General features: G+C 40.0%; 2 protein-coding genes across 4 annotated transcripts; both read left to right on the top strand.

Annotated features, from left to right (window-relative positions):
• The first annotated feature begins 889 nt into the window (after positions 1 to 889).
• Positions 890 to 215583, top strand: PLCB4 (phospholipase C beta 4). Of its 3 annotated transcripts, none has more exons than XM_072857453.1 (40): positions 890 to 1003; positions 22012 to 22071; positions 80283 to 80350; positions 121554 to 121654; positions 125260 to 125340; positions 125646 to 125705; positions 127118 to 127261; positions 137166 to 137245; positions 137805 to 137858; positions 143296 to 143377; positions 144511 to 144611; positions 145296 to 145353; positions 150229 to 150337; positions 154134 to 154197; positions 154831 to 154924; positions 155564 to 155643; positions 156105 to 156189; positions 158766 to 158856; positions 159796 to 159891; positions 161429 to 161529; positions 163251 to 163286; positions 165980 to 166121; positions 166761 to 166845; positions 167063 to 167187; positions 169202 to 169253; positions 171562 to 171664; positions 173418 to 173582; positions 176424 to 176628; positions 181148 to 181236; positions 181682 to 181832; positions 184569 to 184618; positions 184740 to 184805; positions 192526 to 192641; positions 197166 to 197241; positions 203174 to 203349; positions 208032 to 208133; positions 209885 to 209942; positions 210366 to 210452; positions 212581 to 212617; positions 215430 to 215583. In XM_072857453.1, the coding sequence occupies exons 4-40, from the start codon at positions 121571 to 121573 to the stop codon at positions 215516 to 215518; spliced, it is 3474 nt and encodes a 1157-aa protein (XP_072713554.1). In that variant the 5' UTR covers positions 890 to 1003; positions 22012 to 22071; positions 80283 to 80350; positions 121554 to 121570; the 3' UTR covers positions 215519 to 215583. The 3 variants fall into 3 exon arrangements, with proteins under 3 accessions (XP_072713554.1, XP_072713552.1, XP_072713553.1); XM_072857451.1 differs by having other exon boundaries at positions 153987 to 154197; XM_072857452.1 differs by lacking the exon at positions 80283 to 80350 and having other exon boundaries at positions 153987 to 154197.
• Positions 215584 to 221723: 6140 nt separating this feature from the next.
• Positions 221724 to 232255, top strand: LAMP5 (lysosomal associated membrane protein family member 5). Its single transcript, XM_072858572.1, has 6 exons — positions 221724 to 221912; positions 222197 to 222369; positions 222597 to 222728; positions 222811 to 222916; positions 224380 to 224568; positions 231066 to 232255. Exons 1-6 carry the CDS (start codon positions 221873 to 221875, stop codon positions 231242 to 231244), a joined length of 819 nt encoding a protein of 272 aa, XP_072714673.1. The 5' UTR covers positions 221724 to 221872; the 3' UTR covers positions 231245 to 232255.
• Positions 232256 to 238886: the final 6631 nt, after the last annotated feature.

Raw genomic sequence — 238886 nt, 5'->3', positions numbered from 1 at the left:
CAGGGTGCTACCTGGGCAACCCACGGCAGTGGTTTGCAGCCAGGCACGAGCTGTGACAGGGCTGGCCGGAGGATATTCGGAGAGGGAAGCCTACACTCCTGACCGCCCGTGCGCTTAGCACAGCTTGCTTGCCCCGTGTTGAGCCTCCTCTGCCGCTCGCTTCAAATAAACCTCAAGGAGTCCAACTGTAATTTGGAGACAAAAAAACTGTGAGAGTTTGGGAACCCTCCAGCAGCCTCTGAAACAACCCTGTTTCTCCTCGGCTGTGTGTTTCTGCGTTGAAGACAGCAGGCCTGGCGGGAGCCGCGAGCACACGGGGGATTTCCTTCTTGCCCATTCAGCCGCCCTTTAAATGCATGTAGTAAACACAGGCACGCCGGCGCGGGCATCCTCACGGAAACACCGCCCGCGCAGCCCCCTGTGTGGTACGTGTGCGTATACGTGCCGTGCGCTGTAGAGGAGTAAGGTATAGCCGTGTGCTGTAGGGGAGTAAGGTATAGCTGTGCGCGGGGGCCGCGCACCCGGCCGCGCAGGCGGAGCTCCGCGCCCGCGGCCCCGCCGCCCACTTGCCATGCGCTGCCCGCGGCCCTGCGCGGCGGGGGGAGGCGGGTGCCCGCGTCCGGAGGAGGAGGAGGAGGCGGCGGCGGAGGGGGGGGAGCGCGGCGCCGCCCGCGCAGCCCAGGCGGCGGCTGTGGCGGTGGGGTTTCCCCCTTCCCTGCCGCGTTTCTCCGCGCTGCGGGGGTTGAGGCGGGCGCGGCGGCGGGGCTGCCGGGGCGGGGGAGGAGGAGGGAAGGGAGGGGGGAAGGAAGGAGGAGCTGCCGCTGCTGTGAGGCGGGCGGGTTGCACGCACACACACACACACACACACACAGAGGCAGTGTGCGGAGGAGGAGGAGGAGGAGGAAGGAGGAGGTCGTCGCCTCGGCGCAGCCCCGGCACCCTGCGCAGCGCGGCGGGGCCGGCGGCGGCGCGCGCCCTGACTCCCGCCTCGGCGGCGGCTGAGGTAAGGCGGCAGTGAGGGGCTGCGCGCGCGGGGCGGCGACCGTTGGGGGCGACCGTTGGGGGCCGCCGGCTCTGGCGGCGGCATCGCGTCCTTCACGGGTAGCGGCTCTGCCCGTCCCTCCGCTCCGGGCCGTAACCTTGGGCTCCCCGATCCGCCCGGGGCAGCCGCCCGGCGGCTCTGCCGGCTCCGGCCCCCGGCCTCGTCGCACCGGCCCGCTGCCTCAGAGGAGGTGGACGTACACACACCCGTACGTCAGTGTGTCCGGGTGTGAGATTTTTATATATGTCTCTATATGTGTGTGTGTGACTGGTGATTGAATTATTCTTCTCATCCTCACTGCCAGCTGTGCAGCTCGCTGTAGTTTCTGAGTGTATCCGGATTTTGTCAGTGCTGGGCGGTGTGACAAATGTTTCTGTGTAGTTAAGTATAACTTTCTTGTGGTGGTGTTTTTTTTCTTTTTTTTTTCCTTGGCGAAAGGAAGGCTCACCTTCGAAGATCTTTTTGTTTGTTTTCTTTCAGATGTATTGAAAGGTCTCTCGGGATACAAGTGCTTGTGTTGCGTCTCTGTGTGTAATTTACACAGATGCTTTTAAGTCACTTAAATTTCAAAGCAAGGTGCAAAACCAATGTTTCCATTTTGCCAGCAAGGCTATGCACCGTATTTGAGGCATGACTTTGAATTATGTGCAGTCAGACACCTGTTACTTAATCCTGTTTATCCTTTCCAGTTACAGTTATCCAGCCCCAGTCTTCTTTTTTAATATCTGAAAATAAATTACAAGTATTTTTTTACAGTGGCTTCTAGTAGAAACCTAGGAATCTCTTGCCTTTGTGAGGTATATAATGTGTGTTTGTTAGGTAATACTTTCTCAAAGGGAGATGATTTTGGAAAGTTATAGAATAATCTTTATCTTTGGGGGAGTTTATATAATGTTGAAGTGTCCATGGGGATGCATCTGTAGGAAAGGCAGGCAGTAGGGGCTACAGAAAATGAAAGTCTTGCACAGCATAAATCTTCAGTAAAGCATGCATCATGTTCTCTTAACATGTAAATAATGTTCGTGTTTTCCGAACTTCACTTGATGTTGCATCATGGAATTTTCAGTTTAATAATTGGAGTTAATGAGGATCCTAGAGAAAATGTCGCATTTCTGATTCCGCAAGAGGATGGAGCAGATTCTTTCGTAACACGTTTGTGTTGATGGTTGTATTCTGTAGTTTACTTGAGCGGTTTTAGCAAGCTGATGATGTTACTTGCTTAAGGTTGTTTTCTCTAACTTCTGGAAGTGTAATGTTGACAGGATTTGCAGGCTTTCTCCAGATCAAGGGTACCTAATATTGCTATGTACCACAAAATAATTACTGTTATATAGAGCTGAGCAATTTTGTGTTATACAGAGATAGTTTCTAAATACGAGTTGGGAACAGATTTATTCCTCTCTGCAACTGCTAACTTTGTAAAGTAATTAAAAATAAATTACACATTACAGGGATGAGAATTCTCTTCCACAACTGTTAATACCACTCTGCCTTCAAATGTTAGCTTTGATTCATCTCTTGATGATATCACTAGAAACCAGGTATTAATATGAAAGTCAAACCTCTGGTGAAAATACAACTGCACGTAGCTGTCAAAATAAAATTTTAAGATCTGATTTGATTGCTGGATGTGGATACGTACTTGGTAGAGTAACAATGCCTTTTATTGTATAGACATGCGCCCACACACAGGAGCTTTGTTCTAAAACAGTATTTTCTGTCATGAATTTATGCATAACCTACACTCTCTGCTTTTTCTTAGCATTCAGGGAAGAAAGAACCTTGAGGGGGAAGCGAGAAAGACCAAAAGGGGGAGGAGAGAGAATTCATATGAATTTCCCTTACTGACAGAGGAAATACCTCTTTGTTATATATCACCCAAAATCACTGGTGGTGTTCTGCTTTCACCTTTTCTAAAATAGCGGCAAGTTGTTCTGGCTTGATATACGCTGCTGACTTCTGTTGCAGGCTTTGGCCATTTGTTGCAGTAATATCTGGCTGTGATGATGAACTTGGGGCTATGCTGGGAGTCTGTCAAGTGTTTGTTACAGCTTTGTAGGAACTGATGGCTTTATTTTCACCAGGTTTACACATACTGTGTTGAAAACTTGTAGGGGTATAACTTACATGCTTATTAAGATTACTTATTTTGTATTTCTTGTCCATTTTTTAACTTGTCATTTTTTGTGGTCTGCTTGCGTTGTTTAGTGGTTTACTCTCCTTGGTGGTTTTAACAGCTTAATTGCTATTCCTTCCTGTTTGTAATTTGCTGAAGACTGAAGTCTGAAATTGCTGTTCTAATATTTTCCTTAAAATGGAATTAATCCCTTTTCTAGGGGAAAGGGAGAAAGTCAGAGAGGAATACTTATCAGAATTTTAAAGAAGAGAACAAAAACTTAATGCAGGCATCTTACCTAAGAGTGGCTAGTTATAAAAATTGGTACCGCATTGATTTTGGAGAAGGCTGGTTTCCTCTGTAGTTTCAATCATGTGTCCCATTAGATTTGGGGAATTGTTCTAAATTATTTTTGAAGTGAAATTTTCCAAATCATAAAATCTCTGGTTGGTTGTTAGTGGAAATCATTATTAAAGGTTGCATAAGCATTATTTGCAGGATAGCTAATGAGTAGCCTGGGCTTAGTTCCATTCTCTAATAAATGGATGCATTGTGCTACTTCAAAAATTGCAAAATTGATGGCTTGAGTTCATTTACTAATTTTGCAAGCTATGTAATATATCCAGTTTTGGGAAGACTCTTTGATGTCTGCAGAAGTTGCACATAGAGGACATGTTTATGAGCCAGACTGTTAACTCTTCAAAAGTTTTTTGATTAAACTGTGTAGGACATCTTATTCTTATGAAAGATGCATGCGTAACACTTACCACATCAAAATGACCTAAGTGCATGCATCAAAGGCTCAGATAAATTTTATTCAGTGGGACTTTCTGAGAGCAGGCTTTGTGGTCCTCTTGCTGCTGCAGGAAAAGTGTGTGTTGACTTGACTTTGTCTTGTGATTTTTGGAGTTTGTGTTCCCAAAGATCTGACCTGTAGAGGGTTTGAGTACATGGGGTGGCAATGGTATAAATACCAAAAATACTGTGCTTTGACATTAACCAGCCTGCTTTGATTATGTTCTTACCCTTTGAGCACTAAGCTGCGAAAATCTCTTGTTGGTCCTCACCCATCTTGTTATGGTAGTGTTTTCTGGAAATTTTGTAAATATGGATGAAGAGGCTTGTGAAACTGCAGAAGACGACAGGTTCCCAGCCATTCTGGAATTAATTATGCCTAGTAGTAACTTCCATATTCCAGGAAGATATGCTGATGTATCTGGAATAGGGCCACAACTTGGGGAAGAGTATCAGAACAGCCCTTTTGCAGCTGTCCTCATGGCGCTAGTGCCGGGACTCTGTAGTTTTCAGGGCAAGATGCTCCCGAGCGGCTTATGTGAGGCACAGAAATAAATGGTGCAGCACAATTGTGGCTTTTGAGTTTCCTCTCCAGCAGACTTCTGGATGATGAGTTGTTGATCTTTACCCTGCAAGGTTGTCACTGCTGGGATCTTGGAGGAAAATCAATACTTACATCCCCTCCTTTTGAAGGCCTACATCAGCTTATGTAAGGTGGTGAAGTGCTGTGGTTTCTTTTGTCAGTTTGGCTATAGAAGTCCTTCTAGGTATCATCCGCTGAATGAAGAACTCATTAAAGCTGTACCTGCGCAACAGCAAAAGAATCTCAATCTTTGGAGATGAATGAACCAAAACTTTCTCTTTCTTTCTGACAAAGAGCCCAGCCCTTAAGCAGACTGTTACGAAGTCATACTGTTCTGTTTGCCTTGTTACTAGGCTTGGATGAATGGTATTTGTGAATGGTTGTGATGTTTCGTTTCACCTTTGGAGTTCTAAGAAGCACCAGTCAGTCTTTCTGTGAGAGGGAACCTGTTCCTGGGGAGCAGTGCAGGTGTCACTGAAAGGCTGGATTGCCTGAATGTAGTGTAGCTGCTCATGAAAAGGGAGAAATACAAGGTCTCCAGCTTTTAAGGCCACTTGCCTTTTTCATAGTTTAGGTTTCTGTGGCAGATGGGGCTATTACTTTGATTGCTCTGTGGCTTCCCATTCTTTTCCATTGCCAGTTACTGGTGTTGAGCTCAGTCTTGATCCTGTCCCACCAATGCCTAATAGCTGGTTGTGGGACAGGCAGCATAGATCACAAAGACCATACATATGGCATGGAGCAATCTCACTTGTCCTCCCCTGTTTAATGATCAACTCGTTTATAATGAGTAGGTGAATCCATAATCTGACTTTCTGCAATTGCTGCATGCTGTCTGATAGAAAATCTGTTCCGTAACCAGTAAGTGCTCCCAGTTCCTGATGTTCTGTCTCATCTTTCTTTTTATAACAGCAAGTGATCAAAACTTCAGTTAAGTAGGTGATTGGCAGCTGCCAATCACCTAAAGTTAGGGCCTTGCTTTCCATTTTATGTGGAAGATGTTATTGTACCACCATGAGGCCCTACACTTGGACAGTTAAGGGTCACTTGCTTGGTCTTTTCTCAAAATAAGAGCTTATGTCTTTAACCAGAAGCAATAACTGGGAGCTTTAGGCAAATGAGGTGAGACAGTCTGTTTGGAATGTGGTCTATTGTAAGGTCTGTTTGTGGAGTTCTTGAAATTCATATCGCTGAAGTAACCATACACCTCTGCCCTCTGGTTTCTGAAGAAGCTGGCTCTGTTCAGTTGACTTTGGGGCTCTCAAATTGTAACTTTTTTTGTGAGCTAATCTTGGAATTGGCAATTTTAGAAGACCATGAGGAGATGTGTGAAGTTACAGGTGCTAGGTTCAAGAGTGGCTGTTCAGATTGAATACGCTACATTGTTCCTTTTCAGACGTTGTACTGATAGATCATTGACTTGAAAAGTTTTAATCTAGGCTTGGTGTTTGTATTCTGTTGTTTTTATGTGTAATACCATCTGAAAATATGAAGAGATAAATTTACAGATAACTACCTATCAAATAGTTATATAAAAGCATTTTATATCTGCAGTTGCTCTAGCAATATGCCATTTGAGAGAGAATACATAGTCAACTTCAGAAATGTTTGCACACTTTGGTAAGGAGGAAATGGGTATGAAAAAGGTATTAAAGAGCAGGCTATTTATTCTTGAAGTTACAGATAGATTTCCTTTTCTAACAACTTCTATATTGAACTTGAGCACACACGCTCCTGCAGACTGGAAGCAATCAGTCAGGAGGTTAGTGACTAATAAAGGGGGCAAAAAGAGTAAGGACTTGAAAGGTTAATAAGAAGCATCTCTTGGATTGCAGGGATCTAGAGTTTCTGTGATCCTGTGAACAGTGTGATGTTGTGGAAAATAACAAGTAATAAGGAAGGTCTTGTGAGATGTAAGCTGTGGTTTTGAACAAGATAGGTTGGATGAAAGAGCTTCTCGTAACAAAGTGGTAATTTTTCCTCCTTTATTTTTTTTAGGCCATTCCAAAACTCTAAGTTTTTCTGTTCCCATTTTTCTCCTTCTTGAATATATTTATTTCCCATGCCTGAAATTGTCATGTGTGTCTCATTTGCTTTTTGGTTTTCCTTCCTAAGCTTGTGGAGGTGTTCATTATTGATGTCACTGTATGTGCTATACTTGTTGCATGTACGGATCTTCTCTGCTCTCTTCTTAGGTGAGGCGGTGTTCTGGATTCAGGATGCTTGCCCCTGTCTCTACCTTTAGAAATCTGTACTGCTGCTGCAGCTGCTAAAAGAAAACACGGGGAGGAAGGGAGTTGATAGCTGTAGTAAGAGCCTATTTGTTTTGAAATACACAAATTGGGATAAAAGGTTTTTTTTTTAAAAAAAAAACCCAACAATTTTGAGTATTGATACCTTTATGCAAGTTGCTTTTTTTTCTTACGTAGACATAAGGACATATTACTGTAATTCTTACTCTTTTCTGAGGGGAATTCTGTGAGTGGGAATGGAGGATGAATGTGTTATTGGGAAGTAGGAAATAGAGCCATGGAGTGGTTACTCTGGCTGGGCTAACGTGATCTATTGAACCTAACAGAATTGGTATAATCTTTTCTACAAAGGACCCTGGTGAGGGAAGGAAAAGCACTTTTGAAGAAGGAGGGGGAGAGATGGAGGGGGAGGGTGATAAATTTGCAGTAGGTTTGTTTGCAGAGATGATACTGAAGCATAACTCTGTTAAAGGAGAAGTTGGGTGGCATGGTGTGGTGATGAAATGGACTGTGTATTGCTCCTAAACCTTGACTGCAAGGCAGACAGGGGCTGTTGGATGATTTGATTTTTTTTTTCTTCAGATATAGTTCTTGAGGATTGGTGCAGATTAATTGGGTGCTCTGCTGGATTCGGAGAGCTGTACTGCATGTCTGACATCAGCAAAGAATAGACTGAGTAATTATTGCTTTCTGGTCTTTCAGTCTGTGTTATTTGTGTACTGCTTCCCTAGCAAAATATGCTTAGGAATAATTGTCATACATTAAATGACAAGGGAAGATGGAATGTGATTGCAGGTATATCAGAGCAGCTTGCAAATTAGGTGCTGCAGTCTGGCATAAGAGCTGTTAGTTGCGGGTAATGCGAATACTTTGGCATCACTGCTCAGCTTGTAATTTTCACACTGGAAATCTCCTGTATCTGTGTATGCTGCAGGTGCAGGGGAGCTCTTGGAAATTCCCCTCAGCATGTCTGCCATCCCTCACATGATGTGCTTATCTGCTTTGATTGGTGAATTCCCATGCTGAAGCAGAAGGTGGGGGTTTCTGGGGGTGGGGAGTAGGGGAGAGATGTGACCTGGGAGAATAATTGAGCGCTCAAATAGGGCAGTCTGAGTGGGGAGGAGATTCAGCTGCTGCTCATTGTCCTGGGGGGTGGTGGTACCATATTCTCCCAGGCACAACAGCTGGGGCTGTGAGACCCTGGCAGGCTCTTCTGCTTGCTCTAAGCTGGGAGAAGTAGCCCCTACTGTACATCTACATTTACCCTGGGGAAGGACTGTTGGTCCTGTAATCTCTCTGCTGCAACTGAACTGATACAGTGAATTTTTTTTTTCCCCAAATCCTTCAAATGTGGCGATATGTAGCAGAGTCTGGCTGTTCTTTTTGCTGATGCTCCCGTTTTCAGCTATGAAATACATAGTGGCTTTTCACTGACCCATGACTATGGCAGGTGGCAGGGAAGAGAAATAACATCTGAGAAGACCTTGGCCCAGGTCAGAACAAAATGGACACAGATTTTTTTTTTTAGTTGCACAGGTTGCTGCTCCCCTGCATTCAGATATCATTGGTATGATTTTGCTAACCTCAAGCAGATCCTTGTCTGCTCGGATGCATCCTAAAGCATTATGTATGTTTGGCCCTGTGTGCTTTTGTTTTTTTTGTTGTTGGTTTTTTTTCTCCCCACACTGAGAAGGTACTGGAATCTGCACAATGCCTAGCCTGGCCAACAGGTGCTGATAAATGATCTCCTTTGAGATATCCTAATGAGAGCATAAGGTTAACTTTGAAAAGTCATGCAAAAATAGTTTGTAACCATGTGCCATTTTGTGTGTGTCTTATAGACAAGAAAATGTCTTACAGTTAAATTAGTCTTTGCATCAGGTAATGGAAGTATTTGCACTGCTTTTATGGGAGTGATTGCCATCTCTTCCCATGTTGAATTAATGAAGACTGACACCTTGGAAGAAGCATATGGTACTTAACTGGACTTGCCCCAGAGAGAGTTAAAAAGTTGGTGTAGTGCTGGTGAAGTTGGTAACCTGTGTTGGTACTTTTGTGAATGGGTGTATGGATTGAGAGTACCCCAAATGTCTCCTTTTTGAACTTAAATGTTAATTACCTTTACATTGAAAAAGAAAGACAGCTGATGATCACCTAGTTTTCTGGATTGAGCTGGTAGTAAAGATGTATGGGTGCTTAGATGGGTAGGAAAAAGAAACAGCAGTATCAGTCTTCTGCATTTTGCTTTTATTTCTTCTTCATAGTGATGATCACACAGCTCTCTAAAGTGTTGAGTGCTGTTGTTCCTATTGCATGTTTTTGTTCGGTTGGTGTGGAAAGTATAAATCTTCATTTCTGCTACTCTGGTCGAGTTAATTTAGAAGGATTCTTATTAATGAAGTCTGTACTGCAAAATTGTGGTCCCTGTGTGGATAGGGGAATCACAGCTCACTTAGACCTTTATCTGGTAGTCCAGGTCGCATATAAAAACTTAATCACCATTTCTCTGCTGCATCTTCATTTTCAGTGCTGATCCTTTCACTGAATTGCAGCCTCAGAAAAAAGAAACTGTGTTGGCCTTTGGCTATGGTGACAGTCTACCAGTTGATTTATTCAGGGGCTTGTTTTGGTTTTTTGTTTAGTTTGTTTGTTTGTTTTTAAGGGTAGATAAATGGTGCTCTCCAAGTTTTGTGTAGATTCCTGTGTGTTAGTTTCTAACAGCTTTCCCATGGTGAACTAAAGCCTTGTGTAATGTAAATGCATTTCCAGATGTGGGGAAATCAAAAGTATATGTTTGCAGTGATTCTTTGCTATACAAACATATATTTATTTTGTAAATGCTTCTTGTATTTTAAAACACATGAAGTGAAAGCAATACTTACATGAATAGCTGTGAATTGGTGTGAAGTAGACTACTTCTAAAAAAAAAGTGAGCTTTATTGCTGGGGATATTTTTTAATAATGATCTTTGTGACACTTCAGTTTTCAAAACTAAATCAACTGACTCAATTTGTCAAGAAATACATGCTCTGATTTATATATCTTTTGATTTAGTTATGCTCAGTTAAATAAACAGTGCCCTGTAATCTTCACTGATCTCATCCTGCTTTAATTTCTAATTTATCCTTGAAAAGACACTGCTTGCTTTAATTTAGTATAAACCCCTCCCCTCCCTACAGCAGAACAACTGAAGATTAATATTGTGAAAAAAAAGATATAATCGCAGATATAATCAGATGTTTGGTATGTTAAAAACATCTATTGAATTGATCTGAAATTATGCGGAAAGATATACAGGTAGTTCTTCAGGTAATTTTGAATCACCGGATGATTGATACGGTGACAAGTTTTCCATGATTCAGGTGCTGAGCAATGTGGCGATTACTTTAAGGCTTTTGAAAACTGGAAAACAGATTTTGAAATTCACAGGTAGAAATGGCAGAGGGAATTACATTGCTGTGTTAACCTTTACATTATACGGTTTTAAGAAGTTGGCTCCATCTGACTGTAATTTAGTGTCAGAACGTTCTCTGCATTTTCATGTCATTTTCATTCTCTCCTTTTTTTTTTTAATGGAATTGTTTTCTTTACAGAACACCATCTTAGTACAACAAAATATGAGAGATTTTTCCAGTTGTGTAAAATTACATTAGCCTTTTTGTGGGCTTAGTTTTTGAATTATTTAATTTTTTCTATTCCCTTAATAAAGGCTGATGATATCTAAAAGAATAACCCCTGCCTTTAGCAGCATTTAAATACTGGTGAAAACCTTTATGAGTAATTTGAAATTTTAACCAAATCTTGGATTGCGAAGGTGGTGCTTCGCCTGGCTCATCTGAAAGATCTGCGGAAGTATTTCTTCAAAGTGTTAGAGGTAGTAATTATCAGAGTAAGGTGTCAGTTTTGTTAAGAGCTATAAAACTATATACCTAAAAGTTGTAAAATTGTAGACCTGTGGTATTTGTTAGGTGAGGTATATCTCTTCCTTAAAAAGTAATTGGTAATCTAAATGATAATTGCTTTTCTGGTAATATTGCTTAATTTCATAAACCATTACATGGAATCCCTCAGTTACTAACAAGCCAACTCATCATTTCGGTTAAAAAGTAGGTGCTTCTGTATACATCTTTTTGCAGAAGTTGAAGAAAAGATAATACTTCTCAGTTAATTTTAAATCATGCGAAGGAATTCTTATTTAAAGATGACTGAAAGTGGATGAATCTCTCTTCCTTCCACCTCTTCATGCTATCATCACATCTTGGGCTTTAGAAACAAAAATAATATTGTCTTAAAGGTTTTGGGAGGGCATGTTTTGCTTAGCTGAGTCGTCTTCAGGTCAGCTGGTAATTAGCACATCTCTTAATGACTGAAACATAACTTTAACAAAAGTTGGCTCTTCATGTTCAGCAATGTCTATTGACAAAGTGTGGGTGTTACAAGTGTGTCACCTAAGTCAATCTGAGCCTTGTATTCAAGTCAAAATCACTTTACGCCTCATCTAAGGCACCTTTTGGAAGGTTGTTGCGATTTCTGCTCTCTCTCTCTCTCTGTGTGATACTGTTGTGACTGGGTTTATGCATCTGCAGCTTTATCGAGCAAGATTCATAGGCCAAAATTGTGTGTGTCCACTTACTGGTCTATTCCTTTCATTGTTAAAAGGGAAAATAATAACAGAAAACATGACTGTGTGAGGAGTACATCACTGGAGATGTGGTTTGATCTGCTCTCAGTGCAGCTCATCCTGAGCAAAGCCCATAAGGTTAAGGGTTGGTGAGACAGTGTTCTTTGAAGAGCTGTTGAGAAGCAGGGTATATAAACTTTACTGTTTATTTCAGTCTTATATATTTCTTTCTTGTTTGGGCTTGATATGGTAAGTAGCTCTGTAGATCATGTCTAACTCTGTGCTGCTAGTATTGCTTTCACATTTGGGCCATGTTTTGGCCTTGCAAAAGTTAGAGCAAGTCACTTTATTTTTGCCTTCCTTGTGGCTTCCCATCTTTAGAAAGAGATTTTATCGTCACCTTCCAAGGTATTAGTAAAGCCTGGGTGATGCTTGTCTGCAGCGTGTTTTGACATCCTTTCTGAGTGGTGCTATAGTTGTTGTTGATTATTACTATTTTGTACCAGTCTACTTGCTGCCTCTAAAGAGTTGGCAGTTGCTTAATTACACTCAGAAGCAAAGCAGATGGGGGAGGGGGGGGGAAGGCTATTCTATCTGATAGATAATTGAATAGCTTCTGTTTTGTTGGGTTTTTTTGTTAATCTTGAAATTTGACCTGACGAAAGAAAGGTAATGAGAATCTAAATAGTGTCAGGAGTTACTTGGCAGGAGGTACGCCATCTACGAGAGATAAAACTGACCTGAGTACAGCATGCTGCAACTGCACAAACCCAGCCTGTCAGAGCTTGAGATATGATTAAATCATAGGTAGGTTTTGCAAGTGAAATACTTCATTTGGCTTCAGAACAGTGTTTGACAGTATCCTATTGGCTATACATCCAAGGTGGCTCCAGTTATTCCTTCCAAAGTGAAGTGTATATCCACAAAGTTGTTTCAAGATGCACGCGTTTCTGACTGTAGCACTAGGCTGACATGTGCTTGCTAAAAACGCTCTTTTTCAGAAAAAAAATCCCCCTAGGTTGTGAGCTCAGCTGTCAAAGACTGCACTTTTTCAGGATGGAGAGAAATTGCTGGAATTGTAGGTGACTGTACTGAGGCTGATATAATTTCTTCAAAGTTAATTTTTAGCTCTGTTTCAGCAGAACAAGGAGTGGCTGTTAGGGCGCATTTGATCCTGTAGTAAGTGTGGTAGTGTTACCGGGTTAGAATACGTAACCTTTTGTGACACAGGAGGGATAGGGGCTCAGCCTGAAGGCTCTTTCTTTGCTGTTTGATATTGGTTTGGTAATTCCACCATCTAGCCCGTGCCCTCCCTCCCTGTATTTTTTGGCATAGGCATATCTGGTTGTAGTGGACTTTTAAAATCAGATTTCTTTGTTCTAAACCAGGACGTGGGTTACATACAGTAAGACACACACCCCTCACCACCCCCAGTGTTCTGATTATGGTATTTTTTCAATACCTATCTTAAATGTCATGATAATGCCTGGCATGAAAGCTCATTGTTTTGTGAACAACGAGATACACAACAGCCTTCAGCAGTGCACGTCAGAACAATGTGCATACTTCCAGCTTAGTATGAACTGAAGTACAGCACAATGTAAATGTAAATTCAGGAATCTTAGGTAGGTTTGGTATGATCCCTTAAGGATTCTTTCTTCATGTCCTAAATTGCAAGGTTTCTGGGGCAGGAACTATCCTTGCATTATTTATTGTATGGCATTTATTACAATGCAGTCTTTTTTTTTTTTTTTAACCTGGTTGGTGCCCATTTGCTGATACCTCAGATGAGATCATATACTGCAATATAGTGTTTTTAATTAGAATATATATACACTATTTTATGCAAGCTAAAAAGAAATGGCATCCATGTTGTTCAGTTCAACATGCTGAAGTGTCTAAAGGTATAAAGCAGCTTTCAGAATGATTATGACAATTTTATATCTTTTTATGTTCCAATTGTTGAGACTTTTTTTAGCGTGGTAAGAGGGCTTTACAGAAGCCTGCAGCGTATGTGTTAGCAACAGGGATTCTGGTAAATTACTTCTTGACCTTGACGTGCAAATCAAAATGTAGCAAATCAGGGGCATGGACATACTATACCAGGACAAACTCCCAGGAGTGCAGCTTAACATATGGAGCAAGGCATTGCTCATGCTGCTTAGATTGACATGTCATGCAGTATTAGAGGCCATTGTTTTTAATAGCTTTGTTAAGGAACAGATCCAGTTTTTGATTTATAGCCCAGCAGTAGCAAAGTTCCATTCTTTTAAGTTTTAGAAGTATAGTCTGATAGAGCATATTTATGAACAGTCTTTTTTTCATATAATCTTTGACACCAGTCTCCCAGCAAAAATGTAAGTGTGCTGCTTAGTGTTGTTTTGAGGTATAAAGATTCCCTGTGTAAACCTTTAAGTCAGAGCATAACTCAGGAGTGCTTTTTTTTTGACAACTGTGTGGAGATAGTCTGCATCAGCAAAGGTTGCTTAAAGGGACACTCTCAAGTCAAAACCATATATATGTATAAAAAAATTATTTTTTCAATGAACTGAAGTAGCTGCAGACATCAGGCCTACCACTGAACATCCCTGTCAGTTTTAAAACTAATTTATATGGGTTATGTTGTTTGTTTCCTCCCTCTTTCATTTAGTTCTGTGAAAAGCAACAAAGAATAAACCCTGAACAAACACAACTGCATAGTTGGATGCAAAAAGAAATTGAAGAGACTGGGCAGAAACTGCAATCTAATATACAGAGCATAGATCTAGAAAGATGTTTCAGCTATGCTAAAAATTATTTGACACTTTGCAGCCTTGCAACACTCAGTGATCTAATAGTGGTTCTGCAATCTTTTTTTAGGCGTTGTACATACTTGTTAAAAATGCTCCATCCTTCAAAGAATTTGTAACACCAGCATAAGAGGAGCCTAGAGCTGAACACAGTTTTTAGTATATAGGCAACAGAATGTAAGTGTGAAACAATTCTAATTACATGTGGTAAAGATCAGCCTAAAAATTCAAGCTACATGTTTTAATAGTTTTCAGTCAAGTGGAACTTCGAAGTTACTGACTTCCCTTTTAAGTGTAAGTTTTTACATTGGGCAACCTAGCACAGACTAGTACTCGCTACCATTGTAAGAGATTTGTTTCAATAAAGCCTGTAGCATTGGGCCCAGGATGTTTGCACAACAAGGCTCTGTAAACCTCTGTTGCAGATGTGTAATGCTTTGATCTGTTTACTGGACAAATAAAAAATTAAACCGATGTCTCCCTTTTTTTTTTCTTTGGGAGAAACTAGTGGACAGGAAATCTGGCTAGCCATATCAGATTTTGCCCCAAGAAATTGCATCAGTTTTAAAAAAGAGGCATTGTACTTGCAGCTTAATGTTTAAACTCAGTGTCAAAACGTTATGGCAGAATAATGCAAACTGATAATACAAATGGTTTTCTTGGGTGGGTTTCAACTCCTGCGCTAGTATCTAGTAGAATATATTTACTTTCTTGCATTGAAATACCATGCTATTTCCATCACAGTAATGCAACTTTTAGCTCGCTGGTTGCAGCCACATTCAGAGGTAGTAATGAAAATTGTTTTGAAATGTATCTCTGTTTATTACAGTGTAAATTTTTCTTTTATACTTCATATTATTCAGTGACTAAACATGTTTACTTTGAGCGGGGTATATGATCTAGGTGGGTAAAAGCAAAATAAATTACAACTGCCTTAAACACTTTTAATTTCAGCTCTGTACATTTTGTTGAGACGAGAAAAGCTGCTAGCATTTTGGCCTTGCAATGCTTTATGAAGGGACTACCAGATTCTCCTACGGAATTAAAACAAATTGGAAAGCAGAGTGAGGAAGAGGTCTTTTATCAAGTAAATGTCTATGGCCTGTGGCTTGCCATCCTCTGTTGCTTTTGTTGATAATGTCTGGTTATGTAAACTTCTTCCCACCGCTTTCTTCTTGAACTTGCAGCAAAGCAGTTTTATTGTGGTGTAACACCTGCTAGCATAAAAATGGTTGTAAATATACTGCTGCATCTTCACTGTGCAGCCCAGTAGGACGGAAAGAAGGGATGGAAGGGAGTGTTCTCTAGAAGCACAGATGGCTTTAGTAATTAATAATGTTTTGTAAAATAGTTTAAAAAAAAAAAAGTATAACTTAACACGACTGCCAAAAAAGGGACTGTATGAAAAAGCTGAGTGCATCTGTTTGATAGCAAACTCTTCTAAATGTACCATTAAACTTTCCTGGAGGAACATACTGTTGCAGAGGAGTGTGCACAAAGTCAAATTAGGCAGGTGATAAATTAAAAAATAAACTTTATTTGAACCAAAATTGTTTAGCAGAAAACTAATTAGAAACGAGGCTTATCAAAATCATTCAACACTCCGACAACATCAGTAAACCACAGGTTTAGGCTGGTGTACGAGGAATTAATACTGCACAGCCGGCCTTAGAAATGAGGATCCAAAATGGGTGCACTCACTCACCTATGAGACGAAGGCTTTCGGCCTTGAGGAGTTTCCTTGTGTGGCGTCCTGACCCAAGGGGAGAGTCCCTGACTGCAGACCTGCTGCTCTGAGGAGGACCAACCCAACTTGCCCTCTGGCAGGGCTCTGTTTATACCCTGGTCGAATGTGACCCGTGTTCAGTTCTGATGGCTGAGGCCCTCAATTTCTACTCCTCGCCCAAGGTGTGTATGTCGGCATGCGTCCTGTAAGGGAGGGAAAAGTAAGGACACAGTGGTTCTAATGCCCCCAGTCTTTTATCAGGGTGGGTGCACCTGCCACACATACCTAATGCGATCAGCTATGTACTTTCCCATGTGTTATGGGCCAAAGAGGTTTGGATAAAATGGCATGCCCATTCTGTGTCATTTTGCACTGTGCAGTGTATCTTGTATTATAACCAATATGTAATTATCTCAGTAAATATTCAAGGAGAAAAATAATGCTGCTTAATCCCTTTCTCTTGCTGTTATGAAGTATCAGGATAATAAAAGCGTACATTAGCACATGCTATGTTGGAATTGCTGGCCTACATTTCAAAATATGAATGACAAGAAACAAGCCCCCAGTTCTGGAACACAGGACACATCCCAAAAAGAATTACTGAACTGCAGTAGAATTTCTGTGATGATGCTGAGCTTCCCCTGGAGACCTTAGATGATTGCATTTTATCTTAGTGATTTAAAGTGCTGGCAGCTGGTGGCTTGCTGGCCTGAAAGGGGTTTCCATCCTCTTCCCATCTTCTCACCTGCTGCATGTTCCCCAGTGCCTGCACTGGCTGCCCAGGCTGCACATTGGAATCTGGGATTGTCCCTTGATTTCTGTTTTCTTTGGATATGGTGAGACACCCCTAAAGTTCACTCTTAGTTGGAGTGCAATTTTTTCTGAAAATAATTAATTTCATTGGCCCAAGCAGAGTAAAAGCATTTACCTGTAATTGAGCTGGATTCTTTGTCATGCCATAAGTGAAGTCTTGGATTGTTATTGCTTTCATCATCAGTGAGTAATTTTGTAGATTGAACTGCAGCACAACAATTTTGGTTCCAGAGAATTACTATAGGTGACTAAAAATAGAGTACTCCCCGCCCCCCCCCCCAAAAAAAAAAAAAAACAAAACAAAACAAAAAACCAAAACCAACAACCAAACCCAAAAAAACCCAAAAAAAACCCCCAAAACCCCACAACATATGACTGTCCTAAAACAGAGGTAAAACTACCTGCAGGAACTTTAGGATAGTATATAGTTGTTACATCCAAGATACCCTGAAACTTTGTGACTCCAATTGCAGATTGTGTTTCTTAAGCCCATCACATTTGCATGCTGATGAGAGTTTGTGGTACTGTTTCATATCACACAAATGCTGCTGTTTATGGCTTGGCTTAAATTATGTGGTTTTATCATATAAATATAATTCACTGTAGGAAGAAGTCTGAAAGATTTTATTATTTACAAATAATTTTGGAGAGTAGACTTTATTGTTGATTGATATGCTTTTCATAAAGTATCATTTCTGGGCTCCAAATTATTTGGAGTCTCTGTGGAAGTAGTCTGCCTGTTTCAGGAATTCAGTGTGCTGAATCTTGCTCAGCAAACACCAGGAAGTACTTTTACTTTTCAATTTAGTTATATGCACCCTGATCCTGAGTCGAGAACTTTCTTGACTCGTGACTGCAGGACTCATGACTGTATGGCTGCAGTTAGATGTAGGACTAGTACTTAGTGTGTATTGTATGTGGTGCTAGCACCAGGTTGTATACTTCCTTTGTTTAATAAGTTTCTGACTTCATTCAGTGAAGCTAAATGCAACAGTCCTTAATAAAACCACTTGGTTTATTAATGTGATTTCCATCACAGTATTCCTTTGGCAGAAATAGACAAAATGTTGTTTGGGGTTTTTTTTTACTGTTTCTGAAATTATTGACCAATAATTGTGTTTAACTGTGTATTTAGCTGCTGCTTTTGTCTGTGAATCATACTGTCCAGTTTTTATTTACTTGGCAACAGACAGCCATATGCCCCGTAGTCAGTGCCATCCAGGTCAGTATTAGTGAAGAAAAGGTGCAGTTATCTGGTAACTGGTGAGGCTGCTGATCTTGTGGATTAGTGTGTGAAATGTTCCAGAAAGATATGCCAGAGGCTCAAATTATGTAATGCTTTGAGCAGGAAGCCACTGAATTGTGTGTAGAGTGTGTCACCAGCAACAGACTGATGTCCCTGGCAAGGCTCCACTCCAGGAAGGAGCTGAGGTTTCTCAAAGGCTTCACATGAGAATGAACAATTTGACGGCGTGGCCCTTGCTAGAACAGCTTGCCCCATTGAAGGCAGGACCTGGCAGCACACAGCCCTGCTGCCTGCTGTTAGGAGGCAGGGGACTGACATAACATTATTTTGGTAAGTGTGGTTTCCTGCCCACAAGTGTGTATCAGCTGGCATCATCTTATCAAAGACCTAGTGTTAGAGTGAGAGTGATTTCCCCCCCCCCCCAGGTTTCTTGGTTTTGTGTGTTGGTGGGGGTTTTTTGCATGGTTTTTCTTTGTTTTTTTCTTTCTGCAGATCCTGACAAAAATTTATAAAAATTTACAATTTAAAAAGGACCTTTTTAGAAACTAAATGTCCAGATTGCTGTATAGGGAATTTAGGTCTGCAAAATGTTAAAAATTGTGTGTCTAAAAATAATAAGCAGATAAACTATGGTTGATGTTCCTTTTTAGCACAAAATGAGTGAAAGTTTGGTAGGTAATGACTGTTTCAGAAGAGGATGCATTGATGGACTAAAATTGTCATATTTAAATTAAGATTCTAATGGTATTTTCTAAATTTGGGTACTCGTACTTCACTTTTAATTAGAATCAGGCAAAAGCTCCTTATTGGAATTCTAAAGGTTCAGTCTCCTAGTGGGTAACTCAAGGAAGTGCTCTTTGTCCCTAGCCAAGTGTCCATAGTTGGGAAACAGTTATAGACTTCTAGAAATTCATTCCTGTCAAGTCATTGTCCCTGATCATTTCAGAGAATGACAGGTGAAAAAAACTTGTATATTAGATCCCTGTTGATGAAAACTTGTTTTCTGCTTTAAAAAAAAAGTCTGTTGACAAGCCCAGAGTCTCGATGAAGGCTGTCCATCCTTTTGAAGGATCATCATGATATAGCTGGGGGGGTTTGAAAATGTATGTCCTTTCCTAGTAGGTGACTAGGGGGTTAAGTCACATGAAGAGATGGAGGGAGGGAGACAACCCATATGGTATATTTAAGGTGATGGGAAAGTTCAGGTGACTAGTCAAGAAACCAGTCTTGCCTTACTGAACCAGTAGTTAAGAAATCTGTCTTGTGGCCAGTGATGAACATTAGACACTTCTGAATTTGATGCCTCAACACCTGGTGAGGTGTTCAGTTGCAATCGAGATCCTGTGGTGTCTATCTGGTCAGGTGTTCAGGAAGTGAGGAACATAAAATTAATGATCCTCTGCAAAAAGTAGGTATAAAGGTACTTGAGACCATCTTATTTACCTCTTTTTAAAAATTATTTATTTGTTTATTTTTTTTATTTGGAACAGGAGAGAAATGCAAATGGTAGGGTTTTTCTATTTTAGCCTTTACAACTAGCTGTGGAATGAAAGATAAACCTGAGGCTGCAGCTGCCATCCGCTTCCCCATCAGTAGTTAGGTTACTGTGAATTACAGATTGCTCAGTGTTTCTGCCGCTGTAACTGAGACTTGACTCTGGCTCTAAGTGTTTCCCTCAAAGAATTTACAGTCTTACTAAAAGGGCCATTGGAGATTTTGAACACAAACAAGCTTCTGAAGAAATACTTAACTGCTGAAAAGAAAAAGATTTTTGGTATTTGCATAACTAAAAAGTGATTTTTTTCATTAAATTTATGAGATTGTACTCATCTGTTTACACGGAACATGAGACATTTCAGAGCCCAATGGCAATTTTACCCAGAAAGCTGTAAGTGATTAAAACCAGTTGAGAAACAGATTCTGCTTCTGTTATGTGCATTAGGTATGGTACGATGCTACTGATTTCAGTGGAGCTGTGCTGGATTTTACGCTGATGTAACCATGTTGAAATTTGACCACAATCTGCAAGAGAACAAAAATATCTGAGGTGTATCTCTCATTGCGGACTAATAGAGTAGCTTGTATGCTTGAAAATTTTTTTGTAATGTCTTTGTTTTTCCAACAGAAACATGTTTTGAATACTGAGTTTATTTTAGCGTTAAGTTGGCTTTAGTTGACCGCAGAAGTAAGTGTAACAACACTTTTGTGTCCAGCTGTGAGGTGGAGGAGACCGAGTGATATCTTGTCATTTAACTATGAGCTACTGAGGCCAGCCTGAAAGTGCACTAGCAAAATGAGAGTTTGAGGTATTAAAGGGGGGGGGGGGATATGATCAAACAAAGGCAGTGTGTAGTCTTTTAGTAGAAGAGCGTGCTGTCAATATTAAATGAGAACAAAGTACCTAGCTATCATCCTCTTAGAGTTGCTATTTAAGTTTTGGAAAAACTTCTGTCTTAATGGAAGTTTTTGGTGACTTCGGGAGAATTCAACAGAACAGGAAACTATTTTTTTTTAACTGTTCTCATTGCTGTAACTGTGATTGCCATGGTTCTTAGTCCCTCTAGTATACAGCCTGGGGCGTTTTATGCACCGTGAGTTTTCAAGGCAAATGCTAGACCTACAACATGCTCTGGCCTCTCTTGGCTGAGACACTTGTTTTCTAGAACCTCTCTGTTACTAATCTTGCTGAGGCTTTTTCTTTCTCTTTTTTCTTTTCCTCTGCTTCTGTACCTCATAAAACTTAAAAGGTATCAGGTCAGAGTTAATCCTGAGTATGCACCTAGTGGATGCTCTCAATTTTATGCTTCAATTTATTTTATTTTAAAGGAAAAAAGATGAAGCTTAATGAAAGAGAGAAAAATACAGCATCTGTCCTAATGTGTAGGAGCTCTTGCAGAGATTCATTTGAAAGAGCTACAGTTAATTTCATATTATTTTCCATGCTGAACACAGTTGTTACTTTTTTTCTTTTAAAACATCTTCTCTTATAATACATCAATTTCTAATCTAAATTTGGAGTTAACTTCATTTTTCAACACTCTTTTGTCCTTTTCATTCCTGTTTCTGTAAATCTGCTGCTTTGCTCATTGAGTGGCTGTTGTGCTCATGTCCATTTTAAGCTCTCATACAAGTGACTTAGATATAGAAATCAATTGGGTTTGTGCTTTTTTAAAAAGAGGGGGGGAAAAGTAACAACAGCAAAGCAGTTGGTATTACTGATACAGGCGTGACAGCCACAGGATCTGTATGTACAAGTGCTTCCTCAGAGGAGGCTTGGGAATAGGTTAGATTTTCCTTGAAGCACTCCACTTTATGATGCACAGAGTATATTGCAGAAGCTAAAAATACTAGAATGTCACTAGGACTCTGCTGTGACCCTGTCGCTGCCCTGGTGTCTGGTGCTGAGGGAACGGTGTGAATCCCTTTACCCACTTGTGCTGCCCAGAAGTATGAAGTGTCAAATGCCCCTGTGCTGCCAGCCCCCTCCCCACACAAACAGAAGGTGGAAAGACAGAAGAACTGGACATCAGTGAATTAGTCGATGCTTTCATGCTTCTAAAGTGTTGGCAAAAGCAATGGGGGAAATATGCTTTAGCAGTAGTAACAATGGCATAATTTACTCTTTACCCAAAGCTGGGATGAGAAAGAGACCTGATTATATACCTCAGAACAAAGTACATTTTTTTGCTCTGTTCCTGACACACTGCTCCGTTCTTGGTCTCCGTTGTGTAGGGTTATTTTCTAGTTTTAAATGCTTGGAAGAATGGATACCATGTGTTAGTTTCACCTGCAGCTATGATGCTTTTGCTTAGATAAGAAAGACAGGAGGGAATTTCAAAATAAAATGAACTTCAAACAAAAACTGACTGAGTGTGCAATATTTATGCTCGCTGTAGTGTACATATTCTGATCCATAAGGAGAAATTATTTCTGGGTGAAAAAGAAGGTCTTGAAGTAGTTCACTGTGGTTTTTATGAGGTAATTAAATATTAGTATGCACAGTTAAGGCTTTTCTTTTTTTTTTTTAGGGAAAGGAAGACATTCTCTACAATGGAAATCTCTACAGAGTAATTTCTGATTTTCAAAAGGTATGTGGTTTTTCTGTTAACATTTTAATTTGTGGGTTTTACTAGATTATTTACTTTAGGTTTAACATATGGTTTAATGTTTCAATGCTGCGCTGTCCATATTAGTAGAATGAGAAATGTATTCTGAAAAAATAATGGTTGGGGTTCATGAGAGGAGAGAAGTTATTAGAAATTTAGGTCATAACTCTGCAAATTCAGAGTATGCTGCGCTCTCCTGAAAACCAGATACCTGACACTAAGAAAGAAGTGTGTGTGTGAGGATGATCAGTGACACAGACAGATGAGGGTATTCTAGGTCCTCAGTGGCCTCATCTTTTTGTAGTAGCCTAACATTCTGGGAAGTACCGGTGAGTAGTAAACTGATCTTTTCTTTCCCCCCCCTCTCAGGCCTGACTAAACTACAGCGATAATGTGGAGCCGTTCTTAAAACAGCTGCAAAGGCAATTTAAGTGTTCTAGTCTCTGTGTGATTCCAGCAGATTCTTCTCACCTCAAAGTTGTGGAAAACAATTTTTTTTTTTTTTAATACTCAGGGTTCAGTCACTTGCACACCAACTTACATTCACTTCATACATACTCCTAGTCTGAGTGTAGTTTTAGATATCCCACTGGCATCAAGGATTCTTACACTGTTGGCTTCTGCTGTCTGAAAGCTACTTTTCCTCCAGGAGCACCAGATCGGCACAAAATTCCACTTGCTTCAGTATCCAGGCCTTAAGCAGGCCCAAAAGGGTTGTTGAGGCAAATGCGAGTTTCTCAGTAATCCTGAGTGAGACCTCAACCTTGCCCTGTTGGGCAAGGCATTCAGTTTAGCTTAAATGAGTTCTTTGATGCCTCTCCTTGCTGCACAGGAGCAGAGCACTGCACATGCAAGTAGAGCGAAGTTCATTCACTGTTCTTTCTACTGAAATTTTTGTAAATGACCATGACAAGATGGTGTATTTACTTTTTGTTGTTGTTCATAGAAAAATGTATCTAAATTCACATCAAGATTCTCTGGTATTATCTGAGATCATTTCTCAGATGAGGATTCCAATTGCGGACAGATGTAGAGGGATCTTTCACAGGAAAATTTCAGTGCAGAAAACGCCATCAACACCAAAGGGTATGGTTGCATTGGTCTTCTAGAATTTTAGAATTAGAAGTAATGGTACAATGGTTGTAGGCAGTGCTTTATGTACGTATAACCTTGGTATTAGTCATTAAAATGCACTTCTGTTTTCCTTGTTTTTCACTTCTTGATCGTTGGTTTATCCCTATGCTGTACACCACAAGGATTTGGGAATTTGTTGCACTGTGACCTGGTGTGCTATCGCAATTGGTTTGTTTATTTGTAACTGATAAAAATAATTCTTCTGTGGGCACAAGTACAGTTTGCTAAAATATTTAAAAAAGAAAAAATTAAACCTACGTTGGCCAGAAATAGCTTTCTTGGAAAGTAGAAACTACTGTAAATATTTTCTTAGAGCAAAAGTCTGAAAATACAGATAGTGCTAACTTCTTATGCAGGTGTAAGCAGTAGAACTGTTACTAGAGATTTAGAGTGAAATCACACCTGTGACAGAACTGCTGGGGTAACTGGCTCATTTGTTAAAATTGATAAAAAAGTAGAAGATGAATCAGTTTACCTTGAGTAGCTATTGCATTTGAGCATCCTGCATGCTTTCAAAATAAAACTCTACGTAATAGAGGGAAAAGGGAAAAGCCACTATGTATGGAGTTGGGTGAAGGAAGTTAGGGATGTTGCTTTTCATTTTCTGCTTGGACCCATTTTTAACCATTTAAACATAGCATGCGTAAGGATATGCCATAGGTTTTACACAACATCTTGAAAGTCAAAGACTTCAAAAACTTTTGGAACAAAGGAAAAGCAAATTCCATAACTTCTGAATTTACATCAAGAAAATATGAAGAGAATTTGGCTCAATAACAAAACAAAACCAAAACAAAAATAGCCCCAGGCAGTCACAATTTGTACAGTCAGTTTTAGGGTCTGTGGGCAGCGTACTGTAGTTAATACTAGTTAAACTGAGGATGCCTGGGAGAGTTTTTTGGGTAGCAAGCATGCAAAAACATCATATTATTAAAGGTTAAGTGAGACCATCATCCATTATTGTCTGTTTCATTACAGTGTGATTCTAGACAGTATTTCTCCAGGAGATGAGGTTAGCCAGTGTGTCCTTACAGGTTTATTCTGTTTACATAGTGGCGGGAGGACAGGGGTGTGCAAATGGGAGATGTTGCCTTCATTGTAATGCATCATTACCTATAATCATGCTCCCTTTAATGTCATCAGGAGCTACAGGAACTTTGACCCCTTTCCTACGCTGAAAGAGATTGAGCTGAAGAGAGAACTAGCCAAAGGAAATTATTTTAATAAAATATAGTTTCCAACACTGTAGGAAGGAAGGAATGCTGAATCCCTGTCAGAGTTTATAATGCGAAGCTGGGCATAATGTTCACTGGGTGTTCCTGACTGGAATAATAATTAAAACAATGTACTGATCATCACGGTTACCTCATTGATTTTAGTTTGTCAACCACTTTTTAGGTGATTTTTATGGAGGTGAAATAAGATCCTTGTGGGTTTTTTTACAGGTTAGAATTGCAGAATTGTTTGTAGGTGAAAGGATGGAGTCAGATCATTTGGCCTGTGTATTTTTGATGAAATTACCTGTGCTTTTGTGTGGGTACTTGTGTGCCACTGTATCTCTCAGATGGGGAGCTGAGCAGCATTCACCCCAGCCTCATTATCAACCCCAAGGGGATTCTTAGTTATCACTGTATCTTGTGCTCAATAAGAGCCAATTATGTGCTGCCTGTGCTAATCCTATTTATGTGATTGCGTACTTTTTCATTTAAAAAAAAAGTGTATTTACATGGGAAATATGAGGAAAGGCCTCAGTCTCTGATTTGGGTACAGCCCAGCCTTGTGGAAAAGAGTCTGCTAATAATTCTGTTTAGGATTTAGCAGCACACTGGAGCAGTCATTGGTTGACTCTGTTTATCCTGTAGGCAGGCAATAGTTAAATCTGACTGTGGTGAAGGAACATGAATATTTTTCTCAAACTGCTGTCTGACTCCTCCCTGCTTTGAAAAAGTTGAAATACCTCTCTGACTGAATGAAGGTGAAGGAAGGGAGAGATACAAATTAGAGCCATCACCAAAGATAAGTTGAACTGTAAAAGAAAGTAAGGATTCCCACTACTAAAATGGTGTCCATTGATGTGGTTTAAAGGTTTTATTCAATAAGTGGATCCTCAGCCTGGAGTTTATGAGCACCTAATGGACTACTGGCTAGAATCACAAAAGGAGGGCAGGAATATTGGGAGCTAATGTGTTAGGTATATTTATCTGTGTGTATGACTTTCTTTTGTTTCTCTTTACCCGTTTCTATATGTTCTGCAGCTGTGCAGTCTGTAGTCTTCATAAAAAAACCCCCAAAAATGTATCTTACCCTTCTAGTTATATTAAGGATAATATCAGAGGTACTAGCAGATTCCTTCAGCGTAGCAGTTCTTATGGCATAGGTAATGAAACAGACTTGAAGAGAGATACTCTAAACTGCGTCGTCCTTCCAGGGCATGTAAATAGTGTTTGTCCACCCTGTTGTATATTCCAGACTGAAACCTGTTAATCACAGGGTCTGTGTGCTCTGATGGACCCTGGCAGGGTGGAGGCAAAGGGCAGACCAGCTGAACCTCAAGGTTGATAGAGGATGGGGGTGACATGATGCAACTTCGTCCTGTATTCAAGATCATTAACAGATCACTTAATCATACCATTGCTGAATTTTTCCCTTCCCTTTGTGATGACACATTAGGAGACTGGCTACTGGCTTCTTCTAAAACCTAGGTTCTTAAGAGTATTGAAGCTTAACGTAATGTCTGCTGTGATCTTTGTAGCTGAAGCAACTACTGTTTTTGCTTTAACAGTTGAGGGAGTACTTGGTAGATTTGCATCACTAACTTGTTCACATTTCCAGGGCCTCCAAAAGAGTGCCAAATAGCCACAGATGACATCTTGTAGCTGTAAAAGTACTGCAGGTGCAAACACAAACACTGTTAATGTGGTGCTGCTCACACTAATATACTTGTAAGAATTATCTACTGTAATTTCTAATGTTACACTGCTTACTTGCTTTACTTGAAAAGACCAAACCTTGATGAATTTCTCTCTATGTAATCTATCTGCTACAATCACAGAAATATTTTGTGCTTGTTTTCCTTATGCCAGTGTGGATTTGCACTAACTCCATTGTCACACCTGCTAAGCATATTCATGTAAGCACTGACATAACTGAGGATGGGTTTCAGTCCTAAAGTATTTGCTTCCTGGTCATTATGGGGCATGGTAACTGCTCCCAAAATAGAAGTGACGCTTTATAGAGGAGAATAAAGAAAAGTTGCCTTCTTGTTAGAGACCAGTACAATTTGCTCAGATTGCTATTCTCAAAATAAAGAGCTTTTTAATCCTAGCTTTAGACTGTGTCTCCAATGGATATCTTCTTACTGTCCCTGATAAGCACAGCAATTAAGATATTTTGTGTGGGTATTTTCTGCCTGAGCTGAATTTTGCTCTGTAGCATCTATTTTGGCCATGAATCCTACTACTGTTCTCTTAATCAGGTCCGTTGAATCCTACAGCCTATCTGATTCTTTATACATGTTATCACTGGCTCCTGGAAATTGAGTTCTTTTAGGTCTGAAAAGTTATCTGCTGTTCGTAAGCAACATGCATAGCTTGCTTAGGTGGAGCATATACTGAGTTTCCCTTCAGATGGACAATATTTTCTTTATAAAAGTTCTCTTATTCTTAGCACATTTCTAGGTCAGGAATGCTTAAAATATCTTCTGTCATTAAAACTTGGAGTCAACAGTATAAAACAAAAACAGAGAAGCAAAAGAAAAATAAATGAAGCTTACCGCATCCAGATGAAGCATTGTTTTCCAAACATTCCCTGCTGTTTGTGATCATGTAGTCTTCGTACTTTCCTTTGAAAGACTGTTCTGTTTAATTACAGCAAAATCCAGTGATGGGTAGACCTTTTTGGTGAGAAAGGTGAGCACAGAAGGAGCAGAAAGTATATACTGGCAAAGCTCTTTGGCTGAGAAAGGCTGGTGGTTCAGAGAGGACGCAGAGCTCTGGGAGCTAAAAAGCAAGTGATAACAAAAGCATACAGAGAATTTATGGCAGTAGTCACTGTCTCAGTTGTCAGGTTCCCTGTAGTTTCATGTACATTTAAACTGACACTTCTGATAAAGAAAGTAGTCCCCAGTCTCACTCCAGCCTCTAATTTCTTGTCCCTGGATGCTTGTTTACACCAAAAGCCTGTGTAAGTAACTAGTGAATCAGGTAACTGATCTGGCTGAAAAGTAGACCTGCTAAATAAAATTCTAAAAGGTTCTTTTTCAGCTGAATCTGTTTTCATTTGTGCTGGCAGAGCAGAAGTTAGTGGGGAAAGAATGAGTGACTGGTGGACTTCTGGAGAGGACTCCTGAAGTTTAACAGACTACTGCCTCAAATTGTTCATGCCTCTCTGAGATGAGAGCTGAATATACTCCATTGTTTCCATGGTAGGTCTTAAACCATGTCTGAATCTTTAGACATTCTAATGCAGAAAAAGGGAGAAAACAAGTCTTGGCTCCTGTGTATTTTGGTTGTTTATGATACAAGTTGTCTTGGGCTGAGCAAAGTTGTTCTCTTTTGTCTGGGTATTTCTTTAAGTGACTGCCTTGTAAAACTTGCCCCTTACGATTTATCTGCCATTCCCTAGGAAGGAAAGACTATTTGTTGTTTTTTGAAAAGGTATGGGAATGTTACATAAGCAACTAAGCTATGGTGTTATTTTATTCAAAATTTATATCTCATTAGTGCTCAAAGTTAGAACCTTATTCTTTTAAAACGTGCACAGACCTGGTCTTGTATGCAAAGGTGGACAATGTGGGAAGAACTGGTCGAAAGTGTGAGGCACAAAATGACAGCTCATATTGTTAGGCTTCAATAAAACCTGAAGAAAGTGGAGTTTTTGCAAAAACCATTTTGTTCCATGCAGGCTCAGCTCACTAAGACATACTGGGTTTTGTGGTTTCCCCTCTCCCCCTGTTGTGGTTTAACCCCAGCCGGCAACTAAGCCCCACCTAACTGTCTGCTCACTCCCCCACAGTGGGAAGGGGGAGAGAATCAGAAGAGTAAAAGTGAGAAACCTCGTGGGTTGAGATAAAGACAGTTTAATAGGGAAAGCAAAAGCTGCACACGCAAGCAAAGCGAAACAAGGGCAGGCAGGTGTTCATGGGCATTTCTAATACCCATGGGCAGGCAGGTGTTCAGCCATCTCCAGGAAAGCAGGGCTCCATCATGCGTAACGGTTACTTGGGAAGACAAACGCCATCAGTCCAAATGTCCCTCCCCTTCCTTCTCCTTCCCCAGCTTTATATACTGAGCATGACACCATATGGTGTGGAATATCCCTTTGGTCAGTTGGGGTCAGCTGTCCTGGCTGTGTCCCCTCCCAGCTTCTTGTGCCACCCCCATCCCCCCCACCCCCAGCCTCCTCACTGGTGGGGTGGGGTGAGAGGCAGAAAATGCCTTGACTCTGTGTAAGCACTGCTCAGCAGTAACTAAAACATCCCTGTGTTATCAACACTGTGTCCAGCACAAATCCAAAACACAGCCCCATACTAGCTACTGTGAAGAAAATTAACTCTATCCCAGCCAAAACCAGCACATTCCCCACCCTTTATTCCATACCATTTAAGTCATGCTCAGGTCTTGCACTATCCTATACGTTCTCATTACCCACCACCACCCTTCCAATCCTTTGATATAATACACCGATATAATTCCCTGAGTCTATGGACCATCCCTGTGAAAGGTCTGTAAAATGTCCACTGAGTTCATTTAGTCCATGACTTTGGGCTCCATCTGTTATGGTGGTCACTCAGGACAGGAGAGGTGGTGTGTTGTGTGGAGTTACTGGGCTCTAAAGTGAGCTCAGGTCACTGCTGCACTTCCACTGCTTCTTGTAAGGCTGCTCCTCCAGTGGTTCAAGTGGTTCCTGCTATAGTAATTCCTATAACATGCAACTCAAATCATGGGTTACAATTTAAAGGCATATCTGTTACAATCTCCACCTCAGTCCCTTTGGACCAGACCATCAGGTTTAACATTGCAATGAACTCCTCCCCTTGTCCCTGCTCCAGCTTGGACTTATCTACAGGCTGTAGTCCCTTAGGGGCGTACCTGCTCCAAGTGGAGCCTTATCCATGAGCCACAGTCTCTCCAGGGGTATACCTGCTGCGGCATAGACTTAGCAGAGCTACAATTGCTTTGAGGTGCACCTGTTCTAGTATGGCCTTCTCCATGGGCCTCAATGCCTTCAGAGATAGACCTGCTCCAACATGGCCTTACCTGTGGCTGCAGTCCCTCCAGGGGTGTACCTGCTCTGTTGTGGGCTTATCCATGGCCACATGCTTTGAGGTGCTCCAGCATGGACTTATCCACAGCCACAAATGCTTCAAGGTGTACCTTCTCCAGTGTGGACTTATTCTTGGGCCACAATCCCTTCAGAGGTATATCTGCTAGACCACAGACATTACAATGGCCACAGACGCTTTGAGATGTACCTGCTCTATGGGCTTATCCACAGCCAGAGATGCTTCGGAGTGTGCTGCTCCCACATGGACTTATCCACAGGTCACAGTCCCTTTGACTCTAGTTCATACTGGAGTTCCAGCCTGTCCAGTACAGCAGCACAGAAACAGCAGTGATGCCCTGGCCATCTGCCAGCCCAGGCGCATGGCCATCGCTGTTATCACAATGTTCCCAGGCACAGCAGAGTAAGATGATCAGCAGTACAGCAAGCAGCGAAAGCAAAAAGCAGCCACTAATGAGCACTAGACTCTAATATACATTAAGGCAAGCAAGCCCCATGGCAAGCACAGAAGCCTGCCAATTAAAAGCTAAACAGCAGTAACAGCTATAAATTCGATCTTAATTCGCTCCAATCGAGTCTGCTGTTATCTCGAACCCTTTGAGCCCCACGCTGGGTGCCAAAAAGGACTGTTGTGGTTTAACCCCAGCTGGCAACTAAGCCCCACCCAGCAGCTCGGTCACTCCCTCCCTGGTGGGATGGGGGAGAAAATTGGAAGAGTAAAAGTGAGAAAACTCGTGGGTAGAGATAAGGACAGTTTAATAGGGGAAAGCAAAAGCTGCACACGCAAGCAAAGCAAACCAAGGAATTCATTCACTCCTTCCCATGGGCAGGCAGGTGTTCAGCCATCTCCAGGAAAGCAGGGCTCCATCACACCTAACGGTTACTTGGGCAGACAAATGCCATCGCTCTGAACATCCCCCCCCTTCCTTCTTCTTCCCCAGCTTTATATACTGAGCATGACGCCATATGGTGTGGAATATCCCTTTGGTCAGTTGGGGTCAGCTGTCCCGGCTGTGTCCCCTCCCAGCTTCTTGTGTGCCCCCAAGCCTCCTCGCTGGTGGGGTGGGGTGAGAGGCAGAAAATGCCTTGACTCTGTGTCAGCACTGCTCAGCAGGAACAAAAACATCCCTGTGTTATCAACACTGTTTCCAGCACAAATCCAAAACACAGCCCCATACTAGCTACTGTGAAGAAAATTAACTCTATTCCACCCAAAACCAGCACACACCCTCCTCCTTTTTTTTTCTGGGTCGCTTCTTCCTTTGTAGTAAAATATATTGGCTCCAGGAGGAAACTAGAGCACAAGAGTCTACTGTAACTAACCAGCAGGAGGACATGTCTGGAAATCGAGAGGGTAGAGTAGAAAGGAGTGGAGGAAACTATTCTGAGTTTCTCAACCAAAACTCAGATGGCATGACTCAGTGAGAAAGCTGAAGGGCAGTGGTGGCAGAGGCAGAGATGGCGAGTGACGTTCCCAAGGGATTCCTTTGCGGACAGGTCAGTGGCATTTTTGCCACTGACTTAACTGACGCCAAGCGTATGAAAAAGAGAGAAATGGAGAGTGAAAGAATAAGCAGAACAATCTGGAAGCTATGGGGAGAGCTGCAAAATAAATGAAGCAAGACAGAAAAAGTGGGAAATATAATAATAAAACTGTCAGATATAGGAAATACGTATGTGGTGGGGAAGAAAGCAAGAAGAGGTCGTGTGCACGCTGAGTTTGGAGAAAATGTTTTATTCATTTCTGACTCTCTTCTCCTGTTGAAACTATCTGCCAAGCCCTACTATTGATACACCAAGATTATTTGCCCAGTAGATATTTTCTTTTAAACTGATGCGTCTTCTTACGCCATATGAATAGTGCATTCATCTTTAGTGCTTATTGTTTTCTGGTGAAGCCAAAAAGAAAATTACTAAATTACTGCCAGAAAATGCATTGTATTTGGAAAGCATTTTTTTTTCTTTCCTTCCAGTATTTTCAACTTCTCTAAACCCCCAAACTATGGAAAATTTCAGAGGGATGTTTTCTCTAATTACATTAGTGGTCTGGTTTAGAGGAGCAAGCTTGGTTGAGTGTTTAAGTAAACAGATTCTAATCAAAGGCAAAACTCCGCATCATCCTGTGGCTTTCCCAGGACTTGCTTTTGTTCCAGTGTTCATATCTTATCTGTTGTAATTTTCATGCTCTTAAAACGAGTATTGCATTAGAGAACAGGGAGTGTGCGTGTGTGAGCTAGTTATGGAGTCTGCCCTATTGGCAGCTGTTTACCTAAACAAATCCTTTTTGATCGCAGTACCTGTGAAAACTGGAATCTGAGAAGATGGCATGTGCTGTTCCGCATCAGAATGATTTCTTGCAGGCAATGGAAATTATCTGCGGCAAATCAAATTTGCATTCGAAACTTCATGTATAATTATTGTGGTTATTATGATTTCCTCTTTCTCTGTGTACATCCTCTTAATCTACTAAGTGTAAATTTTCCAAACTCGACAGGTTGCATAAGCCAGAAAAGTAGGAAATAACTCCCAAAAGAACTGCTGCCAGATCTTTGAAGCACGTATTGAGTTATTGGATCTGAAACACAATGTGTAACAGTTGCTTTGCCAAGTTTTGAAAGTTACAGTATGTGGAGTGACGAGACTGCTGTCTAGTTATTTTCTGTAAACCAAAGGGAAAAGACAGAGAAATAGGGAATGTTGTTTATTGCTTAATGACACACATTTCACTTTTCAGTTGTTTATATTTTTAACTGTTGTTTCTTCTTTTCAAAATTAATAAGACTTGTTAAACATTACAGTGAAAAATAGTGAGTAAATCTACTTAGATTTCATAACTGCCCTTTTTGCTGTTTGATCTGTACCAGACTGAAAATCTGGATTGTAAACAAGATCATTATGAGATCTTTTGCAGTCTAGGTTGGGAGCACGTCTTTGGAGCTGCTGTAGATGTTACAAGTAATTCTTGTGCTGACATACAGACGGCTTTTTCAAGATCTGCAGAGTCCTTTTTTCAGGCATTTGTACGTTTGGAAGACTTTGGCCAGTTATAATTGTTTTGCAGTGAGTGTTTTAATAAATCGCCTGATGATCAGAGTCTTCTCATACAAAGGAAGCAGTGCTTCACTTACCTCATTAAATCAGGTCTAGGTGGTCAGATGTGTATGTCCAGCTCCTGTTTGTGAGCAAGCGGGTTGTGGGTTGCTCAGTCTGACAAAAATTCATTCAGTCATTTTCTTCCTGCTGAGCTGTATTTTAGCCTTGAGAAAGCAATCCTGTCTTCCCTTCTTTAGAGACCTTATGGGAGGAGAAAAGCCAATTAACCTAGCTATTGAAATATTTGTGGCTTGTATTTGAAATATTTGTGGCTTGAATTCACCTAGGCTGAGCAGCTGGATTTATGAACTCAGTAGGTCCTTTCCAGCAAGATGGTCAAGCATGTTTGCCTCACATTAATACTTGGTTACTCTGTTCAAGTTATTTCTGAAACTTTCTCTTTGAAAACTAAGTAAATGAGTTTTTAAATTTTGCCTAGTAAGGTGTGTCTTTGCACATGTTGAACCTTACATGTAGCCTACTAAGCCATTTCATTCCCTCTCTGAAAGGCAGATCAAATATGCTTTAATACCTGAGTTATAATAAGGAAAGTTTTTGGTTCAGATGAATCGGAACTTGAGTTTGCTGAATTGGAAGCTGGTGCCCATCTTTCCTTTTAAAAAGCAGCTCTGCCTGCATTAACTCTGAAGGATTCATATAAAACATTGGCATGGTATTTGGCTGTGGCTGCATTGGAACTAAGCAAGGTGAAATCTTTAATTAGACATGGTGTCTTTTATCAGACCGGATAACATAGCTGTATCTTGGGGGGGGGCGGGGGCGGGGAACAGAAAAACTTTTAGGCATACAAGCCTGTCTGTAAGTCACTTGGGTCTATCTGCCTGAAAACTAGTTGGCTTTTTTCTACTTTTGCTATTTTCTGTAGTGTTTTCTATTGTCACGCAAAATTTGGAATTTTCTGTGTTAATCTACAAATGCTGTAAAAGTGTAGTAAAATATTTTTACATGCGCTTTAATGTCCGTTTCATCTTGTGAAGGTTTGCAAATTGGCAAGAGCATAAATGGGAATCAGACCCTAAGAACTTATTTCAAAAATTATTATGACCAAAGCAAAGACATTACAGCAAATGTCTTTTAAATATGAGGTAACATAGCTAAAGCGACACTGTACAGAATGGCTAATCAGTAAGAGCTGGAGCCTGTTCTGTGATGTGGGAGGACATGGTTGTGTCCTGAGTATTCCTTAATGGAGTTTACTTTACTCTTCTACTCTGTAGTATGATTCTGCAGCCTACCAACTCTGTCTGTTCATCCAATGGGATCCAGGGAGAGCTTTAAAAAGCCAGGGCTACCTGTGAAGAGATTGAATTTGCCATCTCTCCTAAGACTGCATTTTCTGGAAGGCTTCCCTGTTTCTGTGTGGTATGATTTCACTGCTGTAAAAGATGCTTTGCAAACTAGATGCCTGAGGCTGGTGTTGCTAAAACGCACTCCTACTCTGTCATGTCAAATGCACACGTGTAGAGCTGGGCACACTGGGTTGTTGAGGGTGTGTTGGTGGGAAGGTGGTTGTCTTGTCCTCTGTCAAGTTAGCGTCTTCAGGAATTTCGTCTGGCTGTGCACTCTCTGTCCCTTCTTTTCTTGGTGGTGCACATTAGCTACTGAACCTTGGCAGCAGGTTATACAAGACAGCAGGTGACAGAAGAGCAGGAAATGATGCTATTGAAGCTGCTACGTGTTGTACTTGTGACCTCCGCAGAATGTACTTGAGTCAGTATTATAAAACCAAAACACACTCTGTTTGACAGTTTATTGCTTATCCTTATATGTGATCTTTGCTGTGCCCTTTTTTTTTTTTTTTTTTTTAAAGACTTGTGTCCAGAACACAAGGGGTTTGTTTCTGTATCTGAGTATTTTTGCTGGCACTTGATGTGACTTGATATAAACAATGTGAACTTGAGTCAAGTGGTTAAATGTCAAAACAGCTTCCCATGTGTTGGTTTACTGCCAGGGAAAGGTGAATGTTCAGCATAAATGCTGTATTTAAACACTAATCAAATTTATTATTGTTGAAAGAATGACCTGACAAGGATGCAGTTGAACTAAAATGTACAGGTTATATTTCATGGAAGTGAAAAGCTTTATTAATATTTGAAGAATGGCTTTAATTAGTCTGTTGGTAGGTGTGTTCATTTTCTCAATGTACATCCGGTATAGCGTTTTTCACCAACTTATAATTGGCAGTTTCCCATAGGAAATAATCATTATTGGTATTATAAAAGCACTTTGGATCTATCACATTTGGGAAATGAAAGTTTTGCAAAGGTCAGAATAAAGTGTGCCCCCAATTATGCTAATAACTCATACCACAAATGATCCACTGGAAGGTTTAATAGCTTGGTAGTCCTCTTTAGATTTTCTTAGAACGGGAAGAATTAATATTACATTTTGACACTTTACAGAAAGGTGAAAAAAGAAATCTTCCTTCTCTCCAGCTTTTGAAGTTTGTACCTGAATTCTCTTAGTGACTTGAGGATCTTGAAATGTTGGGTGGTTTTTTTTGTTTTGTTTTGGTAGGTTGGTTTTTGTTTGTTTGTTTGTTTTGGTGGGTTGGTGGTGTTTGGGGTTTTTTTATTCTTTTTAGAAGTGTTTTGTTCCACTTACTTCACTGTGAAGTCAGTATCTTTTTTTAAAAAGCCCAGGGTTGCAAAAAACACCATGTTTTGACATTTGGAAATGTCTATAAGTTTTATTTGGAATTTGACAGTACAGTCTAATAGACTTTGATCCTTTTGCTAAACGGAATGTGCTGAAGTAATTTAAAATAATAACCTGTTCAAAAGATATTAAAAGTTATTTAAAAAACCTCAAACTAGAACTTTAAAGCAAACTAAATTTTAATTTTGCTTTTTACCTATCAAATTAAATTTCCCTTGTTTTCTTTGAGGGATATTGCACATCTGCACTGCACTCCAAAGATTCGAGTAACTAAACTATCCAGAAGTTTTCCAAACATCAGAACAAATCTTCAGGGTATAATTACTTAGATTATTTGATACTGGATTTTTCTCACTTATGTAACATGTCCACCAGACATATTTCCTTTGGACTAGAAGGTCTGTGTTGCTTGAAATGGCTCTTTCTTTTTGTAATTTTGAGGTTAAAACATTAGTAAAAGGCTAGATGGTATAATTTACTCCTGAGGCTGATTATCTTAGTATACCCACAGTTACTGCGTATCTACTGAGTTGTTAAAGAACCCATTAAGAGGGCAGTCTGAAAGGTAATATTTGCAAATGTCTCCAAATTGAATTATAAATGTCTCTGGTAAACAAAATGTTTACGGCACTGTGTCAGTTCCACTTAAAGGTCTGGCTGTATCAGGTAAGCGTGTTTTGTAACATACTTTGAAAAGATAGAAAAGGCAATGAAATAAACAGCTCAGATTTACTCATCTCATTTTTTTTGAGTGTAGAAACATTTTTAATTATACATGTTTTAGTTTAAAATATTCTTTTTTTCAGTGAGGTGCTTTCTGTAAGCTTTACTTCAACAGAGATGCAGATGGGTTATTAGTCTTTTTAGATGAGCTGTAAATGAGGAATATTGACATGGATGGAAATTGAAATAGAGGGTTGTTAGAAATTCACATACACTGATTTTATGAGCTGCATTAGGAAAGCTGCTGGCTTCTGCTTTACTGAAGGTATTGTTTTGCTTCATGCAGCCATTAGGGTTATAGCAAGACTACCTTCGTAACATGTCTGTTATAAGAACATTCCCTTCTAACAAATTTTCAAAAGGCAGTACTAGCAAGGCCTTTCTCATGCAAACATTTCTCTACTAGCTGCATTCTGGTGCAATTGACCACAGTGTAAATAAAGAGCAGGATGGGAGCAAGCTGTTGATAGGCTTAAACTTGAATCTTGATTATGTCCTCCTCTAAATATTTTTCTGGTTTGGTGTTTCTTTATTTTTTCAGTCAGTTGTGATACATGCTTAATACTAAGTGCAGAGACCCTTAGTCTCTGCTTGCTGTTTATACTTAAGTTCTCTCCATAGGCAAATTACTCTTCTTCAGTATAAACACCTCAGTTCTCTGAGGGAACATTATTAGCTCCAGTCAAGCCAGTCCTGTTTTTACCTAGAAGATTATTTCTATGCAAATACACATAATCCTGTGCAGAAGGGATAAAGGCAAATTTGTCAAACTTATCTGGTAAAATGCATACACACGTGATTCAAGAAAGGATTCTGTTTTCTGTAGCCTACCTACCAACTGTGTTGTACAGTCCAAAACAAATTTTCCAAAACAAATGCTAAGTTTTAAATATCAGGCACACAACAGAAGATAAAGTTAGGGTCAAAAGTAGGTTTATTTTGCGTATGTAGTGAAATACATGGCAGTATTTACAATTGGCTAGATGCGGCACTCCTTATTTGAGTATCATTTCACTGAACTTTCCAAACGGTGTGGATTTTATTTCATAGCTATGTGAACAATTAAATATTCTGAAATTTTTCTGACTGTCCTAATTATTTTTTTCATGTGAAGCTTGCTAATGCAGGTCTCATTGCTGCTCACTCTGCCAATGAGTCAGGTATGTCTCTTGATGGTACTTGTGCTTTTAGACCAATGGGGACAAAGTGATCCAGTTTTTCCTTCCTTCCAGGTGCAATTATGGGTCTCAATATAATAAAAATAAAATGATTTAATATCTGTAGAGGTTCATATGGCATATTTTCCATTTATTTTAAGTTTGGAAGCTAAAATATCTTAATTGATAATCCCATAGGGTTTATTTTTTCATGAGCTCTTTTTTCTCTCTGAGGTTCTGTATTTTCAGGGTATTGCTAGTTCTGTAAATTTAGCTATCAGACTATTGTAATTTAAGGCCAAATCCTTCTCACGGTTGAAAGAAAAAAATCTAGTGGTTTTATTGGAGTAGAATCAGATTTAAGGGGCAGAGCCTGAACAGTCTTTAATTGTGCTAATCCCTGGACAGCTTTCCAGCCAGGATGCTTCACAGGCACTATAACTAGCATTTTGTATCGGTTGAATCTCCCCTGATGTGAAATATAAAGAAGATTTGTTATTTGTGAGTTTGTTATATAGCCTGCTGTAATCAGTGGGATCAGTTTTTCTAATTGCATTAATGCTTTAAGAGAGAAACCATATAGATTTTTGTTGTGGTGGTTTTGTTGTTGGTTTTGTGGTTTTTGTTTTTGTTTGACCCTTCTCTCTCACGTTTCACTTCAATTTATTTAATTTGCTTGTCAAAACTGTTGATATGATGGGGTCTTTTCACAAAGTCTTGCAGCTCCTTTGGCAGATCGTGTAGCCTGCACAGCTTTTGATAGCATCAGTGTTTTGGTTGTTGTTTTACAAGTAATACTTTATTTTGGTGCTTAAGTATCTCATATATACGTGTCCCTATAAGCATGTTTGTCTCTTGTACTGATGCGCTTTTGCTCTCCTATTGTAGTCCCCTGTAAATCTATCAACTGACAGCTCCAGTGGAGACAGCATTGATCTGCGATGCAGGAATAGGTCAGTTTTGTTCAGTGGCTGATTTTGGATTGCTCATATCACTTTCTTATGCCATTTTTCCACTGCTTAAGAACCCTTCAAAGAAATGTGCCCCTCTATCTGTCAGCAGAGCAGTTAGCACAGTGAAGTTAGGATCTCTGCTGGTACCACGATGTACTTTTGCATTCCTGGTATTTCTTGGTGCAGGAACCATCTGGTTTGAAGTATTCTTGCTCTCAGCTTTCCTGTTTGCATCCCAGTGGCATTAAGATTAAAAGAAAGCCAAGAAAACAGAGCATCGTAAGAGTATTCTGGTGCAATGATGTGTCAATCACAGTGATGATTCTTATTGGCTGAACAAGTAATTAATTTTTTAGGCAGGCAAGAGCTGGTGTTCTTACTGTAATTGTTGTACTGAACGATTTTAAAAAGTTTTATTTTTCGATCAGCAAGCTAATATGAAAAGAAAAAATATGATAGAACACAGTCATTGGCAGAAGAGTAACGGGTCAAGGGTTTGTGTGAATTTTAACATGCCAAATTAATATTTCCATTTCTTAGAAGATATGACGAGATCTATCTCAGGATCTTATTCTGAATTTAGTATGGTTGCAGCTAGTCTTGCTGTTATTTTCTCCGTGTGGTTTGTATGATAAGGAATATTTATAGTCAGCTTTTGTTCAACAGAACTCTGGATCTGCCCTGTAACAGAAAGCACTGAAAATTGAGGAAGCTGTATCAGGCCCTTTTGTTAGGTGGAGGCTTGTGGAGAATGAGATTTTGTTGCTTTCCATGCATGTGCAGAAGGACAAAGAAATTCCTTCCCTGTGGCTTCTCTAATGAGTCCTAATAAAAAAGCTAAGCAAGCTAGAAGTTTCTACACACTGTTGAACTAAGCAAACAATATGGCCACTTCTTTTTTCCCTATTCTGCTGTTACTGAGGCCATATTCAGAGTGAAGAAGCAAATACACTATTTATTTGCTACTGTGGCAACAGATGAAAATCCTGATAATCTTAAAATGAATGGGAACATTACTCTTCTAGTTTGGGATGCCAGGATTTCACCAGCTGTGCCTATCCTAGGCATACTAGCTGCAGAAATTAAAACTAATGAAAAGCTAATTCTAGGTTACCATTAGGCTAGTGATACTGGATACTGGCCTTGTAATGGATAATGTGCTTTTCATCACGAATGGATTCTTCTCTCTTGTTTTTACTGACCACATGCAATCCACTGCTGCTACATAAATGGTTGTTCCGCCCTTTCTCAGTATAGTGCTTTCCCATAGTGTATTTCAAGTGTATGAATTTGCATTCTGTCTGCAGAATTATGTGAAATGTTAAAAACAGCTCCCAGGGGGTTGGTGAATTAAACCATTGTTGCAGAAGTGCTGAATAACAGGGTAGAGCAGCATGTAGGTAAAAATTTGTTGGAGTTGATGGGGTAGATATGTTGGACCACAGTAGTCACTGTTCAGAGCTAAATTAAAGGACAGCAAAACACAGAATTCCTTCAAAAGTCCAAAGCATCACATGTGTTTGATTCTGGTTTTGTTTGTGAAGACATAAAAAAAATATGTACCACACCCAGAAAAGTAGCAATGACACAGGGTTTGTTTGCCAGTGCCAGCTAAATGGTGCAAAAGGGAAATCCATGTTTCTTACAATTCTTGATTTTTATTTTTGTGCTGATATTAAACATACAAATGGTTTTAATGTACAGTCTAAACAGTGGCATGTACCATTTTGTACAAACAGTGGAGGGAAATATCACTGTTTTAATTTTTTTTTTCTGCTAATGATTGATCTCTCTTAAAAAGAACTCAAAACAGAATACATCAAACCTAAAATTGAGAGCTTTTTAATCTCCGAGTGAGTAGTCTCAAGTCCAGTTTCTGTCTCACAGGTAAAACCATATATATTTTATTATGACAGGTAAGGGCTGAAAATGAAACTCAAGCATCCTCATTGATAGGAAGAATAAATGCTGGTCTGAAAAGACACTCTTTATGTATATCATATGAAGACAGCTGTTATATGAGGAAAACACAATATATATACAGTATATATTAGTTCTCTTTTGTCTGTGCACAACTTGTGCAGGCTTTTGGAGGCAATAATTAAGGAGAATTTGGGGAACCAGAAGGCATAGTACTGAATACTTGAAAGCAAAAGTATCTGGAAATTTGGGAAGAATAACAGTGATGCCCTGTTGGATAAGAGGACCTTTTTTAGAGAGGTAGTGTTCAAGAGTATTATATGGGGAAAAGTAAGACCAGTGGCATGGGTAAGTGGCTGAGTGAAAAGGTCAGGGCGATTCTGAGACAGAGGTGCTGAGGGTAGAGGGCAGTGTGTGATACTTGAATCTTCCACTTCACTGGAAGTGAAGACCAGGTGATTTAGCAGGAGGCAGGAATTGTCTTAAAAATGTGAGTGTCTGTTCTTTGGTCGCCAGGTGTGCCCTGTGATAAAACTCTGTGCTTGTGACCGATGATCTCTTTTTCTCAAGTCCACAGCATCACAGATGTGCACATGTGCTTTTGTGTGTGGATAAGGGCCCTTGTGATGCTCTTGCCATCTCCTTTGCCCTTCCTTTCTCTTTACTGACAGATGCTAACACCAGGGGGAGAATGTGTCAGCTGTTCCTTCTTTCCTCAGTTTCCTCTCTTTCTTCTATAGCAGCAGCAAAGAATAGGATGGGCTCTTTTCACAGAGGCTCCTCAGATACTGGGGGGCTGAAGGGTGTGTAGTAATCAAAGAGAAAAAGCTGAAAAGCTATTCCAAATAATCTTTGGCTAATATGCAAGAAAAACATACTGGGAGCTTAGCTAACAGAAGAAACCATAGTCAGTCAATTGTTAGCATAAAGGGAATTTGAATAAGTGACTGATTGTTTCCATAGTATTTCAGTAGTTTCAAGGTATGTATTCTAAAAAGCTTAATTTGGCATCACTTAAAAGTACCCCTCATAATGCAGGAGAAGACAAAAGCCTCTTGGAGGCTGGCCATAAGGTTTGTTGTACAAATTTAGTTTAGAAAGAAAAGTGAATTTGCCTGACATTATAAAAATCAACTTTGTGTCCTGTAAGCTATTTCCTATTTGGTGTGTATGGAAAATTCTCGATCAGTGGAAGGTAAGGTCAACATAAACACAGCCCACTCCCTAAATAATTTAACATTGATATGGTGTTTAATTCGGTACCAAACAATAAACAGGGACAGTCCTTTTTTGTTTACATAGAGATTTAGAAATAATTATATTGCCCTTCAGTCTTCTAGGTTTTATTAGAAAAGACACTGAAGACAAATGGAACAGTGACAAAGCTAATAATAGGTCTTTTATGGAATGCGACTTTTTATTTTGCCAAACTAGAGCATTTTTACATCCTTGTGCTTTTAGGTTGACTCTTTTGTAAAAGTGGCAAAAGGGAGATACAAAGATTTGGTTTAGATTTTATTTCAGCTGTGTTGATTCAGAGCTGCTTGTTGTTTTCTGTGAGCTCCATGGATAGTTTTTATTCTACTTCTGTATTTATTTTTTTTAGAATTGAAGTAAACTGCTGCCTCCGCTTTCTTTTGGTCATGAAACGTCTCTAGAGATGTTCTGTCCAACTTGCATGTTTACTTTCTTGGTGGTTCTGCGTGAATGTGTGTATGTGCTTACCTGCAATTGCAGTTCTAATGTCAGTTGTGAAAATGGACTTGGGGTTCTTGTAAATCACAAGGCAAAATGGTGGAGCTTCAGGAGCTAGGAATGGGGCACACTAGTGCATGTTACTTTAACCTACAGAGTTTGGCTGATTTCATATCATGCATAATGCTTACATTGCCGTGTATGTTTCTAGATATTTCATAAAAGAGTATTTGCCTAAGTAATTTTTAAGACAGTACTTCTAAGTGCAGGATGGCAACTCTTATCTTCAAAGCCCTACAGTGCTTCTGGCACAAAAGGAACATGTAGCCGTGTATGAATAATTGAATGTCAGCAATTAGAACTGTTATTAAAATAGGAAGCTACCGTGACTGTATTTTCTGCTCCTTGTCTCTGTTCTATCTGTTCCTCCTATAAGCGGTATGCTTTGCTGACAACTTAAAGCTAAATATTTCTTGCTTCCCTTTGGTGTTATATTTTGTCTCGCACAGTAGTGGCATTCCACAGATTATAATTGCCATAGGTAGAAATACAGTCTGCAGCGAGGCTGTGTTGCTCTCGCCACCAACCCTCTGGCCTTGCAGAAGTGGGAATGGCAAAACATTTATATTCCTTGAGTGCAATGGGGAAATGCTCCACAGGGTGACTGCTCTTCCCCAGCACACACACCCTGTCTTTTCACTCTCAGCTTTTGTAGTAGGTGCTGCTGGTGTGCAACATTGGGAGTGGGCTGAGGTTTCTGCACAGGCTCTGGGTGGGAAATTCAGTCTCAGAGCCAAGACTGGCAAGGAACTGGGTTTGGTGCAGTGCCTCTGTGCTGTGGGAAGGCATGGAGGGACCATTCTCACAGGGTGGTTTTTGAGCAGTTCTGAGCAGTGACAAGGATTAAGGCAATATTGCCTCTGGGGATTTCTGCTGCTGTCCCTGCGTGGGAGAGGGAGAACACAGTGGAAGAGCATGAGCCGGGCTGTTTGAGACTTGATCCTTCTCTACTTCCCCAACAACTGCCTGACAGCTTTCCTAAATTTGGATGGATTTCACCCGTAGTGAAAAGGCATAAGCACCAATACATCCACCCCCAACCCCTGTAGCTGTTTGGAAATCCTTGCAATCGGCAGCTCAATCTCCACTGTGGTATGGTTCTGGATTTCCTTCCTCTCCTCCTCTAATGAAGGAGGGATTCACCTTTTCAAATATAGAGCAGTAACCTTCTTCTCCCTCCTCCCACTTCTCTCAATTATCAGGTGTGCACTATATCTAGGAATCTAATTTTAAATTAACTTGTCACCCTACATCCCATCTGTAGGGGTTTACAATTTTAAACGAATTGCCTTTGAGGTGACTTTATATACTGTTCCATTAACATATACATATCAATTCTAGGGCACCTACAGACTACAGAATAAAATCCCCTCTTGAGCAAGGCATCTGCAGGGAAAAGAAGTAGTTTGCATTTGATTTGCTGTAGAATGAGAGCCGTGATATGTCAAAACCTAACATTGAGTGGGGCTGTTGAATGACTTATAATAATTGTATTAATACAAGACATTTTAGGTCAGTTTTAGTCTAGATATCAGGGGGACTTTTTTTTGTCTTGGTCGTGTTCCATCATCCGTGGATATTTTAGTACAATGTAGGAGAGAGTGAAACTGTTCTTGTCTGAATTTGTGAATATTTGCATGGCCACCCAAGGCATTGACTTCCCCTTGAAAGCATTTTTACATTAGTTTTATTAAAGAATTACGTAAATAAAATGATGGGAGTTAGATTGTATTTGAGACTGTTAAATCCCTAGATTTTGCTGTTGTATATCACTGTTATTAGTGACATGATGCAGAGTGAGACTCCTGTGTGATGCTACTGTGCTTACACTGTCTCAACTACAGGAAGGGCAATAGCCACACTTAGGCCAGCAGTCAGCTTACGGGCCAGAGGCTGCACTCACTTGGAGCAAGAAACAGCTTTCTACAGTTGGAAAGAACAATATTTAGTTTTACAATACAATGCATAGTTTGTGCTTCATTCTTTATCCTAGAGGTAAACAGCATTAGTATAATTACCCAGAAAAGTAATTTTCCTTTGGAAAAGAGATTTTTCTTTCTCTTTCATGCCCCTACAGTTGTATTCCTGCCAGCAAAGATGAAGTGATATGTATTTCCATAGTCTGTGACATAACTGATAGTTTCTTTTAAAGCAAAAGGGAGCCTCCCTTGCACTTCTGTGACGGAAGAACTGACACATGGATAAACTGAATACCAAAAATCGGTAGATCTCTGTCCCTTTCCCATTAGCCTGCAGGCACCTAACTCTGTCAGGCTCCCTTTTGAAGGAAAGGCAAGTTAGTGCTGAAGGGTCACTTGGAAATGGCAACCTGGGAGTCAGGAGCAGCAACAAGGGCAAAGAGAAGGTGCTTGTTAGGGTAGGCAGGGAGGAGATGAAAGAGTTTGGCAGAGCTGTAGTGTAGAGGCAAGGGAGGATGGCAGCTGTGTCAAATACCTGGATTAGTGAGGGACGAAATTTTTAAAAAGTTCACAAGTGCAAGGGCAAGATTTTATCGCTCCAGTAAGAAAACAAAACAAAAACTGGAACTGGCTATTCTAAAAGCACTTCAGCAGATGCTAAATCTTGCGTTGACCATTTAAAAATTCAGTAGGCTGTTTGTCTCTGCTTAGTTTGTCTATACTAGTTTGCATGTTGTATATATAGTACAACTTGTGATGCGTAAGTAGAAAAATACAATTATCTTTTGGAACTTCAGATGGTCAGTTGAGAGTGATAGCAAATGAACTAATTAATTGGTAGAAGCAAAATGCAAGCTGTATATTTGGGTAGCAAGAAGACTGGGGATCATTTATCCCAAAATAGCAAGAAGGAGCTGTGTGCTTAGGACTGCAGATAGGCCACTAATTCAAACATAATTTTCAGGAATTTATTATGTAGGCTTTATTTTCAAAGACAGATATGCACAAATGCCCTTTCTTGGGTTCAAAGGGAGTCAAAGTACAGTGAAATGGTAGATTATTGTCTCTAAAGAAAGTGAACTATTCTCTCTAAAGAGGGAGTGCGCCTCTAACAGAGAACTCACAGGCGGACAGATGTCCAACCATGCAATGTACCCAGAGGCAAACTTGCGGAATGAAGCCAGAGAGACTGTTTAGCTCAGTGACAGTGGAATATTTTCCACGGCTGTGCCTTAATAGCTCCTGTATAGACCTGGTTTTATTTTGTGGAGGGGTAAAAAGACAATCAGGTAGTAGTGAAAAAGAACATAATACTGCCTGTGGAAATAAAGGTGAACCTTTTTAGGACTCTCAATTTTTTTTTCTCTCTTTTTTCCCTTTTTTTCTTTTTTAAAATTTCAGGAGATAAATCCAAATATTTTTTCAGTTAATTGCTAACTCGTCTTACAACATGTATCATCACACAGCTCCGTGTAGTCGCCTGTACAAGGGCAGATGGGTGGAGATCTGGTAAAACTTTGGACCACAGTTCAGTTTTCCTCCTTGCTGCTTCCTACATGACTAGAGTGTTCTGCAGGCACTAAGGCTTTGCCTAAAAATCCTTTCTTACGCTATTTCTTTGCTTATGGCTTAAGGAAAGTAAAATCTCTAGCCATACAAATGTGCTTCAGATTAATACTGTGTGCATAGTAAAGGCTAGTCAGTGAGACAGAAGTCTTACATACTTGATATTTACTTATTTTTAAGTAAACGCATCTATTGGACTGACATTCACCTCTGTGCTGTGTGTATACAATCAAAAATGCCAACTCTTCCATGACATAAGTGTCCATAATAATTAAAAAAAAAAAGAAGACTCCAGAGTATACGCTGATGCAATTTTTTTTATCCTTAATGTCACTCTATTTCAAAAACATTCTTTAACAATGAAGCACATGCTGTACATAGGAAAAAAAGGGTCTAAAAAATACATTAAAAAAAAAAAAATCATCTTGGTTTGACCCCCCCCCCCAGCTAGACAAATAGTATGTTGTCCTGATGGACTACAAATGCTTAATTCCAAGAGCGAGAAGAAAAAATACAGCTAATTTTCTATCTATCTCTATCTGTCTATATCTTACCTGTAAATATGTGTCTATCCATATGAATGTATACAATATGTATAACTATACATAACACTTATATCCAAATTGTTTATAAAATAAATATTAAAAACCTCTATACTACATGTAAAGAGATATACTCTCTCTATATATAATAGATGGGGGGGTTATATATAGTTATAGGCATGCTTATGTAGAGGTACCCTTCTAGAATACATGAAAACCCAATCTTCAGGGCGAGGGGAACAAAAAACCCCCAAACCCAAAAAACAAAAAGAAAACCAGCACAACAAAACAGAAAATAAGTAGTTGTTCAGTTTTAGAACAAAAATAGTCTGAGGAGAATGTCAGGAAAATAATTCCAATGTTTATTTTTGGTAGTTTCAAGATCAAGTTCTCCATGGATGCTCAGGGGCTGAAGTGAGCTCTCGGCTGTGGCTTCTTCTGAATTCAGCCCCCCTGGGAGCTGGAATATCTGCCTGTCCTAGCCTGAATGGGGCTGCTGGAAGCACTTTGTGGGTGCTAGAGGACACTCGGCACGTCTGCTTCCGTGGAAAGTTGTTAGGCACGTGAAAACCGTGCTTGTGGAGAACCTACTGACATTGATTTTTTTTTTTCCATAAAACTCTCTGATTTTTCAGGAATTGTCACATGCCATTGGAAAAGTGGCCTGGTCAGAACGTTCTGCGTGGTTTCCATTTGTAGTCTCGTTGGCTGGTTTGGCTAAGTGAGGTGTGACCTGGTGAGGGTTTTCCTCAGCTTCTGGAAAACTGCAAAACCTAGAAAGCCAATAATGTTTCAGACCAAACTGTTGAAACATTTTGATTTCTCCTCAGTAATATTTGTCCAGTTGTAAGCCACCTTCCAACTGGTAGATTTCAACTTTCGCCTTTATGTTTATCAGAAGGTGACCACAAAATAAGTAGTGGAGTTTTTTCATTCTTTCCCCAGTTTACTTTGTGCATTAGGCAGTGCTCTGTAAATTACAGTTCCACTTCTTCTCTTGAATAGTCAGTCAGGCGTGTTCCCGATTCACTTGTGCTGGAGATCCATTTAAAGGTTACTCAGTCCCAGGAGAGCATAGTGTGTCTTAAAAAAAAAGGAAAACGAAATAGTGAAATGAAAGAAATTGTTGGGGGGAACTAGGGAGAGCACAGTAAAATGAAGTTTCTTGGCTTTGTTTTGTTAACGTACTTGTTTTCAGATTGGTAATATTCTTGTTTCTTAGGTTTTGCTCATGTCACTCACAGCTGCATTAAAAAGTAGTAATGAAAACAACATTTATTTTATGCTGTGTCTAAATGTAAGAAAATTACTCCTTTACTTACTGAAATAGCAGTTTGGTTGGAAGTGGAAGACTTCAGTTATTGGGGGGTGAAGTTAATTAAATTGGCTTTAGAAACATTATGTCCTGCTGTCTTAGTGTGGTGCATTTTTTGTGTCCTATTTTAAGAGCTTGCTGCTTTCATTTCTAGCTGTTCTTTCCCTTCCTATTCTATTAGGGTATGAAAACAGGAAAGCAATTGAACTGAACCAAGTTTGTCTGTGGATACCTTTTTGGTAGCAAGTTGAAAGCAAAAGGCCAGGATGGAAGCGTGTTGCCAAGGGGAAATGCAAGAAATTTTATTTATGAAGGTGGGTTTCCCTAGATGCCGGAAGATTGCTTGGGCAGGTGTCTGAAATGGCCCAGTGCAAGGAGCCAGTAATGCTGCGTATTCTGCATGGCTCAAACACGTTACACCTCTTGGTCCCAACCTGAAATTTCAAACTTGTACCTGTGCTGCTGTTAGGTGATAGGATCTGTCTTAGCTTAAGACAGAGTCAGATATGCTTGTATGCCCTAAGCACTTTTTTCTGTTTTGTAAGCCTAGTTTAAAGCTATGTAAAGAAGAGAAAGTAGATATGGAAGGGAGGGGCATATTCCAGCACAGAAAGATGTTTTGAGGTGTTAGCAGCTACGAGATGGCATACTCCTGGTGCTACCATCCAGCTATCTGGAAGGAATAGCTTGTTGTGATTTTTCACTTGAACAGTGAAATATGGTTCAGGCTTTAAAGGATTTTTTTTTTTTTTTTGGTGACCTGCAACATTTTTTTGCTATAAAAATAAAGACTAATCTTATTTTATTATGTTTTTTCTTTCCATATTAGTAGTTTAAGTTTTGGAAAGTGGGAGGGCACGGAAGTTTGCCAGTGCTAATGAGGTACTGTTTTCTATTTTAGCTTGGGAACTTAGCAAAGGCAATTCATGGAAAAATTGTGTTTTATAAGTATGACTAGTGGCTGTTTGGCATTATTTAGATACTGTTTCATACTGTGCAGCTCAAGTAAGTGCTCAAATAATAGAAATATCAGTAGATTTATGGAGGAAAAATGCTACTTGTAAACCTATAAAGTTGTATGAAAAATGAAAATACAAGTCTCTGAGACATGCTTAATATGTATTGGACAACCAGATCAAGTTTAATATGTTTATTTGTTTGCTTTAATTATAATTTGAGATTTGTTTAAGATTTCTCTGTACTAAGTTGTTTCTCTTAGATGTGTCAGCTCTTTTCATCCTTCTTGAGTAAAAAAAATTACCTTTCAGATAGCATGCTGGTAAGTTATTATGTTTTGATTCGTTAAATGTAGTAATGTACACATTAAACACCTCTGCTGTCAGTTTAAGTTTTAAAACCGAGCAGATTTCAAGGTTTATGACAGGTATATGCAGCTGTATAGTTTCACTTCTTCTAAACTCTGTATTGCAGCACAAATGTTTTATGAATATTTATTAGGGCATTGTTCAAGCTTGCCCAGCCATATTCCCACACTTTGTTTATTTGTAGGCTATAGGAAAAGAGTACAAAAAGATCTTTCTCAGTCCATCTCTGTGTTATTAGTGGAGTTACTTTAACTCAAGTTGATGAACATTTAGTTTGCAGCTCTTCCGAGAGCAGGGTTGTTCTTCCTAGGTAAGTGTTTACAGTAGTTTATTCTTTTTTTTAAATGGAATAAATAATAAAAAAAGAAAATATGAATTAATCTTACTAACAGCAAAACCTAAAGTATTTTATTCTACTCAGAGGTTTTAGAATAGGCCTTTAAATGTGTTTTATTCAATTGATGATTTTACAGGGAGAGAATTTGATTTGTTGAATGCCATGCAGTATTATTTGTGGGACTATTTTCATTAATGGCAGTGTGAATAACTGCTTTCCTGAATTTATTTCTGTGTGTTTGCTTTTGCTGAATCAGAATCTTAATAAGCTCAATGTGTGGAAAACTGTTGTAAGTCTCATTTTTGTGGCTTCCACGGGCTTTGTGAAGGAGCCTGTGCTTATGAAAATAGAGGTAAGTCTTCTGTTAGTCAACGAAGAGCATTTGGGAGAAGGAGGAATATGTAGCAATTCTCGTCTGTTCTTTTAACTGTGAGCTAAAAGAAGTAGAATAGCTTTTAAAAGATACACGTTAAGAGCTTTATCAAAGGACTACTGCAGAGTATGTTTTGTAGATTCCTTTTGTTTTCTCTTGCAGGTGTGATTCAGTTCCTATCCCACTTTGTCCTTTATTGTAGGCTTGGCTTCCCTGCCCTTTTCCATAGGACAGGCTATTCATTTGTCATCTTTGGAACACCCCTGGTGATAGGAACATACCTCAGGGATAGGGCTTGTTCATCTGAGCTCCCTGGGACATGAGCATCTGAAGTCTGTCCATCTTCCCCTGCCTTTACTCCACTGGGTGCATGTGTTTTGCTTTCGTTTTTTAATGTAAAATGCGGTATGTGGTGGATTGTGTGTTTTACCTCTCCCTCTTTACTTCCTGAAAAGGAGGGATGGTTTTGTTTTTTGTTTTTTTGGTGGGTTTATTGTTTGCTTTTTTTTTAAAGTAGGTGATTTTTACAATTTAAATTCCATGTTACATTTTAAAAATACGCCTAGTTTAAGATGGAAATTTAATGATAATCTGATAACATAATTTATATCAGTAAGAAATATAAAAGAAATGTATGTTTGTTGCTGAAGTTGTAAATGCAGTCAGCTTTCTCCATAATGTCAATAACCACTGAAGAACTGGCACAATCTTTGGTGAGAAGCTCCTGCAGCTTCTGACGATAGGCTTTTCCAGAGGCAGAGAGTGTGTTTTCTGTGGTTCGGCTCATTCAGCTATTCCACTTCAGTGATTAGCTCAGTTTGGTCACTGTTGAGGAAGTTGACTGAGAGCTGAAAAAAGTATCTTGTTTCGCCTTTGTGTTTCTATGTACAAAAGTGAGGTATTAGGAGAGAGTGCGACACGTGAAATTTTGGAGAACATCGTAAACAAAGCAATCTTATTCTGTTCTTTCACTTAAAATAGTACCTTTTTTCAGTGAAATCAGCTAAATCTAAAGTATAGACTAGAATCTCTGCTGCAAATTCAGAAGATCTGCTTCAATCAGTACTTTCAGCTACCTTCCCCAAAGTAGAGAGATAAAACCAGATATTGTTATTTGTCATTCTATTCTGAACCTAGGCTTTGGGTTTTTTTAAAAGAAAAGGTGCTCTTTTTGTGTAGCTGACTACTAACACACTTACGAAGGTCAGCCTTTCCCAGGTTCTGCTTATGCACTTTTATATATGGGATGTATTTATGTGTCTGCCTATGAGGAGGAAGCTCTGTGCAAGGTCCAGGGCAAATTTGCTTTTGGTTAATCAAACTGTCCTTGCTGTCAGGACAGCAGCTGTGCAACAGCACCAGCAGAAGGCATTTTTGAAATACTTTCCTTGAGAATCTCAGTACTGTGGAAAGGAAGGTTACTTCAGCTGTTTTGTGCATGTTTTATGGCAGGAATACTTGAGGAAATACTGTGTGACCAGCCAGGTAGTAGCATGAGAACACTGTACTGTTCTCTTATTTATTCCTAATATAGTTGCAAGTCCACGGGTGCTCACACCAGGCTGCTGTCATACTAAAGTAGGTCACTTCTTACACCTAAACTGCTTAACAGCACTTTTAGGGTCAAATCACATAGCTTGATGTAACGCAAAATTACAGCCTTCTTGGTTTAGAATAATTTTTAAAAAAAAGTATTTGCATAATAAGGAATATGTTCTTTAATATCTGTACTTTTTTTTCCCCTCTCAAAACCAAAAATGTTAGCCCACATCTTCAGATGCCAGTAACTTCAATAAAATTTCTAGCTTTCGTCAGACATGCATCTGTTCCTTCCCTTTTTCATACTTATCAGGGAAGATATTTATTCTAACTGTGCTCTCATATAATTACTTTTTCCTGGTATTCACTGGATAAGACAGCTGCCAATGTTCTGATCACTTACAAAATGTTCCACATGAGTTAATTTCTGTAGTTAACTTACACGATTTTGAAGTGGTTGTAAGGCCTTACATTGTTTGCTGGTTTTGTTTTCATTTGACGTCAGAAATTGTCTTTTCATCTCTAGTACTTTTGGTTGAATTGAAGAATAGCACATCAAGCCAGTGGTGAACAGAGTCATAAATGCTTAAAAAAGTCTTGTTCCTGCACTCTCCTGAGCCTTCTGCATTTCTCTGCCCACATTTTCATACTGAGTATTTAGAAGAGAGCTGTGACTGATACTAAACTTTTTGTAATGAGTAACATTCTCAAGTACTCATTGCTACACTGATTACATTTTTTAGTGTATTGACCTTCCGGTAAAATGCAGTATTTCTAATGATTTCATAATTTATTACATTGGGGGAATTAGGTGAATTTTTGATAGAATAAGTTAATTAACATGCATAAAGAGAAACGTCACTTTTTTTTGATGCAGAGGAAGTTCAGAAGTTATTTCATTGCATAAAGTAAACTTACAAGGCAGTGGATGTTTCCAGATGTTTTAAAAATTCCTTTCAGTTAAAGTAGTGTAGTCTAAACTCAGATTTCCACAATTTCAAAACCCAAAGCAACCCTAAAGCAACAGGAGCCGTGAGAGAGAAATGGGAGAGAAAATGTTTGCAGGAGAAGGTATAAAATTAGAGGTTAGATGGGGGATGAGTTAAGCAGAAAGAAAGTATTAAGTTGCCATACAGAAGAAAGGCCACATAAATGACAATTTGTACATGCACAGAGAAGTGTAGATATAGTATTAGGAGATACATTGTCTGGCTCTACAGGTAGGATTTATCTTGCCTAGCTTTGGCTGCCTAAAGCTAGGCATCTATTTAAGCTATTGTTTTGGCTCCTTCTAAAGTCGCAGGAGGAGATAAGGCACCTTTGGGGGAATGATTCATCTGTCTTGTTTTAGACAAATACCCTAGGATGGTATGACTTGTCCTCTGGAGGTGTCTAACATTTTGCGTTGATTAGAGAGAGCTAGACAGATAACTTAGCTTGGGCACATAGCTCTTAGGCTCCTGAGGCAGGGGAGAGAGATCTCAGCTGTGTTAAAGTCATGTTCTAGCCTCTCATTTTCTCTGTAAACCTAACTCTGCAGTTCAGGTGATTTGTAGTCCTTCATTTTTACAGTTACCACATGTACAGTTGTCCAAGGTTTACACAGAATCATTTTTTTTCTTGTGTTATTGTTTTAGTTCAAGTAGTTCCTTTTGCAATTGTCAAGTGTGCTAAAAAAATTACTCATTTTGAAGTGACGCAGTGTATAATCTGTCACTGAATTTTGTTCAACATTATATTATCACATGAATTAACACTTTGTGGTTTGTATAATTAACAAAGGGAAATAGTAGGCATTTGTTTTAATTTTAGAATAGCTGGAAAAGGCTGTATTTGTTTTTCTCCAAACAAGCACATAAAACCTTAACTGAAAACTAAACTGAAGGTACATAACACAGCTTTGTTCCCTAATGACAGCATCTGCAAAAAAGTCCACTTGGTCTTTATCTTCACACATCAAAATATCATCTGAAGCTATTCATTTGCCTATGGCCTGCATCAATATTGTAACAATAGAGGGGGGAGAGATCTCTCAGTCATGTTCTTCATAATGGATTAAGAATTTGATCTCACCTTTTTGATGAGAAAGGTCGTGATTACTCACTGTTGAACAGAAAGTCATTCTAAAGGTTACAGAACAACAATCAACTTTCACCAGTGACACAATAGTCTCTTTGGCCTTTATAGAGTTTGTAATTGTGCATTGCTTATTGACCTTTGCAGATTAAATTTTTTTTAAGCCTCAAAAATTAATACCTTCTTTTTATTATAAAAAACTTTCATAAATGGAAGACACTACAAATGTTATGTCTCTCACACAGTTCTCTGCCACTGAAGGAAGCTTGCTTTTCACTGCATCCTGCCAGTCAGCTGTCAGTTTATTGTGGTGGGTCTGCCGAAGCCTTTCTCTCAGCCTCAGGCAGCTGTAGGAACTGGGGCCGGCCTCAGTTCTGCTCCACTCTCTGAGTGCTAGACTGTGTTGAGACTACACAGCCCCATCATTTCCATCCCATCTTCTTCACCCTCCTGTGGCCTGCCCTGCCTTATCCCTCCTATTTAGGGTGCCACAGTAGAACTGGCACCAGAAAAGGGAAGGCCGTCTTCTTTCAATTCGTGCTTATTGTCTCTCCTCCTCCCACTTTGCACCACTGTGAAGAGCCTCGTCCATCTCCTTGATAACACCATCATAGGTACTAGTGGACTAGGTACAGCTGCTGGGTGTCCCCTAAAGCCATCCTTTCTTCAGGGCAAACAAGCCCTGGTCCTACAGTCTCACCCCACAGAGCAAGCGCTCTAGGCCCTGACGGTCTCATGGCCTCTGCTGGACGTGCTGCAGTTTGTCAAAGTCTTTCTTGTATTAGGGATCCCAAAACTGGATGCTATTCCAGATGTGGTCTCACAAGTGCTGAGTAGAACGGGATAATCACTTCCCTTAACCTCTTAACTGTGCCCACAATGCTGTTGGTGCTCTCTCCTGCCAGGGCATATTGCTGGCTCGTGCTCTGCTTGCTCTTTGCTGACAGGAGCCCAGATCTTTTCTGCGGAGCTGCTGAGCCCAACCACCTAGTTGTTTACCCACCTAGTTGTCCACCTCTCCTCATTCCCAACTGGGATGCAAGCAGTAGGCCAACCTCTTCATTGGCTAATAAATTTTCCTTTGTTTTCTCATACTAGCATTAAATTTGTGCAAGACTTCTTGTCTAATAGTGCAACCTCATTCTTGGTTATTCATCACTAAATTATAAATGACTGAAGTAAAGCCAAGTTACAGGTGATTTGCTGATATTCATACAGCCTCCTGATTTCTATGAGAATATGGTAAATGCGTGTATGTCCTTTCCATGCCTATATCCCACAGCCTGCTGCAGATCTTCTCTTGCTCCTCTGCAAAGACAGTTCAACAGCCTTGCTTTTCAGCAAGGAGCTTAGTCTCAATGTATTCTGATCATCATATTCCTGTGCAAGAGCAGAGTGAAATCAATAAGAATCCTTACCAATTTTGATGATTCTCCCTGGTTTCTTAAAAGCAATTTTAAAATTGAACTAGTCTTTCATTCTTTTGTATCTGAGATTTGAAGTGGAAAAGCAGTTTGCATATTGATAGGGTGTGGCATTTAACTATAAATGCACATGGAAAGGAATGAATTGCTGATGATCACAGCTAGCATTTTTACTTGTATTTTTGTGTTGAAGGCAGACTATGCTCATAACAAAAAAGCTGAACTGAAAGTAGTTCACTTTCTCCTGAAATATAATACTGAATAAGATCAGCTTTTTTTTTTTTTTTTAGTCTAACATTCTCATTTGGTTTTCTGAAACTTGAGAGACACTATCAGAACTGGGAGTATTTATTAAATAGAGCATTCTGTGCTGAGGTTTATAGCTACAGTGCGTTTGGAGTGAATATTAATTTTCTAATCCATGTCATATCATGCTCACCCATGTAAATAAGGAGAGCAGTACCTGAATCGTGTGAGGGATCCACTCTGTAACGGCTTTGGGCAGGATTCCTTCTGCTGGCTGCACATTTTGAGCTGTGGAGAAACAATACTTCAGATGTTCAAGTTGCATAAAGAGTTGAATGAGGAAGTGAAACAGTGTGCACTGCAGAGGTGTAGTGGAGCCCTGGATGCCTGGGTTGAATGAAGATCATGTTCTGCTGCAGTCCTACCTCAAAGGGGAGCAAGATCTCTTCTGGTAGGGATTGCCGTGAACATCCATACTGGCATAATCTAGAAGGGAATATCTAGATGAGGTTGTCAGATGACATAATTACAGTAGCTCAGAATAAAGCCATTGTTTTGTGAAGTCAGAGTAAGTAAGGGCTGTATCATTTTCATGTGGAAATACAGTCCCAAAGGTTGACTAGAGGTACTGTGGGAGCAGCCCCACCTTTTTCCCATGTATTACCAGAAGCCTTTTTTTGGAGGGGAAAGATGGCGGCCACAAAAGAAAAGAGCTTGTTATACAACGACCTGTGCCTTCTGCATGGAAGTGACTTTCCTGTTATGTTAGAGCTGTTAGCCCCTTTCTCCTAGAGGCTAAAATGTTCTGAGTCCTCTACTTGTGTTTACAGATCTTTACCAACTCTATTTTTTAGGCAAGGGCTTTGTCAGGAGTATTGAAAGCTCTGAAGATTTTGTCCAGTGCTTAATACAAGAATATTCATGTTAGATTTATTGCAGCATTTAGATAAGGAAACTTTACCTGTGTGGGAAAGTCAAATTAGGTTCCTTTGTCACAGAGCCTGAGGTTTAATTTAAATAATTCGCACAGTCTTTTTTATGTTTGCATGCAATGGCACCAGAGGTTTTACATACATAAAATAGTCCGGCTGTATTTGCTAGGATTGACTGTCTAAGGGCCACAAGTTACAAGTATCTACATTATGGATGATACTAATACTTAAAATAGTGCCTTACAGCTGAGGAAGTTGAAGTCCTTTGCGAGCAATAATTAATTAAACCTCCAAACAGTCCCATGAGATGGCATTATCCCCTGTTTTACAGACGGTAGAACACAAAGGCTAAGTGTATTGTTCAAGGATAGGTAGCCAGGCATTGTCAGATCGGAGATTAAAACCCAGACCTCCTTTTTATAGGGTCATGTTCTAATCGACTTTGTGTTTCTAGTGCTTTGAAATTTGCTGATACTTATTCTGTAAGGCAACTTTTTCATCTCATTTGATCTTTGCTGGATGAGATGATCCTTGGGAAAAACAGGCATTCCACCAATCTTCTTGAATTGTAAGTCTCCAAAAGGGAGTAGGTAATAAATTCTGTCCCTTTAGTACTGTCCAGGCTAACTTAGGATGTAAGCACATACTTTTCTTTCAGAACACAATACTTTATGCTATTATTTTGCCTGTAGATACTAAGAACAAGATTATAGTACCATGTTTTTTTCTTAGCGTAGCTAGTATGGAGCGGGGGGGAAGAAGGGAAGAGAAGGAGTTTGGGGCAGTTCGAGCTGTTCATGTAAGTGTCATTTAAGAAATTTTGCTACCTAAAACTACTACTCATGGTTATATAAAGAGTTTCTCCTGTCTGAGGTTGAATGGTGTCAAAGACACTATCTCTGTTTTGGCATGTGGTATCACACAGCAGCTGAGGCTCTTTGGCTTGTGAGATTTTTCCAACTGAAGAGGGAGCACATGTTCCAGTAGGAATTTCAACACTGGTGTGTGTTTCCTCTGGGGGTGATGGGGATGTCATGTTGTGTCCGGAAGGCAATCTGGAATGCTGCCCTCACTGAGTTTCTTTGCAAGTCACAGTGAATGAAATCATCTGCTTTCTGTCAAAGGATCTTACGGGAAGGAAGAAGATTTTTGAGTAACAAAGTACTGTGTCATAAACTCATTGACAAAATCCTTGGTTTAGGAGCCTTTCTAAAAACCTTGTCTCTGAAGTAGTCTGTGATAGGTTAAAGAATACTTCCAGTGTAAAACTCTTCCAACATAACTGAGTTTGCTGACAGCTTTTAGTTTAGTGCATCTTCAAAACCTAAATAATATCACTCGTGAGAATTCCACTGGGTGTGATAAGCAAATAGGGTCATCTGTGTTTTGATTTAATTTGGAAATAAAAGAAATAAAAGAATTTGACAAGTTTCCTTAAGCATTTGACTTCGATTGTTAGGAAATAACCTGAGGACTGGTGAAGCTGGTATTTTCTGGTTTAGTGTAATTTATTACATTTTATGTTACTTTTACGCACGTTAGTTTTTGCAGAGTGTCTCAATGAGGTGGACTGGAAAACAGCTGTGGTGACAGACTTGACAAAAGCTTTTGTATGGCTGTATGCAGTGTTTGAGATGCCAAGCACGCAAACCCAAGATGCAGAGTCCTCACCCAGAAATGTGTGGAACTACAGCTGATCACAACTTGTTTTCTCTTCAGAAAAAAAGATTTGGTGATAGTGTCAGTACCATGATGACAGCCCAAAAACTGAATTACTGAAGAGAATGGGGATCAGGCAAAATTGGATGTAATGAAATGCGTGTTTTCCATAAAATCTCAGTTTTGAGTGGAAAACTTTAAACTAGCCCTATTAATAATCTCGGTCAAAGACAGACAAGATTAAGTGAGGAAGAAATTATTTGAAGAGGAAGTTGATTTAGTTCAGACTTAGTGCTGGCTGCTGGCTTTCATCAATTTATTACCATTTCAAGGTAGTATTGTCAATATTGCTGTTTTGAGGAGTGAAGAAGTGAAAAGGTGAGCGGCAGAGAAAGAAAGTGCATCAGAGAGTGTATGATAGTAAAATGCTAGTGGGACGACATGGATGGATAACGAGAGAACAAGGACTTTTCTGAAAGGTGTGTCAGCTTGCTGGTAGGAAAAGGGATGTAACCTGGATTGCTTGCTCTCCCAGGCAAAATTAAGGCAGAGGGAGTTTGGCAGGGCATTTCCCACGTGCTGGAAGTGTAAGGTAAATGGCCCATGTTGACCCTTTCTTTAGTAGTGTTGGTCCCTGCCCTCTCCTTTCTCCTTATTGTAATACTTCTTCTCTCATCAGGTAAATCTTTCCTTATGCTGAGACAGGGTGAAAAGCTGGGAATAGTTTTTCCGTCTGGGCTTCTTGCTCTGGAATTGCTCTGTTTGCTCAATTGCACACTCTCATGCTCCGGTGAATTATCTTCCTCTGTTTTTAGGTCACAGCTTGCTTTCTAGAGAAGGTAAAAGGAGGCATTTCCTAGTACAGAACAGAAGTTAATGGAAGTGGGGAATGAGAACTTCTACTGCTGGTTGCTGGGGGATCCTAATGGCCCTAACTGCTTGTCACCTATCCTTGCTCATTTTAGAAGCTAGATATTGTATCCTTCCCCTTGTCTCAAAGCTGTGTTCTCCCTCTTTTATGTACCGTGAACTGATTTATGTTTAGAGAGTCTTGGCTGCACAGAGTACCTCCGCTGGAAACAGTAGAGCTCAGGGAGAAGCTAGCAAAAGCTGTATTTGTTGTGATGCTTATGTGTAGCCTTACATTAGGAGTTCCCTGCTGTAACTGGCTCAGGAAGTATTGTTCATGCCAGCAGCAGCTTCAACTTTGCAGGTTACGTGTACGTCATCTGACTTTAGTCATCTGAAATTAGTCACATCTCCCCTACTTCCTCTAATTTTAATTCTCCCACCGTGCTTCCAAAACCTCGTGTTGTCTTCCCCATTCTACTATGAGACCCTTCTGCTCCAACCTGAGGTATACCCTTCTCTCTGTGCTCTCTACCTCCTTCACCTTCATACTACACACGTTCCCACATGTAGTCCAGGAGCTTATACCCTTAATCTCAATTTTTCCTACTCCACAGTTGCACATACCCACAGCCCTGACCTGAGAGCATGGTTCCTGCCTCAGGCTGGCACAGTGCCTGAAGCAAAGGTAAACCAACTGGCTTCACAGGATTGCAGCTGCCAACTTCCATTTTTGCATGAGGGTGTAGCAAGAGCAGTAGCAGCTCTAGACTTTTGCTTATGTGCAGGATCTAGCACGAGGCAAGACGTACTTTTTCTGTGATTCCCTAAAAAAATTTTATATGGAAGAGTCAGGAACAGCCTCCATTGTCTGTTATCAACATATCACTTTGGGGTGGTTTAGCTACCAGACTTTACCAAAGCATAGTTTGATAATCTTAAAAAATAACATTTTTCCTAGACCTGTCTTAAAATGAGCAGCAGAACTATCAGATTTCAAACTGATTTTAATTCTCTTTCTCTTTTCCTTTTTTTTTTTTTTCTTATGTGGGTGGGTTTGGTTTTCATGAAGGTGGAAAATTATTGAAATGTGTTTCAAATCATTGATGCAAGTACTATCATATTGGCCTGACACAGGGGATAGGCAATACTTCACCTTCCAAAGCTGCTAATGAATACCCAAAGACACACTAGGAGTCCATGTAGTTACACATGCAATTCATGCTCTGTAAAAGTTAACTGCTTGCAGTGATTCCCCACACAAGAAAACTTACCTGAGACTCTCTGGCTTTTGCTTGACTGCCTGTTAAATATCTTTGTTACTTTTAAAAATTAATTATTTTTTTTTCTTTTGTGATACTAAACGATAATTAAAACCAAGCATTATCCTTCTTGCATTCCTGCTAAGATGACTTAGCATCAGAATCAGAAGCTAATTCTTGTATGACTTGGGCTTTAGAAGTCGAGACATTAGATTTGTCAAAAGCTCTTAAAACTTAACTCTTCCCTCATAAATAATTGATGAGATTTTGATAAGGTATCAGTTCCTGGTTAAACGAGTCCTGTATTTTCAGAACCATTCAGTATCTAACAGCTCTCAGTACAGACAAATTATTGGATGGTGTTGCAGTCATTTTAACAATTGAGTCATGCAGTTGCTGGAATTCCACAACAGGTATTTAGTTCTCAAGCTATTAACAGGCAATGCCTGGAAATGAAACCAGCCTTCCCTTTTGTGTAGAATACTTTTTGAAAACAGTATATGCAAAACTTTCTGCTTTTTAGCTTAAACGTTAACTGTATATGTTATGAAAGGTAAATAGAATTATCTGTTGCTGTTTTACCTTCTAAAGCCAATGGTTTCTTCATATTTTTGCACTTTGTTGCTAAAATACATTTTTTTATTGAACAAAATGAGCAGATTGAGTAAGAAACCTTTTTTATATACCTGAAGAAAAATGATTTTTCCCTAACAAAGATGTGTGTGCATTAGACAATATGCAGAATGAACAATGCATTATTTTATTATATGTTCAAAACATGCATAGTTTCTAAAATTTCACAGGTTTTTTTAGTATCATTACACTACAGCTTAAAGGCATGATTTTTTTGCAGTATCATCAGTATATTAGAAACTGTGATAACTTGCATGTGGCAGAAGGAGTAACCTGAGTACAGACAATCCACTGGATTGTCTACCGAACATGACCAGGGTAGGCATAACCCTTTGTCTGTTGAGATACATCTGCAAATCGCAATGTACAGCTTGAATTAGTTATGAAGACCTGAGGAAAAACCCTGTTATTGCAATAATTATGACTGAAGAGAAACCATGAAGCTTCCATGAAGCTTGAAATCCCCTGTAAAAACAACAACAAAAAACCCAAACCCCAAAACTCTTCACTTATCTTGGGTCCTGTTTAACCAGTCAGTTCTTTCAGTTTTCCCCTGGACTCTTCCATGGTTAGGAAGCAGGAGGAGAGGTTCCTCTCAAGGTGATGCTGCTGCAGCTGCTACCGACACCCTGTTCTGCAAAAACATGCATTTGTGCTTCATGCAGGCACAGTGGGAAGTTCTGCTGCTTTCCCTGGCACTCTCCAGAATTACTTGTGATTTCAGCCGCTGCTAAAATCTGTGGCAAAATGCCAATCTAGTTTAAGTAAAACCAGGAATTCAGAAGCCATTGTTTCGCAGCCTCATACTCCTCCTTTTCATTTGGTTTAATGAAGTGTTTCTTTAGCCATGGAGAGCTGGACTGAAATGTCAGTGATATCCATTACTAGTGCTTGTACGTTATTCAGAGGGACTGATCCGTAGCAGCTTGAGCTGTATTAATGATTTCTATGGATGTGTGTGTAAAGTTTGTGAAAGATTAGATGGGTTGTTAGTTAACGTGAGGTTTTCTGTTTTTTTCCATTAGTGAAGGGTAATATATTTAGATCTCTTTATATGGAAGTGAATCCATGTTCTATTTACAGACATCCAATAAAGATTCATATTATGAAGAGAAAATTGGGTTCTGAGTAGCCAGAAAGATTTAATTAAAAAACACGATATAAAATTAACGCAGCCTATCTTCAGCTTCCTTGCAATCTGAATAGCTAGAAACAAGGGGCTCTGGCTGTTTGTGCAAGTGGATTCAGGGAATTAGTGTGTTCTGTGCGTTTTCCAAGTATCGACTGATTTGTTTTGGATTATGTGTCCATCTACTCTCACGAGAGCTGTTCCCATGCCTGAGGGCTATTAAGACTGGTTTATTTTTTTTTTTTCTCCCAACTTGCAATGCCCTTTGGGGACAAACATGCACTCACATATTAGTAGCATTGAGATTTTTTTCAAATTGGGCTTACCTCTAAGCACAGCAGTAAATTGAAACATTTGTAACCATTTCCAAGGGAAGTATATTCTCTTGGAATGCATATCATCTGGGGGGAGCTGGCAGCGGCCCTTCTCCTCCATACCAGGGGGGTGGTGGTGTCACAACTCCAGTTTTCTTGCTATTGGTATGTGAAAATACTGGGGTGACCGCATTTTTATTTGTTTTAGTTTAGGACCAGGTCTTCACTTTCCCTGTCAGAGTTTTCATCAATGCGACCTGTGTGAGAAATGCTTTCATCTCAGTTTTACTGTGTACTGAGGGGGCTACTTCCAACCTTTTTTTAGTAGAAGCACTGCACATCACACTTCTTGCAGGCCTGCATTCAAGGGGTTTTTTTCTTTCTTTTTTTTTCTGGTAGTGCTGGCTATGCCCACAGTTGCAACTTCCAAATACTATTTGCAAGGCTGTTTTTTTCTAGAAGCTTTTATTGCTTTGTTCACATTTAAAAACTGCGTGTCATTCTGTTTGACAACTCTTTAGTCTCTGCATGTCACCAAGTACTGTTTGAATGGTAAATGATGCTTCCAAGTGTAAGAGTTTCAAATTAATGAATAGTGTGAAGCAGCAGAATGATTTCTAATATGAATGAAAGTGTATCTTGTATTGTCAGGGAGTTATTACATAAGTAGCCTCAGTTGTGACCAGATGAGAAAGGAAGGGGAATAATTTGTTAGTGGTCTGTTCCCTGTTCAAAAATGAAACTTACCTCAGCCTAATGAATGAGTAATATCTTGGATACACCAGCTTCACTAGCTTTACCTCACTGATAAGCATGGATTACTCATGATTTGCTTTGTTTTAGGTAACGTTTAAAGCTGGTTGAATATATATTGACAGTGTGAAATTGATTTTCACTTCCACCCTCACCCCCCAAAGCAGAGCTGTCAGGTTGCGTGGTAATGTCAACTTTTCAGGAGAGCAGTACACTTTCATCTCAGGTTTGCTATCACCAGAGCCTGCTCTTCTGAAAATCTGTTGGTGAGCACGAAGGTTATGTGCTGTGCATGCTGATCACCCCTGAAAAATGGGGATTTTTGAGGTTTCTGAGTAGATCTGGTTCTAGTTATGAGTACACAGTGTGTATATCCTGTTAGGCACATTGATACAAGTCTGTGTAGGAGGTTGAATATATTTCAGGTAGCAATTAAAAGAATCTGACATCTTTGGCCTTATCATTTCTGTTTTTTTCTGGGATAGAGCTTTTCTTTTAGAACTTTGTCACCTCATTGCCTCACCTCACTTTTGTATTACAGCTATCATAAATCCTTTCAAATTGAATTACTGTCTTGATTTTAAACAAATGAAAGCATGTTTTAATGTTTATGAGTATGATTTGTTGAAGCAGACGACTGGCAGCAAGAAATGGAAGTTTTGGACTTAAGTTAGAGGAAGTTGGCAGACAATATGCTCCATTGCAGAACCGAAAGCTGCAGTAGAGGTAAATATCCATAGAAAAATGTAAATTGATTGTTTGCTACTCTTCCATTACATCAGTAAAGATTTAATCAGCTTCAGATGAGATTTTATGCATTGTAGTTTTATAGTAGTGGTTTAAGTAATCAGGCAGGGCTGAAAATGAGATTTTAAACCTTTGATGCTGTAAGATATTCCAGCCTTCCAGGCACAACATTTATTTATACCATCCAGACTTTGCTTTAGCTTTAATGAACAGTCGTGTTTGTGTATACCAGTTCAGCTTAAAGAAGAGAAACTCACAGAATTGTCCCGAACTGGAGGTGTACCTTCAATGGAAAAAACACTTCAGTCTCCATGGACTTCAGCTCAATCTTTGACTGAAAATCAAAGAAGGAATAAGATATTTATGTGAGGAACAGAAGTGTGTGGTATGGTGGTTATGAGATGTGACTAGGGATGAGGGTGTGGGAGAGAACAGCTCTGCTGCTCTCTGCCGAGTGCCATTTAGGACTGGAGCCTTTTGGTGACCTTTGGCAAATCACGTAAGCTGTCTGCACATTGTCTTCTGTGCAAAGAGAATATGCCTTCTTCACAGTAGTGTTTTGAGACCTAATTAAGATTTTCCAAGCAATTCCAGAACCTCAGATGAAAGGCATGCACAGAAAGCATTATAATTAACAGGAGCTTATCAGCTGAGCTTTACAGAATTAATAGATTCTTATATATATAAAACTGAATGCTTCTTTAGAAGCTTTTCACTACATCCCATCCCTAAAAAACATCATTTGTAGATACAATATATTAAGGTTAGTAAAGAGAAATGTTTATTTTCTTGTACTGGGATATTCTTCTGTGTGTGTATCAACTCACATGCCTTATTGTGTTAGGGATCTGGAGGTTTGGGAGTGTGTGCATTGCTCTAGGCTATATCCACATAAGGGAAAAAATTGATTAGACCATGTCTGCAGATACTTTCCCATTTCTCCTATAAACATATGAGTGTGTTAAAATTCTTTTCTGTTTTCCAAAGACAAAAAAATGCAGTTAAAAATTAATTGACTTGACTGCCTTTTCCTGTGCATTTTCCTTCTCTACGTTTGGCATATTCAAGTATTGCTACTACTGGAAGGAAAGATTGGATTGCTGATGACTTTTGAGGCCATTTTGCTTACTCCATTTATATGGCAAACATAGGAGTGACTGGACCTAAATTAGAGTCAGGAGGGCTGCATGACCTGTGTTGGAAGGAAGCTGTGGCTGGCTTGCATTGTACCAAGAGGCTATTGCCAGTACATGGTAGTTACAGTTACAAAAAAAAAAAAAAAAAAAAAAAAAAAGGCAAGTAACACAAGTAGTGGGTGCAGTACCGCTACCCCATAGTGCACACGAATGAGTACTGAATGTTCATGTAGGAAACGGTGAGCTCTTAGTTATATATGCACTTACTTTAATAACAGCACAAGGTCCCACTCCTGCTCTAGACAAGTATAGACTTTTACAGATTGGGGCCAATACTTGACTCTGATTAAGATTATTTATTACTTTTCTGGAATTTAAACCATAAAAATATTGCTTATGAAATGGATCTGATCTGCAAGTATATTCAGGGAATGTATAATGGCATTGTATTTAATGATCTGGGTGGTCTGCTGGGTGGGGCTGTTTTGTATTTGACTGTAAAATCTGTCACCAGGCGTTCTTTCACAGTAGTTTGCTGTCTGGTAGGAAATGTATGTCAAGCAGAATCAATATTATCATTCCTTTTGACTTGCCTCTGCTTTAAATCATAACTGGAAAATAGTATATATGGTGGGGCACTGAAACCATTTGTCACAATGCTTTTATTGTCTTGTTCAGCTCCAGTATAGCATTCATTTAGCTCTCTCATAGTGTGTTATTTCTGTTTGCAATAGAGCACAAGGGAATTCTTATTTAATTTCCTAGAAGAAGATTTTGGCAAAATTAGAAAGCAAGTAACTCATCTTTGCCATATTTTGGCTGGGGTTTTTTTTGTTTGTTTGGGGGTTTTTTGGATCAGCAAAATGGCAAATAACTGCAGAGACAGCACCAGATAATTTGGTTTCTAGATTAGGTGGTGTTATGAAGCAACAGGCAGTGATGGTCTAGTGTCGTCTGATGATTATGATGATGATGTTGTGATGATGCAGACGCAGGTATTTAATTGTATTACACTGTATTTATTGCGGAGCACTTGAAAGCCGTTATCTCTGTCCTGAATTTAGCACTTTGCTTGCAGACTTCAGGCACTCCTTAGCCTCTCTTTAATGCAGAAACTGTGCCTTGTTAAAGCACTATTGGCTTGCTTAAAAATCAGTAGAGAGATGTGGAAGGAAGAGGGCTAGTGTGACAGAATGGCATGCGCTAGCAGATCATTTCACAGGTTTGCAGTAAGGGCTAGTTGCGTGCCAGGATGGCAAATATGACTGATAATGAATGCCCTCTGTTTCTGAGGGTCAGCCTCAGCCAAAGTAGTGACAGACACTGGATCAACTGGTAGAGTTTTTTGGTAAGAGAGAATAAGGTACTACAGCATCTGGGATGCCGTTGTGCGCGTGGGTGGAAGTACCTGACTTTGGGGAGTCAGAGAGTAATTTATTTCCCCTCTTTTGCTTCTTTCCTTTCCTCTGTGCTCTGTACAAGTCATTCTGGCGTAATGATTTTGTTGTGCCCTGCAGCACAAGGTGAGACAGTTCAGTCCTTAGGAGAAGGAATTGGTTTCTCACAGAGAGACGGACTGAGAGACTAGCACTGTCAGAGTTAAGTTCTTGCTGTGGTTATGCTATGTCTGTCCTGCAGCTAGCTGTGTGAGCGCAGCATCAGGAGTAACGTTTGAAGTGGCTCCCGTCTGCCTTGCTTGGGTGGGTGCCAGTAGTGATGCAGCAGGGCTAAGAGAGATGTCAGCATCACTGGAGAAGCGGCTACGTCTGGGTACCCACGCTAAGAGGCAGCCCCCTCCAGCATCGCGCTGTTGGCAGGCTGAGCGTGTCTGCGCATGCGGCAATCCCACCTCCAGCAGCAATGTTAGCTGTACCCAGTGTTAAAGGTTGACAGATTTAACACTGACATGTTTTCAGGCTTGTTCTTGTGCCATTTGTTTTTCACAGAGAAGTTGATGTATAAAGGGATGGTTAGATTGAGAATAGCATTGGGGTACACAAACAAGCAAACCTTTACTTATTTAAGAATAAATGTGTGTTAATGGTTCTATACAGTTGCTTTGTGCAATTCAACTTGTTTGGATAAGAAGAAGTTTTTTTAAATTTAGTTTCTGGTAGGTTTTGATTGATATAATTAAACTCTCACCTGAATTTAAATTGTATTGATTAAGATTTTGCCAGCTGATATTTGTAACAGTTTTATTTATTTGTTTTACTGGCTAATGTAATTGAACGAGTACAAGCCCAAGGGTGAAAGCAGTCATCTCAGTAAAAATTGATTTATCTACCCTACAAGAGGATATGTATTTGTATTTTAATGGTGCAAAATTGATAGAGCTAAGATAAATCAATGTTCCAGTGTAGGTTAGGCCTCACTCAGTGGTAAGTACTATAACGTTTGAGAAATAGAAACAGCAAAGGAATATTTAACTTCTTCGAATAAATATTTTAACTTTTATGAAGCCTTTTTTTCTAATACTTTTCTTCTTGTCAGACACTTTTTGCATCCTTCGGAATATCTGAGATATCTTAAAGGTTACAAGTCTGTTTCAAGCACTTCTGGACTAGTATTAGTATGCTGTAATTGAAAGATAGCAGAAAATAAAATGCCCAGTAAAATACAGGAGATTTTTACCTTGACAGTGGTTAATGTTATTTTTAATGTTTCCTTTGTGCATTCAGTCAATCAGGACCTGTAAGCACATCCTTTGTAAGCAGTTCCACTGTGTGAAGTTGTGCACTTGGTCACTTTCCTTGTTGCTTGTATTTTTGTTTTTTATTTGTCTGATTTATTTTTAACTGGAGAACATTTATGGGAGTGGTAGAGAGTGGAATTATCTTTCACTCACACAATAGCATGCAAGAAAAGCATAAGACATTGAAAAATACTAGTATAAAATCATAAAAATGGGCCAGCAGTCTGATAGATTAAAGCTGTAATGAGGGGACTGTTATTGTTTTACTTGAAATGCATCAGATTTTAAGTCAATGATATCTTCCTAACTTAACAGCCCTTCTAATTAAGGGAGAAGTGTTGAATTGTAATCGCTTAGTGTCATGAAGTCAAAGAGCTTTTTATGGATGGGTAGAAGACTGTTGATTGTATGGGGAAATGGGCAATACGAATGGATGGCACGGAGCTGCTGGTAGGGAACAGCCGTAGATTGCAAATTGATGAAAAGCAAAGATTCATCGACTTAGAGGCTGCCTGGATACATTACTGTTAAATTACGGTGAGCGTAGTTGGGGCACGCATAAGACATTTTCCTTTTTAAAAATAAATGAAATAAAATATGTAGCAGTTGAGTTGGATTAATCAGTTGTGAACCATTTGTTTATTCAGTTTTGTTTTATAGAACTGCAAATAAGATGGGTACACATAGACAAATAAAGGTAAAACTAGCCTACTACACAGTGATTCATATAAAGCACCATTTTAATTCTAACTTGCAATTGGAAGATATCTTACACGTCAGATAACAGCTCATACTTTCTTTTTAATTGGTTGTGCACATAACTGATTCCGACTTTTGGCAGAGGAGTTGTTGGCTTTCTTTACCACAGACATGTGCCTATTACAGTACAGAAAAGTTCACAATTTGAAATACCAAAGGATTTAAGAGGCTTTTTTCTGTAAATTCTTATTCTTCCCTATTGAAAAAAAAGTGATAGAACTTCGCAGAGACTGTTGGAAATCCTGAAAATATGTAATGATATATCATTCATCTATTTTAACTTAACCTACAGAATTACATGAGTAAGGTAGTTCTCTTAAAATAAGCAGTATGGTTCAAATACCTATGGAAAAGTTATGAAACATTGCAAGAACCTTTACATAAACGTTAAGAACAGAAACTTTACATGCAAAATATGAAGCAGTATTTGCAACAGAATCCAGTAAAGCAACCCCCCTTCAAAACTCACTGTTCATCTGGCTGGACACAAAATTCGGAGAGAATTTTGTGTAAATGGGAACAGATATCCTAATTATACGTAGTAGGGAGTTATCTACGTGAGCAACTTCCATTGTAAATCACCATTTTTGACTGTGCTGTAGTGAATACTACCCCATGTAATCTGAAAGTTCAGATAGGCTACATCTGTGCAGCTGGTAATAGCTCTAGGCTTAAATCTGCAGCTGAACCTAAACACGTTGGTGATCTAAGCTACCTACGTGAGGTCTGGTCCTGTATTTGGAGCCTGCAGTGAGCCAGCTGACTTTCCAGGCAAGGAAACCCTGGGTGTCTGGTAGGGGATGCTCAGGTATTGCTGAGGTTTGCACCTTGCTCTGCGTACAGCATGGGCATAGTGTCTCTGCAGGCCAATTGCAATTACTCTGGCATTTTTGTAGTATGGCATTTGATCAGGGATGCTGCCAGCTGAAAAGTGTAGTCGCCTTTTTTTGATGTACAGTGCTTGTCATGCCCTGTTTCCTTCCAACAAATTTCTTGTATTGATAAAAACCCTAATCTAGTTCTGCAGGTAATTCCCTTTCCTTCTATTTTAAGACACTTTAAATGCATGTTTCATCTCATCACCCATGTAGCTAGAAGAGTCATGCTGACTGCCTCTTTGCATGTGGGTCAATTTATTCATGATCAGATGCTTTGAGCCAAGAAGTTTTGTCTTTAAAGTGTCAAGAATGCCATTCTTTGTATAATTTCCTGTCACTCCTATTTCCAGCCTTCATCAGGTCAATCATTTTGATAACTTGAAACTGCTCAGCTACAGTACTGGTGAAAATTTATGCTTAGGAATGTTCCTGTTTCTGCATGGCAAAACAACTTGTTAGCCTTCTATGCCTTTTAATTTCATTATTTTTTTTTTACATAAAGAAGTTCTTTTGTAGAGACTGGAAAAAAAGGAGCTTGAGTTTATAGCAGAGAAATTTTGGAAATATGATGAACCAGGAAGTTGCTAGACAGTTTTCTGGTTCTTTTAACAGTCAGACTATATTTCACATCACAGTTTACATTACAGATGATGTTAAATGGTAACATATGTATGGTAACATTCTTTGGATGAAATCCTAGCTCTTCTTAAGTCAGTGACAGAATTCACATTGATTTCAAAATCATTCTCATTGTCTGATTCATAACGTAAATTCTTTCCAAAATGGTATCCTTGGAAGAAATTGTAGCCTGCAAAAGCCAGGAATGCAATTTGTTACTGTTCTAGAGTCTTGTGGAGTCTAGGGGAAAGCAGTGAGTGAACAAGTGTTGTAAACTATCTTATACTGGGCAGTTCTGGCATGGATAGTTAAAGTTCACAAGACAGTTCTGAAAAGCTGGTTGTAGTTCTACAGCTCAGCTGTGGTTTTACAGCTCTTGTGATACAACATTTTTAAACAGTAACAACTATGAATTCATTGGTTTCTTTCTGTATTCTTAATGTATGGCAAATACAAGAGGTCAGAGAGAAATTTGGTTGACTTTAAAAAAGAAATCTGATGCAGCTTCATTTTTGATCCTCTTAAACCATGAAGTAATTGTATTGTAAATTATTTCATGCATTTTCTCTAAGCTCGTTCCGTGCAGCTTTGTAATTAGGTCTGTAAGGGCCAAATGCAGTCCAGATGAAATCACTTGCATTCCACCTGCCTGCTCTGAAGCAGACTTTGGACTATATATAATATGTGGGAGTAAGTGATAAGATCACAATGAATGGTTCCTCTGTTCAGTAATGATCACGGGGAATTCTAAGAATTCTAAAGAAAAGCATCTTCATTTTGGAAAGAATCTGTTTGTAGCTTTAGGAGATTTAGGTTGCAAGGAGATTATATACTGACTATGCAGACTACTGCCTGTATTTTTATAAGTAAAGTAAAAACCAAAAATGTTACTGTCAAGCTATTTCAAGTTCAAGTGGACAATTTCTCTCATCAAAATGATAGCAAATTTACTTTGAAAAGTATATAAGTACATAGACCTAGAAATATTAAAATATCATATAAGGGAAAAATATAATGTTTTGCAGTTGTCCTTTAGGTCATTTGCACTTTTTGTCTTTTATCACTTTTAGTTTTGCTTATTGTTTGCTTTTCTGGAGCTCTGCAAAAAGTCTTGAATCGTATTCCATGCAAGAGCTCCCCTGAATGCTCCTTCATTTCTAAATCTTGCTTTTATTCAGTTTTCCCATAGAATGGATTGACTGATGATTTTGTTCTTATTTTTGCAAATAATTATTTTTTAGCCTTACTATTTTTCCATGGGAAGCCTCATTGAAGTGCGTACAATCATAGGCTTAAATATATGCAAGATTAAAAGATCAAGGCCTTTCAGTATCGGAGTGCAACTTTATACAACTTCCAAGTAGTCTTTCTAGAAGTCCTAAGTGAAATTATTGTATAAGGCTTTGTTAAGTTATCTGTTCAGTGTGTTCTCATAGTTTCAGTACAGGATACTTTGGACCGATCTTTTTTTTTATAAGGTGACAGTTAGAAGTACTTGACAGTCTACTCTCTTTTTTTAATTTCTTTTTTAATTTTTTAAAATAATTTAATAACCTTACATGCCAACTGCAGTAGTGTTTTCATGATGTTTTCTTCTATATAAAACTTCATGGAAAACAGTAAGCAGCAATGATCCATGAAGTTTTTTGTGGCATTTTACTGGTAACCATTACAAAATGAAACAGGGTTAGCATAAAGTTTGAGTAAGATTGAATTCATACATTGAAACTGATTAGAACATTTAGGTGATGAATGACAATTCATCATTTTAATAGTGAAATTAAAATCTTTGCCAAAACTATCTTATTAAATGAAATGCAAATTTCAACTCTTTACATCATATAGTCCAGCCACTTGGATGAAGGTATATGTTTGGCTCTCTGCAAGTTTGCATATTTCCTTTATAAATTATACTTCTTTGTTTCTTTAGTATTATAATCTATTCATATCTCTCAATACTTCAGACTGAAAATGTCATCATAGTTTAGTTTTTATTGTTGTTACTGGAAATGTTTAACTTAATGTTCTTAAGAATGGAGCTTTTTTACTCCAGTCGTATATTAAATGTCTGTATATGTTTTTATTCAGTTCTAAACAGGATCATTTGACCATAGTGACATCATGTATATTTGTGTGTGTTCATGAACTCTTACTTGAATAAGAAGCTCCCAGTGCTGAAACCATTACCATTCAAATGACGTGAAAATATTCAAAGCTCATTAGTAAGTTCCAAAAGGAATGCTTTTTAAAATGGGAAACATAGCAGAAAGTTTAGTGAGATCCATGAGTACTGTGTTGTTACAGATGCATCTTGTACTAGCTGGCTTTAAATGAAAATATAAATAGGACAGCATTATGTGCTCATATGTGCACAAGTGTGAATACTTCTGGGACTGATGATGCATCAGCGGTTGGGCCAGCAGCAAACTTGAGTTGACTTCAGTAGAAGAAATACTGTTGTGAATAAATCACCACCACAGTGGTTTCCAGTCTCTCCGAGCCTCTTTCACATGAATACATCTAGAAATGTATATACCCAGACTCTCCAGGAGTCCAGAATAGACAGCTTTGTTGGAATCTTCTGGAATTTCCTTAAGAAATCAATGTTTTGTTGTATTAGGAGGGTCTTGTCTTCTTCTAGTGGTGGTTATCAGTTGGATTGCTCTTTTCAAAAACTCTGCTGATTGAGACTTAGCAACATTGACAGGCCTGCAGAGGGGTTTTCCCTGTCCCCAACCAAGGCATAGGAATTGAAAACAAACTTTGTCACAGTTGTTCATATTTGGTGTGAGATTTTTCCAGGAGCCCTCACGTAATTCCTTGTGCTGTTTTGCCAGGGGGACCTGTAACACATGTTTGTTCATCCATGGGGACGGCAGTGGTGAAAACTACTGTTAACAGAGATGGCATGGTCTTCTGGGGGAGCAAGGTCCTGCCGCAGAGCACAGGGGCTGACATTTGAGGTCCATTTTTAAGTGACCCCCATGGACCAACTGTCCAGGCAGCGTCAGTGCCCCAGCCTTGTCTCAAAAGGAATAATGATTGCATGTAAACAAACTATGATTCTCATATACTTAATCTTGCTGCTCCTGATCAAAATAATAGCTCCCCTGTTATTTCTGGTTGAAATGGTAATGAATATGTAATTACTACAGATTCCATTTCAAGACTGAATATACATTACACAGTTGAAATCAGTGGCCCTACTTGTGTATGTAAGCGAAGTGTATGTCCAGGTGTTATACTGGATTAACCCATAGTGCACATGACACGCAGAATTTAATTTGTTCAGGTTAAGAGAGAAGAATTAGAGAAAGGAAAAAATAAGGTGGTGATAGGCTTCATTATTCGATGGTAAAATAAAAACTTAGAGAAGAATATCATTGCCTTAAAGGATGTAGCAGACAGTTGAAAATCTAAAATCTTGGTTTAGAGAATGTTTCTGTACCTTTGTGAGCAATTACTGAATAAACTTAAATTACTTGACACTTTCTGTATTACAGCTTACTTGCAGGTAACTCCACAGCATGTTATACTAGATAGCTGATCACAGATGGCATTGCTGTGGCATACATGTCATTTGCCCTGGGAAACTAGGTCTTATATGGACTACTAATTACGGAAGGTACCTTGTTCACTTGTCAATGTGCTAGCCACAAGGAAGTCAGCATATGGCCTTACTGTGAAACATTAGTTAGGTGCTACTGGGGAATAAAAATCAGGATATGACCGCATTGAAGTGAGGCTTTGACAATTAGTTCATGTTTCAGATCATTTGAGTTCAGAACAATGGAGTCCCTGTTGAACAAGTGGTTGCAGAGTTGCTGTCCTGTACTGAAGAAATTGGCATAATTTGTAAAATGCATATGCTAACAAGAGCAAAGGCAGTGTTCTGGTAAGAGTTTCTGTTCAGGCATTATAAATATTAACCTAATTTGTGGGTTTTGTTGGCTTTTCATTGGGTTTTTTTTGGTTCTGTTCTTTTTTTAAAAAAACAACTTTTGTCATTGCACTGTACAGCCAGTGTCTAGAAATGAATAAATAGCATTATGTAAATATAAAAGTGGACCTAAAACTGAAGGTTTAAAGACACACCATTGTTGAAATTTTTCTGGTCAAAAATAACTCAAATCTGGCCTGTGTAAATGATATGTGGGAAATTAACATAGTCGTTTAATTTAATCACTTGGAGACAAACCACAAGCAAAGAGTGAATAGAAAAATTAAAGATAGTATTCCATTGGAAAAATAAAAATAGTTACTCTGTCACTTCTTTATTTTTCACATAAGAAAGAATAGCATTTCTTTCAATGTTTCTTCTATAAGAAAGTCTTCCTTTATTTCCTTAGCAAAATAAGAAATAACACTAAGTAGTGTATATATAGTAGTCATGATAGATTCTCTGTTTCCATCAGCATGAGCCGAGAATGGACACTTACAGCTCTCCAAAATACTTTATTATGCTCCAAGCAAGTTATAATGAGAGTCACTGTATTATTTTTTCATTCAAATCAGCAGTGAAAGAAGGATATGTAGGAGAAAAACTGTTTTATTCTGAGTTTTGAAGAAAAAGGAAGTAAAATAGACAAATAATAAATGTAAAATATGCTGCTTATTTTATTGAGATTATATTATTTTGCTGTGACTTTATTATGTTGTCACAACCTTTTTATACTGTCAAACTGTCACCATCTAAAAAACTTCATAAATCATTTTGCAGCCACACTGAGGCCACCTTTTACTATTTTCAGGTTTAATCCTTAAGAATACAAAGTGAAAGTTTTGGGGATCATCATTTGGTATTTCTCCTTAATTTTTTTCTTTACAGTCCTTCACAGAATTGTGCTACTCAGAGCATCCAGATCATCAGCAAGTTTTTACAATAAATTTTACAATGAATTTTTACAATAAATTTTTACAAGTCTTTATTTTCACTGGTTCCAGACTGGCTAGGGTTTAGCACTTAATTTCTATTCCATGTGTGTATTTTCTGCCTTTGAGCACAAAATTTGGGTCCTTTTGCAAGAAATCCCCACCTGTTTTGCTACTTCACCACTTCTCTTTGCCTGGCACTCTGGGAGGGATGTCCCTTGAACGCTGCTGTACTGGGGAAGCATGGAAAAGGTCTGAGGACCTCACTACTGGCACCTTCTGAGTGTGGAGAAGGGAGTGCACAGTCCAGTTTTAATCCTCCAATGTTGGCTGACCATTTTGGCACAATGGTTTCAGTGTGGCTGCTAGGCAGGGGCAGTTTTGTATCACTCCTGAGTCAGTGGTGAAGGAATCAGTGATGCCTCTAGTAACAAACAATGGGTTTCATCAAGCTGAATGAAGCAGTCGCTGCTGTGATCAAAGTATTTTCTTAGCTTTTTCTCTCTGTTCCTGCCACAGCCTGTCTTACAGAAGGTTCTTGTTTACTCTCTGTGGCAACTGTGGGCTTCTGTTTGACCTGTCTGCTAATCTTTGTAATTGGGGTGTGGGTATGTGTTGATATTTTTCTTAAAATAGCCTTGTGGTTTTGGAGGTCTTTCTTATTTTACATTTTAAATCTTCTAAAGTGAACAGAGAAAATAATATAAAAGATTGAGTACAGTGCTGCAGGAAAGAGGAGTGATGTGTAACTATCATTTCAAGACAGAATGAGTTCCCATGAGCTCCTAAGACTTAAGGCTACAGAACAAACTTTTTGCTGGATATTTTGAGTAGGCATATAGATTTAAAACTTGAGTCTTTGTGAAGAGGGATGTGAGGGATTTTAGTGCCAAAAACATATACAAGAACATCCCCAGAATCCAAGGAACTTCCATGGAAGAGAGGGATGCGGCCTTGGGCCCACAGGATTAGTGTTGTGCCAGTCTCTGCAGCAAGTAGCTGTAGGAGGAAACATAAGCGTCTCTATCTGCTGTGGGCTTATGCAATTTAAATTCCTTCAGTGAAGCAGTGATCTTCAAACCGGGTTTGCTCAGATAACACTGGTAGCAGACGGTTGGGCAAATTACTTTGCTGGAACTCCCAGTAACAACTGTCTGCATACAGGTGCTTACCGTGTTCAGGTGAGAAGGCTGCATATGGGCAGATACCTTGAGGCTGCAGCGAAAATCAGTGTGACAGGAGACCAAGCTAAAAGCAGAGCTTTTCCTCTATTCAGGAAGAGGCATCTGTCTGTACCCTTCAAAAGTAATTTCCTTTACCCCAGTTGTAGAACCTCTCCTGTAGTTTATTGGCATCAGTGCAAGTATCCCCATTGACAAATGTGAATCCAGGATTTCTCGCTAGGGATATAATGGTGGACAGGTCATTGGTTGCAATACATATGTACACCAGAACTAACAGAAAGATGCCTGAGTCAAAAGAGAAGCAGCAAGTGCATAGTCCAGCAAATAGTTAAGAATTTTTAGTTCTCCATTTTCCATTTATTGCTCTAGATGTGGCACATTACTGTATGCTGATTCTTAAAATCTCATCATTTTTGAATAATCTCTTTCTTCCCCACATCCATTTAGACATGATTTTTACTGCTCCTGTTATGACCCTCTGTAGAAGTCAATGTTCCTTACAATTGTAAAGCAGCTTGAAATCACAGCCTTTAAATCCTTTAAAACATTAATCCCTAGTTCCAGCATTTTGTAAAATGCCAACTGCTGTTAGCATGCTGCAGTTAAAGCACACATAAGGCAGTGCTGAAGAAAAAGATGAATGTGTCTGACCTGCATGAAACAGAAGTGTGAAGGTGCAGGTCCATGTTGTATTGCCCTGGGTATAAAGCTTTTTTAGCAGTTCCCTGTCCCAACTTAATTTGCTCTTTCTCCTTATTAAACTGTAATTTACTATGCCCTCAGCTGTGCTCATGTATCTGTTTGTCAATCCAAACCTTAACCCTCATCAGTGAACTGAGTATAGAAAATAAGAAAAAAGAAAGAAGGAAAGAGGTAGGATTTGGTTGGGTTTTTTCCCTCCTAAAATAATTTTAGTCTCACAGCTGCACAGACGCAACCACGTGAGTAGGACAGCAGCAAACTGCCAGTTTACTTAGTTATGCACAAAAGGTGGTGGGAACTTCGTAAAATGTCTTTGCTACTGGGAAATTGTAGTGGTCAGCTTAGATTGCACCTGGTGAAGCAGTCTCCCTAAAATAAGTACCAGTGTTCCTTGTGTAATTCCTGTGTTCCTTGTATAATTCATGTATATGTTTTGGAGAGCCTTCAGAGGAAGCTCACAGCTGCCTAATGCAGGTGTTTGAACTTGGATGGACAAACCCCCCACTTTCCCTACTTGCTTGCTATGGGGTTTTTAGGAACTTCTCTAAGAACGTGGCTTCTACTAGGGTGTCAAAATTAGGCAGATTTGATCAACTTGATCTGGCCAGGAATACTTTGCTGTCATAAAAGCTCTCAAGGCCACTTTTCTTCAAGAAAAGAAAACAGCACTGCCGTTCCCCCCTCCCTCCTTCCTGTATCCCCATCCAGCATTGTTGTTGTGAATGCTGGCCTTCTTATTAATCTTCCAAATGGCCTAGTGGTCCTTGTATTATGGCAGAAGTTACTGCTCTGCCTGGAATTCTACTGCAGTGCTTCCAGTCACAAATTTTTTGCTTCAGCAACAATAAAATATTTCAACTTTTAGCATACTGTACAGCTGACTAGCTACACTGAGGACCAGAAAGATTTTGTATTGTTGGCTTTGGCAGTTGTTAGATCTAAACATTGCTCCGTTATTGTTTATTGTGTTCTCGTATAGCAATTGAATGTTTGAGTTTTTAGAAACAAATAGAAAGTGTTTGCTATTCCCTCCCTTCTGGGTTACTTTTCCTGGTCATATACTAGCAGTGCCATTCACGTTTGAATAGGTTGTTAGCTGTGTGTCTAACCCCTTTGTTGTTGTCTCTTTATTGATCAAGCCTTCAGGAGCAAGGTTCACTGAGTATAGCGAGAGATGCAGAGGCTCTGCAGTGGGAAGCAGGACATCTCAGCAGCAGCTGTGCATTTGCTCACCATAGATTTTCTTCGTGGCTTCAGCTTTAGGTTAGAGGTACACAAGTAGAAGTGAAGCAAGGGTCTGTGTCTATCTGTTGTCACTGTTACAGCAATGGTGAAAAGGGATTGTCAGTGCTTGTCAGTGTGGTTGGTAGCTGGGGCGGCAATCTGTGCTCAGGTTGAAGTGAGGATGGATTCTGTCCTGTCTGATTCCTTCTGTTATTCAGCCTCTATGCTGGTAGCAGTGAGGAACGGTGTCTGGCAGCGGCAGTTTTCTTTCGTGTGTTGAACTAGATTGTTAGTGGCATTTGTGCCTTTGCTGTGATGCTAATTTGAAAAAAGATAACGTGTAAAAGTGTTTTAAATAATACCATGTTGTAATTTACTCTAGCTATACATTACTGTTAAGTAGCAGACAATTAGCATGTATGTCAGCAGTCTGAAGGGCCCAAGAATAGTTCGGTGGTTTCCACTGGGTCTGGAAATTACTTAGTTGAGTACTGGCATGCATAGTATAATCAGCAGGTTTCAGTATGGTGATTTATAAATTACACAACAAGATGTAAGGCTCAGCTTCACAAAAAATAAGAGAAATGGATCGCTTGATGTACAGCAGGCCAGCTGTGTGATTGTGGACCCATTTATGTAATTACAAACTGAAACTCACCCTGTACTTCAAGGCTGTTATTGTTGATAAAATTAATCGTATACTTTAATTTATTATCCTGTAGCTATGCACATAATTCCCATTTGACAGCCCATTTGATAGCTTGTTTAAATAGGCCCCAGACTGCAATTAGCACCCTGTGATATAGTTAGGCCTCAGTGCCACCTCTTATGAATTGTTAGTAAATATTGCCAATCAGGTGCTTATATATAAAATATTTGTTTCTTTTTTACCTTGAGAGAAGCAAGATTTGTAGGAGCAGATGATATCTTTTATTAGGCTAACTGATGAGACCAGCAAACAAGCTTTTGGACACAGGCTCTTTTCCCGATCTCCGAAAAATAGCTGTGATAATGCCGATTGATCATTTGTGTGTTCTATCCTCCAAAAAGATTTGTGGCAATGGTGGTTGCAGCTCTTCTTTACTTGAAAAAGGCTGACTGGACATTACTTGTAAAGTTGGAGGAGTGCTGGGGTTTCCTCATGGAAATAGAGATTAAAGATTATATAAAATTTTCCTTTTGTTGCTTCTTCTCACGGGAGTGTTACTGGGATCTTTCTTCAGTGAACAAGGATAGAAGCAATTCTGTTTCTATGCCTTAGTTTCTTATAAGCGTGAACTTGCTTCTTTCGGAGAACGTTTGAAGAAGAATCAGATGTCAAAATCTGTCCTAGGGATGGTTGTTAGATCCCTGACAAATAAAGCTGTTCTTACACTTGACAAGCTCCACTGTATGTTGCCTAATACAGGAATCCATTTTATGCAGGACCAGGGTTTATGTAAACTCAGAAAATAGCACAAAATTCTCATCTGTGCTTCGGTGAAAAATTTCAGATGGTATTAGCATGTAGTGTAGACTGAAGAGCATGAAGGTGAACGACCCCTCAATATGGTTGTTAAATCGGGTCAAGTTTGTGTTTGCTTAGTGCTTGGCTGATCTTGGCACTTGGTTGACAGCAAGCTGGCTGGGATTTAACCTGCATTAGGCATGGGCAATGTTTGCTTATCTAAGGGCAGGAAAAAGAAGTGATGGGTCGTTTCAGCTCCTTCTGCTACCATGGTATGGCTGTCATACTCATATCAAACTCTGCTCTTGTGGATTGTGTTTCATGACTTAACATGAAGGTAGGCTTTTATGCCTTCATTTTCAGAATTGCTACTTTAACTAGTCACCTTAAAGGTTAGTTTTTTCTCTTATCTCACAGCTCCATCTACTGTTGGTGCACTTGGTTATAGTCAGTCTCCATCTTCAGTTTTCTCTTAAACTCACACACAGAGCTAAAAGCCGTTTTCACCTTTCATGTACTCTTCCTGTTCGGTACCTCCTTTGTCCTCCTTGGTCTCCCCCAAATTCCTCTGCTACGTCCCTCTTGCCCTTGATTTATTTCAAGTGCTGTGAGCACCACCATGACACTTCTCTGACTATTTTAGGTGTTACTCAGATCTCTCTAGGTCACAGACTGAAGACTGTTGCGTGAGGGGATTGCATGTCAGATGCTTAACATCTGTTGGAAAAAGCTGCTTATCTGTGCACACATGTAATTGTTTCCCCAAATTCTTACTATGTCACATTCCTGTTACTGTAGCAAACTTGCCTTGATAAATGCAGTCTTACTTCACTCATACCAATTTGAAATGATTCCACAGTTTTTAGCCTGCTCCTTTGATGGTGTCATTGCCCCGTTTGCTTCTCCCTCTCCTGGCTTCTTGTACATCAAACATCAACTGCCCTTTTGTACTTTCAAGGCTCTTCACCATGATTCCCAGTGGCTGTCACCTCTGCTCTGTTTCTCTCAGTAATAAGAAATGTACTCTCACCCCTGATCAGTCCAGGACTCAAGCCTTCGTTGTTCATTTTTCCCATTCTCAACTCAAGACCTTTATACTCTAATTCTTGCGGCTTCTTGCAGCAAAAGATGCCACCATAACATCTGACAAGCTGCCTCGTTATCCTTCTTCAGTTCCTCATATAAAGTCTCTTCTATAAACAAACCACTGTTTTGAGACTCTTGTGTAGAAAGTATTATCTCGTTATTTCCAAGGCCCCTCACACCCCTCCAGTTTAGCTATGTGTATCTCTGGCAACTTTTCCCATGAGCTGTTTGGGACACAAAATAACTTTGGTTCTGTTTTGGTACAATGCCAGACAAAATAGCGTGTGGCCTATGACTGCAACTCTGAGGTGGTGTGGAAATAGGGATGATACTAACATGCCCTTGCTGAACATTTTAGTTGCAATAACTTGTGGGTGAAACCCTGCCATGTGGCAGGCAGGATGCTTAGAAACCTTAGGAATGGATGTGCAGGAGGATCATTGTCCTCATATTTTGTAATGCTCATGCTCTACTCCTGTGTTACTAGTCCTGTGTTACTGGAGCTTGTCCGTTACTCATTCTGAAGTGAAATCTTCCCAACTTTATGTTGCTCATCTAAGGAAGACATGAAATACAAACAATTAAAATCATCTAGCATTTATTCTGGGAAGATATAAATGTGGCAGCACTGTTCAGCTGCTCCTTTGTGATGATTATTAATCATTCAGGATGCTTTATGAATGTTAAAAACTGTCCTGGCGTGGTGCAGTGGGGAACGGCATGCTTCATCCAGAGCTTCCAGTGCTACCAGCCACAACTTATCTTTTTCTATGCAAGGTTATATAGCAAAACGTTTCCCATGAAAGATTTAACAGTGACATAACCAAATCCTGTTCTGAAGTGTTCATCTTGACACTGTACTTTTGTGGACTATGGGAGGGGTGTTTTTGCCAATGGTGAGATCTAACAGATAACACCAGGTTTTATACTGATCATCTTGTTTTATTGCTTCACAGAAGGAAGAGTTTCCCAGCACATCAGTCTAATTAGACCACTGTTTATCCATCCAGTCCAGAACTGCTTTGTAAGTTCCTTGCTCATCAACTAGAAATTACAGTTGAGTAGAATTTGCAAATGTGGTGCTAATGGATTCTCTCCCTCTCTCAATATATCAGTTTAAACTTTCAGTCCACTATTGTATGACTCTGAATCAATTGTGTGTGGGGGGTACATATATCTATATATAGGTATATGACTTGGCTTCACATATATTATCCTGTAATTAGTAAAATGAAACTGATTAAGAGTATCAGAGAACAAAGAGGCTGTTACTTTGGCTAGGTCTTATGTGTTTTACAGTGGTATTGGCTTATAATATTTTAAAATCTCAGCCTCCCACCATCTTTCTCTGGTATCTGTGGAGAGGTCAGACTGTGAACCTCATTAGGAGCCAGTTTTGTTCTTAAAGAACAAAGGAAGACACACACATACACACACGCTCTTTTTTAGTTTTGTGGTGTAATCGCTGCTGGAGTAGCATGTGTATTAGAGAGACACGAACAACTCCCTGATGTTGGAAGGAAGGGTCAGGGAGCTGGTAGTGTCACTGAAATCTCTGTAACCTGATCCAATAGCTTAAGATAGCCAAGACCCAAAAGAGACAGCTTTATTAATTGAGGAGGCAGCTTGGGGAACAGTGGGGAGCAACTGTAGCGTGTGGGGCATGGGTTGTTGCCACTGGAAAACTGGTGACTGGTAAATTCAGAGATCGCTATTAGTAGCATTATTTCCACAACAAGAGCCTGCTCATTTTGTGAGGGAATAGTCAGGGGTCATGACGTGTAGATGACCGGCTTGTGAAGAGGAGCTTCATGAAGTAGCAGGTAGAAATACACTTCTGTACAGCAGGGCTGCCTAGGCAGCTATTAGGATTCCAGAAGCACTCCCAAATTGCAGCTTAACAAAACCATAACACAGCTTTTGCACTTGCCTAGCTCTTGTTTGGTTCGTACTAACCTCAGTAATTGTCATGACAAAACCAAGCCAACAAAAAGATCAGCCAAATGTTCCATCTAGTTCTTGCTCTTGCTAAATGGCAGACATCTTAATGATTGAATTTTGAACTCTGTTGCCATGGATGGGTGTCACGCAACACTGGCAACAGATGAAACTGCTAAGGTGCGAAGCCTGCAGACTAATAAGAAATATTGGATCAGTGGCCTACATTTAGAAGTACTTTTTTTCATTCAGAAAATCCAAGATTTCAAGCCCAAAGGAAAGTAACTATTCCTCCAGACCTTGTGGTGCACCTGAATGTCTTGCTCCTTAATGCATATCTGTGTGTTATGGGAGCCCATTGCTATGGTCTCTAATTAATCTATTAAATCCTCCTGGAGAAATTAGGATGAGGTTCAGTGACAAACTGCGTAACAATCACTACAGAGTGGCCAGTCTGCTTGAATGCTCTCATCTGCTGGACCCTGTGTCACCAGGGGCTCTGGATCACCCAAGTGAATCTCATAGTGGGCTATGGAGAATGTTTCAGTCTTTTTCTCTGCAGTCAGTACTGTGCAGAAAAGTCTACACGTACCCAGCAGTAAGGGAAGAGGGAGTACTACCTGGTACAGGCATTACCTGGAATTGCCTTTTTCACCCATAAAATAGGTTCAGTTCCAAGCCAAACAAATCAACATTCTTTCATTTCATATTCCCAGCTCCATGTTCTCCATAGATATACTGGGGTATTGCTCTATTTTGGTTTTCCCCTTTGCCATTGCACATGATTCATGTGTCACTGATAATGCTTAAACTGAATCTGTTTCTACTATTAAAGCTTAAATCGGTGACTAGAACAGTTGAAAAATGTTACCATTTTCCTGGAAATACAGCTAGTGCTAGGCAGCGCTTACTAATACAAACTTGAGAAATTGTAGGTGGATGTTGTATTCTCAAGGGGTGAAATAGTTGACAATAGCATGGCAACTGACAAACAACGACAGAAGTCTTTTTTGGCATTCCTATGGGGCCAAAGAGAATACACGCTGTTCAGAAATCAAGTGGATAATGAAGTATTTGGCTATGGTAGAACAAGAATATCCGGGCTGTCCTGGAGTTCAGAAAGCATTGTTACTGAGCTGCAGTGGTTGTTTGGTGCATATGGATGCATATGTGTGTGTGTATATCCTAAATGAAAATGTGTCTCCAATTATTTAAACTCCAAAATACCAAAAGTGATTAGGTTATCTTTGGACCTACTTTTAAATTAAAGTGCTCTTTAAGAAGTATAAATACGTATTTATTTAAGACCAAAACAAACTCCAGCATCAGGAGTCCAGTGCTAAACATGTAACGAGATTCTGTGACCCATGAAGGCTCATCTTAATCAACTGCATTTGCATTCTGTAATTAAGCCTTATGATGGCCTTGCTGGCTTCGAATATTTTATGTGTAGCTTGGAAGCCTGTTTGAACCTTTCTCGGAGTCAAATACATTTTTCGCAGCAATCCTGAAAGTAAAACCCTGTACATGAAGTCCTTGAAATAACAGCTATTAAAGAACTTTCTTTTATTTTAGTTAAGTACACAAGATTGCACAGTGGATAAGATCTGTTTAGCACAGCAGCTTGCTGAAAATACTGGGAATGAGAGTTCATGTTCAATAAGCATTTTTAAAAAAATACAGCATTTGTTTAAAACATTTCAGCTGTTGTTGAGTCTGGTACTTCTTGTGTAATAAAATGACACAGTGACTTTACAGCAACTAACAAACACCCTTGGTGCTTCAGTGTGAGTTGCCTAGCAATGTCAGGCTGCTGATAGAGCCAGAGTTTTTGCCTCGCAAGGATACGTATGTCACCTTTGGGTCAGATGTTACCTCTTTTGGCCCTTGGTCTCCTTCATAAATGCTTGGAAGTTCAGTTGTCTTTTGTGGATTTTTTTTTTCTTTTCTTTTTCTCCCTGCTGCTTCTGTTTGTTACAGTTGATTTTTATAAGACCAGAATGAGACATTTTATTGTGGTGAGGATGAGTAACAGAAGCAACCAGGACATGTTGCTTGTTACAAAAACTTGAGTACCCCCTTTGTGAAATTTAACATCAGTTGCTACAAGAAAAATTACATGCCCTTTCTTTCTGTTTTTCAAGTATGTCATACCTTGATGTTCTCTGCTACAGGCAGTGTTTTGTATTCTGTTTGCTGAGCTGGTGAAGTCTAAATGCTTCATAAAAGCCTCTTTGGGAGAAGGAACCAAGCAATTTCTCCTTCATGCTAGCAGCAGGGTTATTAAGGCTTCATAACTTCTTACTCTCAGAGGTAGGAGCCAGAGAAAAGGAAGGTGGGCCAGACTTGCAGAATTAGGGGAAAAAAAACACAAGCAGCAATTTATTGCTCTAGTTCTAACCTAATTTACTGAGTCATTCTTCTGGTTGAAAGGTTTTGTATTCTCATGTTGCACTGCGGTTCCATAGTTTTGAGGCCATCATAAAAATGAAGGGAGGCCTGGAGGAAAAGATACAGAGATAGGCGTAGGCAGCAGTCCCACTGCTGGTTCTCCTTGGATGTCCGTGCCTGGGTTCCAAGGGCAGAATTTTAGTCAGAGTTAGCAGATTAGATTATATATCTGTTAGCTTGGTTTCGCGTTATTTAGAGCTTGTTCTTATTAATTTAATAAGTTGATTATACAAACTCATGAAAGGAACACTCATCAAGAAAACCGCTTAACACAAAAATACTGCTTATGGCTCAAAGTTTCTGAGCACCAAACTGCAGAAGAATATTCTGAGAAAAGTGTAGTTACATGCTTGGTCTGATCAGGTAGGCTCCCCTAGGCATCACCTCATGGCCACCATTGGTGGCAGAATCTTTGATCGGGCCTTGTATGATCATTGTGTTATTGGATGGATACTTCTTTAAGAGTTAAAATCCAGTGTTTTGTTGCTTCTCTTCTTTTCCAGCAAAAATCAAAACTGCCCAGGTGACATGATTACATCGTTAGCAAGTGTAAGGCACAGCATACACCAAACTACAAGGAGCTCCCAGAGGGAGCAAAAGACATTGCTGTCTAGCATTTGCTTTCCTCTCTTCTCATGTTAGACAAGCTCTGTTTGTTGCCATTTTGTTGACTCTGTCCCTGTAATTAGTAGTGAGCACAAAGACAGGGGAGTGTATTTGGTTCCTCCACAGTGAGAAAACGGTGAGAGCCTGCTGTGCCCCCTAAAAATGCATGCTTGTAAAACTGGCATCATTCAGTCTTTAGGTTTTGATGAATTCACTCCTCTTTGCCCAGCACTTCAGTAATAAGGATGCCACCATGCAGCTGCCTTGTTATTTCTGCTTGTTAGTTGGAGAAGGGACAAAATTAGAGAGTGTATGGCTTTGAACATCTCAGTTACTGGCTGAAGGTCCCAGTCCAGCATCTTATTTATCAGCTGTATACCTGCCATCCTCTTTTCCCTTTCTCTCATAAAAGAGTAGGTATGCAAAGGGCCTGACACTTATGAAACATACAGAGGGCTTGTTGATGATTAAGTGAGGCTTGTCCGGAGACCAGTGCTAGCAAAGACTATATCCTACCATTCAAAAACTTGGAGTCGAGGCCTGTGATCTCTCAGATTGGTTTCCTATAAAATACAGCAAAGCTCCCATTCAGGGGCATGTTTGTATCCCCTTATGAATTGAAGTGGACTTCTCCACACAGACACTGTGGGTCTCTAGTGTTTCACTTAGCAGCTTACTCATTAACAAATGAACTCGTAAATTCAGCATAGATGTTAAAGGTATCAATAAGTCATCGACCAAGTTCAGCCAGTTCTGCATAGTGCACGTCTACATGCTGCTGAGATAAAACAAGCAATCAAGCAAAAAACCCCAGACTTGACAGTGTACCTTGGGTGTTATTAGCAATCAGCAGTGTTACTCAAGTTACTGAGCTCTTAACAACCCGGTATTAAGATATTTCTGTTTTACCATATTACCATAATATCTAAAAAAACCCCAGCCATACAGAGAGCCCCAGGACTTGATCGGGTTTGAAAGTGGACAAATACACTACAAAAGAAGTTTTCTGCCCAGAATAGAAAGAAACTGTGATCAGGGAATGACTTGTAAGAGTTAAAGTTGGGAAGGTCAGACCTAAGGAAGTAAGGAAGGTTTTTTTTCTGGAAATGTCTAAGTACTTGCAGCTGTAAGTAGAGGTAACTCCTTTTAGGACTGCTGAAAATGAATTAAATAAGTACAAATACTATTTTAAATTTTTTCCCTTGTTTTCTTTTGCCCGTCTTTGCTTTTTTTTTCTTGCATGTGTCTCAGAAAAATTTATATGGCAATTTATGTTAATTATCCCTGGAAATTCATAACAATGACTGAATTACATTCAAGAAAGCAAGTTTTAGTGCAGCGTGACACTTGCAACTATGCAAGTCTCAAATCTCCTTTTTGCAGATTATTTTCTCAAGTTTGGTCTATAACAAGTCATTATTTATATATATGTATAACATATTATGCATTTGTATACACTCAGGCAGTATATTTTCCTTGTAGAAACAATTTGTGTAAATGACTTCTGGCAAGAAAACAGCTTTCCTGACATTTAGTATATCTCTACGTCTCAGACTGTCAGTTTAGCTCAGCACAAAACTCATTTGCAGAGGATCTGTTTGCTAGGTAAAACATCTCTGAGTAACTGCCTTGACCCTGTGCTGGGGACGTTAGTCACGGAGAGTGGCTGCGTTGGTATGGAGAAGGAGAAAGAAAAACCCAACACAACCCATCTGGTTGCATTCCACTTAAAATGGGCATTTCCCTGATGACGCCCAAAAGTAAATTTTAATAAAACCCTTTAGGTAGGTCTCTTTGCTTTGCCCTGCTCCCTTCTCGTAAGGGGATAATGCTGTGCAAGAGATATAGCGGATTTTTAGGAGCCTGGTCTCCTAGCTTTAATCATCTTCTGACATTCAATACAGACACATCTTTTGGGGTTTTTTTGAGTCTACATCTTACTCTAGAAGTAGGTAATCTTTGAATCTCTGTATCTTAGCCTCAACTGGAAAAATAGTTCACCTTGTGTATGTTCTGATTGTTAGGAATGAAAGCTCTATTTCATAGCGGCCGCAGGAATTGTAACGCTTCAGCTGTGCTCACTGGTAAAAAGGTACAGCCAAAAAGTATGAGATATAAGATCTTTTGCTGGACTACTTTTGAGTTGATCTGGGATGACAGAACCTATTTCAGGCCAACAGTCATTCTAAGGTTTCCATGGAGATTAATGATGTCAGAGGAGCAACATCTGAGTGCAGTTTGCTAGAAAACAAGGCTATAATGTTATAGTGGAGAAGTGAAGCTTTGCATTTTTGTAAACTCATAGAATAGCGAAGCACATTTTCTCAGTGGATTGCAATTTGCTTTTGATTTGTGCTGAACATGAGCTGAAGTAATGTTTTTGCAGTGTGGTGGTTTTCCTGCAGTTTACCTCAGTGCTGTAAGTGATTATTTTAGTACTGTCTCATATACCATCTGTTTTAGCTTTGATTGCTGTTCTCTCTACTTGCATATTTTGTGTATTCTCCTACTACCTTATTAAACTCTCTGGCATTTTCTGTCTGCACTGACTTGCCTTGTCTTAAGGGTGATGCCCAGGTTTACCTGTGAGTATATTTGCAATGCATGAGCATCAAAATTAGAGTAAGTTACAGCTCTGCTGAGTTCTCTGAAACTTAGGAGCTGCCATGAAGGATGGTAGGCGTAAGAGAGGGGAGAAGTGGCAAAGTGAGAAAATATAAAAGTTTAACAGAGGCATAATTTAAAGCTAAAATTTGACCCTTAAGAATTTGAGAACTGTTACCATTGCTTGCAGTTTCATAAAGATTAAAATGCAGCTCCAGTGTGGAGAGATTACTGACCAAGGAACTGAATATTAGAATCAGTAGTGAAGGCGTAGCATTTTTGCATGGGATTTTTGCAAAGGGAGGGATTAGGAGATCTGAAGGTGCCTCGATCCCACTGAAATTTTGTAGCTTTTTAGCGATTCCTGAATGGGAAGCAGGCTCTGCAAGCAGTGCTGGTTCCCTATTATTACCTAGGGTTTTTTTCAGTTCCACAACTGCGGTTTTGCTATGCATTATTTGAGGGGTGCTTGTAAAGTTAAGTTTACCGAAATGGAAGTCAAGAAGCAGTACTTAAATTTGGCCAATTTTTCAGGTTTGAGCAGAAAAGGGGGGGAAAAAAAACTTGTTCAAAGTACAAAAAATGGGGGAAAAAAGTCTTAAGATTTTATGCTTAAGTTGAATTCAGTTTTATTACTAAGCCACTTGTTGCTTCTATAACAGTGCCTATAGAAAGGTGCTTGTGCATACACGCACACATACTGAAGAACAGTCAGAATAACAGTTATGATGGTAAACAATGTAAAGTCTCTGCTTTGCCTGTTTTTCTCAGAATATTATTAAACGGAGAACAGTCTTTTCTCAGCATCTGCTGTGCTTCGGTCACCATACTTGGCTTTTGTTTCTTAACTGTAATTGTAACAGGAACATCTTTTGTGTAGAGGGAAGCACCAGACTATGTAAACTTGCTTTTATGACTTGCACATATTATCAAAATGTACTCATATTTTAGAGAATGTATTTTTTTGAAAGCAAAGTGGCAAAGCACCTCTGAGCTCAGATCCTTTTATGTCTGAGTTCAGCAGAAAAGGAATTCTTTTTCCCCCCAAGCCAGTTTCTAAATTCCTGAAATGCAAAGCTTACACAGTGAGAGAATGGCCTACTCTTGTACAAACCAACTGACAGTTCCTCCTGAAAATCAGGACAAGTTAATACATTCCACATGTTCTCTGCCCCAGTTTTTCAAATTGATTATTTTGAAAAGCTAAGTAAGCCTATCTTTATTTTGCAGGAAATGTTTGGTGCCGTTAGGCAGCAATGCTGTTGAAAAGAACAAAGCTGGAACAGCTTTTGATAATGTCCTCTGAGAAATGGCCAATTGCTATACAAGTGATACGAACAGGACTGTTTGTTCTCACTGGGTGCTGAGCACTTGACAATTCACGCACTTCACTCATGAGCCTAAAAAGGAGTGGAATTCTTTTGAAGCCTTAAATATTGAGCCATTTTGAAAATCTGTTCCTGTATCTGTAATACAAACGTATGCTATATGACTGTTTCACAGTAGTGCAGTTATAGGGGTCTGACCGTTACCTGGAGGGCTGAAGCTTTTGTGTATTACTTAAAAAAGGGGGAAAATCTGTTATGGGATTATGTCCTATGAAGCAATACAGTCTTTTTGCAGGTCTGGGCTTAGCGGGTTAGCGAGTTTCATACTTGGATAGCAGGAGTTATCTCAGTGTGGGAAGCGAAGCCTGGGTGAAATGGCTACAGGCTGCAGTTTTGTTCTTGTTATTTCCTGTGAGAGATGAAGGTTTAATGAAATGCTCTGTAATCCATAACGGTGTTGAAGCACCTTTGTGTTTGTTAAATGGACGGAGGAAGTGCAGAGTAGGGGAAAGTTATGGAGAAAGAATATTGTTCCATATGTTTTTAAGCACATTCCTTCAGGGGAATTAATTTTTCACGTCTACTGACTCATGCAGATGGTTGCATAATTTATTGAAGTTTTATATGCAAGTATCCTCCCATCCATCTAAATTTCTCCCTTCAAACAATGCCTTTTGACTCGGTTCTGTTACTAGCATACCATGTTTGGCAACGTTTTGGTATGCTGAGTTTACTTGACCAAATAAAAAGTTTACTTAACCAAATATAAAGTAATGGCCTGAAAAATACAGAGATAGGAATCATTAAGCTTGCATCAGAGCATAGCATCTTTTTTCATATTGCTGTTTTTTTGATATTTTGCTGTGAAAAAGAACAGTCAGATGTCTGTTTCCACCTCCTTATTTTCTCCTGACCTGTCACCTTTTCTCTTCTCTTTGCCCATCGTGCCAGCAGCTTCGGCAGTGACAGAGCCTTTTGTAGGTACTGACCTCCACATCTCTACTGGTGGACTGTTCACTAGTGGGAGGCACCACACCTGCTGGGAACAACTGATCTTGGACAGAAAAAGAAGAAAAGAGGGGGAACCCTCCACCTAGGCCACATTTAGCAAATCCTTCAATGCTTCTTGTTGTTGATTTAAAAAACTGATTTTCCTTTCCCCCAAGAAGCAAGAGGGAGTTTATTTTGTACAGTAATCTCACAAAACTGGTACTGGAAAGGCAGATGCATAAAGCACAAACTAAAAAGGAACATCAGACTGTCTGCCTTAAACTGCCTTAAACTTGGTTGGTAGGAATAAGGAGGGGCTCTAGTTGTGTAGGAATAAGAGCTAGGACATCTAGTGTTGGATGTCTCGCATGGACAGTCTGCAGTATGAGGCTCATAATTTCATTTTTTTGCTTTAGAGGCACGAATGTTGTGCCCTTCAAGTCCAGCATTTATACATGGAAGTGGACATTTGTAAGTGCACGCTCTGCAAATAGCTGCGTGGCTGACTACTTGTTTACCCTCAGCATGAATGTCTGCATGCAGAGTTTTGCAGGTGCAGCCAACACGCAAACGTTTTTCCCACGCTCTTCAGCCATCCCATCATTTTAGAACAGGGCCCTGTAAGTTGATATCTGATACTCTGAGTTTTTTGAATCAACTTTGCTATGCCACCATAATACTGTTTGTTTGCTGCTTGCAAGGAGTTTTCACTTTTAGGATCAAGTAATTCACTTAGTCCAAGATTTTCATATGGCCTACATCACAAAGAGTACCAAAACCTAAAAAGTTACCAGTTCTTTACATACTCTTAAGAAAGAAGCATTTTTAATTATTGTTTGATTTGTGTTTTCATGTAGTAGCATAAAAACCCTGATGTGTCTGTATGTTTTTCAGTTTATAGAAATGAGTGGTTTTCTTCTGCATGGGGAAAAAAACCCTGAAGTTAGTAAAAAAAAAGTTACCTTTTATAATTTGTTCCACATTAAGAGCCTTGAAGGTGCTCTAAAGTATGCAGAATGAAGGGTATCTGGCTCTTACAGTTTGTACTCAATAAAGTGGTCAAAGTGGTATTGAGTCAGTGATGTCCATTTTGCATAGAAAATCATCCCAAGTTTGACAAAGTTTTAGACTTTAAAAGTTCCTTGTATACTCAGAGTTTTACACGTAAATTTACCCCTGATTTTGAATCAGTGTGCAGTGAGCATGCTATGGCCTCTCCCTCTCTTTCTTTATACTCATAGTGCTAATATTGATGTAGGAAAATGTTAACTCTCTATTTCTGCTGTAGAACGTTAACTCTCTATTTCTGCTGTAGAACTGCAGCATAAGCAACATTGCCTGTGGTGGCACAGGACCTGCAATCAAATTGGAAATTGAACCAGGGTTTGAACTGAATCTTGGTATGCATTGCCTGTGAAAGGACCCTCCCTGCCCGATAAACAAGTTTTGAATGGCTCCTGAACAGTCAAAAATGAAAGGGGGGGGGGGGGCAGCAGAAATTGGAATAAATGGTGGAGTCAGAATTTGAAGGACATGAACAACTTATATTTGGAGAAAGGAGACAAGGGATGAAGAAAGTATGATGATAAAGAAGAAGAAGTAGTGAGATGGGTATGAGAGTTTGGAAAGGAGGCAAAGTGGCTTGAATAACAGCAGAGGAACTCACCAATTCAGCAAAACAGGGAGTCTGTGAGGAGCTGGGGGACGTCTGAATGGAGGAGAGAACAAGTAGAAGAGGGAGATGTTTTGGGGAGTGTGTGGAAGGTGCAGAGAGGGCACCAGGGGTTTATATGTACAGACCTTGGGAACAGGAGAGGAGAGCTGCCTGACCTAGTGAAGTTTGATAATAATGAGTGAAAATTAGTTTCCATCAAGTTGGAATTGTGTTTTATCGTAGAAGAGTCCCAGAAGTTAAGCCAGTACATTCTTCTGTGCCTCTGTTATTGTTGCTCTAGAGAATTGCCTTCATCCTAGGGACCGTGCGGTGTGGCTGCAAATGTTGTCAGAAAGATCAGCAGAAGATCAAGGGCAAAAAAAGCTCAAATATAACCCGCATTTAGCTTCAACTTTGCTATTTCTGTTTCAGTCCTAAAAATATGGCTTCCGTGTCCAAAGCTTGTCTGTTTTCTTTTCAGCTATTCTCAGTTAAAGTTACTGGGTAATATCTGTAAACTTCATCTCACCTAAAGTGCTGTACTAGCTTTATCAGTGTACCTCATGGAGATAATTTGAAACCTTAAAAACTGGTAGAAATATATAGCATTTTTTTTTCCTTCTACAAGGTAAGTTTTTTATTTCTTTAAAATCCATGTGTAGGCTTCTCTTTTTTGAAGTCTGTGGGAAAACAGTGAAGAAAACAGCAGGGCCACATGAGGGAATTCCATATTTATTTTTGGCATTTAATTTCCATGAAGGGGAGGATCCTGTTGACGCAGAACATTTCTTTCTTTTTTTCCAACTTGCAAATGTTATGGAAGCATTAAAAGTTAGTTCCTTGTTGTCAAGATTCCAAAATAGACGTTTGCATAGTAGATTAGATGTAATATTTGTGTAACTCCAAAACCAGCTTTTGGGCTGGTGTTTCATAAGCAGGATATGAAGCTGTATCATCAGAAGGAGTATTACTTCTCAAATGCATGTTGCATATACAGAATTGATCAGCTTATAGACAGATAGTATACCACAGTGATTGAAGAGCCATGTGCAGATCCTTAGTAGTATAAAAACAGAGGTACATGCAGTTATAACTGTTCTCCTTTTCTATGTAAAATATCGTTTGTTGTAGCTAAGGTCTCATGCTTGATTTATCATGATTTTACAACCTCTGTAAACCTCAGAAGGAGATGGCCTAAAACTGGAGAATGAGAGCTTGGGAAGATAAAACATCATATACAGGAAAGGTAATTGTTGTATTTCAAAATAAAACCCTCACTTGCACTATCTGAAAATCTGTAGAGATATAATTTACCACCTCTAGGAAATGGCTCCAAAATACTCATTCTCAAAGAAAATTGACTGAAGAGATGCTTTGCCTTCAACCTCCCATTTCTTTTAAAAGAAAATATCAAAGCAACAAATAAGCTGTAAGAGGCCCCTTGGATTGCAGGGTCACTTCCTTCTTTTCCAGTTGGTGGTTACGTTAGCAAAGTCGAGCAAGGTGCTGGTGGTAGTGGGGAGAGGGGAGGAGGGGTGTTAAAATGCACTATCCTTTTGAATGTAAAACTTTGGGGGGGCAGATCTGTTCTGAGGTGGGTCAGCACAGTGCGTACCAAACCCCAACAGTACCCAGGACTTTGTAGTTAAAACACTGTCTGGGAGACTTGCACTGTGTTGAGGAGTGCTGGAGAAGTGAGGATCAGATTTTACCAGGCCTCTCATTTGGTGCAGGCCTGGTCGCCAGCACTGCAAGCTAGAAGCTCTGCTGCTGAGGCCCAGGCACGGGTTTGCATGCACACTGGTGATCGCTTTCTTCCAGCTCTGTCTGCAGGAGATGCTGTTTGCTGTTGGAATGTAAATCGTTCCTGACAATGAGGTTGTCATGAACAAGCAATACTTGGTACCTGATAATTCTGAATCATTGGGCTAGGTGTTAGTGTTCCTTAATAGATAAATAGAGAAGTCTGTGGTATTTCCAAGGGCTATCACAGCATCCATAGAGCCCATCTGCTGCTCCATAGCATCTAAAGCAGTTCTCCTCCTGAGTTCACCTTGACTGCCCTGGTACTTTTCCTGGTCACAATCACAAAGATAGTTGGATAAACCCAAGAACAATGCCTATTTTCCTACAGGGAAATTGGAATGAGGGTTGGATTCATTGCTTGTCTTGATCCAGCTTTTGCAGTCCACTTAAAAGGGAGTCTGATTAGACTCTTTGTGAGGAAATTACATATTTAACTGTAAAACTGCAGATGTAGATATTTTCAGAAATCTACCCGCCCATCCTTGTACAGCTAAAAATGGCTTGTCTTGCCTCAGACAGAGGGATGACAAGATATGCAAGCTAGCTAGCCAGTCGGACCAGGCTGTCTTGCCCCTTAAAGATTATACTGCTGGAATTCTTTTAAATACTGTTCTGCACAGAGTCCATGCAAATTAGCTAATTACCAGCCTCTGCTCAGACTTCCATGAGTGCTGAATAGTGGAACAGAATGATTTAATTTCTCTAACATATTCTCTTGGCTCTTTTGCATGCAGAATATGTTGCTCTAAAGTATCCCTTGATACTAGATCCTTGGCACTGTTCCAAAAGGAGTTCAAGTTAAAAACCATTCAGCGTAATTCAAGGGTTGGTAAACCTAGACTTGTCACCTTCCCTGCATCATGTAATTTTACCGTCTGTAATGCAGGCTTTCCTCTTCTCTCACAGAAGTAAAGAGATGATCTTACATAAGTGTTTAAACTGTGAATCAGGGAGTATAGCTGGCACTGGTTATGCACGTGATATTCTCTTGGGAGAGTAATTAAAGTGAGGTGAAGTGATCATATGAATCTTAATTTTTGCAAATTCATTACGCTTTTAAAAAAAAAAAGACTGTATAGAGTCCTCAGAATGTGCTGAACTCAGGAGGAGAACTGCTTTAGGTGCAATGGAGCAGCAGATGGGCTCTATGGATGCTGTGATAGCTCTTGGAAATACCACAGACTTCTCTATTTATCTATTAAGGAACACTAACCCCTAGCCCAATAATTCAGAATTATCAGGTACCAAGTATTGCTTGTTCATGACAACCTCATTTTCAGGGACGATTTACATTCCAACAGCAAACAGCATCTGAGTAAATGAGTGTGATGTCTTCCATTGTGATTTTCAGTTTTGCATTGTGCTTACTCTAAAATGCATATCGCTGTCAGACACAGGAGTAGTGTACTTTAATTTCCTGTTGAAATTCTTGTGAAAGAGTTTGTATGTAGGGTACAGGAGCATTTTGACTGTCTGAGTGTAAATTATCTAAATCACAAAAAGTTTTGGGATGTGGCCAGATTTAAGCTAACAGGAAAATGAATTTGGTCAAGAGGTTCTGTTTCTCCTCAGTAGTTGGGTCCGAATCCTAGAAACACTTTCAATATGGTGTTAACTCATTAATTTTACTGCAACTATCAAATAAATCTAAATATAGGCATAAGCACTGGCAAGTATTAGCCAGCTAGTTCTATTAATTGAAGCATGCTGATGTCATTGAAGATGCCTTTAATGGTAGCTGCATTCTTTATCTGTCTAGATACCATTTAAAAAAAAAAAAAAAAGGCACGCCTTAAGCCTCTGGTAGGAAGGAGTAGTCTCTACACGTTGTTTATAATAAGCCTTGGCAATCAAGAGGAAGTTGTAGATCAAGTAATGATATGTTGTTGGTTGCCTGTCTGTCATTTTACTACAGTGTTTCAATGACCAGAGATATCACAATTTCAGATTGAGAAAATTGATTTAATTTTCATTATGTTTAATAGTTAAACAATAGTGTTCTCTCCCTATACAATGGTAAACAAAAGTAGAACAGAAGTATGTATTGGAAGTTCAGAAGATCAGTGTATTGTACGTGTTTCTTTGCTTAGTAGAGGTTCCCTTTGTTGCGTCTTTCAAAAATCACGGATTAAGGCCCCATTTCAATTTATTTTAACACCACCAATCTCATCAATACCAGCATAAGCAGAATACCCCCCAGCAAGACACAGAGTAGTTGCTAAGTGAAACTAGCTGTAATATGTGTTGTTAACCCTTTGTAAGTATTTGTAGATCCTAGTATTGACGTCATAGTTGGACCTTGCTAATCACATCTTTGTTTAGATGGGACTACATGTAGATCTGTCTCGAAGAGCTCATGTGTTCTCATTCTTCCTTAATTCCTTGCATCTTTTTAATCCAGGCTGAAGCTGGATTGAAAGTTTTAGGTAGTAAATCTCATGCAAGTACTATAATTTATTTCAGTGACCTAAACATGTAAGGATTGTGTGGAAAAGTGCTTTGGCCTCTAGTTGGTTTTCTATTTTAAACAGCTAAAAGCAGCAGTCTGGCACTAAGCTAAAATTAAGCGTATTTTGCAGCCCCTAAAGAATTGTGTTCCTATTTGTTGGGCATCCTTAGTTTTTAAATTTAGTCTAACTGATTTGAAATTAATTATTATAAAAGGAAAAGTGTTTCAGAATTGTGTAAACTGGAAACTATGTAGCAAAAACATTTACCAGTTTTCTTTCAAACTTGTAATGGTTTATTCTTTGAGCAAAACATTCCCAGCCAAGTTGCATAATGCTGGCCTTTCAAGATCACTTCTGTCCACTGGCCCAGCATGTGCTGCTATCTTAGCTGTCACAGCATGCGTGTTTTGTCATTTCTGACAGAGCCTGCACATCTGAATTCCTGATTATAGGTCATACTGGAAATCAGTATTTTTAATTACCGCTTGTATTTCAGGGAAGAAAAAAAAATCATTTAAAGTACTGTGAACTTGCCAGAATTCTTAAATTAATATCTACTGCTGAGTTTTCAAAGCGCCTGAAGGGAATGTAGCTTCTCTAGGTGTCTCCAAGAAATTGAGACAGGGCTTAATGCAAGTCCAGTACTAAAGCTGACAGTCATGCCTGTTTTGGTTTGGTTTTTTTGGTTTTGTTTTGGAATGGTTTTGGGTTTTTTTTATTATAGTCCTCCCCATGACTTCTGAATGAATGGTAATTACTGGAGTTTGTGTGCTTCCTAATTGATTATGGTAACAAAATTCTAGGAAGGATTTGTTGGAGTACCCAGCGCTGGGTACAGTACCTCAGAGGAAGTGTGGTCGCTGGACAGAGAGTTGAAAGGAGAGAGATGGTATGATTAGAGTATGAGAAAAGAGGAAAGATTGAATGAACTGGGATTGTTTAGCCTAGAAACAATAAAGTCTTCATATTCAGATTGCCAGTTGGATTTTTGACTGCATCCAGTCATCAATTAGAAAAACTGATAGCAGCTTATCTGCGTCCAGTGCTACTTTTTGTCTTTTAACAATACTTGTGTGTGCTCTGAGATTGCTAAGGGACAGTACTTATTGACTAGCAGTAAACATTTGCTAAGCAGCCATGTTCCTTGCCTCTTTTCAGTCTCTTACACATCTACAGCGTGACTCATGTGAAGGGCAGCACCAACCTGCAGTGTGTCTATTCAGAAACAGCTTTTAGATGGAAACTGAAAAACTTCATTGCCTCGAGAGTTTGTTTCAAATTCGTCATTGAAAAATGTGTGTAATTTAAAACAAAAAATACCAGCCATTCTAAAAGTGAGGTAGTCACTAGCCATTAGATATTATCTTGTAAGTACTGTACCACCTTGTTTTGCCCCCCCCCCCCTTTTTTAAGGTTTCCCTTCCTTAAGCCTTGCCTCATAACTGTTCATTTCCTCAATGGCCATTAGATGCAAAACTGTACTGATCCATTGGATATCAGCTTTACGCTTATTTTACTGATGTCCGTTGCTGTCACTTGTTGCAAATGTAGCGCATGGGAGAGCAAGTGATGATTTATGTTCTCAGTATTTATGTTCATAAATTTATGTTCTCAGTATTATCCTACCTGAGACCTCTCTGAGACATCCTGTTTGTTATATTGTGCAGCAGACATTTGACATCTCTTTGCAAGCTCATACAGACCGTGTTCAGTTTTGGTACCTCCCTCTGTACTGTCAGGTAGGTTGCAGGTTGCCAGACTTGTCCAGATATCTGTTGTACTTTGGGACAGTGCCAGTGGGGTCTGCAGGTCTCTCCTGTAGATGCATGAACAAATTCCCATGGGAATGATTTTCTCTTCCATCAGCCATCTGGAGCTTTTGTAGGCAGACTTGATGAATTGCATCAGACAGGTTAAAATACCTGTGCTTCCATGAGCAGTATGGAAGGGTATTTCCAGCATGCCACTTTCTGCTTGCCTGCCTGCTTGTCTCCCAGCAAAGGTCTGGGCTATGTCTGGGGCTCCAAAGGATCATTCATTTTTGGATGCTAAGCTCTGATAAGATGCCAGCACGTTACAACAAAAGCAGATAGGAAAATCCACTCCAGTATCTTACCCTGAGTACTTAAAAGCATTATGAGGCATTGTCTGCTGTGTTTCTCTGCTTTCTGCAAGATGCTTCCAAGTTTCCAACTGACTTTTTAAAAATTATTATTCTTGCCTTTGTAAGCTGTGACATTAATTTTTCCGTAAAGTGACAACCAGGCTGAGGCAGATGAAGCTGCCTGTCCTAAACACTATGTGGAGTGAACATGTTGTCAGCTGTCTCTCTCATTAGTCATCCTTAACATGAGATCATTTTATCAGTTAAATAACTTTTAGACAGATTACAGTATCTGAAAATGATCATTGGAAAATTGATCATTGGTTAACCATGGATTTTAAATACTCGAGATGTTTCTGCAAAGAGAAGAGGAAAAATCTATGTACCATGGTGTCTAGGGTAAGAAATATGGAAATCTTTGAAGTGAGGATTATCTAAACTAGGAAAAACTTTTCCAGGGTGAAGGATAGTGAAGCACCTGAATAGGCTGCCTGCAGAGCTTGTTGCCTTCGGAGCACTGAAGGTGGTTATGCGAAAGTTAGTCACATCTATCGGAATGGAATGGGTTTGGCCCTTCCAGGGGCTGGATGCTAGAGTAGATGGCTTTTCTGAGTCTCCTCCAGTAGAAGGACTTAATGTTTTGGGGGACTTTGTTGTTGTTTTGGGTTTGGTTGGTTTGTTTTTTTTTTTTTGGAAGGAAGAGGTATTCTGATGAAAACTTTCTTTTAAAGACACATTCAAAAGATGTGCATTTCCACCAATTTAGTACTGCAGAATTTGGTGGCTTTCTATCTGAAAAGATGCACACACCTTTTAAAAACATCTTTCATGAAGCTAATGTCATTATTTAATTTAACAAAAAATGTTGAAGTTCCACATTAACATTCAGAGATCTGCAAAACTGCCTGACAACAGATATTTACTGACTTACTGTGATTTAGTGTCAATCATTTATTAAAACTAACAGCTGTGTCCCTTTGCCCAAAGACTTGCAATCTTCTAAATCCTTTATAAACAATTAAATTTTGCACAAAAATTTTAATATGGTTAACTAACAAACTAATGAGGTATCTCAAAACAGTCTCTCTGCATTGAATAATGCAAGTTTTTTATATATAATCTTTATATATATATGTATGCATATATATATATATAAAAATCTTAAAACCTGCTGTTAAGACACAGGCCATTCCAAACACGGTTGGCAGCACATCAGAAGATAAATCTTCTGATTACGTTGGACCTTTTAGTCACTAAATGTTGAATTTAGAAAAGCTTACTCATTTTATAGAGAGAAATAATTTGAAGTAAAGCTACTGAAAAGCTAAGATCTTATCTAGTAGCAGAAGCTGTGCTTGTTAATTTTTCCAAGCATGTAGAGGAGAGCAAGAGTTTATGCTGAAAAAAATCAGGTTAAAATGAAGCTAGTGTTTATTCTTCATAATTGTGGTTCACCATTAGTCACATCTTTTGCAGCTGACGCTCACTTTGATATGCTACTATACTTGATGATATCTTCACATCGATTTTAATCTGTCCTTTTAAGGCTGCCCAGTCTATTTGTATTGTTCCCCCTGTGTTAAGGGATCACTGCAAATAGGAGTAGGAGACTTGCTACCTTTAATATGACTGAAGCCATATTTTCAAGCAATGACCATTCTGGTAAAGCACTCACAGTAAGAGTATCTCATAAAGGTAATTTAATATAGAGGGAATTACAAAGCTAAGCAAAAGTTTAAGTCTTACTATAAATTACAGATTCCTTTGCAGCATTTAGATTGTGAATATTTGGAATTTATCTCGGGAAAATGGTTTTGGATCCAAGCATATTCAAAGCATGGAATAAGAATGAATGAGAAACCTGAATTAACATGAAAATATTGCAGATCCAAAATGATGACATTATCAGTTTTACTTTGGCTCAACTATTAGAAAGGACAATTTTGCTAGCTATGATTGAAGAGTACCAAAATGAAGTAGAAGCAGGGTGCTTATTTCATCTTTAACTTGTATGATAATGGAAATCCGTTAGATATTTCTGTGGGGATAGTTCTCAAAATAGATTGGGATAACTCCCATGATGACAAGAACCAAAAATGTATGCGTTATATTTGGAAAGAGCTTCCAGGCTGTCCTAGAAGAATGTGGTAGGTACTGCGGCAGTGTGTGACATTCAGAAAGTTGACCTTATGAACAAGTCAAAAATCATAGGAAAATTATTAGTAAGCATTTGTGATGTTCAGAGGAGTGGACTGGGAGATCCAGGTAGAATTTTGACCCCAGGAAGAAAATGGCGATGTCCTCAGTACCTTCAGGGGAACCAGACTTTCAGGGACCTAGCTGTGCTTTGATGTCATTTTGACTTCACATGTTACTTGGACCAGATTTGCAAGCATATTTAAACATGTAGTTGTGCAAGTAATGATTCACTGGAGTTTATAGAAGGGTGTGAGCTAGCCAAGTCTCCAAGGTGATTCTCGCCATTTCACTAAAATTACTATTATTATTATTAATTATTATTATAATATCCCTGTGCTCCTGTGGAAGTGTAGTCCATGGTTTCCAAACCTGTAGATCAAGTAGCTGTATACATCTAAATGAGCAAACTTCTCCCAGCTGGCTATTTGGGTATGTATAGGTGCTTAACTGAAAGCACAAATGTAGTAGTTGTGCGATGTCAGATTAGATGTTCTGGTGAAAATAGACCCTCTGGTATATAAAATTAATATCATTACACATCTGGTGGATGGTAAATAAAATTATTCTCTTAGATCATCTCTGTTTTCTGCCATTCATAGCCTTTTTCTTGTCTGTGAGAGGGGTCTGTTTTTCTGGGGAGCTTTCCAAACTGTCTAATGAACAATGCTGTATGTAGTCAAGTTTATTACTCTCCTAGAATTTGATTTTTAAATCCTGGAGAGATTTAAAGAGGAATTTTTCCCTTCTGCCTCTTCATCTTCCTTTGTTTTTTTAAAGGAAGAGTTGAATGTTTATACAATATACTGAAAATTAAGGTAAAAATATCAAATGGTGCTTTTTTAATTTCAGATCATTGATTCCTCCTACTTGTCGTGGTTTAGCTTCAGTCAGCAACTAAGCACCACACAGCTGCTCGCTCACCCTCCCCCCCAGTGGGATGGGGGAGTGAATCTGAAGAGTAAAAGAAAACTCGTGGGCTGAGATAAGAACAGTTTAATAATAATAATAATAATAATAATAATAAATATAATGAAAAGGAAAACAATGAGAGAGAGAGAGGAAGAAAACCCAGGGAAAAACAAAAAAACCCCAAGTGATGCAACTGCTCACCACCCATTGACCATCCCCGAGCAGCGATCACTGCTCCCCAGCCAGCTCCCCCAGCTTTATATGCTGAGCACGCCGCCATATGGTGTGGAATAGCCCTTTGGCCAGCTGGGGTCAGCTGTCCCGGCTGTGTCCCCTCCCAGCTTCTTGTGCGCCTGGCAGAGCATGGGAAGCTGAAAAGTCTTTGACTAGTATAAGCACTACTTAGCAACAACTAAAACATCAGTGTGTTACCACATTATTATACTAAATCCAAAACACAGCACTATACCAGCTACTAGGAAGAAACTTAACTCTATCCCAGCTGAAACCAGGACACTGCTGTATACATCAGTTTTAACTTCACGAAGCTGATAGGTATATGTCAGCATACGTTAAAAAAAAATAAGATTAGCAGTCTGTGAAAAAGGTAAAATTGTACTATTTATTGTAAGATTTGGGTGGAGAAAATGTCTTCAAATTCACTAGCATTGCCTAATATTTTATCTTAAATTTTTTTTTTTGTTTTCAGCTTTAGCATTTATTGCCATTTTCTGCCCATCGGGAATTTTCAATAAATAACATAAGACTTAAGCACAGATTTTGTCACTATGTGTTGCTGTGAAGCAGAAGGTTATGTTACACAAGAGGAGGAAATGAAACAAGTTAGCTTTAATTTTTCTCCCTTCTTTCTGAGAGGTAGTATTAAATATGGCACTATATATATGAAGAGTACACATCAGGTGTGTACAACAAGAATTTATCACCAGGAAGAAAAAACAAGGTGAAATGAAGATGTTGCATAAGATCACCTTGCTATCTTAAAAACAAAAAAATGTATTATTTCTCAGTGCCGGTTAACTAAACTACGTTCTCTAATCCTGAAATGTTTTTCTTTTGTAAGATACAAAGAAACAAGATTCTATGATGTTAAAATGGGGTTAATGTGTAATGTATCCAAGGCTGTACTCATGTTATTAATTATCTTTAATCAAGTTTGTCCTGGTGTTATCCACAATGCACAGAAACCTTCCTTAAGTACTATCACTTTCAGTTCATTCCACCAATATTCCTCACTATTCTTCTGGTTTTCTGCTTATTATATCTGGTTAATATTGATATTAACAATATCTATTCCTGTTGCTTATTCTTTATTATTGGTTATGTACAAGAAAATAGTCCCCATGATTGGGTTTAGCAGAAATTGAATCTCTTGATTCTGTATGTTTTGAGGTACCATTCTATGGTATTCATCCTACACGAAACAGGCAATGCAATTTAGTAAGACTTGCTAGTAAGGTGTAAATTCCATTTGATTAAGCAGGTGGGACTGCTCTGGGAGGAAAATCAGAAGTTAGACCAGATCATCTGATTCTTCATCAAGGTGTACGTGCACTGGGTTTTCAGTCTCTGTGACCTTCTACAACTATGTTTTCTTGTTATACTTTGGTTCAACATCAGAACACTGTTTTAAAAAATATTTATTGACTGTATTTACATTGAAACTGTGCAAAGACCTTTATAGATGGTATATAATTAACAGCTGAGCAAAATTTTCACAGCCAAACCAAATTATATTGGCTAATCTTTACCTGGAGATTTCCCAGGTTGGGGATTCTGGATCCAGCATCCGTCTGTCTTTCTGACTAGGTCTATATTCTTTTTTCTTTTTTTAATTTTTTTTTAACCTATAAGCTGTCTTCTGCGAGATTCATTCTGCACCCATCTCAAAAGTTTGGCAAGCAACTTTTTCTCCTCCTCCTCCATCAGAAGATGAATAAAATGTAATTCTGCTGATGCTTCAGATATCTTGATCACTTGAGATGTGCAAGGTGCCTCAGAGTACGTTATACTAATGAGAAACATCTGTTACTGCTAGAGCTTCAAACTCTTCATGCAGCCAGAGCTATATGAAACCATGCAAACTAACTGCTCAAGAAGTATCCAAAAGGAGTAACTAAAATTTGTGTGCATGTGTTTGCATTCATTTATTTGTCTCTGATCTTAACAATATTTCAGAGACAATCAAGCCAGATTTCCAAGTTTTATTTGCAACCATGTGGAAGATGGATGCAGAGATCCTTGTTTAATCACGTGCTGTCAAGGGCTTTGGGAGAAGCGGAAAATGTGGCAATTGTGATGAAACTGAGTGTCTCACACAGGGTGATACTGGCTGATCCTCTGCCAGCAGAATGATCAGGACTTGCAGCCTTTGCACCTCCCAGGTGTCCCACCATCCCACTTCTCTGTCCCATTGTTTATAACAGAGGCACTCTCTTCTTCCCTGAAGTTGACTGAGCAGTTTTATTTAATCTGTGTATGTTGACTGTTACAATTTATAATTGTTGGCTTATGTCTTTTACAGAATAAGAAAAAAATAGGCTTGACATGCCATTCGAGATGTTCTTGAGATGGGTCACTTGAATCTATTGCTAGATATAGGGTTGCTTACATTGAAACATTGCTTGCAAATGCCTTACGGGGTTCTCTTGGGCCCTTCCTAAGAAGTGGTATGTAAGCTGAACACAGGTCGGAGTCAGTGGGGAAAAATGCATACTCTTTCACAGTTGAATTTGCTTCAGTTTCCTGAGTTTCAGTTTCAACTTAATCCTTAAACAATGGTTTCATTGAACTAAACTTTCAATTTTAAAGGCTAGAGTACAAACCTGGGGTTTGGATTTCACACACACTTTGCTGAAGTAATCTTACCTTGTAGTGTACCTGCCTGGAGAGTCTCATAGTTGGAAGACAGAAATCTATTAGACACACCTGCGTTTTCACCATCTTGATATGTTACATAGGAGCAGGTACTGTTTATATGTTGTGAAAATGAGTATTACAGCAATACTGCTAGTACAGAGTAATTTATGGAGGATTCAGTAACTGCAGGCTGTTATTCTGAACAAAGACAAGTGTTACTGAAGTCTTTGACAATATTACTGCAGTCTAAAATAATCTCTGATTGCTTCAAAGATTGCTTTGTGATATTTTAAGGCTTTCAGCCAGCCTATTTTGAGTGACTGTAAATGTACTGCGAAAAAGCATTCACACTAGAGCGTTGCAGCAGAAGGTATGTTTGCCCTACATACCATAATGGGTAGAAATCCCCAAGATGCCTGGGCAAGCGCTAAACGAGCTGGAAGCAGCCTAGCTGTAGTAACATGGAGCTCTGCGTGGCTGAGAAGCAGACTAAATTAACCTGCACCAGTGAGGTTGCTTCTAGCACCCCAGAAAGCACGGCAAAACACTGCCAGCTCAGAGCTGACTCGCACATCTACATGTTACACTGCACAGCACAAATGTGCCCACTGAAGACTTGAATAAAACATTCATGTGCTACTCTGCTCTGAGCTGCTTTTTCTATGTTCCCAGCTTGTGTATCAGGTATACCTGAACTTTGACCAGTGTTACCACTGAGGGACCACCTGGTTCCAGTTGGAAACATCACTTAATTTGTGCCAGAAGATGTGTGTGTGAACAAAATGGTGGATTGAGGCATCACGTTCTCCAAGAATCCTCTGTACTCTTAATGCAGGAAAAAAGGGATGTCTCTTAATACCCATGTGCAGAAAAAAGGAAAAAAAAGCGGCTTCTTTTTTTTTTGTTTTCTTTTTTAACATTGAAATTTTAAAGATGTAGCTCACGTTTTTCAAGACTATTTTTATAAACAACGTTGCGTAAACTGGTCTCGTGGCATGTCATCTCTAAAGCCGGTCTGTGGGGACGTGTTAATTTCAGCCACAGGTATGATTACAGAGTGGGTGGCTGTGCTCTGCAGCGTAGTATTGCTGATTAGACTTGGTGTTCCTCGAGTTCAGTTTGTGGCATATGCTAGAGACTGCAGTCATAGGGGTGCAGGTAGCATGGCTGGAGCTCTTATTTATAGTTGTGCCTTTTTCTGAGCTTTGGATCTTGTGACAGTTTTTATCCTGGTATATCAACCTGGTTTATATCCTGGTTTCATACTTCTGCTGCAAAACAAAGCCACACCTTCTAAGAAAGGCAGGTTTGGACAGAAATGACATTACCGTGTGCCTATCAGTACCCAATCTGAAAGCAAAAGGAATTCTGATTTCTTTAATTGTAACAGAGTACTGACTATTATAGAAGTTTGAAAAGAGTGCCCTTTGTTTCCTAGATCTGATAGTTCTGCCACAGTGATGAGTTTGCCTGAGTAACTTATTCCTTCTTATCTTGTGTGTGAATTTGGATTTCTGACAGAAAGTGCAGTTTCTCTGCTTATTACATCCAGCACCTGCATGGTCTTATATTCGACCTGATTTTCATGTATTGCTATCTTGAACTTTAAAATCAGGTTCTTCCTTAACCATAGCTTCAAAAACAAACTAAGAATAAATTTTGTCCATCTTTGTTCTGTTTAATAGTTCTGCTACCTGTTTCTTTATGTTCACACAGGATTTATTAAAAAAAACAAAAAAAGTAGCTCTTGAAAATGTTCCAACTTACCAGCTATGGTAGCTGTAGCTGTGAGCTGTGGGTTTGCTTTTTTACATTACAGTAAGAAAGTTCTTAAATGCCTTTAAACAGGTAAGTTTCTACTTAAAGCAGAGTTTGCAGTCTGTTGTAAAATTTACAGAAATAGCAAACTTGTTTGAGAATTGGTAGATCAGACCAACAGTCCTGACAAAATGGACTGCAGAGAATCAATGCTGAGAGAAAGCAGACTCAAAGTCAACGAGTTTTCAAAATCACAATGGTCTTTCCCAGTAGTGCCTGTGAGACCAGCTTGGCTGGCCCAGTATCGCAGTTTGCTGCCACGAAAAAAGTTGCTGCTCTTGCTTCTCTCAGCCACACACTGCCAGTCTTTCCTTTATGCTGGTTCTGGTCATGACTCGATACCTGTGTGACCGGGATACAGTGCACGAAGCTATCAGAAAATAACAAGTGAATAGCTTTCCTCCACCATACAGAGATGAACTGGGTAAGCTGGGATCACTCAGGCTAGCAGGAATTTGATCATCCAAAAGGAAGCAGAAGCAAGGGGTAGGACCGTTCTTTTCAGTGAGAGGGAGTGGCATCAGCTCCTTTTATCATCCCTGATCTCTCCAAAAGGGCTCCTTTTTTGCTGGCACTCCGAACAAGCAGCTGTGTGTTGCGTTTTCCCGGTTTTTCTGCAGTTAGGTTACTCTGGTTACCTCTGATAAGTGGTTGCCTCCAGCACACACTGGTAACAATTAACTTGGGGACAGTGGTGTCCACTGCTCTGCCTGTTTACAAAGCTAGTAGGTATCTGTGCCCTTCATGTAGTTAATCAAGGATACTCTGAGGTGGGCAGTTAGTTCACACTTTCTTACACACAGATCTTTATGCATGTTAGTTTGCACATTGCAGTGGACGATATTATTGATTAACCCTTAACTAGCCCAAGCTATCGAGATTTTGGAGAAAACAGTAGAAATGCAACTTTGGAAGGGAAAGCTGTAACTATAAAATCTGTTCTTTCTGCTTCTGTGCCAGCCACTTCTGTTTCAGGAGGAGCACTAGCCTCTCTATTCCCTGTGCTGCTTTTGTCTCCCATCCAAAAAAACCTCGCCAACAACCTGGTATCTCAGTAAGCACAGCCTGGGTGCCTGCTTTCAGGAGGCTTCTGCCAGCTGCTCAGCATAAAAAACTTGTAGACCACTCTCAGTGTCACTCGTGATGGCATGGGGCTTTCCAGAGAAACACCAGCTGGGCCTATTCCCTTTTCCCTGCATGTGCCATTTCACTCAGATGCCCAAAGGAATTGTGCATATATGGAGCAAAGAAGGGATTTAATTCAGCAGTGCCATGATTATGCAAAACACCCTCTCACATGGACGGGAACTGTAGAGAAACAAAGATTGCAGGAGAATGTGCTGACAAAAGGAAAGATTTATTGATCTAAAACCTATGTTAATATTTATTTTAAGAAAACAAGCAAACAAAAAAACCCCAACGTGCAACCTTCCTGATTGAAGCTTTCAACTTGTATGCATAGTTATTTCACAGAAGGCTCATTTTAGACATTGGCACCTTGCTTGGTCTGTTCTCCGTTGCGTAGTGTAGTTGTATAGTATCCGAGTGCTTCAAAACCAATAAAATCACCTTCCCTGGTGATGCTGAAAAACCCCATTCTTGCTTTTAACAGAGGGGAACATGTGACTTGCTCAGGAAAAATAGTATCTTAAGGAGAATGGAAACCAGAAGTGCTCAGTGCTGGGCCAGTACCTTTACTGTACAGATCTTTCTGCCCACAGTTTTTTAATGTGGAAAAGCTGCTGTTTTCTTCCCTTGAAACACCTTCCCGTAGATATTCCCAAGCCCTTAGTTTTTTCCTGTGGAGTGGTCAGTTGTCTCTTCTTCAACTCCTCTGACTGGCAGTGCACTTGATGGTCTGATCACAGAGAACAAGAGTTAGTTAGGGTCTTGGATGAGGATGAAGAGCGTTTTAAACCAAAAAATTATCCTCAGGATGTTAAGACTGCTCTGGGAACAAATGGGGTACAGGAAGATGGGAAGTGGGACTTTGATACACAATTTGACAATCCAGTTGTGACTGTGCCAAAGTGATGTTTCTGTCACATCACATTGTCCATTAATTCTTTTGGCAAGTTGTATTTCCTATGGGAGTCAGCTACAATGAGTGGCGTCCAGGGATAGTGTTTCTTCTCAAGCTTTTTCCACGGTATGCAGCTTAGTTTCCAACATGCAAGTCGCACATGCTGACAAGAATCAGACGCACCTGTTCCTTGACCACGACCCGCTCCACAGATGCAGATTTATAGAGCCTGAAAAGAAAGGGCTGAAGGGGGTGTACCAGTTGAGCTGGGTAATTTCACTGCCAGAGATACTTTTAGTGTAAATTGTGTACTTGCATCTAAGTTTAGAGTGATCGTAATTATGTCAGAAGTTTTGTTATACAAAATTAAGCAGCTGCTAAAGACTGAGGGCAACTAGGGACCGCAAAGCATTGAATGCACTGATTCACATGTGGTAGCACTTTTTCTAATGTGCCCATTGGGATTTCTTGCCTAAACTCTACCTTTACTGCCTGCTTCGGCAAAGCATCTTGCTCTCTATCAATCTTAACAGAGCTTCTTCAGTTATTTTTCTGCTTTTCTTCACTGGACTGTGAGAGATGCTCTGTAATTTTTTTTTTCCTCAACAACATCTGTACTTGGATTATAAACTCCAGATTTTTCCTTGCAAAGCAACACTGTACAGTGTTGTATGTATATACTGTGTGTATATTCTTCACATTTCCCTGGGCTCATCTTTAAAATCTCAGAAGATTTATAAAGATACCAGAAACACATGTATTGTATATACGCAGAAAGTATGTTCTGCAGAAGTACAGCATGTACATTATTGTGCTTAACAAGAAAGGAGCAAAGGGGTTTGCTCGCCAAGGGCAAAGAACTCTCTTCTTTAAGCTTTCAGTCAAAAAACAGTCTAGACATTTTTATCACATTAAACAGTCTAGAGCATTTAATAGGTATGTGACAGGAAGAAAAGCAGTCTGAACTAGCTGACCAGTTTCCTTATGGGAAAAGCCTGCTGGGCCCAAGTTTTTATTCTTTGCAATGGTAATTATTATGCTGGAAATGCTTAATGGCGATATATGAAGCAAAGCTGGTTTTAGACATGTAAAAATGTTACCCTCACTTTCTATGGGGTCTGCTGTGCTTTGCGTGTGACACTGCTCTTGATTTTGATGGGCAGTATACTTGAGGAGAGTGTGTGCCACTTGTTACTAAGTTGAAGGAGGCCAGAGTGGATAGTGGCAGCATTAGTTAAGCACCACAGAACACTTCAGTGCATGCAGCCAGTGCAAAAGGCAAACCATTTTCTTTCTGTCTCTGCTAGGGTCCCTTTATCAATTTTTGTGGTGTAACAAGTTGGATCTGTTGATTTCTGTTGCATCTGATGGCTTCCAAACAGACTCCTCTGCCTTTGATCTCCACCCTCTCACCTAGAATCAGTTCTTTCACCTTCCCAGGCACTTTGCCCATGCGTCCCCTGGTTTTTCTGCAGCATGGGGGAATGCTGAACTCCTCATCTCCGGGAGCCCTGCCATCCCCACTCCCGAGCTGTCACAATAAATAACCCCACTCTGCTATTGCCTGGAATGTTGGCACCGTTCTTGCCACTTCTTCTTTACCCCCCACACTTAGACACCAGCGTTTTGTTTTGTTGGTCTTTCTTAGTGTATATTCCACCCTGTTCCTTCCTTTCCAGCCTTATTGCAGAAACCCAGCTTCATACTTGGAATAATCTCTAAAAATAGCCTTGCTTGTGCTATCCCAAACCATTTCCATATCAGCTATTCCAAACTACCCGCTGTTCTTTTCTAGCATTGTGAAAATGCTGCCACCTTCCCTTTTAATTTTAGCTGTGTTGGCCTGCTTGGGCACTTTATCGTTCTGTTGAAGCCCACATCAGTGTCAGACATCCCATCCTGGCTTTCTGCATGTTTTTCTGTTTTTAGTTCCCTCCTCCTCTTTTCAATTCTTGTGCTGTTCCCCACATATCTGTTTCATTTCTTTCTCCCCTAATGGTTGTCCAGAATCGAGAATGTCTTCATATTCCAGCATGACGCGCATACTCTCACCTTTCCAGGGAGAGAAGAGAAAGCGCTGCTTATCTTCCTGCCTACGTGAGCATGTTCCGTTATGTACCTGTCTCAGTATGAGGGCAAAGCTATCCTCCGCTCCTACTACGAGTGTCCCTTTCCACCTCAGTAGAAGTGGAGGTCCCAGCAGCAGGTGACAATAAAGAACAGTGATGAGGAGGCTGGGAGAGGTCACAGCTCCCCCTTTTGTTTCCTGCTGGTCAACACTGAATTGCATTTTAATGTTAGGAATTTAGAGAAAGTCCCCTGAATCTGGTGTCTCCAGTTGGTCCAGAAAAATCTGAATAAATTGAACCTCTCAGCGTGCTGTAAAAGCCTGCTGTTTATTATGAGATGTCAAATGTGTGTTCAAAATGGGCTGTGTATGCCAGCATGCCATACCAGCACTTCTGACTGGCAGACTGGCTCTCCTTTTCATCTCCGTACTGGACAAATAGGTTACATACCAACACTTTTATTTTTATCCCTTTTGGAATACTATGTCAAATCATCCATTTGGAGCAATACAAAAATTGAGATGCCTTTCCTCCAGAAATTTTCATATATATTATGCATAGCTGAACAAGCCAAAATGCATCCAGCAGGAAGATTTGGAGAGGCTGATGGCTTGGAACACTCTCCCGCCCCTCTCTTTAATAGTTGGCATGCCTGGTTTTGGTCCATTTTTTAAACAAGCGTTATATTAATATTCAGAAAGACATTTTAGGGGCATTGTTCTCAAGTAATGTAAACAACTGAATCCCTCAATAATTAGTGTACTAGCACTCTGAACTGTTTTATCAGATAAACTTATCTCAGATGTCTCACGCAGTCTCGTTTTACCCCGAAGAGACAACAACTGTCAATCGGATAATGACTGATGTGACAGGAAACATAGCACAATGTCAAGAGAGTTGTTCCAGTATTTGATTAGTAGAAATGTATATGCAGATTGCACTGTTACTCTGAGGCAGGGATTAGTGAAAGAGACTGATGCCATGTTTTATGCATCCTCGTCTTCCATTTATAGTTAACTATGAACTTATCAGCTAAAGGATTGGTAACATTTATTTTTTATCCTTGGTCCCATTACCTGCACAGTCTTTCTTATTCTGTCTCCGTTGCTTTTAGAGCTTCTAGGCAGTGGCACAACAGCTATTTAAAAAGAAATCTGCCTGAAACAAATTTACAGGAAATGCTTACTCTGCCACCTACCTACGATAATGAAGTAATAATAATGATAATAATTTAAAGTTCAGAACAAGCTTTTCCTCTTGAATCTCTAGGAAATTAAACCTATAAATAGCTGATAACCTGCTATATCTCATACATGGCTGTCCGTATTTGGGCAGCTGTCCTGCTGGAAAGAGGGCTTGGGCTTCTGGATTTCCAAATTAGAGGCAGTATTTTATTTTTAGCCTTGCCTAGTTGTGATACATTGTATTTAGAACTGTGGCGAGCTCATCTTCAGAAAAATGACCAGTTATTTATTAATGAGTTTATACTGGATGTTATTTTGGTGATTAAAGGTGTATAACATCAATAACTTTTACCTCTGGGACACCTTGCTGTCAGTGCTTTCAAACTCTCTCTCTATATCAATAATTAGCATCACTAAGTATGTAATTAAGGTAAGTCTTGCTAGCCTCACCAGTCTGGCTAAATACCAACAGTAACCCAGATCCCCTGACTCCCAGCTAGTGCAAAGGGGCTGTGTTTTTCCTGAACAATTGGTAATGAATGTTGTTTCTGCATACAACAGGTAGAGTGTTTGGGAGTGAGGAAAATAGACAAGTTGAGCCTATACAAGTGTTTAGGCCAGACACTTCATGATTATTTTTTTGCTATCTGTTAAATGTCATCCCGATTCATGGATCTGCTTTTTGCTTGGTAATGTTGAAGTGTACACCACGAGCACCACGTGTGTTTCTTTTCCTGATACTGACTGGGAGGAATCAGAGAAAGAGACTTTATTAAAGACAATTAGTATGTTCTGTTTGTTTCTGTTTTTTTTCTGTGACTTGAATCTGAAATCTTGGCAGAAAAAATAAAACGAAACCAACCAACCATTAACATTAAAGCTCTGAGGGAGCTGCAGGCTGCTCCAGCCACGCATTAGCTAGGGCAGGTTACAGCTGCTCTGCTGCTGCTCTTACTTGAGCTCAAGCTGTGTCACCGAACTGAGGAAGGAAGAAAGGCTGTGCCTACAAATCTCTGCTACCCAGGATGTGGATTTACTGCAGCCACTGGGGCTGGGTGGTCAGAAGGGTGATGGATAATTTCCATTCCAACCAGCCGATAATGCCGTGCCTGCATTCCCCCACCTCTTAGCTGAGAATTGATTCAGGGCATAAGCCAACACGCGAGTGAGCAGGCTAACAGGGGAAGTAAAGGGTGATGAAAACAAGAAAAAGGATATCAGGTGCAAGGAAGGAAGGAGCGTACTGATCAAATGCAGATACTAGGTCTATGTTTCTTGCTTTTCATTCCATATTATCTTCTCTTGTTTAAAGAAGGGGATGCAAAACCTGCTATCTCTAGGGTGTAAGGTGAGTGCTGAGATGAAATCTGAGCAGCATTATGACTTCTAAGATAGATACAAAAATTTTCTGACCAGTGCCATGGGTTAAATTGCACAATGACAATCTCACCTAAAAAGTATAAAACCCCCTGTATTTTCATGGTGACTGTAGTTTGTAGGCTTTATCCAGGGTACCAAGAAGTTTGTAATTAATTTAAACTTTCAACAGATACCTGCTTTGAAGACACTCCGAACTGTCAAATAATGAATGCAGCTTTTTGATATTAATGCATTTTAGACCACTGGAGCAATTGCCAAAGAAGATCACCATAGCTTTGTCTGAAATTTTAAGCCAGCGATGTGGCTCACTCCTGTTTTCTCAGAAATCATCTAGAAAACCAGTCAGAATTGAACCCTGCAAATTATAATATCACTTTCGTAATTTTAGGTTTTAAAGTAACGTCTGTGTTCCTCACAGCTTATTAGTTTTTAAAATATCTGTATGTTTTGAACGAACTCATATTAAGTCATGTCAAAACTTTAATAAAGTTTGGCTTGAACTAAAGTACCTGACCATAGAAGGGATTATTTCAGACACAGAGAGATTTAGAAGTTATGACAAAAATGTGATCTTGACCTTTCATTACATTTTATTAATACAAGGTCTGAGTCTGTGTCATTGTTTGGAAACAGACGACTGTGTCCTCAGCATGTGGTCATGGAACAGCTGATATTTGTAGTTTATTTTATTTTTGTTTGAGGTACTAGCTTGTGTTATTTCCAAAACTTTTCCTTGCCCTTAAAAATGAAAGGCTGCCGATACTAATCTGGTTTGGAAGTTTGTGTTGCCTTTTCTATGATATTTGTAGTTAATTCAGTCTTAGAATTTTGCAGCTGTTTTATATCCTAGGATCCCCGACCTCTTGCATTCATAACAGGAATGGTGCTCGCTTAAGGTTATTTGGTGTTTATCTGTACTCTCACCTGAATTCTTCTTAGGATTTTAATTTCAAACATTTATTTATGTCTTCCTATCACATTAAAGTACAGGAGTCACTTCTGCTTGAGATCTTTTAGAGCACTAAGCCCCAGAAGGAGGCTAAAATGTCAAAGTTCTAAATGAAGTTCTAAATGTCAAAATTGCTCATAATTTTAATTAAAATAATTGACACAAATACTTCATACAGGTGTACCTAAAAGGCAGAAACACTACTCACTAACTTAAAAGATGTGTTATCTGTCAGCTGCAGATTAAACAACAGTAGAAATTAAGTATGCTATTAATTGCCCAACAAGCATATTGAAGACTTTTTTAAAGAAATCTGACAAGTCCTTTTGCTTTAGGGCTCATTGCTGTAATTATACAAGGTGTCAGATTTTACAAGACTGTAAAGAGAGAATTTGGGCTTAAGTAATTCAGAAAATACCTGAGATGTTTTGCAAGTGCTACCTATTTGTGATTTTTTTTAAATTATTCCATGAAGTAGCCTTTGTTTTAACACTGTCTTCAATTGAAAGCCACAGAGTGAAGTAATTAAACTTAATAAAAGTCACTGCTGGTTAAATGAAGAGATATTGTATACATACTTCATATGCTATAGCAATTCAGAAAAGATCTTGACAACTATTACACAAACCATTGCTTTCATCAAAGTCCAATTTGTTCTCTGTTACTACCTGGGGAGGAGATGGCTTCCAGGAAATGGGATGCTTGACATTATACTAAAAATAAATCTTGAACAACTCTAACTCTTCTGCTTAAGTAAAGGTAAAACTGTAGCATCTTCCACATTTTTAGACAATTTTATATATGGTTAGTGTTTATTACTGGAATGAAACAAAACAGGGAAGGTTCTAGGGAAAGGTTCTTCATCATATGCTCACGTTATGAAATGAAGTTCACTTGACAGGTCAAAACCAAAATTTTACTGTTAGATGGATACTGAATAATACGTGTAAATTAAAATAAATTGTCATTTATTGTATCTTTTGATGAGTCAGATTGCTAAATTCTCTGTACAACTGACAGCATTATGAGTGCATCCCCTCCTGAAATCATCCCTTGGGAAGATCTGTGCCTTTCCCCTTGCCTTTCCCCTTTCCCCTTGACTTTACTGTTACTTGACTTGCCTTTGACTTGACTTGACTTGCCTTTCCCCTTGACTTTACTGTTAGAAAATTGAGAATGTGAACACCAAATTTTCTATCACCAGAAGGAAAGAACAACAATAAAAATAACTTTACTTATTCACTAAACTATATGGGTTTGTATGTATGGTTCATTACTTTTTCACACTTAAGTTTTTACTAACTTCCAGTTATGATAGCTCTGCATTTTGGCTTACTATTCAAATCATACTTTTCCTAGGAACATGTGTAGATGAGCTCCTGTTACTGCTGTAGGAGTTCCCTTGTGGACTATGAGTAAAAACTTACCTTTTTATTTTAACACTTTGCTGTTGAAATTGCCAAGTTGCTGTTGTTTTTCCAGGCATTTCAGGTGGCACCTATCTAAAGGCTCATTTTGGTCAGCACGTGAAGCTAATAGCATTAGTTTACAATGGTGGCACACAAGGACCAATCCCAATCCTACCAGAAGCTATGTGATGAGTCCAGGTGACTTGGGTGATCAATTTGGATCAATTCACAAGGGAACATCTGCTCCAGTGACTCTGTCTTGCTGCTGAGTGTAGAAATAATTTGCCTTCTTGGGACTACAAGTATTTGTTCTGAGGATGAGATGGTTTAATTGTCTTTCTGTTTTTCAGTGGAGTCATATTTGTGCCGTCAAATTTAGGCTCCTTAATAGAGTGGAAAGAAAGGTCCTTAATTTAGGTTCAGATGATTCAGCTCCATTGCTGAAAGAGGCAACCACGATCAGTAGGATTAGCATTTGAGCAGGTGACAAAATTAGACGGTTTTGTTGTTACTGGTATTGGTTTGTTTTCTGTTTTGGGGGAATTTGGTAGTTGCTCCATTACATATAAGCATTTCTCATGTTGGATTTTTCTGCTGATTTTGTGTTAGTATTAGTCTGATTAAGCTGTCTTTTAACATTATGACCATAATCAATGCTTTTTATTTTTTCTGTACAACATAAAAATTTATATAAGTTATAAGAAATAAACAGACTTTTTCTTGCATCGAATTTATTGAATATGTAATTACTGTTGTATCACATTTATTTTTTAGAATTAATGAACTTTGAGTTTATAGCAACTTCTATGGAAGTCTGTTCTCTCAGAGAATTTGGAAATTTTCTTTTTTCTGAAATATTCCTGATGCTGCTGTAAACACTTATTTAAGATTATTTTGTATGAGGTTGGTGTGTGTGTGCAGGGTTAAGTTGTTGGTCTGTGCTGTGTAAGCCAAGCTGATAATGCACGCCAAATTTTTTGCCTCAGTCCATTAGGCAGGTCCCACTAAATCCATTCATTTAGAAGTTTGTGCAGAATTAGGCCTGAGTGAATCATCTGACTGAGAAGCTTTCCTTAATGGCTTGATTTAAATATATTTCTAATTGTCAGAACATAGTCTTGTTATACTCTTGCGAATGTACCTTATCCAGAATAAGTTTATTTACATAACCAGTATGTCTCTTTACATACCATTCACTTCTCAGAAAGTGGAATGCCCCCCAAAAGGATGGGTGGTAAGTCCTTATGGCAGATAATGAGGGTTTTAGAATGAATGGGAAGGCTGGGAAAAACTGTAGATACTAACAAACTAGGAAGGCCTTGGGACAAAAAGAAAAATATCTAGGGAAGCTGGGAGGTCATGTTTGGGTCCTGTGGTCTTTCCTAGGAATTCTACTTGTTAGAGATAATGGCTGTCATCAGAAGTGATGACTGAACCTCAGTTTGGACCTTAAGTTAAGGCAGGACTGTCTCACTTTCAGCACTATGGTGTAAGCAATTGTTGTTTTCTGCTCTCAGCAACAGATACACCCATTCGTAGCCTGAAGCAGAGCTCTGCAGTGGGCAGCCTCACTGAACTTCTGTGAAATGCTAAAGAAGAGGTTAGTTAAGAATAGGCCACTTCTAGTTTTGGGCTAACCTGTTAGCTGCCCCTGCGTGCCAGTGCATTCCAGCAATTAAAAAGAAATGGAAAATGAGACAAAGCAGAAAATGAGACCGTTACTAGACAATACGTGTTCAAGTGCCTGAGCTCTGTTGTATGTCTTTTGTTGCTTCTGGACCTTGTTTTTGGGAGAACTGTTTTAAGTTGCTTGCATTAGCTGTGGGAATAATGTGTTTAAGAATAACCTGCTGAAAAAGCACTCTTTAAAAAAGAAAAAGAAAAAACCCAACAAAATTGGACCACGGAAGAGCCTGGAGAGCTGTGAAATCTTGGAATTGCTTTACAATATAGTGTGGATACTGCAGAAATTCAGCAGTGTGGCTCTTACCATTACTTTTTACATAGGACTCACACTGTAGTGGCTTTTATTTTCTAAATTTTCTTAAACCTTACTCTGAATTTTAAGTTCTAGTGTAGAAACCAAAGTTTCATGTTTAAAAAACACTCTGTCTCTGCATTTTGCATACGGTGATTCTGGTACATTTAGGACCAAATAAATTTGACGCAGGGGAGTAAATGTATGAAGATCTGGGTTTTCTTCCTGTAAATCTCTAGAAACAATTGTAGAATTTGAATATGAAAGTACTTCAGAGCCTCGTTAAAAAATGAAGAGGGCATTTTTCTAAGAATTTCATTGTTGCACTGCCTGTTTAGCCTTGGCAGCTAGTTTCTCACTCTAGTCCACAACACTGCAGGTAGACTGTCTGGACTGGGATGAACTCCATAAAAAACCCAAAAAGTTATAGAGGTCTGCTAATGTAGATCTGGTTGTCTTTGTTATGAAGAACCTTGTTTACCAAAGAGGAGTGGTGGTGAAGGATATATGTACTTCAAGGGGGGAAAGAGTGTGAAAGACATTAGTTTTACTTTTTAAAAAATTGCTTCCTTGTATCTGTAAGAAAAATACACACGCCTGGGCAAGATTACTAAGCCTAGCATAGTGTTCTGTGGGTGCGTATACTTCGCCCTTGAAACCCACACAGACAGGAACTGGTGCAGGTTTAGGTGGTGTGATTCAAAGAGGTAAGTGGTGAAATGGCAAACACAGAGTGTGGAGCCTCCTCGCTTTTCACTCAGCAAATAGTGATTCATTCCCGAGGCAAAAATAATAATTACTAAAAAAATTTACAGGTATTGTTATAATATTTGGGGCTAAGCAAACTGCGGAAATTGTGAGTTACTGTGTTTTAGATTGGGGGGGGAATCAGGTCTAAGGAATACTGCTGTCCTTTCCAACAGTGTCTCAACATTGACAGGATGTTTATGGGATCCAAGGAGTATCCTATCCATCACGCTGGCCAGCCCTGTGGGTTAGTTTAGAATATCACCTCTTTCCCCAAACATTTGCCTGCTTTGTATTAACAGAATCCTTTCCTCCTCCTGTTCAGCCACACCTTGTCCTTCTTTTGGTCAAAGAATGAAAAAAACAAGGATTTATAGTCCCTCCACCCCCCACCCCAGATTTCGCTTAGTACAGCCAAGCTTACAAAAGAGGAAGACTTCTGCATTAAATAATGCTGTTCTGGATATGGTTAATTTTGAGTCCTCACTCTTTGGGTACTCCAGGTGAATCAAGAGGTGCTTTTTTCCCATGTGATCCAAATCATGTCTTCAGGCATAAATCAGTGTTGAAAGAAAGGGAGATAGCTCAAAAGGCATTTAACTCTTGCACTTGAGAGACTTCACGTACTTCTCCCTTGTGGTCATTGGTTAAGTCCTGAGGTGTATTTTATATGAATGTTCTTTCTGTTTTTGTGAACAGTATGTATTCAGAGGCATTTTTATACTTTAAGAACCCTAAATCAGTGAGAAGATTTTGATTTTAATTTTTAAAGGCTGTTTAAAAGTTCTAAAATTGAAATTTTACTGTCTTTAAATTTAGTTCCTAAATCTTGTATCTCTCCCAGTTGAAACTTCACACATTTCATTGTTATTAAATTTCTTTTAAAGAGAGTTATTCTTGATTCTCATCATAGTGAGGGTATATGCATGCATATATTTGCAACCATATGAATGTTAGAATATCACGTTTGGTGCGTGAGTGGGGTTGTTTTTGTTTTTTACTGTCTTTGAACTGCTTAGAAATTTCTGAAGATTAACAGAGCTCCAGAGAGCAGCAGGGGAATATTTTGTATTTTATTCTGGTGATCTTAAAAGCTAACAGGGTTACGGAAGAATGGATTTTTGAGAGAAGTGTAAGAAATGTGAGAGACTGAAAAGAGCTTTTCTAAAGGCAGAGAGAATTTTCTTCACCTCCTGCACAGCTGCCAAAGCATATGGCTTAAAAATCTTGTTTGTTACAATTCATCTGACTCCTTGCTACATGTACGCAAGCCATCCTTCCCTCACACTTCATCTGTCTCAGTTCATCTGTAAACTGTATTGACCTGTGAGAGAGCAGAGCTAGAGAAGAGATTGGTAAGATGGTAAATAAGAATGAGCTTGAGTCCCTGACACAGAACTTGATTGCTTGATAAATTATGAGCAATCAAGCATGTTTTCTTGCAGCTAAATGCAAGGTTATGCAAATAGGAGGAAAGACTGTAATTCTGGTTTGTATGACAGAGGGCTGGGCTGGGCTGGGCTGCTGTGTCCTGGTCCAGACCCCTGACTTCAGAAAGGCTGCTGGAAGAGTGGAGAGGGCTCAGGCTGACTCTAAGATTTGAAAAATGTGCATTGCGGCAGAAACTGAAGAGCTCGATCTATTTGATTTATCAGGGATGAAGTAATGAGACAACTTCATCATACTGTGTGAGTACCCAGACAAGGAGAAGGTATCTGTAAACGAGGGATTTTTACAGAGCTATATTTCTGTGGCTGGATGATGAACTCGGCAAAGTTCAAATTGGTAATAAAGTGCATGTTTGTAGTGATAAGGTAATTAGTCTTTCTGAAAGATAAGTGTCTGTTCAAGGACTCCTTACATGCAGGATTCAGAGTGCCAGATGCTGGATGGAACGTTATGAAGTGTCTTATACAGGAGTTCAGAGCAGTTGCAGAGCTTGTAGGTTTTAAAATCTGTGTCTGTATGGGGTTCAATGTCAGTAAGAAAGGGTAAAGGCCATGTATATAGGCTAGGAACTGTGGAAGAGTGTTCTTCACAGCCTTAAAAGTGTCATCACATTTCTTATGATTTAGCACAGAATGCATCTGCTTTTCCCAGAAGGACTTCACATGCTGGCAGCATATACTGCTGCATGAACTACCTATCGTATTTGAAGTAACTTTTCTTCTTGGGAACATTCGGATAGTAAAAGTCATTTAAACAGCTAAGGGAACGGTCAAAATGGAGTGTTTATCACTTCAGGTGTGTATGTTTTAAGTTTCCTTTAAATCTAAGGGATATTTTTCCAAGACCTTTGAGGATCCGTGGTATAGTATGGGGTTTTGTTGGTTCTGATTTCAACTTTTCCATTAACAAAGCCTGTGAAGTCAGAAAACATCTTTCTGAAGCTGCGTTTCTCTAAATGTAGCTTTGCTGTAAGAACAAGCTCTAGGTTTTCAAGTTGCTGTGATTATACTGAGCTACTGTGTGAAGCCTGTGAGCTGTATAGAACAAGATGCCATCATGCTACTGCAAAGGGACAGCTGTCCTGTTATGCAGCTTCCTCCATGGAATGAGGAAAAAGCAGCTCTATGCTGATCTAAACTGGAAGAGATCCTAAAATTATACGTGTATTTTAAAAAAATAATAAAAATTCAATAATTAGACACATTCCCTGAAAGGATCTCAAAACATCTCATGGTCCTCATGAGGAAGATATTATTACTCTCTTACAGAGTGGTAAGACCCAAATGCTCAGGGCTTGCAAAAAGAAAGGGGGCTTTTGATAAGATACTAAATGTAACTGGTCGCTTCTTGGCCCTAGTTCCTTGTCCTCTATTTTGCTCAAAGCATCTCTTCATTTGGGAAAAAAAAAGTGCAGATGAGTAGTCTGAAATATTGTTTAGCCTCTTTTTTTTTAATTGGAGAGTACAGATATGTTATTTTCAGTTTTCATCCCATTTTCAACAAAAGTGAACACTTAATGGTGATAACTGTCAAATTGTATTTTTGATAGTTATGGAGAATGAGCTCATTTATCTTATTCCTAAGGCTTTGGAAATGAAATATGTATTTTTGATATTCCTGTATGAATTACCAAAAAGGGGGAGGAGATAGAGAGATGGGGAGCATCAAAATGTATTTTGCACTTTTTTAGTAGTAAGGATATTTTTTCAGTAGAAAACTATCAAAAGTAACTGTTCTTAAAGCTGGTGTTGGACAGAGTCTTTTAACAGTATCCTCTGAATTCTTTTGGTTTTGTTCTTTTTCTGTTAGAACATATTTGATACGCATGAAAACAAGACAGAGAAGGAGGATACTACAAAATTCTTAATTGTTTTTTAAACACTTGCATCTACTCTGGATTTAAAGTTCAGTCAAAGTAGCCATTTCTGTCTAAGAACATTGTGGAAGCATTGTTACCTAATTGGTAATATTTTAGTCTGCTATCCAGAGTTTTGGCATACAAAAACAGTACAAGATGGTTTGTGTAGCATAGATTACACAGACTGTCATGCTCTCCCTTGAATTTTATGTATGCTTTTTATTCTTTGCACTTAGACAAACTTTGCTTGGGCTGGGTGCCTCCATTGGAACGGAGTAAGGACTGTACTGGTTACGCTTAGCCCTGTATCGTGCTGCTAGAGACGGTCAATAGTAGGTGAACATTGTCAGTTGTCAGAGGAGGGCTAGGGCAAGCAGACAAGTCCAGGGTAAGGCCGTGTTTGCCTGAGAGACAGGCAGTAGCATGTGGGGTCAGATTATTGTGACCGTGTGCTGTATTCATCCTGAATATACTGTTTCACAGAATGATTTGCTGACATCTGTGAGTCAGGCTTATCTTGCTGCTGCCAAGTGTATTCCCTCTCATGCAAGACTTTCTGGTCCAGCGTATAAAGGAATAAGCAAGATACTCTGTGTCCTAGATGGCATTATTAAGCAGGAACAATGCGGATGTACTTTACTTCAGATAAAATTAACATTTCAGAGTATGTGGTTGGGACATTCTCTGGTGTAAAGCAGCATAACCTAGAAGGCACCAAGGTGTTGGAAAGGATACTGAGTAATTAAATAGTCGTTATTGTAAGGTCCGTATGTTATGACTTCTGTGTTATATTCTAAATTAACAGTTTTGTTCACATTCCTAAACTTGCAGAAATGCACAGCGCTACTAGCTAATTTTATTTAATGCCCTATAGCCCTAACTGTTTCTTTTCCCTATGAATTTTGACCTATATATTATCCCTATCTTGAGTTATGTATAAAATACCACTAAAAATACCCCGGACTTTATTTACTATAAATGGATTTTGAAATACAAAACAAAGAGGAAAAATGTGTTTTGCCTATGTTGTATACAATTTAGAATGTTAAAAAAAAAAATCTGTCTATGTAGGATCTGATGTTTTCCTGTAAAAAAGAAGCACTCGTATATTACAGATTGTGATATTCTCTGTCACCTAGGGCTGCGTTAATCCCAGCCTTGTTATACTCTAGAAGTGAGGTAGCAGATATTTAAACTAAAGGAATGTTGCACTGCAAGTGTTTTTTCAAATAATTAAGTTCAGACACATATTTTACAAGTATTTTTCATTTTAAAGCTATGAGACAAAAATACTCTTATGAGGAGAACTCTTGATTTGGAAATGCACTGTGACTTTTTAATACTTTTGTGTGAAAGGAAAAGCTAAAAGTCACTTTTTTCCTGCTTAGATTTTGAAATACTCCTTCAAAGGACAGTTATTGAACTCTGCTTTTTCATTGCATTTCAGGTTTTTCTTCTGTAATCATGGCAAAACCTTATGAATTTAACTGGCAGAAGCCAGTTCCCTCTTTTATGCAAGATGGAGCTGTGTTTGATAGATATGAAGAGGTAAGAGGCCAGTTGCATTTCATTTGCTATTCTCTTCTAAATATGTAGAAGTTACAGAATATTTCATGTTTTGCTTTCATTGTACACAAATAAACTTTCAAATAACTCCAGAAATGTGTGTGGGAGGAAACACCAACAGACTTTATTGCTATACAGTTTTTTGCTTTTAAAAGAAATAACTTGAAAATATATTTAATCCCTCTGATTTGAAATATGCCCTGAGCAAGAGAAAGGGAGATTTGGATCAAAATATCTGTAATGCGCATAAAGCTCTCATCTTTGCAGAACCATAAAGCACATTACTGAACAAAGTGCATCCTTCCATTTTTTGTATATCTGTCAAATGGGGGTGGGTGGGTGGGATATTTTGTCTTTTAATATATAAACTGAGAACCTGCATCTCACCAAAAAAAAACCAAGAGAACACAAAACATTTATATTCTGATTCAAATGCATCATTTGAGATCTGGAGTGGTTTTATCTCCTTTAGAAAATCAACCTGTACTCTATCTGAAATATGATTACTATGATCCCGCTTTCAGCTGTGCTTTAATCCAAATCTATTAAAGGAATGGAAAACAGGACATTTTACACCAACAGTTGAAATACAGTGCTGAGACATTTACCTTATATTCAGCATTGATATGCCTGTGAGAATAATTTTATCAGGGTCTATTTTTAATCTTGTTTGGACAGGAAATCTCTAAAAGTTGCAGGTATCTCAGTAACTGCCTTCAGGGATGTTAGTATTTTCCTCTTATCTTTTGAAATGTAAGTAAAAGGTACTTTTTATCATGAGGACTTCCAGGATAGGGACAGTTGTTTTACCCTGTATTTTCACTTTTGGGGACAGAAAAACTAAGAAGATACTAGTGGACATTGAATTCTGTAGAAAGGGAGTTCACAAAAGCTTTATTTTTCTTCAGCAAATACTGCTCCAGAAACATTAAAAAGCTTTCACTTAGTTAACTAACTGTGTATTTTATCTGCAATTTTAGAGGAATCATCAAGGGCTGTAAAAAACCCAGAGACTCAGAAGTTAAAATCTGTAGCCTGTAAACAGTGAGCACTTGATGGTGTGGCTGTTTGATATTATCAGATTTATGATACACATAGGCTATTATTTAATTGTGTTGTGGCAGTAACGAGATAGCCTACCTGAGAGAGACACCATTGTTTTAGGAATGCTATGCAAACGCAGCAAGATCCAATCCCTATACTATAGGGCTTGCAATTTTCAAGAAAAATGTTTCAGATCTCGCCTTCTAATTTTCATGGAAATTCTGTGCTTAACTCCCCACCCTAACAGAAAGGTTGTGTTGGGGAAAAGAGAAATGGTAAGTGAACTAAGGTCATACAGCAGGTCAGTGCAGAACTGAGGCTCAGGAATCCTGGTACAGGGTCTGGGTGACTGAACAGCTCTAGTACAGCATGAGAGGTCTTTTACGTGCCCAAGTTTCACTGAGTGGCTAGAAAAATCTGGGTCATTGTCATGTGGAGCAGTGTCTTGATCCATCTTTTGCTGATAGATGAGTCCCTTAACCAGAAGGATTACAAAATTATGGAAATATATTTTGAGCCAAGCATTGTCATGTTTGGCTGTTGAAAAGTCTGAGTCTAGAACAAGGTTATCTCAGTAGAATATGGGAAATAAAAATCAGACATGATTAGGAATCTTACTGGTCATGTTGCATCTACACGGTCTGATGGTAGGCGCTTTTTTTTACCATACCAGAAGACAAATTGCAGAAAAAGTAATTTGATGAATAGAGTCAAGGCTAGGGTGGAACATCAACATGAGTGCAGTTTACATAGACACCTTTGTGAAAACATTTTTGGTATATCGAGCTTTTTGGTAGATGGGGACACAGTAAATGACAAAAAACTGCCTGTCTTTTATTGTGTGAATAACCTTTCTGGGAAATGCAAGAGACACTTACTTTGATTGGTAGCTCACTGCATTTTTATATGAAACAGGACTCCAAGGGCTGTAAAAGTAATAAATCTGAGGTGTCTGGCAGCAAGTAGGTTTCATGAGGGCTGAGTGCTAGGGTGAAGGCAGGAAAACAGAAGTTACAGTGGAGAAAGAAGGGCAGAGCCGTACATGCTGGAAACTCATGCTTAGTGGTGTTGGCTCAGACTGAGCTGCAGCAACTTAATGCTTTCGATCTCAGCTCCCCTGCCTGTAAAATTAACGTAGTTGTTTGCTACTTGGGTGGAAAACTGCAGTGTCTTAGTCGTTAAAACCTGTAAATCTCGTTTGAGGACCTAAAATGTTGTCCAGAAGTGGTAGACACCATTCAATAATTAATGTGTCCAGGGAAAAGGAGCAATTACCCCAAACACAATGTATCCCCTTTGGCAGGGCCCATCTAGGAGGATTCAAGGTCATTACCCAACTGTGGATCCAGGAACTTGCTTGACTTCATGCCCAGTGTGAAGTCAGGATAAGACCTGACTGGAATGTGACCATTCCTTAGCCCACCCGATGCCCTTGTTCCATGATAGAGGCCAAACAGGCACCTGTGGCTGCCCCACGATGTCCTGCATCCCGGGTCAGGCTGGGGGCCTGCCTCAGCATAACCAGTGAGAGCAAACTGTCCTGGATAGACTTACTGACTTAACAGCATGCTCCATGGATTGAGGGCATTGGAGTTTTTACCTGGTTTTGTTACCTAAATTGGAAGTGTCTTGTATGCAAGACCTTTTGCTCTGCAAACAGCTGTGTAAATTCATGTGCTTGCTGCCCTTCCTATGTGCACAGGACGTGGCATTTCAGAAAGGTACCTCAGCCTTTAACACGGAACAAAGCACTGATCTCTGAAACACTAAGCAGTGCTGTAGCCTGCACACATGCTTGTTGGTTTTCAATTAAGGAAGTCAGGAAGTCCTGCATCCTTTTTTTCTTTAAAAACTGATTGATTCTGCACAGTGTTATCCTGCATTTTAGCTTAATTTATGATGCGTTAATTGAGGCTAGAGGTGTGTGGAGGAAATTTCTTTTTTAATTCAGCTAATTTGATTTTTTGCCTTGTCTAGTCTCTTTGGTATGTCATTCTGTCTTGATTTCTCTACAAATCAATATCCTTCAAACTCTGCTTGCCAGATACTCTGGCTCCAAAATGCTTGCAGCATGCATACCATCATAGTCTCACAGAAACGTGCTTTCCAAATTCTGAATGTTAAAATGAAATGTGGTCATTTGCTCCTGAAGGTAGTATTGGCAAATTACATGGTTTTAACCTTTACGTAGTTTGAAGCATTTAATTTTCAATAATTTTTTGAAGTTCCATTTCATTAAGGTTTTTTATTAGGTAAGAATGACTACTTTTATTAAACAGAACAAATCTTCATAGTTGCAAAGAAGTAGGAAAATAATAATTAACAGCATCCCAATGTCTCAAATGGCAGCAAAAATACAAATCATTAAAAATGATCATTTTTTAAAAGCCTGCCTCCCTCATTTCTGATTGCTTTGGGAATAGCAAATTCTCTGGGAAGGTATCTGGGGAGAAATGTAACAATCTTTTCTTTTTGAACAGTAAATAAATTTATGGCGTTTGTTAAACTGACTAAAATAATGCTCTGTATTTTCTTTTCTATAGGAATCTTTCGTCTTTGAAAGCAACTGTCTCTTCCAAGTAGATGAATTTGGCTTTTTTCTGAGCTGGAAAAGTGAAGGAAAGGTATATTACAATTGTGTCAGGAATACATATTAGATATTATTGCACTTGGTTTATATTCTGGCTAGTTTTAAAAAATCGAAAATACTGTGTTAGTTTATTTACAAAACTAGCCTTAGACCTCTTCTTTTAGAATTGACAGAAGTGAAATATTTAAGAGGGAATTAACTGATATAAAAGGGAAATATGCTGTTTAGTGTTAATTAACAGTGTTTGCAAATAAGAGTCATTGTTTATTTTTGCTGCAATTCCTAATGGAATAATGTGTCAACAGACCTTTGAACTTGTACCTTTTTTTGCCATTTCAGGAAGGACAGGTATTAGAATGTTCCCTGATCAACAGTGTTCGTTTTGGAGCTGTACCAAAGGTACTCTATAGTTAGTTTATACTCTTCATGTAAACAAAGAATATCTTACTGAAGGTGAAGTGCAGGATGAAGTTCATTTTTTTAAAAAATACCAGCAACACAGCTTTTACTTTGCAATCACGGTCTAAAATTTTAAGTTTTAAAGTCAAGTAATTTGGTGTGATTGCAGTGGGAAGGTTCTGTCATCTGGTCTTCCTGATGTAGTACGGTGCTCAGCTTTCAGGATGCGGTGAAAGCTGAACAACAGACATTAAGAGCACGTATCAGGAGTTTTTAATTATTTTGTAACAGCATATTGTGATATTTGTTTTACGGATCTGGAAAAAATGTTTTATATTCCAAGTTTTCTTCCTGTCTGTTTAAAATTTGTTGTATCTTCTTGCTCCATTGACATAAAACATAGAAAGTTTTGTTTGCATCCCTCTTCATACAGTTAGATGGTCAGAGAGGGCAGCTGGTCACTGTCTGCCATTTTGAAGAATATCAACAGAAGTACTAGCTAGGAGTTCTGGAGAAACCCAAAACTTTGGAAATATTTTCAGTGGTATTCTTCAGAAGGAATATGTAGAATTTTCTGAAGTGAATTGTGGTCCTCCCTCCTCCAGGCCTTTAGTTTCAAAGATTTGTTGTGAAGCAAGATATCTGTTAACACCTCTGCATTTCCACTTTCATGTGTTAAGTGTTTCTGTGTTAACTGTAGATAACTATCTCTTAGTAGTTCTCTTGGGAATCCATAGACTAAAATCTTTCCCCCATAGAGAAGGGGCATGAGAAGTGGTGGTGCAGACAACCCCATGCTTCATGTGCTGACAACCATACCAATATGCTTCAGACTTCACCTCTGTCTTTACATAGGTAATTTGCTCTTTATGCCCATAAACCTTTGTGCCCATAAATCTTGATGCCCATACAATTTATGCCCATTAAAAGGGCAAAAATGCCCTTGACCCTCAGAAGAGATACCAGCTTGTACGACGTGTCGTTAAGAAACAGCCAAAAAGTCACACAGATCGTAACTCTCAGTAACTATGGACTTAACTAGATTGGAATAATTTACTTAGAGATTAATACTGTTCCTCTATTTCCAGTCCTCAGAGTGATTAATTTTTCTTTTTCATGATGAAAATATACGTAATTTCTAATTTAACTCTCTAAAATATATTTAAAATACTTCATTTACTTCTGAGTTCTCACAATCGTGTTCCTAATTGTTAGAATATATTGGTTTTCAGGTTTACACGCAATAATTCAAAGTGAAGGCACTCATTTAAGATGATTGGCAAAGGTTTAAAGGTGTTAATGTATATGACACCATTGGAGATTTCCACTGGAGATGGAAATGCATCTTTACCATGCTGCATTGCATAACAAAAGTATTGCAAATGTAATAAGTTATTTATTCTGTTTAACAGGATCCCAAAATACTAACTGCACTTGAGGCTGTTGGAAAATCAGAAAATGAGTTGGAAGGACGGATAGTGTGTGTTTGCAGTGGCACAGATCTGGTGAACATCAGCTTCACTTTCATGGTAGCGGAAAACACAGAAGTAGCCAAGGTATTTCACAATTAAACAGTGTGTGGGAGTTAAAAAAAAAAAGGAGAGCTCCTCAGCAGTACTCGATTGTGTTTCCTGAGTAAGGGAGCCTGCTTGGCTGACTGAAATACCTGTTTTAATGTCTGCTACCGCACTCTGCGAAAGGACAGCAAACATCCATTTGGAGCATTCTGTAACATGTCTGTGTGCCATGGTGAAAGGAAATAGTGACTTTATCAGCCTCTGCGTGCATGGTGATTTATCAAAAGTAGGCACTGAGACCATTAAATATAGGACACAGCATTCCCTCAGCTGTTTAGTGTCTCTGTGTGGGGCTTGTACAGCAGACTGTGTGACAATTATGCAGTGGATCTGCAACACACAGGGATGCTGAAGGGAAGTGAGTGCAATTGCTTTCATTTTCCTGGTGGGGGGAGCTCAGCCCTCCAAAATTTTGTTCAGCGATAACCTAATTGTATTGTGTGGTTCATATTATTTGAAAAGACAAAAGCAGGAAAGAAAATTCTCTACCGTTAAGGGGATTCCAGTGTACCCAGGTTCTTTTCTGTTTCCCGTTGACATGGAACAGTCTTTAGAAAACAATGGTGCTTTTTTACACGTCATCTTTCCTGAGAGCTTAAGATTGCAGTTCACAATGCCAGTTCTGTGGCTCCACCGAGGCCTGGTACTCGATCTATCTGCTGTAAACTGCTCTGAGAAACTTGATCCAGAGTACTGATAGTATGCTACTAGCTTAGATACAGAGATTCAAGGGATTTTAAATTACACATTTTTGCTTTTCTTTTCTGATTGTATGGACTTACGGTGTATTATAATCTGTTTTGCCTGTGAGATAAACATTGAATAGTGATCAGTAGCACACACCTGCTAAATCCCCTCCTTTAAAACTGAGTATCTGTTTGCTGAATGCAGCATCGCTAAATCCCTTGGCAGACCTGGTTGATTTTTCATTGCTTTGGATCCATACATCTTTATACACTAGCAGCACTGAGTAAGCTCCATGATAGGAGAAATACTTGTATAACTTACATGGGTACACTAAATTGATTTTACTGTGCGTATTTTCAGCAGGCTTTCAGGGAAATAACGTGCCACAGTTATGTTTTGAAAACATTTAAGAAGCAAAGAAAAGGAGATGCTGGCAGCATTCACTTTTATACTTAACCCAACAGTGTCTCTGATTTATTCTGAAAACAGAAAGGTGGAGTTAAGTTTCTTAGCCACCTTAGATCTCAATAAACTGTATTAGACTAACTGGTTTGTGAGGAGTGTGTTGGTCAGTTACACAGACTGTCACAACAGGTGCGCTAATTACACTGTCTAAAAGATCTACTGCTTCATTAACCGCCAAGATGCTTACCAAAATTGGTGTGTCATGCTGCAGTCAGCTTGTGGGTAGGCTCTGAGAGGCCCATAAATGTGAGTCCTGCATTTGGGAGTCTTTCCACCAAAATATATAGCCAGAACTTGTCAACAGTGGTGATCCACCTGATCTGATATGTTTGAGGCACAAGGGAGAGGGTAAAGTAGATCAAGCCAAAACCAATGGAGAGCTTTCTAAGTTGCCTTCACTGGGTTTATGGGCATATGGGAAATAATTTGGCCTGTACTGTACTGGCCTTTTGTATATGGTAAGTACATCAACTTGCTACTATACTTTTGTGCTAAAATAAAATTTTCTAGGAGTCACCTGCACATAGAGCTCTTCCTGCTTAATTCTTCCTGTTTTGTTCATGAGACGACATCTTCCGGGACATAGTAAATCTCCTCTAGAAGAAGCAAGTCTGTGTGGCATGAAGTAGCTATGCACCTACTAACTGCAGTTTAAAATAGGCTTTGATTTAATCCATGTTCAAAAGTAAGCCCCCCTTGTGAAATGACAGAGGCAAGAGTTTGGAGAAAAAGAGGCAATGACTGTAGCTTAAGCAGCCCAGATATGTGTAAGGGATGCATCTGTTGTGGTTTGTGCTGTTTCCCCCCTGTTGCCATGAGGAAGGTAAGCATTACTTGCTGTAGATCTTTTGTCCCTTCCTCAGATAAACCAAGGTCAGGATTGGTTGGCACCTGATTGGGATACTTTAAAACAAGGGAATTTGGTGACAGATCCAAATACAAAAGCCCAGAACCTTTCTGCCCAGAAAGAGGGCAAAAAGGTATCCTGCTTCTGTAGATAATAATTTCCAATTGGAAAAGAAGTAATTGTTACTCACTGATGGCTGGGTTGTAATGGAACTGAGTAACCATGACAAAGAAGAAAATTAATGCAAGTTCCTGGCTTCTTCAGGCTACCCACGTAAGGAGTGGTATTGGTATCAGTGGGAAGCAGATTCTGCCGGTTCCCATAGGACAGGATGGCAGAGTGTGGGGGCAGTTCCTTAGGGGTGCCCCAACTGTGGCAGGTGGGCATGCACAGAGCTGCCACCTGCTGTGGGCACTGCTGAACCCTCCGCCCGCTCCAGGCAGGGCTCGTCACAGGCTGTCCGTTGTGATCTGTCATCATCTCTGCACTGGGGCAGCCCCACGGTCCTTTGCCTCTTGTGGTGATGTGCTCAGCAGGTCTGGCCAAATCATCACTGAGCTCCAAGTATAGCTATTCCAACGACAAGAGTGTGTTATTATCTCTCCACTTGTCTCCAAGCTCCAACTCTGGTATTTACATTTTATCTACTTAAATTTTATTGGTGTTTTCAGCTGAGAAATTGGTTTTCATTTCCACTCTTAAAACAAAACAACCACAAAATAGGGTGTACTCTGTCTCTGATTGCAAGCAGCTGTCATGGTCCACTCCTAAAGCAACTCCACTGTGGTAGTAGAGAGTGACTGTAAAAGGTGGAATTTAAAATCTAATGTTTGGGATCCTGATTAAATCGGGTTATATAAATTACTGTGAGCTAAAATTAAAATACACACACACACACACATATTAGAAGTGTGAGCGTACGTGTGTATTTTTCTTTTTTACTTCCCAGATGGACTTTCTGTTACCTAGTAATCCAATAATCTGCTTTCCTCAATCTAGGACATTTGAAAAGGCCAGTGAGTATTTGGGGGCAAATTTCCTTAGTGCAGAAATGATGTCGTGCTGATGTGAGGCCTTAGGGCATGGCATGCAGGCTGCCTACCCAAAGTTGGTGTAAGTCCAATAAAGCTGTTGTAGTTCAGCAACCCAAAATCTGGACTTCTTGTCTTCTTTGCTCATCCACTTTGGCAATGCATTAAGGAGTTTAATTTAAAAGATTAACCTAAGTCAAGTCAGCTCGTTTTGCATTCATTAATATTACTGCATACCAGGAGTAAATTTGTCCTGACAGCTGTTCTTTCCCAGATCCAGCTGCGTTGTTGGGAAGGACCATCTTTTCAGCTGTTAGTTTTTCTGCCCTTCTGCCAGAAAGTACTGTTCCCGCTGCCCTGCTGGCAGAGGACTTTATGTGAACTTCATTAGGGGTGAACACTCCTAATTCGCTTCAAGGAAGAGCCATAGGGTTAAGCTCACATCACCTATTTAGGAGCAAAGCTCACACTGATGGTAGGTAGGGATGGGAGCAGCCACCGGGGAGACAGGTTGAGAAGGAGAGTGGAGTAACCTTTTATACTGGCATAGCTGGATTTGATAGAAAATAGATATTTTCTACAGGTGTGTTACTCACTGAGACAGTGAATCACACATTAATGGCTAACCTGTGAGGCACCAGAATGAACAGCACGTGCTGAAATGCTTTATTACTCATACGCTGACAAACAACGTAAAGGTAAAACGCAAGATTTATCATACAGCTAATAATATGGTGTTGAAGATGACTGCAGTTGAAGGCATTTCATTTTGACATTCTTAAACTTTTCAGCTTTTCAGTTGGAGTAGTATTTCTTATTTTTAAATTTATTTCATTTTGTTTAAAATGGTTGAATGGACCACCATGTTTTTGGTAGGATGAAGCACTTCAAGCTCATCGGTTTTGTTGCTGTTTCTACTATATGGCTCTTTTTGACTCTCAAAAAAGTTCTGTTTCAGTTAACCCTGATTTTTTTTCCATGAAACGAGCTATTAATTATTTGCCCAAATCATATTGCTATGAGGGCAACTAGAAGGTAGCAGACAATTCCCACAGGAATATCCCACAGTCACATTACAGAAGAGTTCTGTTTTCCCATAGCTTTGGTTTGTTTTGACGTTTCAAAGCAAAACTTTCCAAGAAACCTGCAGAACATACTTGAACTAAAAGTCTACTGCTGTTCTCAGTGTCCCATTATGTTAGTATGTGGCTTATGTCTCATAACCTACATGATAAACATTTCTAAACTATAACTGTCTTAAATATGTGAGCGCTGCTTACACGTTCAGGTAGTCCTGTGCCAAGTATGTAATACCATGTTCCTTAGAGAAGTCTTCATATCCTAGCCAGTCTGCAGTTAAGTGTCTGTGATTTCCATGTGCTTGCTTTTCTGCTTTTTCATGTTCTTTCTTGGCTATGCCACTTGAGTTATCAGTAAATTGAAAACTTCAGCCCTGGTTCTCTGTAGCCAGGAGGTCGATTTCACTGCGTAAAGCTCCACTGTGTTTGTGTTAGTCTATATACAAAAGCAGCCAAAGTGAGTTTTCCAGCCGCTTTCAGAGTAGACCCCTCCAATGCTGGAAAAGTCATTCTGGGGTGGAAAGCGCTGTTGAAGGGTGGAAGCAGTCTGGACACATCAGGCAACTCCCAATATAGAGTGTTCGTGTGAGCTTTCCAGATTAAATACTTGAAAGTCGGAAGAGTCCCTTTTATCTTTGTAACAGAATTTTCACAGCAATGTCCTGCAAGTCTGTGCTGGTCACGTAGGGGATAGGTTTTACTAGTCTAGTCTAGGCTCCTTGCTTTTGCTGTCTCATACGTTAGAGATATGGTAATTTTCATAGAACAGAAATTACTTCTGAGACAACTGCGTTGAGAGAAGAGGGACATCTACTGGTCACAGCATCGCTGAATGAGGACAGAGTACCAGGGAGTCCTGCCAGGCCATGTCTGTCTTGGTAAGAGTTGGGAAACATGGTTCTATTCTCCATGGGTTTCCTGAACCTTCAAGCTATCAAGCCCTTGACTCTGACAGCCAGTCACAGGCACTGAATCCCAAAATCAGAGGGCAGTGCCTTCTTGCCTCCCCAGCATTCCCAATGCTTGAATTAAGTAGAGTGCAACTGTGGAGAGACACCACTGAAAAAGTGAAGGTAAAAGCATCTCAAGAGGTCTGGATAATACTGACCTCATCTATAAATAAGCCATGGATGACCTTGTCTAGAATTTCATGAGCTGTAGGTTACAGTTATTTTTAGCCTTTCATAATTTTTGCCCTTTTTAACCCTCCTAAATGAGAGGTCAATGGCTAAAAGAGAGCTGAGAGGTCAAACTTATCTGTGCGCCCTGCCACTGTGGCCTGTGTTTCATCAATGAACCCCAGCTAACGCAAGGTCACTAAGTGCCTCAGAAGCATTTGAGTACTACAGCAAAATCTGAGAGAGTGCTTCTTCGATCAATTTTTCTTGCACCTTTTTCTTACAGAGATATTTGATGATGTTGGATCTTGTTAGAGAAAAACTACACAGTCTGCTTATTCCAGCCTGCAGTGTACTTAGATTTGGACCTCTTGTGTCAGCCTAAGGATCTGTGTTTAAGGTGTACTTGTCTCTGGTTTTGTTTCTTTTCATGGTTGTTGTTTCTCTAGGATTAGATAGCAGGGCCCAGATTCCTCTTTTATATGAATCTGGAATAATTCTTGGTAGATAGAGAGCCATATGGGAGTTACATTGACAGATTAAAGGTACTGAGCCATATTTTCAAAATCAGAAAATACTTAGAACTAGCATCAGTAAGAATCAAATGTATCCTGTATTTCTATCAAAAACATTTCGTAACTCTACTTTCTGTAAGACCCAAGTGAAGTGTTTCCTATCTACCTCATTTCAGAATTTCATCTTGTTATAGGATTTTCCTTCTTTGGAGAGGTAATGATTTGGAAATGCTGAGCACAGAAGAAGAGAATTGAGGATCTTTATCCCTGTGTTGTGGTTTAACCCCAGCTGGCAACTAAGCCCCACCCAGCCGTTCGCTCACTCCCCCCTGGTGCGATGGGGGAGAGAATCAGAAGACTAAAAGTGAGAAAACTCATGGGTTGAGATAAAGACAGTTTAATAGGTAAAGCAAAAGCTGCACACGCAAGCAAAGCAAACCAAGGAATTCATTCACTCCTTCCCATGGGCAGGCAGGTGTTCAGCCATCTCCAGGAAAGCAGGGCTCCATCACGCGTAACAGTTACTTGGGCAGACAAACGCCATCACTCCGAACGTCCCCCCTTCCTTCTTCTTCCCCAGCTTTGCATGCTGAGCATGACACCATATGGTGTGGAATAGCCCTTTGGTCAGCTGGGGTCAGCTGTCCCGGCTGTGTCCCCTCCCAGCTTCTTGTGCCCCCCCAGCCTCCTCGCAGGTGGGGTGAGGTGAGGAGCAGAAAAAGCCTTGACCCTGTGTCAGCACTGCTCAGCAGGAATGAAAACATCCCTGTGTTATCAACACTGTTTTCAGCACAAAGCCAAAACATAGCCCCATACTAGCTACTGTGAAGAAAATTAACTCTATTCCACCCAAAACCAGCACGCTCTGTTTACTTACACAGGTTTACATGTCTTTCAGCTTCATTTGTAAAATAAGGAGTGCTGTCATAACATATAAGCAAGGCTGCTGCTATATTCTTCATAGCGTGTTAGCTGAGAAAAATCTGAGCTCTTCTTTCATCCCTCCCACAAGGTCATCAAACAAGTGTACGTTAAATCTGGGAATGGTTTGTTGTCAGGAAAGCAAAATATTGCCAGCTTGACATTTGTCACAGTATTCAGGCTTTGAGTATTTTGTGAATATCTGTGCACTGGATCACAGTGCCTTAAAAGTGATTATGAAGATAGTTGTTATTTGGAGACTATTCTGTCTCAAAAGGACAAAGAGTCTGAACGTGTTGCACTGAGCCTGTATATTAATTTATGGATGAGGAATTTTTTTCATCTTACGTCATTTTGCTTCTATATAGCATGTTCACAATCCAGAAGCATTTTTTTTTCCCTCAGCTCTCTTATTCCCAGTTAATTTGGGGCCAGCTGATAACCGTGGGGAATATTTGATGAAATGCTCCAGAAACTGCTTTAGCCCCAAACTGAAGTAGAAGCAGCCAGATGCTACATTGTAGTGCAGCTGTGTGGTGTGGAACAGATAGGCAAATGTGTCTCTTGAAATGCCACGTCTTGCCCAGGGGGCATCGTGCCAATGTAAAGATGATTCATAGATGGACAGAGACTCTTAGGTTACTCCCTTGCTTGGTGCCAGCAGAGAGGTGATGCTTTTGTGGTTTATCACAGTGTTTGGCTGTAGTTCTGTGCTCTTTTGGTGTAAGAGAATGCAGTTCCCGATTTGGCATCTCTACCAGGAAAGGGCATTATCATTGAAAAAAGATTAGGGAGTCCTCTAAAGTGGGAATCATCAGGACAATTCTGCAAAGGAATTACTTGGGAAGTGGTTAGTGTATTGATTTCTCTCTATACTTGTTTTTTTCCTAGCAGTGTTCCTTTTTGGCAGCTGTTCTTGATGTACAGAAGTAACTTCAGAACTGAGTGCTGGGTAACCTTACTTTTAAATATTAGATTTTGTTGTATCTGGTGTAGTTGCAATCCGTTGCCTTCAAATCAGAATGGATCTGTGTGTGCTTAATTCCTGTGGACATGGTGACATTGCCAGTACTGCACCAATGGCATTTTTTAGCAGAAAAAATGGGAATTTTGAAAGACTGAAGCTTATGCACAACGTGCATTTTGCATAATTTAATTTTGCAAGAGTTTTTTGTTTGTAGTACATATGCGATTTTACTTTATGGGTCAGTGTTGAAAGGTTGAGGAGCTTTTAAGGGATTACAGACTAATCCAGATAATATGAGGATAAATTTTTGTATAGCTGTGACAGTATTAATGCAGCAGTAATGTTACATTTTACGGTTTAAAAAAAACAAAACAAAAACCAAAAAAACAAACCACAAGGAAACAAACTTAGATAGTTGGTGATAGTTGAATGATGATAGTTGAATTTTGACAATTGTAGGAGATTGAAATATACATAAGACTTGTTCAGGCATTTATCCTGAAATTATCACAAACACTATTCCTATGTCATCTTAGGTGAGGGAACATTTGTAGGGAAAGATAAGCGTTCCCTAAGTCTGTCAGTGGCTTCCAGTTATATCAGTTCTAATAAATAACATTATCTCTCCCCATGAACCTTGCTTTCTTTATATCCCTAGACAGTACATCCATACTATGACTACTAAGTAATCTTATTCTTGCAGTTGGGAAAAGAGAAATGGGAGGGCAGACTGTTATTGGTGGTTGTTTTCAAGCACGAAACCACACCTGAGAAAATCCCAAATGCAAGCTCTTCTCATAAGTCAGACTTCTATTTTCAAATGATTCTCAGATACACACTTATTCTATTTGTATGCATATTTTATGCAATACGTCTTAAAAAGGATAATTCAAAAAGGAATATTTAAATACTAATAAATGTCTTAATAAATGGCTACTTTTCCTAAAGCAAAATAGATTTATAAGGTCCATTTTTAAGGGAGTCTGATTAACAATTTATTGTTTAAAAAGAAGTTTGTGATGTGCTTGTAATGTGTCATGAGTACAGGGGTCTGCTTAAGTGTAGTTTATTGGATGAATTGACACGTTAGACCTTGTTTTAGCCCATAGGGAGTTACTGCCTGCAGTTTACAATATGCCATTTTCCAAAGATGTTAGTATTCCTCCTATATAAATGATGATTTTTTCATCTGTTTTGCAGATGTACAGCAATCATTCATGAAAAGAAAAATATACTCATCTGTATCTCTTTAGAAGTGTCAAATTCTGGATCCTGCCCAAGTCAGTTCAAGTTGCATGCACAGAATTTGGCCAGAAGCAAGAAGCTTCTTTATTCATAAGGTTAATGTTAAGCAGTGGACCAAATCCCATCTCAGTTCCACCAGTGTAAATTATCTGTTGAGTAATCCTAGCATTACAATAGTATAATTGAGATCGAACTTGGCTTGTAGTGCTGTCATTTCTTTTCTCTTCCTGTAGCTTTATCCTGCCAGGATTCTTGCTGAAATTGATGAGTGTTCATGTTAGGACCTAATCCTTAAGCTTCTTCTATATACTGCAAAGTCTAGGTACAAGCTATAGTAGAAAAATATATCCATAAAAAGGAATTACACAAGTAAGTGCTGTAATGCTGCTGTTGGCTGAAAGTCATCCCACTGGTTACTGGAATGTTTTGCTTCTTAAGGACAAAAGCAAGAAAGCAAGCAGGATTTGAATATGGAAGGGGGTGTTAGATGAGGTCAGTGTCACAGAACAATTGTTGTGCCTCCCTGTGGTTTGCTCTAGCTTATTAACATTTTGTTTCATTCCTTTTCTAAAACTGGACCAGTTAAATATGTCATCACATATTGTATAATGTTGCTTAGTAATAGCTAATATTGCCAGCCGCAACTGAAAGGGAGGCATCTGTTTATACAGGCTATAAATAGAAGGCTGCTTAAATCAATCAATGGACCGCTTGCCTTTGCTGGCAATAAACTGTTTTAATAGCACCACTGATGCTACATATAGTACTTGGAAGAATGGAAAGCACTATCACTTTGTTTAGTGAAGGATGAAATAGTAATGGGTAAAATGTGGCTGGACTTTTCCATGGTGTTATAGGCTGTGAAGTGGGCAGTTTTTTTCCTCAACTCAGGTTATTAATATTATCCATTGCTGCAAGGAAGAAGAGTCTTCTCCCAACACAAACTTTCTTACTCTTTCCCTCCCTAGTTTTCCTAATTTGGTGTTTCTGTATTTTCGTGTTTTTCAGCAATGGGTAGAAGGGCTTGGATCCATCATACATAACTTTAGAGCTAACAATGTCAGTCCAATGACATGTCTCAAGAAACAGTAAGTTACTTTCTTTCCTCTCCTTTCTCCTTTATTTTTCTGTCCTTGTATTTTCCTTCTTGGAATTAAAAAAAAAATAATTGTTTTTCATAGTTCAACATTTGCAATCACGAAACAGTGTAATAAAGAAAATGGTGATAAATTAGTTTAGGGTTTATCTTTCATTGTGACCAGAAGAGGTCTCAAGTCTATATCTGGTACCTGCCCAGGAGAATTTATAAGAGATTTTATAACTGCTCATTTGATTTATTGATATTGTATGTTTTAATTATTGTCTGGTTTGTTCTTTCATTGATGCATATGCAAACAAAACCCCATGAGTCTTTCTTGTCTTCATGCTCGTATTAATTGATGTACTGATTCTTTTGGGGTGCTTTTTGCCTTTACGGTTACAGAACTGCTCTGCCTCAGGCATTAAAAGGTTACAGAAAAATGTTTTTATTACAGAACAATTGTTTGTTTGTATTCGTTTCACAGACATGGCAATAATCTAAATATAAGTGTCTAGATGCCAATTTTAATAAATAGTATTTTTAAAATATTTCATTCCTAATTTCAGCTGGATGAAGCTGGCGTTTCTAACAAACACAAATGGGAAAATTCCAGTTCGGAGGTAAGCACAATTGGGAATTCAAGTTTTTATCAGGTACTGGTTGTATAATGTTAATAAAATTCTGTGGCTCAGTAATTAAATATAATACCAGTTTTATTACTAATACATATGTAAAAATAAGTACAGAACTCGACATACTTAGCTGAGTTCCATATCTCCTTGGTAAGCTAGGCAGGACTTCTTATCAGCCTAGTAATTTTTTTCTTAGTCTATTGTAATGAAGATATGAGTGCTTGTAATTGTTTTCAAAGTCACTAAGAGCATCAGTTTTCTCAGCTTAAAACTCCTCAAACTCTGAGATGGGTTTTTCTGTTGTAAAACTTCATAAAATACTTATCAAAAGAACCATAAAAACTTGCAGGCCAGTTAAGTAGAGGACAAAAAGGTACGTTTTAAAATGTAGTTCCTTTTAAAAGAGACAGATATAGCTCTGCCAAAAATACTTCTGCTTTTATAGGAACCCCCAGGATAATATTTGGTTTTCTCCACATGGTAAATGAATCGTTGGGTTAGTTGTTGTCAGTAACAGAAAAGCTAGAACAGTGTATTTCTTTCTGTACAGCTATTAACTATTACAAGTTACTGATTTTCAGTCCTCTCTGGCTAGGCAGTAATTCTCCCCCCTCCTGCTCTAGAAATTAATTCTTGCTGATACATTGAGCTTCTTTCCTCTTCATGCAGTATGTGAAAACCACACTTTTGGGGCATGCTGTTTTTTCATAAATAGAAACTCACAGAAGGGAGCAAGAAGGAGGACTTCGTAAGATAAGCCTCACAGAACATTTTTTTTCAAGGGAGAAAGAGAGGATTTTGCATCTGTAGAGTCTGCAAAAAGACAAAGGGCCTGTCATGCTGCCTTCCAGGTTTCTTTAGTTTCATGACTCAAGTGACACCTTGACAGTGTTAAGGCTGCTTCACTGTATTAATCTTTCAACTTTCATATTGCCAAGCCCCTGCTTATTTCTCAAACTTGAACTAAACTGCCATGAGGCACCTTCTGTGCAGAAGTCCCATGAGGAATATCAGCTGAAGGGTAAAGATGAGGGAACAGTACCACAGGGGGCAAATTCATTTTCAAAACTTTAGAGCTTTATGCCTGTGTTTGAACATAAGAGCTTTATTTCTCAATATGAATTTATAGTGCACTGGCTTGTCTGAAACTGTTTCTGCCTTGAAATATTTTACCTTGCATTTAGCAAGGCATAAATTCTCTCCATTGTGCTACAGCACACTGATTTGCACATGCAGACGAGCCTGCATATTGCTGAAGAGAGTCCAGTCCACTGGCTCCAGTGTATTAAATCTTCCTGCCAGACCTGCAGTTTCAATTTGAGAGGACTGAAATGGTCTCTTAAAGTTGAATCTTTTTTCTTAAAAATGTTTCCGGTTCCAAGAGCTTGTTTTTTCAAATTTGCACTATTTCCAGGTTGACATAAATCAGTCTCTAGCAGCTTAATTCATTGCAAAAGCAGTTTGCAGCATAAATTTGTAAGGGACCTACTATTCCGTGCTGTGCAGGGGGAAGCTGAATATTCTTTACACCTGGATGCTCCAAGGAATGTGCGGGTGAAATGTGGCACCTTTTTGGGGCTCGTCCGGGAAGCATGGTATCACCCGCTGAAAGGGCTAGGAGAGATGTCAGTGAGAGGCTGGAGGAAAGGTGTGGAGGAGGAATGTGAATGGGGTGGGAAATATCAGTCTGCTCTGTAGACCTACATTGGAAAAGACGGTGAATCAGAGCCCTGATGGAGGATGGCAAGATCATGAGAGTAGCCTGATCCAGCAACAGCTTCTTATCCTGAAGTGGGACACAGGCACCCAGGTGTCTCAGCACTGGGCAGCCTGGGATGTGGGGGACTTAATTGCTTCCCTCCTCCTCCCACAAACACTTAGTGCAGAGAAGGAGCGTGGAGAGATAAAAGAGGGAACAGAAGGAGGTAGATGCATAAGGAGAAGGGTATGTGTATGAGGAAGGCAAGCCAGGAGGCACTGGGAAATGTGGGCAGAATGGCTCTGCTATGCAAGATGCAACAAGTTTCACTTTGTTTACCCAAGCCTACCCCCAGGAACTCTTTACACTGCTTTAAACCACTGATGCATCCCCTTCAACTGACCTCCAGATCGCTATGGTCAGCCCCTCCCATATACCTGTTTTTAAATGTTATCTAGTCAGCCCTGCTTCATCAAACCTCTGCCTCCTTCTGCTGCTCAGGGACTCCTGTAGCAATTGCTGTAGCTCTGAGGATATGGATAGGAAGGTTATGCTCTCAGAAACAGAATACTCAGCAGATCTGTTAAGCTGTAGGAAGGTGTATCACAAGATCACCTTTATTTCATTTTTACACAGAAGTGCAGTAAAACACAGAAAAAAAAATCTCACCTGGGAAATCAGTGCTCCTTGCATTTCTTTTCAGGTTTAAGACAGATTTTTGCAGCTAGCACATGGCCATAGGGAATGATGAACCTTGAGAAGGTGAAACTCCTTAGGCTGTCAGTGGTAAATGGCATAAATATTCCTGACTCCTCATTAGTACAGTTGGGGGTTGCAGAGTCATGAAGATTCTTCTCACCTACTTGTAGATTTTAATGTCTGACTCTGGGGCATATATCTATTACTATCAACCTGCGGTGTTCAGCAGAGAAGAAGTTCTGGCAGTTAGTACTGCAAAAACCTTAGGAGAGCACCAGATCTGTCTTTTGGGCTTTAGTAAATTTTAGCAGTCTGAGTCTAGAACTACATCCACAGATCTTACAAGGACAGGGCATTTGGTAACATATTTTGTATTTTCAGATTTTAACGCTACTGTAAATGATGACGAAAAAGGTCAGCATTTGTTAGAAAAAAAATTTCTGCTTGTGTTCTGCAGCTTTCTGTTGGCAGAAAATGGATTTTCTACATGTGCAAGTTGCACCTGTTCAGCTAGAGCCTGTTTAGAAATTAGCTTTGCTCAATCTATGCTTATCCCTTGTATAACTACATTTAAAAGGATTTAAGCTAATTTAACCTCTAACTATGAAAATATTAAAAAAAAGCTAAACTATGACAAATGAGGCTTTAATCTGTTTTACAGTAGTTTGATTAAGTTAATTTGAAATTATGCTTTTTTAGTAAATATGTTTTGTATCGATTACTCCAGAGTGCTTGGAAGAAGTCTGTTTCAATACTTAGATGATGGTTGGAAATCATAGTTTTAGATAATTTCTTGTACAGTGTAGGCAGTGGTACTTCTAGTTGTAGCCAAACTGATAAATGCAGTGGAGCCATGATAAAAGATTGATTTGAACAGTTTCTGTGTTGGCTTGATTTTTGAAGTAATGGTTGGAAAGTGGTGAAGGCCTGAAGTAACCAAGTCATTTAATCCATCAACAAGCACGATAGATTCATACCCCTCAGTCCCAGATTTGGGAAGTATTTTAAATATTTACGAGGAAGTACGTTGACATGTTACCATAAAAAGCCCCAAACCACTGAAGAACATGAGGAATAAACACCTGTATATATCTGTCAAACCAGTAACTTGCCTGCATCTGAAGTAGCCCAGTTTTCTTCCAAGGCGTACTCAAGGTGAATGTAAATCTGCTAGGATGAAGTCTCTTCTGATAGAGGGAAAAGTAGTTTTATTTACAATATCCTTAGCAAAATGAAAGTGTTGTGCTGTATTTTTACAACCTTTTCTGATTCATGCAAGCTTTTCTAGACTGCTGCTCTCATTACAAATTACTGTTATGTTTGCTGTCATCTCTGGTGAAATAAAAAATAGTTTGGCATCAAAAATAAGTTCCCTGCAGCCATGTTGGCTCACAGTTTGTGATTAATTACGTACGCCAATATTACATGTTTTACATGACATTTATTATTGTGGCCCGATTCATTAGAAAAGACATAGAATTTTTTACAGGGCTGGAGACAGGTTGTAAATTGTAGAGCTAACATTACTCTGTGTTTTAGAATTAGTAGAAAAATAGACGCCTGAGATTTTTTAAGAAACAAGTGCCTAAATTTAAACTCAGTCTGTATTTTAGTGAAAACATCTCGGTACTTATCAGCTTTGGAAAATCAAATAACTTATTTAGGTGCCTAAACAGGGACATAGAAATCTAACTGTTATAAGAACCCAGTAAAAAAAATTGGCCAAGATTTGTTAAAATACTATTTTATCATTTAGATCTTTCACTTCCTGATCTTAATTTTATTAGTATGAAAATATTTACATAGGCAGTTTAGAGTGTTTTAGAGAGTGAAACAACTGTGAATTGCTATGGCAACAAATAAGAGCAACAGTTTGTTTCACATCTTTCACCATGTGAAATTATTTAGTATGCATGAGATTAACAAAAAGTCTCAGCAAATGTTTGTCTCGCTTGATGATAAAGAGCAACATATTCTCATCAGGTAACTATAAAGTCCTTCCAAATGTATAGCTTTTGTTAGCATTAGAAATAGATATTGGATACAGACTTCAGTTTTAGTCTACAGATTGAGACACAAAAATCAAGGCGTTGTGGGACACATCATTTTAGCTTAGACCCTAAACAGAAGGAAGGAGAGCTGTCAAGTTTGGATCTACTTTTCCAGAGTTAGAGGTTATTCAAACTCATCTCAAATGGAAACAGAAATAGACCAGACGCTTTCACATTAATCATACCAAATAGCTAAGCTTTAGTTGGATTTATTTAATTTCAGGTGAAACCAGTTTGTCCGTCTCATGCATGGTGAAATCACCCCTGTTTTGCAGAAGGAAGTGGATGTTACTCAGTTTGGTGGAAATATTTGAATGCCAGCTGAGACCTACTTAAATAAGTTGTGCATAGTATGTCTAGAACAGGGATATCCATAAGGTGAGGGAGCATTCAGAGGGAGGAGTGAGCACTGCAGCTGGTGAGCCAGCAGGGAATGAGATTCGACATGCACGTGGGAGTCTCTTGCTAGCAGCGACTGTTTGAAAAGGAAAGAGGAAGAAGCTGCCATTGGAAATGGTTCATGCCTACCTTATGGGTGACCTGGGAGGCATAGATTAATGCTTGGAAAGGAAGGGAAGTCACCACAACCAGGAATGGCTGGAGGCATAAGTCTCCTCACTTGTAGAATCGGCTACTTTTTAAACACAGTCATTTATCTATGCATAGAGTTGAAAAGAGCAAATGGAATAATGCTTTGCACAGCTCTGTTTCCCAGTATATTGGAAAAAACCCCTCTCTTGCTCTTTTTGCAGTCCATTATTTTGATATATTTTCTAATGGATAACTTGCAGGCAGAGCACTGCTGCTCTGTGAAGCTTAGAGCACTTTTTCAACTCCACTATTACTTGGAAGATGCTTACATTCATTAGTTTAAGCCAGAGGAAAATGTTGGCAGTAAAAGCAAGAGAGAGAGAACTGATTGTTTAAAAAGTGACTAACATTTCTCCTTTTGTTTCCCCACTCTTTTTTGTTTTAGCATTACCAGAACCTTTGCATCAGGTAAAACAGAAAAAGTGATCTTTCAGGCCCTTAAGGAATTAGGTCTTCCCAGTGGAAAGGTATTTAGTGGTTTTGAATAACTTTTTGTATACTAATAAATTGATGAATCATTCGCATTCGTAGCTGTGATCTAAGTCATTTGCATCACATAAAAACATGCCTGTTGTTCATGAGTAACTTATTAATCACTGTAGGTTGTTTACTAAAACCAAATGTAATTAAATCTGTATGACATAGTGGTCCTTAAACCTCTTAGATGAGGCTTCCCGTCTTTTCTGTAACAGACTACCTTTCATTCATTTATATGAAGTACATGAGCACAGAATATGCACGTAATACTTTTTTTGTTGCACGCTGTCCTCTCAGTTGTATTTCTTGGACTCCTCCTGCTCTTTGCTCCCTTCCGTTGGAGACCTGCTGTCCAGCTCTGTCCCACTTGCAGCAGGAGCCCCTGCCAGCAGCCCCAGAGAGGTGACAGCTGGTTACAGTTGCAGCTAGTTTTTTCAGCTTTACTCCCTGCCCAGTCTCCCTTCTTTCATTTTGGAGACTCCAGCCCTTGGTTCTTGGCCTGACTGCAGCCTGTGAGGCTGGTGAGGGGCAGCCCTGCAGGCTCAGCAGCTTGCTGTCTCCAGCTGGGGAGAGGGGGTGTAGAAAGACATGAATCCCCGGCCGTAGCAGTGCCTGGCACCTGAAGTGAAATTTTTCCTCGCTGCCACAGTTCTCATCTTGTTCAGAGGAGGACATGATGCTGAATGTGTTAGCCATGTGTTCCCTCCCTCATGGAAGTTTTACATACCCCTGTATGAGAGCTGCTTTGCTTTTTAAAACCATTGCACCAAACCTGGAACTTTTTCTCAATGTTCCTTAGCTTCAGTATCCTGAAGTTTGTACGCTATTTTAGACTTTTGGGTTTTTTTTATCTTCACAAGAAAAATAAAGACTGTTTTCCAGTTCTGTGTTTATGTAGAATTAATGTTACCGTGAGGTCAGAATATAAGCACAGCAAACAGATCTGTGATAAAGATGAATTAAGAACTGTTTTCAGAAAATACAAAAGAAACTAGATAAGCATATACTAGGTAAAGAGCTAAAACAGTTCTCGGTTGCTTTTTCTGATATAAGATATGCTCTTGGGAAAAGAGCATATAAGCACTCTTTTGCTGGATAAATGAACCTTTGCATTTTGTTGCAGAATGATGAAATTGAGCCTGCAGCATTTACTTACGAGAAATTTTATGAGCTCACCCAAAAGATATGTCCCCGAACTGACATAGAGGACCTCTTTAAGAAGATGTAAGTTCAAAGTTAATATAATCTTGCTTTAAACTCATTTTGCTGTATTTTTAGTCCATATCTAATAGTGACAGAACACTGTAAAGATTATCTAACCTTGGATCCTAGTAGCATCAGCAGTATTTTAAGACAAACTCAAGTCTGTGTTTTTCCCCTTCCTTCCCTCTCAGATTGTTAACGTAAAAGTTCACTCTGTATTTTAGAGCAACTTTTACATGAGTCCTTCCCTCTCAGATTGTTAACGTAAAAGTTCACTCTGTATTTTAGAGCAACTTTTACATGAGTTAGAGGAAGCACCTGGAACTTTTTTTTTTTTGCATTGGCTTTACTAACTACTGTAATTTTAACTTGCTCCTTTAGGTGATTAACACAGTATGTGAACTAATTAAATGAAATAAGAAATTTGAAGTTTAAAAAGTTTCTTCACTCAATTTATTCTCAGCTGGAGGACTTACATGTTGTTTTATGAAGTAATGTTTGTTAAGTTATAGGAAGTATGGGACATATACTGTGCCAAGCATAGACAGTTAGTATGTTTTCTGTGACTGTTCATTTTGAGATTATAGAGCTACTTCAGGTAGAAAAGTAGGTGGTTTTAAAAGTATCAACAATGTCAACATGTAAATCATACCTACTGTAGCATCGTATATGAAAACTTACGTTCTCTAATAAATTTCTTTTCAGCAATGGAGACAAAACTGATTATTTAACGGTAGACCAATTAGTGAGCTTTCTAAATGAAGTAAGCTTTTTCATACATTAACTACCATACAAGTCTGTCTGCAGTGGCTTGCTTCTTCCAGTCTTCCCATTGCATGAATCATGCCATTATTTGCTATGCTTTTGATCCGCTGATCTTTCCATTATGGTAACATCCAGGTGCAAAAATCAGCTCCAACCTTGTATGTTGTGCTTTCTACGTGTTGGCTTTGGAGATTGCATCTGTTGATTACTTGCTGTTGTATTATGTTGTGTGTTACGTATGTTTTATACATTTTATACTGTTACATTCAATGCAGTTTCAACTAAAACACACCCAGTATTTTATTATAAGCAATTACTTTACCTGTAGGCCACAGCTAAATATATCTGCTAATCCTGCTGAATAATAGAAAAAATGAAGTAGGCTTTTATAAACAGTGGTTTCATTCTTCTCGACAGTATTATTTCAGTCTACTACAAATCTAAGAGCTAAGAGGATATTTTAAGAGTTTGTATATGATTTTTGAAATACTATGTGTGCAGAGTAAGAGGAAATATTTTTATTGCCGTATTTCCAGAATACAGTTGTTGGCAAGAGTATTTAGTATTTCTTAAAAACATCATGAGTGTGCGAAGTAGTTCAGTAAACAGCGTGGGGTTGGTTTTTTTTCTATTCCTAAAGCACAGTAAGTTGCAGAAGACTGACTCATTCGGAATTGCAACAATAAATGCACTATGTAGATTTGACAAGAACATACACAGGGAAAATAGGCATATTCTACTTGGTTTTGTACCAGCAGATTCTTGTCATCTGGAACATGGATAGCTGCTTCACCTCTCTGCATGACCTTTTAGGGACTGGGTGCATTACCAAAAATCTCTCCATCTAAAATTATTTTACTAGTTATAAATCTATTTTATATATTTATATAGCTATATGTAGTTATTTATGTATCTGATACTGCTATATGAAGATTCAAGTAGTAAGTTCCCCATATATCAAATTTAGAATATCATTTTCTTTTTCAGCAGGGAATGCATGCCTTACTCTTCGCCAAACCTGAATTACATGTAGAAATAGTATTCAAAAAGAAAAGCAAGTGAGAAGATTAACAGCTTCAGGACTAATGGTTACATACTTGGGGCCTTAGTTCCTATCCACATAGTTCTCTCTCTTAGCAAATTGGAGCACATGCTTAATCTTACTACTGTGAGATGTTCTTTTGTCACAGCTATTTACAAAGTTCAGTGTCTAAATGTTTGCAGGACTGGGATCATAGCTAAGGCATGTCATTTTTGCTTCTGCATGGAAGAGAGAAAGGATAACATTGTGATTTAAATTATAAATTATCCCCTTAAAGTACCCTAGCCCCCCCAATTCACTTGCAGCGATACATACACTTCACTGCTTGAAGCACACAGCCCTGTCTCCACCTTGAACCATGTTAGCTTCTAATTCTTTTTTTTGTGTTAATCCTCATTTTTCAGTAAATTACTACTTTATCATTATTTTAAAATTGATCTCTGTAATTGTTTTAGTTTAAAGTGTGCTTCCTTGAAGCCCAAACTTCTGAAGAAGAGCTGCCAGCAATTGTAAGAACTTCCTGGCTATCTCCAGTAACTGATTAAAAAATTAAAATTGAATTGTTGTGCTCTCAGTTTTCTATTGTTTTAGCAGCTCTTTTTACATATTAGAAGCCTTTTTTATGGGCAGTATTGGAGAAAGATGCATCTTGTTGGCTACATTCTTACCGACACAACACATTTTGCAATTGGCAGTCTTGTAGTTGGCCCTTTAGTTGGTGACCAGAGCTGGGAAAAATTAGTCAAGTGGTTTTATAGAGTAGGACATTCATTCTGATGACTGAAAGTAATGCCTTTGGCTCTGTGCTGGAGGTCTTTTGGTCTCCAAATAGAGTTTAAAGTTTTGGTAATGATTTGAAAAGCAGTAAATGACCCAGAATCTCCCTCCTGAAGTGATCGTTTCTGTCCCCTTGACAGGTGGCCAACACTGCAATTAGCAGTGGTGTTTAATGCTGGAAAATAGAAAAAGATTCTTATCATTATATAGGAGAGGGGAGTTACTTGGCAGAGCAATTCTTCATGAGAGTCTTTAACCTAAATTATTTTGAATTCAGTAACCTCCAAGGCATGCTGCAGAAGCTCTAAGCGTTATGGGTTTTTAAGGGAGCATGAGGATACATTACTGGGTATGAGTGGAGAGTGAGCTGCTTTCCTGGAGTTTTTCCAAACTGATGTCTCTATTTGACCTTTAAATGCTGCTGGCTGACAGCTGATTTAATTGTGTATCAGTATTAAAGCTTCTGGGAAGTTTTTAGAAATTTAATTATTGTCAGGCACGGAGTATTTTGTCTAGGTCTTCTTTTTTTAAAGTCAAATTTTGAAAAAAGAAAATGTAGTAGAAAAAGCACTGAAATCACTACTATTGAGATTTGCTCCTGCCATTCATTTGCAGCAATAAATTAATAAGTCAAGTAATGGTCAAAATGGAAATTCAGTAGTCTGACCAGGACTCATCCTTTCTCCTGGGAAGGAGGTATGAGGAGATCCTTTTCTATACCCCTCTCTCCCACTGCCCCCCTCTTTCCCACTTCCTCACTCTTCCTCCCTCCCTCCCTTTGACTCGCTCCTCCTCCCTCCTTCCCACTTGCTCACTTGCTCTATCTCCATCTGTTTTTCATCTCCACAAAAGGACACTCTTTTTACCACTGCACAGGACAAATTCAAGAGGCAAAATTGGTTCCAGCACATTATTAACTGCTGCGCATCTCAGTTTGTGTCCACTCAAAGAGGAGACTGGAGGCCAGGTTGGGAAGGCTAAATGATCTTTCTCTCTTTGCAGAATCATACAGGCATGCTTTCTCCCCATGCTTTTAGATGGTTCACTCTCATATGGTTAAGAACGTCTAGTGTAAGGGTGTCCTGGCTAATATGGTAACTAGAACAATCAAATGCAACTTTGTTGGACATACACAATTAGTCCTGGGGCATGTTGTCTTTCTAGATGAAACTTCATGCTTTTAGTTTTGGTCAGCTTTTGTGTTACAACTTTCCTGTGCCAACAAGCTCAGTAGTGCAGAACGTTTCCCCAGGAGATGCTAGTAAGCATTCTTCCTTTTTTTTAAACAAAACTTCATCATTTGTCAATTTTGCTTTATTTTTTAAACTAAGTAAACATAAAGACATGGTTTTGTTCAAATGGAAAATTGATAATGAGTGATGATCGTTGCTGCAAGAAGAATATTTTGCTCTTAGCTCCATCCGATAACTCTGGGACTCTTTCTCAAGAGGAGACTTTTTGCTTTATCCCATTTATTTTCTTCTGTTCGCTTATGACTAACTGTAGAAGAAAGAGAGTGGGGAAGAGCACTTTTCGTGAGTTAAGAACCTTCCCTACTATTTCTTACAATTTTTTTGAAGTGATGTATTGTCACTAATGGTATAAAGCTTGTCATTTGTCACAGTGGACTGTACTGTTGCATGCCAGTGTTGTGTTGCTGTTGTGTGCTGCTTAGCAAGTTATGTCCTGCATCCATCTGCTCTCATACCATATTTCATCTGAGTTTTACTTAGATATCCAGACAGCCGATCTGTAGTGAATGAAACTGCTGTATTTTAGATGCTGCAAACTGTCAGTAGCATTACTTGAAAGATCCCTCCTTAATTGCATGATTAAATTGGCATTGGTTGTAATTTCTTGGAATTAAGCACATGCACCAATGTATTGGTTGTAAGAAAAGAGATCAAGTGCTTATTTTTGATTGGATATTGCTTTTTTTCATGAAAAAAATGTCAAAAAGCTTACACATAAGGAATTACAGCAAATGCTGATAGTGCTGTGCCAAGCCATATCAACACCATCCTGTCCACTCCAAATTATTGATCACCAATATGGGGGTGGCCTGTTACATTTCTGAATTCTGCTTAAACTAAAGCTTGAAAACTGTGCACCTACTGGGGTAAAAGAGTGTTTTCACAGTCATATTTATTTCTTTGTTTTATTGCATCTGCTTACATGCCACTACTCCGTTCAATTCTGTTTTTAATTTTCTTTTAATGGAGAATCAGGCACACAGTGTGCAGCTCTAATTCAGCATGGAGAAAAACAAAAGTTACCTAGCACACTACTAAGTGAAAACTTAAAAACTCTGAGTTTTAGTAGTGTATTAGAAATCACTGCTAAATTGTATCTAAATATTACATATATTATAAAATCCTAATATTGTAAATAACTGTGGATTGAGGAGATGATACTGCAAAGCTCTTTTAAGTTGTACATATTTCTTCTAAGAACCTATGCTGTTTTTTGAATAGTTAATAACACAATGTTTCCACGATTCACAAATAATCATCAGTTGTTGCATATTTCTAAACTCGGGTTTCAAATTCTGTATTTATAGTATAGCTTTATTTTACTTTTAATTTTTACTTTAGCTGTAGATGTTGCTGAAGACATGCATTTTTGCAGAGGTGATTACAGTGCCATCAGTCAAGTCTGTCAGTTTACATGACCTGCAAAAAAGAGTAGGAAGAGAGAGAATTTACAAAGAAGAGAGATTTAGCTATTTATTTTGAACACTTCATTTGCACGTATTACCACGTGCAGTAATTACTTTCATGAACAAGCGAGAGTAAGACCAGTTATACGATTGCACTGGATTGTTTTTTTGAAATATTTTTATCATCAAACTGCCTAGGTTTCTTATGAAAGATAAGGTTCGTTTTCTGTCTAAAGCTAAAGTTACTGTTGAATAGTCTGTAAGTTTTAGGGCTCTTTTTTTTTTTTTTTTTTAAATGTCCACTTCTTTCTTTCTCATCTGCAGTAATGAAATGCTCTTGGATGATAGCCATGCACTATATTGTTTTGCTGAATTCCGTTGTTTTCTAACCTTAGCATCAACGAGATCCTCGGCTCAATGAAATTTTATTTCCCTTTTATGACACAAAAAGAGCAATGCAGATAATTGAGACATATGAGCCAGATGAAGACTTGAAGAGTAAAGGTAAATGTGGGAGGGAATTCAATATTCACTGGTTTTAGGCATTTGGGGAATTTGTTCTGAAGCATCCAAACTTTTAAAAGGGAGCTTACAATCCTTGTGGTCAGGGCGCAAGCACTTGTGTGGCCACCCACAGCAGGAAACTGATCTGCTGAAAAATATCTCCCCCTCAAAACCAGTGATTTTTTAGAAGGATTATTTCCCTGATCTAGTTTACAGTGTGGCTACAGAGACAGCCATCCTAATACAAAATGGGAGAGGCTGGGATTGAGTAAATGGGGAACAACATAGAGACTCCTTCTAGCAACATGGCAACATGCATGTGGCTATGGCCAAGGTCTCAGAGAGACTACAAAGCTGTACGGATATTGTGTAAAAATAAAAAATAAATTACCATGTGTGCCATTGGATATGCATCCACCTACTTATAATATAATCTGTATAGTGCTTGAGGGCAGCAGCCTAGCTTAGAACAGGGTGTTTTACGTGGGTGCATCGAAAAATGTTCTCTCTTGAGCAAGAAGATTGCAGGAAGTGTCACCAAGCCATTCTCGAACTGCTCGTGTCCTGAGCTGCCATGGGTGTTGGAGGTGTCAGTGGTTGAACTTGGCTCCCAGTTCTTCTCCATTCTGCTGAAATAGCTGTGTTGGGATCAGCCGCAGAAATTAAAAATGTTGCTAGCCCTATCTGTCCTCTGTGCCCTTTTGCTGGAAGTTACTGTCATTGTAACATGCAGAGGAGGAGACTGCAGCCTTGCAAAGCCCATAGACCTTCAGGCATCCTAACAGGAAGCCACTTTCACTAGACATTTAGGCTCATGTATCAGGCTAGCACTGGAGAAGCTGAATAGCTTTTACACATCCACTAGGGCTGCCCCTGCTGATGAAGGATGTGCAAAGCAGACAACAGAAGGAGACAAGATCTTAAACTGCTTCAGGAAGCCCAAGGCAGCTCTCACTCAGTGCTGCAGCTTTGTTGGGTTCCCTGTGTGCCTTTATGTTGCTTTATGATCACCGGCGTTGACACCAGCAATGCCTTCCACAGCAACATCTGCCCCTTTCACTTTCTTTGGGCCAGTGGTTGAGAAGAGTTTACAGTTGTCTTCCTCAGTCTATAAACTTAAGGAATCCTTCCGTAGCTGCATGTGTAGCTTTCACCATTCCTTATAGTACTTTAGTCCTTTTGACCAAACTGCTAGAGGAAGAGCTTGTACTGTATATGCTACTCCAAACACTGCGTTGTACATTGGGTTAATAGATTGCTCTTTTAGTTCTGTGAAAACATGGACTTTCTAGGAATCACGTCGGAGAGAGGGAGATATTTCTCTTGTCTAGGAGTAATTTATAAATGTTATGAGGATTTTCTACTGACAAGCAGTGTAGCTTATTTCTCTTCCTCTCTACATGAAGTAGAATTCTCCCAGTATGAATTACTTGATTTTAGTCAACTCTATCCTTTTTTATTTTTTTTTTAAAGGCACTCTGTGATTCCTCTTGATGGAATTGTATTTTACGTATTTTCCAAAATGAGGAAGGTGTACTAATGTAGCTGCCACCTGTTTAGGATGGAAGATTTAAAAACATGTTTTATGAAGGTGGAAATTAATCTAGAACTGGAAAACAATGTTCAGTAATTTGCAAAGAAGAGGATTTTGCAAGCACCAAGCTGTAGCAAGGGAATGATACTGGCTTGTTCCTTTAGCCAATAATTGATTCTTAGCTAATTATTTAGCTTCTTTCTTTGATTTATATTTCTAACAGGTTTTAAATAAATGTGGTAAACCTCCTGCAGGGATAGGGTTATGGAGAGTAAGAACAGAACAACAGCAGTGTCCTCTTACAGTGTTCCTCTATTGATCATATTCACTGATGTGGATTTTATCCCAATGCAATCAGGAGGACAGAGGGATGATTTCATATAATAACATGTTGAGTCTTAGCACATAAAGAAGACAAGAATTTATCTCAGCAGTGGTTGTTCTCTGCAGTCTCTTTCCCCTTCTTCTTAGATATAACTTTGCTTATCTTATGTTATCTTATGCTTTGCTTATGTTAAGCAAAATAATTAAGCTCAACAGCTTTTTTTGCTAAGTCATGTAGTTTAAGAAACAAGGCTGATGTACAACAAGGCAGTAGCAATAAGCAACTGACTCTTCCTCAGTTACATTTCAGTAACAGAAAGAGTAGGTAAAGCTGAACAAGTTAATGCTGTGCAGTTTAGTAACCAGAGTCTGCTCAGGAACACTACAAAAGCAAATTCTTCCACCTGATCAGTGCATGTCAAAAATATAAAGGCCAGTCTGTTGAGCACATAGAGCTCTGTTAAGTTACTGAAGTCTCAGCCATTGTTTGTCTAGAACGCCTGCTCAGCTTTGACATTTTTCCACTAGATGATACACTAGAATTGCATATCATCTGAGATATTTTATGCTGCTGCTTTTAAGTTCTCAATGATCAACAAAATAAAAACATTCTTAAAGTTGAAGATTCCATTTCGCCCCCTCTTTTCCCCCCTTCTTCCAAAAGTCAGAATCAGCTGAGAGGATTTGAATAAGATGTTCCAGAACAGTTCACCTCTGGCTGACACCAAGCACAGAAAATTTAAGCTCCAGTAGAGGATTTTTTCAGAAAGCGAGGAACAGAATGAAAAGCAGGCTTACTGGAGTTCTCTGTATAAGAGAAAAGTTGTCTTAAACAAAATAAAAATAGGACCGCTGCAATCTGTGCCTTAACAACAGCTGAGTGTTCATACATGACTTTAGGGAAAGCAATCTCCAAATCAGTGCCAGATAACTATTCTCTGCCATGACTCCTTGTGAGTAATTCCTCCTTCCCTACCCCAGATCATTTTACAGTGTCTTGGCCACTTTAAAACTGATGTTGCAGTACTGATTATTCTTACCTTGTTTTCATTAAAATGTATCCCTTGGTTTATATTTTTTATACTTTATGAAGCTTATAACAGCAGAGAAATAAAAGTGTTATGAATTCTGTCCTCTGGACTACTGTACGTCCCATGTTAATTGTAGAAAATGGCTTGCTTTTCATTATAAAGGAATAAACCTGTATTTCAGACAGTAGACTTGAAAGTATCTTAGATTTTACTAATGCTTTGCAAATGAACACATGCAAACGTTTTCAGGTACACCTCCACGTGTTTTTGTCAGCGGAGAACAGTCTCTGCACATGCTGCAAGCTGATTAACAGCAATGTAGCACAGTCAGGGCAGGACTAAATATGAAAGAGGGGAGAAAAGTACCATAGAAGACTGGTACATGCAAGCTCGCAACTTCTGGCTGACAAAGTCCCAGAGCTCAAAATTGTTGGGAGTATTCTGAGGAGATACTTACTTACCTTCTTCACATCGTCTTGATGCCTTAGGTCTACTGTGGTGAGTGCTGGACATAGGATATTGAGCTAGGTAGGCACCCAATTTTTTTTCTTTTGTTATCTGGGAACACAGTAGCAGATTTTGCACCAGGGACACAGTTGCTGGTCAGCTTGGACCATTGGAAGGGGAGAGCTTCTGTTTCCTTGCAGAAGCCTGTGTAAACATAGGTTTTGTGCTAAGGTTCCTGCTCTGTGAGACGGTTTGATTCCTGCCCACTATAAATTTCTAGTAGTAATTTGCCATGCTTTCTTCTTCCTTCTAGGTGTCATATCAAGTGATGGGTTTTGCAGATACTTGATGTCAGATGAAAATGCCCCAGTTTTCCTAGACCGTTTGGAATTATATCAAGAAATGGACCATCCTTTGGCTCATTATTTCATCAGTTCCTCTCATAATACTTATTTAACAGGCAGGCAGTTTGGTGGCAAGTCTTCGGTGGAGATGTACAGACAAGTGCTTTTGGCTGGATGCAGGTTGGAAGCAGGGGATTAACAGGCTTTAATATTTGTGGATCTAATACTTTAAACCTACATAATATACCTTGGTGGTGATATATTGCATAATTGAATGTATAAATATATTTGCGTGGTAAATGAAAATATACATATTTAAGATACTGTTTTTCTCACAAAAAACATTGAAAGGCAGTGGAATGTAGAAACTGATGTCAGGAGACAGGTTGTGAGAAAGATAACAGAAGTTTGATCTCAGAATGACAACTGAAGAATTTCAGAGGACTTTCTGCTTTGTAATTAAGAAGTTTATATGTAAATGACAATTAGTTTATGATTTCCTGCTTAATTTCTTAGCATACTGGAATGTGTCACAGATAACTGAGTAAGAGAATAAATTAGAGTGTTACAGTGCTAAAAACATTATTGTTGAGGTGTAAATATATTGACCCATGCATAGTATATTTGAGGTAATCAACCCAAAGTTATAGAAGCAGTCTGAAATTACACATGCGCAGCTTAAAAGGAATTGTGTAATGCCCAAAACTGCTTTGTACCTTACTGCTCTGAACATTACTGCTCAGAACTCGTCCTGAGTAGCTTGTCTGTACTGAAACACTAAGGAAGCTGACATCATTTTTCTTGGGTCTTTAGGTGTGTTGAGCTGGACTGTTGGGATGGCAAAGGTGAAGATCAAGAGCCAATAATAACGCATGGAAAAGCAATGTGTACAGATATTCTTTTCAAGGTAAATGCCTGACCCCTACACCTGGCAGTAAGCCCCAGTAGAACCCCTGGACAAGAACCCATGCAGGACACCCCTCCTCCTCAGCACCCAGACACTCCTCCCTTGTGACAGACTAACAAATTGCATAGGCACAGTTTCTCGTCCCCAGATCTCACTCGCATCGTACGCCCCTGTGTTATGTCTGCCTTTCCACAGAAACTGCAGGAAGCAGGCTTGCTTCTTTTGCCCCATATTTTCACATCCTGTGGCTCTTTGCACCACAGAATAAATATCTTCTCCATTGTCTGAGAAGTTCCTTAGCTGTGGAAACAGCCTGAAGATGCAGGAGTTGTTATGCGAGTAGACATTCTCGCTGGCAAGAGAAGATGGCAGCAGATCCAGGGGTAGCATTGATGGGTTCTGGGTGAAGCTGCTGTCACTGCTGCAGGTGCAGCGAGGCACCTGTTGGGCGCTGAGTCCGGGTTGTTGCAGGGAAACAGAGAAGAATGAGCATACAGTTTGTTCTAGTTCTGGCTTCACTTGGCACAGTTGAGACTCAGCTCTGTGTTTCTCAGGGTGGGGTGGAGAACAAAAAAATCTCTTTCATTATGATTGTAATTTGATCTGTTCTAATTTGAATCCTATTGTTGCATTTTAAAGGATGTAATTCAAGCCATTAAGGAAACAGCATTTGTTACATCAGAGTATCCTGTCATTCTTTCATTTGAAAATCACTGCAGGTATATAGTGCCCATTTTTATATTTTTTATAGTGCAACGTATGAGAGAGATGATACAGCTCAAACATACTGTAATTTGAGTGTACTTGAAAACTCTGTAGGGATATGCAGGTATACTGAACATCACTTGGAAGAGACTGTACTTTAATATACTGGTAAATCTTTATCTAGCTTAATAATGGCAATATTTTTATCTGTGGTAAAGCTGTGAAATATATTTCGATGTTCCATTAGTTGTGTGGGATTCAGTTAATCTACTTTTTTGGTCTTACTAAATTCATCTATGTCGCATAATAGACTTTTATTGACAGTTTAATTACAGCAAAGTAATACATCTCAGTTGAGAGGAAGTGGGCAGTATATAATCTGGGATATCTGTGTTACTTAGTATTATTCTGCTTTGCTGAGTAATAGTGATTTCTTTTTTTATATTTAAAAATTAACCAACATCATCTTTTCCAGCAAATATCAACAGTACAAGATGTCAAAATACTGTGAAGATCTTTTTGGAGATCTCCTGTTGAAGCAGCCTCTAGAAACACATCCAGTATGTTATATTCTGCCAGACTTTTTATTTTTTTTACATTAGGTGTATTTAAAAGAGATGATCAACTGGGATCATATCACCTGTAGCGCTGTTCACTGCCAGTCCTGTGCTTTCAAAAATGACTAGTGATTTTGGCTGTCTACGCTTTCTGGTACAAACTTGTCCTTATCTGATTTGTTTAATCTCTTCTGTACAGGGCTCTGGCGAGCAGCCTGGGGAAATCCATCCCCTTGATGTGTGACGTAATATCAGCACCTACATAAAATACACCACATACATTGTATTTGCAGGTCACACATAACTCTGAAATTGCCAGTCACTGTTGAAAACCAATTAATTATAAATTGCATGGTCTCAGCTGAGGAAACCTCTTCTTTCAGCTGCACTCTGCATGTTTCATGCTCCAGATCAGGTCCTGCAGTCTAGGTGGCCCCCACTACTGCATTAAGAATTAAATTAAGCACGAAGAGTTCCCTGCAGTCTCATTTGGACTATCAAGTGCACTGTAATCTGCATGCACTTCACTCTCCTGCATGGCAGGAGACAGTAACAGCCACTCCTTCACAAACACAATATTTGAGACTTTAATGGCTTGTTACCCAGTGCTTGCAGCTACTCCTCCAGGCCTTCCTTATTCTCCTGAGCAACATGCTCACTGTCTGCCAGCAGCCACCCAAAACCTGCAGATGCTCTTTAGTGCTGTGGGGGACCATGGCAAAGAGGACTCTGCCTTATCTTTCAGCTCCTGTCCATGGGACCCCTGCAACAGGGCCTCCTGGCATTATCAACTCTAGAGCTGTGCTCTTCTTGGCTTTCCTTGCATGTTGCAGGGACAGCAACGCACAAGGCTCGGTGAATATCAAGTTGTTGCCCTGAAAAGTGCATCCCAGAGAACTAAATCTGTAGTGGTGTTCCCCTGTAATGTGTGTAGCACCTTGCCACGTTCCTCACAAATGGCAGCTTCCAGCAGCTTTCAGGGAAGCCTAAAATAGAACTGGCCAAAGGCTGCCATCCCGCTACCTCAGGGCCCAGTATTAAGCCTCAGCTGCCTGTGCTCTGTAGCACTACTGAGCCTTCTGCATTTTGTGTCCATTCCTCCTCATGGGTAAATTCAGTCCCCAGCTGCTCACAAAGCAAATGTTGCAAAGATGGCAGGAGGAGCTTGAACCGTGTATTGTATGAGTGCTTGGTTTCTGATACCTCGACTGACTGAGGGGGGCAGACTTAAGAGAGACATGGCACTGGCTGAAGCAGATTTATTTTTAAGTAAAAGCAAACATTTGTCCAAATGGGCATCCAGCTATGCCCTGTGCTTGCGGATGCAGACTGGCATCCTGGAAGCCTGGGGATAAATGAGCTCTGCGGCACTGACATCTAGTGGAATTGCAACCCAAGCGCTCTCAGGAACAATTGTGTTTTCTCTTCATCCAACATGCTGAAAATCCCATGACTGAGCTAGCCTGGTGCTTGTGGATAATCATTACCCTCGTGCAAGGAGGTTTGCACCCATTCTTGTGAGGTTGGGTTGGGTTGATTTGGGGTTTTTTGCTGGGTTGTTATTTGTCACCTCTGCTGCTTTTATTTGGTTTCAAGTCGTGGTGCTTTGTTCTTTTGTTTCTTCATCTAGAATGCTGCTTTTGCGTAGCTCAGAGTTGGAACTTAAGGATAAGAATATCTGAATATTTCTTCTAAGAATTTTTACTAGTCCTGGAAATGTCTTCTACTCCTGTATCACTTATGGTTCACTGGAAACCACAGTCCATTATACCAGCAACTCCCTGCATAATATTCTTAGCAAGCCTGAGGTGGAGAGGGTGCTAATTACCGTACCCCAGTCTCTGTTTCTTAGCATCAATGAGGTGATGGGGCTTAAATCAGAGGATTTTGTACTTTTTCTCTTTTCTCAATAATATTTTTTCTCCTTCCCCAAACTGGAACAAACCCTTTAGTAGTACTTCCTTGTGTATATGAAACTTGCCATTTGCCTTTCACAAATACTGAAGCTGTGACCCTGTAGCCCTACTGGCAAAAATAGTCCTCATTACCTAGCTAAGGACTGGGTAGTTTTCCGTTCACCAGTGCCAGCCCATTTCTACTGTAAGTATGTGTGGGCTGCCTCGCTTGTGTTATTACAGCTTGAAGGGACCATAAAAGGTGACTTATTTAGAGATCAAATGATAACGGGCTAAACTGTGACTTGGACTGTGTGTGAACCACAGGGAGAGAGGGAAAGTAGGAGGTCCTCTGATGAAGAGTTGCAGGTCACATCCATGCCCTCTGCTAGGCAGGAGAGAGGGGGAGACATTTTGACCAGTGCAGCAGAGAAAGGCATAGGCTGGAGACCAATGTGCTGGCTTCAGCCAGCAACATTTACCTGAGCACAGCTTTCCCATGGGATAGGGAAGAAGCAGAGGAGACAATATAACTGCAGTCACACTGCCTCTCAGGGTTGTGCCTGAGGTGGCACTGCTTGTTCACTGCCCCTTACCATTGCTGTCCTAAAGTCAAAATCCCAAATAGGGATACAGAGAGGCCGAGTAGCTGCTGTTAAGCCTTTTCTTTAAATTATTTTACAGCTTGATCCAGGTAAAGCCTTACCTTCTCCTAATGACCTCAAAAGAAAGATTCTCATAAAGAATAAAAGGCTGAAACCTGAAGTAGAAAAAAGTAAGTAAAGCTTGTCAAGTATTGAATTAAACGAAAGTCCAGATAGGGACAAATAGACTTTGTAACTAAAGTTTCCAAATTGGTTGTACTTTAGTGTTGGAAGAACATGAATTATATGTAAATGACACTTTGTTTGCCCTTGTGTTTCATATGAGCGCCAGAGTCTAGGCCTTGATATCAGCATGTAGCATAGGCATAGATAGATGTAGAAATGTAATCCTGGGACTTTTATCAGATTGCTGGTTGAGCTAAAATATAACGCAGATAGAATCGCTTGTAAATTCTGCCTGCACTGGTATGTTTGCATTGCTGTGTTTTTCCAGGATAAGCATAAAATGAAATGGAATTTCAAATTGCTCTTCTTGCGATTGTTGCCAGTTCTGATACTTATCTTCTTTCAGTAATAATAATGTTGCTATATTACTTTCCAGTATGGCTGTAGTGATAAACCCTGGTCCTTCTCCAATCAAAGATAAGCATGCAGACCTTCCACTGACTTCAGTCATACATGATTGTGTTCATACTGTGTAACTGAAATGCACATGGGAACACAATTGAAAGTCCAAGCACTTTGCCTCCATTTGCATAGATCAAGCACCAAAGAGATAGCTGTCTATTTATTCTTTGAAGAAGTAATATGCTTGCTCCAAAGACCTTTGAAGTCTATGGAAATATTTTTCTTAACTTCAGTGAGCTTTGGATACAGCCCTTACTGACCACTTTTCAGATCTAACAACAGTGTATGTCTAATCATGCTCTTACTCTGTAAAATTTTATTGCTAACTGAAAACTTAGAGAACCCTTAGAGAAAACTTAGAGAACTAAGAATAAAAGCAGCTCTCAGGATCAGAGAATCATTCATGATTGTTCTCATGTATTTCTTTGTGCTACAAACTGTTCATGTCATGACTAATTTATTTTTATTTTTCTTATTAACAGAACAGCTTGATGCTCTGAAAAAGATGATGGAGGCTGGGGAAACTGCTGCTCCTGTAAATATCCTAGAGGATGATAATGAAGAAGAAATAGAAAGTGGTGAGGATTTCACAGAGAAGGGCTCTCAAACATTGCCTGTGGTAAATCAGTAGGCCGGCATGAGCAGCTACTGTGCACATTACCCACATGCCCACGGTCTGTGGTAGCAGCAGTAAGGCTGAGCTCAGTGCAGGACCATTTATACAGACCTCCAGCCTTACCATCTCATCTCAGATACATACCACAGCTGCTCCCGGTTCTGTGGCAGGCTGTGATAGGAACGTGAGCTCAGTTGATGGTACTAGTGGTAATTTTAACTTGCACTTACTGTTCAGAATTCATATTGGAGCAGCAACCAAGTCAGATTTTCACTGTGTGTATATGTGTGTGTGTGTGAGAGACTGGGAAGCTGTGATCTCTGCTTTGAAAACAGATTTTGTCACTATTTTTAATACTTGTGTCAACATCAGATTGGATTATTGCATTATACTTTATAAGGATAAAATGAGGGATAGGATTTTTCTTGCCAAACTTCAGATATCTTCAGTGTAAACATCTAGATCTGAGCCAGTGATGTGGAATGTGTTTATGGCCAACAGGGAAAAATAGACATATCTAGGGTGTGATTCACCTTGTCTGTTTTAAATGTCCACCTTCAGAAGATGTAAATCATGCATTGCCTGCAAGTGTCTGAACCAAGTGTACTGGCCTGTGACCCATGTCATACTGAACATCTCAGCTTTAGCCTACCCCTTGGTCCTCTCCTTGAGTTTTTTTTTTTTACTAGCACAAAGCAACTGCTGTTGCAGTCAGTAGGGGTCCTAGTGAAAGATATTCTTTGTGATCTAAATCTTGGTATCTGTCCTTGCAATACTAAAAAAGACTGAAGTACAACAATTTTTTTGGAGAGGCCTCTCGGTATCTTTCTTCAGGTGATCAAGGAGCACAGAGGAGATTCTGTTGTTTTGCAGGCTGATTTCCATGGGAATGCTTATTTCTAATAGTGTTCTTATTGTGCTGTTGTTAGTAATTATGTGCTAGACTACCAAGAGGCTCAAATAAGTATTTTCTAAAATTATTGTTGAAATCCAGATGAATAATGTGATTAATGGTTTTGTGTTTGTAAGAGGTCTTTTTAGCTTCTTTGAGCACACTAGATTCTAATGGAAAATCACCTTAAAAGCAAATGAAAATGATTCCCTATAGTAGGGACACATAAGGAGACTCTAACAACACACATGAGAAGCCTGGACATCAGCAACTTTTTACATCTTTACTTAAAGAACTCTGTCTTCATTCCTTTTTATTTCCCCAAGCCTATTGGGTTTTTTTACACTTTTGCTAAGCAAATTACTGGTTCCTTCGAAAATACAGTAAATAAAATTTCTCTCACTAACCATGTCAAAGCTGTAAGAACCTCAGGCCTTAGCTGTAACTTACTACTAATGCTTAGAAATCTAATACCCTGGGTTTTATTTCTGTTTTTAAAAAATGGCAAAACCAAACCTGTGTATTCAACTGTCATTTGTTTCATGTCTCACACAAAACCAGCAGTTGCTGTGGTTTTTTGCACTGATCCTTTTTCTTTTCTGTGCAGCTGATCAGGAAGAAGAAGCTCATCCAGAGTACAAATTTGGAAGTGACCTTACTGTAGATGATTACAGTCAAAAAGAAGCCGTTGCCATCAGTGTCAAAAAGGTGGGATTGCTTCTTATATACATTTCTTTGGAAGCTTTCCGTGGAGGTGGGTGTGAAAGACATTCTGTTTTGTGGAAGCATCACAGCACATGTTGTCAGAAGAGTCAAACCCAAGATCTTCACCGGATTCCTAACCTTTAGGTTCATGAGAAGCCAAGATCTTGTAGCCGAAAATACTCTCTGCTTGTTCAGGTAGAATACTCATTGAGGAAACAGACTCAGTATGTAGGGAAACAGTACACAAGTGGAGGATTTGATCAAAAATGCTAATTAAAGGCAGCAAGCGGTTTCCTGCTCTTGCCTCTGATATTCTACTTTGCATCTCAGTTGCAGAGCTCTCATATGAGGTGGAATATCAGCTTCCTTGCTCAACAGTGTTTTTTTGCAAGGCTGCATCCTGTGTCTTCATTACAGGGATTCCCTGGGTCATTTTTGATTGTTAACTCTTAGGGTAGATTCTCCCTTCCCCCTACAGCAATGAAGGCAAAACAGGACGATCATTCCCCAGCGGGTGGCATGGCAGTGGGGCTATGCCAGAGAGGCAGCTGGCAGACAGAATAGGAGTCCCCTTTGTTCCACTTATACCTGGTTTAGTACAGTTCATCAGTCTGTGCTCAGTAGCTTGAATATTACTTGACAGTGATTAGGTACAGGATATTGGAATTCAAAGCTAAGCCTGCTCTGGCACTGAAGGCGTTATTGCTGCTTGCTACAGAAAAAAACCCCACATCTGAGTACTAAGGTACCTTATCAGATCATGCTCCTCTCTCACTCAAGTATTTTGGCCACTTGTTCTCTCCTGCCTGGCTGCCTTTGGATCTTACTCCAGATAGAAGTATAGGTATGGAAAATCTTTCATAGCACAGATTGTCCTTGGCAGTATGTCTCTAGCAGTATCACCAAGACATCAGACCTGCCTACTTGGTATCTCTTCAACTCAACATCTTTGCTTCTTCGGGACTTTTATGAATCCTCCCACTGAAGTATTGTTTAATTTCTTTGCTCTAGGGCTGGTTTCACTTCTAAGTCAGCTGGTCCTTAACTACCTGAGTGTTTGGGGGTTTGGTTGGTTTTTGGTTGTTTTCTTTTTTAGATTAGTCAGTCATCCTCAGCACATGCCCTTGGGTAACTTCTCTGCTTCTTTGCTGATCAGTGACTCGATCCTTATTCTTTAGGAATGTACATTCAGTGCCAAGTCAACATTTATCTGTCCAAGATTCTCAGTAGTAGCAGCTTGTAATTGAAGACAGACAGCAGACTGTCCCATTGCAAATAACGTCTTGAGATAGGCCTTTTCCAAATGTGGACATTCAAAGCACAGTTTACAGCAGCCTTAACCCTTAAGTTTTCAGAGCCTGGGCAGTTTGCATATCCAGATCAGATGATCTTTTGTATTGTCTGGGTGTGTCATTCTTTCATTCTTCTCTGAAACTTCCTGTCCCCAGCATCTAGCGATAGCACTGGTTTGGGCTTAACTGTCTGGCATCCTCCCTCCTATTCCCATTGCTAGCCAGCTGTTGAATTTCATATCTTGTGTACCCAGATTTGAAAGAAACTGCAAATTTTTGCAAATGTATGGGACAGATGAGCCACACAGGAAGGTGGAAAAGGGTATACTTTTTGCTAAATGCATTAACTTTTTGAGGATTATTTTTTTTCTTACTGTGAGTGTTTCCTATTGCTTTTTCTTTGGGTAATGTATGTATATTTTTTTCCCTTAGGCTGTTGAAGATTCTGAGCAAGAAAACAATAAAAAGGTGACACATAGGATGTTATGTAGTTTGTTTTATTGCTTTATATACAACATACATATTATTTACCCTGTATTCTTAGTGGTTTAAGAATTTTATGCACAGTTTCACTGCACCTACAGGGTATTTTTGAAAGTGACTCTGCCTCCTTTTCTCCTCTAGGCTTTCTTCTGCTGTCCTTTTATACTGGGGTTAGGGCTGTCCGAAAATTTGGGGACAGACAGGAGTGTATGACTTTTGCCTCCTTAGAAGTGTCTGATCTCAGTCTCAAATGTGATGCACTGGGAAACAGCAGTTCTTTGGATGGTGTTGAGATGTATCATCCCTGCTTCTTTTTTTTCCTCTTCCCTTACCCTGACTGCACTTTTTCCTTCTCTCTTTTTCCTCCTTTTGCTTTCCCTTGGGACTTCTGCATTTATCTTCTCCCAGGAATCCCTTCTGTAAGACTCTTCCCACCTCCTTCCACTCTTCTCCTTCCTTCTCTTCTCCCATTAAAGCTGCTCCTGTTCCTAACCACACTTCGTTTCAGTCTATGCTGTTTTCTAAGTGGGTTCTGCTGCTTTTCTTGAGGGGGTGCGGAGGTGTAAATAACCTAGAGAGATCAACTTTCTCCCATTGTTTTCTCTAGCCCCTAAAAGGGTCATGTGCTGTTGTAACCATTCCTTTGTTTCCCTGGGCTTTAAGAAACAATCCATCCTTACCCCTTTCTAATTCATAGTTTTAAAGTTGTGAACACTGCAAAGAGTATAGCCCATTTACTCTAAAAATTATGGGTCTGCAGGTAAATAAGATAAAATCAGTGATGAGTAGATTGTCTTAGAACATTGTCTTGGAGCTAGTGTGTCAGTAATGCAGTCATACAGCTATAGTCTGCAGGGTACTATTGCCTTGGCACTAAGGCATGCATAAACCCCTTTGACTTTCTTTTCACTGTGGTTCATTGCTTAGACATTTATGGATCAAGATAGTAAAATATGATTAGCAATTCTGAGCAGTCAGCAGGAGGCACATTGAAGGACCCTGGTTTTTAGAAGGTGGGTGTTCAGTTCTTCTTGAATTATTGGCCTTCCAAAAATGAAGACACCGAAAGTACTAGTTCCTTTGAAGAAATTTGGCCTTAATTTGATCTAAACTCTATTAACAAATATTGACCCAGTAACAAAAAAATGCCTGTATTCTACTGATAAAGGGATGTACCATTTGGCATATTTAGGGAATATGTCTGTGAACCCTCAATATGTGGATTCCTGAAAAGCAGTTGGGTTGAGCCCTGGTGATCAGCATTAAAATTTCATGGGCCACGGGAAGTTTAATTCAGTCTAAAATGCACATAAAACCATGTGCACCTGGACTCATTCTGATAACTTAGCTATTCTATGCAGTCAGAAAATGATGTTCCTTGTGACTGTAATTGTCTTATCCTATCAAGGCATAAATTGTTTCACGTGGAATTCATTTTTTGAAATGTGGCCACACTATATGGCGGGTAGAGGTACATGCCCATCACACTGGCAAGTAGTTTCACATTTCCTTTCCTCTCCCATCTCCTCAGTAAATGAGTTGCAGTAGTGTAGGTACTGTGGACTACATTCTTCTTCCATGCTTTAGTGCTGTTAGTCATGCTGAGACTTATTGCCTGAGAAAGGACTTTGCAGCGCTTCCTGTTACTCGCTATTTCCTGATACAATAATGGAGGAGAACTTGCTGACAAACATGGGTTGCATTCTGAACATAAGAAGCTGTACTGTAGGAATTTTTTAATATACTTAGTACTTCCTTGCAGAAGTTCACTGTCAGCCCTACAGTAGGTTAGGTTTTTTTGGTAACTGGTTCACTGGTAGGAGAACAAGCAAAAATGTGTGTGGGAAAAATGCCATGCACAGCAAGCCTTGTGGAGTTTGCTTAGATTGACAGAGATCTTTCTTTTTCTTTCCTTTCTTTCAGTGGAAAGAATGTGTTTCAAACTGGTTTAGGGAAAGGAAAAAGTTGGACAGGTAGATCCACATGAGAAGCGCTTCCTACTGTGGGTTTCTAGCAGATGAGATACTTGTAGAAAACTTTTGAAGTTCTGTTATAAATATGGTGCCTCTTTATGTGAATGATGGATTCAGATTTTTGTAATTGTAAATGACCAGGAGTATGAGCTTGGTACTGTGTCTCTTGTTGGTCTTGTGACATCTGTTTGCCCAATGAAGGCTGTAATCCCTATATTTTGGTCTGCTTTTATTAGTAAAGATTAGCAATTGAACCTATTTGTGTTTTGATGTTGAGAAAGTTCTACTCACTACCAAGTATGCATTACCCCACTGCAGTTGCTATGAGAAAATGTATATTAAATCACAATTCTTAGGATTTTATTTGACAAAGATAGATCATTATCTCCCACCATTGTTGTCTGTTGTAATATTTATCTTTTATCCCAAAGTTACCCTACTAACGTGTAATATTTACCCACTTCTTAGGAGCTTTTCTATCATCAGTCCTCTTGCATGCATCCTGTAACATTGAGAGTGTTTGGTGCCTATATCAGTAAGAAAATAAATCTTAATTCGTGACATTAAATTTCCACTTTTCTTGTATTAATTTGCACTTTCTTTAACTTTCTGCAGATCTGGGTATAATTTTGTATCACATTTGAAAATTCCAACAATAGTGTTTGCACACACAAATAGTGATTATTCTTTTTAATGTGTTTTCAGGGTTTAGTAACTGTTGAAGATGAACAAGCATGGATGGCATCTTACAAATATGTAGGTGCCACAACCAATATACATCCATATTTATCAACAATGGTCAACTATGCTCAACCTGTAAAATTTCAAGGTTTCGATGTAGCAGAAGGTAACATAAAAGGTTGAATGAAATAAAAGTATTTGTCTGCTTATTCTAGGTAGTTTTTTAATCTCTACGTTTCCCGAGTTGAGAAATGGCGTAAGACTTTTGTAGTTTAATGACCATCATCAGTATATTTTTAGATCTCTGTTTCCTTGAATTTAAAGTTAGCATGTTATTCCGTTGGTCATCCACACGGAGTCACTAAATTACTGGGAGAATATGAAGCTGTTGAGGTTGATTATATTCTATAGGCCTTTCCAACTAAACTGCTTTTTTTAGTTCATCTTTCTGTAAAGTAAGGTGAACGTGATTGTCACAGTGGTCAGCAGTTAGCTGATGCTGTCATATTGCACACTAGACCATTTATCATGTTGTTTTGTCTTATCTAGCCACACAGCACAGGCTCTGAATAACAGCTTTGTCCTAAACAAAAAATGAAAGTTTTGTTGATTTCCCAGGAAGTGAAAGAAAAAGGCAAGTCAGAAATATGAAATTTCTCTTCAGTATAATTTGATTCTATGAGTGACAGGTAATGGGGAAACAGACCAAAATTTGCTGTATCCTGCTATTATGTATAGTGCATGATTTTGAATTTTGATTAGTCATTACAGAAGTGTTTTAAAATGTCTTGTCTTTTCTTTCTAGAACGTAATATTCATCATAATATGTCCTCTTTCAATGAATCAGTTGGACTAGGATATTTGAAGACCCATGCCATTGAGTTTGTGAAGTATCCTTTCACCTCCTCATACCACTTCTCTACTAATGCTACAAAGAACCAAGTGTACCTTTCTAGATTTACAGTGTTCCATGTCTATGAAGGAAAAGGGAAAGTAGCTCAAGGGATGAGAACTACTAAGATTAACGTAAGAAATATTGAAGATACCAGGATATGACCATACATTTCTATGACGTTTTTATTTAATTTTCCTTGATGAATTATACAGTTATAATAAACGACAAATGAGTCGGATATACCCAAAGGGAGGCCGAGTGGATTCCAGTAATTACATGCCTCAAATTTTCTGGAACGCTGGCTGCCAGATGGTCTCACTGAACTATCAGACCCCAGGTAGGCAGCAACGACCAGTGAACCTCAATCCTAAAGAATGGCTTGGGCAGTAACTCTCAAACAGATGCCATAGATTTGCTTCTGGCATTTTTTGAGGAAACAGACATATGGCTAAATAATATGGTGGGGTGGAATTACGGAAGCGTAAGACAAGGAGCAATAAAAAAGCCATACATAGAAGGAAAATTCAGTCCCCTTTCATGGAAAAATAATAGAGTACTGTAACTTCTCACATAAATGATAATGTTTTATTAATAAAAAGTATTAATTACAGGGAGATCACTGTTTTCACAAAACACAGCTTTGGCACAGTTGGGTGCATGTCTCCAAAGTAAAGATGAATGAGTATATAAATAAAGATGGTAAAAAGTAATGACTATGTGCCAAATGCATTTCTAGACCAGTTGTTGTGAAGTGTTAGAGTTGTGTTCAGCATCAGAGAACGGGGTCTGAGATCCCAGCTTAGAGAATGATGCTAGGGAATGTAAATGCCTCTCCACAGCATAAACTGAGAGGAATGTATTGTTCCTGTTCAGTGAAGGTGTGAGTATATCTAACACGGTAGGGTTTTTTGTTGTTTTGGGTTTTTTTAAATTAATCTAGAAATGTCTTCAGTCATATATGTAACAGACCAGTTTTTCCATTTTCTTTTTCTAGCTGTGACAGTGCTTTTGTGCTCCCCTCCCTTCCCCCTCCCCACCCTCCCCCCCGCCAAACGGTGTCTTTGGTACTCCAGACACTCCTGACGATCATGCCCTGGGTTCTGTCCTGCAAAGCTTTGCATTGATTTCACTAGCTGTGGAGGCAAGAGAAGGCTGTACTGGGATACACTGCTTGTAAAGCACTCCACTGGATGTGATTTGGAGGTTGGAGCCGATACGCAAGCTTCACGCTTCTCCCAACACTGCCTCTGCCCACTGCATGTCATTCTCAACCCCTTTATATTGCAAGATAAGAGTGTTAATTGTATAATTGGAACTGAGCAGCTTTCCTGTATTAGTCTTCTATGATCCAGCTGTGCTGACAGTCTGAAGAATAATTGAGGAAATACAAGTTAAGGCTTCGCAGTAAAGCGAATAATAACTGATGTGAGCACATAAGAATCTTGTATTTTGTGTAATGGAGTACATAGAGAAAAGAATTTGTCCCTTTTGAAGGCAGAGTCTGTTGAGCAAGAGAATACCTGTGTTATTGCTGAACAAGGATATTGTATCCTAGTCTAATTGGAAACCTGCAGGAAAACATTACATTTTTTGTAAAGTTTGGGAGAGGGTTGGAGGGGAAGGGGGTTATTATGTGTTTGCTATCTGTCTTTATAGACAAGTGCCGTAATAATGCCTTGAATAGAATTCAGATGCTTTAAATGTTGAAACTAAGCAATGCTGCTGTGATCCCTGCGGTTTCTTTTTACGGTATTTTATTCAATTAAGTCCATAGAAAATCAGTGCGATATTCATTTCACCTTCTTTAAGACATTAGGATACAGACAGCTTCATCAGAGGTAGTTGTCTATGGTCTTTGTAGAGAAATACACACTTCTAGGATGTATTATCTAGTATATTTTATATGGCTGCCTTAGAATGAGATTATTGCACTGTTAAAAGTGCCTGTGTCTCTCCATTAATCAAAGTGATGCTAGATCACTAGCAGGAATGGAGACATCTGTAGTGTAGGTACCAAAAGTTAGATGATGGAAATCCCATCCCAGGCACTTAACATGACCACAGTCTGATGCTTCTCTGCTTACTGGGTGTGTTTGAATTCAGGGAGAGACTGTTTTCTAAGCACAGCATAGACTTCGGCTTGGTTGATAAAGCTGTTACTACTATGAAGAAATCGGAACTTTTCCTGTTGCTTCGTTTTATTTCTTAGATGTGTGTGTTTTATAAGCATTAAATTTAATTTTCATTTAAACTGATTATACTGAGAAAGAGTCTTATTTTCTTTTCTAAAAAGGATTGTTCATGATCTGCATTATTCAGGAGGAAAGAGTAATTTTTTTCTCTCTTGACAGATTTAGCAATGCAGTTGAATCAAGGAAAATTTGAATATAATGGATCGTGCGGGTGAGTGATATGATTTAAACTGTTGTCACTGTGTATCAGAATCCTTTATTATGGTTTTAATAAAATTTTGTCACTATTAATTATGTGTTACAAAACAAAAATGGGATGCTAGAAGAGTAGAAATTAGCAGAATTCAGGGAAAGTTATCTCCTGCAAGGAGGTATTCTGATGAATATGCTTTTTAATTATGCCCAGTTTTTAAAGATGAGATAGAAGAGGCTTTGTGTGCAAATTATGAAGAAGATCATGAATACCTTACAGTTATTTAAATACATCTTCAGCTTCTGCTCTCAATCTTTCTTTGAAGATAGGCCGCAGAATGGAGATTCATTGCACAGTTCACAGAGCTGCCAAATTTACTTGGACAGGTTGAGTCTTAATACATAGGGAACATTTTTTTAACCTGTGTACTTTAGTTGGAGAACAGATTTCACAGAGAATACTGAAGTGTTTCATCTTTCTAAGTTCTTGCTCATGACTTTTGCATGAAAAAGAATGCTCAAGTGATGTTGATAGATTTTTCTCAAATGTTGAGTTTATACCTTAATAGGATAGGCTGACCATTAACATCGAGAGAAAAGGAGAAGTTTAATGAATTATAGGAAATGACAGTCCAGAAGCACATTAAAATCTGCAAACTCATCCTGGGAAGAAACAACTCTTTTACTAATGCAAATTTTATTCAGAAAGAAAATCTGAGTAGATGAAGCCTGGTAAAATTCCTCATCTGCCGAATGGGCAACATAGTACTTTGCCACTCCATGCCTTTATTTCAGTTGTGAACTCTTCAGATAGAGGCTGTTGGCTTTGACAAAGGTGCAGTCTCTAGTCATTTCAGTCAGAATAACAAAAATAGAAGAAAAACCAAGCTTTTTTTATGGCTTTTTTTTATGGTATGATTCCTTTCTTGTTTGACCCACAAGTCTAGTAAAAGAGCACATATTCCCTCTTGCCAAATGCTCTAAAGGACAGGCATCGTTATCAACTAAATTACTTGATTCTTATGTCAGTCTTTTGGTATTACAGTAATATAGTGGTAATACATGGTAATATAGTGGTGATATTTTGATATGCATTATAAATGTGGTGCTGTTTCAGTCACAGAAAACACACAGGGCAATGAAAATAAAAAATTACATCTTCTTCTGTCTATACTTCTTTTTTCTCTGATTTACAGTTTTCATGCTGGTGAAACAAGATCGAGTCACTCTAGTTTCAGCATTTTTTATTTCAGCAGGCCGGAAGCAGAAGCTAAGGGTGTTTCTGATAGTTCCCTTCTGCCCATAACTTACTTAAAATTAGTAAAATATTAGGAAATCACGCACATTTATAATGTAAGAAAAATAAGGAATATTCCTTTCCTAAGCAGAAGCCATGTTATAAAAAAATGGGAGAAAACATTGACATTCGTTCCATTGGAATTTTTCCAGCATTTTTTAATAACTTCTGAATTCTATCTAGGCCTTTATAGCATTGTGTACCAGTGATTCACTAGAGGGACTAAGGGTGGATAAAAAATAATCTTCTAGCAGCTGTTGTCTGTCAGGGCTGCAGAATTAGCAAGGTGACTCCAGTTACACATTTTCTTCCACCAGTGGAAGACGACCCCTGTCATGTGTAGCACAGCATTTCTGTGATCAACTGCTGTTCATTTTGATGGCAGAATCTTTGGGTTTTGATTCACCACTGCATGTATCGGCTTCATTGATATGTTGATCCAGTGTATAGTCCTCAGGGATGTATTGTAAGTGTTGTTATGGTAGTACCTTTCATGCTACTATAATTAACAATCTGTCAGCACTGACATTATCAGCTGTTTCCCCAAGGTTTATAACCAAGATGAAAAAATTAGCTTCAAGCTGAGATTTATTGTATGAGTCTTGACTCTATGGAACTGTTTCATTTAAAAAAATAAAATGGAATAAGTCCTCTGTATCTTTCCAGAGTGTTAAAGAAATAAGACAAATGAGAGCATCTACTTTTTATTATATGATAATTTGCTGTATTTTTAAAATGTATTGTTAAATTATTTTGAAATGTCCTTGATTATATTATATTTATTTTCATCTTGAAACCCAGGGTTGATTTCATCTCTCAGAAGCTGGTAATTCAAAATTAAGATTAACATTTATCTGTATACTAGACAACCATAATATTTCCTTTTACTTCCTCACACTTGCAGCTAGAATGATATTTCACAGAGCTGTAGGAGAGTTCATTGTTTAAAGCTAGAACATCCATCTTATTTGTATTTAATACAATTTCAATTTCCACACAAGAATAATTTTCTTCTTTTTCTTGAAATAAGGTATCTACTTAAACCAGATTTCATGCGACGACCAGATCGAACATTTGACCCTTTCTCTGAAACTCCTGTAGATGGTGTAATTGCTGCAACATGTTCTGTGCAGGTAAAACAGCAATAGACATACTTCTGTCATCTTATCGCATCCAAAATCACATTTAAATGTCAACAGAAATAGGATATCTACAGAAAATGTGTTTGGATTGTGTGGATTTCATCAAATTGTTTCCATTGTCTTTTTTTATTGCTGGCTAAGACATCTATGTTTACTTGATCCGAGTGGAACATGATAGAATTAGAAATGGTTTGTGATTACACATTATCACTGAATTTTAAACCCCCTCGTTTAAACCCCCTTGCAGCCCACACAAATGAATAAATGAGTGAATTTCATTTCTGTGGACAGTATGAAATTCTACAAATACCACTTGTCACTATAGAGCAAGGAGGAATACAGGCACACATGGACAAGGTATTTTCAAAATAAGTAGAGAAAAATCGTTCATGTGATGGAGGTCCTTAATTTGGAGTTATCTACGAGTAACAAGGTCCATAAAGCTTCTGTTGTAGTTCTAAAGCATGGTTAGGCATCACGTTTTGGAAGGAGGCTGACAATTGTAAAACCTGTTTTGTGACTTGACACTCTACTCTCTTTGCTCAAATACCCTATGTGCAGCATAACAAAAGACTTAAGCTTTCAGTTATCACTTTCTATGTGCACCGTGGAAATTTCAAACTCTCTCCGACCAAGGGTTCATTGTGCATTCTAGACATTTAACTAAGTTTCATTTGCACCTCCAGAAGAGCAAAAACTTTTTATTCATTTTTTTTTTCTTTAATGTTAATGACAGTACAATCCCTCCAAGAGGGAAGTGGGATCTGGTGGTCAGAACATAAGTTCTCAGTATCACTAGAGATAGTTCTTAGATCACGTATTTTGCCTCTTGCTCTTCTTGTGTGACTAAAACTAGTATAAAATTCTGTATAAATTCTTTTATAAAGGAGTTGAGTGGGCCGAAGCCGGTGATGGTACCCTTCAGCCACATAACTTTTCAGATTTCTTATCCAGAGTGTTCCCTGTTAGATCATGAAAAGAAAAGGACTCAAAGTGGGCTTAGGTCTGTGAAATCGTGTTTCAGGTTTTTTTCTTCCCTCCTTGATCATAGTAATGAAAACATTAGCTGTATCTTTAAGTAGTAGATCATCTTGATGGAATAAAAATTTTCCCTGGATTAATCACCTGCTGTGGATAGATTAATCTTGACTTGGAGTAAAATGGCAACAAATCTTCATATACGTAACAGTATAGAGGAGTCATGTGGTTTTTTGTTTGTTTGCTTTTTAAGCATCCTACACTTCCCAGACACATAATGTGAAGTTAGACTGACATGTGATTAGTTTAAAACCTCTACCGAAGTGAAAGCAGAGCAATAGCTTCCTTTCACCTCTTTGTAGTCAAGACATACAATAGATGACAGTGCTTCTGAACAGAAAGTTTAAAGTTGCGGAATAGCAGTGCCCAATCTGGTTGTTTCATTCAGTGTTTTTCAGTAATATAGTGAACGCATCTGTGAGACAGCGGCTAATTGGGCTGACTGACTTAAAACTGTTAATACCATAGCACAGTGTGCGCAATCATTTCAAATTAAGGATATATTTAAGGTCTTATCACAAAAGCTTTTCTAAAGTGCCATTTTAGCACTAAATATACCATTTTCATATGATGAAGTAAATATATCTGTTCTGTATAAAGCATTTTTCAGACTGCTGTCAATAAAAAAATACCAGTATTTCCAGTATTCATAAAATGCTGTGTACTTTGTGTTTCTTTTCCTTACTGCTCTCTTATTATGTTGCAGGTAATATCTGGTCAGTTCTTATCAGACAAAAAAATCGGTACGTATGTAGAAGTGGATATGTATGGTTTACCCACGGACACGATACGTAAAGAATTTCGAACACGCATGGTGATGAACAATGGTCTGAACCCTGTTTACAATGAAGAATCATTTGTATTTCGAAAGGTAGGATATTTGGAAAGCACAGTTTATGGTTGCCAGCCCTTTTGCACATGAGCATCCTTGCTCACTTGAGCCACCCCTCCCTGCTTCAGTCTGACTGCTCACATGAATAAGTACTGCTCCCATGAAAAAGGGTTTGTAGGGTTCCTGTTTACTACAGTAAACAATCTAAAGCTGAAATAAGCTTTCAAGAGGTTGTTTGGTTTTTTTCTTTTAATTTTGCTTTGTTTTATTTTTCTAATGGATAACCTCTGTAGCTGTCACATGATTTTTTTTTTGTTTGTTTCTGTTTGGCTTTTCCCTCCCCTTTGCTTCCTCCTCCCACTTGGAGGTAGCCACCTCCTCCGTGGCCATGCCTGTGTTCAAGGTATGCAGTCTGCTCAGAATGAGCCCCCGCTGATGGACACCATCATTCCTTGGAGATTTCTTCTTCCCTGCCCTGGCAGTGGCTGCTATCTTGCACTGTTCCTTCAGCCCAGAGGGCAGGTGAGATGCTGCATCCAAAGCTAAGGTCAATGTTATTACATGGAAGAGTTGGAAGGGTGCTGTGTTCCTCAGGCATGTTGCCCGCTCCTTCCTTCAGACGTCCATGTGCATCATGTACCTTTTTCTTTATTTTTTTTCAATAACAAAAGAAAAACAAACCTTTTTTTCTTGGTATGGGGGATTTAAAGAGAGAGATCAGTCGTCCGTGTTCAGTTTTTATCTCTCAGTCTTTATATATATGATACACATATATATATTTTTATTTTTATTTTTTTTCTGTCGGCTGGAGTTTCATCCAGACTACATGTGTTAGCAGTGCCGTCTTTGATAACGTCTGTTTTGCTTACACCTGTTTTGTTGTCATGCAAAATTGTTGCTCTTTTATTCCAAAGTGACAGACTTTGCCGAGTGGTGATAACACTTCACACTTGGGTATATTACACACAATATCTGCTTTCTTAACAGTATAACCAGTTTTTAATAGAAATATAGTTAATGCAAGAGGATTTTCTGGACTCAAATATATTCTAGAGTGAATGTGGCTTCATGTGCTTTTCTCTATATATGAGGAGGCACAGGGAAGATGCTTAGGTACAATGACAGGCAATCATGCTGCCCATGGCTTGCTGGCCATATGGCCAGCATCTGCTGCTTTCTGATTTCTTAAGTCAAAAGGCCCATAAACTACAGGGTGCACACAGCTCCAGTCTAAAAGGGGGGTACCAGTGTATTGTGGCATGGGTACAGTGGCTGATGCCAATATTCCTCAGACCTTCTGCTCTACTCTGCAATGAACAATTACATGGTTGCACATTCTCTTGAATAACTTATACTGTAAGTCAGCCAAGAGATTATTTTTCTTCATCTTAGGCCCTTATCATATCAGGCTTAGCATTGTAATCAAGACATACATTTATGACCAAGCAGATGAGTGGCTTAAACACAGCAGGAACAATTCCTCTAGTTGGAGAAATGAAGGCATGGGGTGCACAGTGCTAAAATGTCATGAGGGTGGAAGTGCCTACCAGGATATCATAGAACAAATCAGTGGAGAGGGAATGATAAACTTCTGAGTCCCCATTCCTGCTCCCTCGCAAATCTATATCTGAGCCCATCCCGTAATGAAAGATGTGCTCATCTGTGGCCTGTAGAGGAGAGATCTTACCTGCCCTATTTGGGTTACAGTGTTCTCCTCAAGCTGATGTTTAATCCTTCACAGTTGCTCTCAGGTAATGTGTTTGATTGTTCTTCTGTCATGTTTTCTTGTTTTTATTTTAATTAAAATAAAGCTTCAGTCATTCTAACCCAAGTTCTGTGTTGTCACTCTGTTGTGTGAGGGGGAGGACGGGGTGAGTGCTGGTGGTAACCTGTGCTCGGAGTGCTAAGTTATAATCAAGTAGAGCAGCATATCCGTGAATAGGTCAGGTGGGTTCAGAGACCAAAAGCACACTTTATTTTGTGATCTCTAAGACTGAAAAAGAAAGTGGCAGGGGGAAAGTCTATGAGAGATAGTAGATGCAGTTTTACTTAGGTCTTTCCTTTTGTCCTATAAGCATCGGTGAATAGAGCGAGGTAGAGAAGTAGTGGGAAGACCTTTCTGAGCTGGTAGGGAGGCTGCACCTCTCGGTTAGGCTGTCTGTTCCTCACTGCTCCATGCACAGAGGCAGCACCTTTGTTCCAGGGAAGGCAGGGGATTTTTTTTGTTACTGTTTTGGTTGGTCCGGATGGGGGCTGACAGATGCAGATAGTTGGCAGCATCCCTGCCCACCATGCCTACCTTGTACCCTTCATGTTGTGAGTACAGCACACCCGCTTCTGCTGGCAGCACGCCATTTCAGCGGGTCTGTCACCCTCTCCTGCCCTCCTCTGTCTGCTTCTCCCCTCTGCAGAACCTGTAGTTCAGCATACATCCCCATCAGCTTGTGCTTGCACTCATTCCATTCTTCATTGCCCTTTTGGATACATCCCAAATCGCATCTTTCTGTCATGATTCCTCCTGATTCAGCCCTATCTTACCCTTCAATTGCCACTGTATCTGTCATTTCCCAGATAGTATTTACCTGCCTTCTTACCGATGGCACCAGTCTTCAGCAATGAAAAATAAATATACAAAGTATTTAGCTAGTGTAACTATAAGCTGCAGGATTTGCATATTCTGAAACCTACCCATTATTTAGGGTGAAAAAAAGCTTTTCTAGGAAAGATTCATCTTAAAGTGTGCAGTTTGCAGGGAATGACATTATCTTACAGTGATGATAGTCTGTTTCTGACATACAAAGCGAATTGTTCAAACATGGGAGGTGGGGAGGGTGCTACTGTATTAGAGTTATTGAATTTCTTCATTTTATGGCTTTCCAGGTTATTCTGCCTGATCTTGCTGTCCTGAGAATAGCAGTGTATGATGACAATAATAAGTTGATTGGGCAGAGGATCCTGCCTCTGGATGGTCTGCAAGCAGGTTACAGACACATTTCCCTTCGGAATGAGGGCAACAAACCACTCTCTCTTCCAACGGTTTTCTGCAACATTGTGCTTAAAACATATGTGCCTGATGGTTTTGGAGGTGAGATAAACCTGTACCTCAGTGTTCTGTAGCTCTTGAGTGTTGGTGTGGAAGTACTGAAGTACTGCGGTGTCAGTATGCCAGCCGGAAGCAGACACGCAATGCTGGAGGATTGGAAAGATTTAGTATTTTAACTCCTTGGAAACCCTGTGTATTCAGTTAAGAAATCAGCTTTCAGACTAAGTGCCTGCCTCAGTGTTAATGATAATGACGTGTATCTGTTAAATGACAAAATAATATGGAAAATAAGCTAATACTACAGTTAGCTCAATTTTATTTTCTCTGTTGACATTTTAGGAAGATTCTTCTTTTGATTTTTTTTTTAAATTACATTTTTTTCTGACAAATATTTGTAAGGTTATCATCTATTTTAGCTATATTGTTTGGCCTATAGGTATAAACAATTGATGCAGAATCTAGACATGTGTCTTTTCAAACAAAACCACTTTTGTATTCGTGAGAATATTGGCATATTGTTAAAAATGGGGAAGAATTTAGCATCAAAAACCTTTCTGCATTTTTCTTTCCCAATTTTACATGGTTTTGGTGTGTTTTAATTATTTTGGGGTTTTCGGGGAAGTTGTTTTTAATGTGAGCCATTTCCATGATCAGGTTGGCAGGGCCATGGTCATTTATACTGAGTGGTGGCAGATTGCCACATGTGGATAGGAACAAGCATCTGAGAATAATCATTACACCACTTAAATCAGTGTAATGTGTAAGTTCACCCTGAGGGTGTACCTCTGGGAAATGTCGTCTTCACTGCAGATGAAATTCACTTGTACATTAGACAATATGTAAACCATTTAAAACTCTAAAATAGAAATTGCGTTAAACGTTAGTGCTCTGAATCAGCAGCAAAATGAAATTCACCTTAGAGTTGATTGGTGAAACATTATTGATAAAAATGATGTTTTGCTCTTGTTTGCAAAAATTATTTCAAACCTGATGTCTATGCAAAGAATTACTACTGCCTCTCTGACTGTAATTTCTGTAGTACAAACTGGAGAAAGAGAAGACTAACCTAATATATTAAATAATATATCTCCAAGACTGTTTGCTGGTATTTATCCAGGCTTTAAAAAAATGAATAGGCCTAGACTTCAGTAACAATATTTCATGGAGAAAGTTAAGCATTTACAGAAGCGTTTGTGTTGTTCATATGTGAAATCCTGGTTGCTGGCAAGTCAGCTGGAGTTTTGCCACAGGTCTTGGAGCGCTACCATGCATTTATGCAGCATGTTTCATCTACAGTATTTAACTTCAGGAACTGGAACTTTGTCTCAAGACAAATGTAAGCTTCTGCTTAAGCTTGAGATTCTCGAGGCAGTAATTGAACCATGAATCTAAGGGACACATTTAAGCATGTGCTTTAATTCTTTCCTGAACTTAAGCTTTTGACAGTAAATGGCTCAGTTAAAATATTTTCTAAACTAGGGACATAATTCTGATTTGGGATTGATGTTTTTCTGAATGACACCCCACCTTTTCTAAGAGCAGAATTTAAACTTAGCAGAGTTTGATGTGACGCAGGCTGCTGCGTGTGCTGGTCACACAGGGAGAAAATATTTTTTATTTTCTTTTTTAAACTGTAGTATACAAATTCAGAAGTGAAAGACTTGTTTTTCAAAGAGAATTTGAACACCAGTTTAGAATTTGCAAATCGTGTGCAGTTCAGTACTGGTTGATCTACTACATTGTCAGCATTGGTAGAGATGGTTTATCTGGTAGAGGTGAGGACATAGGAAAACATTACTACCCCTAAGTAAACAGTATCACTACAATGTAGTGATGTAAAATGCTACTAAAATGAGAGAACGAGTTGTCATAGCTTACTGTCAGTGTTGGGAAAAACAGACTCCATATTAACATGGAGTATTAAATGAGTTCAATTATTAGTTCTCCTCTCCCTTCCCAGATAGTTTTGATGTGTCTCATGTATTTTTCTCATTGATACAGAACAACAGCATGATGAACAACTGGGAGAGAACTTTTGACATTCGGGTGGAATCATTAGTATTCTGTTGGCATGTGGTTTTTAATGACTTATCATCTGCAGTGAACCTCTCATTGTTTTATGAGCTATCATTAGGATCTCCATGGTTGTTTTAGCAAACCTGTAGGAAGGTATAGCTCAATTCAATAGCTGCCTACTTTCTTATTTCTTTTTTTTTTAACCTGTATGACTAAGATTTAAAAACTTGCACCGAGTAATGACTAGAATGGGTAATGCATTGTAGGCTTTAAAAGATGCATAATTTTATTTTTCATGTAACTGAGTAATTTCTTGTGGTTTATTTGCATCAGCTACTCTGTTCCCAATAAAACACAATACTGGTGCAAATTAATGCAAATGAAGTAGTATTCTCCAAAGAGAAGCTTCTATAATAGAAGTCTGTATGTAAGTAAGCATGGCTACTTAGGTTAGTGGTTAGAGTCCTCTGTAATGTACTCTTCCAGTGATTTTCTAGTTTTATATTTAATTGTGATTCTTCTACAAAATGCTATTCCCCACCCCCACTCTACCTCACCGGGGAGAAAGAAAAACGTAAGCAGAGGACAAATGACAATGTGAGAAGCAGTGATGAGTCACATCCGCCTTGTAGAAATGCTGAGCCTTTGGTGATGTGCTTGTATGGTTAGTAATACAATTTACAAAGGTCTCGCTCTCCCAAACATGTTAGTCATTTTTACCTCGAAGCTCGTGATAATCAGGTTCCATTTTCAAATGACGCATCATGTTAGCAGGGTAGTCCTGGATTTTCTTCGAAGAGTGCGTGCCAAGGACAAGAAGACATGCTTACTAAGTTAGGGAAGGGGAAACAGTAGGTGCCAAGCTACAAGGCCATTGTTATGACTGAAAATAAATTCTACGTGGGTTTTGTGTATATGAAGTACGTTTCAGAAGTCATCGTTGGGTCACGACAGTTATTGGAGACAACGTATTTGTGTAGATAACCAGAGCTGTCAAGGGTAATGCTATGTATTTAATACAACTTTTGTTGGAATGGGAGCCCTGTCTGTGCTTTTTTGGCTTGAGAAATGCATCTGGTGACTTCAAAGGAACATTTCATAGAACAACTTAGGTTGGAAGGGAGTTGATACAGTCCAGCCCCTAGTTTGCACAAGAAGGATAGCAAGTTTCTTCCCAAAGCTATTGATGGGTTGGATATTTTTACAGACCTGGTCAGTGGACCAGCTTCTCTGTCTTGCATCATTGTAAGCTAACTTGGAAAATGGCTGAAGAGATTACATGAAATGTGGGCAAAATGCAAATGATGATGAAAACGGTGAGTGTCAGAACTGTCATTGCAGAAATAACGGCCTATTACACTAGTGACACCATCTAGAATATAAAGGTACAAAAGCATTTATCTTTTACTCATAAGCAGCCAAAAATAGGGCTTTGCAGCATTCTGCAAAGGAACAGCTTCCTTGCAAGTGAAGCGCTGTCCATGGTCCTCCTACCGGTCGTGACAAAAAACCTGAGTTAATTAAATGACAATATTTTGTAGTGAATGATGAGTCAGTCGGGCTGCAGCATTCAAACTTCCTTTCTTAAGTTACTGCTCTGACAAGGAAGGCTTATTAGCTGAGACCAGTGACCTTTTTCTCTGTAATCCTGAAGTTAAAGTTTCAGAGGGATCATCAAAACAGATCACTGCTGTGGTCTCTGAATGCATTATTATTGTAGGTGCTGAATCAGTTTAATTTGTAAAATCATTTCTTGCTGTGGAGGGTGTCCTTTGCCATTTGTGAATTCTTTGACTGTTGAAATCAAGCATGGAAAGGGATTATTCAAAATGCAGGTAAAGATTCATGTGTCTTTGTCTTCCTGTAAACCTATGCTTGCACATTTATCACTGCATATGGAAAACAGATTCAATAATCTATATGGTATTTGGTGCTGGGTAGTGCTGTGATACCACTGGTGGTACTGTGCCATGTGCAAGATTCAAATATTGGTCATTATGGTTCATAGAAAAGCCATTTCACAGCCTGCCATGTTCCAGACATGGAGCATCACAAAGGCGAGTGAGAACAGATTTCCCCGATTGCTTTAACCAGCCATCTGAAACGGCTATTTAGCTAGGAAATATAACAGCATTTTCTACAATTCCCTGCAGTCCCAAGTCAGTCAGCACCCCCTCGAATAACCAAGAGACAAAGTTGTTAGTGCTTTGTGGCTGAGGAGATCCCATTCTGGTCTCAAATTCTAGTGTCATCATCTGGGAGTAAGTTAGGGTGACTTTGGTCTGATGGAGTCATTGTGGTTTTTGCTAAATAAGGTACCTGGATTAATACCACTCCTTGGTGCATTATAAACTGATTCATGTTCCTAGTGTGTTCAAGCGCTGTGGCGATGAGCACTTTCAGTCCTGCCAGGTTCACTATGGAAAGTTGGACTATTGTTGCAAGCCATGGCTCATAACAACAGGCGTAGAATAAAACTCTTGTAAAAGATTAATTTCCAAATGCCTCTGAAGATCATAAAAAGTTGATTATTTTTTTCTTACAGATATTGTGGATGCTTTATCAGATCCAAAGAAATTTTTGTCTATCACAGAAAAAAGAGCAGACCAAATGAGAGCTATGGGTATCGAAACTGTAAGTAGAACTTAATGACAAACAGAGCCCATTTATGTTCATGCTATGTTCTTTTTTTAAAGTGAACTGGTCCTTCTCCAATCGATGCATGTTACTTTATCATGACTCATTTTCAAATATAAGCCTCTTTGTCCTGCTCTGAAATACACTGGCTTATGTTAGTTAACATGTACTGAAATACCATTCACTAACAAGTTTTCATAGATCACACTAACACATCTCTTAGAAGTAGAAATTTTAAGAAATGAGAAAGGAGCCATATTTTGGTAGGTAGCCATTTAAAATAGGTTACAAATACTTTACTGAGTATAGTGTTGTTTGAAAGTATGTTGCCGTTTTCTTAATTATGTTTAAAGTAAGCAAGTTCAGAAATTTCCCATACCCCTACTTTTATTCTACAGGCAAAATAGCAATTAATTTATTATGATGTGAATATTTCTTTCAGAGTGATATAGCTGATGTACCAAATGACACTTCAAAGAATGACAGAAAAGGAAAAGCCAATAATGCCAAAGCCAACGTAACGCCTCAGAGTAGCTCTGAACTTCGACCAAGTACCACCGCAGGCTTTGGATCTGGGACCGACACTAAGAAAGGTAGACAAACATCACGGGCCTCTCCCTCAGTTCTGAAGTGATTCAGAAAGTGGCAGAGAAGTACTCATTACTAATTTTAGTTTTGCAGGTCTAGTCATCCTTACCCTTTTAGAAGGTAACTTCTTTTGCCATTGAGAGTGGTCTCTGTCTAACTGCAAATAAATTTTGTATATTACTAAAATGGCTGTATAAAGCAAATACAGCTTTATTTTAAAATAAAAGTGACCTCTCTGTGTAGCTGTGTACCTACTGGCAGTAGTAGTAACCTGCATGACTCTGGGAGTAGTTTACTAAAGATCGACTGCAGGAACGCTAATAGGAATGACTATTTTCTGGTATACCCCACAGAAACTCTTCTGCTTTTTTTCTCCCTCCACAAATCCCTTGGCAGAGTTGCAGATTTAAGTAATTAAAGGTATTTAGAATTCATTGGATTCTGTAGAGATTTCCCAACAATTAGAAATGTTTTCAATGTGTGGGTTTACTCTGAATAGCGATTATGGAAATGGCATGTTTATTGTAAAAAAGATCCCTATTAAGTGTGCTCATTTATAAGTGAATAAGTATTTTTTTCCTCACTATTCACCGTTCACTCTACAAAATCATCTTATAGAGTCAAATGGGATTATTTTTCTCACATATCACAGGTAATGAAGATTAAGTGAGAAAACAAATTTGTACAGCTGAATGAAACACCATAAATATTTCTGTTAATGGGCCACAATAATTAGAATCTGGTTCACTCTCTTTCATCCACCTTGGCCCAAAGGGATTGATAAGAATGAAAAGGAGCACTGACTGCTCTTGTTCTTAAACTTAAGCAGACATGGCTGAATACACACATGTGAAGGGATCTCTTGAGAAACAAGATGCCATTTCTCTGGAGTCACTTTTGTCAATAAAACAGGTCGTCTCTGGCACCTGAGCTCTTTCAAAGTTCTTCCCTGGTGTAAAACCCAGATTATTTTATGCAGTGAGGTGTTTTCATATTTCACGTACCGTCACCAAGATGCACAAGTATTAGTTTTATTGTTCATTAATTAAGCATGAAATTTGCTGAGGTTGGCAACTAATTCCTGGTTGCCATGGAGTCAGACCTGGTGAACAAAGTAAATGAGTTTGTGTTTTAAAATAAAATCCTGAGGAAGTTTGTTTAGAACACAGCACACCTGATGCAGCCCTGGTCTTAAACTGAGATTTCAGCACTTAGGCATTCTTGTCTGCAACCATTTTTATCCATATCCTCGCATGTTAAAATAGAGCTGTTCATTTTTATATCCCATGTAATGATCCTTATTTTGGATTACTTATCTCTATGATCTTTTAAGATCTGAATAATTCTACCACTGTTACAATGTACAACTTCCCTTGCTATTAGAAATTACATATCCAGCAAGATAGGGTGTCTGGGGAAGGCTTTCAAATGTACAAGAATGTTGGGGTGTTTTGTTCTCTGACTTTCAGTAACAATTAAGTGATTTGTGTTTTTGAAAACTTCAGCCTCTATCTGTCCCTAAACCTGTTCCAGTCTCATTTACTAGACTAATGTCAATACCATATAATTGAGCAGAATCTTATGCTTCTAAGAAAATAAAAAATTTGTGTTCCCTAAGGAGATTGCCTACCTCCCCCCTCCGTCCCCCCTTTTTTTTTCTTTTACAGCATCTGAATATTTTCCAGTTAAATTCGCCTTAAAAGGCAGAAAGTCCTTTGCAAGGCAGGGGGAGTCTTACAGTCCGCAGACACTATTAAGAGTAGTTAACTAAATACATTTGCAGTGTATTTATGTACAGGTGAACATTTTTGTGTAAAAACTCAGAAAAAACCTACGCATTACAACTCTCATGGCATTGTGTTGACATTTTTATTAATGATTACATGTAGGATGTGCTTAGTAGTTTAAAAAAATCATAATATGTGACAAAACATTTGTTAGAGCATGAACATGAAATGAGATTGGGTTTTGTTTGCCTTGCAGTTCAGGTGATCAAAATATATTTTCAGTCATTTAAATAGCACTGTTAGTCTTGTATGATAGATTTGCTTGTTGTAGTGAATTTTCATTAGAATTTTCACTTCTTATCATTTTGTGTTTCTCCTCCATTTTTAACTCTCCTTGGAGTGTACTGTTGCTTCTTTTCTCATAGCCTGGTATTAACCAAAATGCAAATTTTACCTCCATTAACATACAAGCTGCAGGTAAATTTTCACTCCTACGATTTTTGTGTTTTAAATTGAGGAGAAGAAGTATACCTAACCTCAGTTAACCCTTTATGTAGTCACATAGAACCTTACCGAAGAAGCCTTCCCCCCTGAAACGAGTGGTGCCAGAGCAATCTCCAGCTATGGACCAAAATTCTGAAGTTTGCATGGTTCAATTTGAATGTACATAAATGGTTTGCTGTGTTTTTAGAAAAGGAGCTTTTTCAATTCTTAGATTGCTGTGTTTTGACACTTCAGTCCAGAACTGTAAGAGATTAAAATACACTCATTGATTCATTTCTTTTTTCACAAGGCAATTGATTGAGCAGTGCATTCGAAAAGGAAATTAACTGTATCTTAGCTATATCTTGGTGAATAATTTTCTCATTAACCTGCCATTATTTCTTCTGTGGTGAAAAACATTAATTAATTGCTAACTTAAATGTAGGTTTCTGTGGTAAAACTCAAACTTAAAAGTATGAGATATACTAGTATGTATGAAGTTTTAGATAAACTGTATCAATACCTTCCTAGGTATAGATCTTATTCCTCAAGTGAAGATAGAAGATTTAAAGCAAATGAAGGTAAGTATGGACACAAGCTTTTCAAGATGTGTTCCTAATTATTTGTTTTAAGTAGCCGGGATTTTATCTGGCTAAAGTCAATATGACCACAGAAAAATTGATCCAACTTCTCTTTTTGTAGGCTTATATAAAGCATTTAAAGAAACAGCAGAAAGAGCTGAATGCTTTAAAGAAGAAACATGCAAAGGTATGATCATTAAGAGCTCTCTGAGCAACACACTCTAATTGAAAAAAGTTGCAGCGCTCACTCGCACAGACAGCTCCTAATTCAATTGTAGAGAAAAACTAAGCAACAGTAGTTGGACCACCAAGAAAGGCATATGTGTTTTAAATGTACTGAAATATGCTCCAGTGAGCAAATTTTCCCTTTAGCAACCTTTTGTATGTCTCCCTGAGTTTGGTGCACATTTGTTTGACCCATATAAGCATCCAGAGCTCACCTTTTTCAGGTAATGATTTTATCTAGCTCCCTCTTGCATGACATACTGACAGGCAGCTTGGGAAAAAAAGGCAGTAATGATTTGAGAGGGTGCTGCATCGAAGACTGGCACTGAAGAAACTGCAAAATCGCCAAAGAGAACTGGAATGTGTAACTGAAAAATGGAATGCCCTATTCCTCCTCATTATATCTATGTTAACCACTTTATAGTCAGCTTTTTCCTTGGTACTGTTGGCAGTGATGTCCCAGATATATACAACATTATCTCAAATATACTTTACATTAAAAAATCACAGCCAATTTTCTCCTGTCCTTTATCATTAGAAAACCATTACTCTTGTTACAGAAAGAGGCATAACAAGTGAAGAAAGTATCTTAAGTTCTGAATTTTGGCAATACATACAATCCATTCTGGGCTTTTGGGGCAGTTATTCCCTTGCTCTCTTTGATTGCAGATTTCATTGCATATCTGACGTAATGTAGTTGCCTGGGCATTTTTAATATCAGTCTTTGTGTTTATTTTCATGACTGTTGTTTGGGTGTGGGACTCCCTGTCTGTACAATGAAGTATGAAGAAATTACTTTCAATAATTGGCACTTTTGTGGGGCTCTTAGTATTAAAAGTAGAATAAGAAAATTAAATAGTTACCTTTCAGACTCCTTACTGACTCTATGCAGAAGGGAAATGAGTGATTTCTCCATTTTAGTGTGTGCAAAGCCTGTGCTCAAGAAAAAGTGTCTGTCATCCACGCTTCTGGGCATGGACAGTTGCTAGACCTTCATAGGGTTGATCTTTCAGGGAGCTTCTTATTTTTAAACAGTACTTTCTCATTCATTAGACAACATCCAGCAGTTTGCTATAGCAGCTTTTTGCAAATGAAAATGGTACCATTGTTACGCAGAAAACAGCAATACTCGGTGATCTGTGTCCCTTGATATATGTGACCCACAATAGTGTAAAGATATCTTAGCCAGGACTGCGCTTGCTAATGTTAAAAAATTGATCCATCTGTTCAGGCTTGCACTTGCTTCCTCTAATCTGAGGAAAGAATTGCCAGCCACAGTCTGAAAATGCTGTGCACTCAGAAGGGCTTTCAGCATTAGCTCAAGCACAGCTATTTTAGGTCTGAGCCAGCCTGCATGTCCTGCTGGTCTTAAGTACAGAGTGCAGATCTGTCCTAACAAGAAAGTGCCTGTCTAGAGCATGCCTTGCTAAAGGGTCAGTAAGGGCAACTTCTTGAATTTTGAGAGGAGAGTCTGAGCAGAAAAGTGTGGCTGTATTAGCTCACAGGTGATCTTAGGGAAGTGCTTGGTGTACTCCTCACTGGTTTTAATGTATTTTATCAACTGGGATGGAGCAGGACAGCTATGCAGTTAGTTATCCATGATCAGCGTGAGGAAGCCTATGTATTAAGCAGACTGAACTTAAAAGTTCCAGAAACAGGTTGGCTCTCATTTAACCATAGACACTCCAGAGATCTGGAGGAATAAGTAAACAGAAGGGAATTGTTCATGTTGTTTAAGGAAAGAAAAGTCCAATACTTTTCCCTCTAAAGTTGGCCTTGGAAAATGCGTTATGGAAAACGAATGCATGCAAGTGTGGAAGAGAGAGCAGGTTAAGAGGAAGGAGCTCTGATCTAAGTGGTGTAGGAGCTAATCTGGTAGCCCAGGGCAGAGCTAGCTAAGGAAGACGACAGCAGTAAGGGTCCCTTTTACTGACAGCATCCACTCTACACTCTGCACTCAGTGTAGAGATGTATTAGCAGCTCCACTGAAATGCTGGCTGGCGGAGGTTGGTTGCTCTGTATGAAAACACGTCTGATGTGTTTTCTCTGTTTTCTCAGGATATAGGACTGTTAGAGACACCACATTTTCAGATTAAGACAAAAATTAACTGGTGCAAGTCGTTTCAGGATGCAACACTCTCTGTCTGTGTATTTCTTTGATGCTATCTTTCTTTTTATTTACTTCTGTTCAGTGTTCCAGCCATTTTGACTCCAGCAGCACAATAAAATTCTCCTAACGTCCCTCTGCATATTATCACTCATTTGTTTTCCCTACATGGCATAGCTCCTTACAACTGTAATACCCAGTATACACACACACAGACAGACACATCACATACTGTGACTTCACTTTATGGTGAAGTTATTAATCTGTTTTTTTAAGAGAAGGATGTTTGGGCAGGTGGAGGTACAATCTTCACTGTTCCTTTTTTCACTTTTGTGTAGGAAAAATAAGATATCTAGTCTAAGTAGGATAGAGATCATTAGATTGGCAGGAAGATCACTGTTCTTAGCATCCATTACTTAGTAATTACTTAGTACCATTACTAGGCAGCCAGTCTGTGACCAATAAAATTAAATTTGCCCATTCCCTGATGTCAGATTAGTGGCTTACAAAAAAAAATGCAGAATTTTAGATTTCACAAAGTCTATGAATAGTTAAGAGTTGAGATTTTACTCAGAATTGAGAATCATGTAAAAGGTATGTATATAAATAAAGCTCTGCAAAGACAGGACAATAGTTTTAAAGAAATCCTAAAGGATTGTAAGGGAATAATAGAGCACGTAGAAATTAAAGGCAGGACAAACTGTAGTGAATACTGGAGGGTGTCAATATTTCACAGCAAGTTTAGTTTCAGAGTCAGTGTGCGACTATGGTTTCTCCACTTCAGAAGAACCCGTTCCATTCTGCAACAGAACTTTTGCCTCTAGTTATTGAACCTAATCCTCTGCTTAGCTTGTGGCTGGCTATGAAGGAAGAGAGAGTTGAAGGGGGGAGAGTGAATATTCTCCAAGCTGGTTTAGTCTCTGAAAAGGTAAGTCTGCATGAGTATGACTGAGGTAGCATTGTGCTGCTGTTGGGATTGCTAAAGAACAGATGATCGCTCTTGTGAGCGAAGAACATGATCCAAACCTCAGCCCATTTATTTGCATTGTGAACTAGTTCATCTAACAGGGCATTCTGAATCTGGAATGAGACAGGTCACCATGAGAAAACAGTGTAGGTTTGCCAGATATGCAAAGAACGTGGGCATAATTCTTTAAAGGGCGGGGAGCCAAGGAGTGGGAAGGTAACACAGATTTCTTTGATGATACCATGAGAAATACAGTATTTTTAGGGGAAGCATGTTGTAGGGATTATATGTAAATCTTTGTAGTCAACTCCTAGGGCAATTTCTTTGTCATCTGTTGGACAGTGAGCAAAGCTGGTCCTATAGGCTGGGACAGGGAGAGGAAAAAATGAGTAAGTGTCCCTGTCAAGAAATGAGTGAGCTTTCTCAAGAACCCTCACATTCACAAGGGGAATTTGGAAAAAACATTCCTTGTAAAGAAACGACTGTCAACCTTATCTTTTTGCCTGAGATTACTGAGGTGCCACAAGAATTGGTGGGATCTGAGAAGCTGGTACCAGAAAGGCCAGGCCCCTGGGATTCTGTCTGCGTGACAGATTTCATCATGGTCATGTTCTGTCACTTTCAAGTAGATTAGCAGCTGCTGCGAGGAGTTTGAAACTGTTGGCCCGTGTATGGATTGTGTTCTTTTACATCATCTATAATACTGCCATTATTTAAGGGACAGTAAGGCAGTAGCAGCAAGATTTTCAAAAGTACAGAAAGCAACAAAGATATTCGATCCTTCATGGGACTGTTTAAAATCCAGGCATGTGAAATGCACCTTTTTGACACCAGTAGACAGGACTGCCAACAAGCAAAACAGAATACTTTTGTAGTGGCACTTATTTTGCAAGCTATCAACCTCTGACGCTGTAGTATTCCTTTTGTTTGAGTTTTGAAAAACAGTGGAAATTAATCTAGTGATCAGCATTTTTAAAAAGTTCCATGTTAGGAATAACTTTCTGTTGAATCTTACGACTGGTAACCTGTGCTTTTGGTGATTTTAAAATAATATGTCCAGCCACTTCTGCATATTGCAGAAATGTTTTTCTTTAAACAATACATTCATAAAAACACCTACACTGGGCAGCTTTGAAATAAAGTATTTCCTGCTTACATTCCCTGAAGTAACTTTAATCTCCCAGTATGAATATTACTGTGCAACTGCAGAATGGCTGATGTGTCTGAATGATGTCCATTGGTTTCTATCTTTTTTTAATCAAGTCAGATGTTGAGTACTGTTTAGGTAAATGATCTGGGGTGGGTGGCATCACAGGTAGATGGGCTATAAAGGCAAGGAGATGTGCATATGTAAGACTCTCAGTCACTGATTTCATCTGTTAGCAGCCTGCATCTATGGGCCCCTACTGAATTTTAAGATTTTGCAGGGATGTCACGTAGTTTTTATGCTTCTTGGGTTAGACAGAAGAGGAAGGATAGTGAGGGATTATCTTGATATATTCTCTAACAGTCAACAGCACAACAGAGGATTATGGTATACAGTTCTAGCGGTTGCAGACAAGACAGGGATAGTCACAAGTGCCCCCTTAAGGAATTTAATATGGCCATAGACAGTAACCAGAACTGTACCAGTAACATAATTACCACCCAAAAATATAAATCCCAGAATTCATCTCCTGCACATTTATATTGATACTGAATATATGTACTGTTTGAAATAAAGCCTAGGAAAAAAAGAACATAAAAAAGAATCTCCATTTCACAATGCACAAGCAACAGTACAAAAGACTACAGGACTCTAGATTAATAAAGTTCTGCAAAATGGATTGTTGATTTAGAAATGATAGCTTCTTTTTCTTTATTTCCTCATTTTTGTATTCTGTAATGAGACTCCTCCATACTTCAGTTTTCAGTTGTACACAGGAGTATTTGTGTTTCTTTAGGGAGATACCAGGCAGGAATAACAGTTTGTACCATAGGAACTTACTTCCTCTTCTCATCAATAGACTGAATTGTGATTTCCACCCCCTCCCAGTCCCCCTTTAATGGAACTATATATGATTCTTTACTTTTTTCCTATGGATAGTCTTGCTGTGATTTGAGTCTTTGTATATCAGTTAGGTGGCCTCTCAGAACCCTGGCTGAACTGTGGCTTCAGTTTGTAATATAATCATTAAATGTCATTTGTGAATATATTCATGTAAAAGGTGTGTGAATTCAAACTGCAAATTCAGTGGACTTGAGGAAATCATGGGAGACCTAGCTGAGGAGACTTTTATCTCCAAACATATTCTGATTCAATCTAGAACACCTTACCACCTGAAACTTTGTTTGCATCTGAAAACAAAATATACTGAGAGTGCTTTAAGATGCTACAAAACCACTCGTATTTCATCGAATCTCAGCAGAAGTTTGGGACGCAGTAGCTAGCTGTGATGAATTTTCCTTTGAGCATAGACAGAAAATCAAACTCGCATCAGCTAACCCATTTTAAATAGTGTTCCAGGGGTTGAAGGTCATCTAATTCAAGGGACCTCTGGTAGGGAGTTGACTCCTAGTACTCTTTGTGCCTTGCATGTGGAGGTTGTTAGTAGCCCATCTTCCTCTTCCAGCTCTGTTTATATTGTGCACAAACAAATGCATGTTCCATGAACTGGATGAGGAGGAGGACCAGGGAAGGAAATGAGAGGGATATGGTCCACAATATATCTGTTTCAGATACAGGATAGAGTTGTTTATGAGCAGTAAGAAGCAGTAGAGGGGAGTCTGCAAAAGATTACAGTGGGTTTGTGTTAAAGAGAGAGGGCTTAAATCATGGTTGTCCTGAGGGAAAAGCAGGGATTCTAGCTCTCCGTGCTGTGCCCTCCCAGATTATGGAGGAGTGTCACATGAGCGGGCAGATGTCTCATGCTTTGCAATGTTTGCGCTTAGTCTTTTAGAGCAAGAATTGTATTGTTCTGTTCGTCTAGGGGTGAGTGGGTAGTTTGAGGGATGCTCTCAGTCACTTCACCTGTGGCTGGCTGGTGCTGTCCAGCTTGTGTCATTCTTATCACTGTCCCTCTTTTTTCCTACCTGGTTAGCCAGTGTAAAGACTCCCTGGTGAAGCTGGCGTGTTTTAATGTTGATGGAGTCTATTTGTTTCCCTTTAAATTGTCTGTAGAACAGAAAATTCAGTTCCCCACTCTAAATACAAAATCGGAAGCTGTACGCATTCCCCAGGGAAGTGCTTGGCAGATGTCGGAGTGCTCAGGTACAGCCCAGGGCTAGATTTTTAAAAGCATCACAACATTTGTGTTAATGTTTTGGTAAAAGTGAATGTAAAAGTCTTTAATTAGTATTTTTAGAGGAAGAACCAGTGATAAGGCAAACACAGGTGTATAGAAAATACTAACAAAGAGCAGTAGAATAGCGAGGGTAGAATAAATGCAAAATGACCTATAAAACAAAATAGAGATAAAGTCCTCGAAGAGGCCATATTAATTAATGCAAGGCTTTTTGTCATGATTAGATAAAATGTGGAGCAATTGGATATTAATAAAATAACGTAAATTAACAAACAACAATTTTTCCTATTGTAATGTAAATTCAATATTTAGTGCTCTCTGTGGTAGTTAAATATTTGCATCATTATGAGCAGCTATTCTGGTAAAGGAGAATACAAAGTCAATAATGAAGTCTACACGTAAGCACTAAGTGAAGTGTGTTGTTTCTGGTACAGTCTTGTCATGGAAAAGAACTGTCTGTATGCTAGACCCAAGTGTGTCACATGCATTAGTGATTCATCTTTTCATCATAGGAACAGTTTTTTCCTCCCCTTCCATAGATAACCTCCTCTGCCACTTCCCCAATGTAAGTCACATAACTATAGTAGTGACAGTGGGTTAGCCTTGATGTGTAATACTCCACATCAGGTGGAGTAGCCCTGTATGTCCAGTTTATCAGTGTGTGCTTTATTGTTTGGGGGGGGGGGGAACAGGGGGCAACAGTTATTTGCAGTCTGCATGTGTAGTTGAAAGTCACATTGCACAGCTTACTGTCACTTGCAAAGGGAGATGCTCTGCAACAAGGTGGCATTTCTTAATGATAAGATTGCTGCTGTCTTTAGGGGTCATGGGCCAGATCTTCAGAATGTCAGTAGTTAGTGATTTGATTTTTAGCTAATGTTTGGACTTGGAGCTATTTGATTTGCAGTGGCCAAGGGGCTAGCACTGTATTCAGTATGAGATATGTAGAGGAAGAGGGGACTGGGTTGAGTTTTGTTCTCCTCTGCATTCAGAAACTTTGAATGATATGATCTGAGCCTGTAAATCTGATTTTTTTACATTGCACTTAAATGGACATTTATTCAAAAAGATGAGTTTTTTTCCCATCATTCTTTTGTTTTAAGGTATACCATATTTTTAAGGTCCGCTACAGGTTTTCATTTTTCAAACAAAGAAGTGTTTTAGTGCTTATGGTGGAATATCTGGAACCTTTAATACTAGATGGCTAAACCAGATTAAATTCCATTGTCAAAGTTATGTGTTCGTACACTGATATTTTTACACTGTAAGAAAACTAAACCTTAAAAATCCAGCAACCTAATTGTAAGGTCCTACTGTTTTCCAGGAGCACAGCGCTATGCAGAAGTTGCACTGCACACAAATTGACAAAATAGTGGCACAATATGATAAAGAAAAGGTATCATACGAGAAAATGTTAGAGAAGGCAATCAAGAAGAAGGGGTAAGATATTATTTTAAAATTTTTTTTTAGACGTAAAATAGATTTTATGCTTTTGTGGTCTGGAGTAAAACATTCATAAAAAGGTCATTCATATGAATGAATTGCAGCTTGAACCAGCATCCTACACCCAACTGAGCTGCTTGAAGGCTCTAGCAATGGGCCATAAATGTTGTACTCACTTTGCCTTTCTCTAGTCTTCTACTATCAGAGCTTTAAAAGTAAAAGCAAAGGAGTTGCCTCAAATTTTTATTTCTGTGGTCTGATCTGGTCTCACTGCCCGGACACTCCCCAAGGAATGTCACTGTTGTGTTCAGTGAGAGCAGACTAAGGTCCTCAATAGCTCTAATGACCAGAAAGTAGCAATGATTTGATTTGGCAGGGAAAAGCTGGCTTCTAAATCCTGAATGTTTTAGAATAATAGAGTTTTGCTGTGCTGTCAAACTGCAGTTTCTTTTTAACAAAAAAACCTTCAGATCCTCAGCTGGGATAAATCAGTATTACTCCTTTGACTTGAATGAAGCTGTTTTGGTTTGCACTAGCTGATGGCCTGGGACATTATCTGTGTGAATCTCTTAATTGTCCCAGAAAAGTTCCTGGAAGATACTGGTGACTTTAATAAAATGTCCCTCTTACAGTCCCATTTGGAATTGCGTAGCAGGACCTGCTGTTGCCTTGCTGCTATCATGTAATCTGGCAGCAGTTTCTCCTCTCCACCTTTCACCCTATGACTGGCATTTCATTGAGACAGCGGTTTATACTATAAAACTGTGACCTAAAGCAGGAATTACTTTATTCAGTTCTATATCAAGCTGTGCTAATAGTTAGCCTTAATTTCATATTGTTGTCATCTGGCAACAACAACTGGCAACCAACTCAGTGAATACTGAACATAGATGCCTCTTTGGTATTGGATTCTTACACAAACACTTTTTGGTTTATAAATTATTTGGAATGGCAGTGTTTTTGGAGTGTGCATGTTATAAACTTGCAACAGAACAGAAATAGAACTGTCAGGAGTAAACAAGGTAAGGAGAATTCTCCTCACTAAATTCTTAAAAGCTCACAAACTCTTTAAAAAGCTCGTGTTGTTTTTTTTGTCCAAGAAAGGAGAACTGTAAGCACCGAAATACTTCTAATCCAAGTAGTTCCTTCCAGAAAATTACTACTTCTCCAAACGGAGAGGGAACAACTACAGGACTAATTAATTTAATGTGGCTTTGATTCAATTTCCATTGAATATAACACAGCAGAAGGTTATTGATATAGCTGGATTTATAATTACAGTCAGGGTATTTACTACAGTGGCAGTGAACTAAGCCCTGGACATTGCACCAGAATTATCATGGGGGAAGAAAGGCTTCCCCGCGCTCTGGAATTTAAGAATCTTGTATCAGAAGAGTCATAAATCAGTATTCCTGTTGGCCTGAGAAGAACCCAGTGCCTCTGCCTGTCTAGGCAAAACAGCAAATGAAGGTGTGTCAGAAAGTTAAAGGTGGTAATGGCTGTCTCTGTGCAATAAATAGTGGAAAATGCTGCCTAACGATGCTTTCCAGAGTAACCCCAAATGGGACAAGTATAAAAGCAGTTGATAATTTGATTCCCAGTTTGAGATCACTTCATTGACTACTTGCAGTGTCTTTTCTTGATTTTGTAACGCTTCTCTCATGGACACCAAAGCCTTTAAGATAGTTTAAATTCTCATAGAAAGTTTTAAAAAAAAAAAAAAAAAAAAAAAAGTTGGAAATTACTACTCCAGAAGCAGATCCAATATACAGCCAAACACTGTCCCTCGCCATGACTCCATACTTTCCATGGACTCCAGAGCTCTCAGTCATCTGATGGCTCTTCAGTGTTACAAGAATAACTATTGGTATCTAATTAACAGACAAATCAAATCCAGTAGCAGCACAGACTTTCTGTGAAAACACATTTTAATTCTGTATCAAAGTGTTTTAAGGGCTTCCTTCAGGGTCATTGTGTATGCAGCCCTGAAAGCCCATTCAGCAAGGTACTTACGCACACACTTCTCTTCATCCCAACTGTGCAGTATATTTAAGGACATGCGTAAAAGTGAACACATTGGTTGAGACTTAAAGACTTTATTGAACTGAAATGATCTGATGAATAAGGGGCCCTGGGTTTAGTGAGTACAGGACATGCTCTGTTTCCTTGGCTGTCATTTTGGAACTTTTACAAGCAATAAAAGTTGTAAAAGAACATGTAAAATGTGTTTTCAAGGCATTCATATTGAAATTGTCAGATACTTCCTGAAAAAAGGACTTTTTGATAGGTGTATAAAAGACTTTCTCTTCTGATTTTGTTGTGCAGTTTTTCATGGTCCATTTCTGCCACATGGTGTGACAAACGTCAACTGCATATTGTTCAGCAAAGTAGAATTTTTTAATCACATGCTAATTCGCTTGACAGATGGACAGGATTTTGCTCCCTGTGCTATTTCTGTTGTACACTTCAAATGCTTACAAATCTCAGAGAGGCTTATGGGGATACGTATGCTCGTGTTTCCCACTCTGAAATGGAGTTGAGGGCACATAAAGATCCTTCTCATTTATCGGGACTGTCCAGAAATTCAAGTGTATGTGTGTGTGTGAGCATGGACATGTGACACTGGGTTGAGCTGTCCCAGGGGATTTGTTCCCACCTGTGACTCAGTGGTTTAACCATGGACTATGCCACCACAGTTGGGGACAATTCTCGTTATGTCCAGCCTGGCTAGAAGCTGCCTTGAGATATAATGAAAGCTGCATTTCCAGAGAAGGGATCAGTTGGTGGTTTGATGTCTGAAAAGTCCAGTGATTGAACCAATTAGACTAATTTGGGATAAAATATGTTTGATTCACCTAAGCAGCAGTCTCTTTCATAGTGTATGACAAATCATATATGAATTATAGCCAGATTCTGCAGCTACCCACATGCATAATCAAAACCACTTTCTTTCCAGCTGGGTTTTTTTTCAGGCGGAGGTTACAGTGGTCAGAACCTGCTCTATGCCTTTATATTCGTTCCAAAGTGTCAAATGAGTGTCACAAATCTCTACAAAAATTTCCTTGTTATGACTAGAAAATAAATGACTAGTCCTTCTGGTGGCCCTTGGGAACACAAGGCACAACACACTACTATTTTCAGTAAGGGCTTTCCTGGTACTGTTTGATGATAATTTTTTTTGCTAATTTCCATAAGTTTAGCAGTACTTTGATATTAAAATAGGATTTAAACTTGTTAAGAGTTTCATAAATCTCCTTTTCTAGAGCAAACATGGATTAATGTTACTGCAGTCAAGCAATAACCATTCTTATTAGGGCCAGCTTCAGATGATGAAGTGAATGTGTCTCCATCCACTCGGTGGAGTTACACCATTTTACATCAGTGGATGATCCGACACAGGAATATTACAGTGATGTTAAAAATAGACTGCTCTCAATATATTGTATTATTCCAGACAAAAAACCAGAGACTTCCAATGTGTGAATTTGTATTCTGTTGTAAAAACCCTTCACTGCAAAAAAGGGAACAAGAAGATTGGTAAAGATGAAGCTTGTCAGCCTTCAAAAATTTATTGACTTTGGTGAGACAGTAATTGAAATTCCTGTTGTAGCTGCAATGCAATAGTTTTTCTGTACATCTGTCCCACCCAATGCGCGGCCTAAGTAATTGGGCTTAGTGAAGGAAATTCTGTGGGTGAGAGGTAGAAGTCATCCATCTCCTAACCCACAGGCACAACAGGGGAGCTTCAGCATGGGCCCTCTGCAGGCATTTTACCAGCCTGTTCCTTAGAATCAAACACTCCTCCTGCATTAAACAAGCTTTGCAACTTGCATTCAACCCCATTAATTTTACCCAAACACAAAGGCCATGCTGTATTCAGCTTATTGCAGGAATGAGGCCTGTCTTCAAGATTTGTTGCTTTCCAAGTCATGTAAGGTATCTAATGGCTTGGATTCATCCACATGGGTTGGTGTGGTCTGCAAGGGTACTGAGGCCCCCTTCTTTGCAACCCATTCAATTCTGTTTTCTCACAGAGGGGCACTTACACTTTCAATAGGCGTTCAAATTTAGTATGCCCAAATTGCCCTGCAAGGTGGTTATTCAAATTACTTCTCTGCCTCAAACTAAAAAAAAAAAAAAGGAAAAATTACTTTTAAAACAGAGGATAAAATCATGGCAAGGCAATGAATATGCCTGTAAGTTTTCAGGCAGAAACTGGTTTCTCTTGGCAAGGTATTTTAAGCCTGGAAAAGGAACCAAGTACCATAAATGGAGATGCTTGACATATCCTCAGCAACAGAATAATTGCTGGGCCAATCTAGAATTAATTGTGTGGTGTTTGAATTGAATGATCATTAATCCAACAATATTTTGTAAGTTGTGAATAAATTGCCAGAAGAAATAATTTCATTCCAATACGCTGCAGCACTTCAACTTTGATTAACATTTTAATTAGTAAGAGCTGACTGAATGGGAAGATGTTTAACTTGTGGCACACATTTGCAATTTTCCTTTTTTTAGAGGAAGTAATTGTCTTGAATTGAAGAAAGAAACGGAAATTAAAATTCAGACGCTAACATCAGATCACAAATCTAAGGTAAGCAAACAGCCAATTTTAACACATGCAACATCTGAAAGAGAGATTTTGAGACCCAAGTGGTAGTTAATTTTCTCGGAAGCATATGAATGATTTTCAGCAATAATAACATGTTGAAAAGAATGGGAGTAATCGAGTGTCTAAAAGTGTTTCTTAAAAAAATTTTAAAAAGCAACGTCAATTTCCTGCCCTTTTAAAATTATTGACGAAAGTGCCATATTCATGCCTCACGAAACTAAACTGGCCATTTGTGTCAGTTCTAGCTACACAAAGAGACAAATATATTTTGTATGAAATTTGGATACTAAATACTTTCTCAAAATATATACATAAAGAAGTTTCTTTTTAATTTTCCTTCATTGTCACCATGGACAACACTTGCTGCTCTGTCTCTTAGGGAAGGAGGAGTCCAAGCTGCTCTTGAACCAAGTGCCTTCTTAATTCTAGTATTTTTTTTTCTCCATTTCTTAGTTGCATTGTTTTCTCCAGGGTGCTGGAGAATAAAAAAGTGCTCTGAGGCTCAACTTCAGTTCGTTTGAAAAAGCTATTCTCAAGCTGTGATTCATGGCTCACATGGAGTTGCTTAGAGCTGCTGCTTCTATACTTCGATACCACTACTATGCTCACCGACTTCATATTTCCTTTGAAAGTTTTATCTACCACCTGTTGACATGCTTTCAAGTTTCTGAAAGATATCCAAACTAGAGGGTGGCAGGTATACTGGAAGACACATCCTTGTACAGAATGATCTGGAGGGAGAAGAGTACCGGAGACTGACTACAGTACAGGAGAGTTACTGTAAAAGCTGGAACCTGTGAAAAGGATCAGACAAGTATAGAAAATACAAACAAAAGCAGCCACATCTTTGAGACTAGAATAAGGTCATTTCCATCTTTTCTTCTCCTAATTTTATTCTTTGGTATTGTTATTTCATGTGGAGAAGATCCTGGTTTTCTAAACAAGGTTTCTTTCTTGTTGCTGCCTGCTCAGACAAAGATGTAGGAAAACCCCCAGGAATAAAACCTAGTGTGTACTGTCTTATCTCCCTATCTCCTTCTCCTATGAAAAGTCCAGAACCGTTTCCTTAAATAAAAGCAAATTTGTTGACAACTTAAAAAAAAAGATAATCTATTCATTTCTTAGGGAAATAAACTCTCCAAGGAGCACTAGCTCCCTGTCATCCAGCCATAAGCTCCAAAACTCATCTGAAGTTGTACTGTGTAGAAAATTCTTTGCTGTGATCTCTGCTTCTCAGCTGTGTCATTCACAGTCTGGAGTTAAGAGGTGTGATTTGTACACAAGGGACATCCAAGTGTTCATTAATCTTCCAAATCCACTAACTGTGACTCATGTTTTCCCTTTCCACAAATGTATGCAGTTTCTGAGCCCTGTTGCTTTTAAAATCCTGCTTTCAAACTGGTTCCCTTCAATTTAATCCATACCTGGAAAACAGACTGATTTTTGTCCACTCCCATGTCAAGTTTTAGGATGACATTTTCAAAGGAGACTTAAATGTAAGCTCCTTTGAAATGCCAAGCCTCTGTGTGTTGAATAATTCCTGAAGAACTCCTCTGCAAGTCATCTACCTCTGTGGTTTTCTCTAGGTCAGCGATTTTCAATATCTTGCTCACTGTGGTTCTATCAAAATTGTCCAGATTATGTACCGATTTTAGTATTCTCACAGACTTCTTTTGTTTCGATTGCCATGTGTGGGCCCTTGACGTATCCCTAGAGATCATTCAAAGGTTTGCAAGCAACAGGTTGGAAAAAAGTGCTCAAGACCATAGGGAAATTAACTTTTCTTCTAGATGAAGGTAGGTGCAATTAAATCAGATTAAATTCTGAGATGCTGAATGCATTACACTATTATAGTGGGAGTTCGATTAATTAACAGTTGTTCAGCATTTCTGAGCATTTGGCCCACTAATTTTGATATCAGATTGTACCATAATTCAGCTTTAATTACAGCTCATGTCCTCCAGTGCAGCTCTGTGTCACAATGTGCATGTACACTTTTAGCACCAACGAGACCTTTTCATCTCCAAAAGTCTTCCTGTCATGAGGAAACATCCAGCCCAAGTTTGGCATAAAATATTTAAATTAGATCTGAATGTCCCAGTGTGTACTTCACACACAATTAACCTAGCAGATGCAAATTACTCCCTTGCATTAGAAAAGTAGGTCCCAATATCAAGCAGGCAGAGGATGAAAAGAAAAAAAGGAAAGATTACTTCAGAGATTATTCCTGCTTGAACTTAGTGACTAAACAAACATCTTGCATATATGCTGTGCAAAAGAAAGTTCCTTATCAAGATTTTAATTAGTCTCCTAGGCCCAGTGTAGGAACAGATGAAAGGACAGGATTGCAAACACAGTCTGTAGAACAGGAAAGAGAGAAGTTAGCTAATGGTTATTTTTCTTTTCCTTTTGGATAAGCAACACTACCTTAATAGTGGAAAGTAGGACAAGAGCACAGCCCTGTGCAAATGAAATAGTAATTTTAACTATGATGCGAATAAATTGGAGAAAAGCAGGGATGTACACTGAATTTACTACATCTGAACTTTGGAAGTGTATCACAGATCTGCAACAAAATTGGATTTCAGATGATTTAATGGTCTTGAGTTCTAAGGTCGTCTGAATCTGAGTCAAATTGGGTATTTCAAGTCTTGTAACTGGTGTTTGGCAAATCCCTTACATCCTTCTCATCAGGTTATATCTTGCTCTACCTGAAATGAGACTTCTAGCCTGCACGATATTTAAGAAATCTTCCCTTTCTGTCCCACCCCCAGAGAAAAAATTGTTTATGAGGACCTGTACCTGCTTCTTAGACTGCATGCTGATTTTGAAATTAGTAGCACATCACTAGCACATCTGTCCATGAACACAGGCAGGTTTTTTATGGTTCTTGCTTCTTATCTTCTCAGATTAAATACTTAAAGTACTGCCATGCTTAAGTTTCCTTGCAGGTTTCTTCTTTGGGAGTTGGAATCGATGATCCTTATGGGTCCCTTCCAGCTCGAGATATTCTATGAGTCTTTGGTATCAGTGTACCTGAGATATAGGATTCCTGCCTTTGTGTTCCTCTGTGGTGTATAACATTACCCATTTAAAAACAATGATCACATTATTCATTTGCAATGGGCCCTTGAGTCTTTGTTTCTCTGCATTTGTTTGGGCTTCATAAATGCTCTTTGCAGTTAAGTCACAAAATAATTGCTTTCACCATGGCTTCCACTATTTATAAACTTATTTGTTTCACTGTTTTATTAAGTCACGATTCTTTTTTTATGCAAAGATTGTTTTGCATTTAGTCTACAGCATAAGGAGGCTTTAAATAAAAGCGAACTCTTTTTTGTTTACTGGAATGCCTGCCTGTCATTTTAGGGCAATGTAAAACACTCTTGCTGAGACTACGAATCAGATCTCATATGGTAACGTCCCCTGCACTTTCCTAATACTTCAAATTACTTTGAAACCCAGTCCTAAGTGGCTGACTGTATGGAAGAGTCGCACAGCAGCAAGCGGTGGAGGAGAATACTTGGCCAGCTCTGTCACAGTTCCCACTACAATTTTATTTATGTTTGAAAGGGGGCAGAGCCCCGCCAGAGCATTCTCTGCAGGAAGGCAATTTGACTCACAAATCTGTGTAAGGAACCATGTGTTGGCTCCTGTGCCAAGATGTGTGGTACACAGGTGTGATTTGCTGCTGGCTCTGCCTGCTTCCTGGGTCACATAATAGCACTTGTCTTTTAAAAATATTAATAGTTTCTAACATCATGACCATAGAAGTTTTCTGAGTATGTGGTCCCTCTTCTGCTGTGGTCCCAATTACACCCAGTTACTCTAGGTTACCAGGACTTTGGATCTACCTGTACCTTTTTTCTCTAAATCATGGATGGAGCTGACTCCATCTGGAAATTCTGCATTGAAAATAAATAAATAAGGAATGGGTTTTCCTGAGAACTTCAGCCACGACTTACTTTTAGCTCCCCTGAAGTCCACTCTAGGTGTCCCTGTGGGTTGATAAGCCAAGTGAGGTCACTACTGAGAGGAGATTCATGCAACCTAACTGAAGTGTCTAGTTGCTTGAGGCCCTGTAGATATGAGAGGCATCTCCAGGCAGTGTTTAGGTGTGATAAATCCTGCTTTGAAACTGCTCACCTTTTCACATCAGCAATACAAGGAGCTCAGACTAAACTTGGTCCTAACTTAAGTGCCTTAGGTGGGTGCCAGAGGTGAGCTGGAGCATCTGCCCCTCAACCTTTCAAAAACTCCATCTGAAAAGTTAGTGCCTTTTCGTTACCAACATCCAAGCATTTATTTTGACCCATTTTAAAACTGAATCCTCATGTTTTTCTGGCTCTGAAGGCAGTACTGCCTTATGAACATGTTATTCAAGATATTACTCCCACTAACTGCTCCACATCCTTCAGTGTATTTATCACTTCATAGTTGATAGGCTCTGGCTTAATAGTACACTTACCCACATGCACAAAAATAAGCATGGCTCATTCTGCTGGAGGTACACTCACTCTTAAACACCCTGATGAATTAGGCCTATATTAGTTGTACCAGTCTCCTGCCTCAAAATGCTTTTGTTTTTTTCTGACAGCTGCAGAAAACTCCAGGTAGCTCTCTATCAGCTGCTTCTGCCTCCAATCCTATCTGTTTTGATATGGGACCACTATTTAACTATAGTTAAACCCAAGTCTGGCTTTCAGGTAGCGGTAGTCACCCCTGACCTGTTACAAAATGACTCGCCTTTTTTTTTTTTTTTTTTTTTTTTTTCCATTAGGAGTCCAGCTTTATTACACAACATGAGCTTTGTGCAGGAGGGCCTTCAGAGGAGCCTCTCCAGGGCAGAATGGAGACTGGGGCTGTTAAGGTCCCCTGTTTCTTCACCATCATCAGTGTGTGCAGGGGAGTCTGTTCTGCACTATGCAGAGCCCACATGTGGGCCCACACCTAAAATACTGGCATCGGTCTCTCACTTTCTGAGCAATATCGTGGCAATTTTTGATTTGAAGAATAAGGTTTAGCTTTCATAGAAGATGACCCAGATGCTATTAGTTACCATAGTAGCAGTTGAAATTACTACCTGAAAATAGGTTTACTGTGAGGCATATTTTGTATACCATTTATGGAAAAGTAGGATAGCTTGTCAAAATACCCAAAGATAATTATTAAAGGATAATAAAATATATCTTTCTATTAGCTTCTTTTCTAAATCATTGAGTGCAATATATTCTTATAATAACAGCTCTGGTGACTTAGACTTCTTCATATTGTCTCTTGGGAACTTTCCAAAACTTTAATCTCATTATTGTTGTGAGTCGTGGAAGATAAGCAAGAGAAGAATACTTGTCAGATTCCCTGCTGACTTAATGAATATAAAACAAAGATATGTAGCCCATCTTCAGATTCAGGTTGTATTAAATACAGGATTTCTCTGTAAACTGACTGTGTTTGTAAAACTGCCTCCACAAAATCAAAGACTGTATTTAAGCCCTCAGAGAAATCCTGCTCGCTAGGTTTTTTCCATTGTTAATTTCAATACTTTTTTTTTTTTTTCTTGGCAACCAAAAATGTGAAACTGTTTTATTAAGAACTCAGTGTTAGAGAAGGTTTTAAAATAACAGTAGTACAGTCAAGAGCATAAATGCAGCCAGTTTATTCAGGGCACTTTAGATAACAGAGTCCTAATAGTAGGGGTTGTTTTACATCTGGTTTTGTAATATACTGTAGTGTCCTCAGTGACTTCGTTACTCTGTGAAGCAACTTCATTTGTGTTAACTTCATTTTTCACAATTTAGCTGCATTCTTTATAATCTTTTCTATGATTGTCTTTACATCATCTTCAGCAGCAGTAATAGTTGATCTCCTAGCCTAGCTGAGAACCTCTACCAAAGCTGCTGTTACTTCTCTACAGGTCAAAGAGATTGTGGCACAGCACACTAAAGAGTGGTCCGAGATGATCAATACACACAGTGCCGAAGAGCAAGAAATCCGTGATTTACACTTGAACCAACAGTGTGAACTACTGAAGAAACTGCTGATTAATGCTCATGAACAACAAACCCAGCAGCTAAAATTTTCACATGACAGGTGAGCAGGACAGTGCTACCTGGTAATAAGGGTTGGTTTATGTCTGCTTTGTAGAATGTTTTAGTTTCTTGTGTTGATAGCTCCTGTACTTCTGTCAAAGATGTAAGCATGGTAGAAGTAAAAGAAGTGATCATACAATGTTTAGATAGATGCAGGAATGGGCTTCTTAGCTGGTTTAGATTATCTGAATTTCATTAAAGGCAGCGGATGCGGTGAAGCAGTGTCAGTTTGCATCAACTGTGGATGCTTAGACTTTACCCAGGAATTTAATTCAGAGGCTGGAAACTGAGAAGTATCAAATATGGAAATATCCTTTGGAGTAGCTAGCAGTTGCGGACGCATGTGTTTATAGCATTGGTGATTATAAGAAAGATCCATGAAAAGTAAGATCAGAAAAACAACAGGTAGCAGGATAAGCTACATTAGACTGACGTATTATCTTCATACAATATGCTGTCATAATCACTGGGAATACAGAAGATATTGCATGACACTACTGTCTTGTTGCTTTTGTAATTAACCATCCTGCCCATTTGAAATTAAATAAAATTAAATACACACACACATTGTATCCACAGTGTTAAAATGGCAGTTAGTAGAGGAATCATTTTTTTATGCTATGATCTATTATGGAAAGCAGCCTAAAAGCATATGAATGCAAAATGTGTGTACATACTTACGTATATATTCATACATATATATATATTCATATGTAATTGTCTTCAGCATCTTTCACGTAAAAAGTGTGGGGGAAAAGGAGTAAATAAATCACAGTTGAAGAAGGAATTGAAATGATTTTTTAAATTCCTGAGGGAAAAAACAGCTTATCTTTGCATCAGAGAGAACACATGCTGGGACCTGCAAGCTTTCCACCCAACAGAGAATTGTCCCAGCAAAAGGCTTTTAGTGAGCTCATCTTTATGTTAATCTCTGTGTTAACCCATCTATTCAAGCTGTCCTGCAATACATACCCAGTCAAAAATGAAGTCCAAAAATTGTTAAATTTTAATACAAATGCATCATTCAAAAGATACTAGCCAGAGGAAGGTGCAGTCCTTGGTACTGTATCTCTAAATCATACCTCGCTGCATCAGCCCAGAGAAGTCACATCACTTTTTTTTTTTAAGAGTCCTGTATTCTGTCCTATTTGAAATTCACTACAATGCTTAGAAGGTAATTTACTAATATATAGCCTGTGAAAGTAAGGCGTTGTTTTCTTTTCCATACATGTTTCCTTATTCTCTTAACTTGGCTAAAGGTTGTCATTGTAGGCGGCTATTATATCTACACTAGGGCAACGTTTAATTTTTTTTTAAAGCTTTTTTCTCATAGTTTTTGTCTTTGGGTTTAGAATTTCTATATCTCTACATTGTTTAAACAGCCCTGTATCATTTCTTGTAAATAGTTCTTATGTTATTAGTAATGGATCTTGCTCTCTTATTAGAAATCATTTGTGTTCAGTCCATGTATTGTTCTGTTTATTCTCAGAGCTACTAAGAACCAGACCTCAAAATCTACATCCTGATAAATACTGAGAACTTCTTCTTCTCAGCTGTCCCAGGAGTAACAACCTTCAAAATTCTTTCTGCTTTATTCATTGCAATTCAGTGTGTTTCTGCTTATTTGGGAATTTGTGTGTAACCCCTAAAAGTGCAGACCGGGGACTTTCCTGTTTAAAACAAATTTAAGACTGTGTCTGAATCTATTAATATTTCAGAAGAATTTGGAATGTGAAGTATTGAAATGTGAATAATAATGCCCCAAAGAGACTTTACACTTAATAATTTGTAAACATTTTTATAGAATAGATTGAGTGTTAGAATATGTATGTATTTATCTGTATAGGTGTATGTAATAGCCAAGAGATGATTCAGGTAACCATAGGAAAAAAAGGATCTATCTGAGAGCAGCGTGCGAGGTGGACCGTGCTCTCAGCATGCTGTCCTCACTGCTTCCCTCTCTGTGAGCTGAGGCAGTGAGTTAGCTATCACAACAGAGGACACAGGGCTAGCAGGAAAGGTCAGTAATCTAAAGTGATGTAGTTATCTGCTGTAGGGTAGATACTTTCCCTCCCTGTGCAGTACAAAAAGCAATTACAGTTTGTGCTTTGAGCTCATTTAAAAACAAAGCAGAAGACAGCAAATACCACTAAAAATCTGAAGCTTATTGAACTCCGGGGGTGCTGTGCCCCCTGCCACCCCAGACTGGGTTAGCTTGACTGGCTTGGATGTAGTGAGCTTGCAGCATTTCAGAAATTTGGCACTTGAAGCTGTTATTCGCAAGCATTATGTGCTGCGGATAAAATAACATGAGAAAGAAAAATTATGTGTGTGTGTGTGGGGGGGGGTTAATAGAAGAAGAGATTTCTAGTCATTCAAACAATACTGGTGACAAAGTAACATGTTAATGCACTTTAATGTCATCTAAATATATTTATACATTCCAAGGATAGACTTGCATGCTTAAAGTTAAGTATCCCTTTAAAAGACATGTTTGTATACATCTCAGAGTTGCAGTCAGTATGATACAGTAGGAAATCAGCAGTTAAATCTTGCAGTTCATGTGCCACATTTTTCAGAATCCTTTTTTCTTTACCATCCTGCCATATCTACTTCTTCCAGTTAACTCTGGCTACAGGCATCACCACCGCTTGTGAGCAGGGACAGTTCTCCACTGGTGGCGTAGCCCTGCCAGCCGGGGCAGCACGGGCTGAACTTGAGACTCGACATGAAGCCCCATGCCAGGCGGTTGAGCAGCAAACTGACACTAGAACTTTGGCCCCGTCTTTGAGAAGTGCTATTTTAGAAACAAGGAGTGGTGCCTACAAGTGCTTCTTGGTGATTTTAAAAGGAAGATAAGATTTTTCATCTCTTCTGTTAATAATACCTTTTCTTTCTTGCAAGCAGTGAAAACTCAACACACCCAGAAAGACCAGAGCTAGAAAGACCCAGTGCAACTCAGAGCTAGATTATAGTTTGCAGAATAGAGAAACAGTTGCATATAGATGTGTTGGCTCTTTCAGCCCTATCCATGGCCAAAGCCTCATTTTGAAATCATCAGTGATGCACAGTAGTCCTCTAATCCTCTTAACTTCTTTCACTCTAAAATTATATCTGATGCAAATAGGCTAAATCAATTTGAACACCTACACTTAACTTTTTTCATATCCTTGAACACAGTAATAAAAATAAATGATTTCAGTACTGCTTTTAAGATAGTGTGCTTGAAAATTACGTCAAATTCAGTATAGAAAATAAAAGCTTTTATTTGGAGAAAGGACTGTTGGAATGAAATGTGCTCTCGACACAACATTTTTTAGAATCCAGTCTAATTTTTGCTGTGATACCACTGCTTTTAAATCTGTATTCAGGAAATGTTTCACCTTATGAACTCTGGGAGGAAGAAAAAGCACTGCATTTCTTGAATAAAAATTTTAAACTGTGGAAAATGTAAGCCGTGGAACAAAGTTTCCTCACGCTACTTAATGATGAGAGATGAAAGAAAGCTAAAAAAGATTCAGTGACAACATTTCATTAAATTAAGCACTCTGTTATGTGCCACACCCCTCCTCTTCAGTCCATACAAAATACTTAGAATTTTGGGTTAGTAAGTACAGTAGTTGTTTAGTGCTCTACTTAAGATCGTGTCCAGAAAAATAGACTAAGGCACTGCCTTGGCTTGCGACGCTTTTAGATGCTTATGCAGTACTGGCGACTTTACAATCCGTTATTCGCTGCCTAATTTCCCTATATAATTCCTGTTTAAATAAGCATTTAAGATCAGGAACTGCAAGTGCTGGAATGCTAAGCAGGCAGAAAGCAAGAGCTAGCCTTCAGGGATGGCCTTTTGGAGCTTGGCTGGCTTACCCAGAGTGACGAAAAGCCTTCTGCTCACTCACAGTTCATAAGCCATTTCTGAAAGTCAGCATCTGTACTGTTACTCGCAACAAAGAATCACAATCTCTTTTTCTTTTTAAAATGACAGGATATTTATTTACTTATTTTCTGTTTTTCTACTACACTGGCTGAAACACTGAAGAGGTTTTCCACCTCCTGAGTCAAACCACACCTCTCAGGACGTTACCCCTGGAAGGTGATTGCCACCCTCCTGTTAAAGCTATCTTGTTTCACACAAAAGGCTACCAGGTTCACAGGGCCAGAAGGAGAAACCAAACACAAGTCTGGCCATGGTCTAAACTACAGGGCTCTTGTCAGGCCCGAAATAGAAGTCTTAAAAGGAAGTCTGTCAGCTCATACCACAGCTAGCAAATATTATTACTATTCATATTGCGGTCATGTTCTGAGTGCAGGATTTGTAAATTTTTTAGGCAGTTTTAAAAGACAAATTGCATTTTCTAAATGGCTGATAGTAGCTCATACTTGGACAACTCGTATACTAGGGAGAAAAGAGAGTATTTTATACCCTTTTATAACATTCAAAGTGTAAAAATGCTTTAAACTGATCTTTCAGATCATATTCTCTGGAAGAAATCGAGATTTCTGAATGCTCGCTCAAATTGTGTAAAGTCTACCCAAAGGAAGACAATTTTTATATGGTTTGTTCTTCCCTCTTCCTTAATGCTTCAAGGACAAAATTAAACCCTGGTGTAGAGTAATATCAGGAATCCAACTTCAACAACATTTGCATCTTAGGCATTAATGACTTTGTTTGGTTTTGCCTAGGGAAAGCAAGGAAATGCGTGCCAACCAGGCTAAAATATCTATGGAGAACAGCAAAGCCATAAGCCAAGACAAGTCTATCAAAAATAAAGCTGAAAGAGAGAGGTAAGTATCAGATCTCCCTTCTTGAGAAGGAAGAATGCTGTCAAAGGCTGACAGGTGAACTCATGGATTAATTCTATTAAAACCATGCTTTTATGTGTGGAAAAAATGTCTAATGATTGTGCTGAATAGATTTTTAGCTGACCATTTTAGGAAAAATGTTGCTTTTCTTGTATTTATCCTTTTACTAAATGTAATGCCCTGATCAGGGAAATAAAAAGGTTCTTAACTTTATACTCATCAGCTATGACTGACTGCTGTAGGTCTAATCACACTATTAAATTGAAACACATCTGTAAGAGTTTCAATGATTGTACTTAAAGTGCGTTATACTTTTTTGCTGTTGCTTTTTAAACGTAATGAGGGCTGTCCTGAAAAAGGAGTCTGAGGTTTGGTTCTAGCTGGAGTCAGAATAACTGGAGAGGCAGCATCGCTAAAAACAGAGGAGGTGTTGCCAGTGAAAGGCTTTCTGCCTTATCTACTGATAACATGGAGGAGAGGTGGAACAGAAGGAAGGAGTGCTCAAAGTGATGATAATCAGCGGAGAGGGTGATGGAACATAGGAGTGAAGAAGCAGGAGATGCACTCCACAACAGCACACGTGTTGCTTCTCCACTCCTGAACTGAACTGTAGCTCTCTCCCTCGTTACGTGCTGGCATTGGAGACCTGGCCAGCATCCAGGCTCAGCAAACCAAGGGCACTGCTGCACTTCCAAAAGTGGGTTATTCACAGCACGTTTGGGGATGACAGCCTTAATTGACTTGAGAGACTAGAGAGACACTTGCCAGTACCAGCTACTGAGACTTTTTGGAGGATTGATCTGCATTATAGCTATTTTAAGTTTCTTCTATTTATCCTAAAAGTTTCCAAATAAATAGATAAAAGCAGAGTCTACATGATGATGTCTCATAAGCCTTCAGGGTTTCCCCTTCACTTTGGGCTTGCCATCTGGCTCATTCTTTCCTTTCTTACATTCCCTCCTTGGCACTGGGCTATTTTTGGTCAAAAGGCTTGAACTTGTTCCTTCTGAACTAAGTCCCCTGAGTGTTACAGACTCCTAGCTCATCAGGAAGACGAGTTGCCGAAGCCCTTGGTAACTGTATGCTTAGTTAATGCAAGACCTCCGTTAATGACTCTGAGATAAATCTGTTCCCAGATTTCAAAGCAGTCTGAATGCAGTTCTGGTTTTCAGGCTTTGCTATTAGTCTGATTCAGTCTTTGAACTATTTTTGGTATATTTCATGATGGAAATCTTAGGAAGAGACACTTTGCAGTTAGGTATTTTATGTAAATATTAATTGTATACTTACCTTTTTGCTTAAATAACAGCTTTAAGAACCTTACAGCATTGGTAAGCTGTAACTTATGATCATCAGATGATTTTTCTATTACCACTGTTAAGAGATGTAGCACTTTTTATATGCCAAAATAAATTGAGAGCAGAGTGCAGTAAGGGATGCACAAATGAATTAAACTTTTTTTTAAGTTCTGTCCACCACTCTTGAGTAAGAGAAAAAGCAAACTTCATTCACAACAGTCGTGGTCTTTTTTTTCAAGTCTTCAATCATACCGTCAATGTACTTGGAAACCTTTAAGTGTAAAGGTGCATAGTGTAGAGGAGTGTACAATTTGCCATTAGTCCCACATGGTACAGATAGTCAGAAACGAAAATATACTTTATGAGTTTGTGATTCTCTCTATTGGGTTTCTTTTTTCCAATGAGTCTTCATGGACAACGTTTGCATTTTTTTAGGCGAGTCAGAGAACTGAACAGCAGCAACACAAAAAAGTTCCTGGAAGAGAGAAAAAGGGTAACTATAACCTTGACAAAGTCACTGGGCACTATTTCTGGATATTCATTTTCATTTCTCTGTGTTGAGAATCCAGCTCTAGTAAACAAACAGATGTTTGTCCTTGCTTTGTTCCACAGAGTTGTAGTGTAAAAGATCTAACATCTATATGAGGAAGCTATTTTAAATTAACAAAATTACTACTCGTTGTGTATTTGCTACTTTTATGTAACATATATATTATATATGTAATATATATAACATACATATATTATTATATTAATAGCTCTTCTTAAGCTTGGGTGATATAATAGGCCTCCTGTGATGTTTTGTGCCATCCAAATGGGGCAAGCCAGTGTATATATGTGTATGTTTCAAGTAAGTTTTTATTTTGCTTGTTAATAATGTGTTACATTTCCCCCCATTATTTTGTCTTGCTTACAGCTGGCAATGAAGCAGTCAAAGGAAATGGATCAGTTGAAAAAAGTTCAGCTTGAGCATTTAGAAGTCTTGGAGAAGCAGAATGAGCAGGTATCTTCTTTTAAAGGCTTAAAAGAAAAGCAAGCTAGTGAAAACAGTAACCAGAATCAGGCTGAGTAGAATGCTTCTGAATGTAAGTCATTACCAAACTTGGGAAAATGACCTTGTTTGTGGTCACTCACCTACTTGGGGAGTTAAAATGAAGAAGTGAGGTGACTTAAATAATGATACAGAACCAGATTTGTTTCAGATAAGCATGTGAAAGCTAGACTGCTTAGCCAGAGTCTGTCCTTTCAGCTGCTCAGCCATGTTGATACTTGTTAGCTAGATATGACAGTCATAAAAGGCCCAGTATATCCATTTTAATTACTCTCAGAAAGTATCTCAAGCAAATCTGTTTCCTTCATTTTGGAACTTGCATTTCTCGTGCTGATTGGAAAATAGAGGTGAAACGTGCACAGAGCATCTCTGAACCCTGAGAGGCAGTTGGTTTGGACTGAATTCTAGAGATGTATAGTAGCATGGGGAGTTTTATCTGTACTTTCCTAATTAAAATACCTTATTATTTTCTGCTAGTTTATAAGACTTTTTTTTTTTTTAATTGAAAAACTACTTGGCAAGGAAAGGAAAATTCTAATCTTATTTCTGGTAGAAGCAATGCTATGTTCTAAGCAGTTCCCTTGCTGAAAGGTTGAGCCAGCAGAGCTGTAATAACTGCATGGACTTGCAGTACTGCACTTACAAAAATGTAAACTGCAAGGGGAATATACCCAGCAGTTCAGTGAGGTGAGAGAGGAGGAGTGCATTTAATACCCATTACTTTCAAGGGTTATGTACTTACTTCTTTGTTTATTAAATGTTCAGAACTTGAACTCTCTGGCAGACATTATAGTATGAATTAAAGCCATCTTGCAGAGCGGGAGGGAAGAGAAGAGTACGTGCAAATCAAGTATTTCCACTGTCAGGAGAGAGTCCTACAGCCCCAAAAGCTGCAGCCTGGTTAACTTCTAGGGGGGTGACAGCATGTAGGATCGCAGGCAGCGGCTACCACCGAGCCCCACCATGGCTCTGTCTTCTGATTGCTCCACCACCCTTCTGGACAACAACCCAAACTTCCTAGTCTGTTCCCTCACAGGGTTTGTGTAGCCGCTGTCTCTAACATCCAGCATGAATAGATCTGTCAGTCAGTCTGCTCCTGAGCAATATCTGCACATAATGAAAAGGCAGGGGAGGCAGGCACTCGGGGTGCAACTGGGCTACAGCGGATCTGTAGAGCCACTGTAGAGAGCATGACAGAGAACTCCCTGTAAACTGTGCTACTTGACAAAAAATAATGGGCTTGATCCAGAGATAGGTGTTACCAGTGGTTTCTTTCCATTGGCTTCAGAGGGATTTGGATCCATTTTTTAAAAACTTAAGGACAAGAGAGAATTATTATAGTTGTGCTTTTAACCACAATGCGATAAACACGTTATGTGTAAGGGAGGGAGGTTGCTGGGAAATAAGCGTGAGTCATTAAAGGAGTCACCTCTTTCGGCAATTCGATACTTCCCTCACCTGGGGTTACAGCTTCCGCTGCTGAGAGATGGTAACAGCCTACATGAGCTTGCTCATCCGCCATTTCAGTGCAGAGATGAAGCCAGCTTAAATCATCAATAATTAAATGGAGTAAGATCATTCACATGCTGGTTATCACATTCGTGTGGGCATGTGGTGGCCTCCGCCACCAGGGTAGTCTTTAACAGCTTTTTAACTCACTCTAATTTGATCCATCAGAGCATATATTTTCATACCTGCTGTTTTGACCCCTTCCTTTTAGCCCCAAAAGTGCACCAGTGCAAACCCCCAGCTGGGTCTGGTTTTGTTGTTATACACATTGATGTATGAAAGCTAGCTGGATCAAGATAAAGGTGGTATTTGTTTAATGAGAATTTCAAAGCATGATTATTTTTTTTCCTGATCAAACAAGAGAAGAAATTTTTCATACAAATATACAATGTAGAAAAGTAGAATTATGGGTGGAAACAGCCTTCAATACAAACTGTTATGAATTTAAATTTGTTTTGTTTTATGTATGTTTTTCTTGCATTAATTTTTCAATTTCACTTCAGTTTTCATTCATTTAATTTGCTTCTTGTTGTATTACTCAATTTTGACATTATTATTTTTGTACAAACAGCTTTTGAAATCCTGTCATGCAGTGTCTCAAACACAAGGTAGGATGGACGTATAATAAGCAAACTATTATTTCAGTGTGCTTTCCTTCTAAATTAAATCATTATCATTATGGAGCCCTCCTTGTAAATGCAACCATTGGGAAGTACCATTGACATAGTGAACACAGTGTTAATCTTGTTTGCACACAGATATTTGAGCCTGACACAATATTAACAGTATTTTGTGCTTTAGCGTCCCAAATTCAGATGCATATGAGCAGCGATGCGCAGAGGAAATATTTAGAGATTAACTTATATTGTACATTACCTGTCGGTACTGAAAGATACGCTTAAAGTTCTAAACTGTGTCTGAGAGAAGTGTCTATTGATCTAAGAAAACTATTTTAGTGTTAACATACATATGATTAACTGCTAATGCTGACAAAGAGTATCCACATATATCAATATGGTAATAAAATAAGTAATTCCACATAAGAATAGCAAAATATAGAACAGATGGCTAGAAATAGCTTTTTAGTGTCTAAAGAAGAGAGAGGCTTCCAGCGCTTTAAAATTCACTTCAAAATCCAACACATTACAAGGTATGGCAATTATATTTACCATGTGGCTGTGCTGCTGTGGCTTCCTAAATAATCATTACTCACAAGAAATCTCTGTTAACCCTTGTTTTACCAAGGGAAATAGTTGTATTAGGCTTGAACATCCAGTTGTGCAGTATTGCCTGATCTGAATTATTTTCTTGAATTGATACCATACTTGTGTCTCGCACCACTGAGTCTGACAGCACCCTCTTTAACAACATTTATTTATAGACATATAATGAGGACAAAAAACATTCATTAGGCTAGGGAAAAAAAATATTCTTTTACTGTATATGGTTCTTAGCCTGTCTTAGATCTCACTAGAGAGCAAGCATCTTGAAAGCAGAGCCCATTAGCTGCCACTCACTTCATGAAATCACTGTAGCTTCAACACTGCCTTCCAGAAGTCTCGTCTTCAAGTATCATGCTTGTGTGTTCACATCAGAATGCAGTGTCTGAACCAGCCTCAGACTAGCAAAACCGGGCATCCTAGTCCTCTGCTACTGTGTTCTTTGAAACCAAGTTATCCCTAAAATAATTCCGTACCCCATATATTGGCATGCAGAATATTTATAGGACACCATGTGCCAGTAGTTAAGTCACAAGCTTAAAACGTGAAGGGTGTGAGTCACTAAGAAACAAACACAGGGTTTTGTTTTATCTGGAATTTCATTTCACACACAGGCAAAATCCAGCCAACATTTCAGAAGAGGTTGTACATATTGATTTATTTATTATGTTTCCATATTTTCATGTTAAAATTATTTCTTCATTACTTTCAAGCTTTTAACTCATTTAAATGGAGAACGTTGATTAATTTTTAATCATATTTATGACAGTTGCTTTGCTATTATCATAATTACTTTTTTCTCCAAGATGATGATGATCATGAAAGTACAGGGCTAGATTCTTCAAGAAGGCATGTATATCACATCTGCACAAACCTACATTTACCTTGCAAAATGAGTAGCTGTGCATCTCATTACTTTAGATCTACATCTGCCCATTTTTGCATACGCAAATATGTGTTTGTACATCCAGAATAGGTGACTCGTTAAGTAGGAGCTTATATAGCAAAGTTCCCTGTCTAAGCAATATTTACAACTTTTTGAGGAACATAGTTCACGTAAATCAAGTCCAGTAACCGTTCTTCCCTGCATGACGGACACAAAGCAGTTACACCAAAGAAAGTATTAGCTTGGTTTGCCTCTTCCTAAACTTGTCCTAATCCTTGGGAGCTTGGTTGTAAAGATAAGTGGGTCAGCTTGCCCTCTGGGTCAACTTATTCAGAGTCCTTTAAGATATGGATTTAAATAACTTCCCAGATTGAGAGTCCTCAGAGAAAATGAAGAGATGGTGACTCCCAGTTCCTTTAAACTGCAGAGTTTCAAACCAAAGCACAACTTCTAATCTGTAACTGAGCCACAGGAGGAGTAAGTGTGCATGTGTGTGCGTCTGTGAGAGAGAGCGGGAAAGAGAGGGAGAGGAAGGGAATTTAAAAAGCTCTCTCTAAGCAGGGGATTCCCAGGCCAGTTACCACTTATATACAGTGCTTTAACGCTCCTTGCAAAGACCAAGGCACACAGAGTTTATAGCGAGATTTGGCATACGTTCATTGCTGTATTGTGCACGATGCCTTTGGATACAGTTCAGGTGGATTCAGTGTGTGTAATCCCATGGAGCGTATAGCAGTACTGTAATCCTGAGGTGGAAAACACCACGTCTGTAATCATAAGGATCTCCAGGCCAGATGGAGATTATTTTTTTTAAATTATTATTTTAAAAATCTTGCCTACTGCAAGGAAGATGTTACACTGATGGATTTTTGTCATTTATTGTCTTTATGAAAGAAATAAGTCCACATCATAGGCGAACTCTCTAAACATTTTGGGAAGTAACGCATCACAGAACTCACACAACAGCAGTGAAGCATACATTCCCAAAGACATTTCCTATCCAGAGAAAGAGTCGAATCGGCATCTGCCCAGTTTTCTTCCCCCAAATTGGAGCTTCGCATTTTACCATACTTCTTCAGAAAGTCAACCCATGAGTCTTGGAATAGGATCAAAAATATTTTCCAAGAATTTCTAAACATAAGCATTACGTCTGATTTTGAAAACAGAATGACGCTGGGGGGGTAAACACAATGTTATTACATGTATCTTCAGTGTGTTTTGCCTGTATTTCACTCAGACACTGATATAAAACATGTGCTTTGTTTTGAACAAAAGGTCTAATGCAATGCTTCATGCGGTTATTTTGGATTGCAGGCAAAGGAGATGCAGCAGATGGTGAAGCTGGAAGCAGAGATGGATCGCAGGCCAGCAACAGTGGTCTAAAGCCTCAACAAGCAAATTGAAGTTGGAGAACACAGCATCCTTAAAATGAGAGCAAAATTCCAAATAACGTTGCTGAGGTTGAAAAGTGGGCTTTTTTATTTTCTTTTTTTTTGGGGGGGGGGGCGGGGGGGTGGTTTGGGTTGGGTTTTTTTTTAAATATATAAAGTGTAGCTACGGACCGTCAAGTCTTACGGTTTGCATTATTTCTTTTTTAACACTGGGCACTGAATTTCCTTTGTTGGATTTCCATGATAAGAATCTCCTTTGTTCAGAAAAACACTAACCAGAAGATGAAGACAGTTTTTAAACCCAGTCCTGTGTTCCTTTCTGTATCTCAACAGGCAGCTTGCCTGCATCAGAATTACACAATCAGAGCCTTGAAACACAACAGATATTTTTAACATCATCTCAAATGGCAACAAAACTGTAGTCAAGTCATGTTATTTACCATTTGTGTTCTCATGTGTGATATATTGTGTAGAAACCCCATGCTGCCAGATCCCGACAAGCAGCAACTCGTCAGATGCTCAGCACCTGATGTCATCGAGCCCACTGAACTGGATCTTCTGCTAAGTCACCGTAATAATCAGTATAGTAAGGAGCTGAGTTTGGGCAATTTTAAATTATATTTCAAAGTATTTTTCAGGCAGCAGACAGCAGGCAGTTGAAAGTTAACTGCGTATATTCAAAAGTACAATATGTACAAAGTCATCGGCCAAATTCATCAACTGTAACAGTAACTTGACAGGATATTTCTGCAGTCCAATGATGTCATTCACAAGTGCCATATCAACTCTATCATGTCTGAAAGAAGCCGACAGATGTCCTGTAAAAGTTACTGCAACGGTTAGCATGAGGGAAATACAGTGTATTTGTGCCAAAACTGATCAGTGCTCTAAGGAATTACATTTTAGGCACTTTAAGAAAAGTTTACATCCTACATTGCTTGTATAGAAATTGCATTTTGATCCTGCTGCGGCAGATCCCAGATATTACAGTTCATAGTAACTTAAAGATTGTTTAAATGGCTTTTGGCAAAAAGTTTGTAACTGTGAAAATGTAAAAAGTATTTATACACTTCAGGATCACAACAGTGTAGAAAATCACATACATGTTGCCACGTGATAAAATTAGTAAACAGAAATGCTAAGAGTATGTTTGCATGTGATACAAATGCTACTAAGACTGTAATGCCTACTATATGACCACAGTCATTCTACTAGCTGGTAAATACTGAATAAATGTATGGCACAAAATATTGTTTGATTAATTACAAAGACTTTTAGCATAACAAGGTCTCTATATATATGTGTGTATATTAATTACGTGGGCATTCTTGATACTTGTAGTAAAAGAAAAGTACATAACTAATTTAATTTTACACAGAAGTATTTATGCAGATTTTCAGAATTTCATATCAGGAATAACCTTTTTATGTCCATTAGATATAAAACCAATTTGCTAATGTGTTAATTTGCATGTTTCCAGCGCTTGCTGTAGTTATATTGCAAAACAATGCATGTAAGCATTCCGCTTGGAATTTGTCCATGCTGCCAATTCAAAGATGACTGCATGGAAAACTGGTAGTTTAGAACAAATCAGATTCCTGATTTCAATGTACTAAGCACCAATTACTTTGTTGTATATGCTTGTACAAACAAATTCTACATATTCCTATAAACAAAATAAATGAACAGAGATAATTATGTTATTGTCAGTCCCGAGATGAAACTTTCAACTTCTCTAATAAAAACCTTGAAAACTCAAAACCTTTAGTTTTGACTGTAGTGAATTGTAGGGGGGGGTGGTACTATTACTTACAAATTTTTAGTAAGTTGTATTTCCTGTAAAAATGTGCATAGTGTAAATATATTTCTATCACAGCTTATTTATTCAAAAGAGTCTTATTTCTTTTAAGTGATAGAAGAATTGTGCAGCATTGGTCCTCGCAGCACTACAGAAATACCCGAGTACAGCGTGGCGGCACTACCTTGAGATGCAGCCGCCCAAGTACAGTATAGCAGCATTACCTTGAGAATGCAACTGAGACAGAGGTCAGTGAAGTCTTCAGGTGTTCAAGGCAGGATTTAAACAAACTGGCGATGCCTATTCAGAATTCCCATTCTGATGCCACTTAACCTACGGAGGTACCTCCAGCTCCTTATGATCTGTAATGTTATAAAGACAAGTTGTGTGTGCCTGCACTACTGGGAGCAGCTCTCCCTGCTCTCTGAGCTTGGCTGGTCCTCTTCTCGAGTGCTGGAGGGAGGGAGCTGGGAGCAGCGGCCGTCTCGGAGCACGCTGGACAGGAGCCGGCATCTCAAAAAAGGCAGTGATTTTTTAATATAGTTTTGGGGGTTTTTAAATTAAAAATATCTTCTAAAACAGAGATGGTGGAGACAGCGCTGCGAGCTGGAATTTTATTTTGTTGCCTACCGCAGTGGTTTCTAACCAGTTAAGAGAAGCAAATGACAGACCAGATATGGAGGGAACCGGATGGTGAAGCACTGAACATTACTAGTTTTCTTGGGCTCACTTACAACCTGGCTGGAAACCACTGCCCTACCTGTCAAAGAAGTAACTGGAAATGGAGGACTTGGGTTCAGCTCACGTCCCTCTCTGAGGAAAATCAAACCTGCCTGTCTTAATTCCCTGGCAAGTATCCTATGCATCAGGGAATACGCTGGTTTTGGAAGGCTAGAAAATACTGTCCGCGGCCTCCTTTTGAGTCTGTGCTTGCTGCTCAGCCAGGAGCGAGACATTTATCAAGTCAGAGAGAAAATGTGCTTCTGTGAAACCGTGGAGCTGGGTAGCCTCAGCTTCCAGGCTCAGCTCCCAGAACTGCTATGTATTTCATCCATTGACAATTTAGCATAAAACACAGACAGTAATTTGAAATTAAGTGATTAATTTTGTCAGCTAAGTATTTTGAAATACTGTTTAAGTAGTATTTGATTCAAAAATTATTTGAAGTTTGGCCGCTAATGTAATGAGGTGAGAATTTCCATTGAGATGAAATAGGCTAATCAATTTGAACATTGATACTGAGTTAAAGCAGTTTAAAATGTCATTCTCTGCTGGGGTGATGGATTCCACTTCAGTGAAATTTCATCGAGGGAAGTGGCAGATTCTCCCTCTCTGAATCTCTTCAGATAAATTCGGTGCAGCTGCGATGGGGAGGGTCATGACACCCTGGCCTCACAGGCAGTCCGCTATTCTCTCTCTTCCAGTAATTTGGGGGTTGGTCATTAACTTGGCTGTTTCCAAGTGGGGGGGCTGTTTAACCCCTGCCCCACTTGAGTGCAGTCAAACTGCATTGCCAGAGACCCAAAATACCCCTCAGGGGCTGATTTCCTTGCACGCTCCACATGCCGTTGCCCACGGGCTGCCTGTGAAACAGTGGCAGACACATCCCAGAGCTGCTTGGCCAGAAAACCCCGCTCCTAGGGATGCACTAGCAGTGGTCCCAGCGCTGCAGCCCCGCTGTCACCGCGCCGCGTGGTCCCTGTAAGGAGGCTGGTAAGAGTTATCTCGGTCTGGTAGCTGGGGAGCGGCAAGGGGGATTCAGCCTTCAGAGTTACACAGGCAGTCTCCACAGCTGGGTGTAAGGGCAGGTTGCAGGGCTGGCTCCAGGTGATCTGATCTGTGACCAGAAATTGGCCCTGGTCACAGCATTTCACAGCTAATGCTGCACTGGCTTCCTCAGGTGAGACCTTTCTGCTTTGTCAGTGTTTTGGGTTAGGAAATCTTAGGCCTTTCCCTTTTTTGCCACGGAGAGCAGAATAAACATGGCTCTGCAGGCTAGGAGTGAGGATTGTCACTGAAGCTGAAGGCTTTTTTGTTGTGCTGTGCTGCTGGCGGGTGCTGGGAGAGCATGGTTCTGTGCTGTGGGGCTCGGGACCGTGGGTCAGGCTTGCCCACATCTCTAACACAGCTGCTCTCTCCCAGCTGCTCCCTGTGGTACCCCCCTGCATGGGCTGGATGCAGGGGCGGCTGCTCAGGATCATATATTTATTTGGAGGCTTAGAAGCTGCCTAGAAACCTCAAAAAATTGGAAATTGAATAGGGGGCTAGAGGAGGAAATAGAGGCTAGTTAAATACTGAGGCCATCAGTGAAAAACCTGAGGCAGCCAGGCATTAAAATCACTGTAGAAATACAGTCTATTGCAGTGAAAGAGCATCATATAGAAGATTTTTTTTTTTCCTTTATAGAGGCCCCTGAAACTGTTATCCGTAGATTAATCCTGTATCATGACTGATAGAGGTCTGGCTCTGTTTTGGGGGGCAGGAATGACTCTTTATCATGAAATAGGAGAGAGAGGAAATAGCCAGAATATAATATTTAATATGTACAGCAAGCAGAAAGGGAATTTCAACAGAATAGTTACAAAAATCAGTATGTTCCTCCAGTATCTGCTTTTATTTTTGAAGAGCTATTTCCCAGCAAGAAACCCCCTCTCTGCAGGTGTGCCCTGGCAGAGAAAAGGCAGCTGCCCACAAGCAAAACTCACCTTGTAATACCTTGCTTCGCAAAACCCCGGACCGTTTCTTCCAGACTCCTTTTCCTGAACTAGAAACGCAAATTGCTAGTGAATCCACGCGAAGTGCCCACAGGTAGGGCTAGTGAATCCACACGCTCCGAAGAGCTGCTGTCCTTCTGGCTTTTTACGAAAAAAAAAATATCCTTGGTTAGGCTCCTGTTCCCCGCTGCTCCTGGGACCGGCGTTTCTGTGAAGCGTCAATACTCGGATGCGCTCTTCGTCCCGGGGCAGCGCATCCAAGGACCGTAACGGCTCCCCAGGAGAGGCGGAAAAAATATTTTAACGTCGCATCGCCCGGCGAAAGGGAAAGGCCAGGCCGCGGAGCCGCGGGGGGCGAGGCGGGGGGCGGCGGGGCCCGTCTGCCGCTGGAAGTGCCGCCGGCCGCCGCCTCGCACCCCCACGGGGAAGCAGCAGCTCAGCCGGGCGCTGCGGGCTGGGAGCACGCCTACTCCTCCCCGGGGACCCCTCTGCCGACCAGCCGGGGGGCCCTGGCACCCCCCCCGGGCTTGAGAGAGAGGAAACGCAGGCGGCGGTTCTGTAGGGAATGAAGGGGATTGCCCAGGCACTGCGCGCTCCGGGGCGGGCAGGGCAAAGGCCGGCCAGCGCCTAGCCTAGCCTAGCCTAGCCTAGCCTAGCCCGCCTCCCCAGAAGCCGGCAGGGATGGGGTGCACGCTGCTTTTATTCACCCCGCCCGCCAGCCCCTTCCCTCCTCAGCGCCGGGCCGCCATGCCGGCGCGCCCCGTCCCCTCCAGCCTGGCAGGGCCGAACTCTCCTCGGCGCCCGGCACAGCTCCCCGCAATCCCCCGCGAAGAAGGCTCTGCGCGGGCAGGGCCTGCGGGCTGTTAACGCGCCTTCCCGGTGCTGCCGGGACCGCTCCCCTTGCCTCGTGGTGGTATGTTTTCTGTTACGGCGTGGTTTATGTCACGACATCTTAAGAACTCGGGTGCCGGGTTTGCTTCTGACCTTGCCACGCAAAAATAGCTGCACGTTTCTTCCTAAATTAAAACACAAAGCAGCTGTTGGCCTGCACCGAAATTACTGATGCTCCGCGAGCAGCCGGCGCTGGACTAGATAACCCCTCCTCCAGCCCGCCGCTGGCCCGGTTTAGCGGTTCGCTTGCCTCTCCGGCGGCGCTGGCGCTGCCCGGGGACAGCAGCTCGCCCGCGGGAGCAGCCGCCGGCGCGGCACCGGCAGGGAAGGGCGGGTGGCAGGACCCCGGGGGAAGGGGGACCCGGCCCCGCGCCGTGCCGTGCCCCGGCGAAGCCCGTGTGCCCCGGGCCGCTGTAGGGCTCACCCCGGGGTGCGGCCCCAGCCCCTGCCCTGCCCGGAGCCGGGGCCGGGGCCGCTCGCCGCGGTTCAGCCCCGCTCCAGCGGCACCTCGGGGCGGCCCGGCTGGCGCCGGGTCCCCCGGCTCTCTCCTCCGAGGTCCCCGCTCTCCGCCGGAATCCCCGCGGGGATCCCCGAGAGCCCCTCCGCGGGGGTCGGCGGGGCCCCCACGCCGGCGGAGGGGGGGAATCCTTCTTCCCCGCCCTGCCTCCGCGTACGCCCCGTCCCTCGGCGTGGGCGCCTCCACCAGCTCCGCCGGCATCTCCCCTCCTCCTCCTCCTCCTCCCCGCACACCCACGCACTCTTCCCCGTCCCTCCTCCCCGCCACTCCGCAGCAGAGTGCTTGTGCAGCCTGTGCAGCTCCTGAGGCAGGAGGTGTTTCAGGATTTTTTTCTCCTTTTTTTTTTTAATATTTCTTCTTTTTTTATTATTATTTCTTTCTTTCCTCCGGAGCGGACCCTTTCGGAGCAGCAGCAGCCGCGGGCACGCCGGGGCCGAGCAGGGAGGATGGCCGGGGGGCGCCTCCCGGGGCTGCTTTTCCTCTTGCGTGAGTACCGCGGCGGCGAGTCGCGACACGGAGCCCTGTCGCGATGAGGCAAGCCGCTGGCGCTGAGACAGACCCGGCGCTGCTAGAGCACCGGTCCTGCTTCACCGCCACCGGCTGCCCCATCTCCTCTGCCCGCTCTATCGCGACAGGGACGCCCCGTCGCGAGAGGGGAGCTTACTCCAGCGGGTTCGGGGGGACGAGGGGGGGATGTTAGGGCGAGCCGGCAAAGGCTTGGGGCAAAAGGCCCCGGGCGCTGCCGCCGCTCAGCGCCTCTCTGCCCGCAGACGCCGCGGCCCGCCTGGCTGCCGAGCAAGAAGTTGAAAATCTCTCCGGGCTCTCCCCTAACCCCGAAAAGGACATTTTCGTGGTGCGGGAAAACCGGACGACGTGTCTCATGGCGGAATTCGCCGCCAAGTTCATCGTCCCCTACGACGTGTGGGCCAGCAACTACGTGGACGTGAGTGGGGTCCGGGGGCGGGGGAGCTGCGGCCGGGGCTCGGGATGCAGCGCTGCAGCCGCGGAGCCGCTGCACGTTGTCACCGCGGGAGCGGGGGGGGGAATCCGCCGGTAGTTTTGGAAAGTGCTTGATCCCCCCCGAGGATATTCAGCCGCGGCTGTGGGGGGCCTGTGGGCGTTTAGGGGGGCCCCGGGGCCGCCCCCCTGAGCCCCGCTCCCCGTTTCCAGCTGATCACGGAGCAAGCCGATATCCCGCTGTCGCGGGGCGCCGAGATGAAGGGCAAGTGCGGCACCAACGAGTCGGAGCTGGAGATCTCCTGGCTGGAGCAAGCGTACACCCTCAAACTCTTCTTCCTGAAGGTACGGGGCTCCCCCCGCACGCCCGGCAGCTGGGGGGTGCACGGCGGTATTGCCGGGGTCCTGACCGGCCCTGTCTCGGCAGGAGGGGCACAACACGTCCCGGGGGCAGGAGGCTTTCTGGAGGCTCAGCCGCATCCAGTTCACCTACGACACCGCCGAGCGCACCTACTTCAAGGACGCCGTCAGCCGTAAGCGCCCCGGGGGGACGGGGTTTAAAGCCTTCCTCCCTGGGGTCTGGCGAGTGGGGAGCCGGGGAGGGGGGGAGACACACACCCCGCGGGCTAAATGCAGTTTAACGGGGAAAAAAGAAAACCCAAACCCACCCGACAAAGCCGGGACCGGGTGCCGGTTTAAACCGCGTATTATTTTTCTTTCCCCTTTTTGTTCTTGCTTCTCGTTTTTAATCACCGCAGTTGCTGTGGGAGGGAGACTCCAACCTCCGGCCGCTTGCTGCGCTGCCCCGGGCCCTCCCGGCGGGACCCAGGGGCCCGAGGGGGTGGGCAGCGGGGCAGGGGTCCGCCCGGTCTGGAAAAATCTGTCTGCTTTCCCACGGGAGATGTTTTTTAAGGTTAATTATCTCCTCGGTTGTGATGATGGTTGAATAGGTGGGAAAGCAGCGGTTTCCCAAGATAACGATGAGATCGACATCAACATCCCTACACGCCTCCACACCCACCAGCCTCCTCTTTTCTCGCTGGGTTTCCTTTCTTTTGGCTTTCGTTTTGGTTTTATTTCGTTTCTGCTCAGAAATGAGTTGTCTTGTATTGAAAATTGAAATACTGTCATTTGCAAGTTGTTCTTCCTCAAGATTTTCAAACTCCAGTGAATGGTGCGTTAAGAGTTTGTGGCATAAGGCACCCTGGACGTGGAGCTATTTTTCCCACTGGTGTTTCTGCTGTTTGTGTCCCCAAAACATGGTGGTGGCCATGCCTCATCACCCTCTGCAAATGTGAAACACTGATTGCCTTTCTGTGCTGCTGGAGGGGAACAAAGGGCTGCAGAAGAGCGGGAGGTGGAAGGCATTCCTCGTTCCACCTTGCTGATCGCATTCGGCCTTCGTTTATAAAACAAGCTTGATGTGATGGGAAAATATTTTCTCGTAGTCTATACTTGGGTGAGATGGTCACGTTGTATTTTCAGGAAAGGTGTTACGGCCTGTTTTGCTTTGTAGTGAGGTCCCCAAACTGCATTGCTCCTTCCCACCTGAATTCAGAGCCCAAGTGCAGCCACAGGAATTGCTGTTTCCCGAACGTAGGGAGTACGAGCACAGTCCGAGGCTGAAACCTGCATATACATCAATAGAAACCATTCCTCCGACTTTATGGACTTCAAGTCCTGTGACGTGAGCATAGCTGCAGTGGCAGAGCCAGCTCTCCCCTTCATGCCCGCAGGACCGCACGCTGCAGCCATCCGTTCCTGCCTGTGGGCAGGCAACCCCAGTGCGGGAACTGCCCTGGCTATGTGGGGTGTCATGCCGAAAGCGTGGTCCCACCCCAGGAGAAAACGCTGCTTTAAGAGCAGTGGAGCGTGCGGCCGCCGCATTGCACACCGCCTGCATACCCTTGTGTTCAATTCATTAGTTTTGTTAATAAAGTCACATCGGTCCCCCAGAGATGGAACCTGACCTCTGCTCTTTCTGCCCCTTGGCCAGCCGGGAAGCACACGGCCAGCTCGCACCGGCTCTCTGCCCTGGTCACCCCAGCTGGGAAGTCCTACGAATGCCAGGCGCAGCAGACCATCTCCCTCCTCTCCAGCGACCACCAGAAGTCTGTGCAGCTCTTGCTGTCGGAAGTGCGCGTCCAGCCCTTCGACATCACCGCAGATTTTGTCTTCAGTGAAGGTAAAGTGCAGGGTGAAGGCATGTCCTGCGTCCCCGCGATGCTGATGCTGCCACGGCCTTTGGGGGTGTCACAATGTATTGAAGGAACTGGTCCCACCTTTACCAGAGCACTTTCCCCTCCCTCCAGCGGGTTGTCAGTGCTCCCTGCAGTCCCTCCAACCCATTCCCTGCCTCCGTGGTCTCCCAAATTCCTTTACAAATTCAGCCCAGCTGCTATTTGGTCAAAACATGGGCTGTCGTTGCGTGTACGTTGGCAATACGAGTTCTGTAAGGACTCATCTGGCTGGGTTGCCAGCAAGCCCCAGAACTGCCTGGTCCCAGGGGAGCCCTGCAAGGCTTAGGTGCCTCCTCTGCAGCAGGGAAGGCGCTTCGGTGCGGCTCCGGGGGCTTTTTAGGGCCACAGCACACCGAGGAAAGCTCGGGGCTGCGGGGGGAGGAAATGCTTGCAACGCACGTTGCTGGCTTCGGTTTGATTAATGCTCATTGCAAGAGTGAAGGAAGCGTAACAGGGACTTCAGTGAGGCACCTCATGTGCCAAACACGGGGAATGCTGTTCCTCTTCTTAGGTTTCTTTAATGTTAATTGTGGATAAAAGAAAATGTGAGTTGATGCGTGCTGTTTGTATCAAAGGGTTGTACTGAAGTCAGCAGCAATACTGCCATGGGGCAGCATTCCTGCAGATTTTGCCTGCCTTTATCCTGAGGAACCCGTGGTGCTCCTCCTCCCCGACTTCCCCCTGCCTTTTCCATCAGGTTGAATGAGGGAGTGTAAACATGCTCACCTGAATTAGGGCTTCGAGACTAGTGCCCTTTTTATAGTGCCATCTTAGCAAATCAGTTAACTCCAGTATTGTAACAGGATGCAAATAAAATAGCCAAATCTTTTAATAATGAGCTAGAAAATGGTGGTGTTATTTTCAAGCCTAGCATTAAAAATGTGGGGCTTTATTATTTTGCGTGTGGGAAATATTTTAGAACACAATAAGAAAACGGCACTGACTACAGAGCCGAGCAGTTACGCTCATGACTCACATTCCTCTAACTGGTGTAGTAAATACATGCTATTATGTACACGGGCTCTGGCAGAGCTCTGCGTGGCTGAATTACTCATGGCAAGGCCAGTGTAGTATGGAGTAGGTTTCTTCTGTGGGTACAAATAAATCTTTTTTTTTTTTTTTTTCCTAACGGAGTAGTACTACGTTTTGCATAGGCTACAGGGAGAAAAAGGTAGAATTTCATAGTTTCCTATCATTTTTGTTGGCACATTTTAATCCTCTCCCTCATGTGTGGATCCAGGCTTCCTACGCTCAGGGTTTGGCTGGGCAGACCTCAGAGGCTGAGAAAAGCATATTTAAAATACACAAGTCTGGACTCAATTTTAGCTGTTGTGTCTCTGTGATACCAAACTTGTGAAGTCAGAGAGCTCATGGTTGAAACAACCAAGCTCGGAGTTCATTGCTAAAGGGGACTACCTGCCTTTTTCATGATATGCTCTTTTGTATTAGGTGGTAAATTTGTTGGTTTTTTTTCTTTGTGGTTGTAGGGTTTGGTTTTGTTTGTTTTTTTTTTAAATCCAGGACACAAGGAGACCCCAGTTGGTTTAGCAATCTTTAAACATGTAGGGAATTCCTCCTTCTGAGGCAAGCACCGTTTCTTTCTTTGTCAAGCTTTCTGTTTTTTTGTTGTTGCTGTCATTATTCAATGACAGTTCTTTTTATTTAATTCTGCTGGAAGTTAAATAGCAAACAGCACCTGGAGAGGATGGTCAGAAAAGCCTGAGAGGTCGTTTATCAGTGAAGCTTCACACGGGGCTCTGCTGCTTCTCCCAGCAGCACGTCCCCACCAGCCCTGCGGACCAGCGTGTCCTCGGCACATGCACGGCAAAACATGAGCCTTTGTGGGGTCTGAGAATCGCTGCCAATCTTAAATTACAGTAATTAGCCTTCTCCTTTTTGGTTCATTAATTTCCCATTAGGTAAAATTCCTATTAATTATGAACAAGCTACGGAACATTTTAAAATATTTTAGAATAGAGAAAGAGACCTGCTAGAGCAGAAGAATCGCCGAGACGCAGGAGGGTCAGGGCCCTTCTACCACAAAGAAATGGGGGGAAAGGTTTTTTCCTTAGTCCTGACGCTGTCCTGTCTGGGATAGATCAGAAAGCTTGTAGGGAGTGATTGGATTGCTTTTATTTTTTTGAATGCTTAAACTCATGTGCTAGAATATCCTTTTTCTTTCTTTTTTTTTTTTTAAGACACTGCTTCCAACCCTCACAAATATATACATATATATACATATATATAAATATATTTATTTACCTTTTTCAATACGGAAGCAGCAGACATTTTGTTTCATTCAGAGCTTGGGAAATTTTATTTTTTTTATAGGTAAAATGTGTGTACATTTTTCAGCTTAAAAGATCAGTAAAAAGAGAGCTGGATCAAGAGGGTGGAAGGAGAACATTTAAATTGGTGAAAGAACCCCACGGAAATTGTCTGTCTTTTGATTTTAATCAAAATAATGCAAAATACTAATACAAAGGGATACAGAGGCTGAGAACTAGGGGCCAGGAATCCTGGGAGGTCTCATCTCCCTCTGAGCCACCCCAACGAGGGCCACATTTTCTCAAGGGACCTTGGCACCAAGTAGCTCCTCTTTGCAAGGTATGCGGCCACATTTAAAAAAGCACCCAGTCTGTTTGGTTTTTTTTTTCCTTTTTTTAAGCTAATCACTTATAAACACCCATCTCAATCTCAAAAATCCATCCTATCATGCCAGACACAACTGGGCTGTTTTTCCATCCCTGCACCGGTCCTCAGGCTTGCAGTCATGACTGCGGGAAGCCGCTGATTTTTTTTTGCCTTGCTGCTATTTGTTCTGCAGAAGGATGCTGAAACAAGAAAATGGGCCTGTTGGGTGGTTTCGTAGCCTAATACTGAAATTGGACGAGCACTCACCATAGAAACCGTGGTGGTACGTGAGCCTGGGTGCTGCGCGGTGTCGGAGGAAGCACAGCACAAAAGAACAATGAGGAACGTACCTAAATGCCTCCTTTGTATCCACCCGCAGTCTTTGTTCACAGGGCCAGGACTGGGGCTGCGGGGTGGCACCTCTCTGGCAGAGGGGTGACCCCACCGGGTTCAGGATGCAGCAAAACTCCCAGCATCACCTGAACTTTTCACATAGTTAAAATTTCCCAGGGACCTTTTTGCTTTCGGGGACTGAGGGTAAAACCCAGCGATTTGGGCAAATGCTGAGATTCCTGGGACCTGAAACAAAATACTCAGGAAAATTTGATGGAAAGGGCTGTTTTCTTGCAGAAGGCATTGATTTAAAATATGTAGCAATTCCCAATGTGATGGTGTTTCATTTGTCGTGCATCAACCAGCCCACCTGCCCGCACTGTGCTTGATGGGGTCGAGTGTCTGAATTTGTGTCTGCCGTGGACTTCATGCAAACCCTTCTCCCCTTTGCATTTTCCTTTGCTGATGGACCAGGAACGATACCTGTTACCTACCTCCCCGTGGTGGTGTACACCTCAGTGCCTATGCAATGCTTTGAACTCTTGGGGTGAAAAACGCAGTATAAATGTTGAAGTACACTGTTACAAATGTGAAAATATTTTTGTTGTAAAGTGATGTGTTTTAACACTGTATGAACGTTAAAATACAAAATTTATCCTCCTAGCAGTCAGCATGCGGAGAGCCTTAGATCCTCTGCAGATGTGTTTGTGCTTTGCACTTGGCTGTGCTGCCGTACTGGGTCCCCCACAGCCCCGTTCCCATTCCTCTTATGCTCTTTGAAGAGCACAGACTTCGGCGATCTGCTCCAAAAGGAGAAAATGGATGGGCCTGGCAAGGAGAAGGTGTTGGTAAGGCAGGAGGTGGCTGCTCTGCAAGGCTGCCTTCGCTGCCAGGGCAGAGCATTTTCTGCCTGGGGAGGGCAGCTGGGGAGGGCAGCATGGTTTGTGGGTGTGCTGCTGGAGACGGCAAGCTTTGCTTTGATCCCCTCCCCCCCGTGGGCTTTTTTTTCTTTTAATTCTCTTTAAAAAGTGTCAGGGTAAAGAACTATCTTCCTTGGCTGCTTGCAAGCATCGACACCTTTCTGAGTTGAGACTCAGACGCTTAAATACAGCCGTGGCTTTCTGTGGACACCGGAGCTTCGGCCATGTCCTCTGGCACATTTTGTGCTCTGCAGCCAGTTTGCTTTGGGAATTCAAATATTGCAAGCACGTGCGTTAGAGTTGGGTTAGCCCTCTGCATCGCAGCAGTGGTGCTTTTAGCTTTGCCTTCTTCACTGGCTGCGGACCCCCACGTTCTCCCCATTCTCCTGCAAACGCAGCATTGTTCTTGTGTAAGGAAAGGCGCCGGGTCCTTGTTTAAGGAAACGGGCAAACCTGCTGTGTTTGACCACAGGTGAATGCCCTCAGTTGGGTTTGCAGCAGGCTTGTTTCAATTTTCTGTAGGGTTTAAGCTAAACCACTTTCAAAGCAAAAATTAGTGCCTGCAGGAGGAGATTGCAGCGGCTGGACTAAAACGCTGCTAATTGGCACGCCAGCACACCCCGGCCCGCTGGGCTGGCTGCAGCCGCGTGGTGGGCTCCCCTAGCACGGATCCTTCCCGCAGGAGGGGTGCTGCTTTGGACTGGCGTGTGAGCAGTGGGGTCGGGGGGTCGGAGCACCCCTGGCCCCACGGCACTGCCCCGCGCATGGCTTTTCCCGCGGTCGGGTCCGGGGATGCCAGCTTGCCGCTGTGTCTCTGCCTTAGCGCTGCAAGTCTGGTTCAGGCCTTAGCGTCCTAAACGGGGAAGAATTTCGTAAAGCTCTGGAAACCCAATTTTGGGAGCTAAATAATAATCAGGACTTTTTTCCCCTTTCTCCTTAATACAAACAAACAAAACCCCTGCATTGCAGCAATTGCTGAATCGCCTGTAACACAGTCCTGGTGATTAATCACTCCTCTGGTGAAACAGTGAACAACTGGAACCAAAAAGGACATTTTTTTTGTTAGACTACATTTCACTTTCGCTTTTTTGTTTCACTTCATTTACAGCTCGAAACGTTTCCTGATGGCATCGCTGTGAGCCTGGTGCTGGGAGGGATGGCTCCGTGCCGGGAGGTGACGGAGCTCCCGGAGGTGCCGGCACCGCTGGGTATACGTCCCTGCTGCCACCTCCTGCCTGGGACTGGGGGGTCTCTAGGTTTTTCCTGCTCTTTGCCACATGCCATTAGATTTGCGGAGCGTTTGCGGTTCGTGGTTATCGCAGATCTCTGCGTCTTGCAATCAGCTGCCTGGGGAACCCATCTGGACAGTCTGTAGTGATGGGAGGAATTAGTGGTGCCCTTTGTATCTGCTCATCTAACATGCAGCCTCTTTTTTTTTTTTTTTTTACATTTTTTTAAAAGTAATTGCTGTTTTCATTGTTTTCAGCACAATTCTAGTACTGGGAAGAGGTGATCCAGAGGCCAGAGCACTGTCCTTCCTGTACCCCATAACATTCCTTTCCCCCCCCCCCCAGATTTGACATTTTTCTTCTTTTTGGTGTGGCAGCCCCATCTCTGCCTGTCCATCGGCATGGATCAGCAAGAGTCCCGCAGGGGAAAAAGCAAATCGTGATCCTGTCATTCAGGCCTGCAGTAGACTCTGGAAGTGTAAGGGAGCTGAACCGGGATTACCAGCGCAATGTGTTTCCTAACCTTGGTGGCTGTGCCTTTGCAAGCTAAATAGAAAAGTGTTTTCCCATTGTGTGGTTTTTATTATTTTCTAGTGGTTTATTAGACTATGACGGGGACTTGTAGGCCAGAGAGAAAAACACTGGGGAGGCTCGTGTTGCTTCTGCTCACCCTTTGCCATATTTGACAAAAAATAGTACGGGGTGCCAGAATGCTGTTTGACCTCAAACACACATGTGCTCTGCCAGTGCCAGCTCCCGTGGGGAGCTCATAGGGAGGGAGGAGAGATGCTGTTAGATCTCTGTCAGCTTGCAGGTAGAGGGGAAAAATCTTTTTAACAATGAGCATGGTAAGTCTGATGCAGGATTAAAGACTTACTGACGGTGAGGTCTCGTGATACAATATTTATAGACTCTGTAACTAAATAAACAAAGCAGATGTTCAGCCACGGTCAGGAAACTTGTACCTTCGCTGTCCTGTTCCCAGCAGGGCCATTGCTGTACTGCTGTGGCAGAGGCCTGAAGAGGATCTCATGGGCATGAAAGCGTTTTCTCCCACCGCGCTGGTTGGTTTGATAGATGTTACCTCTCCCTCCAAACCCTGCGTTGTGACTGTGATTTCACTTTCCTCCAAAGCAATTGATTTGCTCCCTGGGACTCGGATGACAATTGCTGTCTCTCCTTCCTGCTGCAGCTATTTCTGCTGCACAGGGACCCCCGGCGAGGAGCCGTAGCCGTGGTCGGTTCGCTGCTGCCGCGTGAGTTCGGATTTGCAATGTCTCATTAATTTCTCTCTTTCTCTCTTTCCTTTTCTTTCTTTCCCTGCAGAACACAAGTGCCCGGTGGACCAGAGGGAGCAGTTAGAAGAAACCCTGCCTCTGATTTTGGGCCTGATACTGGGGCTGGTTATCGTGATAACCCTCTGCATTTACCATATCCACCACAAGCTGACAGCCAACCAAGTGCAAATTCCTCGGGACAGATCTCAGTACAAACACATGGGATAGGGGACAGGATCGAGCAGCCTAAATATTTATCAGGTAGAAAAAGCAAAAGCACTTTTTTTTTAAGGGTGAGAAAAGGTTATGGGGGGGCGAGAGACGGTATTCACAACACCTAATCACGGGTGTTTCATGGAGGCACACACATTAAGGTTAGGCTTTAATATAGTCAGTGCAGAGACATAGCTGTCTGTAAGAAGACTCAGAGCATCTGATTTTAGCAGTCTGTCTGTGGCAGTAGGTGATATGAATACCTTCTTAAGCAGCTGGGCCGATCATCTGGAAACAGAAATGCTTTACGTGTCAAAGTTTAACACTGGGGGCAAAATTAGCTGCTTTTTTTTTTAATTCCCCTTTTTTCCCCCTCTAAGGGACTCTTACCTCCCCAGTGCGCTGCTCTTGGCAGCATTCAGCCCTCTCTGTTCACGTCTGCGCAGGGAGCAGGGCTGGGGGACAGAGCCATTGCACAGACTTCATTAAGGTCCTCTAATGAAGGGACTCAAATCACATTCCTGAAATTTGCACTCATGTGAAGGAGAGCGTGAAGGCAATACAGGTGTGTTTTGGAAAAAAAAAAAAAAATAAAGGCCAGAACCTCAAGCTGGTATAAACTGGAGTAACTCCAGCGCAGCAGATCGCAGCCAGCTGAGGGGCTGAGCCCGCGCTTGAGGCTGAGTGAAGAAAGTTTGGTTTTGCTTCTTGAGCCCCATCTGAACTAAACTTAAAAAAATAATAGAAAAAGAGTATTGATACACAAATTATAAAGTGCCATGCTACTGCAAGTCAACTGAGAAATGCTTCTGGCTGGACATCCTGCACGTATTGTGATTGTCGTTGAGATGTTACATTGCTACCTGCAACTGGTATTTTCACAACGAAACACACACACAAAAAAGAAGAAAACAGAAACGTTAACGTTACTATGCAGATTATTCAGGTATAATCTAATGTAACAGAAAAAAATAGAAGGAAATCCTTGAAATCTATCCTTAAATGTAGACCATTTTTAAAACTAATTAAAACATGTACATATATAATACATGATTTGCCTTCTTATTTTGAAATGATGTAATGCTTTCTACTGACTCCATGATATCTAATGGAATCGGTGCAAAAATACATAGCCTGAATGGATGAGAAATGTAGGATTTATTCTAGCAGCATTTTGGTGCAGATGGTTTGGTGAAGACAAGGTGGCGGCTCAGTATTCTGTGATTTGTCGGCTATTTCTAATGTTCTTCTAACCTCTTGGCTGTTTCTTTCTTATGTATTTTGTGGGCAGTGGCGCGTTTCACTCTGCTCCTGTCCAGTTCCCACTGAAGCCTTTGACTTCCCTTGGCTCCGGTGTTACCACAGCAAGAGTTAGTCCAGACCTCGTGTTAGTTTAGGGTGTGGAGAATACTTTGCTCTTCTTGAACTAGTTTGATCCAAACAGGGACTCATACAGACTGTCCACCTTCAGCTTAAAACAGGGTAATAGGCCAAGAAAAACAGTAATTTCTTTTGAATGCTGCAGCATCCTCCAAAATTTACGAATTTTTTTTTTTGTCGAAGATGAAAACAAAGGTGGATGCAGCAAGAGCCTTCCTTTAGTCCTGTCTTATTCCTGGTCTCATTTCTACATTATGCTCGCCTTCTTGTTTCTTCATTTGGATGCAAGAAGCAAAATTATGGCGCTAATGATGCTTGTGGCTTTGCCCTTTTCTTTTAAAACTCCTGTGAAAGTGTTCTGGGCGGGCTTTAGGCTGACCGAGTGCCACTGCCTACAATGAGCTGATTATTATTAAAAAAAAAAAAGAAAAAAAGGTTCTTTTAGAGGCAGCCAGAAAAAGCCATAGGTAGCAGGAGGGTGAATAAAAGGATGAAAGGTTCATCCTTAATAGAGGGGGGCCAAGTTACCGGCTTTGTCCTGCCTCGCTCTTGCCTGCCCTCCAGCCAGAAAGGCTCTCCCAGCCAGCTCCCATCAGCCTGGAGCATCTGCTCCTGTATTTTGACATCCAGAAAAAAAGAAGGAAGCAAAGAGCTGAACTGTGGATGCCAAAGGAGCCCCTCCGTAGTCATTTGTCTTCTGAATAGCACGTCTTGGCAAGGCGGCTGCAGGAACAAGCCCGTGGGATGGCGTGGCTGTGTGGGTGAGCAGCGGTGGGGCAGGACCCGGTGGCAGGATGGGGATGGGAATTGTACCAAACTGGAGACATCCCAGTCTGTAAGAGAGAGGCTGGTCCCACCCGGCCGGTTTCCTCCTGTTGAGCTGCAAGTCTTTGGTGTCAGTGTGAGCAATTTCTGCTGGTTCAATTGAACCAGCAGAAATTAGAGATACGGAAGAGTTGGGACGTTGTCTGTGAAAAATGGGTGAAGAGAAGGACTTTGTGGCTGGAAACAAGGAGGAGGAGCCTATTTTTCCTCTGTGCTCTCTGTTTCTCTAGGAGACTCCATTAAGGCTTTTTTCCCTCCCTCTTTTCACATTCATCAGCACCTAGCCCTCTTTTTTTCTGTTTTTTTTCTCTTTTTTTTCTCTTTTTCCTTGCAAAACTTGAGTTAGTCGCCTATCAGTTTGGATATCAAAACTTTAAATGGGTGACATAAAAGAGAGCTGCTTCCCTTCCACTTGCCTTCAGTAGGAGCTTTACAGAGATAAGGAAACACACATCGCAGCATTTTTATAAGTGTTTTTGATTTCTGATCCGCCCCAAATTTTTAACCCAATGAAGGGGTGACTGTACTGGTAATGGGCTTGCATTTCTCAGCTACTTCCATGACCTCTGAGGGCATCCAGCCTTGTGCTGTGGCCATTGCGTAGCCAGCGGCGGAGGCACAGTAGATGCAAAGTATTCCAAAATATACAACCAAGCAAAGTCTTTATGCTCCTTCCTCTCGGCCTCTTGCTTTTACCTCGTGCGACAGCTCCTTGCACAAGCCAGCGGTAGCAATCCCACTTGCACTGTAGTTTCTTATACCCCGTAGACATCATACTTATTTTGCAGAGCGGGTTTAGAGGCAGGAAGGATCATCCGAAGCTGGCAAGAGGGGCTGACAGATACTTCTCAAAACCAGAGCAGGAGGTGGGAAACCCACCGCTCTGCACCCCTGCAGCATTTGACAGGCTACATTTAACCTTTCTTTGCCTCCCTTGGAAGCTACAGTTTGGGGTTTATATGGAGCTGTTGGAAGGCAACAAAACCTAGGGCTTGGCTTAGCTGCCTTAGCGTCACTCCTAGGAGAGGCAGCGGCTGGTGGATGGAGCTGCTGGCTGAACAGTATCTCCAGGCTGGTTTTTGGAGCAGTCGGAGTTTGTGGTGTCTTCTTCAAGTAAAGCTGCTGGTGGGTTTTAGCCCCTTGTAGGTCATGTTGTTGTTTCCCCAGTTGCAGAAAGTGAGCAAGACCCGCCTGGTGTAACAGGGAAACACTCTCAAACACCTACATGTATTTGAGATGGAAAAACACCCACTCATTTACAGTTGACTTTGCAAACTGATTTTAATTCGACCTGTTGTGACCCTGTAAGGGCAGTCATGGCAGAGCCACCCAAGGAAACCATTGTCTTCACTGCTCACAGGAAACCGTCCTCGACCGAGCCACTGCTTGAGCATTGGCCGATGCACTGAAGTGCTGGCATCGGCTGTCTGATGGGAGGACAACCCCCAAAAGCTGACGCTGCTCTTGTGGCTCTGTTTTGCCTGTGCAGCCCTCAACCCTGTGCCCACACAGCTTAAGCCCTTTTGTTGCTTGTCACATCAGATGTTTTCTGTAGCTAGTACTCAGCATCACCTGCAGGTTGAAAGTGACTGGAAGCTATCGGGGACAGAGTTGGGTAATTAATTTTTTGGTTTTCTGAAATAAGATAGAAAATAATTTCTTGCTGTCCTGACATGTTTTCCCTCTCGCCTTTTTGAGAAGAAAGGAAATGGAAACAATAATTTCAGCTCAGTCACAGTTTGCATTGTGCCCCAGACTGACGTATCTTGGTTCTGGAAAAAGTTATTTAAGATGTTGAAAGAAACCCCTTTGAGTCTTTCAATTCTTTCCATACTTTTGCTAACAATTATTTACTGAATTTGATCTGAATTTTCCATCGATTTAAGCTTTCCAAGCCTATTTTTGAAAGATTAGTTATGAGAGAGGTTAAAAAAAGCCATCCAACTTCCCTCCTGCCCATCAAACTACAGCAGCACCTTTGTTGTGATTTCATTTTATATTTAGCTTTCATTCATTGATGGCTTATCATGAGCTAGCTGCAAACTTGAACACTTTGCTTTATAGATGTTTATGAACACACTGGTAGAAGGTGGATAAATATAAGAAACTTATCACCCTATGAGCTCTGTAAGGACCTGTAATAATTAAGCACTTACTAAAGCAGCTGTTAATGACTTACCAAGTACTTCTGATTAGAACTTTAATTATAAATTATTGATGTATTGTCAAGGAGGGGAGTTACATAGCCAGGAAATGCCCCGGCCTCTGCTAGTAAAATGATGAGTATTTGTGAATACTTTTAGAACTGGTGACTTCAGAAAAAGCCATCGTTCCTTAGTGACAGGCGGGAATAAATGCATTGGAGTAACTGGCCATATGCGGAGCTCAGCCTCAGCCAGTGCAGCAGATGAAGACATCTTCCGGGTGAATGGCTGCTCCCAGCATCTGGTATCTAAAAAACTAAAACTAAAGAGTATAATTTTTTTGCTGAGATGCCCAACAAGGGCAAGACTGCGCAGCCCACGAGGCGATAGAGAGGGAGGAAATGGCTTCTGCAGCGTGGACACCGCAGGGACTGGGAAAAGGGCTCGCGAGCCATCAGGTTGCAGGAGATGAGACCCAGGACGATCCTACAGAGGGTACGCAAGGAACAAATTTGCAGCGATGGTGATGAACGTGGCTCGGTCAACTGTGTAGCCCAAGGTAACAGGCCATGGGTATTCCCTGCTTTTTGGCTGGCTCTGGCTTCATTTGAAGTGCTGCGGGTGAAACAGCCAAAGTAAAGCTTTTTGTTTTTTTTTTTTGAGTGATGGCTAATGTATTTTGAAACATTTACTGATGTCAGCAACCAGAAGTAATATAAAACCTCATTTATAAGACTTGAAGATGCTTAAGGGAGCAAATGATATTGTAGACTCATTAGCTGACTGATGATGCTACTGGGGAGCCTGGGAGGATTGTTTTCACTAGGCATGAGAGCTGAATGGTTATGAGCCAAAAATTAAGGACAAATAAGAAAAAAAAAAAAAAAAAGGGATTGGGGGGGGCAAGGAAAGGAAGGTGGAAATATTTCAACAGGTATGGGCTTTCTTCATACACGGAGCTGTATGGGTGTGCTAATTGCTTCTCAAGATTTTATGTACTATATGACTGGCTGCAACGGGATGGCTGGGTGTTTCTTTCAAGTGCCGGCGTTGCCGACACGTGTTGAGCCATGAAAGTTTTTCCTGTGTATAGAGTTGTGTATGTTTCTAACATAAGTGTGTGTGTGTGTGTGTGTGTGCGTGCGCGCGCACGTGAGGGTGTCTGGGGGGCTCTCGGAATGGCTAAATCACAGTATCTTGGGTTGACATGGATAGTTCTCTAGTATTTCTCTAACTACATCATTTGCTTCAGCTTGACAAACCACACTGGTCATTTCTGCCACAGGGAAGTTTCTTTTTTGTGCAAGAAGAGGGGAGGCTGGTGCGTGACAAATGGCTGCTCCGGGCCTGATCAGGACTGGCCTCTTCGGGGCTGGGAAGGTCTCAGGCAGAAACAAAGTCAGTCTCCCACCTCAAGGTTTTTGCAAAGGCAGATGATACAGAGTCGAATGATTATTTCCCTCCATTATTTTCCCGCTCACTTTGGGGTTTTCTTTTGGTAATGTGTTCGCGGTATTTAGCTCATAGGCTGCCTGGTTTTGCCCCAGCCCATTGCACTGCACACCCTAAGCCTTTGCCCTTTCCTCCTTATGGCAAATTAAAGGTGATTTCCCCCTCCCCAGTCATGTGGGGGCTCTTTTGCCTCTTCCATCCTGCTGGTCCTTGTTTGTTAAGTCTGATGCGCTTGGGATAACTGTTAAGTCTTTCTTTTTTTTTCTTTTTTCTTAATTTTGGGTAGAGGCACAGTCAGAATCTCAAGCTTCTGATTCTTACTCGTGTCCCATAGTTCATCACAGGTGTTTATGCAGTGATTGTGCCATCAACCAGGAGAAAAATTTATTGACACTGAGAACATCTATTTTTGAGGTCTTATTCCTGCCTTCTTGATTTGGAAAATTAGAGCTGGACAGCAGCATCTCACTCTTCAAATATCTTAAACTAATAAATACAATCAAAAAGTACAAAGCAACCTATTTTCTCACGCCCATACAGCCACTGCCTCCCGACTGTCGGCTTCCCGTGGCTGGCGGGTAGGCACAGGTTTTACTTTGGATCCAGTGGTTTTCCTAACCCCAAGCCCTCGTGGTACTGGAGCTCCGTCCCTGTGACCTTCACTGAGGCTGGGGTTCCCAGCAACTCCCCGCCCAGGAGCCAGGACGCGGCTGTGACGAGCACCACGGGACCAGGGCTGAGCAGCTGCCTTTCATCGCAGACACGGCCACTGGCACTTTGGAATCACTAGGGGCAGCTCTATAAAGCACTATATGTATATATTTTTACACGTGTGTGTGGTATATATCGCACGTATATACAAGCACCCTCCTTTTTTGCTTGTTATTTGCTTGGTCCAGTACTCTGTGACCGAGTCAAATTTAGAAAACAGAAACAAGGCATGAGGAAAAAAAACCACACTGAAAATTAAAGTGTTTATTAATTAATTTATTTAACTTGCATGTGCATTTGTCTCACCAGTAGTTGGTGTGCACAAAAAAAACCTTTGAAATCGACAAAACTTTCAGTAAACTTGATGAATACTGTTTAAAGTATCTAATGATAAGAAAGTTGCAGAAAATTCTTCACTTGTACAGCCTAAAATGTGCTGAATATTGAAGAAAAAACCCCCACCAACCCCAACTCCTTTTTTATTCAAAGATGGTTAAAAAAGTTCACTTTTGTGGCTCATATTACAGCTTTGCCTGTATGTCATCGCCTTTACTGGTGCAGCCTGTTTTCCTGAGTTGTCAAGACTACAAAATAGAAACACCTCGGAACGCCGGGGGTGCTGCGCTCCCTGCCAGGTTTCTGCGGGTGGGCACCGGGCGCGTGTTTGCGGCGGGGCGGCGGGAGCCAAACACATTTTCTTTAGTGTCTTCTTGAAATGTGCAAACAGGGTTGAGAAGAGAAAGCAGCGGGGAGTAAGACACCCAGATGTAAGAACATTTATTCAATGTTCGAGTTCATATTTATCTCCTTTTTCTTTTTAATTGTTTCTCTCCCTTCCAATATTCTTTAACTTAACTTTTTAAGGGCAGTACTAAAGGAGCTTCTTGACTATTGGCAACTCTTTTGTACCGGAGGAAGATCTTTAAGTAACAGCTCCTGCCAGATTTAGATGTTTGGTTATAATTTACTACAATAAATAACAATTAATTTATTCACTATGAAATTCTGTAATAGGAAAGAAACTAACCTGTGTTTTCACAAAATTGGCTTTGTGTTTCTTAATGAGATTGTAAAATGAGGTCAGTAAGAAAAAAAAACCACCCTTTAAAAACATGGCTTTCATATTATACATAATTAAAAAGAAC

This window comes from Ciconia boyciana, chromosome 3 (genome assembly GCF_034638445.1).
Source record: "Ciconia boyciana chromosome 3, ASM3463844v1, whole genome shotgun sequence".
Lineage (NCBI taxonomy): Eukaryota > Metazoa > Chordata > Aves > Ciconiiformes > Ciconiidae > Ciconia > Ciconia boyciana.
The sequence above is the reverse complement of the archived record's forward strand: the minus strand, read 5'-3'. Positions and strand labels throughout refer to the sequence as shown.

Coding starts and splice junctions, on each gene's coding strand:
- PLCB4 (XM_072857452.1), top strand. CDS start 121,571: ATGGCAAAACCTTATGAATTTAACTGGCAGAAGCCAGTTCCCTCTTTT. Junction 166,122..166,760: donor AGGTTTCGATGTAGCAGAAG/GTAACATAAAAG, acceptor TTTTCTTTCTAG/AACGTAATATTCATCATAAT. Junction 184,619..184,739: donor AAGATTTAAAGCAAATGAAG/GTAAGTATGGAC, acceptor CTCTTTTTGTAG/GCTTATATAAAGCATTTAAA.
- LAMP5 (XM_072858572.1), top strand. CDS start 221,873: ATGGCCGGGGGGCGCCTCCCGGGGCTGCTTTTCCTCTTGC. Junction 222,370..222,596: donor GGGCCAGCAACTACGTGGAC/GTGAGTGGGGTC, acceptor CCCCGTTTCCAG/CTGATCACGGAGCAAGCCGA. Junction 222,917..224,379: donor CTTCAAGGACGCCGTCAGCC/GTAAGCGCCCCG, acceptor CCCCTTGGCCAG/CCGGGAAGCACACGGCCAGC.